Source organism: Halichoeres trimaculatus, unplaced genomic scaffold (assembly GCF_033239565.1).
Source record: "Halichoeres trimaculatus isolate MK-OKI-2021-1 unplaced genomic scaffold, fHalTri1.1 fHalTri1_scaffold_10, whole genome shotgun sequence".
NCBI classification, from domain to species: Eukaryota; Metazoa; Chordata; class Actinopteri; order Labriformes; family Labridae; genus Halichoeres; species Halichoeres trimaculatus.
The window spans coordinates 8,599,539-8,855,605 of record NW_027437187.1 but is presented as its reverse complement, the minus strand read 5'-3'; the positions used below and the strand labels follow the sequence as shown (position 1 = coordinate 8,855,605).

Here is a 256,067-nt window from a genome sequence, read left to right as displayed (position 1 = left end):
ATGAAACATAAAGTAATTATTTCTTTAAACTGGGATAATTATTGCTTTCAGGGGAAAAAAAAAAACAAAGTTAAGTATCTATGAATTTTGAATATTTCACAAGACCAGAGTAAAATGATTTTTTGATACAGAAACGTGGACGCTCTCACATGTTTGTTAAGTTATATTTATTCAGTACTTTTTGGGGTCCCTCACTGCATCAGGATGTGTCATGGAGGTAATCAGCATGTATAAGGTGATGTTGAAGCACTGGTTGATTTGATAGAAGCCTTAAGCTTAACCTGAGTCTCTCATCTTCCTGTCGATGATACAGCATACATTATCTCTGGGGTGCAGCAGTTTGCCGGCCAATCAAGCACAGTAGCATTATGGTCATTTAACCTGGCTTTAGTTCTTTTAGACACAAGCCAAATCCTGCTGGAAAATACAATCGGTCTTTCCTTAAAAGCTTGTCAGCAGAAGAAGCATTAAGTGCACTAAAATGTCCAGGTAAATGTCTATGTTGACTAATGGACTTTGAAAAACATAGCTGACCAACAGCAGCCGATGACACGACCCCCTAAACCATCACTGACTGTGTGATGGTTTAGGGGGTTACTCTGGACTTCAAGCAGGCAGGATTCTGCTCTTCTTCACGCCTCCACCACACTCTGGGTTCTTGATTACCAAATGTACTGAAAAGGGTCTTATTTACAAAGAGGTCTTTTGTCAGACGGAGACAAATAATAAAGCAACCTTAGATCACTTATTTTCCCGTATGTTTAAAAGAATAACATATGATCAGATTTCTAACAGACAACAATAATTCTGTTGACTCTCGGACTGAGCCAGAAATTCAGTCAATAATATCTTTCTGTAAGTTTGAAGTGGCACAGACGAGAACGGGGTCACTGACGCTGTATGACCAGCAGGGGGCGTGATGATGCAGTACACAGGCAAACCAAGAGCTGGATGTAGCGTGTCCCTCCTTCACATAGACACAAACGTCACTGTTCCTTCAGTCTGGACCCCTGATCTGTCACTGACCCAAGGTGAGCTGGTGGACTGACTGACCTTTGACCTCTGCCGTGAGCAATCTGCCAACCAATGCGCCTCTGTACTTCATAACCTGTGGTCCACACAACCAGCCCTTGTCTCTGGCTTGTCTTATTGTAACTGAAGTGAAAAAGTAAACCCGTTATTTTATTTATTTGTTTATCGTGGTTTGGTTAAGGATACCCAGACCCCCAGAAAAATGAACTCATCGACTTCACGTTGCAAATTCTCATGTTTTTTACTGAGCTATGTCAAGACACACATATAAGCAAAATTAAACCGGAAATAAACTATTCTGCCTTCAGAATTAAACTCGCCAAAATGCACTGTCGGGATTTTTTCCTGTCGTGAAAAGCAAAATACAGTTGTAGCCTATTGCTTCCTGTGTAAAATTTATTTCAGTGTTTGTTCTTATTTTGTTTTGGTTTTCAATTTTTCTCTCCCTCAAAGCATTTTTTGTCCATGTGAGACAAATTTTAACTTTTTTACTTCCAGCAAAAAGGGCCTTTCTATGGCGAATGAAGAGACTGTTTTCCCTGCTTCTCTTTATGTCATTAGTTGTTGATTAACTTCTTGGTGTGGATCTATGATATCAAGTTAATTTTAAAATAAAAACCTAAGCCACTTAAAATTTGCTTGATGATGATTGGTTTAGCTCATTTCTGGCTAAATCAGGTCACTTTACCACAAATTTCATGACACAATTTTCAAAGAAGACATTTCTTTTTCGTTTTTAAAAAAACCTGTTTGAAAAACACACTTTTATCCATGTGCTTTTCCTGGAAATGTTATCTTTCTTTTTTTGATCCTCTTCATGAAACTCTTCTTCTTTTTTTTCTTCTTCTTCTTCTTCTTCTTCTTCTTCTGTTTCTTCCTTTAAAGGACTATCACGAGCAGGATCCTAGAGATTTTATTTTAAAACAAATAATTTTTGATGTTTGTTTTTATTTTTATTATTTTTAACTAACCTGTCAGTCTGATTCCGGTTTCATGGATTTTTTTTTTTTTAATTGCATTTTTATTAAGTTTGATTATTTTCTGTTACTTTTATGTTTTGATCTTGTCCTCCTCAAATTTATTAAATTTTGATTAGTGTAATGATAATACTTATTATTATTATTATTAGTAGTAGTAGTAGTAGTAGTAGTAGTAGTAGTAGTAGTAGTAGTAGTACTGTTGTTGTTGTTGTTGTTGTTGTGCAAAAGCCATGTAACTAGTAACATGTAACACTATTACACTGTAACACTGTAACAAGTGAAATTAATAAAGAATATCTTGTTTCATTTATATCTATTTCTAACTCTATGTTAAGTGTTACCCTAATCAGAAAACCTGTGGTCCGAATAGTTTTAGTCTCAATGAGATAGTTTCTTATTTTTGATTTATTTTCTGATACAAAACTGTCAGTTTTGTAAAGACAACATTCAGATTGAGACCTGACGTTGAAACGATTTTGTTTTGAAAGTCCAAACCGGAAGCAGCAGTTGCATGTTGTCGCTGTCTAGCCGAAGGCCCTCTCACTCGCAGATCTCTTATTGACCATTCACAGAGAGAAGGTGAATCCAGCGTCTGGTGGATTCACTGTCTGCCTGTCTGCTGCAACCTGATCGACCAGCATCACACCACCACCGCCCATAGAGAGAAAAAGTACAGGAAATGAACGGAGCTGTCAGAGGAGCAGGAGTCGAGTATTTCCGCTGAGCCTGTCGGGTTTAAGTGTTCAGAGCGGTGGTCGTGATTTTGGATGGAAGCGTATTGTATAACGTTATCACTTAGACTTCTTTGACGCTGTAGAAGTTAGCAGCTCTATTACTCTGTAGATTCTCGATACATCTTGGATTTCTTTGAATTTGTCCTCAACACATCCGAAACATGTCAACCTCAGTCGATAAAGACGCGTGCAGAGAGGCTTATAACCAAGTCAGAGACGATAATACGGACATTAACTGGTGAGTGTGGGAACGTGGTTACTGGTCCATACTCCCTTCATTAATGTGAATAGTATATGTTGTCTAGTTTTAAGGATAATTAAATGATTCTTACTTGACATGCTAGCATGCATCATTGTCTGAACAGTAAAATATTTACATCGGCGTTCAATGAATTCTTGAAATGATCTGTGTTTCCATGAAATCTTACTTACAACTGTAATTCATACATCCCGTTAACGCCCACTGCGCTGTCTCTGCGACGAAGAATGAGGCGAGGATGATAAATTTACCCTGTGTAAAAGTTCACATTTAAGTCAAATCATCACAGTTACGATAAATTAATGCAAGCCGAACGGAAGATATACCGTTAGAGAAACAGAAAATGTACAAATTTATATTTTTTGCCCATTGAGTATTCGTAATAAGCTGGGTTGCTTTGAAATTGCCTGTATTTTTAAGGCAATTCGTCCATCTCCCTCTGAATAGGCGCCGTGTTGGCACATCAGGGGTTTACCCACCGCTGAGACCTCTGTGAATTGTCTAACACTGAAAACATGAAACCCTGACTCCTGAGGAGCATGTTTGATCATTTTGTCTGACGTTCATGCAGCTCACGGTGCCCTCTTTGAGCAGATCTGTTCACGGTGTGTTCAGCGGTCACACACCACACGATTATCAGGCCCAGCGGGGCAGAAGTAATTTCCTTTGTCCTGTATTCATAGAGGAGAACGTTACAGTAGTGACACTTCCACATGGCTGACACACGGCTCACACCTTGCATGGGCGTCTTTGGCATTTGGTGGCCTGCTTCGTTTTGTGAAATGGGTCTGATGTGCACACAATGGCGTTGTTATGATCAACAGATCGTGAGGCTGAATAATGCATGCAGTGACAATAACTACACGGTTTATCTGCATTCTCCAGGGCTGCGTTCAAATATGATGGCCATCTAATCGTGCCTGCAGGACAAGGGACTGACTATGAGGAATTCAAGCAGATGTGCACAGGTAAACAGCACTACGTGTCTTTTATCAAATCATTGTGGTGTGCAGATGAGACTTGTGTAAAGCTGCTGACTGGTCTACATTATGTGGCATGTGTGTGGCCTGTAATAGCCGATATACCACACAGCTTGTCTTGGCAGGACTCTAATCTTTTAAGACTCTGTCACCCGTTGGCCTTAGGCCCTGTAACTATACTCTCAAAGCACTTAACACTGTATGCATTGCATTGCATTGCACAACCTGTTCCACAATATCCTGAACCTCCATAGTACCAGCCGATGCATTAAGGGTCAATCTTTACACATCAGTGCAACTTTTGTCTCTGAACAGTCTGCTGAAAACTCGTGATGTTGCTTAGAATCAGTTGGCCTTTGTGTAGTTTTTTTCACCTGTCCCGTCTTGGAATAAGAAAAGCTTTTACTGAGGCAAAAGAAAACAATCAGAAATGAAAAAAATAATGTTCTAGCAATGATTGTAAGGTAATTGTTCAAGGTTTGGTGCTGTGTGATGCAAGTTCCCCCCAAAGTCTGTGTCCTCAGGAGTAAAGCATCAGCTCAGATGTTGGGTGTGGCTGTTTCTGACGCCTTCTCTTCAAACTCTGCTGCCTCAGGGCCTTTGCTCCTTTCTCTTCTTCCTGATGTTATCGAGTGCACATTCCTGTGAAATGTTGAAATTACACATTTATCACCCTGCTTTACGACACCTCAGCTGGTGGGTCTGTCATTGGTTCCTGCTCAGGGATGACACATCAGACATCATCCTGTCTGCAGGCTTGTTTTCCTTATTTAGCAGTGAAGTTGTAACTGTGAGTGTAGGAGGAGCTGCTGCTCACTGATAGTCTTGTGAGGCTTGAGAAGGAGAAGGAGGAGGGCTTGTTTTAAGAGGTGATTTTTAACTAAACTAGGAAGTGAAATCATTGATTCTGCTGTGTCTAACCTACATCAATACAAGGAAACTGTTCATTACTTTTTTAAAATATGAAAAAAATCTGCTGACAAAATAACAATAGTTTTTCAAATGTGATCACTGAAGGTCAACAATATGTTTTCTAAGGAAATACTATTTTGATGCTGTGCTTATCAGGCTTCCTGCAGAGCAGCTGTGTCAAATAACTTAGTTTTATTTCATGGAGGTGGCTTTAATTATAGTATACTTCTCTGGTTTTTGAGAGCCAATCAGCTTTGAGGATCTCTTAAATGGTCAGTCTGAGTTTGTATCAGTAACAAAGTATTTCAAAAGCTTCTTTTTTGTGAGTGTGCATCAGGACAAAACATGAATTTTTTGTTTTACAAACCAAAAACACTTTGTTGTGACCTACAGCCTAACTTCATGCCTTCATAGTGTTCAGTTGTCAGTGGTAAAAAGGAGGGATGCACCAATTTAATCCTGATATCAGTCCGATGAGATATTTTGTGCTTGTTTTATCAATGACTCTGATGACAAATTTCAATATGTGCAAGTTTTTTTTTTATCTTCACCTATCCACTACTGAGATCTACAGTTAAACTGTAACTCCTGTTAGTGCTGGAGATTTACACACCAACATATTTACACATTTATAATCCCAGAAAATAATAACACAGGTAGTTCAAATATGATTTTATTTCATTTTAGTTTGCAAAGTTTGAAAAGCCTAGAGTTGCTGGAACACTATTCACAGTCTTAACCTCATATTAAGGAACAGAGAATGTTAGTGATGGATTTGGATAATCAGCTCCTGCTAAGAATCAATTAGAAATGTTTCAATCCATCAACATCATAAGCCTTCATGCGAAACCCTTGTCAATTACGTTATGCCAGAGCATCTGACCCTTACGGTGATGTCACATGACGTGCTACTGATCAGTCACACTGGTCAGTAGTGGTGGGAGCATTGGGAGTATCAGGATTTTTTTTGTTGCAGATGTAAAATAGTGATTCTTTGTAAAAATAAAAAAATAATTTTTTTTTTTTTTTTTCAAATTTAAGTCCTTAATTTTAGTCTTTGTTGACAAGCTGGGCTGGAAAAGTTGAGATGTCAGATCCCCTGTATAAATCCTAAAAACTGACACATGTCATGTACATTTTTGGGGAAAATATGGGTCCAGATATAGTCTGTGGACATCATCATCATCATCATAATTCAACTTTATCACTTGGTCTGGTGTTCAAAAAGTGAACAAAAAAAACAGCAAAAATTGGAAATATCAAAGAATCGCAATTTAGATTGAATGGCACCCCAAAAATTGTTAAGGAATCGAATTGGGAGAAAAGCAAACACTGTGAACGCGGATACGTTGAGTTTACTGGTTACCTTAAAAAAACTTAATAATGAAATAAGTTAATTTAACTCAATATCTTAAGTGGTAACAATTATTATGAAAAATCATTCAACAGAATGTCTTTAATCAACTAAACCTGATGCTTATTTGTTACAAATTAAAATATTAAGTAGTGTTAAAAATGTTGCATATCATTGTTAAACATTATAAGTTGACCTTACTCAAAACTGAAAGATGTGATATCAATAAATTTGCCTTATGAATGAAGTTAGTGTAATAATAAAATATTGAATCAGATCTGAACAACTAAATTAAATAACATTTTAAAGTACAGCAGGGTCTCATATCCACAGCGTTCCCTCCTCACTCATGGTTACAAACACCGTCACAACAAAAATCAGCTCTAATTTCACAACTTTGGTAACTGTGAGTGAGGAAGGAAGGCAGTAGATATGAGACCCTGCTGTACATGGAAATATTACTCTTCAGGGGGCACAGGTTGTCTGAGCCCCACAGCACTGACTGGTGGTCTGTGCTCCATGGCACGGGGTCTTGTACCTACTGACTTTTGCAGTGTGTGCCTAATGGTTAATATGTTTATAAATGGAATTTTGGCTGGACTATCATGCTATTTTAGACGATTTTAAAATCAAGTGTAGAAAATATATTTATTTATTTGTGACACAGTCAGTCCACACCACGCAGAGCACAGACAGCTGATCGATGCCAAAAGGAGCACAGACGCACAGACAAACAGTCCGCATAATGTGGAGCACAGAGAACCTTTCAGCAGGGTCTCATATCAACTGCATCCCCTCCTCACTCACGGTTACAAAACGCAGTCACAAAAGTTAAATCCACTCAGAAATCATCATTTTCAACCCTGAAAACTCAGACATTTTAGTCATTTTAAGTATTCATAGCTTCATACAATGAATAATTTGAACTTTGGAGTTTACAGTGTATCGTCCCAGCCCTACTGGTCAGTCAGCAGCAGAATTTTCAAGACAATGGCAGAGAGATGGAAATGATTGGAAAGCTTGGCTTCACTTTACCAAACAGGATGCTAACAGCGCAATTTGTGAAACGCTGTAACATGCAAGGGTGGCAACACCACCAAACACTTAACACACAGCGTTAAATACCAAGAATGTCATGATATATATCAATTTTATTCTTGGATCGGATTAAACCAGATTTGATATCAGTGCTTAAAAAGTTGGGTCCCCTAGGTAAAATAACCCAGCAGCTCCAGATGACGGCTCCCAGATTTCTTTAACACTGTGGTTCAGATAGCAAAGACCCTGTATCCTGATGAACTGACTTCATGTCTCTGAACACACTCACTCCTCTGGGTTATGTAGGAGTAAAAGGACTCAGGGAAGGTGAATACAAATCAGAGTGTGTGGTGATCAATCCACAGACTTTTAATCAGCCACACTGACTCTGAAACAGCTGATCAAAATGATTGATGAGGATGCTGCAGATCTGAATGCTATAAACACACAGCTCTTTACACCTGCTGCTAGAGGCAGAGAGACCTGAAGACAGGCAGAAAGCTTTGATCCCAACAACGATCCTTTCTGGTGTGTTTGGAGGTGTGTGTTGATGATGTTATTTGTGTGATTCAGTGGAGGGAACGCAGTCATCATGAGTCATGCTTCAGGTGTCTGCAGGGTTTAATGAACTGAAGGAGAAGCGTTTTAATCAGGTGGAAATGTTAACATTAGGAGCTGATTGCAGATTGTCAGCACGTTTGAACATATGAGTGAAAATCTTGTTCTTATGAAGAAAAATCAGCTTGAATTCACCAACAAACTGGCATCACTCTCCCCCTGCTTCACTGTAAGCAAAGTGTGAAAACAACTTTGGATTCAGTTGACTTGTTGACGCCGCTCCTGAACAGTCCCTCCTGACTGCACTCACAGGGGACAGCTCTGGTTTCATCCTGTCACAGAGGGACCAAGCATTTTCTGAGTGAGTGAATACAGGAAGATACACAGTCACCCTCCAACCTTAGCGTGCAAAAGTGAAGTCAAGTTATGCAGAACAACGTCTCTCCCATCGAGTCTTTCTGCTGTCTCATCATTGTGGGAGTTTCAGTGCAGTTTTCTCTGCAGGGCTGAGGGTCGGCTGCAGAGTCAGCACGGCGTCAAGAACAGACAAACCAGGAAGAATCTGGCAGAGGGAGGAAGTGTGGGGGTGAGAGGGAGCTGCAGGTCGGGGTGAGGGCTGTGTTTGTTCCTCTCTGGCATCTCAAACACTGACAGGGACAGTGAAGACAAAGAGATTCACCTTGACTTTCACTGAATAACTAAGACGTGGAAAATATTGACATCCTTTACGGCTGCACTGATAAGACTGTCAGAGGCTGCTACTGCTGATGTGCGGCTGCTCTGGTCTGAGAGCAGTGTGTCCTTATCAGCTGCTTTAAAAGGTGCATAAAGATTATGGGCTTTACTGTAAAAATCCGCAGAGCAGCTCTGAACTTTGACTCATGTGAGGAGGACTTAGTTTTAAATAAGACTGGAAATAACATTGATGCTTCGTCATGACAAAGACATGATCAGAATAATTTTGTCTCATATTTTAAAACCCACAGGCTTGATGTTAACAGTTGATTAGATGTGTTAAGAGGCGACAGAAGGCGACTTTTCCCATCTGTGTCAAAGAGCTGAACATAGATTAATACTAGAAATGTCTCAAAGTGAAAGGTTGTTTCTGAAAACACCTACCACAGACTTTTTATGAATGTAGTATTACTTTTCTGTAGGATCTTTCTTGGCAGTACGCTTTTCTGTTTTGACGTTTGGTAAGCTGAAGTAAAGCTGATGATAAAAATGCAAATCCATTATTTCAGTCTTTGTAATTTGGGTTGGAAAAAAAAATTTACTGCTTACTCCCCTGAATAAATTCTACAAATGGATGTGTGTTCTTTGGGAAAATATGGCTGCTGATGTAGCCTGTAACTAGGGCTGGGGTAATATGCCTCCTTTCAGGATTCAATTCTATCCCGATTTTTGAGGTGCCGATTTGGTTTAAATTGCAATTCTTCTATATTTACGATTTTTTAGATTGTTTCTTAACACCAGACCATGTGAAAAAGTTAAATGATGATAATGTCTACAGACTGTATCAGGAGCCATATTTTCCCATAAAATGCACATCAGAGAAAAACATTTCACCCTCTGCTGGAGAAAAGTGGAAACTTTTTACCAATCCAGTTTATGATCAAAGACTGAAATGAAGAATTTGAATTAAAAAAAAAAACTTAGAATGGCAAAATCAGAAACATCAATGAGGTACAGTTTAAAATCAAATCAGCACCCCAAAAATCAGATATAAATTTATTCAGGAGAACAGCATGTCATCCAAGCCCTAGTAAAAAGTGTGAAGGTGTTTGCAAAGTAGACTAGTCTGCTCCATTATGGAAGTTTTTCAGAATCATTACAGTGTCCTGTTATTGTACTACATATTACAGTCCACATTTTGGCCAAATCCTTGTGTCCTCCTGGCATAGCAGAAAGTTTTGAAAACAGCCTTTGTTTGTAGTGTGTGGCTAAGGTTGGCAGAGCTAGCACCACCAGCCTTTGATTCTCCCTGGAGGTAACGTCTGCATGGGCAGGCCTGTGCTGGTTATGTGTTGCTTCGGATGAGCGGTTATATTTCAGTCTAAACTAGGGATGCTCTGATACTGATCTGTGGTTTGGGCTGGGTACTGTCAAGAACCTCAGGATTTGATTCTTTAGGTTGCGATGCGATTCAATACTGATACGATATCAATTCGATATTGATTTAAATGCTTCGATTATCGATTCTTATGCCACATGTGAGCATATGTGATATGTCACCTCACAAGCAATAAAACAACCCAAACGTACAATTTTAAAAGCTAAAGGATCTGGCTTTATGCTGCTGCTGCTGCTTTGGCTGCCATTTTTTTGTTGTTTGGTCTCTGGTGGCCCTCGTCCATACAACGCACATCACACGTACAGTCTCCCTCACTTGTCAAGAGATTCATCAGTTCAGAGGATTTGCTGAATCAATATTGAATTGGGCAAGGAAATGTTTTGATGCATCAACTCATCAATATTTTTACCCACCCCTATCTGTGGTATCGGTTCTCGGTGTATCAGTGCCCCTCAAGGCTTGATCAGTATCGGTGGGAAGAGATCCATGGTGTCGATCCGGGCAAATAGCTCTCTGTTCTGTTCTGTTTTTTTTTTTTGTTTTTTTTTTGTTTTTTTTTTGTTTTTGTTTTTTTTACCAGCACTCTTTGCTACCTGATTTGAAGTGTTGCTTCTGATGCATTTTCTTTGATTTTTGCTGCATTACCAGTCATCAGAGTATAAAAGTATTCATTTGAAAAGAACTTGTGTACATTCTGAAGAATTGTTTTGATGGTAAACATTGAAATATTTCATACTTTAAATAAATATTAACTTCAATGATTCCATATACTCATTTATTGCCTTTCCACAGTAGGGCATGCAGGTTGTTATTTAACAAAGGTATCGGATCAGTAGGTTGATACCAAAGCCCATGTATCGGTATCAGAACCAGATAAGTTGGATCGGTGCATCCCTTGTCTAAACTAAAACAACTTACATACTACTTACTCTCTTCCTACATCAAAATACTGACAAACCAGATTTCACTGTGACATACCATCTCTCATCTGTGTACAGATTAGATCTGGGCATCACAGCACCAGAGATTAGCCTTGGCTAGTGGTGGGTGGTGTTTTAAAACTAGAATTATGAGTTTGATAATGATTTAATTCAGCTTTTCAAATCCAAACTATTTTTGAAAAGAGATTATTTTGTTGTAAAAACACCTTTTCAGGATTGGTGTGTTTGTGGTGTCTGCTGCCAGCCTCAGGTGGAATCTAGAAGAACATAGCTTCAAATGTTGAGACCAGGGGTCGCTACTTGGTGACGACTCATAACAGTGACATGGAGGTCACAATGAAGAAACAAACTTAAGTGTTTCCAACAGCATTAATCAGCCAAAAATCTCAACATAAGAGCAAGGATAATAAAACATACGGATGTTGCTCAAGTGTACTGAAGTTTTCCTCCACCATTATGGGGTCATTGGAGGTTTTGAACTTGTAACTTTTTACTAAATCCTTTCTGTAAGTTAAATCTTGGATGTTGTTTTGTACTTCTGTGTCTGTGGTGAAAGCTTTATAGGGTGTGAAAGAGATCCCCAGGTGACTTCATCTCTGCTTCAGCCTGAGCAGCTCAGATGTCTGTGAAACCCTGCGTTAAAAGTGGGACATTGGGATTCAAAGATGTGGGTGTTTCCCCTCTGCATTGTTTCCAGAGTCAGGATCACTCTCCCTCTGCTGCGTCAACTCTGTCGGCCTGTTTTCTTAAACCTGATAGTTTTGCATGAGGAAAACAAACAGTATAAAGTAAATCAAAGATCCAGTGAGTGTGAGTTGTGTCTGTGGAGAGGGGTCCTGAGTTTAAAGTTGGGGTAGTGACCTCCAGCTTGGGCGTAAACTTAACTCCATTGTAACATCCAGAGTCTTCTCTCAGCAGCTTTTTTTTGGCTGGATTTTGGTCAGTGGTGCATTGCAGTGCTGTTAATGCAGGAGAACTGACTCTTGGACAGCGTGTTGATGCATTCAGGAGCTTTCACTGATCACCAGATGATGTTTTTAAATGACACATCTCAGAAACATCCTGAGTGTCAGTGATCTCTCTGTCAGCGCTCGAATGCTCTTTGGGGAGAAGTGCCCTGCAGCTCATCTTCAGAGTAAAAAGAGTGTCTGTCAGTCACACAGAAGCAGGAACATCTGGAAGACAAAGAAGAACAATCTGCTCATGTTATTGTTACATAATGACACGTTCAGCCTGCAGACAGAGCAGACACCACAGCAGGACTGGATCAGTAAAACAGAGTGAGGGAAAGAGGTGCCAAACTTCATCACTTTGATGAGTCACTGTGTCTTAACTTCATGAGTGAATCCAAATAAAACCTCTCACACGTCTGCCTGAAATATCTTGAATTCATCTCTAAAAATAAGAGCAATGCAAACTCGTTTGGTTCTTCCTCTGCAGTTATCTTCAGCGCCTTGGTGCTTTAAATTGCTGATACCCACAAATCATAATGATGTTTAATGAGAGGCGGATCACGTGGTTAAACTTCTGTTTCTATGAGCTGTTTCAACATGTAACCTTATCTGGAAGCGGCTTCCTCATCAGTCAGTATGTAACATGTAATTATGTCTTCTCTGCCTGCAGATATGACGGCTGTTACATCATGTTCAGATGAGAGCTGGGGCACAAAGAGGCCTGATTAGATTTATTATTCATTTAGATTCATTTGTGAGCAGAAAGTGTTCACCACTGGTTATTTTTTATTAGATTATGTCATGTCTCTCTTTAAATCTGATGGATTGTTCCTGCTCTTTTGAAAGACTTGCAGCAGGTCCTCAGTCTGCTGTCCTGAGCCAGAGGAGATTATAGATCTTCTTCACACAGAATCTGCGTTATTTTAGTCAGTTTTGTGAACTCTTGTTCTTGTCCAAGAATTAAACACAAAAAAAATAAGTCTTAAGTGTCAAGTGACTTAAGCTTAAATCCTCCGCATGCATGAAGATGTACAATAATAGTACAATGCCTAGAAGTGGAAAAGTTACTGAAGCAAATATAATGAAAAATGTGAAATTGTGAAGTAGCAACATCAAATTCAAAACATGAAGCCTATTCAAAAGCACTTAAAAACTACAGTTCAGTGTCCACTTAAGGCTGTCTGCTGTCTGGGAACCACCAACACATGAAAATAAATAAATCAACTTGTTAACAGTCTGGTTTAAAGCACAGTTTTGATCAGAGCTCATTTCTCTACTGGAACACCTTGTGCTGGGTGGATTTTTTTTATAACTTGTTTATTATTTAATGTTATAAAACTTGTAAAACTTAAAGTGATACTGCGGGATGGAACAAGTTGGGTCCTATCACAAGGTTTAGGGCAGAAATTACCCCTACAGCAGTGATTTTGTGCAGCAGAAGCTCAGGGCGCTCGCACCAAACACCCCCTCCCTGCTCCTCTGCCGGTTTCCTCTGCACTCAGACGGGGCCATATTTTACTTGACCAAAAACACAAATAAACGGACTCCCACCGAACAAATATGATATCAGTCTGCATTCACGCTTTATTTAGAGAATTTTCAGTGCGTTACTTTCACACAAAAACACCACTAAATAAGGCTCTAGTTCTTATCGTGTCTCTTCGTCCTGGCAGACTACCTGCGTTTGTTTATATCTGTCACCCCGCGGTCATGGACTGATACACTAAGCGGCGAGTGCCTCGTACCCAGCTGTGGCTCTGCAGCGGAGGTAGCGCCGTTTTACGACATGACGAGAACTAGAGCCTTATTTAGCTGTGTTCTTGTGTGAAAGTAACGCACTGAAAATTCTCTAAATAAAGTGTGAATGCAGACCGATATCAGATTTTTATGGTGGGAGTCCGTTTATTTGTGATTTTGGTCAAATAAAAATTGGCCCCGTCTGAGTGCAGAGGAAACCGGATGACGAGCAGGGAGGGGGTGTTTGGTGCGAGCGCTCTGGGCTTCTGCTGCACAAAAACACTGCTGTAGGGGTAATTTCTGCCCTAAACCTTGTGATAGGACCCAACTTGTTCCATCCCGGAGTATCACTTAAATGGCATGACTGGTTTGACTGACCCCATCGGCCCACCTCCTAACCTCATCCTAACGCAAACAAAGCCAGTTCCAATACAGCCCCTGTCATCAATGACCTTTTAGACTCCTCATAAAAAACTAAAGGGTGACGTCACAAAAATTACATCCATAATCTGTGGGAACTACACACACTGTTCTTTTATCATGAAGGTTAAAAGTGAACTTATCAGGAAAAAAAACTTTTTTTAGATCCCTCTGTTTTTTAGACCCTTCTCGGTCTCTAATCAGCACACCCTTTAGAGATCTGTTAATGTAGACGTCTCATCTCTGCTGTTATTCAGTCAATGCTTCGAGTCATTTAGCAAGCATTAGCTAATACTTGCAAATACAAGAGCGGTAGAGGGAAGGCAAAAAAAAAAACAGATAATATCTGCAGACACTGCAGGCAGCCTGGTCAGTGTGAATGAAAACTTGTAAATGAAAGAATGATATGAAATCTAAAACAGCTGGTGTTGGGTTTTTGATATAAAATGTTTTATTGTAATGCAGTGAATAATACAGTTTGTTATTGCTCCTGACAGAAATAATTCATGTTGTGAAATAAGTTGTAAAAACTTGATACATTTCCTGTGTTATTCATCAATGGAAAAAAAAACTACCCAAATCATGTTATTGGCTGAGATAACCATCTTTATTTGACAACAACATTAAAGTGAAATTGGCATTTTACAGCAGAGGTAAAAATGATGTCCCAAGTGCTGTGAAACAGTTGAATAATTTTTTGACACAGCTTTTTTCCAAACATCCATGTGTAATTTTGGATGCTCGTATTATTTTCCTTTGCACACTGAAACAAATTGATTTCACACAAAAAAAAAAAAAAACTCTCAAGGAGTCATGGGAGGGCTAATCGTTTTGACCTCCTATTTATTTGTCAGCATCAAATCTGTTCTTTAATTAACGTCATTGGTCGTGGAAGGACAGATATCAGCTGACCACTCTCTGCTCTCCACATCTCCTTATATCTGGATAATTACAAATAAACACAGACATAACCATGAATATAAAGTTTAAAAAAGGAGAAAAAGTTTGAGCTAAAAGTTACCCATTCTATGTAATTATAATTATTTTATCTAAAAGAGTGATGTCCCTGTTCACACCTGGGCAGCGACTGTTTGTGTGGTTCAGTCATTTTTACTGCGAGCAGATCACCTGAGATCCACCAGCCGGGTGTCAGCGAGCTCTGTGACACACAACTACAGGCCTCACACAACATTAGACTCATTTAGTCTGTTGACCTGAATATTTTCTCACTCACACACACACACACACACACACACACACACACACACTCACACACACCCTCAGACTCACACGAACACACAGAAGGACTCTAACAAAGCAGTCCAACAACAAAAGCAGAACAATGAATTAATCTGTGCTACATCAGCACTTTTTAATCCTCTCAGAGGGCGGGTACGTAAACACGTGTACTCCTGGAACACTTAATGAGGCTGGGCCGTGGTTACAGTTTATTCTTTATTTAGGATATTGGTTTTATACACTTTGTTCATTCCACTCAATGGTCTGAACTTTGACTGAAGCTAAAGATGGTTTGAAGTGAACTTCTCCTGAGAATTGAAAACTGGCCTTACGCTTTCTTCATACTCTTCTTATTTTAGATTTAAATACTCTTAAAACCTCTGAATATCCCCAGAATAAACCAGCTTAGTAATGAAGATTGGTTCTACTTTATGCTGTGAGGAGGAGCTGTGAGCTGAGCTGCTGCTAGCTTTAGCTCAGCTCATTTCTCTGATGAAGTTAACATCTGATGACTATTAGATAGTCTGAATATACAGCTCCTGAGCTGCTGTGACTGAATCCTCAACAAGCTGTATCTGTCAATATCCTTTTCTTCTTTAGTCATCAAATTCATCTTTATAATCAATTTAATTGTTTTGACCATAGACTGTAATTAATATGGACCAAGCAACAACCTCCAGTCTAAGAATATGAGTCAATGCTGAAGTACTAAAAGCTGCTGTTTCTCGAGTGTTCGCTTGAGGCTGGCTCCAGAAGTACAGGAAGTCACATACATACCAAGCCAAAAAAAGCTGTTTTCAAAGCAGAAATTAACCTTTTTACAGACTGGTTCAAAAAACGTCTCCTGTCTGAGTCGCTGATTTTACTGTCAGCACACGCTGTACAGGGGGTGAATTTTTTTCTAACTTGGCCGTTCAGAGGAAATTAAGATCACAAGTTCGCCCAATCAAAGGCACAGCTCAGGTCACATGACTGACAGGCGCCCTACAGCTGTACACCAAGCCCTTGCCACTACCAATATGACGGCTATATCACACATCACCGATGTGCTTCATTTTCCGTTTCAGGAACTGACAGGTGACGTCGGGGGGACTACGTCCATGTTTTATACAGTCTAGGATACGGACGTAATCTCTGTGACATCACCCATTTGTTTCTGATGCTGAGTTTTGAAGCTCTTCATCAACAGGGGCCATTTGAAGTTATGCATTCAGGATGAGGTAAAGACGCAGGTCTTTAAACTCTTCATAGAGAGATACAGGGTGCCCACCTGCCAGTCAAGCCCACCACGCCATATATGGGAAAAACTTGTACATTTTATAACTTTAATGACGAGTTATGAATAGGGATGGGTACCGAATTAGGTACTTTTATAGGTACCGACTGAATTCTGTCAAAAGTACCGGGTATCGATTCATGTAAAACTAAAAGGTACCATGTTTAGGTATCTAAATGCATCCTTGTGACTGTGAGGGTGTGGAAGAGTAGGTGATTTTCCATGCTGGACATGAACAAAGCATTGCAAGGTTATACATTGAAGAATATGTAGATTTGAATTTTTTTAAATTTCATACTAAACAAATTGATATTTTTTACCACATGAACACAAAAAAGTACCAAAACTTGGTACCGTTGATTACCGGTACCGAGGTACCGGGCATCGGTACTGTATCGTTTCAGATGTGAAAGTTACCCATCCCTGGTTATGAAGAAATTCACTTCTGGTTCAGTGTGAGCTGATAGAGAAATGAGATGTTCAGACTTTTTTGAACCAGGCTGTAACAACCCTTTTTTATAAACTGGTGTATTTAGTTTTCTAATGACGCTCACTGAACTCCGGTTTTTAACACTTTGACATCAACTTTTCAGACTCAAGGTTTAGGTTTGATCTACACCAGTGTAAAAAACAAAGCAGGTCAAGACAGGTTCAGGGACAGCTCTCAACTCAGAGCTTTCTCAGCCACAGTATAGTGTTCCTCAATGCCATTAACATGACCATATAATAATAAAAACGATTAAGACACTTTTTTTTTCATAACATTTCATAAAATGATAAATATATACAGTAAACAAACTCCATCAAAGGACTCTGTGTGTGTGTTTAATCCTATGGTGTTTTCTGGTTTATTTGGAAGTTCTTGCTTCCTTTATGTCTGGTTTAGGTTCACATGTGTACCGGTGCACTTTTTGTGTTTAACAGCATTAAAAATAACAAGTTGGAGTAGAAATAAGCTATGGCAGGAGCTCAGTCACTTCCTCACAGACTGAGGAAAACACTGTTTGTATCATGCAGGAAAGTCCATTAGGGACCCTTTGATAAAAGCCCGACTGATGGCTCATCTAAAAACATCTTTCACAGATTTAGATCGAAAATTGTTGAATACCCAGATATGGGGAGAAGTATGATAGACTTTTAGGCTGGGATAAAAACAAAGCTTTGGATCTAAATCATGAAGCAGACAGTGCTGAGAAGACATGCAGCAGTCAGAGTGCTCTCTGTGAACAGTGCATCGAATGTTTTTATATTAATACAGAGAGTAATGTGCCTTACTGCATGCATTCTAATAGCAGGTGTGAGGAAGTGTGAACATTTGATTACACGTCCCTGTGGTCTGTTAACTCAGTGTCTTCTCTCTGTGTCCTCAGATGATGTTCGCTTGTTCGGCTTCATCCGGATCACGACGGGAGACGCCATGAGCAAACGAGCAAAGTTCACCCTCATTACCTGGATCGGAGACAACGTCAGCGGGCTGAAGCGCGCAAAGATCAGCACAGACAAGGCAAAAGTGAAAGAGATCGTGCAGGTCAGAGACTGTGTGCAGAACATAGCAATTAAAGTCGTTAGTGTCATCATTAGCATTACATGAGGTGGAGCTGTAATGGGACCTCTGGGGAAAGGGGATGTTTACAGAGGCAGCGTGGTAACAAAACGCTGCTCGCACTAAGATAAGGTCTTTAGATAACAAACTCTTTCACCTCCAGATTAGATGGAGGGAAAAGATGTAAGAGCAAGAGCTTTTAAAATAAAAGCTCTTGCTCCTGGATAGTGTTATTTGGTGGGTGGAAAAGAAATCATCAATACTAATCTTTACAGTGTAGCGTGACTTCTGGTTTCACTTTGAGGTTTAGTTGTCCCTTAAAGTCAAATCATCAGCTAAAAAAGAACCAGCTACTCTCATTTCTTCTCTTTTAAAGCTGCATCATCATAACCAGAGCAACATAGGAGCGACAGCATGTGATACTGCAAACTCTTATGGTTTCAAATTGCCTTTTTATCATTCACTCTTTTAAGTGTAGAGAATTAAAAAGGTCTAAAAGATAAGCTTTCCCTAAATTAACTTATCAGCACATAAATAGTATAATATATAATGCCGATATGCCGATATATCGGAACCCCTTTTGGCCAATACTGATACCGATACCGATAATCACAAGTTTGTTTGTTATTTTCACTGTAAAGAAAGCTAAGTCTATCCTGTACTGGAATTTATATGTTACTCTAATTGTGACGGTCTTATTTGTTTAAGAAACACACATAAAACAAGACAAAAAACATTTGATTTTACCATAAATAAGAAATGTATTATTTTTTTCAAACTCAAGACATTCAGTATTGAAATACAGAAAAATAATTTCTTTAGATCACATGAACTTTAAATGTACAATGCATTTTTTAACATGACCAAGTTGCATTTGATTATTTTGGAGCTACTGTAACAACCTGGTGACAGACACAGAGCTCTGCAGTGCAAATAAATGAAGTGCTACATTTTATTTAAGGAGCTTATTTTTCAGATGGAAAATAATAATAATCCTAACTGAATAGCACCTTATCGGCTGTGCTTATCGGCAGAAATTTTCATATCTGCCGATACCGATACCGATAAGCGTGTTTTTAAGCTTTTATCTGCCGATACCGATATTGTGCCGATAATATCGTGCATCCCTACACAAAAATGCCTTTACTCCCTAACTAATGCTTAAAATAATGTGTGTTTTAAATGATATGTAAATAGTGGTACAGCCTGACACACACTGAAGTAGTTGGCTGGACTGTGATGCAGTACACTCTCGTTATCTTTTTTTTTTTTTTTGGTAAGGAACACTGCACTGTACCCAAAGAGGACCAGATAGTCAGAGTGTTTTTCTGAACAGAAAATTTGACTGACAAAACACTCTGTCCCTTTTTCCCTCTTCTTGTTTGTTTAATCACATCACAGTGATTGGAAACATCAAAAACAGCGTACTGAGAGTCCCCTGTCTGGTGTAAATTCTCAGTGAACGTCACTATTTGCACCGCAAGGCTTTACATGCTGAAGGATTGTTTTTCTATGCAAAATCATGCAAATAGAAGAGTGGAATATGAAATAATCTGCTACTAATGTGTTTACCCTTAAGCTCCACTTACAACTAGAGGTCGACCGATATGGGTTTTTTGGGGGCCGATGCCGATGCTTTCCAAATTTGGGCAGCCGATGCCGATTTGCATAGCCGAATTTTTCCAATTTGATATTCAGGCCGATTGTTAAATAAATATATATTATCACATTTTTGTGAAACGCAGCAATTTCTGAGCAACTAAAAGAAATCTATTACAACAAGTTGTGTCCAGTCCTCTGAACATTTATTCAGCTTTCAAAACAATGAAATATTTTGTCTGAGTAAACACACAATGTAACAAGCAGTAGTAAACATTCACACTCTTCTTAAAATGTCAAAAAAGAAATTTAAACTTATTAATATAATTTGAACAAAAGTATGTAATGTATCCAAGTGGTTCCACAAGTTTGAGGTGCTCATCTTTTTTGTGCCTGATCAAAAATTGCATAATTTTATACAACGGATCAAAAATCGGTTTTTTAAGAGAAAATACGGCCGATGGCCGATAGAGACAAATGTCCAAATATCGGCCGGCCGATATATCGGTCTACCCCTACTTACAACCAAAAACTTCATACGGTACCCTCGAGATGCTCAGTCTCCTTCACGTGGCAGGACTGCAGATCAAAACAAACCCATACCCGACTTTTTTCTGCCAACCTTCAGTTTCGTGTCAGGTGTCAAATTTGCTGATGCGCCATAAAAGCATTTTCTCTTTATTTACTTTTTTATGAGTCAAACAATGACGACTCTGCTCTTGATGTAAAGTTAGAAAAATTAAAATGAGCTAGAACTAAAGAAAAAGTAATTTAATACAACTCAAAATTTGATTGGTTTGTTTCTGTTATTCAACATTTTGTTACTTTTTTTTGTTTTCATCTTATTACACTAAATATGAGCCACATTTACCTAACAAGTCCAGAAAAATGTCAAATTTAAGAAATGAAAAGACAGAAAGGACGCCTGTTTTGATTGTAAGGAGTTGAAAATATCTACCAATGGAGTAAGAAAAAGTTCCTGTCAAGTTTCTTATGATAAGAATAAAGTCTGAATACACAAAACTTACATGTTGTCTGTAATATCTAATATTAAGCCATAATTCTGGACTTTTCAGGTTACTGTGGCTCTTAAGAAGTTTAATAAGAAATGTTCTGTCTCTAAAATAAGATATAAACATGATTAGAGTTCAGTGTTTGCAGTGTCTGGTTAGTATTTCGCTGTTTCTCATCTTGTGTGTTTTGTCTCAGAATTTTGCCAAGGAGTTCACGTTCACCGACCACAAAGAGCTGGACGAAGACAACATCCGTGACGAGCTGAAGAAGGCAGGAGGAGCCAACTACGACGCTCAGACGGAGTAGAGGAGCGCTTCGGTCCACTGGAAGGGCTGGGGTTGGGGGGAGGGGTCTGGGTGGGTGGGTGGGGTAGATTGAGTGGGGGTGGTGGTGTTGGGGCAGGGCTGCTACCTCTGAGGGAGAGGATGAGGTAGGAGGAAGAAAGGAAAGGAGTGGTAGGGGAAGAAACAAACTAAGCACACTCATTTTACTGTCAAAGCGAGCGCCAGAGACGAGAGCTGAGGGCGAACTTTTGGTCATTTGCAAGAACGCAGGAACCCTCTGATCCCTGAGTTTAAGAGCTTCTCAGCACACACGGAAACCAGCCTCAGAGTTAGCGGACAGACATAAACAGATCAGTTACTGAGGAAGGAGCACTCATTCACCAGTTTAAACCAGGCCTGTGAGTTAGTTTAATGACACATAATTATCCACAAACACATTTCATGTGTTTGCAGTGCAAATTTACCAGCCAGCTAGCATAGCTTAGCATATGAAGCGCATGTTCCCAGTCCAGTTCTTTTCTAACCTCCCACAATTTTTTAACTTGTTTATTTGTGAGTGTGAAACAACCATCAGATACTCCAGGAATAAATCATAAAAAACATGATTGACATGTTTTTATAACCTATGTCCCAAAATCCAAAAGAAGATTCAACCAAAACTTTGTACTTCAATTCTAAAAAAAACATTTGTGATTTGTTTTGCACAGATGTTTTACCATTAGAATAACAAATCATCTTAATATATGAAAAAAATAATGGTTAATGATAAAGCAGCGTCCTCTGTGTTCATTCTCCAGACCTCTCTGAACATAATTCTTAATAGCATAGCTGCCTGGGGTTAAACCGTCCCCTCTGTGGAGGGAAGCTGACTCACAGGATGGCTCCCCTACAGAACAGCAGCCCAGATGTCACAAAGATGATATAAATAACCGCTCCCAGCTCTCTCTTCAGCAAATAATACATGCAACATAATGTATTGGTTAATAAGATTTGAGATTAATTTACTGGAGTGGAAATATTTATGGATCCTCAACAAAATCAATAATTAACATTTGAAGTGGGCAGGTCAAACCAGATATCACACTACATCTGAGAAACTCCTCCCCTTTAAAATCAGGGTCAGTGAAACATCCTGTAGAGGTGTGGAGTAAGTTCAGATACACATATCCTTCATCAGAGCCAGGCTCACTGTCCCCCTCTTTTCCGGCTAAGCTAAGCTAACCTTCTGCCAGCCATAGGATAAACAAAATCAGACAACATGCAGGTGAACATCACGCTCACACACATGCAGAGGTATAAATGAGTGTGTAGGTGTTGTCTGTGATCAGCCCTCCTCCTCTCCGACCCTCAGTCCTCTCCCTGGTCAGCTCGTGGTTGGTTATCTACTGTTCTGTGCATTATCATCTCATTCTCATCTCATTCTCATCTCTGCTGAGCTGCTGAAGCCTCAGAACTGGGGGAGTGGTTTTAATACAATGAGGATGTGAAAAACTAAAGCGTTTCATTTCAAAATCTTTATTCTGCGATCGTGCAAGGATGAATTCACTGATGGGAACAAACGCCTTCTTTTGAAATGAAACTCTTTACTTGCTCTGTGTCATGATACACTGTAACTCCAGGAGGAAAGATCTCCATTTCTAACCTTTGTGATGGTTGTCTTACCTTGAGTTGTGGTTTTAATTACTCATTTGATCTCATCTCCATCAGCTGATAGTATCAAACTGAACTGTTTGTCTTGAGGTGGACTGTGAATCCTCTTCCTGTCTTTACATTTGTGCTGTGAATCCTTTGCATCGAACAGTCCTTTAAGAGTGCAACCTTTCATTGTACTTTCTGCCTTCTTCCTTCTGTTTCTGTTGAACATGACTGTTGTCTTTCAGCGGCTTACAGAGCTTTGTTAGAGAGTTTGAAATCCTCAGAGGAGAATATTTGTCCGAGAAATAAGAAACCACTGTTCCAGTCCCTCTACAGCACTTTGAATGTTTTGAAAACGGAGATCTTTCCTCCAGGTGTCTCATCTCATGATCATGATCTACCACTGAAAAGTATCACTGCATACTGTAATCTACTGTGTTTGACTGCCTTGGTCTCCCAGGGAGAGTGGGGCATCATGGGATCTAAAGGACACTACACTGTGATTGGTTATTCTCTGAACATGGGGTGCAGCACATGGCTCATCATCCCATCCTAGAAGGACCATTCCTCGGTCGTAGCATCTCTTTTTATTTGGTATAAACTCTCCCTCCTCCTCCTCCCACCTCCCCCCATCTCTCTACCTTTTATGTTGTTTTGTTTTTATTTTTTTGAGGAGTTTATTTTCTCTGACGTTTTAGTATTTGATTTTATTTGTAAGAACATTGCTATCTTGGACATTGGGGGAAGAGATTTTCAAAAAAAAAAGATTAAAAAAAATCATGAAAAAGACAGAAAAACAAAGTGGGCACAAAATCAGTCATTTCAATTAAAAGTTGATGTTTTTTTCCAAAAACTGTTTTAAAGTCTCTTGTGTTTCTCTGAAGTAAAGACAGCTGAATGGTTGTGCAGTGGTTGGCACTGTTGAGTGTGAAGTTTGCCTGTTCTCCCTGTTCATGTGTGTGTTCTCCCCTCCAACAGTATAAAACCTGCTCCTCAGGTTGGTTGGTCATCAGTCCAGTTCTAGGGTTTAATAACGTAAAGGAGCTGTGAGGAGTTTGAAAGTGATATCTAAAAAAGTCTCCTTTCTAGATATATGCCTGATCGTAATCCACACTTTAAAAAGAGATTATCAGTGCCAATATTGCTGGTTACAGGTTATTCTAAATTGCTACTTCTTAGCTTCCAGTTCAGGTCGGCCAGGACCAGATTGTTTTACTGCAAGTCTAGGTCTCTATGACAACACCACGCCAGCTGACAAAGTTTAGTAGTGACAAGAGATAAAACACAGAGATCTGTGTTTTTCTCTACCGAAAACTTTTTCTGTGATTAATTTTGTAGTGATGGTGGGCACAGGAGTCTAACCGTCAGAAAAAGGACAGAAGAAAGCTAAACTGTATATCAGCTAAACAGAAAGCTTATTAGCCTTTAGCTGAGGCTGTATCACTCTATAACACAGGAGCTAAACTTTTTGTGACAATGTTCATTCCAACCCACAGCAGTTATTCTGCAGTGGTCTGTTCAAACTTGAGAGTCTATCGGTAAAATGAAGAGTGAGGTTACGTTAGCTCTGATTGGTGGATGACTGGTAGGACATAACCAGGTTTTACTAACATTACACATTACAGACATGTCTTTGAACACCAAGCTTGCAGCTGTGTTAAATATGAACAGCTACTACTTAGCTACTTAACTACTTACAAACTGACAGTGTTTACTTGTTGTCACGCTAGCTTACAGATATGACAGAGCTAACATATAGCCCGCTGTTATAACATCTGCTTGATGTCACGTTTCAAACAGTAGCACTATGTAACTGTACTGATAAAAACCTTACCTTGGCGAGTTGTATCATGTAAAAGGTTGACTTGAACAAAGAAAATTTGTTTTGATCTCCATTTAATTCCAAAACCATTGCACACCTCACTAAAATCAATTTACGACAGTGTGCGGAGACTCCAGGCCAGAAAGTGGCGAGGGAGTACAATTAAAACATATCCTCCCCATAGCATCTTTAATAACCACAACTCTAAAGTTGTCTGAAAGCTATCTGAAACTTAACTGTTAAGTGTTTCTCAAAGGGACTGTGAGGACTTCATGATCTTGAAACAGTCCCACTTTTATATATTTGCCTGATTATAATCCTTGATTCAAATAAGATTATGAGCGCCAAACATGTCCTTCCTTTACGCTATTTCTCAGTGTCTGTAGCTGGGTCAAATTTCCCAGGACAACATAAATCCATTTATGGAAAAGGATTCCTTGTATATATATTTTGTAGGAATGGCGGACGCTGAAAACTGGACTAGCAAAAGGAGAAAAAGGACATAAGGCCAGTCTTTGAACTATAGGGTTCCACTGAACCACACTTTTTCATCCCATAGACTGATTGGATCTTCTAAAAGGCTTGTCAAAAGGTCTTGCATGGTAGCCGATAGGTATCAGCCTAATTGCAAAAGCAACAACACAAATGCAAACACCACCACACATCTGAAGTACAGCCACAACAGAAGTTAAGAGGACAGTTTTCCTAACAGACACAGAAAAGTTGTAAAAGTAGGTAAATGATTATTTTCTTTCATAAATTAAGCTATGATAAATATAGCTCTAATGTTAACGTAATTGAAGAAATATAAGAACTATGAAGGATATCACAAAGTGACACTGCTACAAAGTTTTATTTATCATGGATGACGTTAATCATTTACTTACTTTAACAACTTTTTTGTGTCATTTTGGATAACTAACCTCTTTTAACTTCCATTGTGGCCGTATTTTCGTTGTGTTGTGGCGTTTGCATTTGTGTTGTCACTTTTGCATTTGTGTTAACCATGATCCCTGCTGTGGTAAGTTTACCACTTCCTGGATTAAACATGAAACAGAGCTACAGGGCTATGCAGGTTTTGTATCAGTGGTTAATAAACATCTAATATTAACCCAAAGGCTTTAATCTGTCCTAAGACAATGAAACAATAACACAGTTAAGTCAGTGCAACATGATGTCTGAATAAAAAAGAGAACAGCTCATCATTTTTCAGCTGTCTTAAAAATGGGGGACTAATTCAAAACATCAAAGCCTGCACACATGTCCTACAGAGTAAATCTAAATATTCTAAAAAATGAAGCGGTGGGACTTTTTCTACAAGTGTGAGAATAAAAGCTTCTCCATTCTCAGCTACTAGCATCTTACACAGGACTACAGAGGTCAGGATGGATTGTGGGTGATGTAGTCATCAGGTTTGGACAGAGAGGTAGAGTGTGATAAATTAGAAACAGACTGAAGTGTATCCCTACTTCACCTTTTTGGTTTCCCTGTAAGTCTGTGAGTTTGATAATGTTTAACTGGAGCTAACTAACCTTTGATAGCTCATACAGTGAATCCTACACACCACATTTTTTTAAATCTTCTCCTTCCTCACAAGTCCAGGATGATGTAATGGGAGAATTTGGCACTTGTTGATTCAAGGTCCACACAGCAACTGTCTCTGAGAGCTTGAGGGACTCCTGAGGGTTTCCATGGTCACAATTGTAACCCGGTCAGTTCAGCCAGTCCCAGATCTTAAGGAGGAAGAGATGTTTTATAAAGATACTCAGTGTCTCTGACATCCAGCCAGGTCTTAACTCACATTAGTTTAGTCTTTAATAATCAATGTGTCAGCCGTATCAGAAGTTTTAGGGTGACTTTTTTTTTTTTTTTAAGGAGCTGTGACAGTGTTTGTTTCTGTTTCTGCTGAGCTAACATCCTCACTTTATAAACAAACTGATCCAGAGTGAATGATCCAATTATTTGCATTCCAATATTTTTTTAACATTCCATTATATATTAAGTTTTCTGTATCCAGATAATGATGGAAGCAAACTACTGCCATGCCAGCATGAAAAAAAAAACCTCTAACTACATCTGAATTATATCATAACATGTAAAAAAAAAAAATTGTGTTATATATATAATATATGTTATGTTTATATGTTACAACAGCATAGCCTGTGTCATGTGTCACAACATACACCAAATTAAATTGTTTTAACATTAATTTTTTTATGTTTTAACACTCTTTCTTGTTTTTTGTATACTCAGGTTAGATTGGGCTAACAGACAGCTAAATCAAGGAATATGTATAGCGTACAAGATTTAATGAGTGAACCAAAATTTCATTGAAATATCAACAGTGGTGTATCCTTGTTTTGGGCCATAGTGATGTTAGCTCAGTGGTTCCTAAAGTGGGGGTCGAGACCCCCAATGGGGTCATAAAACAGTGATAAGGGGATCACCAAACGCCTCCAAACCCATTTACAACTTCATATCTCATCCATTGGTATAAAATATTAACAAAGTGAGGCTTCAATTTTATTTAAAAAACATTCACACAAAAGGTGATGATTGGTTTTCCACTTTTGTTGTTATTGTTGAAGAAGAACCATGTGGTGACTGCAACAGGATAATGACTGTATCAATGGCAACCGCTTAATTGTTGTTGTTGTTGTTTTTTAATTATTATTATTTTATTTAAACATTACTATAAAAGGCGAAGAGATCATGCGCAGATAAATACTTAATTACCCTTAATGCTCGGCAGATGCTCAGTGGTCCCCAAAGTGGGAGGGTTTGGGACAAGAATCAACTGAATTCCATATTTCATCCATTATTAGTGTATTCCCATGAGAGGTGGTCACAGATCTCTCGTCTCTGGCACCACTTTTTGTAGGGTTGTGGGTGGGAAAGTGTGGAAACCCCTGTGGCGGTTCATCTCACAAGGCCAAATGCCCGTCAACTGATGTACATCATAGGGACTTCACCGTTTCCCAAAACTCATCTTATTACAGTGTGAAATGCTCCATTTTATTACAATTTAAGTTACCACATTACAATATCAACAGGCTCATGTTAATAACAACATAATCTTGTGTGTAATAATAATGTGCAGATATCTTGTTGTGACATTAAAAAGCACATTGTTTTTAAACAAAACCTTTCTAATCCCTGGTCGTCAGTCAGTGAGCTTGTTGCTCTTCACGTTCAGGCCTGGTCGGGAGTGCTGGAGTGACTTGTCTGCAGAGGCTCAGGATGCTGATCAATAGCAGGACATTGATTTCCAATAAACATGACCAATCTGCGTGTTCTCCTGTCTGTTTTCAGGTTAAATCTCTGATACGACTGATGACTGCTGCTCCGTATCAGGTCAACGGATGTCTACCAGCTGTTCCACGTCAGCGTGTGTTTGTGTGTGTCAGTGTGTGTTATTCTGCTGCAGCTGTCAGATGAATGGGTTAATGGTTTGTCTGTAAGACCGAGCCACTGATCAAACAACTTCTGCTGAGTGTGTGTGTGTGTGTGTGTGTGTGTGTGTGTGTGTGTGTGTGTGTGTGTGTGTGTGTGTGTGTGTGTGTGTGTGTGTGTGTGTGTGTGTGTGTCCACTGGTTGGTTGGTAGCACTGATCTATGAGCACTAATAGCAGGTTGCATAATGACAGAGCTTTAGTGTTGTTGATGTGGCTTTTCGTAGGCTGGAATGAAGTAAGCCAAGGATGAAGTCCTGTGTGTGTGTGTGTGTGTGTGTGTGTGTGTGTGTGTGTGTGTGTGTGTGTGTGTGTGTGTGTGTGTGTGTGTGTGTGTGTGTGTGTGTGTGTGTGTAGGCAAGTTCAAACAGAGGTTATATGTTTTAACAGGCCAGTACAATAAGGGTGGTGCTAGAACAGAGTTTCATCGTCTTTGTGGGACGTGGACAGAGGGATAGTTGAGAGTCAGCGTTAGTCTTTTATTCTGAGCTGTGCTGGAATTGAGGTTTTTTTTAGAGTTCCACAGAAAAAGAAAGTTTCTGCCTCTTGTTTGATGGATGCGTTAAATTCTTGTCAGAGTTAGAAAAACTGTCAATACCTTTCAGGCTCATGTATAGTAAACAAGCAGCTATGCTTATAACCCTAACCCAAACAAACAAACAAACAAAAACAGGGCGGTGTCCTAATGCATATCTGCTTTGGCTGCATTTTGCCAGTGTCACCTGGTGCATTTTATTTGGAGAGTGGTTTCAAAGGTGTTTTTTTTTTCATCTACAAGAATCAGTTTGTTTACTCAATTACCTGCTTGACGACTTCCTGACTTTCTCACTTACTTCATGTCAGAACCTAGTACAAGACTTGCAGGGCCAATGCTTGGGTTCCAAAAACTCATGTTCCTCGAGCAACTACGTGAGGCATACACACCCATTCAAAATTTACCATCAGATTTTAACATAAAAAATTAGCAAGTTCACAGCCTGGTTAAAAGCCACTGAGTTTGGGTCTGAATAACTTATTTTTATTGTGATTTTTGATATAAATAGAAAAAAGAAAAAGAAAACTGTTTTATTGTCATTGTAACAAGTACAACGGAATTGAAGTCCCAGCAGCAATCAAGAAAACAAAAGTAAGAAAGTGTATAGAAAGTACATAAAGGTCCATAAGAAAATAGAAGATGACAGCTTGTCCATCATTCTCCAGTTCAACCAGCCTCCACCTCCACAGGGTCCAGGACTGAGCTTCTTCAGTCATGCTCCATCTCTGTCTCCTAGATCCTGTCTGCTCACAGCAGGTGAAGCTCTTCCAATGTGGTGTTGGTGTCTGATGTTTGCTCTGTTAGCCATGTCTGTGAATAGCATGATGCTACTCTGCCCTCTGGTATTCCCTCTGTTGCTGGGTTAGCACGGCTAGCTCGTCCATCTTATTGGAGATAGATCTTATCTTCCCAATAACGATAGATGGAAGGACAGGTCCATGTCGTCACTTCTTAGCTCACACCTGAGAACTAGCACGTCATCCTCACCTCCTTCTTCTCACCATGTGGGAAGACATCAGGCCTTACACCAGTTAGCATTGACATGCTACAGGCTGCTAACAGCTGAGTTCACATGTAAACAATGCAGCCATGGTTAAATGTAGGATCTCCAGACAAACACAAGAGAAAAAGCAGTAAAAATATCACCGCAACCACAAAAAAGTTTGGTGTCCATGACCAACAAATGAGCGATACAAAGTAATGATCCACTCCAAATACAAAGATTACGAAAAAGAGACTAAAAGATTACAAGAAACGGACAAGCAAGAGAGAGATGCTGCAAAAAGCAGCCATAGCCAACAAGGAGGCGCCTAGCAAATAACCTGTTACTTTAAAATTTATTGACCTAATGAGTTTTGCCCTTATAAGGGCATGTCTAATCCTGTAGCTGTCTGCAAAGAGGCTGACCTCATCCTAACTTGAACAAAGCTGGGTTGAGTTAAACGTTTCCAGAATGACTCACGCAGAGGATGGGCTTCAAACTCTGTATCAGAAACAAACGGGTGACATCACAGAGACCCTAGGTCAAACAGTCTTTCACACAAAGTCAAAAGAAATCGGAACAGATGCAGATTTGCTCTGGACACTTTTTCTTCAGGTTGTTCAGAGCCATCCATTAGGTCAAGATTACACATTTTCACCATCTTTGTTTTGACCAAAATACAAACAAAATGAATACATTTTCCGGTTTTCCATTTGTTTCCAAATGTTAGCACACTGAAAGGTAAAGCTGGTGTGAAAAAATGGTAACTTGAAGCTTGTTATATATGAGAGTTAGCAAGTAATTTAGCTCAATCTGCACAGTGAGTAACTACAGCCCTGCTGTCCAAACTCATCTGGCCGTGCATGGGTTTTATTTTTCACACATTTTCAACACCTGCTCTGCAAGACTGTAAAATGCTGCGTGGTGAACTCCTGCTACAGACTGTACATCCTACAGAAGACACAGTCTTCCTTCACACATGTTGAGTTTTGAGCTCCCTCAGAATGTGGACAACACACTCACAAATAAGAAGAAATGCAGAGGTGTCAAAATGTGACGCTGCTCTGCTCGGCTAACTTACACTGACTGTCTTTGTTAACAGCTCTACAAAGTGTGATAAACAACCAGACACTTCATCAACTTCTGTACAGCATTCCACAAACTGAAAACCCAAGCTGTGATGCTGTCTTCTGTTTTCACACAGAATATGAAGCTATGCATTAAAACTTCAGTAACACAACACAATCCTGAAACAGCTCAACCTGATCCCTTTGCTCCTCGTTGTCTTCTGTGCCAGTGGTGTTTAAGTTACTTTTGCACCATCTCTTTGTCTCTGATGGAGAGAGGGGGAATCACTGGTACAGATGTTAGCAAACAGGACCTGTAGGAGTGTCCAAACAAGGACTGTCAGATCAGTTCCTGCAGAGCGATACCACTCAGATCCTTCCTGCATTCCTCAGACCTCCTCAACACAGCATATTTTACAGCCCACGGCAAGTCATGTGCTCTGTTCTATATGCAAGTGTGTGTGTGTGTGTGTGTGTGTGTGTGTGTGTGTGTGTGTGTGTGTGTGTGTGTGTGTGTGTGTGTGTGTGTGTGTGTGTGTGTGTGTGTGTGTGTGTTTGGCAGAGATAGGAGAGAGAAAATCAAAGAGAGGAGAATTGTCTTCAGGCCATTTCATGTCCTGAAATACATGCGTGATGACGATTTAGTGTAACTTCACAAAAAGAGGGGTGTTAGAAGAAACTGGACTTGGTCTCATAGTTTTGGATGTAAAATCAGGATCTGTAGACAAATCCTCCTCTGACTCTTCTGTTTTATGTGTCCACTTCAGTTCAGACATCTTAATCTTTGACCTGAAAGGCTGAAATATAAGACATCTGTTTTCTCAGCCTGGACACACAGAGTGAGTCATTAAGTCCAGAGTTGAAATGGAGGCCTTTGAGCGCTGCTCATTTGGACTTCTTTCACTTCCAGTCTGCTTCTCTGACACCGCACTTTGACTGATTCAACATTTGGTTAGTCACAGCTCAGCGGGGTCCTCAATCCTAACGGACCAGAGCTTCGAGTCATCTGTGTGAGGGGGGATGATGTTGAAACAGGCCCTCGCTCTGTGAATGAGCTCATAATGACTCCTAGAGAGTCGTGTGTGTGTGTGTGTGTGTGTGTGTGTGTGTGTGTGTGTGTGTGTGTGTGTGTGTGTGTGTGTGTGTGTGTGTGTGTGTGTGTGTGTGTGTGTGATATCCCTCTACTTGACAATTTCATCTACCTAAGACAGTCCAGTTTTGCTGTAGTTAATGGTTTTGTGTCTATATTAACTGATGTTGACTGACACTAAAGTGATGATGAGTCTCCTTATTGAAACATTTTAAGTATCTTTCTTCTTTATTCGATTGATAATTTGACAATATGTCTAAAAAGGAGAAAACTCCAGGGGTAGTTGTCCCAAAGAGAACAGCATCATGTCAATTCCAGACTGACACGTCTCAGCTCATGACCTTTATCAGGGTCACACTTAAACAAACTACAGACAATATCTGAGTAGTGAGAGTTTAAGACTGGAAAAAAAAGTCTAAAACATCCACATTCATGTTAGCCAATAAGGCTACAGTGCAGGTAGGGACATGTGACTTCAAGCCAACGATCATCCCGAGATGAGTGTCCAATGAGAGGCTGACGTGATGTGACGTCCATAAATGGTGCTTCATATGAGCAGAGGAAGAAATTCAGACTTGAGTTTGTTTTATTTTATTTATTTATTTTTTTTTTTTAAGTTAAATTTGCTGTGAGGAATTTATGGGCGCTCTTGACATAGCCTTTTCATGTTCACAAATCATGTTCTAAATAAGATTATCTGCGCCAAAATCAGTTATTTCTAAATGCTGTTTCTCAGTATCTGTGGTGGAGTCAGATTCTCTCTGAAGTCAGAGCAAAAACAAGCTAAACAGGAGAAAGATAGAGCACGAGCTAAAACGTGGGTTTTGCTGTTCGTGATAATGTTGTGCCAGGTTACGTTAGCTCTGCTTGGTGAGGTTGGAGTTGGTAGATGAGATGGTAGCGCACCGGGCTGTGAGAAACACTGAACAGACAGTCTGCTCACCTTCTGGACACTAAACTACAAACTTCTTAAAAGTTTGATTGTTGTCACCTTTCAAACAATAGTCCTACCTAACTACAAATAAACCCATCACCCTGTCACTTGAACAAAAAAGAGTTCATTCCATCCGTATTTCTTCACATTTTCAGAATACTGAATGTGCAAACAGGCCCTGATCTTCAATGAGACATTACCTGAGGTTAAACTGGTACGATACAATAAAACGTCCTTCATTCGCTCTCCAGTCATCTGTAGCTCATCATTGGAATCAGAGTAACCTTATCACATCTAAACATGTTAGTTATAGTTTCAGGGTGAAATTCAAAATTTTCTGCTTCACGTTTCTTGCTTTTATATTTCACTGAAGGCCCCTGGAGTCCAGATTAACTGTAGGCTACACTGTGTTGTGTGTAATGTTTTTGAGGACCTAAAATGAGTAGAGAAAGGGAGAAGGAGAGAAAAGTTGGCGTGAGGACCAAGAGGGGTTGGGGATTGAAATTTGTGCAGCAGGGCAAAGTAAAGGGGGGGTGGGCTGTGGGGTTGGTCACTATTCAGATTCTTTCAGGCCATGTGAAAAGAGAAGACGGAGTGACAGGGAGGGAATGCGAGTGTGAATGGGTCTCTTCTCAGAGCTCCTGTGTGCCAGAGCTGCACAGAGTTGGCACAGAGATGCCATTGTCAGGGACTAACGAGCTGAGGGACACTTCATTCTGCGGCCCAAATGAGCATCTGTTTACTGAGTTTACTGAGCGTTTACACTCTCCATGCACGCTGACAGAGGGGCGTCTGTTTGCTGTGACGTCACGCTGTTATCACCTTCTTCTTCTTCTTTTTTTTTAAATTACTGATGAGCAGCTGCTCCAAGTTATACCGTGCTCATACGAAGGAGTTCAAAACAGAAGCTGTCATTGTTTTTGTGCAGCTCAGGAAGTAATTGTTCCAATAACATGTTCCTCTGTATGATACTGTGTCATAAACAAACGTCATGAACAAACCAACCATCAGGTTCAAACTTTAAGATGATAGAGGGGTATACGGTGTGCTTAGGAAGAAGTGAGGTCTACAGCTTTTTGTTGAATTCAGAGCTAGAATCAACTGGTTTGTGAAAACACAGAAAGGAAAAGTAAATAAATGCTGCTTTGCATTCTGTGTTTCCTTTTCTCTCTGTGTCAACACTGCTTTGAGGCAAAGTGGAATCAAACTGACACAAGGCAGAAGTCCCATCAGCGTTTGCATGTGAGGAAGTTAAAATATACCTCTCATGTTCTGTCAAAGACAGCCAGGAAAGGAGTGATAGAAGTGAGCCACAATAACTAGAGTGTGACAGTAGTTCATAATGTTATACATGCTGTAAAACTCGCGTTGGACTGTGGTGATGATTTGCTTCTAGAGAACCTCGTTTTAAGTCTGTCCGTATCCAAGAGCAGGAGGAGAGTGAGAGGGGTCAAACCTCATGAAACAATGTGATAATGTTCTAATTAGTGCATCAAATGGGACATTTTACAAATTCTGACTATTTTATTTTGGCACCACATGCTCATTCAGCTTTTATGTGCTGTGAGGATTTAGAGAATGCGGATGACCCAGTACCAGGGAGTCTTGAGAGGGACACTGCAGCACTTAGGGGCCTTGACCTATGACTAAGCCACAGTTACAGGGGTTCATTCTGATAGGCTGGCACTGGTTTTACATCTAAAAACACTGCCAAATATGGGTTTGGCGTGCTCAGAGCTGCACCTTTCAGCGGATTTGACTGGTGCATGTGGATGGAAGTATTTTGAAAAACAAATGGAGGGATTTCTTTTTTAAAAATACCATGTGTACAAGGCCTTAAACCAGAGGTTCTGGAGCCTCACACAGCTCTTTGACTCCTTAGCTGTGCCTCCATGTAGCTTTAAAAAATGTTTTTAAAATAAAGATTTTTTTTTATTTTTCTTACAGAGGATGTTGATGATTAACACTAAATAAAAAACATGATTTAGCATTTTGTTGAACTAAATATGCATCACGTCTTGCAATAAAACCTGCCAACGCTCTACTTCACCTCCGACAAAATTATCCAACTTTCCTGCACCTGGCTAACCTCAAGTTTTACAGCCCTGGTAAGAAAACTAAATCTACAAAACCACAAATCTGGAAGAAAATACCGGGGCTGTTAGGAGTTTGAAAGTGACCCCTGCTTTGGACAGAGAGTAAAATCATGCTCCTTCGGGGTTTCCGCTTCCATCATGGTCATCCCTTTTCACTGATTCTGTTTATGATTTTAATAAATATGAAAGAAAGATACAAAGAAGTAGCATTTGGAAACAGCCAAATTTGGTGCAGATGATCTCATTTTACATTGTGGATTATGAACAGGTCATGAGATGATTTTATTTAATTTATTTTCATTTCCTTCTTTGATTTGGTGATGATCACTGCATTTCTTGAAAACTTTAATTGAAGATTTGTGTTACAATTACGTCATTTCAGAACTTCTTTTTGTCAGTATCATTTTCTTCTCAGCTCTAATGTTGTGTTGCATCACATCTGATTTACCATATTGTATATCACTGCATACATGTCTCCACATACATGATGTATTATATCATGTAAGAGCTCTATTACGCTATTTCTTTTCTTTTTTCACAATTCATACATCCTATTATTGAATCTGACAAAAACCTCTTTACACTGAGCTGTTGACTCAGATGAAATCTTTGTTTCACACGTTTTCTTGTGGATGTCACATGTTAACATCAGGTAACCAACACAACAGCTCCATTCACCCTCTCCTCAAAGTTAAACCCTAAGGCAGGGATGTCAAACTCGTGCCATGGAGGGCCAGGAGGCTGCAGGTTTTCCTTCCAACCAAACACTCTACCAGCTGATTTCACTGATTAGTCCAGTGTTTCTCAATCCTGGTCCTGGAGGACCCCCTACCCTGCATGTTTTAGATGTTACCCCACTCCAACACACCTGATTCAAATGATCAGCTCGTCATCAAGCCCTGCTGGAGCCTGATAACGAGCCATTCATTTGAATCAGGTGTGCTGGAGTGGGGTAACATCTAAAACGTGCAGGGCAGGGGGTCCTCCAGGACCAGGATTGAGAAACACTGGACTAGTCCCTGCTCTCTGCTTGAAGGTGAGGTAATCAGTGGAATCAGCTGCTGGAGTTCTTGGTTGGAAGGAAAACCTGCAGCCTCTTGGCCCTCCATGGCAGGAGTTTGACATCCCTGCCTTAAGGCATCACAAAGCTGCTCTCCTCCTCTCACCTCCCTCCTCCTTCTCCTTGTCTCTGTTGGAGCTCAGTACTATCTGATTGAGTTCTGCCTCCTGACCCTCTTTTTGTCTTCATAATTATATTCCTTTTTTATATATATATATAAATCTATTCTAATCTACCTCCCCCTTCTGCTCCAGTTATTAATAAACCCTGCGAGTCTTTTCCTCATGCTCTGGCTTTATTAAACTATAACTCTTTGCTCTGCACGGATCAGTGATGAACAGTAAAACAGTTTGTTATTCATTAAGCCTGCCGCTCTGAAAAGGTCAACTACCTCTGTGTACAGAGCTCTATAATGAAAGTGACACTGACTTTGCATCTTAATAGACCTCTGAGTGACCGTTTTGTTTAATATGACTGTTAATAAAGTCAAGAGCTGCTCTAAAAATAATGAAGCACGGATGTGTAAGCCATGTCTGTGTGGGTCCTGTTGTCAGACCTCTTGTGGGATCTACAGCTGGATTTATTCACACAAAAATTAACTTTTATCCCAGATATGTAAAAATGAAATCAGACGTGCATTCATCTGAAGTCGTGCTCACTTTCTTACTCGCAGCAGCTTCAGTCTCACACAGAAATAGCTCAGCGTGTACGGAGAAATATCAGAGCAGACAGGCAGGGAGCCTCCCTCACAGCAGATATTTGGAGTTGAGCAAAAACTGTCCCACATTCAGCCACACTGAAGGATCTGATGTGACACTTCTGAAGTGGTAAATATCTTTCAGCAAAAGAAGCTGTAACTACATCTAAAAATATCACAGCAGAAGTTAAAATCATTCATTGTGGTAATTTTGCATATTTTGTGTCTGCACGCCACACAACCCAACTTCAAGTGTTTCACAAAGCAAGCTAATGATTAGGTCAACCTTTAACCTGAACATTTATACACTATAAATTTTAATGTGTTGTGGCTATCTGGAACAAGCAGGACCTCACAAGTGCAGAATTGAGCATCATGTTGATCCAAAATCATTTACACTGGGAAGAGAGAGCCACAGGAGAAATCACAGGGAGCGTCAACAAAATGACTTGAGATGAACTGAAGCAACATCCTGATAAAGAGGGAAAGACTAAAAACATAGAGGATAAATTAACCCAGGTGTGAGACAACACACAGGTGACACTAAAGAGAGCAAACAAACAGGAATTTAGATTGAAGAGGTTTGTTTTCCACAACAGTGACCACAGATAAAGATATGCTTAAAAACCATAAAGTAAAATAAAAGCTGATCCAAACTGTTGTTTTCATGTTTGAGAGTGCAGAGGAGCAAGAAGCTAAAGTGCAGGGCTCTGATAAAAACCTCAACTCACATCAAATGTATTTGTACTCAGCAGCCGCTTTATTGGGAACACCTGTTCAACTGCTCGTTAACTCAAAATTCAAATCAGCCAATCACATGACGGGAACTCAATGCATGGGGAAGATGATCCGCTGCAGTTCAAACTGAGCATCAGAAAGAGGAAGAAAGGTGGTTTAAGCGACTCTGAACGTGGCATGGTTGTTGGTCTGAGTGTTTTACAAACTGCTGATCTACTGGGATTTTAACCCACAACCATCTCTAGGGTTTACAGAGAATGGTCCCAAAAAGAGAAAATATCCAGTGAGCAGCAGTTCTGTGGGTCAAAATGTCTTGTTGATTCCAGAGGTCAGAGGAGAATGGACAGACTGGTTGGAGCTGATAGAAAGACAACAGTAACTCAGATAACCACTGGTTACAACCGAGGTCTGCAGAAGAGCATCTCTGAACAAACAACACGTCCAACCTTGAGGCAGATGGGCTACAGCAGCAGAAGACCACACCAGGTGCCCCCTTGTCAGCTAAGAACAGGAAACTGAGGCTACAATTCACACAGCAACACCAAAACTGGACGATAGAAGATTGGAAAAACGTTGCCTGGTCTGATGAGTCTGGATTTCTGCTCCACATTCAGATTGTCCACTCAGTATTTGGTGCAGGTTACATGAAAGCACTAACAAGCTCTCATGGTTGTGAGGTGATAAGATACTGTACAAATAAATATCACAGTGTTACCATAGACATGAATAAATAAAGCACACCTGAAGAGTCTCTGCTTTCTGACCTCAAATTAAGAGAGCACAGAGCAGCCAAACATTTGGGATTACATTTTCACTACCTAAACTTGTAAGTATGAACGTTGAAAAATTTAGTGACCAAACGTTTTACCTGACCGAACGAATGTCACACAGGCCTCTGCTTAGTCAAATTTGTGAACGCCTCTACATTAAGAGAGGACTGGCTCTGCTGGCTTCCTGTCACAGGTGTGTTTGTACAAGGCTGTGCCTTCGAGTCAAACTGGAGACTGAAACACAAACTTGTCATGTGAAATGTAAAGACATCCTGGTTTATTACAGCTGCACGAATCAGCTGCTGTTACAGACAGGAGGCTGTTTTTCCTGCGGCCTTCAGATATGAATATGATAACTGATTTCTACATGTGGTGTATGTGTTTCTGTGCTCACTTGCTTTGGGCCAACTTGTGGATGGTCTTTGTCACTATAGGAGTCAGCGCCACCTTGAATTTATTTAACCTTTAATCTTCATTTAATCTCAAAACCAAACTAATACAGAGATCTGTGTCAGGAACCAGGGAAAAAACTAAAGAGGAGGACCCAAATGTATGTAGTAGACACTGCCTACTACATACTGCTTTCATAAGCAGTATGTAGTATGACTGTTCAGTTGGGTTAATTTTGTAGTATGCTACGCTGGTCTTCAGTTCAAAGAAAACGAAGTTGGCTACGGCTGATTTTTTTTCCAAAAAAAACTTTATTGAAAATGTACAAAATAAACAAACCACGAGTAACTTATCTGCAAATATATTGCCAGAGAGAGCATTTTATATTAACTTTCAGTGGTGGAGATGATGAGGATTTGAAGATAAAAAAGAAATGGCTCTCATATTTATATTCCTCTGCTACTCCGGTTGTTGTTGCTCCGCTCTCTGCCATTTTCACTTCTGATATGGGACCAGGCGCATTGCATTGTGGGTAACAGTAGGCGATGCAGACTGGTCCGATGCATACTGTGGATTTTTCCCGATTCAGTACGTCATCCGGGTGTTTTTCTCATACTACAACTCTGACATTTGTTCGCATACTGCATACTGTATACTACATTTTGGTCAAATCAGTAGGCACTGCTAGTATAGTATGCAAATTCAAAAACGGCCTTTATATTGACTGGGGAGTGATCAGCACAGGTGTGAAACAAGACACAGGTCAAACACATGAGGAGCAATCAACAAGGAGGGAAACACAAGGAAAACCAAACCAAACACAGAGAAGTTCAAGACAGAAACTATATACATTAAAGACACTGAAACACTAGAAATAATCATAAAAAGACAAACACATGACAATAACCAAATCAAGACCACATGAAGCACGAACTAAAGACAACAACAAGAGACACAGACATTCCACAAGAATAACAAAGATTAACACAGAGACACTGGACAAGAACCAAATCAAAACCACAAGGAGACAAACCAAGAAACACAAAACCACACAGAAACACAAGAAGACCAAAACACAAGAAAACCTAGAAAAACCCGAACCAAAAACCCAAACCATGACAATCTGCACCTTTTGAAACTTTAAAAACATGTTACAGAGAGGATTTTATGAAAGGCCTGTGAAATCAGTGTCCTCACAGCGCCGCCTGAACATGCATAATTAGTTCCCACTCACATAGCTGAACATGAGGTCAATACCAACAACAACAGTGGACTACTCATCTGTGTTTGTGCTCTGTGTGGCTCTACTGAGTTCCTCCTGACTAAGTCGACAGTTTCCCAGCCGAGTGTTCGCCACGATCTTCTCGCCTGTTTGTACTCACTCTTTTGTTAAACTGTGAGTTCAGAGAGTGACTCTCAATGGGAAGGCACGTGATATTCTTCTGTGGTTATTCTCCACTAAGTTATACCACCAACCAGCCTGCTCTAATATGCATACTCCAGCATTTTCAGTCATTGATTTGTCATGTGAATGTATATTCCCTTCAAAACCCAAGGAAAATACTTTTTTTTGTCTTTATGAGGCTGTTTCTTATTATACAAGGCCTTAGAAATGGCAGCACTGTGTCCTGAAAGTTAAGTTTAGTCCCTCCACATAATGGGGAGTTCTGGACTGGGGTCCTGCTTAACATTATTCCACTTATTTCATACTTACAAACTCAAAATACGAAAATGATGGCTAAAAAAAAAAATTCAAAGATTATTCTACCAATCCAAAATGATTTATATATACAACAATGCAAAAAAACACACACCAGTGGTTCCACATCAGTTGGCGTTCGGAGGTAATGGATTAGTTTCTGCCTGTTGTGGTTGATTTAACTTTAAGTTGTCCATAAACACTTCTGCTATCATCACTACGCTCATGGTTCAAGTATCTTTGTAAGAATTGGTAGCCTAAAGTTTGTCTCACCCGCTCTTGTTGTCACTCAGATTGATGGACAGGATCCAGAAGGAAAATATCCTTGTTGTTTAGCCTGCAGAGTTAGCATGCTAACCCAAACTAACGTCCAGCCACATTGTTAACCTATGTGATGCTAACAGCTTTACTTCACCTTAGGTCTAACAAGAACAAGAGGAAGCTAAAACTGCTGAGCTCTTTACTGAAGATTTAGAGTTAATTACTGTACATCAGGGGTTTTAAGAGTTTTTTACCAATTGGAATCAAGTATTCAAGACAGTCAGATGATCAGTGAGAAAACTAGGCAATATACTCGTTTATTTGTGTAAATGAACATACATATACTTGACTTCTACTCACCAGGATGGTAATAAAAGCAGTTTCACTATCAGCTTGAGTTTCCATTCAAAACCTGTTTCATCAAAATTATCTGACCTTCTTTCTCTATAAAGATTTTTTATAGAGTCGTCTGAAGCTCTCCAAGCGACAGTATAGTTCCAGAGCCAGCAGGCTTACAATAACACCAAGGCCTTATACACATGATACAATAAGTGCTTTAGGACAACATGGTTTGAATGGCCTGTGTGGCAGTGTCTTTAGACTTGAGGTTGACACCGAATCAGCACATACTTGTTCGAGGCTCCGTGGTGGAGACATCAAGATAGAAATTTTCTACATCCTGTGGTTTAAATTATTTCGCACTCTACAGAAGCTCATAAGGGTCAAGAATCTATTAAATAAGGAAAGAATGCCTTTACCTATTCCTGTGTATTCTCTAGGGGATATAAGAAAAATCTGGGACCTTTGCTGAGCAAGAATGGATACTGTCAGTGTGGCTTTATAGTTAAGGGTGAGGAGTCTTGCAAGGAAAACCTTCCTGCAGTAACGCAATTATGAAAAATTTAGATTTTAAACCATGATGCTAACATTAACAAGCTTCCATATCCTTCACTGAGTCATTACTGATATTTGAAAATTTAGGATTTATCTGCTTAGTGTACAATACACAAGCAACACAACATCAAACCTTAGTGAGGAAGTACCGAGTAACCATGAACGAGAAATACAGAGGCATCATCAAGAGTTACTGGTCAAGATCCAGCTGCTGTTAGTGGATTAAAAAACAACCTTGTTTCAGCTGAATTATTCCTGCACCCTGAGGTGCTAAGGTGCTGTACAAAAGAGAAATAGTCTGGTTGTCTGCTTTGAAAAAAAGAAGAAAAACAAGAAGAAAAGAAACAGTTCCAGTTTTTACAGAGTAGAAGGTGTGTGCCTTGAGGAAATCCTTTCACACACTCATGCAAAGCATCTGTGGACCTGAGCTCAGTGTTCCCAGGAACTTATTTCACTGTTTGACTCTGAGACCATGCTGACACACACTCTCCTGCTTTACAAGTGAATTCTCTGGTATTTTTGACTTTATTTGACTGTACAGCAGAAGAGAGCAAGGATACAGAGAGAGCAGGAGCTGGGGCCAACATACCCAACAGGGCGGAGACTGGAAGCCAAACTAGAACCCACTTTGGTCGTCCTGTGTTTGGGTGGTTTAAATGCTGAGTCAGACACTGGGCGTACAGACTGTCAAGCCTCATGTTTTGTCTCATCTAAACCTCCTCAAATATTTTTTTTTATGACTCCATCTACAGAAACTGTATTAAAAGACAAAAAAGAGAAAAAATTGTGGAAACCTCCTTTCTGGTCTCATGAGATTGTGTTCACTATTTTCACCTCTAGTCTAAGAATAAATACAAAGAGAAAAACTCAGTGATGAGCAAACATAGAATAGCTTATGTTTAAATGAGGAAGTCTAAAGTCTGGTGAGAAATTTAGTCCTTCAAAGAGTACTTGTGGCTTTTTTTTCTCCTCCTTCTCTTGAGCTCGGTAATCAGAAGGTGGATTTCCTGTGCAGTCAGTCAGCAGTGAGACTTTTACCTTATAGGGATGTAACTGAGAAGAGGGTTAGCTGGCACACTGAAGAGAAAAGAGGAACTAAGATGCTGTCAAGTCTCAACTTGCTGACAGCTGAACTGGTGTAAAGTAGAGAACAGTTCATAGTGATCAAGCCAAGTCTCCCTGCGTGTAAGAACGCTCAAGTGATTGTGAAACATGTGTGTCACATAGCTGTGTCTGTACCTGCATGAAACACAGATAAGTCAACTGAGAATAAAGAGAACACAGGGGAGAAGGATGGAGGCAGGCCTCATCACGCCAAGGATAAAAGATAACCGTAACCCTGATCACACTTTTTGGTTAACCACATATCCGGGAAGTTAACAGTGAAATGTTAAATCTGTATTAAACATTTGATGACAAACATTACCTGACTCACCTTACATTATCACTCCAGGTTTATCTCTACTGTCAGCTCAAGTTTGAAGTTTGGCTATTTTATATCCAATATTTTACATTCTCAGCGATCTATGCATAGACTTGAATTTAAATCCATGTATGGACTACACCTTTCACCAGCAACTACATTTTGGGTTCAGTAGGTAATAAATAAAACTATTTCAAAATGAATGATTTTGAAATAGTCTCACTTTTAAGTATTTCTTCGTGATTCACAATTTAAAATGAGATTATTAGCCGCAGAGTTTTTATTTCTAACTGCTATTTCTCAATATCTGTGGATGGGTCACACACGTCCTCTCTTGACCAAAAATCCCTTACTTAATAACATTATGCCTGTTTAGCATTAAAGATGCTCTGAGGAGGATCTGCTTCGCCACCTTCTGGCCTGGAGTCTCCGCACACTGTCGTAAAGATGTGACTTATAACTGGGCGTGTGTTTGTTTTGGAACAAATTTTCTTTGTTCAAGTCAACTTTTTTTACAAGACACAAGGCCATAAGGTAAGATATTTATTAGTACAAGTACGTAGTGCTGTTGTTTGAAACGTGACAAGCAAATAATATTATAAATTTGTACCGTACGTCAGTCGCCGGCTATATGTAGCGCTACTAGCAGCCCAGTGCTATGACATATCTGTAGGCTAACGTTACAACAAGCAAACTGTCAGTTCGTACAGTAGTTTAGTAGCTGTCTATGTTTAGCGCAGCTGACAGCCTGTGCTCTAAGACATGTCTGTAATGTGTATCGTTAGTAAATCCTGGTTAGCTATGTCCTACCAGTCATCTACCAATCAGAGCTAATGTAACCTCACTCTTCATTTTATTGATAGACTCTCAAGTAAAATGCAACAGTTTTTCTGCAGTGGTCTGTTCAAACTTGGTCTGATCTCAATTTAATTCCAAAATAAACACGCACCTTGCTAAAAGTAATTTACGACTGTGTGAAGACTCCGGGCCAGAAGGTGGCAAAGGAGTGCACTCAAAACAGATCCTCGTAGCATCTTTAAGTGTTTGTTTTGAGTTCATCATCAGGGGGGAAAGTTGTTTTCCTCCTGCAGAACAAAGTTGTTGTTTGTTCAGTCACATTTACAGCTTAAATATACTTTCCCACCGTAGGGGAGATTTTATTCTATTATAAGACATATCTTTGTTAAATTCATCATATGTCACCTTGCAATGTGCTTGTTTTTTACTCAGAGCATCTCTTTAAATACTATATGGATAAAAGTAAGTAACACAACACTTATACTGTTAAAAAGATATTCTGATCACAACTTTACCTGTAGTGATGTGCCTGTGTTAGCTCTAGACGCTAGTTTAGCAGCCACTGGCTGGTGGCAGTAAGCTAGTTTCCAACGTTGGTAACATCACTCAATTTGTATGATTAAGTGTTGTTTGCTCCTCCTTTACTGTATTATGTATGTGTACACTGGTTTTCTTTTCTATATGTTTTTTTTCACATGACACAATATCATTAGGCTATTTCATTTTATCTTTGTGTTACAGCATTGGTGACATTGATTCATCACTGATATCCAGTTTACACCCCTGGGTCTACTTGGTGTGGACAGATGGCAGCACGTCACCCACACACTCAGCTGTGCAGCTGTGGGTGCACCCACTCTACCACACGACTTCATTACAATGCAACACACCCAGCTCAGTGCACTCACAAACAGTCTCATGCCCTTAAAAGGCATGTTTAATTGCCTGCTGTTTCTGCAGAGGGTACTGGCATCCCTTCTGCTGCTCCTGTGCAGACTCTACTGGTGAAGCAAGGAAATTACAGTTCCTCTTTAGGTCACTGTAAATTGCAAGGTGTAGCCTACTGTAGAGTTCAGTTAAAGTTCTGTTAATTTTGTCTATAATTAAACAAGGTCTAGGATAAAATAGGTAAGGTTTGTTGAGTTTTTTATTTCTCTCCAGTCCAATAAAAGTAAAATGATTTTTTTTTTTTTTTGCCTGTCCAGCATAGCAGCTGTGTCGTCAGTTTCAATTTCCTGCCGTTAGTTTAATGTTTTTCAGTCACTTTTACTGGATAGCTAACCCCTTCACACAGGATTCATCTTGGTGTGTGTGGATTTTTATATATATATATATATATATATATATATATATATATATATATATATATATATATATATATATATATATATATATATATATATATATATATATATATATATATATATATATACTTATTTCCCGAAAATACAAATTTCACGACAAAACTGGAGATCATAAAACTCAAGTTTTACTGGAGACAGTCAAATCTATGGATTTTTCAACTTAAATAAAAGTTTTACCAAATATTATAAATATAGTTTTTCACTCACTATTACTTACAATAACTTTCAATGGGCACAATTTGACACAAAAGAACTCAAGATGTTAATTGGCATTCATAAATGGATTAATGAGTTATTCCGAACTCCAGATTTTTTTTTAGGAATAACTTAGAAAACCGGAACAGAAAAACACAATCCTGAATCATCTACCCAGTATAACTTTGGTTAAATAGGCTATTAATAGATTCTTCGCAGCGTCCCCGTTGTTTGTGGTTTAATGATCTTGAATGCATCAAAGACCACACGCCTGGATGTAAAAAAGCACAAGTGTCAGTAGATGGACAATAAAAATGTTAAGTGTGTCAAATACCACCATCACCACTTGCTTATACTGATTAGATGATTTAAATCGTAAATAACACAACATAATATAGACTACAAAAACCTTTGTACCTGAATGATGGCCACAAAATATCCCGCCTCTTGCTATCAGGGACCAATCACAATGCAGTACATAGAAGTTTCCTGCGTACGATTGGCCAGTGTAAACGTCATAATTAAAACCCGGAAGTTTACATATCTACAGGATGGAAACGTTAGCTGCAGCTTTTTGAAAGGTTAGCGGTTCATAGACAGAATTTAACAAACATTTCATCAGAAAAATATATACGATAAACACAAACATGTTTGTTTCGTAGTGGTCATATGCTTGCTGTATTCTTTGGTGATGCTTTTCGTTGTTTCAATGATTTTCATCGTTTGAACTGTACTCTGATGTTTTACCTGACCTAGAGCTTTAAAGGTTTAGATCGAATACAGGAAGTGCATTAATTGGCTGGAATTAAGTGATATCGCCCGTTTTGATTACGAAAATCTACACTACACCTACACTGTTTTGGGTATGCTCCAGCTCTTATAGGAGGCTTAAAGTACATACCAAGCTATCTCCAACAGAATGATAAAATGAGTTGATTTAAAAAAAAAAAAAAATCTTTGAAACAGACTCATCTATGCCTCAATTCATCTTAAAGCTGGACTGTCATCAATTAAAGGGGTCTGACGATATGTTATATGGCGTATATCTTTTAACACATGCTCACATAAAAACTTAATATGATAGAATATGGAAGCCTTATATGTTTTATTGACTTACACCAGGTTACTATAACCTGTATCCCTAGAGTTTGAAAAGAAATGCTAAATTTAAATTAAGCCCAACAACTGACATGGGCTTAAATGAGCTCATGAGAGTGGACAACAGTAGTATGACATTTGATGGTCTGTTTTATTAAGTGAGCAGTTCATTGGTTTGGTTTTACACATTGCTAGGAGATGCCACCACCACAGCACGACCAAAATCGCAGGGTGGTTAGATTACGAAAAATAGGCAGAAAAAGCCAAGATCAAAAGAAAAGGACAATCAATTATTTGAAAAGGCTAGAGGCTTCCATAAAAAAAATAACCAAAGGACTGGGCTGGTTGAAAAATTTTGAGATGGCAGACCGGTTCAAGAAATATGAAGTCATAAATCTCATTCTGGTTGTGCTACAGTACACATTAAGCCATAATCTCAAAGGATCTCCATCTTAATGCTTTTACTCTATGTGTGTTTTTCCTCTGTTATTTGTGGACTTGCAGTGCACCATGGGTAATACAGAAAGTGTAGTAGTGCAGAAGCGGCTGGCCCGCTTCCGCCCAGAGGAACGTCCTGTGATCGAGGGCGTCTTTGACAAGCTTCACGGTGGTGTTGGGGGTGCGGCAGGATCCTCAGGGAAGACACCAGCAGGGAAGGTTCTAACTCTGGAGATGCTGCAGGTAAGACTGTAGTCATATTTATAAAGGTGTGTCACCCCAACAGCTCCAAGGCAAAGTAATGTCACCAAAATGTTGAAAGTACTTGCCTGATCACAAAGTTTCAAGAGTATTAGTGTATCTGATCATTAGATGCAAATTTATTTCTCGAGACTCTGAAAAGGCATTACGTTTCAAACTTTAAGCAGGAAACTGCTGTATGCATAGTTCTTGAAGGTGCCATATTGTACCCATTTTCAACTACTTCTGCAGTCCACTGTCTGCTCTATGTGAAAATGGCCTTAAACATATATGAATCAAGCACCTGGAGAGGTTTTGGACATAGATCCTTTCAGGCTTTCTCAATGTTGTCAGTTTTTGGTCTGTGTCTCCTTGTCACTACACCAACCCCTTTTCAGGGTGTGTTTTCCTGAGAACAACAAAAGTGGACTTCTCAAAACTGTGGCTCTGAGAGTGTGACTCTTTTAAACACTCGCTTCGATGACATTTTTTGAAGTGGCTTTTTGTTGTATCTTTCCTGTTCAATTTCTTGGTCTCAGTTAATGATTTGAATGTCCAAAGATTTACATAAACACACTGAATAAACTTGGGAAATAGTTTTAAGAGATTTCTTTCCCCCTCTTTTTATCATCTCCTTTAAAAAGCAGCAATCAAAACCCTGCAAAATCATCAAATTGATCAGACTGTTCAGTGTGGAGACAATCATTCACACTTTTTGGACATGGTTTCATCTTATGTCAAATGAGTCCAGGTCATTTTTCAAATTTACTTTGTGTTTGATCTTTAATCTGCTAATGTTTCCCAGCATTACTCAAGTATTTCATAAACTTAAAATCCTTTTTAAGTGCATCTTGGTTTTCAGGTTCATACTTGCAAACTCATAAATCTGCTTTGTTTGATGACATCCAGTATATTCTGCCAGTACTTTTTTTTTCTTTCAGTGTGTGTGTGTGTGTGTGTGTGTGTGTGTGTGTGTGTGTGTGTGTGTGTGTGTGTGTGTGTGTGTGTGTGTGTGTGTGTGTGTGTGTGTGTGTACGTGTGTGTGTGCTTGATGATGAACACTGCATTTTCTCTCCTTCAGTCCTCAATGGGCAGCCTGGCTCCAGAGTCCATGGTGAGGAGGGTCCACCAGTGTCTGTGCAGTATTAACCCTGAAAACGCAGCAGCACCCAGGGCCTCTGTGAAGACCAGCCCCCCTGCTGCTCCTGGCGCTGGTCGAGAGCAGCTGGTCATTTTCCTGGCTGACACTCTGCGAGGCACTGCGGAGGAAAGAGCTCCTCTCGTCATGGCCATGTCTCAGCGAGCAGCAGGTGTGACGACTGTCACATGTGAGCAGGTAGCAGAGGTGAGGAAATTAGACATGAAAGAGGAAATAATGCAGTAAATCAGAGGTAGTTTTCCAGTCACACCATCTTTCTCTCTCTGTTTCTCTTCTCTGGCAGTTCTTACAAGACCTGATTTCTGCTGCAGTTCAGATTCTGGTCCACAGAGGGCGTCTGCAGGGCTGGCAGCCTGAGAGAATGGGTGATTGCTCTCTGGGTGTCAAACTCCTGGCAGAGCAGCTGTGTTCTGAGCTGAAACCCTCAGGTAAACAGGTGGTCTGAGGTGTTTAAGAACACTTTAGAAGTAAGGAAATGTGACGGTTGATTTGTCTCTCCTCTTCCCCCCTGTCTGCTCCTCAGATCAGGGGGTTTGTGATGTTCCCTGCCTGGAGGATTGGATCTTCAGAGTATCTCAGGTGTCACTGTACCTGGAGATGCTGGTAGCTGAAGGTCTGAATGTGTCCCTGAGTGGCAGGCCAGCCCCCACCCTGCTGCCCCCCTGTAGAGAGACACCCTGGAAGGATCTGAGGTGTCTGCTGGACCTTCCTACCCTCATGTTTCTGGCACCACAGGTCAGAATAGAAACTATTACAAGAAACATGTTGTAAATTTAACTCCTTTAAGTTTGTTCAAAATCTGAAAAAGCTGAACATGACTCATCTTTTTCTACAACATATGGGATCAAATGTCATACCTCAGTATTCCTTAAACACAGTCAAATTTTTGAGGCAACCCTAGATTCTCCTAAACCTCTTCTTACCTGAGAAAGTAATAATCAGTCCCATTCTAACAATACGACCTGTAAAAGTTAGATACCTTTGTAAACACAGCACAATCTACCTGTTTGTTTTCTATCTGGACCTGCTCTTGGGACTTTTGGAGATGTTTGCTGACACTTCTGTTGTTTCATAAAAGTCACGAAAGACGCTGTTTCATCCCAAAAATGTACATCAACCACACTCAGGCAGGGCTGCCGCTTAGAGCAGCTCTGGTTTTCTACAACTCAAAGTCGTAAAGTTGGTTGTTAAAGCACAATAATTCTTGTGCACCCACTTTCTCTGTGTCATGATCTCCAGTTGCCGGACAGCTACAGCGCCCCCTGGAGGCTGGTGTTTTCTACAAGGCTGCATGGAGAGAGCTTCACCAGGATGGTGTCCGGCCTGATGAAGCGTGGGCCCACACTGCTGCTTCTCAAGGACACAAAGGGACACATCTTTGGGGGCTTCGCCTCACACGCTTGGGAGGTCAAACCCCAGTTCCAGGGTGAGAAAAGCCCTTCACTGTTTCACCACATTTAGACTTGTAACCTAGTTATTGACCAACAGCTACCTCAAATACAGGCAGCATATGTTTCACTCAGGCTGCATGCAGAGCGCTGAATGTGTTACGAGTGAGTGTTTAGTGTTTGGTCAGTGACAGATGTAACATTGGTGTAAAATCCTGTGGTGGACAGTACTTTCACCTTGTTGTGGGTCAGATCAGGTTTGATGAGATAAAAACGACTCACAGAGGAAGTAATACCACTTGTTTGAATAATGTGGCTTATTACTTGACTTCTCTGGCACATCTGTATTATTTGTATGTGATTTGTGTGTGTTTTATGTGTGTGTAGGCGACTCCAGATGCTTCCTGTTCACAGTGTTCCCCACACTGAGAGTTTATACAGCAACAGGATACAACCAACACTTCATGTACCTCAACCAGAACCAGCAGACCATGCCCAACGGACTGGTGAGGCTGTGCTCATCAGATAAAGGAGACATAAGACATCAAAGCTAGTGTTACGTTTCATTGGTCTTATTTGGTCAGCTGTTTGAGCACAAACAAAGTGGAATGGAAAAAATATAAAAATAGAAGTTTCTGAGAAGAGATTTAAGGAGAAATTTAATGATGTTAAACCTGCTGGAGATGTTCTCACAGCATCAAACAGTGGACAGACACAGAGGAGAGCACAGTTTTTATTTTAAATTGGCTCTAAAATGAGAAAGATTTCTGTTTCACAGTTTTATAATTGATTTAAGTCGATGCTAACACTCCTAAACATGTTTATCACTCTGCTCTTTTTATTTTTACTTGTTGATGGTGACTCTAAGTGTTTCTAAAATTTGAGGAGAGAGTCTAACAGTAATTCTCAAAGTAGGTTTATCATTTATCACCTGCATGTCCTCAATTTATTATATATTTTTTTATATATATTTTTCAGGGTATGGGTGGTCAGCACGGATACTTTGGTCTGTGGCTGGACAGTGATTTTGGCCGTGGTCACAGCCGAGCACGGCCGAAGTGCACCACCTACGGCAGCCCTCAGCTCTCTAGAGAAGAAGACTTCACACTGGACTCCATGGAGGTTTGGGCAGTTGGAAAACCCCCAGAACCAGAGGAGGTGAGTGGAGGAACTTTTGTCAGGTTTGCTTTGATCAGTTGTTGGCATTTTACTCCAGTGTAAGCGTCATGAAGACAGAGAGAAGATGTAGAGGATACGAAGGCTGGGTGAGTGTGACACTCATCCAAGGTCAGACTGAGGGTACGGCAGTTTTGTGGGATGGCTGCTCTTTGAATATTTGGTTTTAATCCTGTATTTACATTTGTCTTTCAGGGGGAGGAGGCAGATGGCAAGAAGAGTGTCTTGGATGCAGATCCTGAAGCCCAAGCTTTGATGGAAATGACGGGGAAGACTCTGCACAGTCAGGGCCTGAGGGAACCAGAGGAGGACTAGTAAGAGTGACGGACCAACATGAAGACTGACATTAACAAATTGACTGGACTGAAGCTGCGCCTGGTTCAGAGAAGATCTCGATCAGACACAGCTGGTACTCTTTACATCTGACTGAAAGTCTTCAGTACTTGTGGGGATGAGAGTTTCCCTGGTGTTTATACCAACCAGCTGCTCGCTGAGTTAGTTACCATCAATGATGCTTTTAGCAGTTCTATTCTGACCACAGATTTGATCATTTCAATAACAGGCAGACACAAGTGTTAATTAGAGTCAAATTTTCTCCAGGAAAGGTGGAGGAGCCAGGCTCTCCCCCAGCAGCAGCAGAAGCAGCAGGAGCCCTGATTTTCCAGTGTGCAGTGTTTGTGTCCTGAAAACTGTGCAAAGACAATTTTCTCATTTTATCAACCTGTGACCGAAATCTTCTGCTCGGGGTCTCTACTCAAAGATTAACTCGTCCTCACTAAACACTCTTATGCATAACACATTTCCTTTGAGTCATAGTTCAGTGGAGAAATGGTTCCTCTTAAACAAATTTCATGTCTGTGAGTGAAAACCAACCAGTTGTTTTTAATACTGCAGTAAGAGTCTGATCTGAGCCTGTTACTCAGTGTCTCCACCTGTTAAATTACCTGTAAATGTGACTTTTGACAGTATACTTCAGAAGAGGTGTGACTGAAAGGCTGAATAATGATTCAGGAATTCAACAGCACAATATAAAGACTCTAAATTCAGGGGTGTATCTTTGCTTTACTGCTGTGGAGATTACTTCATGAAAATAAAAGAGAAAACTTTTGCACCTAAGCTGGTGCATGTCTCAGGTCTCTGTTATGAGCCTGTCAGAGCAGGTTAAATCAGATCTAAAATGTTGGAGATCGAGCTTCGTGCATAAGTTAAAACGAGCCTCAGACGTTTATTTTAAATTGAACTGCATTGTGTTGTGTCAGGTATTTCACCTTGGTTATCATTTGGGTTAGACTAAGAAAGCTCAAAACATGTTTTTCTATCAAATTTATGAAAACCTGAGGGCAAGCTTAAAAAAATAATAATTGAAGAAGATTCTCAAACTGCTTTTCTTTTTTTAATCACCTCCTGAAACATAAAGAATGAGTTCAGAGGCATTCACCACATCAAACTGCTTTTTCTCCCATTTTTGTGCACCAGTGCTACAAAAAACATGAAATCCAAGCAAGTGTTTTTTTTTGTGTTTCTTTTTTTTGTTTGTTTCTTTTTTAGTAAAATTTTCTTATTAGAGTTAATACAAGCCACATTCACCCAACAAGTCCAGAAAAAAAAATCTTATTTTAAAATATTAAAAGGCAACAATGAAGTTTAAATTGCTTTAAGTGAGTAAAGAAAAATCTGCCAACATGGGAAGAAAAATTTGCTCGTTTTGCTTCTTGTGTTATGACATTACTCTTATTTTAAGAAATTTGTCAGTTTTTTTTTTTTTACCCCATTGGCAGATCTTTTTCAACTCTTAACCACATATTAAGGCATCAAATTTTCTATTTTAATATCTTGAAATATGACACTTTTCTGGACTTGCCAGAAAATGCAGCTCACATGTAGTCACTAAGAATAATACATAAGACTGAGTTCAGTTTTTGTGGTGTACAAAACCTGTGAACAGCGACAGAGTGGGATCAACCTCACAGACTAATGCAGAGCTGATATCTGAACCCAGGCTCTCATGTGAAGGTATCAGGGATTATTGAAGTTCTGTTTAGACATCTCTACAATGGAAGACAGAGAAGAAAACATTTGCTCTTCCAATAATAACATTTTTTATTTAAAAAAAAAAAAGTCTTGGAGATGACTGAGAACATCCTCTTTGTGTGTGCGTGTGTGTGTTTGCTCAGTGAATAAACCTTTGCGTGGCTGGGAGATTAGATTAAAAGTCTCAGCTTGTCTCCTGTGTTGTGTTTCCTGGTTTGGTGAACTTTGGTAATAAGCTCAGTGTCTCTTTGTGTGCTCATGTAAAGCTTGGTAATGTCACCATAAACAGATCTACACAGAGAGATCTATAACCACATTAATAAAACATTAATCTCCCAGGCTGTTCACCCCCACCAGCTCTCATGCTTTACTAACATGCAAATAACTGTGGCAGGTTACACATGCAAATCATCTCTATAACTTTACAGCAGCTCACACAGTGCATGAGGAACACAGCTCCAGAGAGACATGTTTTAATTTTCTTCTTCTGCTTCATCTCATTTTGCTGGACTTCACAGTTTCTCTCTCCAACATCCTGCCTTTTTACGGTGATAACACTCTAAACTTAGTCTAAACTGTAAGTGCAGTCATCTGATTGAACTTCCGGCTGGTCCTGCATAGAGAAGGAAGGAGAGAAACAGGAAGAAATGAAAGGGCATAAAAATGTGAGAATGAAAGGGGGAGGAGAGTGTTATGTTTGAATTTGTAAGGGTCCTGAAAGAGGCACAGTCAAGGTCTGCTCCTGCTCCTGAAACTCTGCTGTGTAACAACACTAGAACTCAAGTCCCCTGAAATGATATAAATACAATAACAGGAATAAAACATCAGAAAAATGAGAACAGGTAAAAAGCTTTACGGCTCCTGCAGTGCTGTAACTGGAGTCCTTAAAGACGGGCAGCATAGAGAAAGCTGCAGGGAGGTGAAAGGACTGTGGACTCTATCGTAAGTGTCTTTCCAAAAAAGTCAGGATCTTCCTCCAGGAATCTTCCTGTGCAGCAGCATGTGGAGCGCAGTGACCTCCCCACTCAGCGTACACTGCAGGAGGAGAAACACACTTTCAGCTTAACACACACACATTCTTCATATCACAACAAATAATCTCAAATAAACATGTCTCACAGTTGGGCTTACATTTTCTTGGTTTGACCTTGAATAGCGGCCGCCGTGCATTGGGCGCATAAGGTGGTTCAATCAGGTGACCAGCACCAGGGTATGACAGGCAGGTGAACAGATGGGATTTACCTGCAGCCTTCAAGGTCTTCTCAATCTAATGAGGAATAAATCAACACAAACAGAAAAACATAAACAACAGGATGAGTGAGCTAAAGGCCAGTTTAGGAATACTAAGCTGCAGAAACAAGTAACAATTAAGCAGCACCCTCTGGTCTAAGAATCGGAGACAATGCTGAAGTGCTAAAATCTGTTCCTCGGGTGTCCGCTTGAGGCTGGCTCCAGAAGTACTTGAAGTCACTTAAACACCAAGACAAAAAAGCTGTTTTCACAGCCATAAAAAAAAAAAAACTATTTACAGCCTGGTACAAAAAAGTCTCCCACCTGAGCCACTAATTTCATTATTGGTGTACACTGTATGGGGGAGAATTGGACTGTTAGTGTGGAGACTTAAAGCACGCCCCTCTTCCAATATAGCCACGCCAGCCAATTTGCCTCAAAAATCTGTTTCTGAAACAGACAGGTGACATCAAGGAGACTACATCAATTTGTTATAGTCTATGGTAATAATCCATTCAATCATAAGCTTGACTTGGAGTACTCAGAACTATTAAGCTGCTATACTTCCTGTTCATTGTTTATTTCAGTGACACCCTTGGCCTGAATCTGTAATGTTTTCCTGTGATTAAGACTCTGTTTCCCATAAGCACTATCACCCACTGTCATAAAGATGTGACTTGTACCAAAGCGTGTGTCTGTTTTGGAGCTGATCTTCTTTTTAACTCTACTTTTCTTTGTTCAAGACAGTTTTTCCCTGGATGCAAAGTGATGAGGTAATGTAGTCATTTGTAGTTGCGTGGTGCTGTTGTTTGAAACATGTCAACAACGAAACTTTGTAAACTTAGTTTGGTGTCCAGGAGGTGAGCAGACTTTCTACTACTTGCCCGGTGCTCTGAGATGTGTTCATGACATGTAACTGTTAGTGAATCCTGGTTATGTCCCACCAGTGCTCATCTACCAACTCCAACCTCACCAATGTAACCTCACTCATCATTTTATTGATAGACTCTCAAGTTAGAACAGACCACTGCAGAATAACTGCTGACTGTAGGTTGGAATGGACATTAGCACAAACAGTTTAGCTCCTGTTTTATCACACACTCCATCATTCTCCTGCTTCCTGCTTTCTTCTGCTCTGACCTTTTTCTTTTTCACAGTCCAGCTCCAATGTCCACTATCACTACAAAACAAAACCTAGAAATTCACATATCTGTCAAGAAAGGGAATTTTAGTCTATGCGTCTTAAATGGATTCATGTTCTCCCATGAAAGACCGACTGCAGATACAGAGAAAAAACATATAGAAATAATCAGTTCTGGCACTGATAACCTCATTGTGGATTATGAACAGGTAAATAAACTGAAATGAGGAGATTTTAAGATCACTTATGAAGCCTTCACAGGGCCTCTAAAGAACACTCATTGATGAAGATCATTTGTAATGTTGTAGAACTCAAAATAACTCAACCTACCAGGTCTGCGTTCTCTTTGCTTGGAACACTTTGGTCATCTTGGCTCATAATGTACATCATTGGACACTCCAGATCCTCAATCTGTAAACGTAAACATCCTCTCACGACGAGAAACACACTGCTGCAAATTGGTTTGATATAACCTAATGTGTGCGTATGTATGTTTTCATTCTGTGTGTTGTGGTGCTTTAAAGATTCAGAGAGGCTGTTGGGTTGTTGGTATCACCTTCAATTTGCTCTCAGGACTCATGTTGGCAGGAAGGAAGACACTTTTGAAAGTAACCTGGTCTGGACTATCATACGTCCAGTATACCTGAGCACTTAAAGAAAAATTGATTGAAAAAAATTAAACAAACGTGTTTTTTTTTTTAGTCTTTGGCAAAGTCAATGTCCTATGAATGCTGATAGTCATGAACAGCGGTCTGCAACCTTTATTTTCAAAGGAGCCATTTTGCCTCAGCTCATCTTGTTTAAAGTCATTCTGGAGCCACTAAATCTACTGTGATCGACTGTAAAAAATTCTTTACCAAGTAAAAATCTAGTGTATGATTATCTAAAAAAGAAGTTTTTTGTGTGTATAAAATTGTCTTAGTTTTTTTCGAATAAATTTACTAATTTTACAAAAAAAAAGTGTAATGCCATTATTCATAATTTTATGATATTATAGTGCAACTTAAAACAACTTTTAAACTAAAATAATTAAAAAAAAAAAAAAAGAAATTTAAAAAATTTGCAAAAACCCACAAAAAATTGAAACTTCAAAAAATTTACCAAAATTTCATAAATTCGTAAAAAATAAAATATACATATATTAAAAATTGTAAAATTAAAAAATGCATTTTTTGTCAATTCATGATTTTATTCAGTGTCAATGTCTTTTATTCATCTATGCCCTCTGTAAGAAAATTAGAAAAGAAAATATTTCAATAATATTTTTTAAAGGCTACAAGGAGCCACTGCAAAAGAGTCAAAGAGCCACATGAGGCTTCATTAGCCACAAGTTGCAGACCCTAGGTCATGACTGAAGCTAGAGCCTTATGATATGCTTCAGCTTGAACAACCACGTACCTGTTCTCTTCTTCTCCAACTCCATCTGGAAACGTGAAGGTGCTTCCAACTGGGCTGTTAATAAAAATCAAACAAGCTGGCTAGAAAGGAGAATCAAAGGTCAGTGCAATCTTTCTAGACTTCATGTAAGTCATTATTAACATTCTTTAACAAGGCATAATTGTTTAACATATTAATTTCATATCAGCTTAAAAACAGCTGTGTTTTAATCATCATTTAAGATAATAAACAGAGAGGCCTCCCTGACATACTTTGAGACCTAGTTGAGTAGCAATTCGTAGGGCAAGTAAACCTCCAAAGCAGAGCCCAATGATCCCAACTCTGTCAGCACAGACCTGGTGATGATCTCGAAGCAGCTGAAATGCAGCCTGTTAGCACACATCCATCATATTAGAATATAAAAGAAAGAAAACAATACATGAGATGTTAACTTTTTTAAAGGGATAGTTTGGTATTTTTGAAGCAATGTCACTAGAATTACTGGTTCCTTTTAAGTGTTAAACCAACAATTAATGCCAGTCAGCTTGGCCCCTTCAAAGCTTTGAAAGAAATACAAACAAATTTAAAGGTTAAATTTGGTAGAAAACCTCTCAAAAAGAAAATGTTCAGATGGTTTTCACATTTCTATGTTGCCACAAGGCCCCGCAGGGTGACGAGATAACAACAGTTTTGGTGGCGGCAGATTCATTTCTGAAGCAGAAAATATGTGCCCTTCTCTGGTAACTCTTATTTTGGGTTCATCTAAAGGGGTCAATAGTGTTTGTTGTCTGCTGTGTAATAAAAGGGCTGAGCAAACGAGCATTTACCAGCCTCATGTAATTCTGCTGAAAAAAACAACAACAATCCCTTTGATTGGAACTATGACGGATGCAAGTACATCAAGAAGAAAACTGCACCTTTCTGACCTTGAAATAAGAATCACCGACATTCACTCTGTGTTTTGGACCAGGTAAGTCTTCATGCCCTATGTAGGCGAGAGACAAGCTAACATAGCCCCTGGATGCTAACAAGGCCGAGCGATACTCAACCAGTCCTCCACCCATTCCCCACAAGTCCAAGATGGCGGGAAATGGTCCTGGGCCTGCAGGGCATTAGTATAACAGGTACTGTTCAGAAGACACACTTTACATCCTGCAGTGCAACAATTCATCACATCTTGAGCTCACCTGGTGGTAAAAACAATGTTCCCACAACCCCATCCTGTCGAATCTGAACTCTCTGTACACCTGGTGCCATGTACCAGCGCTCAGCAGAGACCTCAGCCAGCTCGGTGCTCTGACCCTTGCTAGGTGAAACATGGCCCTCCAATAATGACACATGCACCACGTAAGGGGTCTCTACATTTGTTTTCCTCAGCCTCAAGAAGAAAGCAGATTTTAGTCAACGAACAATGATTGGTAACCATTTCCTTCAAACTTTGTCTTTATACACACCTGGGGTTTCTGGGATACACTGGCTTTACGTACCTTAATCCTTCTCTTTCTCCAGGAGCTGGCTGCAGACTCCAAAACAATCCCATTGGTTCACAGCCCAAAAAAGAACCCCCAACTGAATTATCTCTGGTCACTGCTCAGACAGAAACCACTTAGTTGGGAGACAAAGTTACCAAATGCAGTAATTAAAAACAAAGGAAGCATTTCACAGGAATAGGATATACGTGTGAGAATTTATAAAACCTACTGTCGATGGTGCCATCTTCCTTTGCAACATAATGGCTGAATGACTCCCAAAGGTCACCATCCTCGCACAACATTTGTGTGCACACAGTGACTGGACGGTTTGGGGGTAGAAAACATCCTCTAATGTTGATCTGTTCATCTATAAGTGCACGGACAGGTGAGGCTGTCAGCAGGGGTGCTGGTCTACTGCTGCTCATCCACAGTGCTCCACCTAAAGCCAGAAACAGGTAATGCACTTTAAAGAATAATAAAGGAAGCTCTTATGGTAAATTCAAAGGTCTTCCAAGAGTACCTTCACTCGGAGAAGGGAACAGTGGTGTTAATTTTCAAAAAGCTCCCAGCTCGACTTTCATCACTTGGTAAACTTGTAAAGTTGTGGGCTGCACAGCTCCTGTCCCTTCTGTAGCTTGACTAACAGGATGGACAACAATGCTAATGCTAATACTGTGCATACACTTCTGCTTAAGGGCCTACAGCGCTGGGCTCACTCCTGAAGGGTTTTTATGTATAGTGCTGTGAAAAGATATTATCTTTTCCCCTTTCTGGTGAAGACTGTGACAGATTTATGGTCTGTATTACAGACCAAGAGATAAAAACAACACATACTTTCTTACACCGTCAATTCAGTCCAGTTCTGCCAGTTCTGCTAGACTAGGTGCCTGATATCCAACTATATGAATTTCCACTATGGAAATCAGGAAAGATACTGAAGTAACCAAACAAATCTACTTTTGGAACCCCTCTGTCGGGGTACCAAGAAGACTTATCAGGCCTTAGAGGGTGGAGCTGAAAAAAAAAAACTGCACAATTTGTAAAGAGAAATCCAAATGCTGTCACCAAGATGTCCATCAAAAGGGAGCCTGCAGCTGATTGGCTGACATCTGTGGTCCAATGATCAGGTGAACTAATGTAGAGGAGGAGAAGAACACACTACTCATGCTAAAATCACAACAAATCCCTCCACAGGTTGGTCCTTCAGGTCAATAACTCCTCAGAAAAATATAAATTTAGGATGCAGATAGCCTAGGTTGGGCCCCATGAAGTTCACCCTTGAGCAGGTGGCCCAGGATTGAGTCCAGCCTGTGGAGCTGACGCCTTTTTCCATCTACAGTCAGCTCAAATGTGAGCCTAAACCTGATCCTGATCAGAACAAGCCGTCCTGCAATCCAGACACTTCATAGTGGACTCTTTGAACTTACAGCAGGCTGTGACTTGATGCAGGGAGCATCTACAAAAGCCAAAATAAAAACAAAGAGGAAACTCAAATATTCGCGAACTTCAACCTAAATATGTGCTTTTCTCATATTTACGCTCTCCTGTTGGTTAGACTTCAACTGTCAGCACAGGAAGAGCTGTTCAGACTGCACCTGGAGCTAATATCTGACCGACATCTTCTCAACCTCCCTCTGGTCCCAGTCCCTAACTTTATATTTCATCGATATCTGCTCCACTCACCATTGTCATGATGTTTTTTTTCCTCCTCCTGTTCCCTCCTTCTCTCTTCGGCCTCAAAATGATAATTCCTCTTCATTTGTTGCACAGTAATAATGCAAACCACACACAGTGGAATATAGAGAGAACGTTGAGGGGTTGGGTCCCTTTAAGGAGGTGTTCTACTGTCAATGCAAACCTTGAGATTTTGAGCCACCGCTGAGTTCTGGGCCTCTTCACAGCCCAGGGCTCAAGCTGCCTTTGACTGTTGACCAGCGTTATGTTTACATATATGCTTAAGCTTCTGTTAACCTTTTAACATTAAAGCTGCAGTGTTCTTAACAAACTAAGACAGAGGCTTGGCTTACACTGACAAAAAGGGTTTTACAGTAATCAAGACTTACTGAGATAAAAGCATAACCCTTTGAAAACCATTTAACAGCGAGCAGGATTTGACACCACCTGCAGTTGGGAAAAGCTTGATCTTAAAATGGAGGTTGCCTTATTTTAAAATTATGTTTTATCATTACCTCAGATATTTTTACAGGGGGTTTCTGAACTGTTTTTGAGGCTCCAAAACTTTCTGTCTTGCTTCCTTTGAGCTCCACAGTTGAGCTCCAGCTAATCATTGGGAACTTTACACATCCCAGCTACACTCAAAAACCATAACTTGTTGGATGAATGTGATTTTACCATTGTACCTACATTCAGGGTGGGATTTGTTAAAAAAAAAAAATTGAGAGGGGAATTTAAAAATAAATCATGAAAAATCAACCAATCAACAGGCCTGATTCTCTTTTGAGTTAGTGGTGGGCCTAATTACATTTCAAACAGTCATCTTTAATGCAGCCAAAATAAAACATTTAATTTTCTTGACAGCCACACCTGGGTTGTAGGAGATGGCCCAATGAAGTTTCAGGACCATGGATAAGGGCCAATTATGCCAATGTGGCAGAGGGTTTAAGGTGAACAAGCAACTCAGTCAGAGTGAAGAACGTAACATAAAACCAAATCCTTTAGGATTTCACATCATGTCAAAATAATTCAGCTGATTCAATTAAGTGTACTACTACGGCTACTAAACTACTTAAAAATCTGACAGTGTTTACTTGTTGGCATGCTAGCTTAAAGATAGGTTGCAAAACGGGGCTATCAATAGTGCTACATAAGGCTGGCCACTACAACATTTGATATATATTTATCTATTTCTCTCTCTCTCTCTCTCTCTTTCTCTCTCTCTATATATATATGTATACAAACCTATTTGGGATCAGTAGGACACAATACGTGTAAAACCTGAACCTTGTTTCTGAACAGTAGTTTTGAAATAATAATAATAATAATAATAATAATTATTATTATTATTATTATTATTATTATTATTATTATTATTATTATTATTATTATTATTATCAGGGCTTGACATTAACACCGGCCAACCGGCCAAATGCGGGTGGATTTCTGCAGTGGCTGGTAACACCGCTGCTCCCACTGGCCACTTTGGCAGGTTGAATTTTATCTCAAACATGGAGCAGAGAGAAGCAAAAAGATGACTCTGATGATGAAAGCTCTGAGGAAATTTAATTTACCTCTCCTTCATTGTCATTCTCATAAAAAAGAAATGCTTTTCTGATTACAATCGTTAATAAATATTTAAGCAGACAGTGTCTCTTGCTGAGTTTTTATCAGTTCAATTAATCCCCTTTACCATTTTATTATAAGCAATAACAAACTACTATTTTAATTACTATTAGTGTGTCCCAATTTGCATACTTCCATACTCAAATCCTCAAAATTTTGAGTATACTGCGTCAAAATGAAAAACAGTATGCATAGTATGCAAGAAATGAGTATGCAAAAGTACCAGGATGATGTACTCAAATCGGCCCGGATTTTGAGTATGCAGCTGTGGACACTTAACGCACTCATTTCCTCCATTGGCAGCAATGTATAAATGTAAGTCATTGATGTTTTTTTTTACACGTGTTGTTTCCACCAAGCACCATCAGCTGTTGACGTTGTGTATGTGGTGTAACTTGTTTTTGTTTGTTTTGTTCAGCGAATGATAGGCTATGCCAGTGTTTCTCAAATCTGGTCCTGGGGACCCCCTGCCCTGCATGTTTTAGATGTTACCCGACTCCAACACACCTGATTCAAATGATTAGCTCGTCATCAAGCTCTGCACGAGCCTGTTAACGAGCCATTCATTTGAATCAGGTGTGCTGTAGTGGGGCAACATCTAAAACATGCAGGGCAGGGGGTCCCCAGGACCAGGATTGAGAAACACTGGGCTATGCTAATGCTAGTTGAGCTAACAGCTATCTCAAATGCCAAAGCTCATTGGGCTAACAGTTACCAGGGCCCTAGCATTACCCAGTGAACCAGGCAAATATAATAACAAGCGGGTTAGACCCTGCACAGTGAATACATGACCAGAAGCACCACTCAGACATTTAATTTGTGGATGTATTTCAACTGCCACAGCGCCCCGCGTAGCTCTCTCAGTAGCCTCAGTCAGTACCGACCCCCATTAATAAACTCTACACCGCTGATCGTGTTATTAGCTGTGTTTAATATACTACTGAAAAGGCTTTGAAAATTTGCTGGCAAATAGTGGCAGTAGTTGGCGAAAATGCGCTGGAAGCCAGTCACAATTAGGTGTAGAAGAAGAAGAGGTCGACACCATGTCGTCACTCCCGGTAAGTACGGCGCTCGGCAGTATGCGATTTGAGACAGCACTACACCCTCAAAATTCGTGCACTAAGCCAGTGAGTATGTAGTATGCCTACTACACTCAATTTGAAAATTTTGAGTACACAGTATGGAAGTATGTATTTGGGACACACTATATGTCTTAACAGACTGCATATTTTCATATGTAAGGAGCACAATGTTACACACAACTTTATCAGAGCTGAATACCTGATTAAGGACCTTTGGATTTTAACATTGATGTAGTCTTGTTTTGAGTGTGCATAGGGGTCATTTACATTTAAAGAGGTTGTAAATCTTTTTGAAGTAAACTTTAGCATGTCATCATTGGCTTTAATCATATTGAACATAATTATCCAACAACAAATTGTGGCCAGTGAAAATACTGAGTGGCCAGTAACTCAGGGATACCACTAGCCACAGTGGCTGGTGAGCAAAAAAGTTAATGTCAAGCCCTTATTATTATTATTATGTAAAGTAATAATAATAATCTAAAAATGACGTACCACAGAAAAGCTAAAATGCAAACTGACGTCCCGTATGAGGTTTTCCCTAGGGGTAATTTTATTAAAAGTTGCAACATCCCAGAATGCATTGCATGTAAAGGTCTCTTTTAAAAAAAAAGTCCGAATTGTGTGTATACTCCCTGATATTATATTTTCCCCAAATAGCTAATTTTTTTCTGTTACTGAAACTCAGTTTGAGCCTAAAAGGGCTGATTCACCGTATAATTTTTAACCCCACATGTCCCTAAATGAAATGAAATTGAAAATAGCGATAAGTGGAGAAAGAAGCTGACTTTTTTTAACAGAGACATCTGAGAGCCTAAGGCCCTTTCCTCATGTTGCTGCCTGGCTCAGACTGCTGCTGCTGCTACAGCGTCCTTCAGGCTCCTTCTCTCATTCTGACACACAGCTCGGCTTGTGTTGCTCTTTTATTATTCTCAATAACTTCCTGCAGCTCGGTGTCAGTTAAAAGTCCCCTCTCACACTGTTGCTCAGGCTAGTTTGCATAGATACCGTCCTGGCTTCCGGACTTTTTTTTTATAACGTGTAGACGACCATGCATATAATGCAAGTTAACTTTTACTTCCTTGTACACGGAGATAGAGGAACTGACCCTTTTGCTGCTGGCCTTTTTGTCAACACTCTGCATCCTCCTGAGCTTTATTTCATTACTTCCGAACATGAGCAGATAAGAAACGGGTTTGCGGAGCTGAAAGGAATCGACTTCACGTGTGAGGTGAGTCTCTAAAGTTGTCAAAATGTGTTTCATTTCATGCGAATTTGACCGTGGTGACCGTTAAACAAGAAGTGGGGAAATCCGCTTTTTTTCTGGCGGGGTTCAGAGAGCTTCATGCAGCTCTACATGCAGTCAGACAGGCAGACTGTCAGTCAGTCCTATCGGACAGACACCTGCAGCAGCACCCACTCACTAAACACACATGTGCTCGGCAGGTTCAGGCTGTAATCATGGGGGTTACAAAGCTCCGTTTAGCTAGATCAAAAACAGGTTAGCAAAATAACTGTTCACCATGTCTGTATCTCTAGCTTAACATGAATGAGAGGATTTTTGATTGTTGTTTGAGCTGAGAACAGAAACACGCAGAGAGAGCTGAGTAAATGCATTAAAGGCTCATATCATGACCTGCACCATGCTATCAGAGGCTTTAATCCCAACCCTTTACTTCTTTAACTTCTAACATTTGAGAAATTGTTCAAACTCTAAGTGAGGCTGAATCAGTTTATGGTTATTTTGCTTCCCTGTATTCCTGAGATGTCCTGGGTGAAGTGATGTTGCATGTCTTGTCTCTTCTGTTCAAAACTGTCCTAAAAGTTAAAACCCTCAACCAGCCATGCTTCAAATGTCCACAGTCTCCTTCAAACAAATAGGTCTTACATTGTAGTGTTTGCAAAACCAGGAACTCTTCAGGGAGATTTGAATAGTTAGCTAAAAATTAACACTAGGGCTGTTTCTAGGTCACTGGCACAATACAATACTTTAAAAGACCAGAATAAAGCTACAGTACGTGACTCCTAGCTCTCCCTGTAACGTTCATCTGAAGCAGGGTTTTTTTAGATTACAGATATTACACAGGAACTTTCACCAACACTCATGTAAAGCACTTTCCTCTCTGAGAGGAGATCATTGTTAATGATCATTATGACTCACAGTGGAAAAAGAGAATTGGAAAGAAAACACTCGCAGTCTGACCTTTCAGCATCCTCTCGCGATTCACCCCAAGACAAATCTGACATCTTGGGTTAGTTCTGCCAGATTGGGCTTCTTCTCAGGTTTTTAGAAATTATTAACAAAATAGTTGCCATCATGTGGCAAAAATTAAAAAGTACACATTTCAAGTTTTGTGTCCTTGCACTCATATCATGGGTTCATTTATTTTGAAATGGAGGGAATCTGTCGACTTTACATCATTGATCACTAGTAAATATTGGTCTATTTAGTGTCACTGTGAAGTGGTTCTGGTCAGGGGTGGACATTAGTCACTTCCAAATCTCCCCAGCAACTGTTGGATTTAATTCCTCTATGTATTAGTCTTCTTCCCTGGCTTTCACTGCCTGTACACAGTTGTTTGTGTTCAGTAGAAGCCAATTAGTATACTTCACAGAGGTAAGATCACTGCAGTTTTGTGCTTATGATATGTTCTTATTATGCGTGTAATAGTTTTTTCAGTTTTAACATAAGTTTCTAGAGATTTGGGTTGCTTTTTAATGATGTGGGTGAGTTTTATGTTGTGTTCAGGCTGGAAACTGCCCCCAAGACTAAGGATGGGTTACAAATTAGATGCTCTTATAGGTACCAACCGTATTCCATCTCTAGTACTGAGTACCGATTCACCTAAAACCAAAAGGTACCATGTTCCATGTTTAGGTACCTAAACATCCTTGTGTCCCTGAGAGAATGGAAGAGTAGGTGATTTTCCATGATGGACATGTACACAGCATTGCAAGGTTATATATTGAAGAATAAATATCCAAAATTGAAAAAACGCGTAGATTTTATACAAAATCTGAACAATTGAACAAATTAATATTTATCACCACAAGGTCAAGCTTAAGTACCGAAAATTGGTACCATTGAGTATCGATACCAATTTCCAGGTACCAGGCTTCGGACAGTATTGTTTCAAGCGTGAAAGCTACTCATCCCTTCCCAAGACAGTCCGGCTGCAGACCTCCACTCTCAGCCAACTCTCATGGAGGCTCTACTCCTATACCGTCAGAAGGAAGTGACACCAGGATATGAAGTAAAAATTTCAAAATAAAAAGTTACGTTGGGTCATCACATCCAATTTTTCTGCGTTTTGATTTCCTTGGTTGACCTGTTTCTTCAACAGTGTTACATTGAGAAAAAAACATTGTATAAAACGCACGTCTTCAATAAGAACATAAATTTGTAGGCACCTCTGTTTGGTGTAATGATATCATTTTCATTACTCCATTTGTTTCACACCCCAGCTATCTTAGCTTAGCAGATGGTAACAGTTTTACCAAGAAAACTCTGATTCAGGATTTTCAGCTTGAAGTTTTACTGAAGAACGAACACACAAAGAAATGTTCATAACTCTCTCACCAGATTCCTGTACAATACATTCAACATGTTATACATCTCCTAATATACCAAAAGCAATACGGAAAAAAAGTACACGTACACGTATTTCTCGTGGTTAGCATATATTGATATAACTTCAGTTTTAAAACAGAATTTCAGCTTTCATCACAGAAAGATATCACAGTTAGTCTCTGTTACTAAAAACTCTTTATGTAAAAATACTTACAGACAAATGTTTTTCAACAGGAAAATAAAGTAAAACTTACATGGAGGCTATGGCTATGGCTAAATTATTGCAGTTCTACCATTTCAAGATACTATTTGGCCTACTTAAGTCAATAACGTAAAACAAAACATTGGCATCAGGTGATGTGCAATTTTTTACTTATTTTAATGAGAATATGTACAGAGATATCCAGATCCATTGACCAATTTCAATATTTTAAATTACTAACTCTTTGTTAGCTCAATAAAATGCTGTTTTGTATGTTTGTTTTAATTTTTTGATCAACCTTACACCATTACGTCACTTCCTTCTGAAAGTGTAGGAGGTCTGAGAGTGGAGCCTCCCAGAGAGTGGGCTAAGAGTGGAGGTCTGCAGCTGGACCCCTCTCATCAGATCTGGCAACCTCGCTTGGGTTCATTTAGCTATTTCAAGAGAACGTTGAAAGCTAAATTAAAAACTGCTCAGACTTTCCTGAATTACAGGAGCCTTAACTCTGTTTCTCCTGAGGTCCTAAAAGATATGAAAGGAGCCTAACTCATGTTTAAGTCAGCTTCTCTAAGGGGCTGTGAGGAGTTTCTAAGGAATCTAGAAAAAGTCTCTTCTGGATATATGCCTGATCATAATCCACACTTTATAATGAAATTATCACCAATCATAGACTGTAAACTGCAGAGTTGGAAAAAAATTCACCCCCGTACAGTGTGTGCCAATGGTAAAATTAGCGACTCAGACAGGGGAAATTTTTTGAACCAGGCTGTAAATTCTGCTGTGATAACAGCCTTTTTTGGCTTGATGTGTTTGTGACTTCAGGTACTTCCGGAGAGCCAGCCTCAGGTGGACACTAGAGAAACAGCAAATTTCTTATTAGACTTAATATGACCTGACAAGTCCGGAAAAAGATCTTATTTTAAGATGTTAAAAGACAAAAACAAGACCTGAATTGCTTGTAAAGAGTAAACAAATCAACCACTGGAGTGAGAAAATGTCCACATTTAGTTTATAAAATTTAGGTATTATTTACTTCAAGAAAAATAACAAGGAATTTTGTAAAACTTCTTTCAAAACAAGTTGTGAGGTGTCAGTTTATCTTTTAATAACTTGAAGTAAGACAGTTTTCTGGACTTGTCAGGTGAATGTGGCTCATATAAAGTCTAATATGACAAAATGGAATACAAAAACTAGATCCAAGTTTCTTCTGTGTAACTTATTCAAAACACTGAAGCACAATCTAAAGGTATGTTACAAAGGTTAGACAGCGCAGCAGCGTTCCCATGAGAGAAACAGAAAAAGCTGACTTTAATCTGTAGAAAAAGTGTCTGTTGACTCTTTCAAAACAACTTTATCTTCCCTTTTAGCCTTTATAAACCTGGTAGGTGGTTTACTCTGAGTCTTTCAGCCTTTGTTGCTTTTTTTATCGTATTTTGAGCTTGTAATGCAATTTTGACCCGATGAGTGACACTTGAAGAGAAAGCATGTTCGGACTCAGCGTCACGGACCATTGTTTCATCCTTCTGTAACATAACCACTTTCTTCCTGTTTTTTACTTTTTGGTTTGTTTTGTGTCAAAGTGTTTGTGCCAAATGTTGCTGCTGCATTGGTTTGAAAGGATTTTGTTAAGCTATGTTTCCACCAGGGCTGCAGCTATCTAATATTTTAGTATTCAAGTATTCTACTGAAAATTGAAAAATCAGATGAAACAAATTCTTGTCTGATAGACTGCTGTGAGCGAGACATCCGTCTTTGAGGGGAGTGAGTGAGTACAGCTTGTCGAGAAGCAGCTGGTGATGCAGATCAACACATGCTTTCACGTCAGTTTCCAAGCTCGAAAAAAGAAGCTACATTTGCTGCTTGTCCCATATTTAGAATAAAAAGGGGCCAGGGGGTCTGAAAAGTCACTAAATATAGTGTCAGCTCCATGTGCCACATCAGAAGTATTCCGGGCAAAATACCTTTGTTAAAATTAAATGATTCCCGGTGGAGGAAATTCCCCAATCATTTTTTTGTAATCGAGTTACTCAAATTACTCGGGAAATTGTTTCAGCCCCTCTTTCCCCAGATTAGATCAGTACCATTTGGTACAGGTTGGCTCGGTTAACAAAGAGCAACAATGGAAGACATTCGTCAATTTGTCTTCTTTATGATTTTCATGTGGCTCTTTGTTATAAAGCACAATCAAGTTTTATTTCAGAGGAGGCTGTGTGACTGTGGGGATCTGTCCCAGGACTAGTCAGTGGAAACGCCATAAAATGATTGCCGGGCTGGGACCAACCGAACTGAACCTGCTTGGTGGAAACAGGGCCGTAGTCTGAAGGGGGCCACTGTGGTCCTGGAAGGGACAGTCCCTTCACTGTGTGTGTGGCCAAAGGTTTCAGCAAAAAATACAGAGGAGAAGCTCAGTCCCCAGTTAATCATTACAGAGCTCTGAAGACGGCTTTTATCTGAGCTGTATGCTGGTGAAACTGAAGCGAAGAGGATATCAAAAAAGCATGAGTTATTAGGCTTAAATAAGGTGCAAGTCTCTAGATCCTGTTTTTGATTTTAAGGTTAAAGACACACACATTTCACATTGACTGTGTTTAATGAAGACACATAGGTCCCTGGAGGCTGTTTTGCATCATCTTGTGGGCTTGGTTCAGTCTCGTCTTTAATTTTTTCAACAGATCTCTTCCTGCGGGACTGTTTTGTTTTGATATCTCTCTGGTTATTTGCAAGGTAAATGTTAGATAACGTAGCTGCCCAGCAAGACAAACTCTCAACTTTGCAAGTATGTGCTTATACCGTCATAACTGACGTGTTTTATTTGTGCTGTCGGTGCATCTGATATTCCTCTTCCATTCAAATCATCAAACACACTGTTGTCAATGTGCTGACACATTTGCCTGGACTTTTTGTGCCTATTTTGTCTCTAAAAAAGGTTAGAAAGTGTCCTGTGAGTCAGTGCTTTGGCCCATTTTTTGGAATACTTGAAACCTTCAGTCTCTGGGAGTTATGTACTATTTACTGCATGTTATATGAGAGTAAAACTGTTTAAAGTATAGAAAATCACAAAAACAGAATCATATTTTAGAGGTTTAGCAATTGAACATGAATAAAACATTTTACAGGATAAAGTCAAAATTTGAACAATATCAAATGAATGAATGATAAATTTAATGAGTCTGTGTCTCTAATTTTGTAAAATAATTGTCTCTGAGAGTATCACCACACACACACACACACACACCACAAAGAAGACTTTATACACTTTTTGAACATAGCTCAAAAGGTTACTACATCCTAGAAACATTGAATTTCGCACATATTGTACAAATAAGACTTGACACACTGTTTTATAAAGTCACCGCATAATACAAACATCAATCTACACATATAAGTATGTGTAGCCTACAAGTAAAACTAGATAGAGCTTCATTCAATCCCAAATTCATCCCATCTAACATGATCTTTTATCACATGAAGTACTTCCCTCAGATGCTTTTTTGGTTTTAAAATCATGCCGAAACCCGGTGGAGGTTTTATACCTCGGGAGGATCTTTTTTGGCATTTGTGGACAAACTCTGCTCTGTTTTTCTATACTTTCCATTTACCCATCTGCTCCAAACTCTGTGTATTCACGGGCTTCCTTAAATGCTTGAGTGAAACTAACCGTAATAACCACATATTGGCTGAAAGAGTAATATCTCAGTTTTTACAAGCCATTGGAATTTTTTCTGATTGTACGAACTGATTAGGAATAAAAGTCATTCAAAGAGCACTTGGGATAATGTATCCAGTGGATACATCAGGAGTTAAAAGGTCTAAATCTCCCCGTCAGTAAAACTATGAGGAAAATGTTTCCATTGTTATAGTACCAATGGCCAGCACGGAAAGTCAGTTGGTTGATAAAAACTGTTACAATAAGTGATGGAGCTGTGAAGTTATTTTACTGAACCAAGAAATGGCTGATGGTAGTAAAATAAGGCGAAACAGAAAGAGAATATGCAAACGATAGGATATAGGGATGGGTACCTTTCACATTTGAAACAATATGGTACCAATGCCTAGTACCTGGCAATTGGTATCAGAACCCTATGGTACCAGTTTTCAGTACTTTTTTGTGTTTATGTGTTAAAAAACATAAATTTGTATAATAATAAAATCTAATTTTTTCGAGTTTAACATATTTATTCTTCAAAACCACCTACAATCCCACTCCCTCACAGTCACAAGGAAGTATTTGGGTACCTAAACATGGTACCTTTTGATTTTACGTGAATCGGTACCCGGTGAAAATGTATAATGGAAGCTGAAAACGCTGTCCCTGGGCAGCCGGCACCGGCTGTTTTTTTTTTTTAGGAAAGCTCCCTGTCAATCAGAAACTACATTCTTTGTTTTTAAAGTTGTGGGGGTTACATTTTAAGTGGGTTAAGTGGGTTTTAGCACATTAAACCTAAGGCCAGAGGTGTTTCTTTTTACAGTTTAAAGGGTCTGTGAAGAGTTTCTAAGTGATCCTGAAAAAGTCTCCCTTCTAGATATATGCCTGATTGTAATCCACACTGTAAAATGAGATTATCAGCACCAACATTACAGGTAACAGGTTATTTCAGAATGCAAATTCTTAGCTTCCTGATCGGGTTGAGCTGGACCAAATTGACAGAAGTTTAGTAGTGAGAAGAGAGATCTGTGCTTTTCTCTGCTGAAAATGATGTGTGTGTAGTGATGGTGGACACAGGAGCCTAACTGTTAGACAAAAAAAAGGAAGAGCAGAAGAAAGCAAAACAAGAGAGTGATAGAGCCTGAGCTAAAGGCTAAAAAGGCTGAAGTGTTTGTGATAAAATCTGAGTAAATGCCATGCGCGGCGCTCACGCTTTATGTGTAAATTAGGGCTAATGCTGATAAAGGGTTCGGACGTTTGGCTCGACCACACACTCGTCATAGAGACAAAAAAATCCACCGACAATAAAGTACCTTTCACGTCCTCTTCACTTGTCTGCATAGTGTGGTTGTATTCAGCCGTGTGTTTCAGGTGGTGGAATATGTTTGTGGGGTTTTTTTTCTTTTAAAGACTTCAGTGATCAGATACTCAAAACATACTCTGGTGCTTTCACATAAAACTGCTTAAAGTTTTCCATACATTACTTTGTGTTTTAGAAAGTTTTTGCTGTCATAAAACTGTCATATTGTATCAAAGTTGCATGTCTAGTGTTTTGGAAAACCCATATGTCCTCTGTCTGAAACCCTTTGTCATAGCGCTGTCTCTTTAAGGCTCCCTGCTCCACAAACCCCCTTCCCTCTGATTGGTTAGCCCTCCAGAGGCCTGTCGAGGGGCAGAGTTATGTGTATACCTTGGTTTTTGTCGTCCAGCCCCCTTGGGGTGTGATAAACTACTTTGGAGATTCTTATGTGATGACTTCTTTATTTCAGAAAGTCTTGTGAAGATCCTGTTAACTTTTGTAACGAGTGTTTTAAATATGAATTTATAGAGGTTCTGCACACATTCAGTATGGACATCCAGCATTGTTTTTTATATCAATGTTTAAGCACCGCACTATACTCTGCTTTAAACAGCTACACTGTGGTCTCAAAGTTTATAAAAGATTAGGCAAAGAAACTTCCACTTGTGAAAATGATGTCTCATGCTCCCTGAACCACTCTTTAACAATCTGACCCTGATGAATCCTGATCATTGTCATCTTGGAACATGGCCGTGCCATCAGGTAAGAAAAAGTCCATTGATGGACTAACCTGGTCATTCAGTATATTCAGGTCGTCAGCTGACCTCATTCTTTGAGCACAGACTGTTGCTGAACCTAGACCTGACCAACTGCAGCAACCCCAGATCATAGCACTGCCCCAACAGGCTTGGACAGTAGGCACTAGGCTTGATGGGAGATCACTTCATCTGCCTCTCTTCTTACCCTGATGGTCCATCTCTCTGGAACAGGGTCAGTCTGGACTCATCAGACCACATGACCTTCTTCCATTGCTCCAGAGTCCAATCTTTATGCTCCCTAGCAAATTGAAGCCGTTTTTCAAGTTATCCTCACTGATTAGTGGTTTTCTTAAGGATACACAGCTGTTCAGTCCCAATCCCTTGATTTCCCTTCACATTGTGGAAATGCTCTTACTTTCACTATTAAACACAGCCCTGAGTTCTTCTGTTGTTTTTCTTCCATTTGATATCACCAAACGTTTAAGTGATCCCTGATCACGTTCATTCAGGATGTTATTTCCAGCCACATGTCTTCCTGGAAGACGATGGGTTCCCACTATCCTTCCAGTTTTTAGTGCGTGTTGGACAGTTCTGAATCCAATTTTAGTAGTTTCCTCAATCTTTTTAGATTTTTTTCTCTGCTTGATGCATGCCAATGATTTAACCCTTTCTCAAACAGACTAACATCTTTTCCACGACCACGGCATGTGTCTGTCCACATGGTCGTTTGAGAAATGAGAAGCAGCTCAGTGCACCAGTTGAGGTTAAATAACTTGTTGCCAGCTGAAATGTAATCTTCCATCCAAGAGGAGGCTTTAATCTATTTGCTCAGTTAAATCTAGGTGGCGACTTTCTTTATTTGGCCAAGCAGTGTAGCTTTGGTGGATTGAATCATGACCCTGAGTCCATGTCTCTCCTGTCCTGTCTCAGCTGCAGAGATGGCGTCCCGTGATCAGCAGGGCGAGATGACTGAGTATAAGAAGATTAAGATCAAGCGGGACATGGAGATGGGCGTGGTGATGTCTGTGTTTCGACAAAAGATGGAGCGGCTCACAGTGCAGGTCATCATGGAGACCCGGCAGGTGGCATGGACACGCACTGCAGACAAGACTGATGGTGTCTGTGAGTATGTTCCTGGTCAACCTTTACATGATCACTTCACTTTTGATCTTTTAATCACAGTTATCCTCAGATAAGCATTATTCTCTGACTGAAATGTGATTTAACTTAAATTAGCTACAAGATATTCTTTGACAATAAGTAGAGCAGGAATCAGCTTGCTTGTTGTCCAACGAAACCCAGTCATTTCACCTTCTGCCCAACACATTTTTTTATCCTGTTGTCATCTTACTCATAATCATTTTAACATTGACTGAACATAAGAAATAAAAGTAGCTTTAGGGTCTGAAACTAATGATGTGGTGAAGTCCAATAACCCTGTAAAGCCTGACCCCCCCCCCCAAAAAAAAAAAAATTGCAAAAAACCCCTCCTATTTTTTGGAATTGATGTTTATTAATCCTTTTAACACATTGTTTATGATATATTTTTTTGTATTATATTTAATAAATTGGGCACTTTGGGCAACTTTTTCAGTGAAGTTTTTAGTAAGTATAAATTCTTTCAATGCAGAAATTACATAGTTAAAAAATAAGTAACAATTAAGACGTTATTCTTTCTGCCACTTCTCAAAAACTATCAATGATTTTTCTGAAAAAAGTGTGTGGATGATGGATGAGTGCAGTTGTTTTGAAAAGGGTCAAACATTGACTTCAGCTGCTTATAGTGGAATGACACTCTTCATGGGGGCAGAGTATTTTTTTAGGAAATTTTGAACAGACTCATTAGGAAACTATTTATCATGTTGATAATATAGAGGTCTTTGAAACTCATGTACCAAATATGATATATTTGTCAATGTTGGGTTGAACTGAAGTCATTTTTATGGTCATCAATAAAAATCTGTGCTGTTATCTAAAAGGAGTCCACCTGTTTGGACGTCCAGCAGTAACTGATCTTGCTGACCACATGATCTCTATATGAGATATTTATGATTTCAGGTCTGTGTTGCAAGTTTAACTTTACTGTACTTGAGGTCAACTTCAGTACAACTAATCCACGAGCAGCAGAGCCCAGTGCGTTGGTTGAACAATTTGCCAAATGTACTCTGTCAATGCTAAACAGCTTACTCTACCAGTGACTCTTGTTTGGTGGATTGAAGATTGAAGAAACAGACATTCGGGCAACATAACAATTTATTCATTCAACAAACAGGAACATGTGGAAGAACCAAACACAGCCACAACGGCCTGGCTGCTCCTCCTCGCGCTGCTCACACACTGCTGAAGTATAGAGAGATTATCAGTCTACGTCATCATCAAAACTGCGCACGCATCTTGACCGTAGAAGCAGTGTTAAGCTCCATTCAGTCAGACCAATTGTCGTTCTTTAAACACTAAATTTGACCTGTTATCAGCATCAGGTCAGACACAATACTAAACAACAAAGGCAACTTCTATCAAGTTTGGACTGTTACAGAGCAACCGGTGTTTTGGATAGCGACCAAGCTAATTGGTGACTCACAGCTGAAGGTATCAGTGATAAACAGCCGAGAGTCACCAGTTAACAGGGTCACACTTTACACTGATACACCAGCAACATCTGCGGTTGTGTTATTAAATGTGCTGTTTTTATTCAACCTCAGGTTTGACTGCAAACTAACAATATTAACTGCTGATACTCAAAATACAGATGTGGCTTTGCTTATTTAATGAAATAGTTGTTTTGGGGCCGAGGTTATGACCAAACATGGAACATGGAAATGATAAGTGAAGCTATAAATTATGAGTAACAGAAACAGATTTTAGGATCAAAGTAAAATTAGGGAATATTACGAAAATATGAACCAGTCTGTTAACCCTGAAATACTTAATATTCTGATCTGGTGCAGTTCTATGGACATAGTTTTCTGGTTCTTTTATTATGAACCGGATCTCAGACTCAGCAGTGTGCTTTTTTTGGTCTGGGAGGGTTTTTGATTCATTGACACCCTTTTACGTTCTGCTCTGTCACAGTCTGGTAAGTGTCCACGGATAAAGCAGTCATGAGCATCAAGTGAGAGTTGTGTTTCCTGTCTGGGTACACGCCGGATTTCTCCGCTAAAAACAACTGTCCACCTAATATCTGTTAACCTGGTCTCTTCTATCCACTCACTGCTATTTCACAAAACAGGGAGCTGTTTACCATCCATCAAAGTGATGATATTAACCCATTGATGCCTATTGTTGCAAATTTGTGACATACCCTGTTAGGTCTTGATGCAGCTGAAATGACCTCTGTATCTCATTATCACCTATTGATTCATAGTCTACAAAAACCAAAGATCGTATCACTTTCACTATGTCACAATATATTGGTCAGGGGATGAACTTCTCATGTCTGTATATATAATATAACTCAGTTATAACTATTCTGTGTACTATACTCAAATTTACCATCTCCACTTAATTTTACACCTGTAGGAGTACATAAACACATAAAAACAATTTTCTTTTATAACTGTTAATTAGTCCAGACATGAAAGCTATGGTCTACAATCTGAAACCCAGTTTGGCTCATGAGACACATTTGAAAAACGCAGCCTCACTCACCCCTCCCCTCCGTGTTCCAAGATCCCGCCCCCCCAGCTCGTATCGCCCTTCTTCGCCTCCTAACAACACGCCTCCTCCGACAGAGCAGGAAGTCGGCCAGCAGAAAATGTAACAAACAAGACAGTCATCCTCCTTGTAACACACAGTGGTAGATTTTTCAACTGGACCGGCGCGATCAAAACCATGAATTAGCCAGCGAAGCAGGTCTGGCGTTGCCACTGCCAGCTGATCAGAGCAGAGCCGACTGTGGGCGGGGCTTTACCTTTCTCTGCGTGTCTTCACCAGCTCAGTTTACAATGCTAAAGATGTGTGGCTAACTTATGCTAAAATCTATTGACAGAGCCGACCCGTTCCGGCCAGCAGCGTTCAGTCATTAGCCAGTATAGGCACAGACTAACCAGAGTTATTCAGCTGACATCTCCCACTGTGGTAAAAAAAAGTCATTACCTGTTCAACAGAAACTCAGCTGTCTCTGCGTCAGTCTTCAGTCCCTAATCCCTCTGCAGCTCTTTCCACCAGTCGTACATTTTTCCAATATTCAGTCTCTGTTGGCACCTGTATCACTCATAATTCTTCCTTGCTTCAGCCTTTTCCTTGAAACTTTTTTGTTTTTCTTCCCTTCCCTGTGGAGGGTAACAGTAACAGCTTCCTGGTTTTAGTCTTCTCTGGCTCCATGACGCTTCGGTAGCTGAACAGCTAGCTGACGTGAGAGGGGTAGTGGAGAAGGACGAGGTGGGACCATGGGCATGATAGTGCGAAGCGAGGGAGACAGGGGATTGGATGGTTTAACCAACCAATCCGAACTGCGCATGCCATGCGGGGTTCGGATTGGTCAACTAGTATTCAGCTTTGCAGCGGATATACTGAATGGATTTTTTTCGTTCTTTTTGGTCTTTATATTGTGTAGATTGGACCATAGGACCATAACAGCCCTATAAACTGTGTTATTAAGAGGTACAAAGCTTCCAAATCGACGACCATAGCTCTAAGAGGTTCAGTTAAGGGTTCAGTTTTTTCGTGGTCAACTCCAACACATCGGTTGACAGGCCATTATACTCCGCAGTGCTTCTGCACCTAAGTTGTGCATGAATCTGCAGCTCTTGATAAACAAATAATCCCTCTGTAGCCTCACATTCTTCAACCGGCATTAGTCGCAAGTGAGTCAACATGGATGTGTCGGTCACTCTGACACAAACATCACTTGTGTTCACAACCTGCCTCTGATGTCCGGCGTTAGATGAAACTTTGTCTTCACTTTGGAGATGACACTCAGGCTAACTCCAAATAAAGCTGTAACTTGTTTTATTGGAACACCAGCTTGAAGTTGCTCTATCACATGGGCCTTGTGCAGATCTGAACTGAACTGTTTGGTCTGCTTTGCACAGGACAATCCACCTTAATAGACTGCAGGTTTTTCAGAGAGGTTTTGGGCACAGTTGTTAAGTGTGTGTACTAGTGTCACGCTGTGCGAAATGTGTAGAGGTATTTTGGTTTGCTTGAGCATGAAGTGTGAAAATGATCATGCTTTGCAAACAGTTACTGTAGTAGAGTTAAAAAAAAGTGCCAACCCCCCCCCAAACCTACAGATATGTGATGATGACTTACAAACGACCAAACCTGTAAACATTTTAACCCCCAGATTTGTGTGTTCTGTTTCAGTGGACTTGTTGGAAATCAGAGAGATTCGCCCAGGGAGGAACTCCAAAGACTTTGAGCGCTTTAAAGACGGCAAGGACAAGCATGAAGAAAACACCTGCTTCACAATCTTCTATGGCTCACAGTTTGTCCTCAGCACCCTGAGTCTGGGAGGTGAGGGGTTAAGCTGTGTGCTCTCATTAGGGTTAATACTGAGACATTTGTACTTTAAGGCTGTGTGAGGGCTTTATAAGTGATCCTCAAATAGTCTCACTGTTATATATTTTTCTGATCATAATCTGAGATTTGAAATGAGATTATTAGCACAGTTTATGTCTCTGTGATATTTCCTAGTTTATGCGGTTCAGGCTGAACATGATTTTTGGCATGCAAACAAAAAATCCCTTTTTTGACACTTAGCTGGCCAGCAAAATTTAGCAGTAACAAGAGAGATCTGTCGTGTGATCAAGACTATGATTTCTTGAGTTAAATTTTAAGTAATTAAGGACACAAGAGCTGGACTGGGAAAAAAGAAAGGAGGCCAGAGCAGACGAAAGGCAAACAGGAGAGTGATAGAGAACAACTAAACATGGATTAAACTATTTGTGCTAATGTTCATTCTGCAGTGCTCTGTTTCAATTCAGTGTGGAAAGTGTCCCAAGTGCCACTCTCAACTTTTTGACCATTTTGAGTGCGCTAGCTGAGAAATCAAAGTAAACTATCTTTTTTACATATTGTCAGTCACTCATGTGCTTAAAATAGTAAGTGTAAGTTTAGAAGTTTGAGATGGAAGTCACACCAGAGTCTCTATCCCAGAAAAACAGTTATGATTCCAGCTACAGGCTTCACTGCAATCCATGCCAAACAGATGGTCTTCACAGAGCCTCTATGTGCAATGAACAAGAAAAATGATGGATAAAGTTCTCATACTCTTTCCTCTTGGAATTTTGTTAAATTTTAAAAAAACAATTCTCAATTTTTGACCCTGAACTGCAAATCTGATGCAAATTCTCTCCTCCCCATTCCACAAAGCTGAATGTTTGTTGTTAATTTTCAGCTGATTCTGTTGAAGAGGCTGAAAAATGGCTGATTGGACTCGAACTGCTGAGAGAAGAGACACTGGCAGCCCCCACGCCAGTTCTTATTGAGAGGTACACACACACACACACACACACACACACACACTCAAACACAGTGTATTATTTTTCCTATTTCAACAATTACAGATGGAAGTCTCAAAGTCTCTTGTGGAAACATTTCACTGAGCCAAACATTTTCTGTCTTTAATTTGTTTGTTCAATGTTCAGTCAAGTTCAGCTTTGTTGTTTTTTGGCTTGGTGTGTGTGTGTGTGTGTGTGTGTGTGTGTGTGTGTGTGTGTGTGTGTGTGTGTGTGTGTGTGTGTGTGTGTGTGTGTGTGTGTGTGTGTGTGTGTGTGTGTGTGTGTGTGTGTGTGTGTGCGTGGTTTCCAGTGTTGGAACAATTTATTAAGATGTTTTTAATGAAAACTAACAAAGGCAGAATAAAGCAAGGTAAGGCTGAATCTAAGTACCAGAGAAAAACCCTGCACACTGCACCTCTGATGACCATCTATAGACTCACACAACATGCAAACATGTGTGAGACTTTATTGTAACAATCCTCTGTTTCTTTGTGTGTTTTTTCCTCCAGCTGGCTGAGGAAGCAGATGTATTCTGTCAATCAGACAAAAACAAACAGGTATGATCCAGTTTTGTCACGTTCTGTCCCTTAAATCACAGGTCCAATGTTCTGTGGATTTTTTCTGCATTATGTTCTAAAAAAGTTTTAAGATATGTTATTTATTGATTAATTAATCAATTCATTTATTTTTTTTGTGGACAGGGGGGTCAATTTCTATTTAAAATCAGACACTTATTACTGAAATGCTAAAGTGTTGCGTCTTTTTGCAGCTCTTTTGAGTTGCTAAATCTCCCTTGAAACATGTTGAAGTGAGTGAAACTTGATTGGTCTGTCTCTACAGCTTGAAGTAATTCTTCTGAATCTTGTGTTTTCTCACCTTATTGCCCCAACAACATCAAAAATACAAATGATTACAATCTTTTTTTTTTCCTTTGATGGAGTTCAAATTTTGATAAACCTCACATCCCTTGTATTTAAAAAGTGAAGAGTTAAAATAAAAAAGTATTTTATCTCTTATTTGTGGTTAACAACCACATCTCACTAGCTGTACAGCAGAGGTGATCCATTTTTTGTTTTCTATTCCAGCCTCTCCATGAAGGAGCTGAAAGCACTGCTTCCTCTGCTCAACTACAAAAATCCGGGCACCAAAGTCCTCAAAGACAAGTTCCAGGTACTTCCCTCTGTGCTTGTTCTGTCCTCATCATGTGAATAGGATAGATGTTTAAAAATCACTCCTTAACTTGGATACTACTTCCTATAAAACCCTTAAAATATTTATCTTTTTTTTTTTTTTGCAAACAAACGAACACAAACTGGAATAGTAAGATCAAACACTTGGTGATCCATACCTGGGATTTAAACTTTGCAGCTCATGTCTCCACAGTGGTGCCAGAGACCACGCACTCATCTAAAAAAGACAAAGTAACAACAAAGATACTTTGAAGATACTTAAGATAAACACCAGACAATTTAACTGATCAAAAGAACACTGAACTACCTATAACACATATAACTGGCTTTTCATCAATTATACTGCAACCAATGATATGGTCATTCTGCTGAATTAATCATCTCACGGGTCATATGGCAACAAAATTTACTCATCAGGTTTCTAGAAATAAGAAAAATGTCCTTATACAAGAAACTAGACAAGTCACATTTCTACTTTACAAACAATTTAGGCGTCATTTTTCTCTTTTAATATCATGAAGGGGCTGTGAAGAGTTTCTAAGTGATCTTAAATAAAGTCTTTCTTCTAGATATATGCCTGATCAAAAACCACACTTTAAAATGAGATTATCAGCACCAATATTACTGGGTACAGGTTATTTTAAATTGCTGCTTATTGGCTTCCTGATCGGGTCGGCCAGGACCAGATTGATTTTCAGCACGGCTTGGTGTCTAGTCTACTTTACTCTAACACCACGCCAGCTGACAAAGTTTAGTGAAGAGAAGAGAGATCTGAGTTTCATCTGCTGAAAATGATTTCTGTTTCTAATTTTGTAGTAATGGTGGACACAGGAGCCTAACTGTCAGACAGAAAAATGACAGAAGAGCAGAAGAAAGATAAACAGAAGAGTGATACAGCCCAATCTAAAGGCTAATACAGGAGCTAAACTGTTTGTGCTAATGTTGACTCCAACCCACAGTCAGCAGTTATTCTGCTGTGGTCTGTTCAAACTTGAGAGTCTATCAATAAAATGAAGAGTGAGGTCACGTTAGCTACAGTTCTGCAGTTTCGTTAAGCAGATGCTTTTGTCCAAAGTGATGTACGACACAAGCAAGAATTTAGACAGAAGGAAGAAGACGTAGTTAGTGCCACAACAGTGCTACTAGTTCTAGGCTGCAGGTGCTGCCACTAAGTGCAGGTTTTTTTGTTTTGTTTTGTTTTGTTTTGTTTTCGTGGTGTAGAATAATCTAGCCAACAAACCCCAATTAACTGCTGAAACAATATCCTTCACTTCAAAATCATTTAGTAATTTGTGCTGAAAATTCACTAAGAGCTGGATCTGAGATCTTCTGATTCATTCTACCCCTGAGGACAAAGAGGAGAAGGGTCAGACACGGTGCTTAGGTGTTCACTGAACAGAAGAGTTTTCAGTAGATGACTGGCAGGACATAGCTAACCAGGATTCAGTAACGTTACAAACTTACAGATACCTTACCTTGACATGTTTTATCCAGTAAAAAGTTGTCTTAAACAAAGAAAACTTATTTTTATTCATTTAATTCCAAAACAAACACACACCTCGCTAAGAGTTACCACAGTGTGTGGAGACTCCAGGCCAGAAGGTGGCGAGGGAGTGCAATTTAAACAGATCCTCCTCATAGCATCTTTAAGATTAGACATCTTTTGAGACCTGTCTGGTGAATGTGAACCTAAACACAAGTAAAAGTTGAAGTCAGAACGTGGTATTTACATTCTGACCATAAACCTTAGCTTAAAGATTTTGCAGCGCATTTCCCACCCAGTCGATTAAATTAGCTAAAAGTTAGTCCCATGACTGGGTGAAAAGGACGCTACAGAGAAGCTGAGTCTCTGAGAAGTAAAAATGGAAGGAGGTTCCCCGCTCTGTGTAAATATGGGGAAGTAAACAGTTCAGCAGTATCAGAATAATGTTCCTCAGAATAAAACTGAAAATATTCAGGGATTTCATCATTGCTGATGTATTTAGAGATTCTGAAGAAATTTTTGTACAAAAGGAATGAGGTCAAAAGCTATGACTGGACAGTCATCATCTTGTCCCCTAAACCCTGAGTCCTGAGGCCTTACAGACTTTATCAATGGGACCTGGAAAGTGATTGAATGCAAGAGCCCGCGAGGGCTCAACCTGTTGTAACTTGGGATAGCTCTCTGCCACTTTTCATTTTCATCTGTTCACAGACTGATAGGATGCAGCATTTCTATTGGTCCTCAGCTGTTATTTTCTTCTTCTTTCAGGAAATTGGAGCAAAGAAAGAAAAGCTGGACTTTGAGCATTTCCATAAACTGTATAACCACATCATGTTTGAACAAAATGAGGTGAGTCCGACTCTTTAAAGCGAAGACATGCTGTTTGTTTTACTGCACTTCACTCATCGTGTTATTTCTCAAACTCAGATTCTTGATGAGTTCAAAAAGGAATCCTGTTCTTTTATTCTGGGGTGAGATCTTCTTTATTCTTTTTTCAGACTTTAATGTGGTTTGAATTCCGCTTTGTGGGCTTTTTTTAATGAACTTTGCTTTCTTTCTCTTGTTTGTTGCACAGAAACACAGATAAACCAGACGCCTCGGCAGTATTGCTCCATGACTTCCAAAGATTCCTCATGTATCAGCAAAAAGTAAGAAAAACTCAAATTCATGATTCGCGCATCACGTTAATAAGGTTGAATCCAAACGCCCTCAGGTATCAGGAATTACTTTCTGGGAATCCATACTCATCCATCACTCATTCCTTCATTCATTTTTCATACCGCTTCTTCTGTTGAGGGTTGTGGGTGACTGGGCCCTTTCAAGCTTTGTGTGTCACATCGAGGTTTTGTCAAATCTTGAAGGATTTCATTTCACAGTCAAATAAAAGAGCTATGAGCTAGAGATACAAACATGTTTTAACCTAACTCTGATGTAAAGAGGATTTCAGTGATCTCATAATGATCTGGAGGAGGTTGTAGCTCAGTGGCAGAGACAGTCATCGCTCATTCGAAAGGTTTGGGGTTCAGTTCCTGTTAATGCAGTTGCAATCACAATCAGATTTATTACAGAGAAAAATTAATCTTACAAGGAATTTGCTTTGGTCTGATGGAGCAAGAAAAACAGTGCTTCAGTTGGAGATTAGGGCTGGGCGATTGAAGAAAAAACTTATCATGATAAATTCTTTCATATCAGTTGATATCGATATTTATCACAGTTTGAATCAAATAACTATTTTTTCAAGCTTAGATGCTGCGTTACTTTCAACTGAATTGTGAAGACGTCAGGAGGTTATTTTTGACTTTTTTTTTTTTTTTTTTTTTCCAGAAGTTGAACATCACAGATGAACTGCAGAACATTATACAACTACTTTAGAGAAATAAAACAGGAACGTCCACTTTACTGTGTTATTAGTGGACGTGTTGCAGGTGATCTGCTAAGTTGATGTGCCACCCTCTTTAAGTAAAGATTTAGCGCGTGCTACCTGTTGTCACCATGGGGAGTTTGGGAGAGCAGAGTTACCCTGACATGCTAGACGAACAGTTTCATATATCTGCCAAAAATATTTCACTAGTCCATCTGGGTAGCAGCTCTTGGGATTTGTTTTCAGATGCAGGACCTTCAAAAAAATCAGCAGCTGGTGATTGGACGACCGTTCTGATTATCACACTCACCACAGACAAATCCACATCGAGCCACGCTATGATGTAGCTTATGTGCGCCGCTGCTCAGAACAACAGAAAAACAACTACAGGAACACGAGAAACAGCTGTGATAATGGTGTTAGATGACTGCTGCTGTTTTGTAAAGTTGACTTAAGAATCAAAGGAGCGCTGACAAATACGAAAGTCTGCTGACGTCACATCTTGTCGTCACTTCCGCTGCTCCGGCAGCTCCCGCCTCTCTTCCATGATTGGGCTGAATGAATTCATTGGTCAATGGAGCCTGGCAAGATGGATCTGCAGGTCCATCTGCTCTGCAAGGTTAGGGCAGAGTGGTCTTAAAAAAATAAATAAAGCTTGAAGCCATGAGATGGAGAAATCAAACGTATGGGTCACAGGCTACTGCACAGGAGGTGAGAGCCATTTCCAGCTGTGGCGTCCTTGGCTGTGACACTTGGACCATGGCTGCGTACACGAAGCAGCTGGTCAGTGCTGTGTCTGGGCTGATCTTGATCCTAAATGCTCTGGCTTCAGTCCGGAGGTCATTACCAATCACAAAGAAGATAGATTTCTGGATGTCTTCCATCGTTGCTCTTTGTTTCTCCTTTGTTGGATTTATTGCGGGGTACACTGTCTTGCGCTGCTGTGGCGTCACGCTATTGTGTAACTGGCGCAGCTATTGGCACCTGGCTTACACGCCACCTACCACGAGTGGGCATGGTTGGGTGTGGAAACACAAACAGGATCAGTGTTAACCCGTACCAAACTGTACTGACTGCTTGGTGGAAACAGGGCTTAAATAACACTGTAAAGCTCTTTGAGTGATCAGAAAGACTAAAAACACACTATAGGAGTTTAGGTGTATCTGCCATTTACCACCTGCCAACACGGCCTCAGCAGATGTCTGTCTAATATGAGTCTGGCTCTGCTCGAGGTTTCTGTCTGTTTAAGGAAGTTTGGTCTTACCACTCGTGCTTACTCAATGCTGCAAAGTGTTAATAAAAGTAATTATAATATTAGTAAAATCACAGAGAACAATCCAGAGCTGCTTGTAAAGCATCTGTGGTCAATAATTATGAGTTGGAGCAACATAGATAAAGATTGATTGCTTTAATGATCAGTTAGATAAACATTAAACAGAGTCTCATTCACGTAAACGTCTCAGTGTGAAGGTTATTCTTCTGCCGGCCTTCTTATCAGATGTAGACGGTAACAGCAGCACAGCGTGAGGTCCTCTTCCTGTCACCCGCTGTTGGTATTTCCTTTTCTCTGAAACAGTCCTGTCACTCTGCAGTGTAGTTTCTGATTGTTCCGTATTTGTTTTCTTGATCAATATCAATATAATAGAGGCATGGACTGATGCTGTTACCTTAATTCTGGATCAACTTCGCATCTTAGTATCTTGTCCTAAATATCACATGACTGAGAAACAATCCTGAAAAGCAAGCAGGCTAACCCGTATCGTACAAATGCAAGTATTTTTGGTGTGTAAGCCTAACAAAGCTTTAATACATTTATCAAATTTGTTCGGTCTTTTAGCTGGTACAAAAGATGTAAGATAATGCAGAAACATGATTAAAGAACCTTTTTTTTAAATCTTTGCACCGTTATCCTGTCAAGTGGTTTACAGATTGGACATATTTTGGATTGGGTCGCCGTGGCTTGTTCCTCCAAAACAGTGGGTCACCTGAAAAAAGTTTGGGAAACACTGCTCTAGAGGGTTGGCCAATCAAAGGAAAGGGGTTGTGTGGATCAGGGAGCCTTAAAGAGACAGCAGCTAAACCAGAGCGTTTCAGATGGAGGCTGAAATAAGAGTTTTTTAAAACACTAGTAAGAGAGGAAAAGATTTTTTTAGCAGTTAATCATGAAAAGCTACTACATGGGTACCAGAGGGACACCCTAAGAAGCATGATTCCCCTTCTTTAATCTTTTCCTCTGTCTCTGCATCCTGCCTCCTCCTCAGGAGCCCTGGGCCAGTGATCTCAGCCAGGTCAGAGATGTGATGACCACCTTCATCGACGACACCATGAGAAAAACAAATGATCCGGAGTTCACTGTCAGCGAGGTACTCTGTCTACCTGAAGCTGGTGTGTGTGTGTGTGTGTGTGTGTGTGTGTGTGTGTGTGTGTGTGTGTGTGTGTGTGTGTGTGTGTGTGTGTGTGTGTGTGTGTGTGTGTGTGTGACAATGACAGATTACTTAAAGACTCTGATGCAAACCACTGTGAGTAAAAATGTGTTTGATCGTCACATTGAGCCTCTGCTGTGTCATACGAAACACTGAGCCGACTGTGGCAGCCGACGCTTCTCAGGAAGTTAACTCACTTCACAAGAAAGTCATCGTTGCAAGCAGGAAGAGAACACCAGTTTGAGAAATAGTGCATCACACAGGCTTCACCAGTGCATGTGTGTGTGTGTGTTCATTTCTCGTCTAGTTCCTCAGCTTTCTGTTCTCCAAAGAAAACTCTGTATGGGACGAGAAGTTCTCGGGAATCTGCCACCTGGACATGAACTACCCGCTGTCCCATTACTGGATCAGCTCCTCACACAACACGTCAGTATGACTCCACACACACACACACACACACACACACACACACACACACACACACACACACACACACACACACACACACACACACACACACACACACACATCCAACTTAAAATCAGAGTCTGCAGGATTTAAAAAAAAAATGATGAAATAAAAAGTAAACTTTTACATGAATAATCCCGCTCTCTTAGGCCTCTTTGCATGTGTGTCAGTGTCTGTGTCTGCCTTAGACCCCTCCACTGCCTGAATGTTTATGTTTTGGTTGTAATGGACGTTTCTGGGTGGGGAGTAAGCGTGGTTACATCAGCCAATCAAAGAGCACCCTGTGCGCAAGTGACTTTGTGTGTCGATGATCACGAGTGGAAGCTAATCAGAGCAGCTACAATAGTCAATAGTCAAACGCCAAACAGATAAAGCTTCCTGAACAAGGGTGAAGCTTTGCTCAACTTTTACTCACTTTAGCTTGGCTATTAGCTTGGCTAGGCTAACATGCTAAGCCTGATGAACAGCTCTTGAGTCCCTCTCACGTAGAACTGTAATGCTACAGGTGGTTGCTGGGCTAGTGAGTGTGTTCGTGTCGTCACTGTCAGAGGCTATGGGTGTGTGCTGCTGCTGGCACTGAGCCAAGGAGGAGGAGCCTGGTTTGAATGTTGTGTTTACAAACAAGCAACAAAAACTCCTGCAGACCATACCTTTAAACTAAACAAGTAAAAAAAAAAAAATCAAAAAGATACAGTATGAAGAAGAGGAGAGATCAGAATAGATGAATAACATCAATGAAGCGTAGGATTAAAGTTCCATTTACATAATTCTATGATTCAATGAATATATAACGCTGGTAGGATAAAGGTAAAGAGATTAAACCATTTTGTCAAATAAAACAAGACTAACAAGCAATTTAAAACCATTGTTAAAATTTCTGCTGTTAAAAGAACTTTCTAACAGAAAAATGATGTTTCATGTTTATAAAATACAATAAACAGGTCATTTTTATGTTCTTCCCCAGTTACCTGACAGGTGATCAGATCCGCAGCGAGTCGTCCACAGAGGCGTATGTTCGTTGTCTTCGTTTGGGATGTCGCTGTGTTGAATGTAAGTTTCCCGTTAAGAATATACATGACATAAACACATATTATTTTTTGTTTATTTGTTTTTTTTACCTTTCTCATTTTGAATCCTTTCAGTGGACTGCTGGGAGGGGCCAGGGGAGCCCATAATCTACCACGGCTGGACCAGAACCACCAAGATTAAGTTTGAGGATGTGGTCAAAGCCATAAACAATCATGCCTTCGTCACATCAGAGTGAGGACTGCTGTTACAATATCACACTTCCTCAGTGACAGACTTTAGGCCTTCATCAAGGAGAGAAAAAACATGAAGAGGATAAAGTTTAAATGGTTGAGAGTCGTTGTATCATAAGGTTTGAGCACAATCTCTTTAGAGTTTGATTTTAGACTGTGTGGGGCTCACTCACCAAAAGATAAGTTTTTTAGACTTTGTAAAGCTTATTCTAAAGAGCAATGATGAATGGATCTGAGCCTGGTATCTGGAATCAATCTGATACAGACCCGAAAGGTTTGATTGTACATCAGTGACGAAGGACAGATCTATTTAACTGAGTTCTATGAGCTTCAGTGTCTTCAACAACCGTGTGTGTTACATCATCAGTGTATCTATGCATTTTTGATAGACAAAGCTGGAATAGCAGGATGGAAGATAACTGACAAAACATAACTCTCAGACTCATGCTCATATTTAAAGGGGCTGTGAAGAGTTTGAAAGTGATCTTGAAAAAGTCTCCCTCCTAGATTTATGCCTGATCGTAATCCACACTTTAAAATGAGATTATCGGTGACAATATTACAGGTTTACAGGTTATTTTGAATTGTCACTCCTTAGCTTCCAGTTTGGGTTCGACCAGCACGTCTAGATCTCTATGACAACACCTTACTGGCTGACTTAGTTTAGTAGTGGGAAGAGAGATCTGTGTTTTTCTCTGCTGAAAACGATTTCTGTGACTGATTTTGTAGTGATGGTGGACACTGGAGCCTAACTGTCAAAAGCACAGAAGAGCAGAAGAAAGCTAAAAGGCTAATTAGCCTTTAGCTCGGGCTTTATTACTCTATAACACAGGAGCTAAACTGTTTGGGATAATGTTCATTCCAACCCACAGTCAGCAGTTATTCTGCAGTGGTCTGTTCAAACTTGAGAGTCTATCAATAAAATGAAGAGTGAGGTTACGTTAGCTCTGTTTGGTAGATGACTGGCAGGACATAGCTAACCAGGATTTACTGATGTTACGCATTACAGATATGTCTTAGAGCACCGGGCTGCCAGCTGAGCTAAATATAAACAGCTACTAAACTACATACAAACTGACGGTGTTTACTTGTTGTCACATTAGCCTACTGATGCGTCAGAGCACCGGACTGCAGATGTCGCTAATATATAGCTGGCTGCTTGATGTCATGTTTCAAACTGTAGCGCTACGTAACTGTACCCTACCTCTGTGTGTTGTATCTAGTAGAAAGTTGTCTTGAACAAAGTAAATTTGTTTTAATTCGAACTCCATATAACCCCAAAACAAACACCCCTCACTAAAAGTAATTTACGGCAGTGTGCGTGAGACTCTGGGCCAGAGGATGGTAACGCAGTCAAGTTAAAACAGATCCTTCTTATAGCATCTTTAGAGAAAAGAAAAATGTTAAATTAGTAGGGATGCACGATATTGGATTTTTGCCGATATCCGATATGCCGATATATCAAATACCCCTTTTTGCCGATACCGATACCGATAATCACAAGTTTGTTTGTTTTTTTCACTGTAAAGAAAGCTAAGTCTATCCTGTACTGGAATTTATATGATACTCTTTTTGTGACGGTCTTATGTGTTTAAGAAACACATAAAACAAGACAAAAAACATTTGATTTTACCATAAATAAGAAATGTATTATTTTTTCAAACTCAAGACATTCAGTTTTGAAATACAGAAAAATAATTTCTTTAGATCACATGAACTTTAAATGTACAATGCATTTTTAAACATGACCAAGTTGCATTTGATTATTTTAGAGCTACTGTAACAACCTGGTGACAGACACAGCTCTGCAGTGCAAATAAATGAAGTGCTACATTTTATTTAAGGAGCTTATTTTTCAGATGGAAAATAATAATAATCCTAACTGAATAGCACGTTATCGGCTGTGCTTATCGGCAGAAATTTTCATATCTGCCGATACCGATAAACGTGTTTTTAAGCTTTTATCAGCCGATACCGATATTGTGCCGATAATTTCGTGCATCCCTATAAATCAGGACTGGTGTCAGATTGGATCATTGTCAGTGTTGGTATCAGGACTTAAAAAGTTGGACACATGCATTCCTACTAAAGGTTAATGAACATATTTCTTATTTTGGCTGCTCAGGCATTATAAAAGGGCTTAAAAGGGTTATCTTGTAACTTCATTATTTATCGTTTCATTTTTTGGTCTTTTATATGTGCCTCTTTTTATATGCCTTTAATGGGATAGGAGGGGGCAGTGGATAGAGCAGGAAACAGAGTGAGAATGGAAAATGAGATGCAAGAAACAGGTAGGCCTACGCCGGCAGGCCATTTGAGTTCATTCTTGAAAACCAAAAACTTTTTCTTCAGTGGTCCCAAGCGTCTTTTTAATAAGATTAAATATTGTAAAGCTTGGTTTTACAATAATCCTTATTTTAATATTGTGTGGATTCCCAGAAGCAATGCTTTCTAATGCATGATCGGCTTCTTTTTATTTCCTGAAGGTGTTTTCTCCTGGGCTGTACTCCTGACACTACCACCGTTTTTTCAGCCTTACTCACAGTACTATAAATATTTACTGTGCAGCACTCATAGCTGGATGGTGTCTCACTTAAAATGAGAAAACTTAACGTTAAAAGAGGAACAAGTGTATCTCTATTGTTTTATATGGTTTGTCTTTTTTTGAAAAGCTTTTGTATCCACACCTTGTATCTCTGACATCTCTTTAAAACGTCTCTCAGGTTCCCGCTGATTCTGTCCATAGAGGAGCACTGTCCCATCGAGCAGCAGCGTCAAATGGCTCGGATCTTCAAAGACGTGTTTGGAGACAAACTGCTGACTGAACCCGTGGAGCAGATGGCCGAGCAGCTGCCTTCACCTTCACAGCTGAAGGGCAAGATCATACTCAAGGTGCGCTGCCTGTGTCTGTGTGCGTTTATGTGTGTTTATGAACAGCTTTACTTTTCAGGACTTTGATCTACTTCTTTATTGTTCTTTGGCAGCACAAAAAGCTGAGTGTTGAGGGAGGAGGAATCACTCGAGACTTCAAGAAGGGTCAGAAACAGGGGGACCTGGAGATCTGGGACCCTGTGGATCAGGTGGGTTCAGCTTCTTCTGAAATAATTTCAGGGGGCAGTGTTGATCCGTATCTAGGCTGATCCAAGAGATTAAAACCACCATCAACAGCTGCATCATTACAGAGAAATAATCAGGGTCTCTGCAGGTTTCCACAAGTCAAATTTAAGACTTTTTAAGACTTTTTTAAGACCTTAGTGAATGCAATTTAATACCCATTTCACATCCATGCTGGCAAAAAAAGCACAAAAGTCATGAAGGAGGAAAACCAAAGGTAAGGAATTGCTTTCAAAGTATTTGAATTGATTCAGAGCTCTTTCACACTGGAATACAAAATGTTTGCTGTGGGATTTGCCATGGGAGTCCAATATACGACGGTGTATTAGGGCCACTAAGGAAATTAAATGAATTAATACATTTCCTCCTCTCTATCAGGCTCAAAACTCCACAGAAGAAAACACAGACAGACTCAGTGATAGACCGTGCAGGCAAATCCAGCTGGAAACGAATATTTACAGAACTTACCTTCAAAACCTGTCTCCTCAGCGACTTTCACCTAAACCTGCTCCTTTTTTTCCCGGTCCCTGTAGAGTACACACGTTGTATCGTATAACCCTGGATAATGACACACCGCACAGATTATTTTCTCCTCCATCTTCTGGTGGAGTTGGAGTCGGAGCAGGTGGCGGTTCCCCCCCGATGTCATCAAATCAATGATGGTGTGAAGGAATGTCATCGCCAAATGGTTGCCGTGGCACAGCCTTTGCGCAAATTGGCGTCGAAAGTTCAATATTTTCAACTCAAGTCTTTAGGCGTCTGAGACGAACGCTCCTAACACGCCAACTATCCAAACGCCCCAAATGCGTCCAACGCGGGGCGAATCGGCGTCTTAACAGGTCTTTGCATTGACTTTGTATGTAATCTCCATGCAAATTCGCTCGGTGTGGCCGTACCATTAGGTCGGCTGAAACTACGTTTCAGTGTAAACCCAAGGCCAAAACGCAGCAAAACTTTTGTGTTAAACCCTAAGACCGTTGTCGTGTAAACGGCAGTTTACAGTGAGCGGGTACATTAGCTTTTGCTTCAGTTTGTGCGAGCGTCAGCTTGTAAAAGGGAGGACGATTGACCACCTCTCAGATTCGGATACAGACATCATGGTGAGGCAGGGCAAAGACGCTGAAACAGGCCGTTTGACTTGTCTTTCTGTAGTTTTCATCTAATGTGTTGTCCTTGATAATTTTATGACTGGGCCAAAAAGGTACTTGTAGTTATGTTTCAGCATCATAAAATATTTAGAAGTGAAACCGAAGTTTATGTATTTGCTTTAAAGCTGTAGTGGTAATATATATTTTGTGAACTTTCAAAATCGTGTTCAAGGTATTTTATTTTAGACAGAATTTGAGACATTTTAAGGCCTTAAATTAAAATTTGTTACATTTTAGACATTTTCAGACTTTTAGACCTCGCAGATACCGTGAATGAGCAAACCAACTCGTACAAACATATCATCGCAGGGATTTCTTTTCTGAAGCAGCTGTGAAATGATTTATTATTGCCCTTAGTGAACAGAATCAGGTTGATGAGTGCTGGATTCCCTGTAATGTTCTCTGTGTGAGCAGCTTGTTTGGATGTAAAGTTTAAGATTTGTGGTTTGTTTTTGTCTTTTTCAGAGGTGGAATAAGCACTACTGTGTGATTTCTGAGGACAAGCTGTACTATGCAGAGCAGTATGAAGAGGAGGAAGAAGATACCAGGAAGGTAAAGAGAGTGTGAAGATAGACTTTTCATTCTTAGAGCACCATTCTTTAATTATGTATACATTGTGTGATGTTCTTCCTGCTTGTCTTCAAACTGTGTGAGTGTTTTCCAAAGCAGGAGCGAGTTACATGTATTGGCTCGTTTGTCTTCACCATGTTACAAATTCTGAATGTGTAATGATGGATCCATGCCTGGACAACCTTTGCACCCATTTTTGAAGTGGCATATCGTTATTCCAGGCTTTCTGGACAAAGGTAAAGAGACCTGCAGAGAAACCAAACTTTGTGTTTGTTTTCGTCTTTAGAACCAGGAGCTGCACATCTCAGAGCCGTGGTTTCACGGCCGCATTAAGGAGGGCAGACATATGGCCGAGCGACTGATCCACGATTTCTGTGTGGAGAGCGGGGGGAGCGACGGGACCTTTTTGGTTAGAAAAAGCGATGCCTTTGTGAACGACTTCTCCATCTCTTTCTGGTAAAACACCTCCTCTTTTTCTTTCTCCAGCCAAAAGATATTTTTCAGAGCATTAATTTTGTCTCATTAAGCTCAGCCTCAAGGAATCAGATACTTTCCATGATTATTGTCAAAGTGGGGTGAAAAGTTATATCTTTGGGCCCTTTGAAAACACAGCAGCACAACTCCTGACTAGAACCAGAAGGAGAGACTCCATCGCTCTTTTTTTTAGCTTCCCTTCACCGACTCCTTATAAATTTAAGGACTGATTTTCAGATTTTATGGTTGACTTTTTTAGTGTTTCTGGACTTGCACTCATTTCTGATCTCTTCACTGGTCATAACCTGAAGTCCTCAGTCATTGCTCTTCACGTTGTCCCGAATTCAAGGCTGAAGATCATAGGTGATCTTTGACCTTAACAGTCAGAGCACCCCCTTCCCTTGTTTGATATTTTTCTAGTATTTTTGTGCTTTTAATCATATCTTTCTCAAATTTATTTTTTATTTTCAATTTTATCTTGTAAAGCATGTAAACCTGTGTTGAAAGTGCTGTACAAAGTTTGTAGTGGTGATAATACACTGCCTGGCCAAAAAAGTTCACACACTCTAATATTTTATTGGACCACCTTTAGCTTTGATTATAGCATGCATTCACTGTAGCATTGTTGTAAACTTCTACAATGTCACAAGATTAATTTCCATCCAGTGTTGCATTGATTTTTCATCAAGATCTTCATTGATGACGGTAGAGTCTGACCGCTGAGCAAAGCCTTCTCCAGCTCATCCCAAAGATTCTCAATGGGGTTAAGGTCTGGACTCTGTGGAGGCCAATCCATGTGTGAAAATGATGTCTCATGCTCCCTGAACCACTCTTTCACAATCTGAGCCTGATGAATCCTGGTTATTGACATCTTGGAATATGGCCGTGCCATCAGGGAAGAAAAAGTCCATTGATGGACTAACCTGGTCATTCAGTATATTCAGGTAGTCAGCTGACCTCATTCTTTGAGCACAGACTGTTGCTGAACCTAGACCTGACCAACTGCAGCAACCCCAGATCATAGACTGCCCCCACAGGCTTGGACAGTAGGCACTAGGCATGATGGGAGATCACTTCATCTGCCTCTCTTCTTACCCTGATGGACCATCACTCTGGAACAGGGTCAATCTGACTCATCAGACCACATGACCTTCTTCTGTTGCTCCAGCGTCCAATCTTCATGCTCCCTAGCAAATTGAAGCCGTTTTTCTGGTTGGCCTCACTGTTTAGTGGTTTTCTTTAGGCACAGCCTTCACATTGTGTGTTTGGAAATGTTCTTACTTTCACTATTAAACACAGCCCTAAATTTCTTCTGTTGTTTTTCTTCTATTTGATTTCACCAAATGCTTAAGTGATCTTAGTAGTTTCTTCAATCTCCTGAGATGTTTTCTCTGCTTGATGCATGCCAATGATGTGACTCTTCTCAAACAGACGAACATCTTTTCCACAACCACGGGAAGTGTCTTTCCACATGGTTGTTAAAGAAATGAGAAGCAGCTCGTTGCACCGGTTGAGGTTAAATAACTTGTTGCCAGCTGAAGTATAATCACCCATGCAGTCATTATCCAATAGGAGGCTTGTACCTATTTGCTCAGGTAACTCCAGGTGGTGACTTTTTTGGCCAGGCAGCTTATACTAAATGTTTTGATTCATTGACTGTACACAGCACCATACAGCCCTTAAAGTGCTAAGAAAACCAAAAGTTTAAAAACTAAAATTCTGAAACTCTTAACCTATAAAAGATATTGTGCTATTTTAAAAGATAATTATTTCAAACCTGTTGTATTCTTACACATGTCTGTGTGTGTTTCAGGCGCAGTGGGAGAGTCCAGCACTGTCGTATCCGCTCAGGTCAAGACGGCGCTTACACTTATTACTACCTGACTCCAAATCTGCACTTCCCCAGCGTGTACGCCCTGATCCAGCACTACAGGGACAGCCCGCTTCGCTGCCAAGACTTCGAACTGCGCCTCACAGACGCCGTGCCACAGCCCGACCCACATCTACATGAAGGGTTTGTGACAAAGGAGCATTTAAGAGCCTGATAACAGAGTTTAAATCAGGGCTTTTATTTTCCAGACATTCTTCTGAAGATAGCATCATCAAATCTAGAGAAAAGTTTAGTTTCTACTTTTTTGTTATTGTTTGTACATCAGTGTGAATATCTGGTCCATTTTCTGATGCTTCGACCAACAATCAAATCCAATTAATACCAATGACTTCCTCTGCCGGTATAAATCAAGCTAAATTCAAGGGAACAAAAGTTTCCATCCTGACATCTGAAGGCTCATTTGTGTGTGTGTGTGTGTGTGTGTGTGCAGGTGGTTCTACGGTAACCTGAGCAGAGGTGAGGCTGAGGATTACCTGCTGAGGATTCCCAGAGACGGAGCTTTCCTCATCAGGACCAGAGAAGGAGAACCAGACTCCTTCGCCATCACATTCAGGTGCTGTGACTCCTCATCTCTGTTTTTTTTCGTTCTCTAGTTTTTTTGTTTTTCCTTTCTTTATGAATGTGCTCTATCTAACTTTTAGAGGGGATGGGAAAGTGAAGCACTGCCGCATCCAGAAAAAAGGAAGTACCTACCTGCTTGGCACCACGACAGAGTTTGAGAGCCTGGTGGAGCTGGTCAACTACTTCAGGAAGAAGCCGCTGTACCGGAAGATTAAGCTACGTTACCCAGTCACGCCTGAGCTGGTGGAGCGCTTCAGCACCGTGAGTTACTGAATATTTCACCTGGTTTTGAGAGTTTCAGACCAATGAGAGGTTTTGTCTCTGGAATTTAGAGGCATATCAGCATCAGCCTTTTTGAATCTGATGGCCAATGAGAAACCAATTTAAAACTGTTATTTTGGCTGTGATGCAGCTGTGCTGCTGTATGCAGTCACTTCTCAATCCCCAGCACTGTCCCACCCACAGTACCATCTGATTGGTTACAAGCAGAGCCATGCTTCAGATAAAAACCTATCAGCAGTCATAGCTGTGGATGCGCACACAAACACACTCACAAATCTGAGAGGAGAAAGTTTTTGCAGAGTGGACAGGCTCCGTAGAGGAGACATATGTTTCGAAGGTAAGCTAAGGCAGCAGACGCTCCTAATATTGTAATAAACATCCCTGACATCATCTGACCCACAACTACTACTAACATTACTGTGAGCCCAGTAACGTTACATAGACATAAGCAGCAGCTCTGCTTGCTGGCAGTCCCTCCAAATGTGTCTGGTAACTCCTAAAAACAAGGTTGCTGATAACATTGATATGAACACGTAAATGAACTCAGACTTAGCGTGGGATTTGAGCGTACCTGACGCCCATTTAGATTGATGGATGCTGATCTGTGTGATATGAGCATACACCCATTTTTTGGTCATACGCACACACTCATCGACAAATGAGGGCCAATGAGCGAGCGGAGCCAGGCTGGGAGTCAACAGGTTTGAGGTTTTACAGCCCAACATGAATGAAAAGAGACTTATTGATGGGGTGGGAAGCGTGGGAACTCCTCGGTCTGAGACTTGGGCTATCCTCCAGTCATGCAGCTTGTTGGAGTGAACGCGTATGAGCAACAAAGCAGTCAACACGCAGCGGAACAGAGTCAGACTACAGGATGTGGCCTGACAGCCTGCATCTTTGAGCCTGAAATCAGGAAAAGGCAGCCACTTGAGAGCCCCAATTCAGCTGTAAGCGATGACTCATGAGTTTTGAGCATTTGACCTATGGCTAAGCCACGCCCCCTCCACTCACTCACTCAAACTGTGAATGTTCAGTGGCAGGTGCTACTGCAGGTGTCATGGCTGGAGACATTTTTCAGGAGGCCATTGATGATTTTTGGAAACAGAAATATTACATAACATCCAATAGTCATCAAAAGGGTCTAAACTATACTTTAGAGGAATATATATTAAACAGTTTTATTGATGAGAAGGTTGGTTAAAAACTTCAGTTACAAGACAAAATTTACCTTTATCAAATTTTCCATCATTTTCTCAGACAACAAGCTAGAGGATCAGTAATGTTGTATGCGATGATTATGGTCACCGAAGAACTAAAACTCTACCAAAAAAAGGCAGATGAACTCCCTACATAAAAAGAAACATGATGAACAACACAGCCAGGGGCTAACGGTAGGTAACCGTAGGCTAACTCTAGATAACATTAGAGATGTCAAAGATAAATATATTTTTTCCTGGCAAAGTCACAGTATGTTGTCTCAAACAGGATGTCATCTTACCTTAGAACAGATGGAGACATCCTTGTTGATAATTGACAATGAGTTGACGTAGTGGTCTGCCGCATAACTTTATCAAGGAGGACAAATTTCTGGGTTTAGATGTAGTTCAGAAAAGGTAAACTACACCCTATCACCCAGCCCCTGGGGATACCATGTGTTGGAGTTGAATGAAGTAGATTTTTTGGTAGTTGTACTTTCATGAAAAATTTTTTCAAGTGTGTAATTTTACTCATACTTGAGCACAAGTTACACAATGTTATCTATTTTGCTGCTTTAAAAATCACAAGCCGCCCATCATTTGAATCAATATTAAAACCTTCCCTCTGCAAATTGTTGCCAATAAGGCTGTTCAATCATGACCACGCCAATGATGTAAGGAAAGGAAACTTTGCAACCGCAAGCACAGGTGTCTGGAGGTAACATACCAATGCAACATTGTTAAAACTCAAGTTGATACTTGGCAAGTGCCCGTGGTGGTACCTGAAGGAGTTTTTCATGTACAGAGGGAGAAAAGTAAACAGCCTCCAGATGCATCAGTTAACCTGAGAGCTTTCCATCATTTTCTGAGATTTTGAATTAGCTGTTATTAAGCCTGCGTGTCATGCTAAGTTACATGTGGAAATTGATGTCTCACTCTTTGTTTCATTTAATCAGTCAGTCTTTCTGTAGACGTTCGTGTCTTGGATAGTTTTGGTGTTAATGCCAGTATTATTCTTGTACCGTGCTGTCAAACTCTCAAGCACACGCCATTGGAGCTAACCCATCCCATGCAAACAGGGATGTGGTCACAAATTGTGAGTGATCACAGGTTTTTCTGCAACACTGGCAACTTTTTTTTTCCAACAAAAATGCTGTCGGTGTGCATGTGTGAATGCATAATCCATACCTTTTTTTCTGATTAATAGATAAAACAATTTAGAATGTGTACATGAATAGATGTTTTTAAATGATCCAAATTTTGTTTACACTTGTGTCTTAAAACAGCAATAATCAGCAAAGTTAAACCAGATTTACTCATTCATACAATGCTAAACGATCAAAAATGAGCTCAAATTCTTTCCCTGGTTGAATGAGTTTTTTAAAAATATGTTTTCCTTCAGAGCTAATGGCAGTGATGTGATACAGTAATGTTTGATCATGATGTGTGATAGTACACTGATCTTTACAAAGGAAACATCAATCAAAGATTGAGCAGTGACAGCAACATCTCGTCAAATCACATTGAATGTCTGTCTCTGACAGCTCAATAAAACAGTAAAACATTCCTCGTGTAAAAAGTAATTAATACTCTGAGTGGATTTTTAGAGTACTTAGTACTTTTACCTGAGTATTATTTTAACACCAGTACTTTTACTTGGAATTGAGTACAATTAAAGCTATGTAACAGTTCTCGTTCTTGAGTACAAACTCTTAGTACTCTTTCCACTTCTGAAATTTAGTATGTACCCAACATTTCAAAGACCCAAGACAGAATTAGCTATCGGCTAATTTGATATTTGTTGACTGTTGTTAAAATTAAATGTGTGTAACAATGTTTAATTGAGTTGATAAACAAATGTTTCTACTTTACTTAGTTTGGCCAACAGCAGTTCATTTATTTTTCCTCTGAGTCTCATTTTAACACTCCATGGAGCTCAGCTAGTTGAAGCTAATGGTCCAAAAATGGATCTGTGTTTAAAGTCTCATGTACCCTTTATAAGTGTTACACTTCCCTTTCTTTAACGTGACCAATGAGTGGCTTTCTGAGCACTTCTGAATCTGTATGCTGAATGATTGCAGCAACCAGGAGTTAAACCCTGTATGATTTCTTTTTAGACAATCAATGTGGTCAGTCCATAAAAGTACGGCATGATGAAAGTGACCTAAACACAGATCTCATTAGATGAGAAGATCACTCAGTGACTGAGGAGGAGGTGTGAAAGGGGCATTCTTCATCATTGCCCAAACAGGACCAGTGGAGATCTGCACTTTCTCTGCTCCGTTCGTCACGTTACTGTGGAGTCAATACTTCATGAAAAATTCAGCTCAGGAGAGGTTTGCATGAACCTTGACATATTTCTTTGTGTTAAATTGTGTTTTGTGTTTATTTCAGTTTCCATGATTTGATTTTTTTTTTTCGGTGAAGTCCATCCTGTCGTCTCAGCTGGACCAGGACTTCATTGCAGCCAAGGGTGGCACCTCAGCCTTTCCAGGGTGCTCCTGAACTGTGGCTTCTTTAGGAGGCAGCCCCGTAGAAAGTTCTGGCAGTCTGAACAGACAAACAGGAAGTGTGGTTAAATACACACACTGTGCTCAATGTGGCTCTGACTTTGTGTGTGTGTGTGTGTGTGTGTGTGTAGATGACTTACTGGTGGAAAGCCGTTCATTGAGACGCGGATTTCTGTTGACCAGAGCCTTGATGTCATAGAACGGGTGCTGTCCATGTAGCAGCGCGTACATAACCAACCCCAGCTGCCACACTGTGGCGTGTCTGGCCTTGTAGCTTTTGTTCTGGAAAAGCTCGGGGGGCAGGCACAGACGTGTTCCTATAATACGCAGAGAAAGAAAGACCAACACTCAGGTTTAATGAGGGGACAGATGTAGAGGACTGAGACATTGAATATGTTTGAAAGGTCCAGAGAAAAGGATTATGATCAGTGAGGGACAGCGTACCCTCTGTTGTGGTGTGAGGCCGCTCTGACAACTCTACGCCACAGCCAAAGTCAATGATCCTCACACGAGGGACTCCAGTGCTGGTCTCGATGAGGATGTTCTGGAGCTTTATGTCTCTGTGGAAAACCCCCCTGGACTCTATTTCCATCAGAGCAGCCACCAGTTGTTTTGCGATGGTCTGAAGAAGAAAGAGACACGTAGAGATTAAACGGCATGCTTCACACGGACACTGCACGAAAAAAGATAAACACTACAGAACAAGTACTCACTTTTGCCTCATGCTCTGATATTTTGAACCCTCTGGTCTGCAAGTAGCACATGAGGTCCATGCATGGTACTGGTCTCTCCAGAACAAGGACCAGCTCTTTCCCCAGATTGAACCAGTCCAGCAGGCTCACAACTGCACTGGGTCCCGAAGTTGTTGGCTGGAACCTCTGCATCAGTGCCACCTCCAGAGGGATTTTCTGGACCACTCCATTTTGGGTCTTCACAGAGAGAAAAAGAAAGAAAGGATTGAGCAGAGTTGAGCAAACACATAAACAGTAAACAAAAACATTGATTCAACTTTAAGGTCATAAAAAAGTGCTAGTTGGAGTTAGTATATTTCTGCCACCGTCAAGCTCAGAACATCTCAAAAAAACAATCACTGGTGCAGAAAAAGGAAGCCAGCTGATATTTTACAGATTCAAACGATTATAAAAGAAGAAATTACTTACCACCCAAATGTATCTGGCCTGTGACGCACAGATGTGCTTGATTGCAACCTTCAGAAAACACAGAAAAAAATGTGGTCAGTTTTTGCTGTTAAAGTGCAGAGGCAGGAGTGTGTATGAGTGTGTGTGTGTTTTTGTTTGCTCATGTATGTGAACAGTATGGAGCATAATAAACTTACTGGCATGTTATCTGCCCTCCTGACGCCGGCATAAACTGAGCCAAAGCCTCCTTTACCAAGCAGTTCTTGTTGCTGGTATGTGGCCTCAAAGACAGCTACAGAAACAAAACAGAAAGAAAAACAGTCAGAGAAAACATCCCTCCTATCTGCGTTGATTCTGTTTGTGGTTGTTCTCATGTAGCTTTGTTCGTATAAGTAACTATCTCTGGTTTGTAATGTGAAACCAAACCAGAAACTTTACTGTGAAAGAGTCAAGTTACATTCAGACATCTGATTAGCTTAGCTTAGCATCAAACTGAACTGAAGAGCTGGGCTCTAAAGGAAAACATGACTTGAATTCAAATATATTAATACAAAATGTGTAAAATATTATTCTCATAATATAAATAAGATGTTTAAATAACATACCTCTTCTGGCTGAGAGGACATTTTCCTCTGAAGAGGGGCTGGTGGAGCTGCTGGGAGCAGGGATGTCTTTGGGGACCTGATGGACGGCCTCACTGAAGACAGAGCCTCTGGGTTCTGGTTGGTGGTCGTCAGCAGCTGGAGCAGAGACCTCTCTTCTTTTTTTCCTTGGCCCCTCTTCGGCCTCATCATCAGTGGCCTTCCTTTTCTGACTGGGACTCTTGTTCTCAGTAGGAAACGGGGTGTCACTGATATCTGAGTACAGACTCAGAACATGTCCTGGATAAGCGTGATCAACAAGAAGAAAAGGAAGAAAACAAACGTGTTACAGAGCAAATCAAACCCACACTCCACACGTTGGTTCTTAGACTAACCAGTCATATTAATCAGTGGACTACACAGATCTGTAAAACAGTTTGGTAGTTAATAAAAACTGAGTATCAATTTTAGACATGAAGTTCAAACTGCTTCTAACAGTTGATTAAAGTCACAAACGTCCATTTACCAAGTTTGAACTGATCTCATGAGTCTAACATTTTCCTAGTCTTAAGAAAAACAGATATAAACAATATCAAGTCTCTCTCAACGTACCTACACGGCCATACAGATGAGCACAGTAAGCCGACAAACTCAGGTCACTCATTGAGTCGCTCTGGCTGGAGCGACTTTGAGTCGTCCTGAATCTTTTTTGGGCTCGTTCAAGACTCCCCATGGATTTTCTCTTGGGGAGAATCTTGGCGCCCTCAGATGTGCAGCCTTGTGCTGAATCTTCGAATGAGTCGGTGTTGTTCCCTGGATGAACAGAAAGATACAAAGGTTAGAGCTGTGTGCTCACTGAATTACCCAAAGTCTGGGTGACTCAGGTAACAATCAGCATTTAATATTCCTTGTTTTACTTTTTTTTTTTAAATCCTTTTTCATCTACTTACTCATTCGTGCATTCAAGGCTGACCGCTGAACAGTGTTGTTCATACAGAAAGATGCAGATTCCATCGTTCTCTGACACTTGTGCTTCACAATGTAAACAACAATTGGCAGGTAACTCTTGGTCTCTCTTGGTCTCTCTTGGTATTCAAGTTGTGCTCCTCAAACTTGTACCTTTCAGACTGGTATCTGTCTCAGAGGTCTGTGAACTCTGCAGGAATCTTAGAATGTTCCAACTCTGCTGTGACATCACAGAGCTGTGACATCACAGAGCTGTGACATCACAGAGCTCTGTTCTCTGTTCAAATTCAAATTTGAATTTTGATTTGTTCAAATGTCAACAACTTGATTAATTTGGTTAAAAATGGACACAGTATGGTGCTCTGGTATCTGAAACAAGTACCAACACTGAGATTTCATCACTATGTGAAAACATGGTTAAAAGCATCTTTTAAACTGGTTTTATTTTCTAACTCTGAAATAAACCCATTGAATGTTGCTTTTGTTACTCAATGTAAATAACTTATTTTCTTCCATCATCAGATGGAGATACAGCCGCAAGCAGGTTGTGTTCTCCTAAAACTAAGCACAAATACTAACATGACTTATTATCCAGCTCTTCCACCAAATCATCCAGCTGTGTTTAAATCACTCTGTATATGTCCTTGACTTGTGTCTCGCATCTAAACCTCAAAAATAAAAAAAAACTCCACCCGCCCTCCTTGCTGTTGGTTTGAGTCATCGACTGTATATAAGGCGGATGGCGTGGCTTCGCCGTTTACCATTGTGCTGTTATAGAGCCAAAATACCCCTGTCACAGGCGCCGCCATTGGCAGCTGTTGTGCAGTAAAGACTGTGAGGGACTATTTATTATGACTAATGAAAATAAAGAGGAAAAAAGAGGACCTGACTGTAAGGCAGCCTAATAATATTTTCAAATCACCACATAAATTGGATTTGAGAAACATTTCTACGACGTGTATTAATTTTTTTGAGTTTGACCACAGTCCAACCCAAATGGCAGGAAAGATGGAGTTTTTGACCTATACTGCAGCCAGTCACAAGGGGAGCCGTTTTTGTGGCGACCTCACTTAGAGCCGAGCAAATTGACGTCCATTTTTGTTACAGTCTATGGTTTGATCCCAAGATGCTGTGTGAGATTCTGTCAGACACACAGAGACAGGTCGCTGTGAGACACTTGTTAAAGAGTTTAATAGAACATCAGCCCTTTTCTTAAAAACCTGTTAACATGAGATTTGATGTGTTGCACTCCTGCACAGGTTAAAGAGGCCATTCATCCTATGGTTTAGAATAGAATAGAATAGAATAGAATAGAATAGAATAGAATAGAATAGAAATCCTTTATTTATCTCTGAGGGAAAATTCATGAGGAGTCTCAGCAGCAATCAAGAAAACAAAAGTAAGAAAGTGTATAGAAAGTGCAAAAAGGTCCATAAGAATAGAGATGCTGACAGCTTGTCCGTCATTCTCCAGTTCAGCCAGCCTCCACCTCCACAGGGTCCAGGACTGAGCTTCTTCAGCAGTCTGTTCAGTCTCTGTCTCCTGGATCCTGTCTGCTCACAGCAGGTGAAGCTCTTCCAATGTGGTGTTGGTGTCTGGCATTAGCTCCGTTAGTCATGTCTGTGAATAGCATGATGCTACTCTGCCCTCTGGGATTCTCTCTGTTGCTGGGTTAGCACAGCTAGCTCGTCCGTCTTATTGGAGATAGATCTTATGCTCTTAATAATGATGGTCAAACACTTCTTAGCTTGCACCTGAGAACCAGCACGTCGTCCTCACCTCCTTCTCCTCACCTTGTGGGAAGTCATCTGGCCTTGCACCAGTTAGCATTGACCTGCAACAGGCTGCTAACAGCTGAGTTCACATGTAAACAATGTGGCCATGGTTACATGTAGGATCTCCAGACAAACACAGGAATGAAAATTGTAAAAATATATAGGAGAATAACACTTAAGACAAAAACAGTTTGGTGTCCATGACCAACAAATAAAACATCCAAAGTAATGACTGACTCGAAAAGCAGAGATACCCAAAAAGAGATGAAAAAAATTTCTTTTTTTTTTTTTTTTTTTCCCCTTGTCCTGTTCAGCGTCACGACAACAGAATTATGGTCTGGCTGCCGTATTGTGCAGAACACATTTGCTTTTCCAAAGGGAGCCGTTAATGTATAGAGCTGCCCTTGAGTGTTAAAATGGTACTCTTTATTAGTGTTTTTTTTTTTTTTTTAATTATCTATATATATTTTATACATAAATACACATACATATATATACATACACACACACATACGTATGTATGCACATATATATACATACGCATACATGTATCCATACAGTTTCCCTCCCGTATATTGCCAAGTTTGAAGATTACTGCTTAACCAGAACAAGGTGATATCAGGAAAGAAACAGTGAAAAAGGAAAAGATTGTAGAGAAGAGACTAGACAGGGGGGGAGAGAGAGAGAACAAAACAACAGTAGAGAACAACCACAACAACTGAACAGATGACTACAGACAGGAGAAACAAATAACCAGCTACTGAGCCTGAAAGGAGACAGTATCCTGGGGTCTTTGAAGTCATAATCACAAGAAGAACCTGGAGAGATGAACTGGAGAAATCATGAGTAGCAGTGAGCACAACAATGACAATTGCAAAGAGGTACATATACGTATATAGATCTATACACAGACGCATATACTCACCTACACATATAGGGCTACAGGTGGCAGTATAGAAAATTGGGTTTGATTTGGGTCAGGTGATCATGCCAAGGAGTGATCATGCAGATGTGGCCCCGCTGCTCCCAGAGGCCAGACATGCACTGAGATAGCCCTCATCCCCGGGCGTCCCGCAGCCACAACAGAGCACAGGGCCCAGACAGACCACCATGGAGACAGCAGCACGCCAATCCAGGAGGAGGCAAGGGGGGAGCGTCCCGGGAAGGCTAGAGGCAGGCCCCCGACACTGCAGAGGGAGGACCCCAGGGGCCAGGGACTGAGGTCTGCAGGCCCCGCTAGACGCAGGGCCCCCGATCGAGTGCAGGGGGTAAGACCAGGGGTCACCTGTGCCCAAGGGCCACTCACCCCCGAGGATGGGGGGTTCGGCCAGGCACCCGGGAGGACGGACCCAGCCCAGGCCACCACCTATCACGAGTCGGTGCCGGCCCCCAGCGCACCCGGTCAGACACCAGAGACCACAGAAGTCCTCTCCCCAGAAACCCAGTATCCCCCGTACACAGCCTACTGTCCCAACCCACCCCTATCCCCCTCTCATCTTTATCACAGCTCACCAGCCCTCCACCATGGACCCTGACACCCGCACATAAACATTCTGTCCATCCATACCCATACGTTCACACAACAGCACAACAACACCACAGCACCACAAGACGACCACACAACAATATCACAACACGGCAGCACCATATCATTACGCACTCAGAACCTCCAGCCACTCATGTGGGAAATACCCCCCCTTTTCCTCCTCACTCACCAAAAAAAAATAAAAAAAATAAAATAATACATATATATATACACATATTTATATATATATATATATATATATATATATATATATATATATATATATATATATATATATATATATATATATATATATATATATATATACATACACACACACATACATACACACACACATACATACACATATACATACACATACATACACATATACATATATATATATATACATATACACATACATACACATACATATACATACATACACATATATATATACACACACACATACACATACATATATATATTCATACATATATAAATAATTTTAAAAAGAGGATTAAATAAATAAATAAATAAGTAGATATAAAGCCATGGGCATCCTCCGGGGCGCCGCGGGACCCCTGCTGTGCCACTCGCCCAGAACCCAAGGCAGCGGATCCCCTTTTTTATGAAGAAAAAAATTTCAAGAAACAGACAAAGAAGAGAGAGCTGCTGTAACAGGCAGCCACAATGGGGTGACACCTAGCAACAAGTATTGTTTATCGGTTTAGCCCTGGTCTTACCAGACAACATACGCGCTTAACACAAATTTTAGTACTCTTTCCCCATGAACACTGTTTGAACTTTTTTGAACTAAAAATGTCTGAATAGAAACCATAAAACCAAACAAAACACAACTTTGTTAAATGCATTTCAGTGGACATATAGACAGAGAATGTCCGAGTGTATGGGAATGGCTGTGCACACTCTGATTGGCTCATCGTGTTTCAGAGTGGGACTTAGCCGCAGGTCAGTTAATAATTAAGTATGCATTTGCTAATTGGTCTCAATATTTGTAGCTCAGAGTACACATATGCATATCAGTGTACACATTTGTCAATATCTATACTCAATGTTAAAGTGACAACAGTAGATATGTGGGCACGGGACAAAGGGGTGGAGTAATAGTGTGAAACCCATTGACACTGAAAAGATGCTACAATAACTAACAAAGCTATCAATCTCTAATTCCTTGGCTTTAAAAGGTAGCGTCAGTTCCTTCTAGCCAAAACAATGTTTTTTCCCCAAAACTGGCTTTATCTCTGTAGTGATTGTTTTTTGAGGCGTTCTGAGCTCGACAGTGGCAGAAAAATACGAACTCCTTAAACTGGCTTTAATACACCCTGGGATGACATCACAGGTTCATCAGAGCCCAATAGAGCCATCTCCTGTTCATGGAGCTTGCAATTCATAGCTAAATTTGATAATAGTCATTTAGAATATCAAAGAAAATATGAGTTACATGTCATGTGCTTTGACAGGAGAAAGACTGCGCCTCTCTGTATGAAGTGAAGACGTACGTGGAGCCCAACGAGATCGAGCCTGCTCTGGTGTGTATGAAGCTGCTCTGCAATATCAACACCTGCTGCCCTGTGCCTCTATTAATTCATTGATGTGTGTGTGTGTGTGTGTGTGTGTGTGTGTGTGTGTGTGTGTGTGTGTGTGTGTGTGTGTGTGTGTGTGTGTGTTTTCTGCCCGTAGCCCCAGAGCACAGTGCGGGCTGTGTATAGCTATCAGGCTAAAAGAGCAGATGAGCTGAGCTTCAGTATTGGAGCTCTGATCCACAATGTGTCAAAGGAGAATAATGATTGGTGAGTCCACACATAAACACACAAACATACAAGATTAGTTACAAGCTTCAGCCGTTCAATGTGAGTTTTTGTTGTTTTGTGAGGTCATTTAACTTTCTGTGTAATACAAGCTACACTGGCTAAACATAAACCAAGCAGCACTCCCTGGGTAGGAAACCGAGCCAACGCAGGAGAGCAGAACATTGCTGCTCCTCCAGGTTCCAAGTTTGAAGGCGTGTTTTCACTTTCTCACTATGTAAAAACTTGACGAATGGAGGATCATACATTTTTACATCACAGGAATTTTTTTTTCCTTGAAGGCTAATTTCACCAAGCGACCAGTCTAATGTGATCTGACTGATAGATGGTCCTGAATTTAACCTTTTCTATTCGCCGTTGTTTAAAGATCATGAAAAGCCTGCATGCGGAGCCATGGTAGACTATTATACACACAACAAATGGAGGTGGGCTGAATTAGATACAGGCCTGATCACTGCACTTCTCTTGTAAGCAAATGACTGAAAGCTGTACACTACCACTCCTTCTCACACCTCAACAGGCTCCAGAGCAAAGTGAATGTGATGTGTAAGGGTTGTTTGTAGTGTTTCTGGCAGGACACTGAGGGAAACAATGTGACAAACTGAAAAAAGATTGGAGTAAAATCATGATGTTAACCGACTGATTTTCAGAAACCGATGGGCACAGAGACTAGATCAGTGTTTAATGCACTTTAATAAACATGTTCAAAAGAAAAAATCCCTGGCAGTGCTCTTCAAATCGCCCCCGTCTTTCTTCTCTCCAGGTGGAAAGGTGACCATGGTGGCAAAGTGCAGCTCTTCTTCCCATCGAACCATGTGGAGGAGTTCTCCAACAATACCAAGCCTGAGACCAGAAGCGAGGTGAACATTAGCTCAGGGTTTAGTTTGAGGCCAATCCTGCTGAAACCGCTGAAATTCAACAGTTACTGATGTTTGAACAGGACATGGAAGACAACCCATTGGGCGAACTGTGTAAGGGTGTCGTGGATATCTCCAAATGCAACATCCAGAACTGTGAGTCCTTTAAATGCCTGATGTATGATATAAATGTGCATTTTAGCTTCAGTGCACATCAAAGTTTGAACTCTGTGCACAACATTGATGTTAATTTACTAAAAATACAAACAACTTATTAGGGAGAATCTTAAGATGGAGGTTTATTATAACATGTAGATCAACCTCAAACTGGATTTAAGTTTTGTAAGTAAAGCTGGCCGTCAAGTGTCAGGTATCTCAAAAAATAGATTAGTGCAATTTAGTGCCATTGTATTTTGTGAATTCAGTTGAAATGTTGGAAAGAAATTAGGAATGGGTGAGTACTGGTATTGGTATCAGGTATCATCAATACCAGCTTTATTGAAAGGTATCGGTACTCATGAAGGCTGCCAATATTAGCAGCTGATACTCAAAGTAAAAAATCCTATGTCAAGTTAGTCCACCTCACCAGTAGTTGGCGCTACATTGCAGCAGTTTGACATCACGGCAAAAGTGTGTCAGGTCTTCATCAGACGACATGGATGAACCAGTGAGAGTTCAAAAGTTTTTTTTTATTCACTTCAGTTTACTTTAAAAAATATTCCTAAAACTCTGACAGTTGTGAGTTTCATTTTGCTTTTTTTTAATTTGTTGAAAACAGAAACTCAGTAAACTCAAAGCGAGTTGTCAGTGTTTTATTTTGGACTTAACAGTGGAGTGACGATGTGTTGAAATTTTATATCAAAAGTACTGGTAGTATCAGTCCTCAGGATTGGTGAGTACTCAGGAGGGAGTACTTATACTGGTATTGGTCTGAAAAAAGTGGAATCGACCATCCCTAAAAGTGTTGTATAATTGTGCAGTTAAAGGAGGAAGCTCAAAATGTCAGGTGTACAGATAAAAAATGTTGAACTGTTTAATCGCCCAAAAGGTCTGCAGAAGTTGTACATCTCTCGCCACTCTCCTAACTCTTTGTCCTCGTTGCATTTTGTTTGTTTGTTTGTTTGTTTGTTTGTTTGTTTCCAGTGAAGAGTGGTAAAAACGGGAAGCCCCATGTGCTGACCCTGCAGGACATGGAGCAGGACAGTCTGCAATTTGACCTGGCAGCAAACTCTGTGGAGGAGTTGTTTAAATGGTACCAGGTGGCCTGGGACATTACTCAAAGAGAGATGAGTAAGCAGTACAAGAGGGAGCAGGAGGTTAGTATCTGAAGTTAAAGCCATGATAAAGGCAAAAGGGCTTCCATCCAACCCATGTTATAACCACTTCATGCTTTTACTGAGAATGATATCTGACTGAAACTGATCAGCAACATCAAAAGGCTTCAGTGGTGGACTGTCAGCAGAAATGTACAAACAGGAAGTGGCTGTCTTTCTGTCCAATCTCAGATCAGACAACAGGAGGAAGTGGAGAAGAAGGCAGAGGTTGCCATGGAGATGTCTGACCTGGTGGTCTACTGTCAGCCTCGCAGCAAGGAGAAGGACCGCTTTGGTATGCTCTCTAGGCGCACCATAAACACATGCAGCGCTGTTATTGTGACAACACTAAAGTTTAACCACAGCTTCAAAGTAAAAACACACTCTGTCCCCACTCGGTGTGAGGGGGTCATGAGAAGCAAGAATAGAATAGAATAAACTTTAATGGTCCACTGGCTTTACAAAAAACCACACACACAAGACCTCAGGTAAAAAGAAGACAACATTCAAAGACAATATAGAGAGGGAGCACCTGTTGTTCCTTCCATCATAATTCATTAACAATGAGAACAACATCTAAAACATGTAGTTCTGTTTAGGCTGAAAAACATTCACAACTCCAGATGAAGAAATCAGTTGTAAATCCTGGCCAGTTTGAGAATCTAACTTTTACTTAAACTTTTAAAGGTAAAAACACTATGAAGACTTTATAACTTCATTACATTTGTTCGTTCATAATCTAAAATTTAAATTGAGATTATTCGCACCAGAATGTGTCATCTCCAAATGGTGTTTCTCAGTACCTGTGGTCGGGTCAGAAAGAACATTAACCCCATTTATGGCAGGTAGACCTGAAGTCCCTTTGATGACACTGCGTTGGCCGGCAAAGTTTAGTGGAGGAGAGCAACAGCTGTTCTTTTTTTTATCAAGTTTTTCAAGATGCATATGTAAAAATAATTACACTTGTGAATTTTCTTTTTTTTTCTCTTTTTTTTTAAGTTTGTGAGTTTTCACGTAAGACACATTATATTCATTAAAGGATCAAAATAATAAACATAAAAGACATAAATAGAGAAATTCAATTATAAAAATATGAAAAAATATATTATTAAATTGTAAAATACATTATACACACAATCAGTAACAGGTCAACTGGATTTAGAAGAAAACAGAAAAACACTGGACAGCATTCTTTAAGACTTAAAATGCCACACGTACCACAAATCCTGCCTCCTGTACAGGTAGGGGTGAAATAAATTAAATAAGTGTACAGATGTTAATTTACATACATATAGAGGGATTATCAGTCTACATCATCATAAAGATGCACATGCATCTCGATCGCAGAAGTAGCATTTCCACGCATCTCCAGTCATTCAGACGAGTTTGTGGTATTTTTAACACTAAATCCAACCTGTTAGAAGCATCAAAATGTATGGTTTTTCTGTGGACAGCTGTAAAAAAAAAACTACACAATAGAGGCAACTTCTGTCAAGTTTTGACTGATACAGCGCAACCAGTGTTTCGGCGTTAATAGCGACCATGCTAGCTGGAGACTTTCAGCCGACGGCAGCCATGATGAATGGCCGAGAGTCACCAGTTAACAGGGTCACACTTTACACTGATACACCAGTGACGTCTGCGTGTGTGTAATTAAATGTGTATTCTTTATCCAACCTCAGTTAACCAGGTTTGACTGCAAACAAGCAATAACAACTGCTGATACTCAAAATACAGATTTGACTTTGCTTATTTAATGAAAAAGTTGGTTTGGGGCTGAGGTTCTCACCAAACATGGACTCAATATGGACAGTAAATAATGAGTGAACCTATAAATTATGATCAACAGAAACAGATTTTATGACCAAAGTAAAATTAGTGAATTTTATGAAATGATGTTTACATCCTGGTCTGTCACAGTCTGATAAGTGTCCAAGGATAATGCAGTCATGAGCATCGAGTGAGAGTTGTGTTTCCTCCCTGGGTACACACTAGGTTTCTCTGCTAAAACGTCTGTCCACCTAATATCTGTCCACTTGCTTGTCTCTTCTGTCCACTCACTGCTATTTCACAAACCTGGGATCATTTTGCTGTCCGTCAAAGTGATGACATTAAGTTAAAAAATGTGTTTTTGGTGGTTAACTCCTCCACATCAGTTGACAAACCATTATACTCTGCAGTGCTTCTGTACCCAAGTTGTCCGCCGTTGTTGATAAACAAACAATCCCTCTATACATCACTGTTCTTTTTTCTGCTGAAACTGATTTCTTGGATTTTGTTAGCTCTGCTTGGTGAGGTTGGAGTTGGTAGATGAGCACTGGCAAGAAATAACCAGGATTCACTAACATTACATGTTACAGACACATCTTGGAGCACTGGCTAAATTTGAATAGTCCTGAGCTCTAAAAGCTCTAAAATTTCTGTTTAGAATAGAATAGAATAGAATAGAAAATACTTTATTTATCCCCGAGGGGAAATTCAGGAGTCACCGCAGCATTTAAGAAAACAAAAGTAAGAAAGAGTATAGAAAGTGCAAAAAGGTCCATAAGAAATTATATGACGACATCCCGTCCACCACTCGTCCACAACTCTCCAGCCCAGCCAGTCTCCACCTCCACAGGGTCCAGGACTGAGCCTCCCCAGAAGACTGTTCAGTCTCTGTCTCCTGGATCCTGTCTGCTCACAGCAGGCGAAGCTCCTCCAATGTGGCGCCGGCGTCCGATGTCAGCTCCAGCAGCCACGTCCGTGAACAGCATGATGCCGCTGGGTTAGCACAGCTAGCTCGTCCATCGCCCGGGGCTAGATCCCACGTTCCCAACAACGATGGATGGAAGGACAGGTCCACGTCGTCACCTCCCAGCTCACATCCGAGAACCAGCACGTCGTCCTCACCTCCTCCTCCTCAGCTCGAGGGAAATCATCAAGCCCTACACTAGTTAGCATTGACATGCTACAGGCTGCTAACAGCTAATTTTGCATGTAAACAATGCAGCCATGGTTACATGTAGGATCTCCAGACAAACACAGGAGAAAAGTAGTAAAAAATATCGCCGAAGCCACAAAAAGTTTGGTGTCCGTGACCGACAATGAACCATACAAAGTGATGATCCACTCCAAATACAAAGATTACGAAAAAGAGACAAAAAAATAACAAGAAACGGACAAAGACGAGAGAGCTGCTGCAACAGGCAGCTACTTAGATAGCGCCTAGCAACGGAAAGGTTTAAGGATTTAAAGTTTAAGGATCTTGTTTAGTCTAAATAACTTATTTCAAGAACAGCTGACAACATAATTTGGAGCTGTTAGTGGGACATCATGTCTGCACTTCCTCTGTGGATTCATTTTCATGTAACAGCTCAATATGCTCATTGTGTCTTCTTATTTAGGTAGAGTAATATTCTGTCATTGAGTTTAAATTCATTTTCAAACAGAAAAAATAACATAGGAAAGAACACAGAGGCCGTGGAGGAGCCAGTGATGATAGTAAAAAATAATTATCGTCATTGAATTCAAGTCTAAGAGTAAAACCCGGACAAACCCTTTAGGGTGTATGAGATGCTCTGAGACTGTTTCTGTATGCACATTGTAGTGGGGCCATGAACATTAACATGAATTTGTGGTGCTTCAGTCATGCAGTGCACAGCTACATGCCTCCCTCTGAGGAAAAACTGAAAGTTACACCAGAGGTTTCTCATCACACTCAGTCCTCACAAAGTAAAGTGAGAAACAGAAGCCACTGTTACTGTTCTTCCACCGCAACCCTGTTATAAAACAAACAGGATGTGGCTAAAAGGAAAGATCTAAAGGCAAGACAGTTTCCTGCGCATTACACCTCTAAATTTGGAAATTCATATTCATCATGAAACCAACAACATCATTTACAGAAAGAAAGCATTTGAAGTCTGTCATCTGTTTTTTTTTTTTTTGTTTTTACATGGTACCTTTGTTTTTTCACAAGTATCTTTGTGTTAAAATCAATCTACAGAGCATTTTTCAATAGTAACGTAGCACCACTGACTTTTAGCATGTCAAAAATATGTCAGCAAAACCCAGCAGGCAGCTAACAGCAGGTCAGAAATCATCAGCTAGGCTAACTGCTAAGTGGCGCCTGACTGGATGACACTGTACACCAGCAGGTTTAAAGTACAACAAAGAAATACAGAAAACCATGATATAACACTTCAACATACTTCAAGACACTAAAGAAGGCAGAGACAATGATTACTCTACAAAAAAAATAAAAACAAAATCTAAGCAAGTGTTAACGTATATTTAGTTTTAATTGTCTTATTAAATTTAATTTGAGCCACATTTACCGCCAAATCAAGAAAATTTGTCTTGTTTTGAGATGTTAAAAGATGAAAATAACACCTGAATTGCTCAAAAAGGGGAAATGAATTAATTTCCCAGAAAAAAAGTCTTCTTTTTTTTTTTTTTTTTTTTTGAAATAAGAACAATGTCTCAATTCAGACATTATTTTGTATTTTTATATGGTTGAGCCAGTTGTTTAAAGGTAATCTGATTGTATTTTGGTCATTCCATTGGATCAGAGTTTGAAAATGGGTTGTTCGAAAGAGAAAGAAAGATGTTCTGGCTGGATTGGATAATGTAATCCAATCCTAGTTTTAATCTGGATTAAACCTTCAGTTTGTGTTGTTAAAAACTTTTCAGTAGGATTTGAATAACTTTGATCCAGAAAAACAGGATTGTTCCGATTCAACATTATTCAACATCAGACAGAAATCTGACCTTTAAAATCAACCTGCATGCTATGAACAATTAAAAATAACAAGAAACCAGGGTGCCTGGTGGTCTTTGTTGTGGGAGCGAGCCCTGGAGTGGGCCACCTGAGTTCATATCTAACCTGCGACCTGCATGTTGCTCTCTACTCTATTCACTATTATGTCCTCTTCAGAGGTACAAAACGCCCCCAAAACCAGCGTTAAAAAATCAAGAAACCAAATTCCAGGGTGTACCCCAGCTCAGTTTAGATGTCTTCAGCTTGAAAACCTCAAACTATCCCTTTAAAGGGGACATATCATGCTGATCCGTAATTTAATACTTACATATAAAAAAATAAAGTTGAAAACAAGACTTTTCACCCCCTGAATTTTCAAAAACTGAGATATTGTATTTTTTCTGATATCCTAGAACAAGATTTGATGCCTCTGAAAATAGGTCATTGACATTTGGCTTCGAGATTTCGACCTTCATGACAACACGAGGATCCTCTCTTTTTATTGGAGTAATCTGATAAAGCAGCTCCTCCTCTGTGATGTCAGTTAGTCACACAACCGCCACCGAGGGATACACCCACCAAGAGCCGAGTCTAAATAAAGCCCCCTACTAGCTCTGGCTAACTTGACTGAGTGCTAACATAGTGACGAACTGACGGTAGAGGCGATCTTTAGACCACACTTTCAGCATGATGGATAAAACAGACAGAGAAAAGTGAAGGAGCAGGATGGAGCCCTGTTATAGAAATAGTTTATTGGTGGAGTCTGCCTACATTTCCACGTATTCCATTCAACGTGGCGACTTTGTAAATACTGCCATGCTGCAAAAACCGCCCCCTGGCTCTACCCCCTCCGCCCCTCTGATAGAACTGACCAATCAGAGCACAAAGGGCTGTGACGTTGCGAGGTTACTGGAGGTCATTCTCGAAACGGAGCGTTTCAACGAGATCTTCAGAATGGCCTAAAATGAGGATATTGAGGACGCTATTGTGGGGCAATGAAGGAACTAAATGACTTGTACTGAGGGCAGAAATGCTTTACAGGCATCCTAGTCTGGTATAGTGAAAAGGAGAAACAAGCATGATATGTCCCCTTTAAGCATAAACTGAGATCATGTTTCATCAAAAAAAACAGCAAAAGCTGATGACATGTAAGAGAGGGTTAGCAACAACCAGCTCACAAAGTTTGGATAACTAACAACCACCAGGTCTTCAGTCAGTGTCAGCTGAGTCTCCACTTTCTAAATAGTCTTCCTCTTCTTCATCTTCAGACAGCTACAACTACAAAGAGATCCGTTCCTTTGTGGAAAACAAGATCCCTGGAAAGAGCCGCACCAAGGAGTTCCTGCAGTACAACTGCAAGGCTCTGAGTCGAATCTACCCAAAAGGCCAGCGCGTCGAGTCCTCCAACTACGACCCCTATCCACTGTGGGCCCTCGGCTGTCACATGGTGGCTCTGAACTACCAGACCGCAGGTGAAGTATTTTATCTGAGCTGAAACCACACAAAAGACATTTGTAGAGGAAAATGTTTGTAGGATATTGGGTTTCTCGAACACTTCTGTGTGCACCCAAATAATGACCTTTTAAGACTGCAGCTGAAGAGCTTGTTGAGGAGGTTTGAAGCAGAAACTTGAAATCATAGAGAGTGAAGGATTTAGCATTTAGTTTATAGCCATCATTCAATCAGACGGTGGAGGGGTGGGACATTTCTTTCTATAGCTTTGTGCTGAGAGACACTGAGGAGGAAATTCATTTAAAAAAAGAAACAGGCCAGCTGACAGCAACAAGAATCATACAACACTTGTCTGTGTTATCTGCTCTGTCTCGAGTTCTGCTCAGATGATATTAAAGTGTAAATCCCCCACAGAGTCCTGCAGCTCTGAGCAGTTCACTCTAATTTTACACCTGATTGTGACTGATATGAGCAGTTAGCACAGAGGTCACCAACCCGTTGATCGCGATCGACCGGTCGATCTTTGAAGCTTCCCCAGTGGATCTTGAAAATGATAGAAAAATGAATCACTACTCATCACGCATGATGGAGTTCCGCCCAGTAGCTCGCACATTATTGACAAATGCGGACTATGGTTGGGAAAGTTGTTTAAGGAAATCAAATCTGCACTTCCTGTGATCATTTACAAGTGTTTACAGACACGCTTTCATGTGCCTCTGTGTTTTATATGCTGTAACGATTTGTCATATCCCAAGTATCCCGTGAGTCGGAGACAAAACTTCGGTTCTACATTATGTCCAGTTTTATTAGATTTAGCAGCAGAAGTTCCCTCTGTCACTCTGTGCGGGTTACATTTAATTCAACCTTCATCTTAATCAGTTTGTGGGTTTCCATAATGGTCCTCCAGTAGGCGCACTGCTCCACGATAGCCACGTCCAGAGTGCATGTGCTGGCAACTTTTTACCAAGTCATGTGGCTCACCTCTTGTGGATTGCTCCAAAAAGAAAAGCTTGTCCACATTATTATCAGTCTTGGAGTCCACAACATGTTCAAAGGCCTTCATAAAGGATCTAAATTCTAGATGGTCATAACAAAACACAGGAACATCACGCTGTGGTAAACAGGCTGATTGCTGATGTTTTACGAGCATTTCTGTGATACTGGTTTGGCGCTTCATGACATCATAGAGCTCATTTGTCTGATTTGTAAGCTGTTGGGGGATTGTATGCTGGGTGGTGGCAGAGTCATGTCGTCTCTGTATCTTGGGCCTAGCACCTAAGGGCTGGACAGAGGGCTTAGAGTCAACCACATCAATAAGACTTGGTTCCTTCTGAATATTAACACTCTTTTCTTTGTGTTTCGTGGCTGCAGCATCATAATATTCATTCATTCCATCACACTCTGCAACTTCATGGTCCTCATAAACTTTTATTTTTTTGCATTTGACACTGCAAGAGCTGTTTGAATTTGTAACTCCTCCTTTTCAGCCGTAAGCTGTCCCTCCTTCAGTGCCAAGGCCTGTTTTTGCCTCAGAGCAGCTGCCTCTTTCAGGTGCGCTGACGTCGCTGATGACGCGCCGTGCACTGTGGGACGTCCTTTTTGACATGTTTGATGCACTGTCGAGATGCGTTATTTCATCCAGCTCTGTTGAAGTCTTTTCAGTTCTTTAGTCAACATCTTTAAACCATACATCAACCTTTTGCATGAATTCCTGAAACCGTTTTAACTTGGGTTGAAACCACTGCTCTTGATCAGCGCTTTGCTCCTCCTTGTTTAATTGTTGCAGGACGGACTGATTGAGCTCCTTCAATGCTTCCAGCAGCGCATTGAATTCTTTCATTCTCATCTTGACTTCTTGATCGTTTGAGTCTTTTCCCAACAAATCCTCCATTTGATTAGATTTCAAAGTGAGCTGCTGTAACTTTACTCTCCTTGCGGTGATATCCCGCTGCAGCCTTTCGTCGTCACTCATGCCCGTGAGCGCGTCCACTGCGCTTTCTTCTGTCTGGTTTGAGAAGAGTGGCAAACATTAGAGCACCAAACACACTTGAAAGAGTCACTGGGTGATTTCTATCACCATAACACGAAACACAGTCACTGTCCTTTATTCCAAGCTGTACAATGCTCCGTATTCATTCATTCATTCATTCATCCATCCTTTGTTGTGATCAGCTGACGCAGCGCGCGGCTGCCATTCATTACGCATGATTCCAAGACTTTCCCAAATTTCCCACGCCGTTTTGTGACTTTTAGATGTAGTGGCAAATCCTGCCATGAGTTTAAAAGCCACCTGAAAGAGAGGAGCCTTAGCTGTTGTCTTGCTAAGGCTGTAATGATGAGTGCTGCGCTCTGACACTCGCATGTGTTTCGCATCAGCTGATTGTTAATCCTCCTCACGCTCATACAGGAGTCACCTTTCTGCTCCCTTTGGGACAGAAGTTTTAGTTTGTCAATCTTTGATAAATACACCTTTGAATTACTACAAAAGGGACATTTAAAGCAGTAATGCAAGGAAAATATTTAATGAAAAAATGCTGCGTGTGCAACACTCCTTGTTACTCGATCGTCATATTAAATTGATAGACACACAGTCACATGCAGACAAATCAAAGAACAGGAGTCATCCTATTGTCAGCGACCCTACTGACTGTCTTTGAAGTGATTCTGCGTTGACATGTAACAGATGGTAACTGAATGGCACTGATTGAGAATTTAATAAACACTAAAGTTCCAATTTCTCATAATGTAAAAGTTAAAAGTTACAACATCCAAAGATTTTCAGCAGGTAAGCAAAACAGCTTCTAACACTTAAATACGAGGGACTTGAGTATAATTCAAACATCAAAGCTCATTAAAACAGGAAATACATAATGTGTTTTCCATTTTTCTTAAAGCCTTTAATAGGTAGATCTCGCATTCACACTGGTTGGGTTTAGAGATCTTGGGCTCAAAAAAGTTGGTGACCACTGAGTTAGCATCTCCACTCTGTGCTCGGACATAGCTGCACTGTGTGCTCTCATCCTAACACAGCTCCAATGGTGTCCATGTTTATGATGGGCTGGATTCTCAGAGACAGGGGTGTATTTAGTGGTTTGGGGGGCAAGGCAAACCCGTCAATGGGGGCCTCCACATCCTTGTAACTCATCTCCCTCAGAGCTAGACTGGCCTTCCCTGGGTCCACTGTCTCTTTCTGAGGATCAAGGCATGACACAGTGCTAATCTTGAACATGGTAACTTAACGCAACTAAATGCATTTCCTCAAGTTCTGTACTTAAGTTTGATTTTGAATAAAGTAAATACATAATTTAGTCCACTTTGTCCTGGATTTGAAATCTTTTATGGTCAATTGACAGCTTATTTGTCCCACAGTGGGGAATTTACAGAGTAACAGTAACAAACAAGAAAGTATGAAGTGAAAAACATTACAATAGGTAAATACTGAAAAAAATAATTTAGTAAAGAAAAAATATGTAAATATCAAGCACAACATAAAACTGGAAAGAAATCTACTGAAAGAGGTGATATTTACAGTTACCATACTTTTTGGTACTATTAATTTAAAGTTAATGTATTTTTATTTGACCCCCTGTCCAGTGAGTTATGTATCCAAAAAAGAGGTTTTGTAGAATAATGTTTATCACCAACTCAAAAACTTTGATTTTGAGAAAATTATCCTGTTTCTTGAGCTAGATAAAGTCCTTAAAATCCTAAAAATCTTATATGTTTATCTCAGATCTCAGAGCAACATTGTTTGTATTTCCAACTTGGTTGAAAATAAGAAAAAAATGGGGCAGAAGTGTTTTCTACCACTTTCTTCCTGAATCAAATTATCAGCTGTGTTGTAACATGGAATAGCCCATTGAATAAGAAGGGAGGGGGAGTACCCAAAACCATCATTAAAGATTAAGCCTTTTGATGTATTTTGAACCATGTGAAGTAAGATTTAGAAAAAAGAAATGCTTTCAATTGAAGAGAACTTCATAACTCAGTTTTTAAGAGATGCTTTGGGGGCCCCTGGGAATCTTGGGGCCCCAGGCAACTGCCTGTGTTTGCCTAATTGTAGCTACGCCCCTGGTCAGAGATGATCCCAGTTCATGTTCAGTTCACTTCCTGGAGCAGGCTTGCTCAGATAACAGAAAAGTAAATAAATGTATTAATAAGACACTTTGCTGTGTGTTGCAGCCTGTATGTGTAGTAATTGTAAATTCAAGGTTATATAACAGGTTTTATTAACAGACACGTTAGTTTTAGCTTATCTTATTCAGGAGTTATTGTTTCGATCACTGAGCGTGACAGTTCATGTAAACACTGCTGTGCAGTTACCTCCAGCTCTCATCAGACACAAGCGGAGCAGTGTTTTTGTATATCAGGCCCACTGTGTTCACAGCTTGTTTGTGTGTGTGACCCAGACAAATCCACCCAGTTGAACAGCGCCCTCTTCAGTCTGAATGGACGTACAGGTTATGTACGACAGCCTGAGCTCATGCGACGAGATAGCTACGATCCTCAGCAGGAGAAGAGAAAGGTCAAGAACATCATCAAGGTCAGGGTAAGTGTCTCCTGAAACAGGAAAACATTTGTGTCCTAATTTTACATCATTTTGATAAAGGAATAACCAGTTACTTTATGAATAGTTGCATTATTTTGACAAAGGTGCTGAATGAAAAGAAAATGTGTAAAAACAGCATGTAGAGGGTTAATATTGTGTTTGTTCCCCACAGGTGATTGCAGCCAGACACCTTCCTAAGCCTGGCCGCAGCATCGCCAGTCCATTCGTGGAGGTCGAGCTGTGCGGGCACGCTGAAGAGAAGTTCAAGACCGTCGTGTGTCGTAAGGAAACAGGGAGGGGGGAATGAAGAGGGCTGAAGATTAATTAACTGGAGGTACGAGAGAGAAATGAGGGACTCGATGTGGTCATTAAAACAGTGCTGTTGTTGTGTTGGCTGCAGGCGATAATGGTCTGAACCCGGTGTGGAAAGCCCCCGCTGAGCCTATAGTCTTCTCTGTGTACGAGCCTGAACTCACCTTCCTGCGCTTCGTGGTTAACGAGGAGGACATGTTCTCAGACCCCAACTTCCTGGCTCAGGCGACGTTTCCTGTAAAGGGCCTCCGCTCAGGTGGGAACACACACACATAACACACACATGCATGCATGCACACACACAGATACGTTGAGCCATGAGCTTTGCTCTTCTTAAAAAAAGACAGGGTCAAAACAAACTTTATGTTTTCTCTAACAGGGCACAGTACCCCCTGCAGCTGTTTGAAATCTAATGTTTGTTCAATAATTTCCAGAGGGCTGGTTAGTCAGAGGGAAGGGGTTAGTGGAGTGGGGGAGCCTGAAAGAGACAGCAGCAGAAACAGAGTTCAGACAGAGGCAGATATATGAGTTTTTTCTAAAAGACCAGATAGAGAATGGTAGGGTATTAATACAGATTTTTTTTTTAAATTTAGTGTTTCAAAATCGATCCCAAAGATCCCTGAAGCATAAGCAGCAAAGTTTCCCATCACATTAGCATGCATAAAGGTATTTAAAATGGAGGTAAAATGGGGGGTGTCACTGAAAGCTCACAGAGCTTCACTCTCAGATTTAAGTTCTGTGGTATAACAGGATTCAGGAAATGACAGAATGAATAAAAAGTAAGTCGAACAAACAATTACTGCGATGTTACTGTGTAATTTGGTCAGATCATAAACTGATTGAACTACGAAGGCTAACATGACACGCTTGCTGGCTGTTTCTTGTTCAACAGGTTACCGCTCAGTACCATTAAAAAACGGCTACAGTGAAAACCTGGATTTAGCCTCTCTGCTGGTCTACATTGATGTGCAGCAAGCAGGGGTGAGCGAACACACAGACACACACCGGTGTTGATGCCATTGTGCAGGATGGACATTTTCACATGAATTGAAACGTCTTTCTTTCCCTTCAGCAAGCAGAGGAGGAGCTGTACTCGTCCTCCAGCCAGCTGAAGAAAAAACAGGCTGAGGTTGGCGGAGAGCCGTTCCTGTATGATACACACACCAACCTCGGGCACTCCTCCCTGCCCCGTCAACACCTCAGCAGAGAGTTCAGCACCAGCGAGAGACACAGGTGAGACTTCACACCACAGTGCAGTGTGAAGGAGGGAAAGATCAAATGTGATGAGTGTTTCATTCTACCTGTTGTGCTTTGTTTTGCTCCAGGACGAAAGAAAAGAAGCTGAACAACAGTAAGTTCTACTCCTGAGACTCAGAGGAACCTCACCTGTCTGCGTCCATCCTTCCTGGGCAAAGGAGTAATGTCAGCTGCAAATCTAATCCCATAGTAGCACTATTTATTCAGGTGTGTGATCTGCTTTTCAATCACTGTCTGATGACCAGACCCTCCAACAGGAAGGAGCCATTTTTGAATGAAGACCCAAACATGTTTAGATGTTAGAGTTCAGAGGCAGAAACATGGCTGGAGTGATCTGCCTGACCCCCACAAAACTTTCTGACCCTAATTCTGGAATAATCAGTGATAAGTTATATTTATAAAGAGCTTTTTTCAGTCCTGAGTCGACCACTTGAGACCCTCTTAGATTGAATACCACATGACTATCACACACTGATGGCAGAGGCTGCTCCATTAAACTGGGACTGAACCACCAGGTGTCCCAGTGAGAGATGACCAACTCTCCACTGAATCCACTGTGAACTCCAAAAGCTGAAAAAGATGTATTTGCTGCTTATAATAAAATCTAGAGCTAGGTGCAGTGCAGATGACCTAGTGGTTTAGGTTGCGCTCCAGGAGGTTCCCCCTCATGCAACTGTCCTGGGTTCAGATCCAGCCTGTGGCCTCTTTCCTGCATGTCACTCCCCATTCTTGCCCTGTTTCCTGCTCTATTCACTGTCCTCTCTACTATCCAACCCAAAAAATAACTCAAAAAAGGAACTTAACTAGATCTCAAACTTTTTAATAACGATTAATTAATTTTTTAAAAATCCATGTTCAACAAACGTACGTGGTTTATTGCAGTTTGTTGTCATACCCTGAAAGGATGAAAAATTTACCCTAAAAATAAATCCAATGGAAATGTGGGTAGGAGCATTGTTGTGTGGAAAATGATGCACCTAAGAGTTTGCATCTCTGGAGCAATATTCTCCGGTATCACCTCAATACCTGTCAGACAGTCTGAGTACGAGTCTGTAGTGTCGCCAACCTACACTCAAGTTTACAAAAAGTCCTCAAAAACTTTGATTTATCATTAAAATGCAGTAATGTTACTTAAACTGCACATTAAACATGCGTTTGATTGAAAATAAACTTGATTATTTTGTTTAAGTTTATGTTTTAGTTTATTTATTGATTCAGTCATCTATTAAAGCCATTTGAACTGAAAATGTTGATCTTCTGCCAAATATTAATATGGGATTAAAAAATACAATATTAATTAAGTGCAGTTCTGTTAGTTGTTTTTTTTTTGTTTTTTTTTTTGTTTTTTTCAATCAAGCTCCGCCACTTCTAAAAGCATATTATCAGCCTTAATCAGCTACATTCACCTGACAAGTATAGAAAAAAAAATCTTATTTTAAAATATTAAAACACAAAAGTTATGCATCAATAATTTCAAAAGATCAGCCAATTGGGTAGGAAAAATGTGCTTATTTAGTTTCTTGTATTAAGAACTTATTCTTATTTCAAGAAACAAACAAGTTTTTCCTCACCCATTTTTATCGGGCATATCAGATGTCATTTTTGTCTTATCTTGGTATTAGATATTTTGAAGACTTGTCAGGTGAACATATTAACACTTAACCTCCTCAAATAATTCACAATTAAATTTAGAAAAAAAAAGCTCTTGTGTGTTTTTGCATTCTTACAGATGCTAAATTGAGTGGAGATTGTAATTTGAGTAAAGCACATACAATAGATGTGAATGAGTTTTATTATATAGTTACTAGGGGTGCACTGATCACAAATTTCTGGCCAATCACCGATCTTTAAAAAACCTGACCTGCAGATACCAATTTGGGCCGATACCGGTTTTTATTTTTTATAACTGACAGCATATACCTTCAATGTTTCAATCTTTTTTTATTGAAAATCATTGAACAATACACGTGAACCAGTAAAATCTTTATGTTTTAACTTAAACAACCAATAAAGTGTCCTGAGTTTTAGGTCTCTGAGCAAAAAGCAACAAAGGCTGGCGGTCAGACCTTCCTGACAGTATACAAGATCAGTTTTATGTGTAGGATAGGCCGATCACCCATCACTGATCACCAATCCCCCAAAATTAAGGAAATCAGGACCCATCAGTTGGTGCATGTCTAATAGATAGAAATAATGAGTTCCCCCTCTGACAAACGTATTGTGACAAAGTGTATCTGATAAGACCCTTGGCATGTGTAGAATATGAATCAACAGGCATTAGTGGGATACAAAGGTCATCTCCGCTGCATCACGACCTGTGGTTTAAGGTTGTGCTCCATGAGGTTCATCCTTGTGTGGGTGGCCCGGGTTTGAACCCAGCCCGTGGCCTCTTTCCAGTATGTCACCCCCCCCCACTGTCACCCTGTTTCCTTCCCTATCCACTGTCCTCTCCTCCCTGATTAAAGGCAAAAAAAGACCTAAAATTAACTTCAGAAACAAGCACTTCAGTTTTTGCTGTACAGGGAGGCTGTAGCTCAGTGGCCCAGGGGTGGGTGCAGGTCAGAGGTTGGTCCCAGCTCCTGCAGTCCTGCAGAAGTGTTTAAGTGAGACACTGAACTTCAGACTGCTCCTGTTGTTCAGCAGTGTGTGGATGGGTATGAATAAGGTTATCAAATACTGATGGTCCCTTACTGTAGCAGCCTCAGTGTCATCAGTGTGTGACTGTGGTGTGGATGGTGAATGTGACCAGCAGTGTGAAAGTGCCACAGAAAGTTATCAATCCTTACTAAATGCACAGATCATCAGGAGTGCTGGTTTTATTTCTTTTCTGAGGCCAAACAGGTGACTGTAATTCTCTCTAAGATGTGACTGTAACAGTTCCTCTCAGGTGCTGCTGGTGTTTCTTCGTCTCTCATTCAGTTCAGAATCAAACTGCGAGGTGTGGGGGTGGGCGACACTGATGCTCTTATATTTATTATTGCTTTGAAGGACGTGTTCATTGACTGAAATGATATTCTCTGCAGTAAAGCAGTCTGCTATTTTCCTCAGAACATTGAATTGTAACGTGTTTCATTCGATGGACTCATCCATCTGATAACGTGAGGGTTTTTCTGTTTTTCTCAGTGTGACACGTCTGTTTTTTCTAACTCTGAACGTTAAGTCAGGTTAGTGATTAAAGGTGGTTTAATCTCATGAAATGAAAGGTTGATGTATTTAATTTGAGGCTAGATTTTTAGCTTTTCTCATATGAAGTCAATAAAGTTTGCTTTGTGAAATACCAGGTGTGTGTGTCTGACTTTAGTAATCTGAATGTTTTGATCCTGTGATTTAGTAACTGAAAGTCTGATCTTTGAGGTGCTCTTTATGAGAAGAGACATGTTTACATTATCAGGAAAAAAATAGATATTTTATTAGTTCCAGTCACTGGTTTAAGAAGAAAAGTCCAGTTTGTGAGGATACTCATCTGAAAAAAATATAAAACACAATTTTACAAAATCACACAATGACCAACAAAGAATTAAGATAAGATGGATTTCTCTTTTATTTATTTTGTTCCCATTTTTAAATTCACATCTCAAGACTTTGTAAATCTCCACAAACTACAACACGTAGCCCATCACTGAGGCAGTTCCTTAGTTTGACTTCCTTATCTGAAACACATCTAGATTTTATGCTAATTCTTAATGTGTTCAGGCAAACAGCAGCAGGTAGAGTATGTATATCACATTTCTTTATTTACACATTTGATCTACTTAATATGTTTTAGGAAAAATACCAGTGAGTTTTTTTGTTTTTATACCCAAAAATTTTTATTTATTCAACTGAAATATTGGGACACAACCTCTCATTCAATGTTTTTTCTACATTTTAGATACACACCGAGGACATCAAAGCTATGACATAACATGTATGGGATAATGTACTAACAAAGTAATGTACAAAAAAGTCTTGAAAAAACAGAGTACTTTTTGTATTCAAAGTTCTTCAAAGGAGCCACTTGAGCCTTGATGACTGCTCGTCACACACTGTATTGACTCTCCATGAGCTTCATGAGGTCGTCACCTGGAATGGTTTTTAACAGTCTTGAAGGAGTTCCCAGGAGAGCTTGGCTAGATCCGTACATAGCCAAGATGGCAACCTTAGTGGGTGAGAAGTGTCCAGAGTCCCACACTCCACTTTTGCCTGTTTAGAGTGCCACCAGCTGAGAATCACAGGTATACTGTGTTTTTCTATACTGTCAGTAAACAGAATGGGTAGTACAGTGTGACTTGTGTACTTCATTTAGTGAGAGCAAAAATACACAGTTGGAGACACAACGTTTGACAGTTTTTGTGGCTTCAGTTTTTATTAAAAGTTCTTAAAATCTTCCATATTGACTCATTTTCATGTCTTAAAGTAATGATGGGCTGTTGTTTCTCTTCACTTAGTTTAGTGATTGCCATATTATTGATTACAGTAGTGGAATATGGGTATGAAATCACGGTATCCAGTACTAGGCCTAACACAAGTGATGGTTTTCTGTCACATTAAGGGGGTAAATTAACCTGTGCCAAGACACACCTGTTAATTGAAAACTCTTGTGACTCTTAGTGAGAGAAGACAAAGAGTGAGCACAGCTGTCTGTAAAGCCAAAGGGTGGCACTTTGAGGAATCTGAAACACACATCAGATTCTCTTGGTTTAACATGTTTTTGTTTACTAAAACTTGTTCTTTTATAGTTTTAATGTTTTCAGAATTAAAAGCAACTGAATGAGAGGGGGTGTCCAAACTTTTTACTGATACTGTATATGTTCTTGTCACGGCAGGGGACACTTTTATCTTCATATTCGATGACACAGCCAAGTTGTGTACTGACTGCAGGCACATTAAAGTCCACTAGATGGCGTGCTCCACAGGTTAACAAAAATAACCTGTTACCCTTTTGTCCCACCCCCTCCTCTCTTTTCCTGTCCAGGTATCTGAATAACAGCCTTCATAGAGCTCCCTCCAAGATAACCGTAAAAAGTTGTATTATTTACCTCCCAGTTCAGATTTCTGGACGATAAATAATCTGAATCAGATGAACTCTTGAGGAAACGTTTCAGAGTGAAAGTAAGGAGCATTTGTTTCTCCAGTAATCAGCTGATCTGGACTTCAAACACAATAAACACACATCACACACTTCCTCACCTTAGTCCAGCTACATGTTTCATGTAAAGGTCAAGGGTCCACATATACAAATACACACCGCTCACACACTCACGGTGAGGGTGGCACTGGGTACATATGTTGTCCCTTCACCTCCTCCCAGTTTTCAAACATGTTAATGAGTCACTGAGGTGAGAGGCCTCTGAGCCATATGGGAGGTGCTGCAGGGAAACAGAGATGCTGAAAGACAGACGGACTGAGAGAGAGACGGGCCAATGGGCAGAGGATGATGAAACACTGCGTGTGTGTGTGTGTGTGTGTGTGTGTGTGTGTGTGTGTGTGTGTGTGTGTGTGTGTGTGTGTGTGTGTGTGTGTGTGTAGAGAGAGAGAGAAACACACCGGCACCATTAGTCACCTGTCAGTGCAGGGGCAGATCTCTGGATACCTGAGCTGGGACGTTCCCTGGAGGACTCTCTCTTTCTCTCTTTGACTTCTTTGACTTCCTCGACTTTGTGAATTTGTGTTTTAATTATTTGACTGAGTTTTGTACATGGCTGCAGTTTGTTTTCCAGGCCTTTCACGTGTGGATGTACACTGTGCTTAAACAACCGTAAGGAGCTATTCGAGGATTAAAAACTGTCAGGGGAAAGAAAACTTGAACTTTTCCGAAGCGGTTTGTTGTTGGTGGATTAACGTACCTGACCATGGCAGACTTCCCGTCCAAAGTCACCACAGAGACCGGCTCCCCTGGCACCCAGACCTCTCAGCAGGGGGGCAACAGCCTTCGAGGGCTGGCATCTAACGTCACCACTATGATAGACCTGTCCTTTGTCAGGAGCATCCCAGCCATCCTGATGATGTCTGAAATCGTACGTAGTCGACTCTCTTTGTTCTGCTTTTCTTCCTTTTTCTGGAGGAGGACAAACTTCTGCTCTGTTCATTTAAACTTTGGGTGAATTTAAATCACATTAGCATCAATCATTTTTCAACCGAGGTAGAAATTTGTTCAGAGGTACTTCATAGTCCAGATAAAGACTCACCTGTTGTAGCAGAGAATGTGCAGGAACATAGTGTTTTGTTTTGGCAGATAAGATTATAATACTCAAAGAGATGCTGTTCTCTTTGGAAACAGCAACACCCTCATTTTTCTCTGTATAGTTTAGTTAATTTGAAAATGAATGTTCCTCTTGTGCAGAGCATCACAGCAAACAACCTCTGTGAAGCGTGGTCGGTCAGGGAGCTGAGGTGTGAGGATGAAATGTGCAGGGTTTGTGTTCACGTGCTTTATCAGAGAGAAAATGTTAGAAACAGAGAGAGGCATGTCGCTGACTGAACGGAGTCCCCTCTTTACTGATTGACTTGCTCTGAGCTCTATTCACACACAGGTCATGTGACTAGCTGGACAAATGACTGGTGCATGTGACCTCTGTCCACCCCCTCCCTATTACCTCCATCTGTCAGAACACAGCGTTCAGTGTTAATGATCAATTTAAAATAAATAAAAACATTACGGCGAGCTTTACAAGCAGCTTTATTGGTTTTAGTTGTACTGAAGTGACAGACACAGAATGGTCATGGATGGAGGTAGAGTAGGTTTGTAAGGTGTGTCAGGTAACCCTTGAGTTAACACTTGGAGCTTCAACCGCTTACTGAGTTACTCAGTAATAATAAACTTAAGTTCAGTCAGAAGAGTCAGGTCTCTTCTGAACTCAGACTGGTCTTTCAACTCACAAAGCTGATAAAGTCCTTGACTTGGTGCTGACTCCCAACTGCTCCACAGCAGATGTGACAGTTACTACATCACTACACCTTTCAGACTATTTCTTGGTGAAATTCTCTGCAGCCTTCTCACAAACACAGGCACCCACTCAGACGGTTTCCTTCCGCAGAGACACAGCTGACTGATGAGGTGTCCTCCACACTGCCTGACCACTCTCAGTTCACTTTACTGTCTGTGAACCAGGTCACAGAAACACTCTGTTCCTCTCTGCTGTCGGCTCTGGAAAAACTCTGCCCCTGGTGTGAAACCCAGCTGAGAAAAATCCACCTAGTCCATGGCTCTCTGAAGTTTAAAAAGAACAAAGAGGGGGACTCAGGGCTGCTGACAGAAAGTGGCGTAAATCTCAAAAAAACATTGATTTTTCCTCCGACCAGCTAAAACTGGCATCATTAGCCGCGTTTCCACCAAGCAGACCGGTTCAGTTCGTCTCGGTAAGGCCTGGATTTTGTGGTGTTTCCACTGTCTTATCCTGTGACAGATCCCCAAATAATTGAGACAAGCCGTCCCACGTTTTGGGACCCTTTCGTACGGGTGCCAGACTGAACCGATCCATTCTCAGAAGGTGGAGCTACAACACTGCAGACCGTTGATTGATTGAAAGATTCGTCACTTACCTCGGGACAGCGGCTGCTGCTCCTGGTGGACAAACAGACTTCTCTGAAACAAAGCTTGATTGTTCTTTGTATCAAAGAGCTACATGACAATCTCAGAGAGGACGAAATGCTGCATGTCTTCCATCTATGTTCTTTGTTTACTGTGCTGTGTTTCTCTAACTTGTTGGATTTATTAGCGGGGTACACTGTGTCTCGCTGCTACGGCGCTATTATTTAACAGATGCGGCTTTTGGCATCAGGCTTACATGCTGCCTACCATGAGGGGTCACAGCTTGCTGTGGAAACGCAAACCGGGATCAGGCTTAACCGTGCCAAACTGCACTGAACCTAAACGGACTGCTTGGTGGAAAGGCAGCTAATCACATCCTGCCTTGATGCGGCAAAGAAACATTATCAGAACACGACCTGTGCTGCCACTGACACACAAAAAAACTGTTTATGGTGTTTAACTCCTTAGTCTCTCCTCCAACCGCTCAGCTCTCTACTGCACTGACTCCAGATATGTTTGCCCCCTTTTTCACTGAGAAAGTTGCAAACATCAACAACTAGTTTTCTGAGCCTGACCAGCTCAATCAGATCCAACCTGCTATCGATGCCACACTCTGCTTCTTTACTCCTCTAAGTGGGGAGGAGGTCTCCAGACTTCTCCTAAACTCCAAACCCACAACCTGTCCTCTTGATCCTATACCTACCAGCATCCTGCAGGCCATTTTACCCATAATCAAACCTGCGGTCACACACATTGTCTATTCCTTCTTGAAATCTGAGGTCTTCCCAGATTGAAAATAACAGGCCAGTCTCACTTCTGCCTTTTTTATCAAAAATATTCACGCACACAGTCTATAACCAAGTCTCTGAACATCAGAACTAGCTGACAAATCCCAACACACCAAACTCTTCTTTAGGTCTCACTCCTACAGAAAAACATGCTGCTAATAAGCTACCAGAAGCTAACTGCTGCCACTTGCTTTTTGCTAAAGGAGTTTTTCTACCATGTATTGATTGTGTCAAACTGCCTGCCGTGTATCAAAACGGTGTGATTAAAAAAAAAATCATTATAAGTGATCTATGTAAAGCCTTTCTGTTAGCAACCACAAACTGCCTCTGCAGATTGACAGCTTTCAGTTGACAGCAAAATGCAACCACCAAAAAAAGGATGAACAGGACACCAATCAAACCAAAACTGGTCAGAAATGACTCTATAACTTCTACCCTGACACCCTTACATTTACGTAGCTGTCATTTAGGAAACTGGACAGTTTAGAGATCATACACAGATCCATACAGTTACTCACTTTTTCAGTGATGAAGACCAGTTGTTTTCTCGTCTTCTTGACTTTTCTATCATGTCCTTTTGAGCAGAATTTTTTATTGTATCTTAATCCGTAACATCAGATGATTAAAACCAAGCGACAACCTCCGGTCTTAGAATATGAGACAATGCGGAAGTGCTAAAATCTGCTGTTTCTTGAGTGTCTGCTTGAGGCTGGAACCGGAAGTACCAGAAGTCACATACACACCAAGACAAAAAAAAAGCTGTTTTCAAAGCAGAAATTAACCCATTTACAGCCTGGGTCAAACAACATCTCCTGTCTGAGTCGCTAATTTTACTATCAGCACCCACTGTAGGGGGGGTGAATTATTTTCTAACTCGGCCGTTCAGAGGATATTAAGATCATGAGCTTGCCAAGTCAGAGGCACAGCTCAGGGTCATGCGACCAACAAGCGCCATACAGCTGTACCCGAAGCCCTTGCCACTACCAAATATAGCCACAATAGTCGATGTGCTTCATTTTCCGTTTCAAAAACAGACGATTGACCTCAGGCTCACTATGTCCATGTTTTATACCAGGGGTGGCCAACCTGTGGCTCGTGAGCCACATGTGGCTCTTTGCCTTTTGGTGTATGGCTCTTCGATCCATTCATAAAAATATAAATATAGTCATGAGTAGTGGTGTGACGATCAATCTAAAATATTGATATACTGATGCCAACGAGATCAGTATTGATCAATGTTTGGGTGTACAGATTGATACTTAAGTTTCAGTTTCTCCTCTGGTATGAATTTAAACACACAAACACAGTAAATCTGGCTTTAGAAATGGGAAATGTATTGATTTTCATTTTATGTCATTTTGTTTATATGTGAGAGGAAGTGCGTTTGTAAGACCCTGTGTATAACGTGGCTCTTCGTAGTACCATAGTCATTTTTGTGGCTCTTGGTCTCAGACTGCTTGGCCACCCCTGTTTTATACAGTCTATGGTTTTATACAGTCATAATTAAAACTCATATCTCCATGATTACAAAAGCAGGAAACAGACATGAAAATATGTTTAAACTACATCAGAAGAGGACATGATGGGAGTATGGCATGGTTGAGTTAGCATAGCATTCAGTCTGTTGTGTGGTCACTAAACACTGATAAAATGTATTTACATTTACATGATTCATCCATCATTGTGAAAATATGAACTAAAATAGAGAATCAACTTTATGTAAAACCATGCGAACAAAAAATGTTTGGTGTGTTCTCCACATTTCTTTGTTGATGGTGGCCAAGGTCAATTAAACAGGATAACGACAGCATTGGCAGAGCCAGATTGATTTAGGAAACACAACAATCCGTCCCCATTAGTAGTCTAAGTGTCAACAGATCAGTCAGATTGAGTAACTTAAATAAGAGGGTTGTGTGTTTTTTTATTATTGTTATTTTGTTATTGATGGTTTTTGAATTGGCCTATGAATGTATTCCCACTGCAAGGGGTCTCATGTTTCCTGTACTGGTATTTTTGGGCTTGTGTGCTCTAGTTTGTGAGAAAAATGTCCCAACATATTTTGTTACCTGGAGAAAATGAAAAAAATGAATGAAATACAATGATACATAAACATTAATTATTTCATGATGAGAAAAAAAATAGATCTTGTGAATCAAACAAAAATCCCAGGACAATGTAGTAATTGGTTTTATATATTCATAGAATTTAACTGTTTATGAAACCAAACTTCTATTTTTCTTTGTCACTGTGTTTGTTCACCCCTGAGTCATATTCATAGAGCAGCTGGTTTCCTGTTTCAACTGCTCAGCTCCCAATAAAATATTAATAAATTAAAGCCCCTCTGCTGCATTATGAAACACATTTGGATAAATTATCAATCCTAACCTGTTGCAAAGTGCATAGTTGAACTTGGTGGATGATTAAACATGAGCAGTAAAAAGAAAAATCCTCCCTGTCACACGTCATTGTTGACATTTCTGACATTTACTTCCTTATCTAGACACAGTTTGACTTTTTAACATTCATCTGCAGAAGAAGAAAAGCTAAAAGAGCAAATTTCTTAACGTCCAACTTTTTTAATCCAGTTTAAAGTCAGTTCCAGAGTCTTTACCACATTTTTTTGTCAGTTTCTCCTTTTTAACCTGTGTTTATTTGACTTCCTTGTGTAAAGTCAAGTCATACATCACAAAAAGCACTTTGAATAGTTCTGACATGTTTTGTTTGTGTAATGAAATAAGAGTTCTGCTAAGGCCAAAGTCACACCATCTCCTGTGCCTGTGTGTGTGTGTGTGTGTGTGTGTGTGTGTGTGTGTGTGTGTGTGTGTGTGTGTGTGTGTGTGTGTGTGTGTGTGTGTGTGTGTGTGTGTGTGTGTGTGTGTGTGTGTGTGTGTGTGTGTTTCAGATGCATAAAAAGTGAAACATAATCTCTGCATTAATAATAGACTGTCCGTCTATGGCCTTTATGCCCCTATCTTCTAAGCTCTGAGCTGTTACTGTTGGGGTGACGTCTCAAGGACAAAAATGTCTACAGCAAATAAATATGACCAGGCTACAGTGTGTTTCATCCCCTGAACATAGTCTCTATCCTCTTTATACACAGCACATGGTTTACAGGAAATAGGGCCATAGTTAAAGGGAATATTTCTAGAGATATGAAGCTGGGTCATGAGTGTCTTAGCTTCAGTCCAGGCCAAGCAGCAACCCCTGGTCTAAAAATATGAGGCAGTGTGGAAGCGCTAAAAGCTGCAGTTCACTGAGTGTCCACTAGAGGCTGGCTGCAGAAAGAACTGAAACCACATACACACCAAGCCAAAAAAAAGACATTTTCAGAAATATACTTGTTTACAGACTGGTATACGACTGAAGAGCTGATTTCTCTACCAGCACACACTGTATGGGGGCAGCCTATGGTCTAGACTTGCTCTCATACAAACACACAACAAGCATGATAGAGCTGCAGAGGCTTGTCCCAATGTGGCCTTATTCAAACAGACAGCTCAACTGTTGATATCACTGTATAACGAACAAAAAACAAAAGTGTTTTTGTCTTGCTTTAAGTAAAAATCATCTTATTATACCAGATATGAGTCACATTCAACCTATCTGTCCAGAAAACTGTCTTGTTTCAAGTTATTTAAAGACAAAATAAGGTCTGAATTTCTTGGAACAGGTCAAAAAATCGGCCGACGGTACAAGAAAATTTTGCCCTAAAATTTACTTAAAACAAAGTAATGTCATAATATAAGTAACTTTTCTCTTGTTCCATTGGCAGATATTTTGTAACTTGTTACAAGCAATTCAGACCTCATTTATGTCTTTAAATATCTTGAAATAAGACATTTTTTGGACTGGCCAGGTGACTATGGCTCATGTTAAGACTAAAAAGACATTTTGTACTGAAAATAAGACAAAAACACTTTATGAGATTGTAGTATTTGTATTGTAATTCACAGTTAAATGTATGTAATGAGACTTCTTCTCATTTTCGCTTTTCTTCTGTGTTGGTCCGTCTTGTCTTCACTCCAGTTTCTGGGGTTGCTCCACTGGGCACTGATTGCCAGCGCCCCCTACACGTTGCGACCTGCGTACGGCTGGGTGATGTTTGTGGCCGTCACTCTGTGGATCCTCACCACCATCCTCTTCTTCCTCATCTTATGCAGTGTTCAGCAGAGGCTCACCTTCGTCCCCTGGCCTCTGACGGTAGGAAAGGATGAGGGGAGGGTTGGAGAGTTTTATGAAATTTCAGACTCACTGTGGATTTATTGTCCAGGATATTCCATCTTCACTTCAGAATACCAAACCAGAGACTTTCACATGAACAGAATACTAAAAGAGAATCATTGAAAGTTCCTCTTGTTCTTTTAATGTTTAGCTCAGATATGTACAAAAGCTTTAAAAGACTTTAAAAAAAAACAAAAAAAAAAAACGTTCAATTCTGTTTTCTCAAAATAACAAGTTAATTACAATTGTTTCCACGAGATCTGGACTTTTTTTCTCAGTATTCCAAGAAAAGAAACTTATTTCCTCAACATAGAGAGATAATTTAAAAATCAATTGGTAGACGGATCTACATCATTATCATGAGTAATTTAACATCCAGAAACAGATGGACATGGATCTTATGTGTGGCAGGTGTTACTGGACCCCGTTCCTTTTTCTTTGTGCTTTTGCTTCTTTATGAAAAGCACAATAAAAATTTCCAGCTCTCATTTTATATCGTTGGAAAACTTGTTTTCTCAGGATGACAAAATAAAATATCCTTGTATCTTGAGAAAAAAAGATGTGTTTTCTCAAGAAAGCTGGAAATATAAGTCCAAATCTAAAAATAAATCGGAAAACAACTCGAATTTCCTCAGAAACTGGAAAAAATGTGTCTCATCTTGGCATTTTTGGGGCCTCTGTAATTTTGGCAACATTTTGGCAGTCTTTGTTTACACCAGGGGGCCCCAAACTTTTCCCGTCAGGGCCAAACAACTTTTCCCATCTCTGATGGGGGGTCAGGATCAGTTTGTAAATAAAAGTGTGACGATCGCAGAGGTGTCCAAACGTAAATATTTATTGTTTCCCAGAAAGCCACACATAACCAAATATTAATAACTCTTTCTGGGATCTTGACAGGAAAAAAATCAGACAATAAATAATAACACTATTAATGAACTATATAACACTATTAATGAAATAAATAATAACTAAATAACCCTTTTCAGGTTTTTCCCAGAAAAAAAAGGCAATGACATATTAACTTTCTTGTAGACACCACTGCCTGCAGCTCTCTCCCATTAACTTCACTGTGAAAACCAGAAAGCAAGCAGGCTAAGAAACCAAACTAAGTGATACAACACCTACAAGCACAATACATTTCACTACCAGTATGGCTGTATAAAAGGATTTTTTTTTTTTTAGGGAGGGGTTTCAGATAGGGCAAAAACTGCAGAAGGGTGGAATAGAAAGTTACATTCTATGCATGTGTAAGTCTCATCATGTGGCCAGACTGAAAAAAAAAAATCATAATTTGCCTCTGGTCTTGTTCTGGGGGCCGGGCAAAATGTGGAGGCGGGCCATATCCGGCCCCAGGGCCATAGTTTGGGGACCACTGGTTTACACCCAATGCTAAGTTGTTGGAGTTTTTTTTCAGACTTCCAATCAGAATTTAAAAAAATAAATAAACAAATTTAAAAAAATTGGGAGAAGTTTAGAGAAAACAGCCCTGTACACTCAATGACACTGTGGGGTCTCATCTTGTCTTTCTTGATGTCCCGGCTAAATTTTCATCAGCTTCAGCTTCCCATCTGATATTCTCAATGCATCTGGGAGAGACACAAAACAAAAAAGTCTCTTTTGTAGGGCACTCACTCATACCCTGATCCCCTGTGACGTCCTCACACCGAGCTTTCATGTCATTCAACAGAAAAATCTGATGCTGAAACCAAAAGTTATTTCTCCACATCTGGGCTGAAGAGTATCACCCATCATCAGCACTTCCACCATATCTCAAAATCAACAACAAAAAGATCTTAGCAAATCACCACATCTTCTCTAATTCAAACAGAAACAATAATAGTTTTGCACTTGCTCATGCTACACGCTACTGACACATGATGTACCCACCATGTCCAATGTGAGATCCTGTATCTTTTGGTAATGATCTGCACTTCTTTCTTTTAGAAGTGTAAAGATCAAATGACAAGAGGCTCAGGAAATAGGGGAGTGAAGTAGGTCATGAATGAGAACACCAGGGCGACGATTCACCAAGAATGATAACACACACAGAGGAGATAAGAACGCAAGATTTGGACAAGGTGCTCAGAAGAAAGGAGACAACAAACCGTGCATTAACACCTTACAGGAGGGGAAGCTCTCAGAGTATGTGGTTAATAAGTTCCCTTTTTTTCCAATAGGTGATGGGTTACAACGGCATCGCAACAGTCCTTTACCTGACCGCCTTCCTGGCCAACGCAGCTTCTGTTCACCCCTTCCATAACAACTACTACCACGGACATTTTGCAGCTGCTGCTGTAAGAAGCATGACACCTCTTTCTGAAACATAAATCATCTCAAATGCTCATCTCACATCTCTCATTACTCTGACCCCAACCATGAACTGACTGTGACTCTGCCAGCTCTGTAGAGTATGAAGGGTATGGAGGCAAAGGGGATCCTTGATTACACTCAGAGAGGTGTGCTGGGTGGTGCCGCTTTATCTACACTAGACTATTTCTGATGTTCAGATTTGGTTTTTAATGATCTTAGTGATCGGTCTCAGTGCATTAGGTTTGATGGTCCATGCTCTGACTTCTCAATCCAACTTTGTCTTAGTCTACAAAGGTGTGCCACAGGGCTTTGTTTTAGACCCACCTTTATTTACTATAAGTGAATAATCTTGGGTAAAATGTAATAATGCCACTCCCTATTTTACTGCTGATAACTGTTTTGCAGTAGAGCTTGCGGCACTTTGTGTCTTGCAGAGCCTATTTGACATTGATCAAAGCACTCGGTTTGGTCTGAAACTGATTCCTGATGACTTCAGGGTGTCCTCATTCATCAGTCCTACCAGACTTTATATGGACATTTTAAAAGCAGACTTAAAGGAAAAGTCCAGTAAAGTTAAGGCTGTTCATACACTCAGTGTGTACACTGTAAACCCAGATAAGTTGAGTTTATTTGAAAATGCTTGTAAACCAGTTACCTTAAAAAAAACCTAAGTGATGAAATAAGTTTACTTAACTTAACATCTTCAGTAGTTACGATTATTATGGAAAATCATTCTACTGAATGTCTTTAATCAAATAATCCTGATGATTATTTGTTTCAAATTAAAATATTAAGTAATGTTAAAAATGTTGCATATCACTGTAAAACATAATAAGTTGACCTTACTCAAAACTGAAAGATGTGATATCAATAAATTTTCCTTATGAATTAAGTAAATGTAATGATAAAAATGTTATCAGATCTGAACAACTAAATTAAATAACATTTTAAAGAACAGCTGGGTCTCATATCCACAGCGTTCCCTCCTCACTCATGGTTACAAACACTGTCACAACAAAAATCAGCTCCAATTTCATAACTTTAGTAACTGTGAGTGAGGAGGGAAGGCAGTAGATATGAGACCCTGCTGTTCATTGAAATATTGTTCTTCAGGGGGCACAGGTTGTCTGAGCCCCACAGCACTGACTGGCGGTCTGTGCTCCATGGCATAGGGTCTTGTACCTACTGACTTTTGCAGTGTGCTCATGGTGAATATATTTATAAATGAAATGTTTGACTGGACTATCATGCTATTTAGGTAAATTTTGAAATTAAGTGTAACAACATATTTATGTATTTATGTCACAGTCAGTCCACACCACATAGAGCATGTACAGCTGGTTGATGTCACAAGGAGCACAGACAGCTTGTCCATGCTGTGTTGCACAAACAAATTGTCCGTGTCATGTGGAGCACAGAGAACCTGTGCCACTGCTGCATGTCTTGAAGTACAGCAGGGTCTCATATCGACTGCGTTCCCTCCTCACTCACGGTTATAAAACACAGTCACAAACTAATGATTTTAAGTTGTGCTTATTTAAACAGTAACAAAAGTTAAATCTCCTCAGAAATCATCATTTTTAACACTGAAAACACAGAAATTTGAGTAAATTAAACTCACCAACAAATTTTAAGCTTTCATAGCTTAATCCAATGGAGTAATTTTAACTTAGGGGTTTACAGTGTAACAGGAGCATCATCATGTCATGTTTGGTACGTGTGTTCGAAGGAAAACCCAGACACTATTAGGACCTCAAAAGCTGCAAATTCTGGTGTGTTTGGTCTCTCATCCACTGCTGTAACTGTGTGAACTTGATCATCTGTCAGGCAGTAGTCGGACACTCACACAGAAACAGCAGGTAGGCTGAGTACAGATAAATGCTGAGACTATATAAGGCTTCCATGGTTGGGAAGCATGTCATATGATTGGTGCGTAAAGGTCCATTTACCTTTGTACCGCAGCTGTTTACAGGAGTCAATGTTCAATGACTCACAGGAAAAAACAGTGAGATCGAGGTGGATGTAGGACAGCAGATCATAAAGTGTGTTTGTGTGCGTCAGACCAAAATTAGCACACTTCAACAAAGATAAAAAAGCTTTAAGTCTGCACAGGTTAAAGTACATGCTGCTTTACAGCTACTGTAGCATTTTGAACACACACACACACACACTCACACGCATCATACCACACACTCTTATCAGTTACCTTTATGTGCCTTTGGAAAACCACCAGGAATGAAAAGCTCATTAAAAACACACACACACCAGGAATCTTTAACTAACTAATCTGTAACTACGGTGGCCCTGAAAGATCCAGTAAATATGACTTTCATGTTTTCTGTTTTCTTGGGGTTAAATGTTGATTTCGGTTGTTTCCTTGAGATCTCTTTTTATCTTTCACATAGTTTCAGGATAACAAGTTTGATGAGATAATAAGGCAATAAAATTTACTAGTGACCTTTCAGGGCTTCCGTAAAGATGAAACTTCATCTGTGATTTGTGTTTCCTGCTTAAGATCCAGTATCTTGGCTCTGGCCTGTGAATAAAGGTGTGTAACAGCCTGTTCTCTCTTTGTCTGATCAGTTCTTCAGCTCTGTGGTGACCGTGGCGTATGGAGTCAGTGCTTACTTCTCTTATTTGGACTGGAGAGGCGATGGAGGTAATGCTGCCACAAGCACAGTGCCAACCTAAGACTCAGAGCTGCAACCAGGACCAAGAAGTCATAAAAACAGATTTCTCTGCCTATCATATCGACCACAGCCACTCAACTATGAACGCTGAATCTCCTGATCTTAATTCAGATGAAGGTGTGACCCTGAAACGTGTATGTATGGGTGTATGTGAAAATTAATAATGTAAAATTTTAAGAACTGATATCGATCACTTCTGGATTATCTGCATCAATGAGGCTCTGATTCTGTATTTTAAATAAGATTTAGCTGAAGGTGCTTGAGTGGGTTTTTAGTCCTCATTTCTTGGCTCAAGGGACTGAAACTTTGTCCTCCTTATTAAATACTCCAGAATCTAATCTACACTGTCCCATGTGTTTACACGTTTTCTGTACAGATAAGTTGTTATATTAAAGATAATGAGTGAGTCTACCAGGTTAGCTGATTCCTCTTTACATCTATGCGTCCTTTATTAAGCTAAGCTAATTAGCTTGCTAGCTTTCAAGTGTGTGTGTTTCTCATACTGACATGTGGTGTTGGTTCATGATGTTACCTGCAAAGGAAAGACATTAAAATGGATAGTAAAGATTAAATGCAACTATTTTAAGTTTTGATCAACATACTATCCCCATTTTAAACAAATACCTAGATAAATAACAGTTAATGAAAGTTTCATTGTCATTCATTAAAAAAGCTGCAAAGCTGTGGTCTTAGTCATTATTCAGTACTGAAACCACGAAGTGTTTGTTTGAACGTACTCCAGCCTTGGCAGCCTGACCAAAAGATTTGATGTCATTTTTACAAAAGGTTTAGTATTTCTTGTTTACATGTTTCTGCTTTGGCTTGAGAGAACGCTGATAAGACTGTACTGTGCTGACCTGACTGTGTTAGAAACTGTGATTCTGGTTTATCATACTATGCCCCCTTTCCTGGTGCTGTGATGAATAAATGTAAACGTTGCGCCCATGTGTCTGCAGAAACCCATTTTGAGGTCCTGCTGGTATTTCACACAGAAACTCACTAAGTTCACATGGACTGAGCTGAAGCACTGGTAATAAAAGCACTAAATGGAATGAAACCCATCAAAAAACATACCATCACAATCCAGGGTTTCTGCAGAACTCCTTTAATAACTCACACACTAGTCCTTTAAAGTGATACTCCGGGATGGAACAAGTTGGGTCCTATCACAAGGTTTAGGGCAGAAATTACCCCTACAGCAGTGTTTTTGTGCAGCAGAAGCCCAGAGCGCTCGCACCAAACACCCCCTCCCTGCTCCTCTGCTGGTTTCCTCTGCACTCAGACGGGGCCAAATTTTACTTGACCAAAAACACAAATAAACGGACTCGCACTGAAAAACTCTAATATCGGTCTGCATTCACGCTTTATTTGGAGAATTTTCAGCGCGTTACTTTCACACAAAAACACAGCTAAACAAGGCTCTAGTTCTCATCGTGTCTCTTTGTCCTGGTAGACTACCTGCGTTTGTTTATATCTGGCACGCTGCATGCGCGGACTGATACAAGTGGTGAGCGCCTCGTAGCCAGCTGTGGCTCTGCAGCAGAGGTAGCGCCGTTTTACGACACGATGAGAACTAGAGCCTTATTTAGCGGTGTTTTTGTGTGACAGTAACGCGCTGAAAATTCTCTAAATAAAGCGTGAATGCAGACTGATATCAGATTTTTTTGGTGGGAGTCCATTTATTTGTGTTTTTGGTCAAGTAAAAATTGGTCCCATCTGAGTGCAGAGGAAACCAGCAGAGGAGCAGGGAGGGAGTGTTTGGTGCGAGCGCTCTGGGCTTCTGCTGCACAAACACACTGCTGTAGGGGTAATTTCTGCCCTAAACCTTGTAATTGGACCCAACTTGTTCCATCCCGGAGTATCACTTTAAGGAGAACACAGAAGCAGAAAAATGTGCAGCTGTTTAAAAACACCCAGTGCTCAATCCTTTATGTTTGTGCCTTTATAAGGTATTCTGTGCTTTTGTACAAAAATAAATGAGAGCAGGTGAAACCCTGTTGGAGCTTAACCATGAACACGTTTCAATAAAGTACATTTTGATTTCAGTTTAAGGCTCTGTTTATTTGAAAACTATCTTTTACTGACATTCAGTGACATCTATATGAAGCTACATCAGCAACTGTCATGTATAAAATTTACATTGTACCTCAAACTATATTACAGATTTTATACCAGTGAGAGACAAATGCACATGCTACCACACACAAACACACGCGATCACTTAATACATTAAAAATGACTTTCACAGGCACAAAACTCATCTGTTGAGCTTTTTTTCACAGAACAAGTGATTTAAAAACACCTGAAAACACAAATTACTTTAATTCTGTTGTCTTTCTATACCAGGCTAATACATTCATTGAAATCCAGTGGTTTCCCAGCTAACCTGTGGACTTCAGAAGAAGAAAGAAGGATGGTGTGAAAAATCAAACATGCAGAGTGCCAGAGTTTAAGGTTTATGTGAATTGTTGAAATAAGACACATAATGTAAAATCAGGATTCTGCTTCTCCTCTACTCTTTCTGGTTTAACACATCTAAGTTCTTCAAGTAAGTTTTTTTTCCCACTGGTGTGACTGGAGAGCACTGAGAAGCAGAAATCTTTCATTTCTAACTTTTTCATTAACCAGGTTCTTGGACACTCGTTCTGTCCTTATGATCACATGAAACTGAGAGAAATGCATGAAAGAGTTTTCCCTGGCGAGTGTATTGAGCAGCTCACAGTCAGAGGACAGATCTTCATCAAGGATCACAAATAAATAAGTTTCTGAAAGCCTATCAATCAGATCTAAGCTCATGGAGGAGGTTGTTTCAAGTGTGTCACTGCAGGGCTGCTGTTGTGGTTTGAGCCAGCAGGGGTCAAACATGTGACCAGCAGTCCCTGGCTGAGGTCCAGACCTCGGCCCTCCTTCTCCTGGAAACACATATTGATCCACATGAAAACACATCATTCAAATCAAGATCTCAAAGAACTGTAATGGATCAGGAAAAAGTTTTACCCACCGCTCTGTAATCCAGAAACATCTCCTTGAAGGCCAAGAAGTCAGTAAACGTCAGCAGCATGTCAAAGATTTCAACGGGCACCTCCTCTTTGTGTTGCCTGCAGATGTCACAGAAATGTGGTTTCAGTCTTTTCACAGGTTACGTCCTTTACAATTCACGTCCTTTTGTGCCACCTAGTGGCCTGATGCAAATGTTGCAAAGGACAACCACTGCATCAAATAAAAAGCTGGGTGTTTGACTGTCTTTTTTCAAACAGACATTTCATTTTATCACTGAGCTGCAGTGATGCTGTTGAGAAATAATGATAAATAAATGAAGCTGTGGGGTCACATCTTACATGAGCAGCTCTATGAAGGAGTTCATGTCGAAGCCAGGGATCTTCTCTATCAGCTGCTGCTCCAGACGTTTCTCCAGCAAGTCCACCTGCGCAACAGCCACAAGAGTGATAATAAATTCCCTGTGTAGTTTGCGTTTTCCTTTAGTACTGTAGAAATAAATACAATGCAGGTTATTGGACACACATGAGGCCCTGAGAAATATCTGGAACCTCACATAGTCATTGAAGATGGACGTGTAGCTGAGCTTGTTCTCCTCTGAATCTTCAAACTCCATGTAGTGTTTGTCCATAAAGCTTCGCTGTAGCTGCTGGAACTCGTCCTCTAAAAGAAAAGTCATCAATGCAGCGTGCTTTAAAACATGTTAAAATATCTAGTGCATTACTTTTAGAGGGTTTCAAGAAGTCTTACCCATGACGATGTCCTCTATGCAGCCGATAACAGCATCAAAGGCTGTGTCTTCAGCTGATGAACTGAAAGACAGAAAACAAGAGAGAAGGTTACAGACATAAATCTCATGGTCAATGATACGTCATTCCACTGCAGCAAAAGAGAACTCACAGTGTATTATCATGCTGTGAGAGTTTATTCTGTTGTTCTGGCTACCGGGGAACTTGAAATAACAAACTTCACAGACAGAAAAGCAACTTTAAACACAAAAGGCTTCTCTCCAGCTTCCACAGCAAATGCTCCTGTCTCTGTTTTTTTTCCCCAAGTTGTCCCACTGCTGAACTGGGTTTGGAGGAAGTATCTGAGGTGTTTCAGAGGTGAGAAAGGATCACTGCAGGGTTGACGGTCATCATGAAATCACATTGATCAAACTGAGATAACGTCAATAGTGAAGTTCCCGGCAGTGTTGCAGACGCATCATATAAAAAAGACCTGTGACAAAAGCTGCTCTTTCTCCTAATACCCTTAAGAAAACTATATGTTTAAGAAAAGCCCTGAGTATTTGCATATATTTTAACATTTAACAGGGGACAACAGATGGAAACTAGCCTTTTGGCTGATTCTGGCACATGTACAGAAGTTTTAATCAACAAGCATAGTCCCTGTCACTGGAAATGAAATGAATGAAAAAAAAACAGCTTTTGATCATTTTGTTGTAAAAGTTGATGGTTTTAAATGTGGCTTTGGTTACGAAGTGAATTATTGGGCCTGTGTTTCAGGGTTTTTCAGATCGTGATTATACCTACAGAAGGTATCCGGACTTGAAACTTGCCCTATCACACCTGAGATCTGATTTGGGCTTTTCTCTGAAGACTTGAAGGAAGTTCTCACCTGGAGACAGCAAAGTTGTCTTCTTCCATCTCAAGCATTTCGCCAGTGTTATCCTCGCAGCTCCACGCCTCTGAAAAATAAGGAAAGGCATCATTAGAGAACTAAGTTAAATGAACTCATTGTTATGATAGATTGTGTCTTTGTGAAGCATATATTGACATTAGGCATCACAGATGGCTTTAAAGGGGCTTTAAACACTGTTCCCAGTCTGTATTTATCTTATCACAAATTAATGAAACATTTTTAAAAAGTACCGAAACAAGTGCATTTGAGCGAACTCAAAGCTCTTTGTATTTTTTTTAAAGATTGCAGTCCCACAACATGGCCCTGAAAGTCATTGATATAAAAAAAAAGCAGGAAACTACCAGGATTGCAGAGAACTATAAAAATGAAGCTCTTTCAGATGGTCATCTGAAATTCACAACATTTTTTCAGAAAGTGTCAAATCATTTAAAAGTTTCACCAAAATCACGTCAGTGACCAGTGGTCTTCTACCTGTGTAACTACAGCAGTTAGTAAAGAAATAACTGCTTTAAAAGAAAGATTATTCAATAACTTCACAAGGAAACAATTTGGTCTATACACGAAAATCAGTTTAACCACCAGGGGTCACACATCTGTTCAACAAGCAATAAGGAGGTCAAAATATGCCTTACTGTAGTTTGGGGGGTTTTATCACCCAAACATTTCATACACATTGTAATATTGACAAAAACATTAAAAAAATAAAAAATAATGTAAGGTGAGGTGTAAGGTGAATATTTTTCTTGTGCTTATGGAAACACAGTATTACATGGTGAGACCAATACTTATGTCTCGACCAAAGTAAAATAAATTTTAAAGCTACAGGTGTTCTTCCTGCATGTAATTTAAAGACTTCAAAAACTACATAACAAATACACTGAAATTTAGCTTGTAGTCTTTTTTGTGTTTTTTTTTTTCCCTTACCCATTTACAAACCCAAAGAGAAACATCAGAGGTAAATATTGGTATTTCTTCCAAATTAATTGATGTAGCTTAATAAACGGGAGACCACTAATGGGTTGTCCAACTGGGGTACCCTGTAGTCTAGTAAAGTTAATCATTTTCCTGTGTTGCGTCTCTTCAGAGTTTAGCACTTTGTAGACGGTCCCTGTCTGCTCCGGGACAAGGACGGCCTGTTGGGGTAGCAATGATGATGTGGCCTTGTTGTCCACATGTCAACGTTTTTTAAAATATGTCCGCTGTGTTTTAACAGAACTGTAATGATAACTTATTGATCCCGGGAGTTTGAACATGCGAATATCTGTATACCTTTACCGAAGTCAGTTAGCTCCCATTAGCTCCACACACATGGAAGTATGTAAGACATCCGTCCAGTAACGGTTACTCTGCACAGCTCATCTCTTGTTTTCCCACTCCCGAAGTCTTACTCCGCACCATCCATAAATGTGGGTTAAATTCGTTAAGTTACTCACGCATTTCCCGGATGACCATGCCTCTAAACAAATCGTTAACAGAACGGTAGGAAGTGAACGTAATGTGGTTACCAAGGAAACGGCGAACTTGTGCGTCTCTGGGTTCAGTCCGACGACAAGCTCCGTGAACGTTTGTTCCGCCTTCTTTTTCGTTTTTGAGTTTTAAGGGCTACTATTTGCGCTTTTGTGTCATGACCTGTGTCCCGACTTATCCTATCAAAAAGAGCCCCCCCCCCAGTCCATTTTCGTCACATCCTCTTACAGATTTAAAAGCACTCTTAATCTGGGCTCCAATGGGAGAGTACAAGGCGGCCCCGTGATTAAAGGCTGTCCGTGCAGTTCAAAAGTTCTGATGGTTAATGCAGATGTAGAATGTAGGATTTTACAAATTGCCTTCTCTGGATGCTATGGTTTTATTAAATTATTTCAAGCTCATCTAATAGTACTACGTATCGTATTGCTGCTGTGATTCCTGATTTTCCCCTCGGGGATAAATAAAGTATTTTCTATTCTATTCTATTCTATTCTATTCTATTCTATCGGCATTATTGGTTCATATCATCTCTTACTTCCAGACAATGGAATACTCTCATAAAAGCACATCTTTTTTTACTCACATGGAGGGGGTCACTACAACTTTTCTGAAAACAGCATGCAACAGCCATTTCATTTTAGAGTCCGTTGAATTCCAACACAAGCACATCTGATTGTACCTTAAAGGGGGACTGGTTGTGTGATCACCTGATCCCCAATCTTATTTAATGGGGAAAAGTATAAAAACCACTGCAGTGTCATTACCATCCTGCAGCAATAGGACCAGCTGGGTGGCAAAAACAGTGCTAGTAGTATCAGAAAAGTAAATTAAATCAAATAAATTAGCTGGTGAACATGCCAGAAGAGTTAAAAAGAAAAGTTGATTTCTGGCTCTACTGGCAGAGGGATACAGTGCTTCCAAACTTGTGACTGACATCAAGAATCAGACATCGTGGACAACAAAGCTACAGAGTGGCAGAGGTCAAACAACTCTTCACTGAGCGGCATGACCATCAACTCATTTCAGTGTCACTCAGCAACCATGTGATTGACCTACAAAGTGACCTCAAAAAGAATGACTAATGGTAGCCGCAATGACGTGCACAGCAAGAACGGTTTGAAGCTGCCTCCTTGAGGCAGGGCTCAAGTTCTGTAAAGCCTGGTACTTCATCCATGAGAAGTAAAGGAGAGCCAGACTGGAGGTTGCAAAAGAAAAATGGAATAATATAGGAATGGCTAAGGTCATCTTTTTTGATGGGTCCTGTTTTCAACATTTCCCCATCAACTGGTCATCTAATGGTTGGACAGTGACCTGGAAAGGTTTTCATGCCACAGTGTCTCACACCCACTGTGGAACTTGGTGAATGATTAGTGATGGTCTGAGACCGCTAAGCACGGCTGGAATCAGGCAGATTTATCTTTGTGAAGGACGCATAAATAAAGCAACGAACAAGGTCATTCTGGAGGAAAACTTGCTCCTTCTGCTCTCGCTATGTACCCAAACTCTAAGGGTTGTTTTTTCAAACAGGTTAACCCTCCATACCACACAGCTCAGCCAATCAAAATGTGGATAAAGGACCACCAGATCAAGACCCAGTCCAATTTCCAGACCTGAACCCTTCTGAAAACCTCTGGAATGAGATAAAGAGGAAGATGATTTGTCAAAGGTCATAAAAAAGCTGAGCTGCTTGACTTTTTGCACCAGGAGAGATAAAAAAGTCACCCACTGTGACAGACTGGTGGAGCACGTCAAAATGCATGAAAGCTAAGATGAAATGATAAGGGTTACTCCACCTAATCTTTTTGTAATTTTGACCATTTGGAGAAATGTTGACTGTGGTTTATTGAGTAAAACACAAATGTTCAATTTACGCAAACACATAAATGCAAACTGTAAAATCAGGGAAACTGATCATTTTGCAGTGGTTATCAAGTTTTTTCGAGAGCTGTATCTTATGCCCAAGTGTGAACAACCTGAGAGATGGTTGATGAGTCTTGTGACTGTCTGACAAAAAGAATTTGAGGTTGAAATAAAAACCACTAACTCATCCAAAAATAATCACATGTACATACATTTATTACAAATATCACAATCCAGGAAACAACAATTCTCCAATCAATCAATCATCAATCAATCCATCACATCTTTGGGAACTCTGGGGCACAAGTCCTTTGTCGATGTTTATAAATACAACTTATTCTTTACAATCCTGAACTGCATCACCAACCACATATTGTCCCCCTGCATGTTTAAGGTGCTCCAGGAAATACAAGTCAGCAAACAGTGACCAGATCAGTCTTCTGGTGCACTGACAGAGACGCATGTTGTCTTTCAAAATTGTATCTAATATAGGTTTGATGATTCAACAGATCCTATTCATGCACTTTGAAAAGGGGTCTCTCGTAAACAACCTGACCAAAAGAAATAAATAAAGCACAATAATAGGGTGTGATGCTTTAAAATGTCATTAAATGCTTTTAAATTACACAAATAGAAATTTCTTCAGCCACTGTCTTTCACATCCGTTTCGTCAGGTGTTCCTAAATACTAGTTTCATTCAGCCAGCCCAGCGATGCTTCAAGTAAAGGATAGACAGATAGAAAGGTTTCACTGAATACACCGGTTCAGAGATGAAGAGGCGACAAACTGAGAGCAATTTGTTAGATGAAGCACAAAGAGGAAAAAGCATGTTGCCCCTCCTGAAACTGTGAGAGACACATCCATCATTTCTGACCTGAAGACAACAAATCCCACAACGTTACTTTGATTTGTAGCAAAATCAGATTTCATTTTTCTCTGCTGAAGCCGACTCTGACATGTAACTGTTTCTGAGAAGTTTCTGATCCTGAAAAAAAGTTATTGTGAATCCAAATCAGACCAAAAATAACATCAACAACGATCCAGGGATACTATGTAAACTGATACTTAACAAAACACTTCCACCTCATCTTGAATCGTTTCACCGTGTCACTCGTAAGTCAAACCACAAACCCTGCAGTACCTCTCAGGCCAGTTTCATACATCAGAGTTGGCCTACATTTATAGAATCAAATTAAATCACAATTTGGATTGAAAGTAGTCATCTTGATACAGACGCATGTTTGACGTTTCTCACTCGTGAAGACCCTCAAATGATCTGGACACAAGATTGTGCTGCTATTCCAGTTGGTGCTGCCTTGTTAAAACCAGACAATTCAAGAATACAGTGGAGGAAATCAAACCATTTTATCTCTCGATTTTCATAACCTGGGGACAAAACACGATTACAGTTACAGAATTAACTTCTAAAGAATTATATTCCCTGTGTTTATTTGTGATGGATGTAACATGTTTGACTGAGACTTGGGAAACATCAAGACATCTGAGCAAAGACGATCAAACACACAAAGCAGCGGGGTCATCTGTGCTGAAAATCAGATTAAAGACAGATTCAAGTATGTCACATTTAACTTGTAAAAATACAATAATACCCTTAATGATCTTGGTCGTGTGACAGCCAATCAGAAAACTCCAATCGAGAGATAATTCTACAACTTTTGAGCTTATCAACACTGAGAGCAAATGTGATGTTTCCTTCAGGGGCGTCTTTTGAGTGTGCGATCAATTAAGTACAAGCAGTGAAGCAGATCAGAGCGGCTGAGATAGAGGATGAAAATGCTACCTTGAGAATACTTTAATTAGCTTGTCATTACCCATAACATGACACTCATAAACATCAGGTATAACTCTGTACCTTGTGTTGAATACTGCACTGCAGGCCGTGCTCTTTCTGCTACTTGGCCCGTTCAGATTGGCTGATCATTGTGATTGGATAGAGTAGTCGCCCTGTGCTGAAAGCGCTATGGGATCCTCATATGATTGAAAGACTGATAAATATACACTGGAGCTTGCAGATGAGAGGCTGGTTCCATCTAAATGGTGACATTTTTCTGTTCCTCACTTTCACTTCATCTCCCTGGAAATCACACAGAGTAGAAAGTTGTCGTTCTTGGCCCAGCTCCTGCAGTGATTAGTCTGAGGACTTCACAAAAGGAGATGTTGGTAAATGTGATAAAGCTCCCAGGGGGTCTGTCCGACGTTAAAATCCCCCTGCTCTGTTCTCCTCTCCGTCTCTCCATCGTCACCTCCTCTTACCAGAGGAAGTTCTGGTGTCGTCACAGCACTGTGGCACCATACTCACAGCTTTGTCGGGTGAGAGGGGATTAGAGAGGGAGGAGGAGGAGGCTCTAGGGCTTGTGTGTCTCGCCTCATTGGAGGAGGAGCAGGAAGTGTGTCAGGACACATGTGCAATGAGTCTGACTCGGGTCTGGATGTCCTGGCGGCACAGGGGGCACGTCTCTAACTGTAAGGCACACTCCATACACATACCACTGCAAAGAGAGGAGACAGCACAAAGAAAATCTTATCACTATCTCACAGAGAGTGTCAGATAGACGTAAAAAGCTTGGGTCTAATGTCATCTATTCACAGAGACAGACAGATTTCAAACACTTAATGTCCACACGTACCCATGTCCACAGGGCCGCAGCTCTGTGTCAGCCATGACGTCACAACAAAGCGTGCAGCAGTTGTCTCTGATGCTAACCTGCTTTAGTAAGGCCAGACGCCGATGTCTGGAAAAAACACACACAAATATAAAGAAATAAACGCAAAGCAGATAACATTCCTATAAACACTGTAAACCCCAAAGTTCAAATTACTCCATTGGACTAAGCTATGAAAACTTAGTTTGTTAGGAAGTTCAGTTTACTCAAATGTCTGAGTTTTCAGTGTTGAAAATGATGATTTCTGAGTAGATTTAACTTGTGTTACTGTTTAAGACAGCACAACTTAAAAACATTAGTTTGTGACTGTGTTTTGTAACCGAGAGTGAGGAGGAGACGCAGTCGATATGAGACCCTGTGGTACTTCTAGATGTGCAGCAGTGGCACAGGTTCTCTGTGCTTCACATGACACAGACTGTTTGTCTGTGCGTCACAGCATGGACCAGCTGTCTGTGCCCCTTGTGGCATCGATCAGCTGTCCATGCTCTATGTGGTGTGGACTGACTGTGACATAAATAAATGAATGAATATATCTTTTTATATTTTTAAAATTAGCCTAAATAGCATGGTAGTCCAGTCAAATATTTCACTTATATATTAACCATAAGGCACACACTGCAAAAGTCAGTAGGTACAAGACCCCGTGCCATGGAGCACAGACCACCAGTCAGTGCAGTGGGGCTCAGACAACCTGTGTCCCCTGAAGAACAATATTTCAATGAACAGCAGGGAGTCATCTACTGCCTTCCCTCCTCACTCACGGTTGCTAAAGTTATGAAATTAGAGCTGATTTTGTTGTGACGGGGTTTGTAACCATGAGTGAGGAGGGAACACAGTGGATATGAGACCCAGTTTACACACATGAAGCTGACGATGCTTTTCCTGTGAACAACGTAAAGTCTTACAACACTACAGATCAAAATCATGTAGTAAACTTTGCCAAATCCTGACTGTAAGATTTTTCTTAACACCCCCAAAGTTTGTCAACATATCAGGGCTTTCCTTTAATTTATCTTGTTAGAACATCTTTTTTTCTGCTGCTTGTAAACAATTAAAGTTTCTGAAGGACAGCTGGCTGGTTAATTGCCACATTGTTATTTCCTTGTGACGTCTGCTGTTCCTCTTGTTTTTGTATTAAAATGTTCAAATCAAAGTCAAACCCTCAGACACAATCAAACACCACTTTTCAGACTCAGCAACATTATCTTTACGTCACATTTATCTGCTGTTATCACAACACTTCCTGCTCACAGCGTGTTTGTGAAGCAATTTTAAAATGACTGCTGTAACTACTTCTTGGTGGAGGAATGAAGTCTGTTAACTGGTCACTGCACTACATTTCTTTACATAAAGAGTGAAAAAGAAGCAGCAGATGTATTTCTCACCTGGGTAGGATGATTTTTTCACTAGGCAGAAGGGAAGCAAAGTCATTGAAGGTGCTGAACTTGACAGAGGGCGGATGACGGAAAGGCTTGGCCCCAAAATTGAACTCACACTGCTGGTATGACATGAAGCTGGCTGCCGCAAAGAAACCAGACCTGAGGGACCAGAGATAGTGAAGAGATAAAAGGGTTTATTTAAGAAGAGAGAGGGGGAGAAAGCAGAGGGAGGGAAGGAAGGAAGAAAACTACATAATAGAGGGATGAAGAGTGAAAGAGGGTGACTAACGAGTGAAACTACAGCTGGAAGTGTGTGATTGAGCTTACGTTGCTGAGGAGAAGACCTGTTTCTCTGGCGGCAGCTGGTGTCCATTCAGATAGAAGATCATCTGCTTCTTGCTGAGGTCCAACAGAAAGCCAATTGCGTCTCCTAAACAAGACAGGAACAAACAGACGCTGAGCAGGATTTAGTCCTGGCAAACTGTTATTATTGTTATCTCTTTGCGTGGGAGGTAAGCCAGAGCCTGAAACTGACTGTGGCTGCAGTGTGTAGGTGTTTGAATCACGAAGCCCCCCAGAGAAGCTGAAACAGTGAAATAACTTCTAAATATATCTGTCTGAATTTAAAGTTGTCTCTGACTTTCTCTTCAAACTGACAAGGTTTCAGAATTAACCAGAAACATTTCCCCTCCATCAGAAGTGAACCAGTCTGTGGGTGTAGTTCATACCCTCCTTCCAGCAGGGGTGAGAGTGAGGTTTACTGCGAGCGTTGTACCAGATGAGCTGCCTGCAGCCATCATATGCACATGAATATTCATCATCTCCTATCCCATAACCCTCCTGGAACACACACACAGACATACAGCGTGTTAGAGTGTCACTGCAGAGAACAGGAAGTGGAAACACTGAGCTGCAGAGACAGAGGGGGTGAGTACATGGTTGAGAAACTTGCTGTCCTTAGTGGCCCATCCGATCTGCATCACGCCTGAAGTAATGACCGTCACCTCGTAGTACCAAACGCCTGAATCTACGCAGAACGTGCACCGTACGCTCTCAAAGGAGGAGGCGTCACATCGTGCCTAAAGAAAGAGCAGAAAACTCTCATAAATCAGGGTTTGATACCAACACTTGGACCAAAACATGTGTTTTACACACACTGACCTCTAGTCCAGTGGGGGAGATCTTGAGGTACTCGCTAACGTCGTTGCTATTGAGCATGGCGTTGATATTTGTGAGGTTGACCTTCTCATAGGTGAACTGACGGCCCTCTTTTAAGACTGGACAGACGACAACAGATGAGTCATTATCACACACAGACATAAAAACAATCACAGGCATCGTGGTGACTCTGTCTTCACACCGCAGGGTAACTCACACAAGTTGTCGAGGCTCCACTGCGAGCAGAACCCGACCTGTCTCTTGAGGTAGTCGGCATGCTCTGCCCACGACTCCAGGACAGCGAGTCGATTACTGATACACGACTCAGACACCGTGAGTTTGTTCTCACCTGGGGGCAAGAAAACAAACCACGCGTGTGTGTGAGAAAACACAACCAAACAAATCTGAAAATAAACCTCTGGCATCGAATCAGAGAAAGAGTTTCTTTGAAGGCTTCTGTAGGAGGGGAAGAGCTCGTTCCAAACAAACCATCTTATTCCTTCACAGGAGAAACACCAGCAGATTCTTCAAAAAATGGAGGGAAGCTTGTAGACAATGTGGATTTTAGCAAATTGACATAAAGATTCTAGTTTTGGCTTCTAATAGCCTTCAACAGTTACTCTGGTGAAACAAGTTTTCTCTTTATATACCAGTTTGAGAATAAACAGAGGCAGCAGCTGAGAGGAATTGCTTGTTACCACCTCACAACATAACATCTGATATGTAAAAGGAAAAAAACTCAGCAGAGAAGTCATCAACACTTTACTGCTTGTTTTCAGCAGTCTCACTATAACTCTTTGATCTGAACTGGTTCCAAAGTTAAGGAGCAGTAAACTTACTGGTCTGGGAGAACTTCTCCAGAGCAATGAGAGCAAACAGCATGACAGTCGGGTGCGCCTCAGAGCTCTGCAGGAAGACAAAAGAGAAATGTTTTCAGGCTCCTTCGCATAAAATAACATTGTCAACATTTTATCATGCTGGCCATGTTTAGGGATCGCACAATAACTTTGCCTAAGCTCAGGTTTCATTTGAAGTTTTAGAAATACATCCACCTACACACATCTGTTCTTTCCAGCAACATTCACAAAATCTGAAACCATGGACGGTTAATGCATTTACTGAAAGTATTCTGCTTTCTCTCATTGTCCTCTTATTTAACAATGTAAGACTTCACTGCAGTAGACACTGAGGAAAGTTCTCCAGTAAAAGTTTTAAACAGTCAGTTACTTTTGGTAAAATCAGAAAGAAACTCTATCTAGTAACTCTGACAAGAGGTGTCAAAGATGATGGATTAGACCAGGCGATCAGGGCCTGTATGCATGTCCAGCCATTACTGAGGAAAATGGACCATTTGTACTAACTGCGAAAAAAAATTGTTAAGCGGTATGCATGAGTCGAGTTAGCAGGCCAAAAGAGCGTTAAATCTAATTGAGGTACACCCACCATTACAGGCACTAACGGCAGGATTACAGCTGTTACAGATGTGTAACCATTTGAGATGAAATTTGCAAAGACAGTGGACAATCCTTTGGAAAGGTGGCAATGTGTAGCCATACAGCAAATTTATATTGAGGAGACAAAACATTTTTTTAAGCTAACAGATGAGATGAGGGAGACAAAAGAAGTCTCATACCGTTGAGGCTCGCTGCCTGAGTTTAACAAGTTTGATTCGCTCTTTGCTTTTATACGTCTGGGTCCTTCCAAGATGTGTGTGATGAAATGCTGGAGTTCATAAACTGCTTTAAAAGCTATTCATTGAGGTACTGGGGCATTACTGCAGCACTAGTTCCTCAAAGCAGGTTTCATATTGATGATTTTATTATTGAGGTTTTCTACTGTGCGCTCAGAAACACCAAACGCATTTACTCTGTTCAAGATCGCCAAACTTTCTCTTTCTCTTTGTTTACCTGATTGACTCACTGATTATCAGCTGTTCATCTATGTGTATTACCAGGTTTATTGATGTTTATGAGCGGTAGACGTGCAGTTTGAATTTGTCTGACGGGGTTTTCCAGGAGGTTCCCTCTATTTATAACGTAATTTGCACCTGCGTCTCTTTCATGGTGTATTTAGTTAACTGGATGATTATTTGCAGTCGTGCATGCGGCTAACGCTGCAGCCAAACAGGCTGTTCGATAACAGAACTTTAGGACTAATGGTCCCGTTTGTTTAATGACTAACCAGGCATACGGGCTCTGGACTTTCAGCCAATGACACCCAAAACAACTGTGTCAGAGACCAGCAATGCTGTGGCCAAACCAAAAACTAACAAAATAACAACAAAAGTCTTGAAATATTTGGTTTAGCTGTTTGGTATGAAATTAGACTCCTGATAAACACAAACTGCTTTTTCCTCCTCCAATCTCTGATACCATCATTATCCTGGTTTGGTCACCTCATGAGGATTGGAGGAATGATCTAACATTTTCTGTTTGCATGTTTTATTTTTAAATAACCCTTATTTTTGTTCATACTTCTACTATAATGGATGAAATAGGTAAATTTAAGAGTTTGTACAGGATAAGTTTGGTTAATGCAGATTTTACATTGTTTATAGAATAAAGTAGAACAAAATACTCACCCAGAAGGCTTTCCTGATCCAAGCAGTACTTCGGGAGATATTTAGATCCAAAATTGTGCAGCGGACATCCGTATAATGGGATCCATCGGGGCATAGACAGCGCCGCTCCTAAAACTGCATTAATCGTCCAAAAACTCGTGTTTTTCACCAATATTCCATCATGGTCCGCTCCGGGTCAGTCCTCTGCTGCAGTCTGTGTCACTCCAGACAGCGCTGTGTGGCTGTACTGACCTCTGAACTGACGAAGACTTCGTTTACATTTGCCCATCCGCGCATGCGCAGTACTCTCTGGAGAGCTAACTCCACTTCCTCCTTTCTTTGAGCTTGTCATCTGTTAACTCTGGCTCAAAACTGTAATGAATCACCCATCATATTCAAAGTTCTCCTCCACAACTTCATCAGATAGATATTCGTCCATTTTACACAAAACTGGAAGAAGAAAGTCGTCATGTAGCCTGCCGTCTTTCCCTGAAACAATGAGCCACACTGCGCATACCCGGAGGGGGAAATGTAAACAAAGTCTTCGTCAGTTCAGAGGTCAGTACAGCCACACAGAGCTGTCTGGAGTGACACAGACTGCAGCAGAGGACTAACTTGGAGCGGACTATGATGGAATATTGGTGAAAAACACAAGTTTTTGGACAGTATATGCAGTTTTAGGAGCGGCGCTGTCTATGCCCCGATGGATCCCATTTTACGGACGTCCGCTGCACCATTTTGGATCCAAACATCTCCTGAAGCACTGCTTGGATCAGGAAAACCTTCTGGGTGAGTATTTTGTTCTACTTCATTCTATAAACAATATAAAAGCTGTATTAACCGAACTTATCCTTTAATGTTGTAAGGCATTATTTGACCCCTATTCCAGTGTTTCCTGACACCCAACCTAGAAACTACTGATTTAGACAACAGACTTTTATCTGTTAATGAAATAATTCAACCTTTGCCCAGTAGCAAGATTAGTGTTCTCCTCATTAACATTCAATCAAATGATTTAGTTATGTGTTCTATTTCTATAAACCTGAAAGTCACTCATAAAACAGTTAGCATCATTGTACAAACAATGATGCTACAAACAATAACAATTATTTATTTTTATTCTTTGGCTTTTAACTCCAGCGAGACTTAGTTTCTGTGCCAGGTCTTATTCTCTTTTATTTTCTTTTATTCCCTTTTACTTGCTTTTTATTTGCTTTTGTTGTTTTTACAATGTTTGTCTGTTTTTACTTATCTGTTTTTATCATTTCATTTGATCTACCTGTACAGCACTTTGTCTACAGGTGTGGTTGTTTTTACAAGTGCTCTATAAATAAAGCTGGTATGGTATGGTAAACACAATTAATGACATGATGATAAATGAGTGATGATCACATGTAATGACAAAAAATCATCATAGTCACACATGGTACCGTGTGTGTGTGTGTGTGTGTGTGTGTGTGTGTGTGTGTGTGTGTGTGTGTGTGTGTGTGTGTGTGTGTGTGTGTGTGTGTGTGTGTGTGTGTGTGTTTGTTTACTCACCAGGCTCTCTAAAAGGTACTCCAGGGTTCCAGGACTCAACAATCCAATACTGGCGGGACCTGAGGGAAAGAAAAAAAGAAAAAAAAAAACAGAAAATGAGAAACTGTTTCTGAAAACTGTGAGGTTGACAAAATAATGAATGATGATGGAGAATTAGTTTGATCATGGCATGAATTAAAAACCATACAGAATGCTCCTTCATTCTGAATCAACTTTGTTTAAATTCATTCATTCTTCTTTTACTCATTATGCTGTTCAGTTGAAAAAAAACCCCATAAAACTAAGAGAACTGTGTATCTACAAATTTCTGAGCCAAACTTATAACTATGACAATCCAGCCTTTCAACTAACACACACTAAGACTTAAAAAACCACCATTCATGATTATCTTTGTTCTCTGGGAAGCTACTAGTACAACACATAGAAGGTTTTTTCATTCAGTCTCTTCTTTTTCACAGAGAGAAGGAGCAGGTCATTGGAAGCAGTAAAGGGTGACACTATCAATCAAAAGATGGAGTGTGTAAAAGTGGTGTGTACCAGCCAGTTTCTCTGCCAGGCATCCGAGCACAGCTGTAGTGTTTCTGTGTTTGGCTGGGTTCAGAGCATCCTGTCGCGCAAGGGCTGCACTCAAACTCAGCATGTCAGAGAGTTTCTGGAGCGCATCCTGGAGAGAAGAGACGGTGCTTTCAGTGTAACTCAGGTCCCAGACACATCCAAGACTTTAAAGAACGGAGATACAATCAGAGTATGTTCAGAGCCTTCAAATGTTCAGTTAGGAGACAGGACGTGTTTTGTTGAGAGAGGCATATTTCTGTGGAGAGTTCATACTGTTCTGAGTGTCTGAGGATGCCCTCTGTCCTCAGTTTACTTTTAAGGCAGGGAGCAGGGGGTCTCAAAACAGATTTTATTTGTTAGAATTGGGGGAAAGAGGGAGACAAAAAGCAAACAATAAAGCAAAGCACAATCAAAATATGTCCAAGTCCAGTTTTGGCGCTTACTTCAGAGCCTTGCATAAGTCCTGACCCCCCCCTGAACTTTTCCTCACATCAGCATATCGCAATGTGGTTGTTGTGGCTTAACGTGAAAGATCAACACAAAACTTTTCATTCTCTTTTAGTGGAAGTACCACTAAACTTCAGAAAATGACACTGTGATTGCTTCCTGAGAGAAAAATAACACTCAACCACCTGCCCTTAGCTCATGTTGTAGATCACACAGATGTCTGTTCCAAGGACTGCCTGTGTTTGTTAATCATTAGAAAAAGCCTGAATAAGTGGATCTAAAATCCAGGTTGCAACACTGCACAATGTGGAAAAGTCCAGTGGTGTGAGAGCTGTAAGCCGATTTTCTGTTTCTATTTTCACTGCAGGTTCAGGATTTTCAAACTATGACATGGCACTGCATGAGCGATTTCAGGATGTGGAGAAAAGGAAAAAGTTTAGACCAAAAAAAACACAATCAGTTCCTCTTTTTTTCCCTATTTACCAACCTTCACAAAGTGCTGGTCGAGAACAAGCGACTGGAAATGTTCCAAAATATTTGTGTGCTTGTGATTCTGAGTGAATCAGCTGCCTGCTAAATGAGGCACTTTGTTATGAAGTTACACACACACACACAAACGCTAAAAAATATTCCTGACAGTAAAGGTCAGCGTGAAGAGAGACAAAGAGTGTTTTTCTGATTAAAAAAAAAAAAAGCTGCAGATAGAGGCACTGACATGATCATCTACTTCACCAAAGGTTTTTTAAGGTTTGTAAAAACATATCATCAAGTAGAAAGAATACGTGATGCACTGACCTTGGTTGGTAGGGGACACTCATCCAACAGAAGGGTGATCACTGCAGGGCCAAGTGGATCATCTAACGGGATCACTCGAATCAGAGACTGGACAACCTCAAGCCAACCATCGTCTGAGGGAGAACAGAAGAAAAGATCACTCAGATTTAGATATCCACTCACTGGGATAGGATAGGATAGGATATACTTTATTGATAGGGGGTCATATTTATGCATCATATAATCATTCTTCAGTCTCTATCCCCGTCAAACACTGCAGAGACATAATCATTTCATGTCTGTGCCTGAGACCAGAGAAAAAATGTTTTCATAAATTGCTGTGTTCAGCTGGATTTTCATTTCCTGCTTCCCTGTTGGTATTTTCCCACATTTCTGTCAGTCACTGATCACTCTGCTACACTCCTTTTGGTGCTTTCAATTTGTACCCAGAAGTCTGAATTTCCGACTAAGAAGTCGGAGTGCACACACCATCCCCGAGTTCCCAGTAGGAAATTCTCAGTTCAGGGGTAAACCATAATTAAGCTCCTGTTATATTCTTTTTATTTTAGAATATCTGACTGGCGTTTGTCACGATAAATCAGCCACATAAACAGTAATATTCAATGTTTTTATACAGAAATACGGCTGTTCTGGCAAGTTTTTCTGACTTGGGAGATGGGCCGGTGAACTTGGAGATGACGTCATCCCCACACCCATCAACATGGCTGGTATCAGAGTTGTAAGGATAGAACGGTTCGCAAAGGCCACAGTTCATGGTTTTGTACTCATGGTTTTTGCTTTGGTTTGGAGTAAATTGTTGTTGTTTTAAACACCTCTATTTTTACAATATATCCCAATAATCCACTACTAAAGGATTATTTTTAATCAATTCCGTCATGTATAGTCTTGAAAAACCTGAAAGAATGAGGCTGTTTCCCATTTCAAACATCATTAAAGCTCAGTGAAACATTGCCAGTTTAACACGCCAACTCCTCAGTAAGGAAAGTCTCTATTAGCACACACTTGCGTGATTTCTTCTGCTGCAAGTGAGGAGGACTGTCTTTGTGTTTTGGATAGGGGAGGGACTTATACACGCCGACCACTGAGGAGATCAAAACACGCTTTAACCTCAGGTTCTCCAAACTCCAGAAAAGTCGCAAGAATTGTCATCTTTAAAAAAACTCGCCAGAGAGGTCTGAAAAGTCATTAAATTTAGCGAAAAAGTCTCTAAGTTTTATTCTCCACTTTCTAACCGCCATCATCAGAGCTCACACTGAACCTGAAGTGCTCCCAGACAGCTGAACACCACAGGTACACCCTCTGACTCTGTCTCCTCCACTTGCTACGTAAACCAAACTGTTCCGCTGTATCCTTCATGTATGATCAAAGCTACATACTCGCTTCAAAGTGAGCTGCAAAACAGAATAAAAGAAAAGCACGAACAGAATGAAGCACACACACCCCAAACTGAGTGAGGAAAACCAAACGGTTTGGGTTTTTTTCATAAACCGTTCCAGTGTTTTGTGGGTACTTGGGTCAAACTTGTGTACAAGTATAGAAATAGATAAAGAACACTTTACCACTGTGCTGCTGTCCCATATTAAGTAAAGGTTGTTGGTTTTTATCAGGCAGTCAAGTATCCCCCGTAACAAATATCAACCAAGAACACTGTTTGAGGAAACCATCTGGATGCTTTGTCTTTTCTTTTTCACTAGGATGACCGTCAGACAGTGTTAAGCTTTACGTTATACGCTCCTGTAAGCAGTTTCATTTATAAAAGGTGATCTTTTCTCATAATAACCCAAAGAAGCCTGCTACTTATAGAAAATTGAGCTGCGCTTCACTGCGTATGACGAGCTCCCTGATTGTGAGTCGTATTAACTCCCACAACATCCATTTCCTGTGCATTACATGACTCAGTGAAGAGAGCTCTCTGGCTATCACTAATGAGAGCCACGGCCAACCTGCTGATGAATAATGTAACATCACTCATAACACGTGTCGAACAGAAAATGACTGACTCCCTGCTTGGCTGCCTTCAGGGTTCACTATCAGCAAGCTAACAACCAGCTTGGCTGTTGTAAAACCTCACATCACCACGCCATGCACGCGTCAAATACCATATGTGCCCAACAGTAGACATAGAAACAGAAACTCAAAGGCTGTGGCATCAAAATACACACAGAGCAAGAGAGTGTTATCTATCCCATATGGATACATAGACAAAAATACAAACACTAAAGCTTCAAGTCGAGTCACATTGTGACAACAATCACACCTGTCATCCACAGTTGGATTGAAAAAGAGGCAATTTTCTCTTAGATGCTGAATCAACAAGCAAATTCAGGGTTACAGAAGATGAAATGTGAGAGGTGGCATCAAAAACATCCAGATGTAACATGCTCGCTATGAGAGGTCAGAGGATGCTTCAGACAAACACTGAGGTAACAATATGGACTCTCAGCAACAGACAAGCAGTCCTTTGTGAAGAAGGTCTCCCCTTTAAAGCTGCAAATGCTGAATTTCATGTCTATGTCGCAAATAAAGAAGCTACATGTGTCACGTATCAAAGGGCAAAGTCTTGGACTGTGTGCTGCTTACAAAGCTCCTGAAATATTCCTGCCTCAGCAGTTTACAAAAGTGCTCTCCAGGCTCAGCCCGAGGGGAGCAGGACTTCATACTCAGATCTGTTTAAAATTCCTGCACCAGCCAAAAAAATCCTCTGGTTAATTTGTGAAATACTGAAACTAAAGCTTCATTCCAGTGGGATGTATAATTTCAACCTAGAGAAAACATAATTTTGATTTGACATCGAAGCTTTTCTGCTGCACTGCTACATTGGTGACAATGTAATTTTCTCCTTCTCGTACTTAGGGAGTGTAAGGGATAAACAGCTTCAAATTACTTTTTCTGACTTGACAGACATCTTTTAAACATTGTTACCAGGCTGCAGAAAAACTAATTCAATTTTATGGATAAAATACTTTCTGGTCTTTGCCAAAGTTTCCTCCAGCGTCTGTGCCTGAGCTTGTATTACTTCACCAGTTTGGTTAATTCGATGCTGTTAATTTAGCTCCCAGAACACGGTTTTAATCCATAATCTTGTGTTTTGTTGACTGTGCTTGTCTTTTTTGTGCTTCCTGTGTGTAACTTTCTGTTTTTGTTGCTGCCTGTCTTGGCCAGGTCTCCCTAGAAAATCAATCAATCAATCAACTTTAATTTGTAGAGCCCTATACAACACACAAGGTGACCAAAGTACTTTCCATTAAAACCAGGACAAAACAATTCAAATTCACTACAATAAAAATAAAATACAATAAAAATGGCAAGAATATCTCACCCCAGAAAAAGTTTTTTAATCTCAATGGGACCAACCTAAAGGCCACTCTTCAGCCTCCCAGTTAAAACAGGCAGACATTAAGAGATCGCCAGTTTAAATCACATTTACCATGGGTTGACCACACTCCATTTTTTCCTGTTTCAAAAAGTTGAAAATCAAAACGATGGAAAAACTGGATGAGGTTGCTCTCAATGACTGATATGATGCCACACACTTAAACTATCTGAGTGTTTCTAAGAACATGTAATGAACCAACCTTTTACCAATGTCTAACCTTCACTACTTCAACTTACCTGGGTTATTCTCCATCTGTTTATTTACACTCCCTGTTTGTGAAGCATTGTGGTATGAATGTGTTCATTTTCTACTTACCGGTCTCTGCCATCTCGTGCAAAGTGATCATAGAGTATGGGGGCTCTTGGTCACTGAAAACCAGAACAGAAACAGCCTTTTCAGTAGTGTTTCTAAAATCTATCTTATATATTTATCTCAATCTGTGCTCTATTTTCTATGATCTGCACAATTCTGAACATGAGTGCTTTTATTAGGTGTTTGTTTCCACAGCATTACACTAACAAACACTTTCAAGAAGAAGTCTGGACATCTGGACTCAAAAGGGTAGACACAGTGAGACAGTGATGCCATCTCATGCAAAGGTTAAGGCAAGCATAAAGCTGTCATGTACTCCAGCTGATGGTATTTTTGATGTTGCAGCTATTAATGCTGCGTGTCAAGCCTCCAGCCCAGCTGAAGCCTGCTTTTGTTTCAACAGCCAACGCACCGGGTCCTCAGGTTTCCTAAAGCAATGAACTCTCATGAACTTTCACTCTTAAGTTAAACTACTCTAAGTTTTGAGAATAGCTGCTAGATTTATATAAATCACTAAGCAGCCAACTCTCTGAGAATCTATCAGCAGTAAAGTTTCACTTTCTACTCAAGGTAAAAACTACACATCATCATTTCACTAGGTTATCCTGACAATGTCGGGAAACTTAGTACACAAAGGAAACCGACTTGCAAAAAAATCTTCTTTTTCACCTTTTCTTCCTATTTAAAGTAAATTACCCAATATCTGCAGAAGCTTTCAGACATTTTAGATGCAAGTTCCTCAGTTCTACTTTTTGCAACAATAAATGATAAAAGTTTAACAAAAAAACACAACAGCAGGTAAAGGTGGTCAGAGTACTATTCAAAGCTGTGTCAGTTTGTTGCTGTAAATCTACAGTAAAGAGCCAAAGACTGAAACACATAGATATATTTTTAAAGACGTCGGCACTTGTTGAAAGATGAGTGTGATAGAGTCAATAGTCAAGAGATCACAGGAGCACCCCATGAAAAAATGTCTTCAATAAAGTCAAAATTTTTAAAACATACACCTCAAAACTATGGGCTTCAATTTCAAAAACATTTAACACATAAGCTGAATTTAAACTTGAAATAAAACAACAAACCAGAGAAGTATTACATGCCTGGGATTATGTGCTGCAACAAGTACTGTGTAAAATGTTAGCGACTAAACCAACATGTTTCCAGTTAATGCCAGGAGTTACCTCCAGCCAAATCATCCGCAAACAATCAAACACACTTAAAAACTATTTGTGAAATGTTTATGTCAAGCTTATGAATACTACATTCAGATGGCTAATGGGAAAGTGTTAGGCTGACTTCAGCTTAATAAAACCAACACTGTGCTGTTTGTTTCACAGAAGAAATAACACCTAAAGCAAGAGCTCTTTGTATTTGACTAAAACATGCCAGGACAAACATCTGTATTTGAACTTCAGAATATTAGTTCAAAAACTGGAAAGACAACTCCCACTCCCCCGCCAACATCAGAGCTTGTATCAGACTTACTTGTCAACAAGTGTCCTGATAACAGCCAACGTGTCCAGCACCAGGCCATCCACATTCTGTTTCTTCCTCCTTGGCTCATGAGGCCCTCTCCCTCGACGAGGTGGCCTGACTGGGTCTCTCGGTCGACTGCTTCGGGCCTCTCCAGCATCAACACCAACGCCTGTACCATGGTCAACCCGCCTTGCTTGTCCTCGGGTTGCTCTTGATGAACCATGGTGATGGTCCTCCAAGTCACTGTCCTCCCGGCACACACAGCTGTTACCCATGGTTCCGGTGCTGGAGACAACACTGGCAAGGGTCTCCCACAATGGAGGTAGGGAGTTTGTGGAGGAAAGGAAGAGCAGAACCCGAGCGAGGCTTCTGCAGGCACAATAAGTTATCCAGGTGGCTACTATCATATCATTTGGAGGGCTTGATTTTGAGGGATTCTTATCCCAGAGGGCTGGGTGGGGTCTGCGTATATCAACATACTGTTACCAAGCAGAGAGACACGATTAGATAAGGAGATATGATAAAATGTCTGATTAAATGGACCAAAAGGAAGTGAGTGATGCAACAGGAAAGTCTCTGGACATCATAGACGGTTTAAGGCTCAGGTCCAGTTCTCATCCAGGGCTCGCACAACTGAAGGAAAAACAAAATGAAAAACATGAAACTCTGTCTCTTGGCTGCTTTAAACATGATCCTTTATCATTTTAACAGCTGCTTATTCTTAATAGCATTTTTATTGAATTATTATTACTAAAGTTGATTGAAAGGGCACAGGTGAATAGAGAAAAGCAGAATATTAATAGAGGAAAACTAGAATAAAACAAACACATTAACTCTTGTGTTAATCTGTCAGGCTCAGAAGCAACAGTCTTTCGGTTTCACTCTGAAATAGTGCTATTCAGTGTAAATGGTTGAAGAAGTTTTGTGCTTATTATTTCATCTGAAAAAAAGACAAATGACGGACTAATGTTTTTAAAATCCCATCTGTACACACTTTAACTGGCATTACGCTTCAATCACATGTCCACAGTAAAATCGTGTCCATCATAGCCCTACACCATCCCAAAGATCTTTTAACTCTTAACAACACCCCAAAAGACTTAACATGTTTGTATAATGTACAGTCTGAATGTTGTGTTGCCGAATAGAGCAGTATGTGTCATGATATTTCAGTTTTGTAAACAAACAGGAGCTTTTACTAAGCTAGCCGCCGAGCTAGCCGCCCACCGAACAAGCGGTGTAACATTAGCAGTTCAAAATGTCTTAAAAAACAGTCTGTTTATGTTGTTAGTAAAGTATAGTGGTTCAGATATAATCGGAATGCACACTTACGTGTTTGACCAAAAATAAGCAGTTGAGCCTCAGTGGAGCCCCACCAAAGTAGTTAAACTGACTGCTAACAGGCTAGCTCCGCTGTGTTCTCGCCGTTAGCCTGTTAGCCCGGTTAGCTGGACACTCCTCTGCTCTACTATCAAACTAAACTAGTTGGACAAAAATGATCCACGCGTGGGACTCAAACACCAACAGGGCACAGAGAAAGACCTACATGTCCTTTCTGTGATCATTAATACTCCACATTAGCTGAAGTCTAATAGAGCACATTCATAAGGCGGCTAACTGACACCCTGGTACACATTTTAAGGACGCTAGCTGCTCGCTCAGTTCCGTAGCGTCGGCAGCTGAAGGGTTGGACATCATCAGCTGTGCCTGCGGAGGAGGAGGAGGATCTCTGTTACATACACACAGCAGCTTCAGCCGCAGGCGGACAGCAGAGAGCGCCGTTTACCCCCAACAACTTTAGGGAAAATATACACCTGCAAAAGCATACAGTTAGAGTCTAAAACACCATGAAGTGAGAGAAATACCTTTTCATTTTTTAATTTAAATAAGATCTAAAATGTAAATACTGTGGGCCTAATTCTGGTTTATTGGGACAGATTTTTTAATTCTACCTTGTGATCATTGGCATGAACTACAAAACGTAACCCAGAATATGTACATTCCTGAACTCATGAGTTATGTGAAGATATTTACTCTGTTTTATTATTTTAGAGTGTGGCTAAACCCTGTTGTGACACCCCAAATATATTTGGGACAACAGGTTGAATACACTGAGACTCTTGTCATTACCGTGGATCTTTCATCATATAACTTGTAAGTTTTCTTCCTACAATTGATTCTTCAATTGTATGAATAGAAGCTGGACCATAGATTAGACAAAGTGATCAAGGGACATGAAGGAAAAAAAGCATCCATAAATTCCAATATTCAGTTAGTATTGTTGCTTTGCTACATCTTACACTCTTAGCATTGAAGCCCTGTTTTGGTTCATCTTTACTGTTTGCGTTAAATAATTGACTGTATTTAAATGGTAAAGTCAAATAAAAATATCTGTGAAAGTTGTGTGTGTTTTTACAGTGAATGTACAGTGGAAACCTTTTTTATGCACTTTTCACATGTTAAACATGAAAAAGAAGAAGGTAAAAGGGGTAGAAGCAAATGATACTTGAACTTCATAAATATTTGTCTTTTAAGCGTCTTTTTTCTAAGACCTATTTAAATCTGTAGTATTAATCACCAATTATTTTGTCCTCAAGATACAAGCTTGTACAAATTCAAAATGTATACCCATGTTTACTTAACATTTTTATCTCTATTGATCTTTGCCATACTTTGTATACATTTATAAACAATACATTCAATTTCTGTCCGGTATTTTATAAACAGAAATTTTAATGATTATCGAAAGATTATACATGATATTTGTGAACTCAAAAATGTGCTGGCTTGACAAAATATTTATTTCTCTGTAAATAATGAACATGGCTTTAGATCATTAGATAATTGCAAGTACTTGAGTTGAAGAAAAAAGGCAATAACAAGCCAGGAGCCAATTTTCCAATGACAGCGCATGAAGCAGTTAAAAAACGATCACAGAAATCATTGGTCAGTGAAAAGTTATAGTTCAGAGGCAAACCCCCACAAGCCATTGACTCAACAAAGGCATATTCATAAAGTCTGTTCTTTTAAGAGTCAAAAATACAGAGTCCAAGCAAACAAGGTTTCAAACAATGGGTGAGGCTCGAGCAGAATCAAAAAGTTCAGTCTGGCTCAAAAATGTAGGTCAGCCCAAAGAACAGAGAAAGCTAGAGAGCTTTGTGGTGAAACAAAGTCAAAGCCATGATATCAGAAGACTATTATAATCTGATAACTGAAAGGTCACTGATGACGCACATAGTTTTCCAACTTTAAGTATCTAGGACTATTAGTAGTGTCTGAGAACAACACAGTCACACTGGTTTGCCGCTGAAGACAGATGATATGTTTGATTAGGATTAGGAGAACTACCTACATATGGTGAGCTTCAGTTCCTATAATGAATCTCACTGCAGCCAAATGACAGAAAACCTCTGAGATATGTTTATTAATCACATGTCAGTGGGTATTTTAGGAAATTAGTGACTCCATGCTGTAGGATCCAGGTCTGTTTTCCAGATCGCTGTTCCCTCGTATATCTTTGAAATCACACTGTGCTGGTCTGATGTCACAAAGATTCAGCAGATGATTGCTTGTAAAAAAGACAACTCACAGCTCTTCTTGCTAGTTTTTTTTAACACAAGCATAAACATAAAGGTATACTCAGAGTGTGTGCTGTAGATTGGGATTGTCATACACCCTGCTGCGATCTAGAGCTGTATTCAAGCTGGAGTCTTTATATATCCCGCTCCTCCTCAGGTGTTCAGAGAATCTTTGCGATTGTGGGTGGAAGCTACAAGGTGAGCTCTCAAATGATGAAGGTAGAAGACCATAGTCCCTGGATGTGGTCCTGTATAATGGGTTCTGGGGTTTTGCCCACAGCGCACGGGGTTCATCCTTAACTGCTGGAGTCATCATGCAGGAGAAAACTGGGTTTCCAGGGTTGGCACAGGTTTGTGTGTTTTCTACTTGCTGTTCCTGAGAGGCTGACATCATTGGAGGTTCTGAAAAACAAGATCAACATCAGAGATTTGAAACAATTAGCTTTAGTTTAAGATTTCTATGAAACGCTCAAAAGGATTTAATGAAAACTTTTGGTTTGAATTTGAACTTAGATGTTGTGGATCTTTAAGATGTTGAGCCTTCATGTTTCAAAAAACATGACTTCAAAGCAAAGATCTTCCTGGCTAGCATTTACTGTTTGTTCTGTGTCACTGATACCCCCTGAGTATTTGTGTTGGACAACACCTGATCTGTAGGCAGATCTACAGGTAAACAATTTTGCGTTCACCTGTAGCAGTAACAAACACTTTGGTCACATCATTTCAGTGATGGCAGACTTAAAAGCTTTGTGTTTGAGCAGACTTTTAATTTTTTTTTCAATATAAAATCTAGCTACTTTATATGAAAACACAAAAGTTCACGACAGCCTGATTAAAATAATTCAAAATTAATGTCTGATGTGAAGCAACTAAAGAAGTTTCTTGATTTACGAAGTCAAGGGGTTTCTACCCAGACATTAGAAATCATAAAACAGTTAATATGTGAACCTGTATATACCTTGGTAAACCTCTGAACTAGTTTTTGGCTAAATTGATAATCTTACTAGAATCAATCAGATCAGAGACTGTGAGCTGTGAGATCAGAGAGCTGTATCCCTATATTTTTCAATTTTACAGCTTTGGGTGGAATTAAACAACAGAAAAAATAGACAAACTTAGACAGAAATTATATTCTGAGAAAGAAATGACATAAATTTATATACTTTTTATAAATGATATAAATAAAGTATTTACAAAAGTATAGGTAACTTTCAACCCAAAAACTGTGAATGTGTCTTTGGTTGCACTTAAGCACCAAGCCCTTAAATGATGAACTGCAAAATTAGAGGGAAAAAGAAATGCTATTTGCATATGAGAAGAAAAAAACCTTGATTGAACCTCTGCTTGATTTTCTTTACCTTTGTGTATAAAACATGTAAATAAGTAGATGAACAAAATAATACATAAAAGCTTGAAAATAAGTAAATAACAAATAAAACGATTGACTATCAAACTCAACTCTCAGTGGAAAATGTTACTCTTAGGTGATAATGCATAGTTTACTCGGATCGGTGCATAACTAATTCAGTTCCCCTTGGTAATAAGAATCATAAGCCCTTCAAATCGACTATTTTCTCGTCTCAAAGTAACTGAGCTTCAGACGGACTTTATAAAGTTACCTTCAAATGGAGCAAAATCAGCAATTATCCTTATTTTACCCGCTCGTGTCCCGGACAAGGCTGTGGCGTGAGAGGCGTTCAGTTACCATGGAAACACTGATAGTCCACAGTCTGTAATGCGTTCAAGTGTTGGCAGAACAATCCGACAAACGAGTATCAAAGCGAAAAAAAATCTGGCAGGGGCATCCTTCCCAAGCAGATTCAGGTTAACATATATATCCACTGACAATGTCCTCACTATGGTCACTCTTTAAACTGTAACACCAGGAGCTGACAGAGACACATTCACTCTGTCATTGTCAATCACAGTCGGTCGTCATCTCATTGCGGAACGAGGATCAGGATGTTCAGCTTGCAGGCCTTCAACCCCGAAAAGTACTACACTACAGGCAAGAATGTTTTCAGGGGTAAATTTTCTACCCTGGGACTTAATTTTTAGACCCTAGTTCCTGCAGTTGAAAGTTGTGTATTTCTGGGGGAAAGTCTCATGTTCAGGGACAATGTTGCTTTGGTCCGAACGCAGCTGTTGGTGAGGATGGTACTTTAGTAGGACTATCCTTTATGCAACGCGTTCTGCATACAGACTCTTCATAATTTCCTACTAACCTTGAAGGCATCATCACTTACGTTATCACTGAGCGACTCGTAGTGACGCACATTTTCCGCTTCTGTTGTGGTTGATCGGCTGAAAGCCTGTGTGTAACTGATTCTTTTTGTGTTGAATATATCCAGTGATCAGGGGACTAGGTGCCTGCCCCCTCTGCCTTAGCCGGATCTGAGTCTAACTAGACAAGAGGAGCAGATCTGAGAAGCTTGGCCCCACATTCCTGCTGCAGGATGGACAGTGAAATTCAACGGGACGGGAGGGTCCTGGACCTGACAGATGATGCCTGGAGAGAAGACAGGCTGCCTTATGAAGATGTCACCATCCCTCTGGTAAATACCGTACACGTAGCAAATGTTACCCAGTAGCAGGAATCACCTTTTCTACACTGTCAACAGTCACAACAGTTAGTTGCTGGATGATATTGTTGATATAAGGCAAAGACCATGCTCACGGTCTAGATTCACCGATTTTATAATGTGTGTTGATAACTTGTTGATTCTTCAGAGCGGGAAAAATCACTGATATTTGAAGAATGTCCTCTAATTACCCTGCAATTTTGAATAAGATGTGATAACAAGTTTGCAAAATGACACAAGGTGCCAGCACCAATTCATAGTTTGTAAAGGCTTATTAAGAAGTTTCACCTTTAAAATAAAGTCTTAAGAAAAAGAACATACAGTAACCTTTTTCTTTTACTTTTTAAGGCAATTTAGGCATCCTTTTTGTCTCCTTCTATCTCAAAAAAGACATTTTTCTTGACTTGTAATGTGAATGTGGCTCATATGAAGTCTAATAATACATTTTTTTCTAAAATAAGACAGAACGACTTAGCAAGATTTCATTTTTTGCTATGTGTTTTATAAGAGCTTCTGTGAGTGTTGGCTGACCATTTTCAGTCATTGTTGGAGTATTCTCAGCCCTTGGATCCACTGCTCCATCTCTACTCTGAAAATGTGGCCCTTCACTCCAGGGTGTGGATCATAGTAGGGCTGCACGATTATCACAATCGCAATCGCAATCGCAATCGCAATCGCAATCGCAATGTCAGCACATGCAATTATGTAATCGCAAAAGAGGATATCGCAATCGCAATGTCAGCACATACAATTCAGATTTTTCTCCATGATAACCAAGCAAGTCTGTAGACTCATCATGACACAACTTTTTTTATTAAATCGCAAGCACAATCGCAATCGCAATATTGTCCACCTAATCGCAAATCGCACCTTTTCCCCAAATCGTGCAGCTCTAGATCATAGACTGTAAAATAAAGGTCTTTATACAGTCTGTGGTGTGGATTCAGATTGCCCAGCATCATTTCCCGTTCCCCCACACAGCTTTCATCTCAACACACTCCAATAGCATAGTCTGAAGTTAACACTCAGTGCCATATTCGATGATGTGAGGCCTTACAATGTACAGCGCTTAAGAAATTTATCAGACCACCTGTCATGAAATGAAAAAAACACTCAACATCATGTTCTTTTTTTTGAATGCTTTCTTTTTCAGTGAGTACCCTTTGACAATGTATGTGCTTCTCTGTAACAGTGTTTTCTGTCTCCTGTCAGAGTGAGTTACCAGAGGCTGAACAAGACAACGGAGGATCTACAGAGTCCGTGAAAGAACAAGAGATGAAGTGGACAGACCTCGCCCTGCAGAGCCTGCATGAAAACACACCAAGTACTGGGAGCTGAAAGACACAGCTGGACTCAGACTGGAGAACAAAAACACGCTAAATACAGACAAAACAGATTCAAAAACGTGTTGTTCCGTTTTTTTGGCTTGGTCTTGAGGTTGGGATGAATTTTCAGTATGTATAAAACAGAAATGTATTTTTTATTTGTGAGATTAAAAATTCAAAATATAGAATATTTTCTAATTTAATAAATGAGAAAACAATGTACACAGCTTTGGGCTACTTATCACTAGCTAACAGCTGTCACTCACCAGGACACATGCTCCATTCTCCTCTGCTTCTCCTCACACCACAACTCCACTGATCTCCTACGGCCATAACTCCTAATCCTGCTCTCCACATCTCCTGACAGGCTCATGATAATAACCCTGAGGACAATCATACGTATGTATAGGAATACAGATTTTCTTCCTCTTTGTTGACATGAGTAACAGTCGGATCCATATTTATTGACAAAGGTTGTTGTTTTTTTTAAACTTTTACTAAAATGTTTCCAGTAGACCTTGTGATTTATTCATCTCAGAATTTCTTTCAAAATAATACTTTTAAGTTATCTCCCTATCAATTACATAACTGTTGTGTTTAACATGCAATATGCCCTTTCAGTAATTTCTGTCATGGAGAATGGTTATCATGTGAGGAGGTCAAGGCCATAGGTCACCATGGTTTGAGATTTCTAACAAACCAAAGACACCACTGGAATCAACCCCTAGGATAAAACAGCAACACCAAACGAACAAGAATTATTCTTCATCCTGAGAAGCTGCATCTCTCTAAAACTGTAAAATTTATTGCCTGTTGAAAACTGTCCTGATTTATTCATATAAAACCTTACTGCTCACAACAGCTGGGTTTAATTTGTTTTTGCAGAAGCCTATGTCAAAGTAATCCAGAGTGCCCGATATAATTTTGAATCCCCTCCTCCCCACAAAAATAGCATCAAGTCCCATTCCAGTCATGTCCATTTAAAAAAAATTAAAAAAATTTAGGTTTAGATTTTTTTTTTTCATTTTTAGGCTACTTTTGAGCAGGTGATTGCAATTGAAGCTTTGGTGTCAGATTTAAACTACTGCATATGATTCAGCAGTTTTAACCAAGTTTGTACATTTCAGGGTTGAATATTTTGCTGTCCTCTCCCAGGCTGCAGAATACTGGAACATCCATGATCCTCAAGAGGTCTGAGCTCTGGTCCTGAATCTTTCATGAAAAGTGCCATTACTGCTGAAGTCTAAAAGCAAACAGTTTCAGTAGAAACCCTGAGCGTGTCCGTGCTTAATGACTTTACCCTGCAGCAGCAGCAGATATTAGCAGAGTCTAGAGCTGACAGGTCAAACCAGGACAACATATACTCCTTGAGAAACACGTTTATTTTATCATCAAAAGAAAGTACAAAACATTGAGCACCATCTGAGGACAACTGTGATCAATCACGAGTGGAAACAGACGCGATGATCACAGAGGGGAGCTGGTGGTCAGGCTCACTGACAGCAGCTGGTGTCGCAGGTCTTCCCTTTGCACACGCAGCCAGACGCGCACTTGCTGCAGCCGGATGGGCAGCATGGGCAGCAGCCTGCGAACAGAGACGGCTCGTTAGTGTCAGGAACACAGAAAACGGAGTCAAAGACCAAAAATGTGGAGATATAGGCTCCAGGTTTTAAAGACATGGCTAGCACAGTTAACTTGCAAATTCTACATCACGCACTCATGGAGCAGCCAATTAGGCGAATCAGAGTCACCTGGGCAGCTGCTACTCTGACCTCAGGAAATAAACACCTGTTTTTCGATTTAAAGATAACAACTTTAAAACTTGAAAACAGCATACTCCACGTTTCAAGATAAAGAGCAACCAGAGGAAGTGATAACTGTAGAATCAAGTCTACGACTTCAGCCAGTCTGCAGTGAACAGAGCAATAAAACAGCCTTTCTGGACGACTCACAGTTTCAAAAAAATCCGACTTACTTTTCTGGCATGTAGTGCAGGAACAATTCTTGCAAGAGCAGGATCCTCCGCAGTTGCAGGTTCCACCTGGACAAAATAAACACACAAGATCAGTCCCTGTTTCAGACAAACCGTCCAAAATGAGCACAGGACATCAGACACACTGATTCAAACAAGGACACTCACTCTTGGCGCAGTCACAGGGGTCCATTTTCAGATGAAGATGTTGGTGTTTCTCCGAGAGATGCTGTAGACTCGTCAAGCTCAGTTGACAGGTTTGTAGCTGATAGGCAGGGGGTGGTTCTTTTATAGCGTCCTGGGGACAACAGGACCGGGTGCAAAACCACGCTGCACGAAGGCACGTAGTAGATGATTACAAAGACGTTTGTGCACACGAGTTATGTTGGTAAGAGTTGTGGTTTACTTTTGTCATACAGTCTTTGGTGTCTTCTCCCCATCTCTGATGAACTCATGAAGAGGCAAATGTTGATGAAGGGCCCAACCACTCTTCATTCAGTCTCATATTGCTTCATATGAATTACAAAACAAGGCTTCTGATCCTGTTCAATAAGTCTCTACCCTTGCTCACTGTTTTGGCTTCGTCTTGAAATTAAGATGATTCAGTATGAATAAAACAGAAATTTATTTGAAAAATACAATAGTTTCTAATATAATTAATAGGGAAAATGTTTATCCTAAAATCTTATTGTGGTTATTCGTTGGATAAGTAAACTGATTGTAGCTGTTTTCAAAACCCTGAGTTCAGCTGAAAAAAATACAAAGGAAATGTGCCCGATGTTGATAACATGAACTTTGGGGGTTTTGTTTTTAATATATTTCTCTGCTGGCAGCAAATTTCACAGAATTGGGACAGGGAAAGAAAAAACGCTGAAAAAGTTGTGATGCAAAAGTAAAGACGGGAGGAGGCGCCCCTCTGTGACAAACTGTAGGAACAAAGAATGATGTTCCTCAGTGTAAAATTAAAGATAAATTGAGGATTTCCTCATCTACAGTTTATTAAACCATTTAAAGATTCAGAATCTGGAGAAATCTCTGTGTAAGTGGCCACAGGGCAATTACGTTGCGGTCATTCATGTTCCGGGGTGGCGTGTGTGCCCGCAATTGGCATAAATTCAGGAGGTGTGTCTCACGCGCCAGGTTTGCCATAGGCTGATCATGTTTACCGTGTGTGTGAGAACAGCAGCAACGGTACACTTTAATCGCTTTTTAAAATGTGTTTATCTGTTAAAGGAGTTAATGGAGAATAACATTCCGAATTCTTTGAAGTCGGAATGTTCAGATGTACAGATGCACCCCTTTGGTAGGCAAGGCAAGGTGGGTCACAAGTATGCTCAGGTGAAGGAATAGGAGGAAAGGAATATACTGTGCAGTATTTGTGTAGCGGGACGGTGCAATATATGTGTGATAGGGCAGTGCAATATTGATGTGTGATTGAGTGTGTGTGTTTGTATGTGTGTTTTTAATATCTGTCAAACTTTGGATTGTTATATATTGTTTTTCTGATGTCTTAGTTTCACAGTGCCATTGTGCCACAGTGCTATGGATGGGAAATAAAGAATTGCACCTATAGAACTCAACGCGTGACAATTTGATAGCAGGGGGCTGCTACACTCTGCATGAACAAAATAAGAACAAAAAACACTACAGTGTAGCCATAATCTTTAGGCCCTCAGGCAGCTCTGCATTGAGGATAGACATGATTCTGTAGTGGACATCACTGCATAAGCTCAAAAACACTCCCAATAATAATAATAATAATAATAATAATAATAATAATAATAATAATAATCTTTGTGAACAGATTAGCTGCACCTCCAAACACAGGTTGAAACTGCATCTTGCAAAGAGTAGACCGTATATGACAGAAGAGTAGGAGAGTTCTCTGGACCTGAGTCCATTTGAGATTAACTCAAAATGGGCAACTCCCACGGTAAACACAGCTAGTGGTCATACATGCACAGGGTTATTCTGTATCTTAAGAAAGTGCCTTCAACCATTTGTTCGGAAATCTTTTAAAACAGAGATGAACTTCTAGGACAAGCCAGCTCTCAGCTCTCAGTTCTCTGCGTGAGACATGTGTAGTAATTTATTTGGAAAACATCCATTGCCCATTTGTCTCCATCTTCTTACTTCTGTTCCTGACGGCTCCTGATCAATTTGTATCTGGGAGGGTCGTCTCTGACTCCATTGTTTAGGACAGATATCTCTGTAAAAGCAGCCCCTTACAGCTGTGAAGTCCTGACTGCAGCTCTCCATTCACTGTGTTTTAGCAGCTTCTTCCAGGAGCTTTCGAACGTGGTCATGTGGACCTTTCCCCAGCAGAGCTGATGGATGTCGGTAGGAGCCCCCCAGTCGATCCCACAAGGTGAAGTATTGACCGTAGTTGTAGTTGAAGTAGAGGTGATGGTCGACGTGGTGGGCAGCACCATTGATCAGACATATCAGTGGGCCGGGGATGCGGTAGTCACCATCATGTATGGAAATAGTCCAGATGTTGACAAAGATGAAAAGTGAGAGGTACACAACCTGGATTGGAACAGATTTAACAACAGGTCTTAGGTTCTGACAGTGCTATAGTTGAGTGACAGTGAAGCTCATGCAGTTATGATTAGTTTGGAGGAGAATGAAGGGAGCACCTTGTGGAGGGGGAAAATGAAAGGGTAGACGTGATAAGGTAAGCTCTGCAGGAAGCCGTCCAGCGGATGGAAGGCATGGCTGGCAAAGGGTGTAGGGATCTTGAAAATATGGTGCTGCTTATGGAAGAGCTGAAGAGGAAAAACAACAAACAAAAGAAAACAACACATAGTAAAATTATACCAGGCGAAATAAAAGTCAGACACAACTCTGCAGTGAACTTCAGCAAAAGTAGGAAAAAAGTGTTGTCTAATCAGAAACTTTTAAAACAATTGGATAAAACTCATTTTTCATATGGCCCCCAACTTTCATCTGGCACTGAAGTGAATCATGTTCTAAATAATGCAACCATTTAAATTTTCTGTTAAGGTCACAAACAAAGTGTATCCAGTAATGTCTCACTAAACTACATTTGGACTGAGCATAGGCTACTTGTATAAAGCTAAAGCTCTGTAGACTCTGCAAAAGCTGACATCTTTCTATGAAGGGCTTTATCATGATGTAAAAAATATGAGAGTTCAAAAGATACATTAGAGAACATGGACGGGATTAGATTTATGAAATAAAGCAGGAAAAAAACAAAACAAAAATTGGTGCATAAGACAGTTCAGGATGCAGGATCATAAATATTTGGGCTTAAAATAGTCTGAAAATAAAACTCCCGCCATAAAAACAAAGGATGACATATTTTCCACATATTGCCCTGTAAAGAACATTTTCCTTGGTCAGGAGCAGAGTTTGCTAATGTTAACATAGTATGTAACTCTGCAGAAAACTGACCACTGATCATCTGGAATCAAGAGACACCTGAGGGACAGGTGAGGTTTGATTTCATCAGTCTGTGATGAAGGCACCAGTGTGTTTGAGCACACCGAGAGACTGAATTTAACAGAAATCACCAGAAGAAAGATTTCATTAAAAGAGCAGTTATGTAGTATTTTCGTAGTTAATAAATGTGTCGGTAAAAGCTGCTGGCTCTCAGTCATCTTCTCAAAATCAAGTGAGGAAATTACCAATTTTTGAAAAAGTCTGGAAATCCCTGACCTAAGTTTCCCACTTTTTGACCAGGTAGCTGCTGTCACCTGCTGCTAACCAAGAAAATAAGGTGGGTATCAATGAGTCCGATGTTTTGCTGCTGTTTGTAGCTTAAAACAGGTTATTTAGAGCTGTCAGACCAAACCACAATGAAAAGATTTTCAGTCCACGATTGGAGTAAAAGCACAGGGCTGTTTCAGACTGTCACAATTCAAACAAGTGCTGCATTCGTCTTATAACAACCTGCAGTTTTTTACACTCTTGCATTTGAAGCTCACCTTGTAAATCTGTTTGTGGTGCATGGCTCGATGGATCCAGTAGATACACATGTCGGTACAAAACAAGAAACCTGCAATGCTCAGGAAAACTCCAGGCCAGCCTGAAACAGAAAACATCGAACAATCTCTGTTTCAGTTTTTAATTCATCCAAGTTTAACAATAATGTCAAAGCTTTGCCTCACCCAGAGAAGATTCACTGGTGTTGTCATAAAGTTTGCTGTAACCTCTGACCTCCCAGTAGAAAAGGAGCACCGTGGGGAAGCTCATCCAGAAGATGGACGTAGTTCCTAGTTGAATCTCTTTTCTCACCTGGTTCTGGTGCAGAACAGACACAAAGTCAGGATTCAGATAGCTCGCTGTTAGCTAAGAACACAGAGCTGCAGAGGGTGAGCCAATTGAACATCTTACCTTGATAAAGTGTGGATGTCTCATCAGCTTATGGTCATACACACAGCAGAAGCTGAGAGCACCAAAGACCAGGTAAACAAACTGCCCTCCCAGGTTGGTCACCACCCACAGGCTGATCATCTGACGCAGAGCCCCATCCTCAGGCCACGACGTCGGGTAAACATAGGGAGTGAAGATGTAACTGTCTGCCACGTTCAGCACATGATCCATGGCACGGTCTGAGAAGTGAAGAGAAGTTTGTAATGTGACTGATACTTGTCTGCCTTTCCACAATGAGACAGCCAAGAAAGATTACAGCTGAAGAGAAAAAATGGCACATGAAGATGAGGTCAACATGATCAGCCCTACTATTAAATTTAGAGATAAAAAAAATAGTCCCAAGTGCTGTTACAATACATTTTTGAAACTGCTTTTTTGGACATCCTAGTTTTAATTTCAAAATCAGAATCGCCTTGATCCCCAAAGTATCTGAAGAATACAAAGAATTTGACTCTGGTTAACCACTCTCTCTGTACAATTTTTGTAAATACACACTAAATATCACAAAACTGAAAAAACTAGAGCCTAAGTAGTAAGAAAAATAAATAAATGGATGAATGAAAAATAAATAAATAAATAAATAAATGAATATTATTATTATTATTATTATTATTATTAATAATAATAATAATAATAATAATAATAATAATAATAATAATAATAATAATAATAATAATTATAAAAATAAAGAACATTGATAGTTACATTATTTTTTCTTTGCACATAGAAACAAGAATATTTTACAAAAACTACCAGAGTCAGAATCATTAGCCCCTTAAGAACTGACCTTTTACTGAGCTTAACCACAAACTACTGTGCTTCAGTCATGTGCTTTAACTTTGTAACTCTCACAGTTTGTTATTATCAGTCTGTTCATTTTAAACTGAGGTTTGTCCGACATTTCACACACAGGATGAAAACTCCAGCTCAGGCTTTTAGCACATCATCACAAAAACCAAAAAAATCAGTTCAGACTAGACTTTAAAAAGAACTGTTGTCAATTACAAAGGAGGAGAAGGATCTAAAAAGTTATCACAGAATTGTTTCCAAGTATCATGAAGAGGAGTGAGAAGTGTCATCAAGAAAATCAAAGACAGACACACACAGTCCAGAAGAAGTCTGGCAGAGGTAGGAAGACAAAGACTTCAAACTGGACCCTGGAGAAAGAGAGACGTGTACCTCTAAAAACCAAGAACAACTACCTAAGAATGCCAGTTCAAGACCTAGCCGAGCCAGGAATTTTCAAAGTGTCAAAGAAGAAAATCACTAGAGCCTAATGTCCCAGAAATGGAGTGCTGTAGAGGATGCAGGCCAAGAACAACTCCACTCTTACAGAAGAGACGAAGATCTTCAGGCCAACAGACTGAAGGATGCTGAGGATGATCTGGAGGTGGATTCTGCAGACTGGAAGCAGATGAAGTGTTCTTTAAGGTCAGATGAGACCAAACTGGAGCTCTTTGAAGAGAGAGAAACTTATTTTGGAGAAAACAGGAAGAGACGGGGGTAAAACCCTGAGAACACCATCAAAACTCATCAATCTGTTTAACAGCACCTGGAGGAAAGTGAAAAAGCAGAGAACATCACGAGGCTAAGAAGACTAATTCAGGATTTTAGATCCTTCTGAAAGCTCAGTGACTTCCCCCTCAGAAAAGTCAGATTCGTGAAGCTCCAGAGAATAATAGTTCATGTCTCTATTTGTTGACTGTCTCTATCTGATCGTCTCACTTAGAAATAGCTGCAGCAAGGTGATGGCAAAGATCCTGAACACCTGCAGCCACACAGGCGCTTCACTGAAGATAAAAAAAAAAAGTTAATCCAACATTTCCAATGCTGGTCAGTGAAGAAAAGTGAAGCTTGTCTTTACAGCTACCCTGGTAGAGCCCATTGCTGGTCTAGTTTCCATTACTGAACTGACCTGCTGCAGGACAAGAGCCAGACGTCTGAAGTGTGTCAGCGTTCCTGAAAAGAAGACGAGTCCTCTTCCTCGCACAGTGAATCAGCAGCATATGGTCAGTGACAGGAGACACTTTGATTTGTTGTGCATGAACCCCATGCTACTGGAATCAACTAAACACATGCACCAAGTTTTCTTTGATTTAAAAAATAATGATATTATATTTATCCTGAAGATCCAGAGGCTGACCCTTCTCTGCTTCATGTCACTGAGACAGTGAGACAGCACAGTGACATGTTGGGTCAGCTGGAACAGGATCCCAGCATGCTCAGCAAATAACAAGGAGTCAGTGACGGTAAGAGTCACTCTTCTGGACAGTTCTCTTAGTTTCAGCCTAGACTTTCTGACTTCATTTGACCCTTAATAAGTGAACATCTTGTAATGTGATTTGTTTGATTTTTGATGATGATTGTTGGGCACAATGGAGGATTCTTCATTTGACATTCAACACTAACATTAGGATCAATAGGTTACCTTGCTGCTGTTGATTTTGGATCCATCATAGCTCCTCAGCACAATGAACAGGAAGAAATGTAAAGAAAGAGAAGTGAGAAAGGGGTGTGAAGTATGAGAGTGAAAGGGGAGGAAGGGGGCTGTATAGGTTCATAAGTCCACAAAGAGACATCACAGGTGAATTTAGAGGTTAAAGCATGCATTTTCTCTTTACCTCATAACTGTTTCAGAGTAGTGTTTCCTCCTTTATGGGGGAAAGCAAAGCACATATGCTTTCTCTCCAGCTCGGCTTTAGGGTCAGATTTCCTCTTCACTGTCTGCCCTTTAAACACACCACGCGGACACTTTTGCTAACACTGACTGTAGGAGGTGTGGGTTTAACTAGTGTCAACACAGGTTAGGAGACTCAAATGTCTTACCTGTGCGTGCACCTCTCACCAAGCACTCAAGTGGACAACACGATGAAGTTTTATTTCTAATCATGATCTAAAAATATCACAGATTTTCTCACCATGAGCTTGACTTTCACTCTGTTCATCACACTTACAGTACCCTTTCATTTCATTAGCACTACTTTTATGTTATATAAATGTTAGTATCTTGTAAAACCACTCAGTGTTCAGGTAAGGTTGAAAATGATACAAAAAAGTGCATGCATGTTATCTAACACACATGTAGGTCATGTTTGAGGAAAAACTCTTCCACAATCTGAAAACAAATCAGATCAGGTATTTCACTCCACATTAAAACCACTGAATGAAATGAAGGATTTGTATTCAGTATTGCACAAATAGCTTTAATCTACATTATCTGTTTATATGTTTCTACTTTGCAGATATTTTTGTGGAAACATGTTGTGTTCTGCTTTTTAAATTTTATTTTTATTTTATTTTATTCAAAGTACCTTTCTGATCCTAACAGCTCAGTATCTTTTTTGAGTTGTTTTTTTAATGTTGTTTTTTTTAAGGAGCAGGTGTCTCCCTCTAGTGGCGTCTAACACAAACAGCACCTCCCTGTGTAGAGTGCAGTGTGCACTGCACGTTCAGATGGGGACAAAGTCTGTCACTGCAGTTTAGACCCTGGATTTTTTTTAAAAAACAAAAGAGCTATTTAAGTAACTTAACACAGTACATATATTTGAATGTTAATGTGAGTGTTGGGGGGGGGGGGGGGGTAGCATAATCAAGGTTCTGAAGTGTTTTTACATTCATTATCGCTCAATCACAACACTCTACAAATCACCTGCCCCAAAATCCTCTTTCAGTCTTTCATCACAAGAATCACAGATTAGTCTCCTTGAATAATTTCCAGATCATGTTTTTTAATTTAGCCAAAAAGCAGATTGGGAAATCAAATACAGTACAGTTTTGATGCACAAATCACATTTTAACTGCTTCAACCAGTTCTTGTTTCATTTTCCTTTAATTCACCTATTTGTTGTTGTGCTTCAGTCTACTAATCAATTGGGGTCATTTGAGAATCAGACTTTTAACAACAATAAAAATGAATAACTTGTGTTTGTGTATATTTTACACTCAAAATATGTCAGATGGAAATTTTGGACTGTGTTGTGCTGGAAATATATCACATTTGCACTATCATTATTATGACATGATTATTATTTTTGTAAGTAAGAGACACTGCATTTATTTCAAATTAAAATTCTGATTTTTTTTTCCATGCATGAATAATTTGGGTCCATTTTAACCTACCCTTTGCTTTTTTTTTTTTCTTTTTTTTTTTCATATTTCTGCATTTTACTTTGAGGAATGACATCAACAAGTCCTTCAGAGTTCAATGTTTAGCTTCCTGTTACCGTTGATATATTAGCCCTAAATCTGTCAGCCGAATTCACCTCCGGCCCATTGGATAGATGATTTTGTTTTACAATGCAATCATTTGAAATAAATATAACATATATCTGATAAACTCATCATGTAGCATATTTCCTTGATCTTTTAGCCTATAAGTAGCCTATTCGAGATGTTTCTTGCACACTGCTCTACACACTGTTTATCACTCGTGACCCCTCATTGACTTTCATGTGTCACATCCTCCAGTGACTCAGCTCATTCTGTCCTAACACACAGGAATCTCTGAAGTGGAAAAACACAGCCGGACGGGGACGAGCCATAGAGGCTGTATAAAACAGGGACGAGCGCAAAAGGGACGGAGGTGCTTTCAAGTTCACAACTTAAGCTCGTACATCTGAAAATCAAGGGTAAATCTTTGAAAAAACCAAAGCATCGCGGGCATTGATTTAACTGCTTTTCCTTCCAGTTTTAGGACATCTGTGAAGAGAAGGTGCCCTCATCCTCATAATGTTAACACTCGTCGTACATCATCGTAGCTTCTGGTGTGAGAAAATTGACTAACCCGACTGGTTATTTAGATAGTTCCCACAGCAGGTGGTCCGTAAAGGCAGCACATTACAATAGCCTTTTTAGCCTACATGGTTTGCTCACGAGCGCGGAGAAGCGGCCGAGTGCAGAGCAGCAGCGGAAAACGGACACAGTGACAAACGGACGTGCGACTGGACCGTGTGCACAGACCCAAACACATGGCCTCATGAGAGCAGTCTGTGCATGAGATATTGATGGAAAATGTTCTTTAGCTGAGACCACACAACGTGACATTTTGCCAACACTTCTGTACAAAGCACGAATTCTCTGTACATCCAAAACTTTAGAAATAAAGGCCATACTCTTTTTTTTATTTTTTACCGTGCTATGAATTATCAAGCAAATTTCCGACTGCTTTATCAGTTCTTTACTTATTTCTTCTGGTCAAATAGTCCTACATGTGTTTTTCTACCCTTATATTATTTTATTTATTTTGTATTCTCATGTTATGTTTGCCGTATCTAGTTTGCTGCTGTGACTCTTTCAATTTCCCCGCTGCGGGACAAATAAAGGAGTAGCCTATCTTATATTATTTTATTTTATCTTGAATTTACCTGAGATGATAGCTTCAAGAAATCGACATTTATTATTGGTTTTGTAAGGATAGCAGTTCACATCTCAAAACGAGTAAATTATAGCCTCAATAATAGTAAAAATTGTGTCAAATTAAAAAAAAAAAAAGCTGTGAAAAATTATGTGTAAAATGTAACAAACAAAAACTTCAACTTTTCTAATTCTATTTTTATCTATCTATCTATCTATCTATCTATCTATCTATCTATCTATCTATCTATCTATCTATCTATCTATCTATCTATCTGTCTGTCTGTCTGTCTGTCTAGTCAGCATCAAATCAGTAGGTGAATAAATACTGCAATTTTTATATTTAATATCTTTTATCTAGATTTTAAGGGGAAATCAAAATCAGGAAGTCATTGCACACGTCCTCCTACATTAATTATCCTAAAACCGTGCGCAAACTCAGTCCGTAATTTGTTTTTTTGGGTTCAAAGTACGTTTATGTATTGCTACATTCATTCTGGCAACATCATGTATGTCCTCTTCATGGAAAAACAGAACATTCCTCTTTTGAAATCTAGCAAACTGAGCCCCAAATACTGACAAACATGTTAGTGTTCTCCGTGTAAACACATTAATTATTCCGATGTGTCCCCAGTGTGGACAATGAGATTCCAGTAATCTTACGTAATAACACACAACACTCCCGCTTTTCCTCGTCTGGGAAACTCTGTTGCTGCTGCTAAAACAACTCGTGTGCACAAACGTCTTTGTAATCATCTACTACGTGCCTGCGTGCAGCGTGGTTTTGCACCCGGTCCTGTTGTTCCCAGGACGCTATAAAAGAACCACCCCCTGCCTATCAGCTACAAACCTGTCAACTGAGCCTGATAAGTCTACAGCATCTCTCGGAGAAACACCAACATCTTCATCTGAAAATGGACCCCTGTGACTGCGCCAAGAGTGAGTGTCCTTGTTTGAATCAGTGTGTCTGATGTCCTGTGCTCATTTTGGACGGTTTGTCTGAAACAGGGACTGATCTCGTGTGTTTATTTTCTCCAGGTGGAACCTGCAACTGCGGAGGATCCTGCTCCTGCAAAAATTGTTCCTGCACTAAATGCCAGAAAAGTAAGTCGGATTTCTTGAAACTGTGACCCGTCCAGAAAGGCTGTTTTATTGCTCCTTTCACTGCAGACTGACTGAAGTCATAGTCTTGATTCTACAGTTATCACTTCCTCTGGTTGCTCCTTATCTTGAAATTTGAAGGATGCTGAGTTTCAAGCTTGGAATTTGTATGTGTGTGTATTTATTTCCTGAGGTCAGGGTAGCAGCTGCCCAGGTGACTCTGGGCACTCGTGATGTAGAATTCACCAAGTTAACTATGCTAGCTATGTCTTTAAAATCCACGACCTGGAGCCTACATCTTCACATTTTTTGTCTTTGACCCCGTTTTCTGTGTTCCTGACACTAACGAGCCGTCTCTGTTCGCAGGCTGCTGCCCATGCTGCCCATCCGGCTGCAGCAAGTGCGCGTCTGGCTGCGTGTGCAAAGGGAAGACCTGCGACACCAGCTGCTGTCAGTGAGCCTGGCCACCAGCTCCCCTCTGTGATCATCGCGTCTGTTTCCTCTTTAAATTAACTGCAGTTGTCTTCAGATGATGCTCAATGTTTTGTACTTTGTTTTGATGTTAAAATAAACGTGTTTCCCAATGAGTATATGTTGTCCTGGTTTGACCTGTCAGCTCTAGACTGCTAATGTCTGCTGCTGCTGCAGGGTAAAGTCATAAAGCAAGGTCACTCTCTTACTGCCTCAGCAGTAATGGTACTTTTCATGAAAGATTCAGGATCAGAGCTCAGACCTCTTGAGGATCATAGATGTTCCAGTATTCTGCAGCCTGGGAGAGGACTGCAAAATATTCAACCCTAAAATGTACAAACTTGGTTAAAACTGCTGAATCATATGCAGTAGTTTAAATCTGACACCAAAGCTTCATTTGCAATCACTGTCTCAAAAGTAGCCTAAAATGAAAAAAAAAAAAACAACAACTCTAAACCTAAATTTGTTTTAAAATATTTTTTTTTTTTTTGAATTTTCATCAGATATTGTGAGACTTGTATTTTTAAAATATACATGACTGGAATGGGACTTGATGTTATTTTTGTGGGGAGGAGGAGATTACAGATGATATCGGGGACAAATAAAGCCCAGCTCCTGTGAGCAGTAAGGTGTTATATGAATAAATCAGGACAGTTTTCAACAGGCAATAAATTTGGCAGTTTTAGAGAGATGCAGCTTCTCAGGATGGAGAAAAATTCTTGTTTGTTTGGTGTTGCTGTTTTGTCCTAGGGGTTGATTCCAGTGGGTCTATGATCTGTTTGAAATCTCAAACAATGGTTGACCTATGGCCTTGACCTCCTCACATGATAAACATTCTCCATGACAAACTACATAAAGAAACTGGTTTATTTGAGTTGTTCAGGGCACATCATTCAACTGCTAAAACATACAATTACATGAGGTTTTCTTAGTTTTGGTTCTGTAACAACATACATTAATGTATCTAATTTAGAAAATGTCAAGATTTAAACAAGGGATTAAAGCATAGGTAGTTGTTGTTTTTTGGACAGCTCACATGAGAAGAGTTTGTCCTTTCACATTTTTGCAGGAATCATTTGAGAGCTCACTGGAGCTCTGAAAGGTACCTGTTGTGTTAGCTGAACTCTGTCATCCAGACAAATATGCTATGTTTTCATTGCACTACTTTAAACTATTTTATTTTTATATATATATATATATATATATATATATATATATATATATATATATATATATATATATATATATATATATATATATATATATATATATAACTTTAACTTTAATAATTTAATGATGTTCTAAAATTACTCAGACTGAAGATACAAATCTGCCTAATTAGAAGAAATAAATTTGATACATTGTGGACAGTAATTTTTGTCTATTATTTTTATTTTATTGTACAGAATCAATTTTTAAAAAGTGGGATGATGTTTTAAAGGTAAATAAAAACAGAATACAATGATTTTTAATTTTTTAACCCATATTTCATTCACATAAGAACACATATATTATGTCAGATGTTTAAACTACAAAACGGCACCATTCTGAGAAAATATTTATGTTGATTTTTATTTGATTGCAGCAACACATCTCAAAATAATAATAATAAAAATTGATAGGAAAGGGCCATGTTTACCACTGAGTAGCATCCCCTCCTCTTTTCACTACAGCCTGTAGTCTGAGGCTTAAGAAGAATAGTTTTTAGAGTTTTGAAAGGGATTGTTGTCCTGCTCTTGTCTGTAAGATTTTAGTATCTCCTTAATCCCAGGTCTTCTTGGCTGGATTTTTCTTTTATGGGGCACCAAATGTTTTTAGTTGGTGGAAGTCTGGACAGGCAGACTGGCCAGCTGAGCACTTGGGGTCTTCTACTACAGAGCCTTGATGTTGCTTATTGCTCTACACTCACCATTCCATGCTTAGTTTCTCTTATTACTACAAAATGGATCCAGAATCATTTTCTTCCCTGTGAAACTCTGTCCAGCGCCGTTGTGTTGTCAAAGCTGTATATTGACTTGCAGGGTAGACCACAGATACTGAGAAATTGTATTTAAAAATAACTGACTCTGGTACTTACTGTCTTATTTTAAATCATGGATTATTTAATAGAAAAATACATTAAATAAAGAATATTTCAAGATCACTTTTAAAGTCCTCAAAGTGACTTTAAAAGTGGCATTCTTGGTCTTATTAGTCCAACTTTTTCTCTGCGGAACATCCGTTTAACGCGGAACATACTGGTTTCCGGTAGGACCAATATCAGTAACGTACAACGGAAGCGCTGCGTTCTCTGTGTGTTTTTGTCGTCGGACGGAGTTTTAAACCGAATATTTACAGATAACTACAGATTCATAGAGGGTTAAAAATGCCTAAAGTGGTTTCTAGAAGCGTGGTGTGCTCGGACACCAGGGACAGAGAGGAGTACGATGACGGAGAGAAGCCTCTCCATGTTTACTACTGCCTGTGCGGTCAGATGGTCCTGGTCCTGGACTGCCAACTGGAGAAGCTGCCCATGAGACCCCGGGACAGAGCCAGGGTGATAGATGCTGCTAAACATGCCCACAAGTTCTGCAATGTGGAGGTGGATGAAAACACATACATCAAGAGAGCCGAGGGCATCGAGAGGCAGTACCGCAAGAAGTGCGGGAAATGCGGCCTGCGGCTCTTCTACCAGCACCAGGAGAAGAACAACCCGGCCACCTTCATCGTGGACGGAGCCGTGGTCAAGTTCGGACAGGGTTTTGGAAACACAAGCGTCTACAGCCAGAAACAACCCGAGGCTCCAAAGAAAGTCCGTGTCATGATGACCAAGAGGACCAAAGACATGGGCAAGTTCAGCTCGGTCACAGTTTCCACCATCGACGAGGAGGAGGAGGAGATCGAGGCCAGGGAGGTGGCCGACTCGTACGCACAAAACGCCAAGGTGATCGAGAAGCAGCTGGAGAGGAAGGGCATGAGCAAGAGGAGGCTGCAGGAGCTGGCTGAGCTGGAGGCCAAGAAGGCGAAAATGAAGGGCACTCTGATTGATAATCAGTTCAAGTAGACTGAGGATGAGGAGTGATTGTAAGGACACACTCCAGGAGACAAATTTAACCTCTGCTCACCAGCAGAACTGGCAGGTAGTTCACCTGACACTCAAGAAAGGACAATCCTGGACCATTAAAAACTTGTGACTTTGCATTGACTTGATATTGTATATGGGATGTTGGAGGGTTATAAGACTGCACATTTGTTTACAACGTTATTTTTATGAATATTTAGAACAAATAAACCATTTTGGTAATTTCCAATTTTTTATCATCACTCTTTGCTTTCAGCAAGAATCAAAAAGTCTTAAAGGTTTTAGAAAAATTGTCTCCAAGTTGCTGAGGTTGAAGAGTTTTTTTTTTTTGTTTGTTTGTTTGTTTTTGTGGGTATCATGCACGCCAAGTGCCCAACCCTCCTGGTTTACAATACATCAGAATCCAGTTACTGGGGTCTAATATTTAGTTGTAAGGTTACATGTTCCCTGCACAGCTCAGTCTTACGTTGTACAAATAAAGCCAACATGTTGGATTTCATTTCTGGAAAATGACAAAGTTCAAAATGTGAGGTAAACATGTGTGGGAGTAAAACCAGGATGACAGCACAGGCTGTACGTAACATCTTGTTCTCGTAAAGTCACAAGAATTACTCAAGAGCTGCTTTTATCTTGTTGTCTCAGACTGGTGAATGTTTTTTAGAGCACGTATATCAGAAGAACAATTTGATGCCTTAAATGTGCACAGTACCTTCTCTTCAGACATCATATTCTGCTTTTCTGCCAGACTTTGCAAATGAAATCTGCCACAGGAAAAACACCTTTTTAAAACACAACTCAATTAGTTTTCCAACAGGAAAAAAAAAATCTACATTAACTGCAGAAACTTCAGTAGGTAGGTAGCTTTTACATCATCATAGATGTGACAGGAAAATAAAATGAATCTCTTTTCCATTTCACCAGACTCACAAACAAACTATGTACTAAAGTAATAAAATAGTGTGTGTACTTAGTTGGTTTCAGGTTCTAAGTCCTTATGCCCCACAAATAAAACCTCATACATGTGTTTTTTAACGTTTTATCCATTATATTTTTCATAATCTCAACATACACATCATATTTATAGCAAAACCAAAAAAAAAACCACTAAAAATACAACCAAAGGTTTTAATGTGCTCAGGAAATATGTTAACTGAAGTGGCAGTTCTTAAGGCCTCTGCCTTAAATAGATCAAATAAAAAGGACAGTTTCTTTCAAAGACAGAGAAAGAGAAGACATATTCAATTGAATAATTAAATGAAAAAAAATAGTACAAAACAAAAAGAAATGGTAAAGGGCATTAAAGGTTGTTTGAGAAATAAGCAGCCTCTGGAAAAAAATATAAAATATTTACAACATTAGTGAATAAATTACTGTGATAATTTATCTTTAAGCTAAGGTAAGTGTTCAGGTAAGTAATTTCAGTGCCCCAGACTTTGTGGAGGTGCTGTGAAAACTGACCTACAGAAGACTAGACAAACTTGAGGTCTACAGAGCAGGGGTTCAGTTAAGGTCTTGCTGATAACCAAAAGTCAAACATCAAGGCAGCAGGATTGTCTGTGTCTGTGATTGTGTGTCTGTGTTGTGTAACATAGATAACAGTTTTACATACTGTACTATATTATATAATGATGTATAGCCTCAGGGTTTTTTTTCTCTCCACATGACCGGATCTGTCCTCACAAATCAACAGACTGTAGCCTGGAAGCAGCCATCTGGGCTCTGTGCAGCTCTGTGCAGCTCTGTGCAGCTCTGTGCAGCTCTGTGCAGCTCTGTGCAGCTCCCTAAGCTGCAGTTATTCTCATGAGCAACATGAAGGACTTCAGGATGTCAGCACTGCTTCAAACTCACATCTGATCTCTGTAAGATAACACACAGGAGTGATGCTCCATAGAGGAAAAAAACATCAAAGATAAATAAATAAACTTTTGAGTGTATCAGTACAAATAGATTTGCAAAAACACAACAGTCAAAAGAACCACCTTCGAAATTAAAATCACAGACCAACTCTCTGTGCATGAATGCACTGCGTGCAAAACCCCCATACACGTGGCAGAATGTCAAACACACAAAACAGAAAAGAAAAAAAATGATAATCATGGAAATAATTTAAAAGAGAAATAATTTATCCTGTACACACTAAGAGTGATTGAAAAATAGATTACAATGTTCAACATTTGTTCATTGATTTTTTTTTTCCTAACAGGGTACATGTACAGACACATTAGACCACACGGAAACACATACCCCACACCACAACCCATGCACACTCAGAAAAGCTTTAGAATAAAAAACAAATAGATAAGAAAAGGACAAAAAATAAAGGATACTAACAAAAGAGATATTCACCACTCAAAATAGACTAAATAATGAGTAAATTCACAGAGTATGTTTCTTTAAACGATTTTAGGCTTCGATATACACATGAACATAAAATGTACATTTATTAAAAGATAAACCAAAACAAAGCAAAACTTACCAATACAGTTTAAATATACTGGTCCATCCACATTTAAGTTAGCATCACATTACAAGATAAATAGTACATGGTATCTGCATTAAAGCTTCATAGCTCCAGCAGTTCGTCAGCATTGCTATTTCTGATAAAATTCCTCAGACTTCAACAAACTGAGACACCTTATTCCCCCTACACAGGATAGGTTTAGAGAGCTAGGGTTGGTGTTAGTTATTTTAGCCAGTGACCCAGAGAGGGGAGAAACACATTTTTCTGTAAAGTAATCAAATGTCTTCGCTGTAACAAACAAGAGTCAACCATTTTTAGAGGTAGAAATAGGGACATAAAACATGTTAACTTCAGCTTGATTTAATAACCAGCTGTGAACACTGATATCTGGTTAACAGTGATGAATGAATAATAATGGGCACTTGTGAAACATTAATCTTCAACTTTTTCACTTTTCCAATGCATGAAATCAGGATGGGAGAAATTATCTCCAGAAATGTGTATCCCATAGTTGAAATACTGGAGGTGTAGCAAACTATTTTATGTCTACTGACCAGTGTGTCATCATTTTTATGAGGAAGCTCAGCAGTCATCCCACATTAAGTTGGTCTATTGATTTGTTAACCAACATTGCTCAAAGCTCACTTGTTCGTAGCATGACCCTGTTGACCCTACATGTGTAATACTGTGTTGCATCATGTTCTGGCCTTGACCATTTAAAAAGTAAACAGTGAAGGAATCTGGGACAGTGTGATAATTATTTATGAAAAAAAAAACACTCAGAGTATTTACTTTTTTTCTGTAAGCTTTAGGGAATTTGATTCAGCTCAAATTACATTAAACTCCTTTGTGAATAAAAACTGTAAAAGAGAACATGTGTAACAATGGATGCATCATGTGAATACATTTTCCTGTATTCAGCTGGGTGGAGATCATGGAGGCAAAGAGAGGGAGGAACTGTGTTTCTACCAGTGACATTAACTTGACTAAAAAATACAAGTCATGTTCTTTTTATAATGTATGATTGTTAAAGGTACATTTAATCTCAAGACTCCTGCAAAATTGTCTTTGCAAAGCACACATGAATCAAGCTGCCTTTAGTGTCATACTTTCTTCCCTTTTGCTCTCCATGTGCTCCTTGACTCTGAGAATTGTTTTTTTCCCACCAGGATGACGTTTGAAACCACACAGCTTTGTCAATCAAGGAGTGGATAAAGAACCACTGGATCATGACACAGCCGAATCTCAAGATCTGAACCCATAAAAGCCTTTGTAATGTGATCAAGAGGAGATTGGTGGTCATACAACATCATTAAAAATGCTGAGCTGCTTGAAATGTGGCACCAGAATTTGCACCAAGTCACTCAACGTCAGTGATGAAAAGAACATATGAAAGCTGTGGTTAAAAATCAGAGATACTCTACCAAATGTTAATTTCTGATCTTATTCTAGGTTAATGCATTAGTACAGTGTTCTTTAAAAGTACACATGAAATAATTTTTGTTTTCATCATTTGGGTTCTAAAACGACTGTACCTTATTTTGTAATTTTGGCACTTTTTTCTGCAAATAACTGCTCTTATTTGCACAATTTTTAAATGAAATTTGGGCGGAAATTATCAAAAGTTAATGAATGAATTTTTGAAAAAATTCAATTGAAATATATATATATATATATATATATATATATATATATATATATATATATATATATATATATATATATATATATATATATATATATCGCGTTTCTAACTTGATCAAATATGTTACACTAAAAGAAGAGTGTACGCACAACTGGTTTAGATTATTGAGCCTATACCTTTTGTTCTGCAGACCTGTTACATGCCAGTAGTCGGCGATAATTCTTGCTGCCGTAAAAAGCTAGAGAAGAAGAAGGTTTCCGGCACGCGCCGGGTGTCATCCAATCAGCATAGGCTCCAGGAGTGCCGGGGTAAATAACAGAGCTTCATACATGTTTCTGGATCTACAGAGTGAAACTAAATAAAGGTTATAACTGGACCAACAGTTCCAAGAGGAATAAAGCCTGGACTGTAATCGTCTGTCCTCTACAACAGGTATGAGGCCTGTCAGCCGTTAGTAGCTGTGATGTAATGTATTGGGTTTTAAGTTGACACATCAGAGAGCATGTGAGGAAATGTTAGCCTTTAGCCATTTAGCCTGTTGGCTAACTGTTGACCGCCATTCATTTCATTAATTTGGTGTGAAGTCTGACCAAGCTAAAGAACTGACATCTTAAACGTCCTCATCGATGGTCAACTAAGCCTTCTTGAGTGACTTTCGTCACTATTATACTCAGACACTTTCCCTAACTAGTTAGCGTAATGCTATAGCTAAAATACCCTAACCCCGGCGGACCATGCGCGCGCTCTGTCACTCTGTTTATGTTACCTGTCCGATGCACGTACATGTACTTAAAAAGTTACCTTTTTTAGTTAGGACACTATGGGATACTTCATTCACAGGGGTTCTTAACAGTCGCCATGTCATTCAAATTTTCAGCTTGAATTAATATATACTTCATGTGCTCAGGAAGTCTGAATTTAAAAAGCTTGTGTGTAATTTGTCCATTTAGCGCTACTTCTATTTCGGATGACCCCTAAATTCTCTTATTTTAAAAAGTGCCATCTTTTTGTCTTACTCCACATTAATAATCCGGAATCTTTTATTGTCTCACATCGGGGGAAATAGTTTTGTTACAGCAGTTTAAATTAAGTCAGTAACAGAAACGTATTGCAATTAAGGAATAAGAAATGCTAAAAAAAAATATATGAGTAAATGTGCGATTAATTACATACAAAATTTAAAGTAATAACCGCATTTAGTATTTCAAAATACTTGTGCATTAGTGTTATGGACCATGGCATAATGATGCGAATCCAGACACTGTAGCATCAGGCAGTGGTGTTGATGTACTTAAGTCTTTTTGCAGATGGGTGGAATGACCTGTGGTAGCACCCACCGGCCACCGTACCTAAGACCTGGTGTTCACATATGTGGACATCACATTTCTGCCTCTCAGACACATGATTCTTCATTCGAAAAAAAAAAAAGAAGTGATCATCTAGCCACATTTGACGACATACTCATGTCATCTTTTGGTGATACATTACACCCATTTCAGTGGCAAAAACAGTACATGGTAAATAAAAAATAGTAACTAATAGCTAACTCATGACTAAATAACCAAACTTCCAGTACTAAGACCAAGTTTAGGTTTTATGCTTATTAGGTCTCACTTGTCCCAAATAGCAAGAAGTAATGAAAATGCACACCAGGCAAAAGCTTGGGGGGTTAATGCCCTCACAGTCTTACACGTGTAGGGGGTTCATAAAGGATGCAAGCCTGCTCCCCAGCAGACCACTGCAGAGAAAGTGCTGACAATACACTGGTTACAATTTCTTCTTTTAGATGAGGTCATCAACCTACTGGTTTCAGATGGTGTTATTGGTAAAAGGAATGACAGGTGATTGAGTTGAAGCTCAGAAAGGCAAAATTAAAGAGCATATTTGAGATCAAAATAAAATATAATAAACCATCATCTATCAGTTTGTTTGTTTTGCTGTAACTCAGTTGTGGTAATCTGTCTTTTTTAGGAAGGTTACAGATTTATCTGTTCATCCACACATGCACATTATTACACACATTATCTGCAGCTTGGTTTGTCAGACAGTTATAAAGGACGTTTTTGTCACATCTTGTTTACTAATCTGCCAAACTGCTCCTGTAGGTTTTTCTTATTGCACTCTTTTTTAAGACTGACATGTCACATTTCTCTTAAAAAAAAAATCTCATCTATGAACATGATTGGTGTGTGTTTTTTGTCATTTATGATAGTTATTAGAGAAGCGGATAAATCATTAAATACAAGGAATTACAAAAGACAATTATAAATACTTATCATAATTTTAGAACTATTTATTTAGTCTGACCTGGCAATTCTTCCAATTACCTCAATTAAGATAAATCCTATTTAATAGAAGCTGCTGAGGTAGAAATTATAGATGGTACATGATTAATTATAATATCCAAATTAAGATGTCAGGCCTGGCAGACATCAACCTACCACCGTTTTCCCCTGAGGTTTGAGGCACTAATTACTAGGGATGGGTACCAAATTAGATACTTTTATAGGTACCGACTGAAGTCTGTCTAAAGTACCGGGTACCGATTCACGAAAAATCAAAAGGTACCATGTTTAGGTACCTAAATGCATCTTTGTGACTGTGAGGGAGTGGAAGAGCAGACGATTTTCCATGCTGCACATAAACACAGCATTAAAAGTTTATTAAAGAATAAATAAGTCAAATTGAAAAACAAAAAAATACATCATTAAACAAATTGATATTTTTCAGAGCTGAAACGATTCCTCGAATGATTCGAGGTACTCGATTACAAAAACTACTCGAGTAATTTTCTCTGCCTCGAGGAATCGTTTAAGTCTAAAAAAGATCAAAGAGTGGCATTTCAAATAGAGCTGAGGCCATATTAAGAGAGTTTTCAGACCCCTGAAACTACCTCTTATACAAAATAGCAACTAGCAACAAATCTAGCTTCTTTCTGGAGTTTGGAGACTAATGGGTCATTCTAGGAAACGGGTGCCATTTGGGTCCACGACATTTGATGAGATGTACAAGGCACAAAAAATGTGTCAAAGTGTGTTTACAATTTTTGGAGCTACCAAAGCAAGTGCTCTTATTGACATGCTGTATCAGAAAATTCTATTTCTTAAAGAGAAAAATGTTCATTTGAAAAATAACTGCTCTTTAACTTAACAAAAATGTATTTTATCCGATTACTCGATTAATCGATGGGATTTTCAGTACAATACTCGAATACTAAAACATTCGATAGCTGCAGCCCTAATATTTTTTACCTAACAAGCACAAAAAAGTACTGAAAATTGGTACCGTTGAGTACCGGTACCGATTGCCAGGTACCGGGCATCGGTACTGTATCATTTCATATGTGAAAGGTACCCATCCCTACTAACTACTGAATTGTTTTACCCTGTATGAATGTGTGTGGATTCAAATGGAAGAAGAAAATTAGTCATTGTTTCTGTTAGAACTTAATGTTGGAGCAAAGAAATCATCAAGGCATCATTGCTGCCGAGCTGTAAACGGAGCCCTTAATTTGGATGCTGTCCAGTCCCAATTTTTTTAAATCTCCTTTGAAAATCTCTGTCCAGAGGTATGGATACCGAGGGTTTCGGGGAGCTGCTGCAGCAGGCCGAGCAGCTCGCTGCAGAGACAGAGGCCGTGTCAGAGCTGCCGCATGTTGAGAGGAACCTCCAGGAGATCCAGCAGGCAGGGGAGAGACTACGATCACGTACCCTCACCCGTACATCCCAGGATGCTGCAGACGTCAAGGCGTAAGGAACATGTCTTATTCATCATAGCATGCAGTTAGAAAATCCAATAAACTCTAGTATGTGCCTACCGCAAAACTTTTACAGATGGTAATATATCACATTACAACCCTTTAGTTATTGCTTTGCTGGATGTGCTAGTAACATGTTCCTCTATCAGAGGATGGCACTAACAAAACGAGAAATCATAGTCATTAAGAGTCTGAGTTCAGTGGATTGTAAAAAATATTCTTCAAGATTTAATCCCTCTTTGAAAATAGTCGATTCAAATTCTGAAGAGATTCTTTAGAGCTGAACTAAGCTTTCCACAGAGGATTGCAGTTTTAGTAAAGCCTCTTGAGCCCTCTAGTGTTTGTCAAGCAGAAGTACAGTTTAAAGTTATCCTTCCTTCTCTATCAGTTTTTCATCCTCCTGTTCTCTCTGTTTTTGCCTCAGATCGATTCTTCTTGGGTCCAGAGGTTTAGACATCTTCCACATTTCCCAGAGGCTGGAAAGTCTGAGTGCTGCCACCACTTTTGAGCCCCTGGAGCCGGTTAAAGACACTGACATACAGGTATGAGTTAAACAACACACTCTGGGTCCAGTTTGAATTTCAGACTCAGGACACATCCATTTATTGTTTCCAAAAAAAGAAGCCCTGAAGTTGGTGTCATAAAATGTGGCGGATGGGTCATTCTGTGTAAAAACTGTAAAAGCGCTCTTTAGCTGAACATAAAACAGAAAAACATTTTCTCTTTAATCTGGAATAAAGCAGTTAACTAGTTAAAAACCTTAAACCAAAACTATCTTTAGAGCCAAGTGAATAAAAGTTGCAACATTAATTTACAGGTGACATAATCTTCCAAATATCCTGAAATCCCTGCCAACGGTCGAGGCTCAATTGAAAGAAAGTGTTCAACTCTAAATTTGTATTTCAGCTTGAAAAACAAAGGCACATTTATTTTTCTTCAGCCTCTTCAAAGCTCATACATGATGAACTAGAGAAGACATCAGATTGTTACAGAATATAAAAAGCTTGTCATCAGACCTTTTGCTGACGGTTGTTTTGTTTTTGGGCCATTGAGAGCTGGACAAACCTGCGTGAAGCTGGTCCCCCACCCCACGCAAAATTTTGGGAAAATAATCTGTTTGGTTTGTGCTTCATTTATGCTGTGAAAATTGTTGTTAATGCAGTTACAGTTTTAAAGTTATTATATATTATTTTATAGGTCACCCAGAGTTCACCCAGCCCCCATTTACTCCAAAAGGACCCCAAATAGTACCATTTGTTTGTGCTGGTTTGTGCCATAAAAACTTTGGTTTGTGCCACTATGGTTTCATAGATATGACACACTTTATTTTCTGAAGATGACGTCAATGCCGGAAGTGCCCTTGTGCTGGTGCTCTTCATTTGTCTTTACTGCAGTCAAACATAGTTCATCTCAGACTACCACACCAAGTAAGAACTGCTACAACAGTGTAACATGTTAAAGGGATAGTTCAGTTTTTTTTAAGTGGGGTTGTATGAGCTCTATGTGACCACTAAGGACATTAGATACAGTAGAAAGTTGTCTCCTCTCCCTCAGTAAGACACAGACTGTAATCGATGGTGACGAGGAAATAGACGCTAACAGGGAAAGACCGTACCAAATTCAAAGGCTATTTTCTCTGCCTACAAGTACTAAAACCAAAAAGTAATACCACAGTTTAAGAGTACGCTACATAAAATATTTTTTAAGTGCATTAAGTCTTCAGAAATATAAACATTTATCCGGACCTAACTAACTGGTCATGTATCCTTCCGCCCAGCGCTAGTGCACTCCGTCCCCCCTCCTCCTTTCAGCTGTAGATGTTAGGGCAAATTTAAAGGCTAAACATACAGATATCCATTTCATATGATATTTGTGAGATTTTAGTTGAGTGTTGGATGTAAACAAGCTATGCTTCGGGCGCCGGTTGTAGCCTCGTGTAAGTTTGATCAAGTATTGTAATTGTATTGTAATTCTTTTGTTTGTACTCTAAGGATTGTGAGGCAGAGTAGGAAATTCAAAATGAGTGACTATGACAGCGACGATGAAGTTCCATTCACTTTGGAACCAAAAGGATACCTGTATGAACCGGAGTACACAGAAGAGGAGCTGCTACAGATGGCGACTGAAAGGAAACATCCGCGGACACTGGACATCAAGATAGAGTTGAAAATACTCAGTGGTGTAAATGTCTGAGCTGTGACTCAATGCCCACGGATGCTGAGTGTTACTGCTGTCACGAGTGGAACTTGGTTACAGACACTCTTCAGGATTTGTCTGAGGACACTGCTGGCTCTCAAGCCGTCTGTATAACTCATCACACAGGTTTCCCTGCTCTTCTGAATTCTGGAGTGTCCTGTAACAGCAACAACAAAAACAACAACAGTAACAGCAGTAACACTCAGCATCTTGATGTCCAGTGTCCTTGGATGTTTCCTCTGTATTCCTTTCAGTCGTCATCGGTAGCAGCTCTTCTTCTGTGTACTCCGGTTCATACAGGTATCCTTTGGTTCCAAAGTGAATGAAACTTCATCGTCGCAGTCACTCATTTTGAATTTCCTACGCTGCTAGACACCTTTCTACTGTATTTAATGTCCTTAGTGGTCACATAGAGCTCATACAACCCCACTTCAAAAAAACTGAACTATCCCTTTAACCTGAAGTTCACCCTGCAATGGTGGCATTCCAGGTGCTCAGAGTATGAAAAAAGCCAGTGAAACATACAAAGGTACACTGAGTTAAAAACAAAACAAAACAAAAAAATGGTTTATTCTGCATGGTAGCAAAAGACAAACTTTGTGTGCCGCCGCAGCCAAAACAAATGAAGAGCACCAGCACGAGAGCATTTCTGGCAGTGACGTCATCTCCAGAAAATAAAGTGTGTAATATCTATAAAACTACAAACTAAAGTTTTACGGCACAAACCAGCACAAACAAACGGTGCTATTTTGGGTCCTTTTGGAGCAAATAGGGGGCTGGGTGAACTCTGGATGACCTGTAAAGCAATATGTAATGACTTAAAAGCTGTAGCAGCACAAACCAGCACAAATGAAGCACAAATGAAACAGACTATTTTCCTGAAATTTTGCGTGGGGTAGGGGACCAGCTTCACGCAGGTGCTGGACAAGCTCGTAAATTTGGTGCATCTCTTTGTTACCTTGGGATCTTGTAGGCAAGGGTTTGGAAGTCAGCTGCAAAGACAGAATACAAACAGTCTTCTGGGAAAAAAAGCTCACACTAGTTCTTGTTTTCATTGTGATTTGTTCACCTCACATAAAAACAAACACAACAGGACCACTAAAAACAGAGCCTCAACTTCCAAGACTGTCTTCACATTTCAAAGAGGGAATAATGGAGGAATGACAGATTGTCCAACGGTATTTAAACTGAGTCTGTTTCTGTTGGATTGGATTACTTGTCGCTTATGGTTGATTGAGTTTGGAAGTGGAAGTTGCAAAATGTTATAGGCTTTTATTTTTGGTTTTTATGTTAGTACATGTGTGAAATCCCACACAACTGCCTCCTCTCAAAGTCTCCTTTGAGAAGTCATTTAATTTCCCCTCTCTCTGTCTGCCGTTTTCTCTCCCTCTCTCTGTCTGTCTTATTTTTCCTCTTTCTCTGTCTCTCCAGTCCTCCAAATTGTCTGTGTATCTCTTCATTCATCTTCCTCCAGCCTTCCTGTTCCTCTGGTCTGTTCATCCATGAATGTGACACTATTTCACCTCCATGTCTCACCTCTTCTTTATCTCCTGTTTCATGCCTCTCTTTTGCTGTCTTTCCCACTGCTCACTGCTTTTTATTATTTTAAATTCTCTCATCTTGACTCATCTTTTTTCATCAGCGTGTCATTCATTTTCTTGGCTGGCCCGATGTGTGCCAGCAGAGGTCAGTTTGACTGACTGAAGGAGCACTTAGCGTCTGGCAGTGTTGGGGCACTCTCTCTTTCTCACTCTTTTTTTTATTGGTTAAGAAGACAGTAAATTACAAAGTTTCTTTGCAGACAAAGTCTGTAATGCATCACTAGGAGTATAATTATTTTTCTGAGTTTCTCACAAAACCGCAGCTTCATTTCAACAACAGGATTCCGGTAAAATAATGTGTCTTCATTTATCTTTAAGCTCATATAGCCTGTCAAGTTTATGTAAACAACCATTAACACAAAAAGTGACTGTCTGGGGAAAAAAGAACAACATGGATGTAAAAAGCTATAGAGGAAGTTTCCTGGAGGTACAAAGTATTTTCTAAAACTGAAAACAAAGTTGTCTGTTGATATCAAAGGGCTTTAAGAAAAGAGTAATCTGATCTCAGTTACTCTTGTATTTCTAATTGATCTGGATCTGAATTCTCTTCCAGCTCCAAACGCATAAGTAACTTAGTGTAGCGGCGCATTCTACGTGTACCTAAATTAAATACTAAATGAGAAATAATAAAAGTGCTATTGATGTCATGGATTAACTTTACTGCAGAACACACACGTGCAGACAGATACTGCAGCAACAACCACTTTGTAGCAGCCTGCAATAAATCTCCAGGCAGAAATTTATGCCAAACACAAGCCAGGGTGCTGCATTAGCATAAGCATAAGCATTAGCAACTGTGTGGCTAAAAATGTCAGAAGTATTGAATTTTTAAACTGGAAACAAAGGCAATCCAACAGCTGCTTGTGCTGAGTAATAGCATTGTTTGTGATGTTGTCGCTGTGGAGCTTTGCTTCATATTACTTATTTAACACAACCACCAAAATCTTAGCCTAAGGAAACAATGCCGCAAAACATCACCACACTGCACTTAAATTAAAAAAAGGAAGCATGGGTATCTTTCAATTTCCAGCATCTTTCTGATATTATAATAATCATCTCTAAAAGCAGTGTAATGATTCACTTCCTTACTACATCAGAGGTCTTTATCATTCATAGAAAGTTGTGGTGAATTCAAGAGGAATGGGTATTTAGAAAAACAAAGATGATGAAAACATAAAAGAGGGATTTGTTTCTGTCACAGTAATTTTTTTAGCAGCTGTGATAGGAAATCAAGAAATTGTGTATTTAAAATATACGTTACAATAGGTTGATAAGTAAGGATGAGGTAGCAGTAAACTGAAATAACTAAAGGTTAAAGATGCTATGAGGAGGATCTGTTTTAATTGCACTCTCTCGCCACCCTCTGGCTCGGAGTCTCCGCACACTGTCGTAATGACTTTTAGTGAGGTGTGTGTTTGTTTTGAATTAAATGGAGATCAGATCGACACAGATTTTCTTTGTTCAAGACAACTTTTTACCCTATACAACGCGCTGAGGTAAGGTATTTATCAGTAAAGTTACGTTGTGCTTTGGTTTGAAATTAGACATCAAGCAAACGTTGTAGCAGCCAGCTATATGTAGTGCAATTGGCAGCCTGGTGCCGACGTATCTGTAGGCTAACATGGCAACAAGTAAACACTGTCAGTTTGTAAGTAGTTTATTAGCCGTTTATATTTTGCACAGCTGGAAGTCTGGTGCTCTAAGATATGTCTGTAATGTGTAACGTTAATGAATCCTGGTTATGTCCTGCCACTCATCTACCAAGCTAACGTAACCTCACTCTTCATTTTATTGATAGACTCTCAAGTTTGAACAGACCACTGCAGAATAACTGCTGACTGTGGGTTGGAATGAACATTAGCACAAACAGTTTAGCTCCTGTGTTAGCCTTTAGTTCCTTTCATGAATTGACACAGGATGAGAGGATGAGGATGTTGAGAGGATGCTGACCTGCAGTGTTATCCCCAAGTGACAGTGGAGAAGGCTTAGAGCTTATCCAGCTGCTCTTGAAGGAGTATCCAACCACCCGGTCCTTGTGCACCCGTTAGCAAACGCACACCACTTGCCATCGTGTACACAACATGTGGATGATGGCACCCTGAATACTTGCAAAAAGGCTTTGCACTTTTTGCTGCTCTTTTATGGTTAATAAAAATTATTAACCATACACATTATTTCATGTGATGCAGTCATAGAGTTGTCAACTCTCAGTCAGAAAGTTTGGGGTTTTATTCCAGCTCCTGCAGCTGAACTTTCCTTGAGCAGCCCTACATTGCTCCCACTGTTGGTCAGCAGTGTGTGAATGTGTGCGAATGAAATAAGAAACTGATGGTCCATACTGTGCTAACCTTTCTGCCATGCGTGTCTGTGGACGATGTGTGGATGGGTGAAGTGAGCAGCAGAGTGAAAGTGCTTTGAGTGGTCAGAAAGACTAAAAAAAGCAGGGGATGGGAAAAAGACTTTTTACCACAATGCCTCAAAGTCAACATTGTATATTTGAGTGGTGACATGAGCTGTAGTTCAAACAATATGAAGAACATAAAATACTTATTCTGTGTTATTTGCCACAGTGCTCGTTCAAGCAGTTTTGGGCTAAGTATAAAACAAGCCTCCTTTACATTTGTGTCACACACTGAGAATTTCAGAATTTTTAACATATCTTTTAGCTCCTCGACAGTTGTTTAAAGTCTGCCACATAAATAATTGTCATCTTAAAACTAGCTTCATAACTTTGCTTGAGCTATTGAATAAGTAAATAATACATACAGTACATAAGATCAGTGGCACAGTCCATGTAACTGCTATTCTCAAGGTGAAAGATAAATACTCTTTTTGTGAATGTACACCACAGCCCCAAAAAAAGCGTGGGACAGCAAAGCTCGTGTTGTTAAAAAACTGCATCCTTAAAAGAAGGGTCAGCAGGAATTTGTGTTGCTTATCAGTAAACACAACATTCAAACTGAGCTCCTCCTCCTTGGCTCAGTGCTAGCGGCAGCGCACACCCACAGCCTTCAACTGTGACTACGTGAACACACCCACTAGCCCAGCAACTACCTGTAGCATCGTGCTTCTCTGTGGGGGGGACTCAAGAGCTGTGCACCTGACTTGGCATGTTAGCACAAGCTAATCACATACTTTGTTAGCAGAAAGCTAACTCGGGTTGCTCTTCGTCCCATGCTGCTCTCCGAGTTCCCGAAAGCGAGTGAAAGTCGAGCCAAGCTTCACCCTAGTAAAAAGCTTTATCTGTGTGACATTTTGTTGCACTTTTGTTGTGCTTTTCTTGCGCAATGCCACGTCCACTATAGTAGCTGCTCGGGGTAGCTTCTTTCACTTGCTAATCAACATGCAAAGTCACTTGCCCACCGGTCGTGCTGTGATTGGCTGATGTTCACACGCCTACTCTCTGCCCAGAAATGTCCTGATACAACCAAAACATCAACATACAGGCAGAGGAGAGGTTTGAGGCAGACACAGACACGGACTCATGTATAGAGGCCCAGAAGTGACAATTGAGCAGGTTTATTCCTATTAAAGTTGAAATAATACTTTTTAGGAGGATCCTGTAGACTCTACTTTTGAATTTTCAAAGGAGATAAAATAATAAAAAATCTTGAAATCAAAGCATTAAAATGTACAAATGTAGCTACACAAATAAACACAAACTTACCTTGTTGGTGGTTTTGTCTGGTTACCTCTGGGGATTCTCTTTTGATGAATATGCACAAGCAGACAATTTTAATTTCTTATTGGGGCTTATTGTGATTCTAATCTTAACTGTGTGTACTTTCTTACAAGGAGCCTTAGAAGTTAATCAGACTCAGGAGGCCAAAAACATAACAAAACCAAAGGCTGGGAGCTTGTGTTGAATTCTGTTTGAAAGAAAACTGAGTCAAGTTGTGATCAACTCCAAGCTACACTGCTGCACCACTCTCTCCTCCCCCAGGTCTCCATTTAGCATCCCACTGAGAGGATCGCAGGTACTGCATGTCACTTAATAAACAGTACAGGAAGGGTTAATTGATGCTGAGAGTTTGCAAAGTAGCATCAAAATATATGATTTACTTAGTGTGTGAAAGACAGAAATGAGAAACTCAGAATCAGCGACACTCACTATACCCTTTAATGCTTTGTTGAGATGTACAGGAATTTTAATATGAATCAGGAAATGGAAACAGACCTGATGGATGAGTTTAGCACTAACTGATGAACTGAAAATAAAACATGGATTCCAGTTGAAGACAAACAAAAAGCAGTGTGTGTCTGTAAATGTGTGTGCATGTTTGTGTTTTGCTTGAGTGAGCTTCTTGACTCTGCAGTGTGTTGTGCACCCCCACACACAAACAGTCACAGCCTGTGTGAAACAGTGTGTGAACTGGTGTGTGAATGATGGGCCTGTATACAGCTGAATCAGTGAGGATCCTCCTATAGAGGACTGTATGGACAGAGAGAGATCCAGGGCTTTGTGAATATGGGAGTTGATCCACATATAACATGTACAGCTTCTTAATGACACTGGATGTCCATCTTTAAACTAAGTTATTCAATTTTTCTTTCATTTGGACGTATTCAGCTCTTTGCAGAGTTTTAAGTTTTTGCTGGACAGTCGGAGTAGAAATATACCAGGTATGCATATGTTTAAAAAAAACCTTAGTTTCAGCATTGCTTCCATCTAGGATGCAGTTAACACTCTACACTTACATACAATATTTTTTATAATTTTTGACTTAAGCCCAGTTTGCGTCAAGGTTATCACTATGGTGTATATTTCAGAAAGATGTGATAACCCTGAGGAGAAGAAGATATTTTACTGTTACTATGCAGCCAGTGCTGTGTTCTATCCTCTCTCACGTAGAAATGTATGAGGGCTTTGATTTGAACTTGACTTTTTAAGTCCTGATACCTGGACCTCATTATCAATTGATACAGATGCTGATCTGACCTGAGACCAGCATAAATACAACATCCTCTGTTTCTCAAAATGAAGATGAAAAATCTCCAAACTGCTGAGCTGCTCTTCTTTCTTCATGATGTTAAACTATGCTAGAATGAATCTACTGGTGGTGACAAAGTAACACACACATACAGCTGTTGTAAACACAGAAGAACATAGGACTGAGTTGAGATTTGTTCTATGGATCGGCAACTAAAAGGGAGGGGATCGAAATCAGTACTTTTATAGGTACTGACTGAATTCTAGCAAAAGTACCGGGCACCCATTCACATAAAACCAAAAGGTACCTTGTGACTGTGAGGAAGTGGGTGGGAAGGCGATTTTCCATATTGTACATGAACACAGCATTGCAAGGTTACATATTGAAGAATAAATATGTTAAATAAGAAAAAAAAATGATTAACCATATTGATATTTTTTTACCATATAAACACAAAGAAGTACCAAAAATTGGTACCGTTGAGTAGGGCTGCACGATATGGCCAAAATCCACTATCTCGATATTTGTAGGCTATATCTCGATACAGGATATATATCTCGATATTCTGATTTCTCCTCTGAATCACTCTGTTAATGTAAAATTAGACCCTTTCATGCATAAAATGACATCAGTATAATGATTCAAGCAGACCTTTTGGTTTTAGTTGGATTTTTAAAATTTAACTGCAAAAAGGGGAAAATCTCAATCAGGTAAAGTTTAGCGAACCTTTATTTTAAACCAAACTTTATGTAGTTACATGTTTTTAGTAAAAGTAAAATAATTCATTCAGATTTATTCAACTGGCTGAATATATTATATTATTTTATATTATATTATATTATATTATATTATATTATATTATATTATATTATATTATATTATATTATATTATATTATATTATATTATATCATATTATATCATATTATATTATATTATACTTTCGAAACATTAGCTAAAGTTGGAGATAATATCACTTTTATTTCCATAACGCAGTTACCTGCAGTTACTCCTGCTGAAAGGACTCTGGTGACTTCTGTCTGTGAGCCTGGGGTCTGGTTGAACTGTATTGGATTTGGGTTTGTCTTCTGATAATATCCCAGCTCGCAGTATTTTGGTATTCCCGGGAACCCACAACACGAGACTGATAAGACGTGCAAGCGACTTTTCTTTTCTCCTCTCCTAGTATCATAACACGCATGCGCAGGAGAATTTTTCTGGGTGGGCGAGGGAGCGTGGTGCTCGCTGTGAGAGGAGCTCCAGCTGAGCAGCAGAGAGTGAAACGAGCGAATCACCGAACAGATTTACGTTCTGATGACTGAAAACATTTAGTTTTCTGTTTATACTCTATGATTGCGATATATCTGTTTTATACACCTCACGTGCAAAAGCCCGCGATACACCGAGTATACTTGATATATCCCCCAGCCCTACGGTTGAGTACCGATACCGATTTCCAGGCATCGGGCATCTGTACCATATTGTTTCACATGTGAAAGGTACCCATCCCCAGCTACCAATATCTTATCTAACTTCATGAGTCTATATCAGACTGATACAAAGCTATGATTGGTCCAACTTACACTGGCTGTGGATCACAGTTAAAGTCTTAATAACGTCTACTCTTAATGCTTTGTCACATTTAACACAGTCTGATGTTGCTCTTCCTCATAGGCAGCCATTTATAAAAGGAAGTACCGTTTCAAACACTTCATTGGCAAGAGTACTTTTCAGTGATAGACCATAGGAGGGGGAAACGGATTTTTGGCTAGTTTGGTCATACCACTATACTGGCGCCCTGAAGTCTCTGTGCTGCAACAAAACAGTCATACAGCTTAGGTCATTACAAGTAAAAATACCATTTGATTGTCTTTTGTAGCTATTCACTAATTAATGTAAAAGTCAAAGATGGATGAAAGAGGTAGAGATTCAACAACTCATTTATGAACTAATGAAAGGTGTTGAAGGTTAGCTTGATATATTAAATCTGTATATCTGATGTTTATAATATATGTTTATATATCCTATCAGTTTTTGTTTATTTTTCATTGGTTGAAGTTCCTCCAAGAACTCTTTGGTACTCTAGGGATGGGTACCAAATTAAGAACCAAGACTGAATTCTATCAAAAGTACCGGGTACCCATTCACGTAAAACCAAAAGGTACCATGTTTAGGTACCTAAATGCATCCATGGTGACTATGAGGCAGTGGAAGAGTTGGTGATTTTCCATGCTGGACATAAAAACAGCATAACAAGGTAATATACTGAAAAATAAAATTGTTAAATTGAATTTTTTTTATAATTTACTATCAAACAAACTGATATTTTTTACCACATAAACACAAAAAAGTACCAAAAATTGGTACCGCTGAGTACCAGTATCGATTGCCAGGTACTGGGCATCCGTACCGTATTGTTTCAAAACACAGAGACTGTACCCCAATCTCTGTGTTTTTCTTTACTTCTGGATCTGACAGTAATCCTCAGGCTGGATATGGATGTTTTTTTAGGGGCAAAAGCTGAACAGCTTTCAGATGCCCTTCAACCACTGTCCGGTGGTTATATCAAATTACAACTGTTGTCAGTTCAATAAAACTGCAGATACCAGTGGTAGCTCTACTATGACTAGCCAGAAAGAATTACTACTCATTTAAACAGCAGTTCAATTTGTTGTCGTTGGGGATGTTTTGTAAAGTTAAGATATAACGTATGTCTCTACGTTGTAGTGTAGCAGCTGAAATAAGCAAGAAGTCCAATTGGCTGGGCGGAGCTTCTCATCTTTTATATAACTGATGTGATCTTCAGGCATTTTTTACCATCATTGTCAGTATTATCTCTATAGGATGCCGTGCAGGGTTGGTGTCATTGATTGACCACAACTGTTCTGCCACAGCCCTGCTTTTTATTTAAATGTACACCCATCTGTATGGATTAATGCATGAACAGTAATTCAGACAGCAACACAAAAGGTCAAAACGGGGGTCTGGAAATGTGCAGGAGAAGCTCATTCCTTGACAAATCAATGATCCTCATGTTACCAGGAGAACTCTACTGAGCTGCCACTCACTCACCACATGACGGATGCCTTGTCAGAAGCTTCCCTCTGCTCTGCACTTTACCACCACATCTTTTTTTGTGTAGCTGACTGTCGTGGATAAATTGCTGTAGGTTTACTGTTTTTTTTTCTCGAGGCTTTAGGGTTATTTTTTGTAAATGCCATTATTAATGTCCACAAGTCTCAACATGTCTAACTGATAAACAGAAAATAGGAAATGTTCAGAGGCAGTTGATAGAAATCAGGTTTAAAAAGAGAGAAAGAGAAAAATCTGAGGGGAGGTGGAAGGCGGAAAGCAGCGCCGGTAGAAAAATGGCGACTGGCTGCAATTTTTTCTGTCTGTGTCCTCGTCTCACTTTTCACTGTTCCATCTTTCTCTGCCAGCGCCCTCGCTCTTTCCTTTCCTCTTCCCTTCACTATTTTTCCACCAGGCTCTCTGCTCCCCTCTATCTCCTCTTTGTCATTACCTTCTGTGCTCTTTGAGTTTTCCTCTTGTCCCTTTTCTTTCACCCTTTTTCCATCCGTTCCCTCCATCCCTGTCTCTTTGTCTGCCCTCCCCGCCTCCGAACATACACACGCATCCCTCAGCAGTGATGGCATGCGTTCAGCTGATGCATTTGGCGAAGCCCAGAGCATCTGCTGAGATAGACGAACACTTCTGACATGGTTTTGTCAGATGCGTGTGTGTACGCGTGTGTGTTTGCCTCCTCGTGCTGTGTTCATGCCTGTATCTGTGTCAGTAGCGATCGATAGCTGGCATATGCACTGTCTCCATGTTCTTATGAATGAATGTGTGTATCCAGCGTAGATTTGGCTGCACGTGGGCGCGTGCATTGTCATTGTCTGTTCTGGCCTGTATGGATGAAAGAGGCTCGGTGGTGTTTATCTGAAAGAGTGTGTGTAGGAGACATGTGGAGGCGTGTGTGTTAACATGCCTGCTTTGTGTGTGTGCTGTGATAGTCACCCTGCATATAGGAATGTCCCCCCACCCTCCTTTTCTTCCCACATGTGCCTCCCCAAACCCTTCATTAACTAAACATGACCCTTAAGTGCATGATTAGCCTCATTTCAAGACAGGATGTCGGAAACCATCAACCGAGGGGGAAAAAATCCATTACTATAATTGCATTGAGCTGAGGGAGGGAGGAGAGATGGAGGGAGAAAGGAAGGATGCATAGATGGATAATAAAGGAAGAAAATGAGGGAGGGAGGAGGCGGGCGGGCGGGCGGTCAGGATGCTGGGATGAAGTGAGGAGAGAAAGAGGAACAGAGAGGATGAGGGGGAGTCTGCTGATGCTGGGAACCCATATTCTATATGAATCCATAGTCGTTTCTCGTGGATCCCCCCCGTGTCTGAGCACTCAGTTGGTACATCCCTCCGACAATAAAACCACCTCCAGTGAGTCTTGATGTGGCACTTTCACTCGGCACACCGGTTCACTCACATGAACCTCAGGCCTGCTTCTACAGCTGGGGGAAAAAGCTGCAAGCAGGCTGCCATGCCGCCTCCAAAGGGCACAGGGAACACGCCCCAGCATGGCGGCCTCTGCTGCTGTCCTGGCACAGCCTCACAGAGGGATGGAGAGGCAGAGGAGCCACGCAGGTCTCCAGAGCTGTCAAAGCCTGGTTACCTGGGCACAGACAAAAGAGAAAAAAAAACTACTCTCTCCTGTCGCATCCTGTCTTCTCATCTGCCTGTCTGTGTGCCAGGCGAGCAGGCAGCTGCTCAGCATGAGTGAGTATTGCCTATACACATGGACATGCACCCACACACATACACTCAGAGAGGCATGTGCTTTGTCTGTCACTTTTTTTCTGTCGACACTCTGTCTCTCTCTTCTCTTTCCTGCTTCTGCTACCTTATCTGTGGCTGTGAGCTGCCCTCAGAGGACTGAACGCTTGTATGAAGTAATTGCTAGTGTGAAACACGGCTGTTGTACTGAATGAATGCATATGTGTGTGTCTACGCTGGCGTATTTTGCATATAGATTTCTTGCTATACAGGAAGTGAATGAGTGAAGGGTGGGGTTTCTCACACACACACACTCGGGCAGTGGTCGGCTCATTGTGTCATGGCAAATGAGGACGTAAAGCCCTCATCTCTTCCACTCATGACGACTGGCACTGAGAGTGAGGCTGCCCGTCTTTATTCACCCTTTAACCGCTCTTTGACTGTGTCCTTATGTAGCCTTTGAGATTCCTCGACACCACCATTCTCTACGCCACATCTCTCAGCGGGTAATAAGCACAAAGCCGGGTGCAAAACTGGACTTTGTCTTTTCCTGGACACACTTTAGGACTACATTAAGGTGGAGGGAGTGTGAGTGTGTAAACCGGGGCTGATAGGGAGAGGGCCTGTGTGCGAGCACAGACGATACGCACATACATGTATGTTAACATGCGTAGCAGAAGATGCGTATACACACATGTAATGGTTCATTTTAGGATCAGTTTCACGCTGTTTGTGGTCATATTCTTAACTTTGATGACATAAAGGTTTATCTTTGAGATGTCAGCAGATTTGTCTCCATTTCTGCACGTTCTAGCAGAAATTTGCGTCAGGAGAGGAACTTGAGCTCAGTTGTAGTTGAAATAAATAAAAATGGTTCTATTGTATTTAACAGATTTTTTTTTATTTTCAGCGGATAAATTAATGCTACTGTAATTCAAAATGAACTTGTTTCATCTGCTATTTTCAATATTTTTTGTGGCTGTCCGTGCAGAAGCTCCTGGGCTCTCTGGTCAGCAGGTTGTGGGTGTTCACTGTGGGTTGCAGATCTCTAAGGATACACAATACTGGGGTGGGGCAACAGAAAACATACATCGTAACATACAACAATCACCAAGCGCAGAATTAATCGTCGAACAACTATAAGCATGAATCCAGGCCTGACTGAAATTTCTTCTCTTTTTGCAGAAAGGCTCATTAAGTTGATGCTTTTCCACTGTTTGAGGTATTTACATCCCGTTTGAAATGAACACATAGGAGAAGACGTCTGCAGTGTTGAGTCAGTGTGAAATGCTGAGTGTGTCTTAGGATGAATTATATACCAGCTTTTTAACCTGAAGGGCCACAATTTTTTTTTAAACTGGGTAAACTCCACATTGTGTCAGACACAGTCTCTAAAGTGAATCAGACGAGGTTTGTCGTGGTCCAAAGAAGAAAGAAGCAGAATTAGATCTGTGAAAGCAATGACATTTGGTGTGCATAAAGAGGTCATTTTTGACGTTTGTTATTTTTGCATTAAGACTTTAACAAGTTTTGAGGCACAAAAGGCGTTTTCATGTGGTAGTGCAGCACATTTGCATCTCAGACAAATGGGAGTTTTGGCCACAGCTGCTGGCTAAGTTGTCAATTTTCATTTGGCACAAAAACTGTTTTATCGGCAAAGTCGTTGGCAGTGCAAGGGCAGCTGGCAACAAGCAACAAACTGACAGCAATGAAAAATCTTTGCCTCCTGTATTTCATTTGAAGCAAAAAATGCTGAGGCGACTGCCCCTCAGAGTTTTCCACTTTGGCCCGATGTGTCACCGATGCTCTGTGTGCTTGTTAAAGAGCAGCGTCAAACCCCACCCAACACTCGGGTTTCTAGTAAAGTTAGTCTCGTTTTCTCCTCTCTGATTTCTCAACGAATATGTTAGAAAAACCAACAAGAACAAGACATTTTCCTGTTCTTTCTTTCTTTCACCACCACCCTCTGATAAAATACAGCTATTCTTTTCTCCTCCTTCCTTTTATCCAGTGCAGCTCTCTAGTGAGTGTTGACCTGAGCTCTTATCCGGTTAGAGTGGTTAAATTTAGGCCGTTCTCAGGCTCTCCTGGGAAAAAAAAGGAGCTGGAGAAAGACAGAGGCAGAGGGAGAGCAAGGGAACAGGGAACTGTCAGAGGGGTTGATGGCATCAGAGAGGTAGAGGGGAACAATAATTGATTCAAATTGAAAAAATATTTTGAGCTTTTGATTGGATTTTCAGTTTTAACCTGAAGCTGAAAAAAACAGGGACATAAGGGAAGCTCTTTCTGCTCTGAGTTGTTTCTTGAACATTGATGTTGAACAGAATCTTTGACATTTTAGCAGTCGGCTCTGTGTGCTCTGGTTTCCAAACAAATTTGTGGCAGGTCTTCTCGTCTTCCTCTCTTCTCCTGCTGTGACCTGATTACTCATCCCTAAATTCTAAGGCACATTCAGGATTCACTCAGAGCTGTAACAATTTACCGTTTACCATGACTGAGCAAAAAGAGTTTTCAACCCTTGTTTAGATTTTTTTGCTATCCAGAACAAAAAACAACACATCATTAAAACATAAAACACCTTTTAACTGGAGATGTGACGCCACAATCAACTTCCTGATGAGAGATGAGCTGTTTTTTGAGCCTGAGACTAAACTTAATTCCCTTTTTTGAAATCAAGTGTTTTACATGTCTTTCTTTCTCTGTTCAGATCAAGGGATTTACTGCTCTTGACATGTACCTGAGGTGTAGAGAAATAGATTGTCTACCAGGTTGTTAACAGCAGATGGCATTCAGATACACATAAAAAGAAGAAAGAAAAATGATAATATGGTCAGAAAATCTCCTTTGGCCATCTGCCTGGCATTTATGTGTGGGAAACACTGGCAGAGCATCCTTTGGTGAAATCAAATGAAAAATCCTCCCTTGTTGTTTTCACGTCTGCACGCCTCTCTTCAGACAATAAAACATCCAACATGAGACTTCAAAAAAAAAGATAGGGACCTCTGCTGTTAAATAAAGGCACTGCAACTCTTTTTTTATTTAGTCGATTCTGATCAACCCCCATTCTATAACAATTATCAACCTTTACATCCCATTGTGGTAAATTCTTCTACAGTTTCGACTTTATGATCTGGAACGGTGTTTGACATAATGTGACGTTTAAAAAATGTTATAGACTTTTCTTTCATTGCTGACTTTTTCTTACGTGGAGGAGATTTCAACATAAGACTGTCTCTTCCTTTCTCAGAATCCGGTTAAAATGGAGGAGGCAAAAAGATGGTGACAAATTAGCAACGTGGCTTTCAAGCCTACACAGAGTTTGAACAGCCTCAACTGAAACCACCCCAGACCTCTGCAGTATCATGATACCCACTGCATATAATCCCACTACGTAGTTTCTGCTGATAGAAATGCAAGGGGTGGGGAGCACCAGGACTTCTCAGTCCTGTGATTGAAGCTGTCCGTCAGTCCTGCTTCATACTGCAGATAGAATAAACACAGATGTAGAGGTCAGTTTAGGATGAGATCAAAACAACTTTCAGATTTTCTCTAGTAAACCCTGTAGCTTGCATGAACCAAGTATTACAGAAACTTATTTTCTTAAGTCATATCTTTTTGGAAACTTAAAAACAATCAGTAGGGATGCCCGGGTACCAAGGTTAAAATAGTTTTGGATTTGTCATTATAGTTTAGTTTTGACATTTTTTTTCCATTACAGTTTAGTTTTAATTAGTTTTAGAGCGGGCATTCTAGTTTTTATTTAGTTTTAATTTTTGCAACAAGGCTTAGTTTTAGTTTAGTTTTAGCTTAGTTTTAGTTTAGTTTTAGTTTTTTCATACCTTATTAACCAGGTGCAGCATTCAACAAGGTTAGAGTAAATATTTTGTCATACAGTTTATTTTCAAGTTCAACATAGTGCTCACTGCTCAGTCAATGCTGATACTGAAATGTTGGCTGCTGCCTTAAACACAAGAAAATAATAAAAACTTAATATGAAAATATAAACATAAATTATATAAAATAACATGAACTAAATAAAAAAAATGAAAACATAAATTATATAAAACAATATAAAATGAGCTTCAATAATTAGAAACTTGGACTCTGTAACAATAAAGTCAGACTCACATGAAATTAAACTATCACAGATGCTCTGATTCATTGCTCCACTACGTTTTGTCGCAGCACAGCGCACAGCCAGTCAGTGCAGTAAACAAGCTCATCCCAGTACCTTGCTATGATGGTGCTGTACGGCGCTGACAACTGCCGAAAACTGTCGTAAAATTGGTTGGGAAAATGTGTCATATTAATGTAAATCCTAAAGGCTATTAATATTGTCAAAAACTATAACTAAGGGAATTTTGTCTTAAAATTTGATTAGTTTCAGTTAGTTTTGTGAGCACAAGATACAGTTTTCGTTTACTTATCGTTTTTGTTTTCTTTTCTAGTCTTTATTAGTTTGAGTTAACTGCAATGTATTTTGAATTTTAGTTTTTGTTTTTAGTTTCTTTTTAGTTAATAATTACAACCTTGCCGGGTACAAATTTTTTGACTTCAGATCTGATTTTTTCATGATATGTTTTGCCGTTACCTCTTTCTGATTAATACTGTTCTCTGTTGAGTGAATCCGTTGTAAATGACCTATCATAATTGTTGTATTAAAGTCAGCCCTGTTGGTTCCTCCTCAAGGAACACTCCCTTTACAAATGTTACAAGATGCTGTCTTACTATCATTGCTTTCCAAAAGCAGCCATACTGGGCGCCAGTACTGATCAGTGTATCAGATCAGGACATCCCTCGTTCCAAGAGGAATGAAAAAAGAGATTAGACATGGTTTGAAATCATTTTTTGATTGAATTATGGTCAGTGTCCTGCTCCTTCACATAGTATCCACTATAAAAGGATTGGTAGGGTTTATATTAGAGCTGATGTGATCAGAAGCTAAATTCTGTTAAAGTATTGGCACCATTTCATTCAGTCTGAATTTGCATTTGGCTTAGATTTGTCAGGGTGGAGAGATGGAAGGGGATGAAGAGGAGAGGAATGTAGTGACAAACAGGTTGAGGCTGAAAACTGAAGATTCAAAGCAACCATCAGATACAGCAGAGGTACGACAAAGAAAAGACAGGAGAATGAGGGCGGGCACGAGCACCCACATCCCTTTAAAGCAGAGTAATCTCATACTGGGTATAACTTCTGGGTCTTCCAATGCAGGTGCTCGTTCTTCAAGCCAAAATGATCTTACATTCTTCAAACGCAGCAACAGAGGGTGCCAAAATGTCATCAGTGAATTAACTGCTATTATCTGACAAAGGGGATAACTTTGCACAGCCCTGAGAGGCTGTTATGTCAGAGGTAAAGGGCCTGTGGTTATATAAACGCTAAGAAAGCAGCCCGTCTCAGGGCTTTCATGCATAATGAGGAAAGGCAGTTTTGTACTTTATGTCTCAGGAATGTAAATGTGCACACGGCGGTTCTCAGCTGGTGAGTTGACCTCCAAGTTGACGAGGCTGACAAAGTATCTAAGCTGAACGTTATAATGAGAGCGAAAGCAGGGAATCATTCACTGATTTGTCTCCTCAGTGTGTTCAGTTCTTCTTTCTTATTTTATAACCACTCATCTTAAAAACGGATTGAAAGATCTGCTGTGGAAGAAAACGTATTCACCGCTTACAGAAGAGTCAACGTGCCCTATTAACATATACACATTACAAAGTTTTTTTAAGTCTTTAAACGCCAAAAAGTCACTCCCATTTTTTTCTTATTTACACTTTTATTTTATTAAGCCAAAAACCTTAAATAAGAGAAAGCGCTTAATATGCAGCTGCTTCAGAGCTCCTAAGATGGCCTTAAACGGGAAAGATAATCAGAAAGATAATTATTAATGTTTCTTATTTTTGTCAAGGTGCCATGTTTACAATCCCCAAATGTTTTTCAGTAATGAAATATCATTAAAACTATGACTGTTTTGATTAAAACACTAAATTTTCTTTAACTGTTATTTTTTTTTCTAATTATTTTAATTAAACTGGAAACAGCATTAAATACTGAAAAGTGACCATGTCAATATAAATACCAATGAGTCAGTGGTTTGGTTTATTTAAAAAATTGTTATTACAGTTTTATCAGCCCTGCCTCCCTGGCCTTGATATGATTTTTTTTCTATATTAAAAAGATTAATTACTACAGGATGTTCAAACTAAGGTTGCCATATTCTTGGTGAGTTGGATATTTTCAAAGTGATACATCCTCTGTTAAATATAAACTTGATGGTACCATAAAGCCCCAATGCTAATGTAAATCTTTTTTTTTTTTAAAGTCCCGTTCAGGTCTCTGGTCAGAGATGTATGTGTTACATTTAGGGCTGAACGATTATGGAAAATAATCCAATTGCTATTATTTTTGACCACAATTGCGAATGCGATTTAGCATGCGATTTTTTGGGGGGTGTTTATCCTCTTCATTATTTATTTAACACAAGCAATAAATCGTTCTGTAGTATGACCAACACAACAAAGGATACTGTCAGAATACAAACAAGTCTTTCCTGTAATAAGATGAATTGATGCATGAATATAATATGATCAACATATCTAACTATTACAATCACAGTAGAATATTGACTGATTGATTGAACTTCAAGCTGAACAAGAGACCTAGTATGAATAATACTCTAAAAAGTAAATATGAATCCTCTCTTCCATGAATCTCACACTAAATACACTGCAAAAATGTGGTTAAGACCAAATCTCTGGCTTAACTATTGAAGTATGTCAACATGTGGCATGCACTGTTTAACGAGATGAAAAAGAAACACTGTGTGAACATAAATATCAAATGTATCAAAATCTTACTGATCTCTCATCAGTAAAAAAAAAAAACACAAACTAAAGTGCAGAAATGTAAATAAAGATTTTTTTGGCACAACTACTAAAATATGTTAATCTTTGGATTGCTCTTTTAAATTGCACTTTAAAACAAACGAAAAAAAAAATAGCAGCCTTTGCGATTTGAAAAATTGGATCCTATTACATTGCGATGTTGGTTTAAATTCGATTAATTGTTCAGCCCTAGTTACATTCAAGTCAGATGTTAAACAAAGACCAGAAGAGAGATGATGGTGTCACTTTGACTGTGCACTGCAAAAAATGAAATCTAATCAAGCGCTTATGTCTAATTAAAAAAAAGAAATAATAGTAATGACTTTATTTGAGCCACATTCACCTGAAAACTCTAAAAAATGTATTATTTCAAGATATAAAAGACAAACGTGATGCCTAACTTGTTTGTAAAGAGAAAAAAATGCCAACATGGTAAGATTCCTCTTTGACTAGTTTAGTTTCTTAAATAATGATGTCTGTAATAATAAGAATATCATGCAAGAAATTAAATAAGCACATAATTCTTACCCCATTGGAAGATTCTTATACCCTTTAAAAGGAATTTAGGTGTCAGTTTTTGTCTTTTAATATCTTAAAATAAGACATGTTTCTGGACTTGTCAGGTGAGTGTAGCGCATACTGGATCTGATGAGACAATTTTTACCTAAAATTAGACTGAAGCACTTTTATTTTGGTTTTGCATGGATTTGTTAATGGGGAGCACAAAACCATTGCACAGAAACAGTGGTTGTTATCATTGGTAATTAAAGAGAAATATATTTGTTTTTGTGTACACGGTGGTTTGAGGGGATACTTTTTGTTTTTCCTTTTAGCAGCATTATTGGTGTTGACCCGTCTATGATGACTGTTTCCTGACCAGCAGGATGTGCAGATTAAAAATCCATAGTAAAAGAAATAAACTGCTTTGTTGCAGAGCTAACTAAACAGATTATGATTGTGTTTGATTGGTCTGTCGTATCAAAGTTACAAATTATGGTATTGTTTCACCGAAGGTTCCATGAAGCCATGAAAAAAAAGCTTTGGTCAGTTTGTATTTTTGTTTGCTGTAAGAGGAACGTAACAAACTGTTAACAGTTCGATGTCTCTCAAGCTTGTCACCGTTTACTTTCCTCTGAGCTGACTTACGAGCTTCTGCACTCGCCATTTGTTCCACTAGTCCCTCTTTACCACTCAGACTCTGAATTATCAGAGAAGAGGTTTATTATCAGTTGAGCTGGATGTGAATCCTTGTTTACCTCGAGGAAGGCCAGAGGAGGGGGATGTATGAATGCACGGGCAGCCATCTTGAGCTGTGACCAAAATGGAGGCAGGTTGAGAACTGTCCTGTAGGCACGGACACTTGTTTAAGCAGCCTTTATGTCTGTCAAAAAACAGCTTTATACTTAAATCATTATGACAGTGCATTTGGCTGCATGTGTCTGGGATGGAATGAGAGAAAGTAGAGAAGAAGATGACGAGCAGCCTCTGTATACTGTTGAGGAAACGATGAATTTATTCACTTAAAACTGCTTTTTTCAAAAACCTCAATTTGTGTACTCTGTTTGTTTCTGTCTCCTCTTTCCCCATTGTTGTCCGTCTCCTCCTTCTTATTTTCCGTCTGTCTCTGCTTCGTCCACAGGGCTTCTTGAAGAATGAGAGGGACAACGCCCTGCTGTCAGCCATCGAGGAGTCTCGCCGCAGGGTCAGTGTCTGCCTTTGCGGTTTAAACCAAATACTCCATAAAGCTCCAGGTTTATAAAAGCCAAAAAAACCATCAGCTTATTTTCTTTTGATATCATTTATTGTTTACAAGCTTTAAATTTGAGAACACAATGCTGTAATTGAGTTTATAGTTAGAGAGTGAAGTTTTATTATGAAGTCCTGCTGTGTATATAACGCTCCATCATAATATAGTCACACTCAGAGAGTCGTTTTTGGTAATTTCTGCTTGATGTGATCTGAAAGTCCTTCTGGTGTGAACCTTCAGGGAATGTTTTTAAATGGCTTCCCTGATGTGCACAGTTAATAGGCCCCGCGTTTAATTAGCTGCCGTTCCCATTATCTCCCTCCCAGCTCCCTGAGAGGAAAAAAAAGACTTTGTGCAAGGGTGGAAAACTCAAATGCAGTGAAGATTAAAAAGAGAAAGGATGTTAAAGATGTTCTTGCAGATTTCTATCAGACTGCTGTACCTTTCACAGCACATGAAATGCAAGTAATTTGGCTGTGAAATGAGGCAGTTAGTCTGAGCCGTCCAGACTCACAGCAGCCACTTGACACGAATAAAATCTCATTTTAATTTAGAGACTTCCTCCAGTGACAAATTCTGGATTATTGCAGCCAAAATCCATATCAGTGCAGAAATCTGATTACAAGAACAAACTATCACATTTGTTTTCTGTCACTTGCACATTTTTTACAAAGAACCACTTCATTAGTTGGTTTGAGAATTTGTGATCAGAACAAAGAAAGTTACAATTAACTGATTAAGTCTCTCTGTGATTTCACTAACACTAATTAGATCCTGTCTTTTAAAATGACATTAATATGCAATGAAGTTTCTCCTTTCTAATGATGGTTTTCCCAGCAGGTTTGCAGGTCAGAAATGTTTAAAGTAAAAGACTTGATATCCAGTCACAGGAAGTTAACCAGGTGACTTTTTGCTCCAGTCTACATTTGTATCTCCCTGAGCTGAAGATGGGAAGGATTCAATTATCTCACGTTCCCATTATCTCACTTTGAGTCTCTGTGGACGGTTAAAATAGACCGCTCTGTGTCCTGGTGGAGCAGAACAATCTCTACAAGGGCCTGCTGCTCAATCTGGTGCATGGGTACTGTGTGTGTGTGTGTGTCTGTGTGTGTGTGTGTGTGTGTGTGTGTGTGTGTGTGTGTGTGTGTGTGTGTGTGTGTGTGTGTGTGTGTGTGTCTGTGTGTGTGTGTGTGTGTGTGTGTGTGTGTGTGTGTGTGTGTGTGTGTCTGTGTGTCTGTGTGTGTGTGTGTGTGTGTGTGTGTGTGTGTGTGTGTGTGTGTTTATCATAGGAAAGGCTCATGTGTTGCATGTTTGAGACCATTTCAAACCAAAGTACTCCAACCTCCACCCATCTGCTAATACCAGTGTGTTTGTGTGAGGGTACAGGGAACTGATACATGTGGTAGCATCAATACTGAGTTCTTAAACAGATTAAGGAAGCAAGAAAATTGACCCCACCCTCCCCTGATGAAGTATATTATAGTAATAGCATCCATTTAGGTAACTGAGTGATTTTTTAGTTTTTACTATATCTACTTTAATGTTATACTCCCTTTCAGCAGACTGTCTGCTACAATTTGGTGTCAGTTGCAGGTTTGTACGATAATTTGTTTCCTGACAGTGTTGAAAATTATGATGACCCAGTACATATTTCATATTCCAGATCTTAGTATCCAGAATATTGCCAGGAACTGGATCGTACTTTTACATCTGTCAGAAATCATGGTGACCTTGTCTTGTATTGTTTTGCAAAGCAATCTGACCATTTATCATGGAGTTATAAACACATATGGTGAAAACAGCCCTATCTCACAATGATAAAGAATCCTTAAAAAAAAAGTCCTGGATCCAGACAGTGATCCAGATCACCTCCAAAATTTAATCACTCCTTCCTTATCCCATTTTGAACATTTCCTGAAAATTTCATCAAGATCTGTTTGTTACTTTTAGAGTTATGTAGTTCACATACAAACAGACAAACTCTCTCAAAAACATCACCCCCTTGGTGGAGGTAAAAAGTACTTTTCACTGCTGGACTGTCATTTACTAAACTTTTATATCAGGAAAGACTTTGGAGCCAAACACATGCTGCGCCAGAACAGTCCCTGATTACAGCAAAGCTTTTAGGCCTCAGACCTGTTGTGATGGATTTGCAAATACCCTGAGCACCAGTTTGGCCCTGTGTTTGAGTTTTGCGCTTTGTTTGCTGGTACTATAGTCCTCAAGCAGGCGGCCCAGGTTCAAACCCAGCTTGTGGTTTACTGTCACTCATTACCAAGCAGCAACCCCCGGTCTGAAACATGAGGAAGAGTTAATAACTGAAGTTATTAGAGACTCCTCTTGAGGCTAGATGCAGAAACACCAGAAAACACACACACCAAGCCAGAAACAATTATAACTACAGAACGAACCAACACATTTACAGCCTGATACAAAAAAAAACAGTTTGAACCTCTCTCTGCTCACTAATAGAGTATAAAGTGATGTGGTTTCTTCTCACCTCCAGACGTTCCTTTTGGCTGAAGAGTACCATCGGGAGTCCATGCTGGTTCAGTGGGAGCAGGTGAAGCAGAGAGTGTTGCACACACTTCTTGGAGCTGGAGAGGACGCACTGGACTTCAGTCAAGATGTTGAGGTGCGATACATGTAGCACAGCTGGCTCAGAAGGCCTGATCCTAACTGTCTGAATAAAGACAGGTAGAAAACAAAAAACAAGTTCTCACCAGGGGAAAACATGTTTTAACAACAAGACGAGGAAATATCATTTACTTGTGAACTGTGTGGAAAGGGAAAACATCTGCGCAAAGATCCTTCAGCACCAGTGTTTTTTCATTCCCAATGAATTTAGTCACATAATCCTTGGACTGATTATGTCAACTTAAAAGCAAATCTCAAATCTTTCATATTGATTTTGTGACTCTGCTCTCAAAGCTGTCTACCTCCTCATCTAAACTAACGTCTCATCTCAGACTCTTTGGTACTATTTTAATCTTCATCCTGTGTAAAAGCAGAGTCCGTCATCTCGTGTGTGTTCTACTTTAATCCCTTTCAGCAAACACTTGCTATGTGCTGTTCTGTGTTGAGGTTTTTTCTTTTTACTTGTTGAACTTGATTTGTGTATCCGTGTATTAAGAGACGGAGTCAAAGCCTTAAAGTAATACTCCGGGATGGAACAAGTTGGGTCCTATCACAAGGTTTAGGGCAGAAATTACCCCTAATGCAGTGTTTTTGTGCAGCAGAAGCCCAGAGCGCTCGCACCAAACACCCCCTCCCTGCTCCTCTGCAGGTTTCCTCTGCACTCAGATGGGGCCAATTTTTACTTGACCAAAAACACAAAGAAACGGACTCCCACCGAAAAAATCTGATATTGGTCTGCATTCACGCTTTATTTAGAGAATTTTCAGCGCGTTACTTTCACACAAAAACTTAGCTAAATAAGGCTCTAGTTCTCATCGTGTCTCTTCGTCCTGGCAGACTACCTGTGTTTGTTTATATCTGGCACGCCGTGGGCACAGACTGATACACTAAGCGGCGTAGCTCTGGCTCTGCAGCGGAGGTAGTGCCGTTTTATGCCACGATGAGAACTAGAGCCTTATTTAGCGGTGTTTTTGTGTGAAAGTAACGCGCTGAAAATTCTCTAAATAAAGCGTGAATGCAGACCGATATCAGATTTTTTCGGTGGGAGTCCGTTTCTTTGTGTTTTTGGTCAAGTAAAATATGGCCCCGTCTGAGTGCAGAGGAAACCTGCAGAGGAGCAGGGAGGGGGTGTTTGGTGCAAGTGCTCTGGGCTTCTGCTGCACAAAAACACTGCTGTAGGGGTAATTTCTGCCCTAAACCTTGTGATAGGACCCAACTTGTTCCATCCCGGAGTATCACTTTAATGTGGGTACACACAAGTGTCCAGAAAAGACTCTTCTGATCCAGGTTTTCCTGAATCCTTCCATCAGGGCCAAAGGCTAACAGAGAGTGTGACTTCAGGAACATTTTTCAGTTCTTGGGTGCATGACGAGGTTATAAATGTTTCCAGTGTTTGTAATAGTTGGTGTATTGTGTCCTGTTCCTCTTTGTCTGTTGTAGCCGAGCTTTGTGAGTGAAGTCACGGCTCCGGGAAGAAGTGCCCTGGACAGCGTGGAGGTGGCCTATGGACGTCAGGTGAGATACTACACTTCAAATATCCTAGCAGCCGGTAAATGAACTGGTTTCATTGTTCATGGGGCTTTCAAATGCCATCGTCATTAAATTGTAAAGGCAAGGCCACACCGAGTGTTTCTCAGAAGGAAACTGTCTCATTCTGAATCAACAACCTGCACACGACAAAAACAAGTGACGGGTTCTGCCTGCTTTTTTAACTTTTTCTTACCTGATGTGTGATCTGAAGAAAAAAATCCTTAAAGGGAAGCAAGAAATGTTATTTTCTGCTTTTTCAGCTTGTGTCACGTATTTTGATAAAAAGCCAAAATATGGTGATGTGAAATCACTAGATTGATCCTAAAACATAAACCAGTCAGTGCTGAGTGGATACATACCAAATAGGGTCGCATCATGACGCACATTTTTTTACAACTTACCAACCAAGGCATAGATTAATAAAATTCTATTGAATTAATATTTGGTGATTAATATTGTGAAAGGCTCATATTAACCTTTGATCAATGAGTGAAGCTTTTATGCCCTTATTTAGAGTGGACTGTGCAGAAAGCAGGAAACTGAAGAGGAATACGTGGGGAGTGACGTGGGGTAAAGGTCACAGATCATATCTGATCTCAGGCCGCCAATTCCAGATGAAATAGCCTTTTACACAGGGCCTACTGAGCTGAGCTTAATCAGTGTTAAAGTTTACATTTTTTACTGTTTCCCAACAAGAAAATCAGTAAAAAATGAGGACATGAAAGGAAACAGTGACCTACCAAATTTATTAACCTGACGTCCGTCAGTGATGGCTTTGGTGTCATCTATCAAACCAGTTTCCTTCATTGTTAAAACCTCGGTACGTTTGGATCAGACTCACCTCTTGAAATGAATGTAGCTGCACTGTGTTGGACAGAATTCAGTGGTAGTCTGTGATGCCCTCTGTCTGAGTGCGCCTCAGTTGAAACGGGGTCACAGCGAGACAGGAAGGGGCAGATCAAACATATTGATTGATTGGGTGGGAGAGGAGGGACTCTGGGTAATTCTCACCATCTCTCTCACTCTATTTCTGTCCGTCCACCATCCCTCCAGCCTTATTATCCAGTCTGACCTTCTCTCTCAGTCTCTACCCCCCTCGCTCTGATCTGTGACACAGTCGACCATTAAACCTGGATTCTCCTGAACCATGTGTCGACACATAGCATGCGGCATCATCTGCCTGGTTTTTTTCATTCTCTTTGATGACCTCTTAAACATTTTGATCCTTTTTTCCTTGTTTTTAATCGTGAACCATTTCACTCGATGGTCTTAGTGTCGGCTTTGAGATGAGGAAAGAGATGTAGGAACATTTCTGATTTTAAACAACAACCTGAGAAAGATACAAATCCTTTAAGTACATTTTCAACCTTCTGGAGGAGTTAATAAACCACAACCATCTTTTTTTCGTTTTGTCTGTATCTCTCGATCGTTAGATCTACATTTTCAATGAGAAGATTGTAAACGGTCATATTCAGCCCAGCCTGGGGGATTTGTGTGCTTCTGCAGCAGACAGCCTGGATGACAAGGTGGGCTAACTTTTTTGTTTCACAATCAGACTGATCTTTGATTTTGGTCTGACTATTTTTCCTTTCCAAGTGTCTCTGATGTAACTGTGTGGTCACCCTCTGCCTTCCCTTCAGAACGTATCAGAAATGTGGCTGATGGTGAAACAGATGTCAGATGTATCGCTGGTTCCAGTTAAAGACACTCTGAAGAGTCGCACCTCTGTTGAAATGCAGATGGCGTTCGTACGGCAGGCGCTCAGCTTCCTTGAGAACAGGTGACGCATCCAAAGACTTAGAGTATCGGACTTGAAAATGTGCGAAATCTAAGCCAGGAACTCAAGATTTGAGCTGACCTGCACCATCATGATGAACTTGTGTCTCTTCTGCTCCAGCTATAAGAACTACACCATGGTGACTGTGTTTGGAAACCTCCATCAGGCTCAACTCGGAGGAGTGCCAGGAACGTACCAACTCGTCCGTAGCTTCCTCAACATCAAACTACCAGGACCCCTACCTGGCATGCAGGTCACTTACACACACACACTCAAAATCACACAGATGATCTGAAGTTTTTTTCTCAAAGCCTCCAACACGTTGCTTTGCTGGGCAGGTGTGTTATGTCTCACTATCAGGGCTAAAGGTGCTGTAGTAAGATGTAACAGAGGGGAAAGTGTGTCAGTGAGTGTGTGTGTATTACTTAGAGAGCAGAGATGTGTACATTGTGCCTCTTGAGTGGTTTAAATTTACTCTTTAAAACACCAGCAGTGCAGGATTTATTGTAAATGTACAAAGACTGAGTGACAGAGTAGAAGAGGCTGCACTGCAAAAAAATGAAATCTTATCAAGTGTTTTTGTCTTTTTTTAAGTAAAAATTGTCTTATTACACTCGATATGAGCCACTTTCAACTTATCAATCCAGAAAAATGTCTTGTTTCAAGTTATCAGAGTACAAAAATGAGGTTTGAATCGCTTGTAACCAGTAAAAAAAATCTGCCAATGGAGCAAGAAAAAAATTCTTGAAAATTTCCTTGAGACTAGAACAATGTCTTAATACAAGTAACTTTTCTCTTGTTCCATTGTTAGATTTTTTTTACTGGTTAGGAGCAATTCAGACCTCATTTTTGTCCTTAAATAACTTTAAACAAGACATATTTCTGGATCGGTCATGTAAATTTGGCTCATATTGAGTCTAAAAAGGAATTTTCTACTGAAAATAAGACAAAAACACTTGATAAGATTTCAGTTTTTGGAGTGTGGAGAAGTAAAGCAGGTGAGACAGGACAGGAGGTAGCAGTGAGTGTGTCTTTAGTGTCTCAGTCTTCATTCCCATCAACAAATCCACTAGATTGTGAATCAGAAAATACACAGAGACTGAACAAAGAAGTACAAGCTCTGCTCTGTGTTCCTGGGTGCTGGACAAGCAGAGTGAAAGAGCCGTTGTACGTGAGTGCAACTTACAATCTGAGTCATTGTCCCTTTAAATAGCAGAAAAATATACCGCCAATTTCTTCTAGGTCAGGGGCTCAGTTTCTGCACTGACCACACCTCATTGTTAGACCAGTGCACCTCCTGAGCACACATAGATATTAAAGCAACGTGGGTGCTCATTATGAAAATGACAACTGCATCAGTCAGAAACTAGCATTAACACTGAGACTGCACTGAGTGTAGGATAGAGTCAACTGAATGCTGTTTTTAATCCCCCAGTTCTATTAACCCTGAAATCCAGTGAAATGTAACCCAGAAACCCAGTAAGGATGTAAAAATAGAGGCGCTGCCAAGTGTTCGTATCGTGAGTTTAACTCACTTCCCAGACCTCGGATAAAAGCAGGCAGGAACCAGCACATGTTCAGTTTATGGAGACTTTACATGAATGTTGAAACAAGCAAGACTAACACTTTATGAGCTCATTTCAAGGAGAATTATGTTGCTAACCTTTAGACCTTTTAAACTTTTTGTATAGTGTTCAGTGCGGTATCCAAATGTCATGACATGGTGTAACACAGCGTTTCATATCTTCTGCAGCCTGGATGCATTTTACATGTTTTATATGCATTTTACATCTGTGATACAGGACATGTGGCTCCTTGCATGTCGAGGTCACATTGACACATTATGTAACAAACATTTTTTATGATTTTTTTTTAAATTAATTTTATTCTATTAATTTATTAATTGCTGCCTCTCCGTACGACAGGATGGGGAGATCGAGGGTCACCCAGTGTGGGCTGTGATCTACTACTGTCTGCGCTGTGGAGACCTGAATGCAGCAATGCAAGTCGTCAACAGAGTCCAACATCAGCTTGGAGACTTCAAAACCTGGTTCCAGGAGTACATGAACAGTCCTGACAGACGGTGAGAGCGCCTCCTTGAGTTTGTTTTTGTCTCTGAGTTGAGCTGCTTCAAAGAGCTGTTTTCTAATCTTCTTCTCTCGTCGTCTTTTACATCCATCCATCCGTCTTTTTGCCGCAGCCTCTCCCCGACCTCAGAGAACAAGCTTCGACTCCACTACCGCAGAGTGCTGAGGAACAGCGCTGACCCCTACAAGAGAGCCGTCTACTGCCTGATTGGAAAATGTGACATCAGTGACAACCACGGAGAGGTGGCTGACAAGACAGAGGACTACCTCTGGCTGAAGGTACGCTCCACTTCACTGGCAGCTCTTCTGATTAGTTTATGAGTGCTCTGGTAGAGCAGAGGCTGCCATATCATGCCGTCCACAGTTATACCAGTATATATTTTTACATGACAAGAGGGCGGTCTCTGTGAAAAAGTGACCAGTCAAAGAATGGCATCTAGACCTGAGCCAGGTGGACCTACAAGCTCACTGGTGTGTAGGCCCCCAATTAGTCATTGGGTCTCTCCTCTCCAAGTGTCATGTTGGCCGATAGCTGCAGCTTAAAGTGGATGTGCTCACTTGTGCTACTTCTCTTTGGGCCTGTCTGGGGCACGAGCACAGCAGGGACTAATGTCTTGTTTGCACCAGACAACAAATCACGCATTGTTTGCTAGCTTAAGTCACACCTATAATTAGCTTCATTTTCACGTGACCAAAGACAAATATTTTAGAGGATGGGTCCAGTTAAAGTCCACTCTGCTCAGTTGTCATCCAACAAGCCTGAGGTTTCCACAATTTACCGGATAATCTGACCTCTTTACTCAGTCAATTTAACTGGTGTTCTCAGGCTGTTGTGTTGTTATATTCATCATGTGTGTCCCATGTTCTGTTTGTGTAGTTAAACCAGGTGATTTTTGATGATGATGGCAGCAGCTCTCCTCAGGACAGACTGACCTTACCACAGCTACAGAAACAGCTTCTGGAGGACTACGGTATGTAACTACTGATCTCTTAATACATTTAAACTAGGGCTGTCACTTTAATACTTTAACTACGTAAATTAATTACACCACAAATTAATGCGTTATAAAAATGAACACGAGTGACTCATTTACTGCCAGACATTTTCAGAGTATTTTCACCGATCCTTCAAGACCCAAATAATATTGTTTTCTATGACTTTCTAAACACTGAAGAAGAGTGGACTCTTTTCTTTAATGTCTCTCTTCCTGTTTTTGATCCAAAAAACAGACAAAAAATACTTTTTTTGATCCTGTTCGTCTCATACGCTCCATCCTTTAATCCTCTCCGTGATCTCTGTAGCTTTTCTGACAATTGCGCCGCTCTTTCTCTCTGAACTACCACGACTCATCCTCAGTTGGAGCGTGAGCTGCCTGAACTTTTCTGACTTGCAGCGTCTCACCATGTCTCTGCCATCACATCTTCTCCTCATATCCATGCTGAGCTCTCACCCAAAGAGTGCACCGCTCTCACCCACAGTAGTTCATTAGCATGATTTTGATTGACAAGCTGTGCCAGACCCTGCCTCTGCCCGCTGAAAAACACAATTTACTTCTATAGATGCAGTAAATGGTTGCAATTGAATTGACGTCTATAGACTTCAATGGCAGCGAACACATTGGACATTTTTTTGCCAGTTGAAAAAAATGTGGATTTACAAATCTTCTCTTCTTCGTGTATTAATTTGACTAGTCATGCACTACAGTTTTGTAATGTCCTAGAAATCAGATTCTTTATTTGCGGACCTAGAGCAGATATGAGATCAAAATGTGATTAAGTAGATTTATTAATTACAAATCCTGTAATTAACTAGATAAATTTTTGAATGGTCTGATAGCATTAATTTAAACATAAGTCTCTTCAGTTTGTCCACAGTACCCCAACCTGAACCCAAATACTTTGAATACCATGACGAGAGAATATCACAGGGGGGACAGCTGTGTAAATTGTCTGATACTGAATCAAAACCAGACCTGAATGTAGCTTTTTTAATGAATATACCTGCTCCACAGCACTGACCCTGTGTGTATGCAGCATGATTTTAGAGGTTTGTTCAATGACCCCGAGCTGTTTATAAGCTTCATTCAAAGCAAACTAATTCAAACCATGAATATCATTACACTGTCCCTAATCTAGTTTTGCAGTCCCTCAACTCCATTAAACAACATAAATGTATGTAGCATAATATATTTAGTCTCACAATAAGAGCAGTCTTACTATGATTATGACTGCTTAGATGCTTTTAAACCTCTCTGACTTTTTTTTAGAGTGGGGGGAGAAACATCAAAATAAACTAGTTAAATCTATAAATAATAGTAAGTGAGCACCTGGACACAGGCTGGACTCACTTTGGTCGCAGCTTGCCTCGCAGCCCCTCTGGATCCCTCAAACACCTGGCTGCATCTCTGAGAATACCTGAGGCGTTACAGAGATCTGACACCAGAATAAAAGATGATACATTAAAAAGTAATATTGACCGTTTCAGTTCAGATTGTTGTGACTTTCTGGCTGATCTGAGCTGAGCATCTCTGACAGCCGTCAGAAGGAAAGGCTCGGCTCCATCAGGGAGACTAACTTTGATTTTTTACTCAGACTACCGTCTTAAACAACCTCATGTCTCCTGAAACACAGAAAGGGGAACACAAGTGCTTCAGGACTTCACTCCCACAGACTGTAAAAGAGCACTTTTCCCTCCCTGGCTGTTGCCTTCTCCATGGGCCGATCCTGCTCGGTTCAGATAAGACGGCACTCTTCCCTCCCTCTGCAGCTCCCCCCTCTCCCCTCTCTCCCCCTCTCTCCCCCTCTCTCCCCCTCAGTTGGAAGTACAGCCTGTAGCCCCGTTCTGTTTCCTCTCCGCTGCTCCGCTCCCTCGGTAGTCTGGCACAGTGTTCCTTGTTGTCCTCCATCTTGCTTCGCAGCGGGTCGCAAAGCCCAGAGCTCCTCTTGGTTTCTCTCACACACTGCCAGAGCTCGCCAGCCTGGTCTGTTCTGTTTTTCTGTCCTTTGGTTCGGCACGTCTCTGTCCTCATTTCATCCTTCCTTTCTCACTCCTTCACCACACTTTCCCTCCTTCCTGCTCTTGGTTTTCCTCCTCTTGTAGTGCATTACTTCTGTGTCTTTTCTTGTTTGCAAACTATACTGCAGCCCCCCGTCTCTTCACACCCACACTCTTATCTCTCCTCCTTCGTCTTTTTTTCCTCCTCTTCATCGCGCTCTCTTTCTCTCGTGCTCTCTTCATCTCTCGTGTGCTTTTGCTTTTTGAACTAAAGTGCTGTAAGTCTGAGATAAGGCTATAAAATGGCTGACATGGTCCACCCTGTTCTGCTCAAACTTTCAGCCTGCCAGAGGATTAAGGAGTATAATTAAAAAGTAAACTTGATGACTAAGTACCTGCTCTGGACAAAATGTTTTCAAATTCTTCAGCGTGAGTTGCTGCAGCAAGTGGAGGAGGCGTCGTGTAGACCTGGGGTTGAACTGGCTGTAGAATAAATCAGTTCAATAGGTTGTTATTAGAGGATAAATATTTACAGAGTTTCTTATTGTTTTCTTATTGAAGGCTTCGACTGCTCACGGCTGATTTCTTTATCGTCTTAGTGAGATGATTACTCTTTTGATGGAGGGAAGGACTGCGCGTTAATAATCATCTTAAAATAAAACAAATTGAATTCACTGCACAGCTCCGCCCTCCTTCAGTCATCAACACTTCATAAGTGAAAAAACCTGAATTCTCTTTCACAATGGGGCCCCTAGATTAAAATAATTAGCCAGGGCAGACAGAGGAAAGCTTTGTGACAGTGTTGGAAATGTTTCAAACTGAAAATGAAATTCAAGATATTTAGTTTTATTTTTTCAATGAACTTTTACGAACCTGAGAATAGACACAGTCAGAGCTACATTTAAAGAGACAGGTGGTTATTTCTCTTTAAGGGTGTGGTCCCACTGGCCATCCAACCGTGCTGTACTCTTGCACCATTGTTTGAAGTCCCCACTGGCCAGTATGGTCCACAGTCACACTACACCAACATTAACCAGACTCAAGGCCCGCTTACGTCACCATGAAGCATCTTTTTACAATTAGCGCAGCCTCATCAGAGTCAGGGCAACAGAATTGTTACAGCTTTTGTGACTTTTTGACTTATGTTAAGTCCTTTTGGTTCGACTAAGCCCTCTAACACCTCTGCTATTGTTTGAAATTATTGTCAAGAGGAGTGGTCACAGCAATCATACGTCATGTCTGCGTGCATGAAGTGAAGCGTGCCACAGCAGAGGATTGTACTGCCCCTGAGAACAGCACACTTTATTTTTTCTCTTCTGATCAGTGCTTCTTACTGTGGGGTGTGTGAAATGTCTGCCAAATTATCCACTTGAACCAGTTCCCTCCCCCTGCTCTTGTGTAATTCTTCTTACTTCCTGTTAACTTTAAATTGATTTTAAGATCCTGTTAATCACTAACAAGGCAGAGCACGGTCTCGCCCCAGTTGAATTTCTAATCTCCTCGTTCCTTGTTCTCTCCCTCCTTCACTAAGATCATCTGACAACGGCTTTTCCTTTCATCTGCCACTTAAACTGCAAAACACTGAAATTAAAGCCAGTGTTTGTCTTATTATTATTATTTGTAAAAAGTCTAATCAAACTTATTATAAGCTGCACTAAACTGACAGACCAAAAAATAAAAATATTTCAAGAAATCAAAAAACAAAATGACCCCTGAATCGCTCAAAATAAAATAAACCAAGAGGGTAAGAAATATATACCTGAACACTTGAGTCTTTAGGATGCTCTGGAAGCTCTTTAAGACTTTTTAAACCCTTAAACCAGAGGTTTGTGTCTTCTGCCCAGGATGTAGATGAGTCATAACTAACTCTGGTACAGCTTAGTGACTGTACACTGTCCTCTTCAGAGTAAACTAAACAGCTCTTTGGTTGTACATTGCTTTGCATGTTTGACTCAGCAGTGTTTGGATGAGTTGCTTTGATTCTGTGATATTTTGTCTCTGTGCCTGTGGAGTTATAGTTACATAGTTAGATCATGAAGCCTTAAAAAAGAAATGTGCCCAAACTTGAAGTGATAAAAAAAAAAAAAAATTATGCATCATCTCAACCAGCGCTCTTCTCCTCCTCTTGTCCCCCACAGGAGAGTCTCATTTCTCCGCCATCCAGCAGCCCTTCCTGTATTTCCAGGTCTTGTTCCTGACTGCTCAGTTTGAGGCGGCGGTGGCCTTCTTGTTTCGTGTCGAGAGACTTCGGAGTCACGCTGTACATGTGGCGTTGGTGCTGTATGAGCTGAAGCTGTTGCTGAAGTCGTCTGGACAAAGCGCTCAGCTGTGTGAGTTTGATCACCTGTAGTTTCAATGCTAAGAAGACACTTTGTGAAGAGATTTAATGAAACCAAAGTGTTAAACTGTTCTCTGCAGTGAGCCAGGAGCCCGGGGACCCTCCAATGGTTCGCCGCCTCAACTTCATCCGCCTGCTCATGCTCTACACTCGCAAGTTTGAGTCCACAGACCCACGAGAGGCCCTGCAGTACTTTTACTTCTTACGGTAAGCATCACACCCTGTTTAGAGTTCACTCTGAATGTTCGACACACAGCTTCAAACATGACGTCACGACTTGTACTGACTTCTGTTTTTATTTGTTTTCTTCTGGAGCACTGAGAAAGACAGCCAGGGAGAAAACATGTTCATGCGCTGTGTCAGTGAGCTCGTCATCGAGAGTCGGGAGGTGAGTGACCCACATGTGACGAGTTATGAAAAAACTCTCAGCACAGTTTGAAACAATGGATGAAAAAAAACAGAGAGAGAGCAGCAGATGATGTTTCTGACTTAAAGGAGTTTTCATGTTCTGGGTTTTGGCCAGACCCGGATAAAGGTCTTTGTGTCAGTATGAGTATGAGAGAGGATGGACTCTGGTTAAATACTGGACACAGAAAAAATATTGATGACTTATTCTGCACTGTGACATAAAAATGCTCTTTTCTTTCTTTCTTTCTTTCTTTCTTTCTTTCTTTCTTTCTTCCTTTTTTCCTTTCTTCCTTTCTTCCTTTCTTTCTTTCTTTCTTTCTTTCTTTCTTTCTTTCTTTCTTTTTAACCCTATTCATAAATATTTTCTTTTATTCATTGGTTGGGTCTATATTTCCTTTTTTATTTTTATTTTTTTCTTTTTTTTTGCTGTCTTGTGTCATGATCTTCCATAGTCTTTCTTTGGCACTTTCCTTTTTATTTATTCATGAGCTTTTTCTGTCTTTCTTCCATTTTTGTATTATTTCGTTTATTTCGTTTTCTTTCTTTCTGAGCTAGTCAGTTATCATCCAACACCATCTTGAAATTTTTCGTCTTCATTCCTCAGTTTTTTCATACAGTCTTCATCTATCTAAAAAAAATCTAGTGATTTTTTTTTCTTTTTTTTTTTTAATCATTTGAGTCTAGACCAGAGGATGACATTTTTGGGGTATCCCACGGGATGGGAGTCATTTTTTTATCAATCCTGTGATTGGGACGGGACGGGGGAAAAAAAAACAGCGGGAGCGGGACGGGAGTGGGAGTAATTTTATGGGAGTGGGACAGGACAGGAGTGAAAATCCGCCCCTGTGTCATGCTGTAGTTTAGACGTCAGACATGTACTAACATTTTTCCCCTGGTCACCCTTTCAAGATTTCTACTGTACCATGGCCAAAGATAAGCAAAGAGGCTCACATAAATTCGATGTTAATAATTGGATTTATAAAGCGATCTTTGAACCAGTGGTCTCTGGTTTGATTCCTGGCTCAGTCGTTTGCTGCAGGTCTTCTCTGACCCTCTGGTCTCTGCGTTAGCTGTCCCCACTCAGCTGTCCTATCGTTAAAGGCAAAAAAAAAGAAATGCTCCTAAAAAGCTTCCAGAACAAACACCATCGGTGCCGTGATGTGTTTTATTTATCACAGAGCTGTTGTCTTGGTTTAGGGTAAAACACAAGTGTGCTGTTTTCTCTGTCACATGTGCTTGGCGTGTTTGTGATTTGGTAATTTTCTCTTTGTCACAGTTCGACATGCTGCTGGGGAGATTAGAGAAAGACGGCAGCAGGAAGGTAAGAAGATTGCTTCTTTGATCTTTCTAACTCGTCTCCTCTGAGCGTGTTGTGTTCCTGTTGCCTCTCAGCGTCCCTCTCTCCATGCCTTCCTCTTTATCTCTGGCTGCATCACGTGTTCCTCCGTCTCTCCATCACTTTGAATCTCTGCTATGTGTGCGGGGGATTCTGTCAGCCAGACGAGGACAGAAATATTCCCTTCCCTCAACACGTCTCCTACATGTTTTGATGCTCTCCACTGTCAAGTCATCAAAACTCTCTTTCTAATGCTTCATTGTAGCCTCTTTCTGTGACGTTTCAGTCTTTTATTCTCCTTAAACTGATGTTGCTGTGGCTTTATTACCACCCACAGCACAGACACCATGTGCTCGCTGTGTGGTCACAGTCCTGTCTGCTGCCTAGATGTTGTCTTATTGAGGGGACATCACTGGACGATGGAGTAATGGTTCACAGTGCTGCACATATCCAGAGTTTTTGATTGGACTTAAAGGCCTCAATGCTCAATCCTGACTTCTCAGATCAGATTTATGGTTTGGTTTTCTCATGACTCTTTAGATATGGCCTATATCAGGTCCTGAACCTGCATGGACAGAGCCTGGCCTTACAGCTTACATCCTCTGCTGATTCGTTTGCTTACTTTCAGAAAACTTTTAGAGGTCGACTCATCAGACTGAGTCACATATGAGCAGAGAAGGCAGAATAGAGTAACCTGCAGTGTGAACGCAGTCATCTCTGAACAAACTCCAGCGTCTCATAAAAAGATCAAAAACAGACACAAGACAACTGTTTTTGTGATAGGAAGGTCGACACAGTTTTTCAGTCTGTCTCGTACTTTAGTTTGAATAGGATCCAGGAATAAGTTCAGGATAGTTGTTTTCTTTCCAGGATCATCTGAGAGGTCCCATATTATGTTCCTTTTCTGCAGTTTAATATGGATCATTGATGTCTTCATGAAATGGTAGTAACATGTTTTGGTCCAAAAAGCCAATAAATCAAGCACAGCAGCATTGTTCCCAGGCTCTCATAGCCCCTCTGTTCAGAACGCTCTGATTTAGTGGGCGTGACCTTAATATGTAAATGAGCCACCACTGATACCGCCCCGCTCTTCCACATCACTGAGAGCAGCGCCACGAGCTCCGAGTGCACAATGTTTAAAAAACAGAGAAGCTCGTTCACTGTAACATTACAGGCTAAAACAACAGGCTAACCGCAGCTAAAGTTAGCATCCTTAAGCTAACACAGAGACAGGGGAGACACTGAGGAAAAACTCTTACATCTGCTCCACAGCACACAGCATTTAAAATACTCACATTTCCAGGGTCCGAGGTTTGTTGGTGGATGGTTGGTAATGCGCCTGGATTCAGGACCAGTCTATTGGCTAGCCCTCTGTTGTACTGTCCAAAGTTGGAAAAGCAGTCAGCTGTGAAGTGACTAGCACACACAGTTTTACTGAGTGTAGCTGGCACATTTCCCTCATAAATGAACTCTAGCCACTTAGTCTTGTCTTCTTCCGAGATGGGAAGCTTGTGCATGGGACTATGTGGCTGTTTACAGCCAAAAACAGCCACAGTCCTCTCCCTGCTGCTGGAGAGATTTCTCCCCAGATGCGGGGAGGGGAGTGGGCGGGGAGGAGGTTTGGGGGTATTTGCTCCGGTGGACCAATCAGGTCAGACTTGCTCCTGATTATTCAAAAAAGGGAATTGCTGACATCAGCAAACCCCAGAAATTCCAAACAGCTCATTTTAGTTCAGGATTTTACATTCACAAGAACTACTAAGTACAGGTTTGGTCATTAAATATCACATTTTGTGGGCTGGGAGGAAAGCCAAAGACCCACAAATTTCACTAAAAGACTTAATAAAGTGATTTTTACACAATACGGGACCTTTAATGATTGATTGGTGTCAACCATAGACAGTTTATTATGGACGTAGCCTCTGTGACGTCGCTCATCTGTTTCTGATGAAGAGTTTTGTAGCTTTGAATTGAATGCAGATCCGTCCTCTAAAGGGCGACTTTAGTTTATAGTTCTTTGAATATTTTAGTCAATGTCTCCATCTGTCACGGGTAAATGTAATGCTGTCAATGTGAGAAGATCAAACCACTGGGTTTAAGATGAGCGTCTTTAACATTCGCGTCCATTGATGGACCACAGCGGGGACACAAACACAAACGGAGACACCGTGAGGGGATGTGGTGCTGATGATATCTGAGGTCAAATCAGGAAACTATGTCCAGGGTCCTTCCAATGCAGCACTTACTCTGCCATCAGAACTGCAGTGTTCTCACCCTTATCTCCTCCTCTTCCTCCTCCTCCTCCTCCTCCTCCTCCTCCTCCTCCTGCAGCCTGGAGTCATAGATAAGTTTGCTGGGGACACCAGAGCCATCATCAGTAAAGTGGCTCTGGAGGCAGAGAACAAGGGCTTGTTTGAGGAGGCGGTCAAACTGTACGAGCTGGCAAAGGTGAGCTGATTGTCCTCTGCAATCTCTGCATCCTGCTGCACTGTGCTTCTGCATAATCAGTGTCCTCTGAGTCCTCTCACCGTCTCTGTGTCTCCGGCCGTAGAACCCAGATAAGGTTTTGGAGCTGATGAACAGGCTGTTGAGCCCGGTCATCGCTCAGGTCAGCGCTCCTCAGTCCAACAAGGAGAGGCTGAAGAACACTGCAGTGGCCATCGCTGAGAGGTACGACTCCACACACTTTCATCCTCCAGCGAAACACATACTACAAAATGTTTCTCGCTTTTATCTGTCGACCATACATTTGTTGGGAGCGTTTAGACCAGTATCCAAAATCAAACTGGGAAAACTTCCATCTTACCTCTGTTCCTTTTTTCACTCACTCCACCGGGCTCCACCACTAACAGTCCATTAACTGTTTACTCTACTCTCTGCGCCAAGCTCTGACAGATCTGTGGAGAACTGCCTTATGTTATCTCTTCGCCTTTGCCATGGACTAATCTTCAAAAAAGCTAAATCTGGAAAACCCCAAATATCACGAGTTCTTAAACATTGTAGTGAAGCCTGCTGTGTTTGAAGATCTTTGTTGTGATTGTCCCACATTCTGTTTAGAGGTGTGAAAAAATATTGATACAGCAATATGTTGCAATGCTTTGACCAGTGATAAAATATGGATAGTTCAACTCTTAATACTGATGTTTTAGTTAAAATAAAAATTCATATTTTAGGTGAATTGGAAGTACATTACGTCTTCTGCCCCTCCACTGCAGTAGATGGCACCAAAGAGCTGCTCTGCTGTATGTTGCCCAAAAACTGTATGATAAATATAATCACAAATTATATTCAAAATATTTTATTCCTAAACTTGATGATGTGAGTTTTGATGCTGTAAACGTCAATGTTTCCTCTCTGTTCTTGGGTCAGTTACTTTAAAATCATCTGAAGTTTAATTTTTACAGTGTAGCCGACTGAAAAAATGATGATCATAGTCATGTTTTGTGCAATATTAGATTTTTTATTAGTAACATTGGTTACACCAAGTGACAGTTATCAGCTTCACCAACTGACCACATCTTTCACCCAATCATTTCTTTGCAACATTAGTTCAATGTCAGGGTGGTTTAAGTGACAAACTTGATTCACTTTATGTTTTCAGGTTAAGTGTATGAAACACTGCATCTGACTTTTTTTATTTTAAAACACAAAAAAATATAAAAGTTGTTTTCAATCAAAGAGTTAACTGTGTAGAGAATCACAATATTAAAATATTATGATATTATGATATTGTGATATTATCGTATCGTGGCCCAAGTATCGTGAGCTTTATGCCAATACTCACCCCTAGTTCTGTTGTTTTTTGTTTTTAGGGTGTGATAGTTTATGGCTGCTGCCTTCTCTTGACAAAGATATTTTATCTGTCTCAGTGGGACTTCCTGGTTAAATACAGGTTTAATAAGTTAATAATTAAAAAAATCTGTGTTCCTGTTAGAGTTCCACAACATTACAGAGCTCTGAGACGAACAGAAATACACTCTGTTTCCGGTCATGTGACTCACACCATGTGACCTGAGATATGACTACTATACCTGCACATGCTGTCAACACATTAAACTAGAAAAGCACTCAGAGAGCACAGACCTCCACCAAGCATATTGTGATTGTCACCAACACTTTAGTCCTACTTTGATGTTATACTCCCTTTCAGCAGACTGTCTGCTACAATTTGGTGTCAGTTGCAGGTTTGTACAATAATTTGTTTCCTGACAATGTTGAAAATGATGATGACCCAGTAAATATTTCATATTCTGGATCTTAGTATCCAGAATATTGCCAGGATCTGGATCGTACTTTAACATCTGTCAGAAATTATGGTGACCTTGTCTTGTATTGTTTTGCAAAGCAATCCGACCATTTATTATGGAGTTATATACACATATGGTGAAAACGTCCCTATCTCACAATGATAAAGAATCCTTTAAAAAAGTCCTGGATCCAGACGGTGATCCACATCAGCTCTAAAATTTAATCATTTCTTCCTTATTCCATTTTGAACATTTCCTGAAAATTCCATCAACATCCATTTGTTACTTTTTGAGTTGTGTTATTCACAGACAAACTCTCCCAAAAACACGATCTCCTTTAACTCTGAATATTTTGGTGAGGCTTTGTTTTGATTATCTGATGTGCAGTGTGTATATGTCTGCCTATGCTAAGTTAGAGGAGAACATTTCCTCTTTCCTCTGCAGATATCGAGCCCAGGGTATAGCTGGAGAGAAGTCAGTAGACAGCACTTTCTACCTGCTGTTGGACCTGATGACGTTCTTTGATGAGTACCACGGGGGTCACGTTGACCGAGCGTATGACGTGAGTGAAACCCTGATGATCCAGGGAGAGGACTGCTGAACATCTTGTACAAACTGTGCTCTATGTAGGGGGATGTTTTAACGTCAAAGTGGCGCCCCTCTGTGTTCCTCTCTCAGGTGATGGAGCGTTTGAAACTCCTCCCTCTCAGCCAGGACAGCGTAGAGGAGCGAGTGGCTGCTTTCAGGAACTTCAGTGACGAGGTGAGAAGAAAATATAACTTTTGTCTCAGCACAGAGGCTTCCTTCGCTTTTCTTTGTGCATCAGTTGTGTGAATGTGGTCTGTTTGCACAGGTACGCCACAACCTGTCCGAGGTGCTCTTAGCCACCATGAACATCCTGTTCACTCAGCACAAGAGGCTGAAGGGGACACAGGCTGGGACACCTGGACGCCCTCAGAGGACCTTAGAGGAGAGAGACATGGTGAGAGTTCCTTAAATTCACATCATGTCATTTCTAATGCTCAAACTGTCGGTTACGAAGATGTAAGAAATCAATCACTTTCCCCTCATACATCCAGATTATTTTATTTAAGGGGTGTGTTTGTGTGTGTGTGTTGTAGCTGTCCTCTTCACACAGCATCTGTATGTGTGTGTGTCAAACGTCTTCATGCTTTCTTCTTCTCTGAACAGCAACTCCGCAGCCAGGCCAGAGCCCTCATCACCTTCGCCGGGATGATTCCCTACAACATGGCCGGAGACACCAACGCCAGACTGGTGCAGATGGAATTACTGATGAACTGAGACCCCACACACACGCACACACACACACACACACACACACACACACACACACACACACACACACACACACACACATAAACACACTTTTTGTTGTGTATAGCAAACTTCTTCCATCATTGTGTGAACAGAAACATCCTCTCATCATCTCCTTTAGTTTCCCTCCCTCAGTTTGTTTTGTCATTTTTCATTTTGATGTTTCATATTTGTATCTTATTGATTTGGAATAAAAAAAACAAGTTTACATTTCAGTTGTCTTTTTATTTTAAGCCATTAAATATTTCATTTATTCTTTTTTCCCCTTGATTTGTTGTTCAACCCCATTTTTCACTGTAAGAGCTGCATGTGGAGAGTAGTCGGTTAAATCAAAGATTGTAATCTCAAGACTTTAATCAGGAAAGTTGTGCTTTATATATTTTATTCAGATATTAAGGCTTGGTTGGTTGCTTTATTATCTATTTTTTGTTCATTTCAGGGAAAACAAATGTCATGATCCATTTATTCGCTTTTTTGTTTTTATGACACAGATTGAAATCTGATATCGATAACTTACAATTTTCACACTGGAGAAACCTACAACCAATTGGCTGATTATTTTGCTTTTCTCAAAAAGTTTGGGTGTCTTTTTCCTGGAAAGATATATTTTTCTGAACTTGTCAGCTGACTGTGACTCGTTAAGTCTAATGAGACATTTTTTAAGTAAAAGAAGAAACGAACTCTGGCTTAGATTCCAGTTTTTGCAGTGCACAAAACAGTTTTAGTTCTAAGGTCCTTCATGACACTTTTTACAGCAGAAAATTCCCCAAGTGGTTAATTCAACTCCATAGAAAGGAGGATTTTTTTTTCTGCTAAGAAAAGAGACTGACACTTCCAGGACAAATCAAACAAACAGGTACAGTCTGTCCACAGGCCACAAACCTTAACTCTGCATTGAGACAGCTTTCAGAGAAGAAGCAGACTTTTATTCTGTTTTTAAATCATGAATTGAAGAATCTTTGGATTTGGATGTCTGATTTTATTTTCCTTTAGATGTGTGTGTGTGTGTTTTCTCTGTTCAGCTTCTTAAAGTGATGGCTTCATTCCATCTCATCAACTTCCTGAGAGGAGATTTAGCTCTTTACAGATTTCTCGTGCTGTAAGAATTAAGTGCCCTCAGACTGAGCCGCTGACATCAGTTTTCACCTGAGGCTTTGTCTGATCATTTGTTTGATGCTTTAACATCAGAAGAACAAACACAAGCTGACTCACTGGTAGGATTTTAGGACAGCTCCAGCTGACTGTGCGACAGAGAAGTCGAGCTCAGGTTTTTAGTTTTAGACCTCCATCCTCCTCCTCCTTCTCCTCCTGCAGGTCTCATCTACAGCTCCTGATCCTGGGGCCTGCAGAGAGCAGCCTGGTTTTGTCCCCGGGCTGTAGATCAGTATCTGTGACATGCTCAGTCCACCAGCAGATGGTTTGTTGGCTTGGGCTCGGCTGTAAGACTGGAGGGATATTTCTGTCTGAGGGCAACAAAGGGAGCTAACATGTTTTTTCACCGATAGAAACAGATTCTTTTTGATAAAGAGGGTGGTGAAAATCAGTCTGTTTTTATGGATGAAGCTTCAGTTTTGGCTTTGAGCCGAGCAGGACTCACTGCTCCTTTTTCAGGGTGGTGTGAATCTGACCACTTGGTGTTTGAATGTCATTTTTACTCACAACAAGCTGCTTCACTTGAATTTTTTCCGGCTGAATTTTGATTTTGACCTTTGAATCATTTCACAACATTGCTTTATGCAGGAAATGTCCCTGCATCCATTCACAGCATCACAGACACTACGCAGAAGCCCCTTCAAGAGGAGAGAAAGCACTGAATGTACTACTCGCCTTAAGCTCCTGCACATTTTGGGAAACAATCCTCAGCCATCCTCCTCTCTGTTAAATTTGTGGCCCTCTCTCTCTGTCCTTCAGTCTGGCCTCAGAGAACACAGATGGTCGCTCATTCTGTCTTGGCTGCTCCACATTTCTGCTCAGAGACGTTGAGTTCATCTGCGGACACAGACAGGGCTGAGCCAAGAGTGAAGCCCTGCTGCAGAGACTTGGTCGTTAGACTGAACGTGTAACACCACATGGGGAACATCCTGCACAGGCTGCTTTTTCTGTCAGCGTGTGCTTGATGTGTCCAGCAGAAGAAGAAGAGGAGCTGCCCCTCTCTCAGGTGTGTGTGCTGCAGCTGGTGTTGTGAATCAGGCCGATGACAGACACCTCCTATAAGCCGGCTATTTCACAACACCAGGGTGGCACCGCATCACTGACAACGAGACACACAGCTCCAGGCGCCTCTGGAGACCAAGACAATACAGAGAGCTTAAATGTGCTTTTGATTTGCATGAATGGATCAAGAAGGAAAGTGATGTTTGGTTCTGTCATGTTAAAGCTAACTGACCCCCCTCTGTTTGTCCACTCTGCCACACCATCGGTTTACGTCATGGACCAATTAATTTATGTTATCTCAGTTATCAGTAACACACTCTCACAGGAACAAATCACAACAGTCTGCATTCACATTTTATAAACTTGTTTTTAATAAACTATTAACACAATATTTCCCTTAACATTTTTTCAGTTTTAACACTTCTATTGTAATAGTTGTTTGATATGAACAAAGAGCATACGAGCTTCAGAAAAATGCAGTCAGTTAAAACTGAAATGAAAAAGCTAAGATATGTTTAGTTTTACTCCCAAGCTTCTTCCTTCTCCTTAGGGAAGACTATTAGGGCCACTAAAAAAACGTCCATTTTTTTGTTTACAATTTCTTTTTTTGCATTTTTTATTTCTGAAAAAATTGTAACAACAAAAATGTGCATGTTTTTTTTTCAGTTGCCCTAATCCTCTTTCATTCCTCCCCCTCCTTTAAAGCCAAAGACTGTCACTTCCTCCACGCTGTAAAGAGAGATTGTGGTGATTGTTTGCGGGGATCCTCTCAGGTCAGCATTTTGTCATGTTTTTTACTTGCAGGCATGAAAATCTTCAAGGTTTGTGTTCCTTTAACTGAGGCCTTGGGGAACTCTTAAGATACAGATACAGAGAAGAAATGTCTTATCCATAATAAATAAACCTTTGACTTTAGTATTTTTAAAATAAGTGTTAAAAAGACTGAAACATATGTAGTGCTGAAGCTGTCACTAGTCAAGCCTTTGGAGATGATGGTGTTACAGGTGTGTGGTCTGGGCAGGTGTGTCAGGTTAATACAGACCTGCTCCACAGTACTGTGACAGGCCCAAACTACCTGAATCACTGGGCCTCTGCATGAGCATCATCACCAGATGCAGTGTTCAGGCTGTGATTAATGCCCCAAAATTCATGACGTGTTTTTAAGAAACTGTTGTTTGTGGTTCACCCAACACTGTTATGCCATCATAGAAACAACAACAAAACATTAAATTACACAACAGGCCAATAAATTCCACAGGAAAAGGTTTGTTTCTTGAATTAATAAAATGAACAGTAGTCTCCGTCTCTCAGCTGACCAGCTCATCAAAGTCCACTCCCTCTCTGAGCTGGATGTGGTGTCTTTTTGGCACCTGATACAAAGAAGCTTTGCTTCAGGGGATCTCCCTGCTCCAAGATCCTTAAAACTACTCATGATCTGAATTAGTTTGATCTGTTCTGACCTGAGCAGGCTCTGGGTGTCTATAGCAGCTGACAGAAGACTGCATATTTTCCATCTTGTGACTCCACCAGGAGGAGATACCATTGGAACTTGTTGGATCTCACACTCCATGGGTGCGTCTCAAAGTAATAAAGTGAAGCCTCTTCTCTCCTCTCTCCTCTCTCCTCTCTCCTCTCTCCTCTCTCCTCTCTCCTCCGTGGCACCGGAAGTACTTTCTGAGTCGCCATTTTGAAAGCTGTCCCAAAGCGATAATTGTGCTTGGAGGAGGGAGGAGACTGGGTGCGTCTCAATGCGTTAACTTCGTGCTTCCTCCGTCCTATCTCTTCCACGACATTGGAAGTACTTTCCCAGTCGCCATTTTGAAGACTGTCCCAAAGCGATAATTGTGCTCAGAGGAGAGAGGATGGAGGAGACTGATCGGAGGAGCTATGATTGAGGAGACATGAGAGCCGGCTTTGCAGAAGTCTTTTCACTGAACGACACGCCCCCATATGAAATATCACTCTCTGATTGGACGCTGCAGTGGCTCAGACTTTACGTGAAACTTCACAAACACAAAAGAGTTTAATGAGAGAAAAGACGAGCTGAGGACAGGCACAGAGGATTGTTCAGAAACTGATCATAAATCTGGTAATAAAGTGTTCGCTGTGAGTTTAAAGCACAAAACACTGAACACAACCATCATCAAATCAATGTAACAGAGGATTAATACAGAAAACTGACTGATCAATAATATCTTCCTGAAACACAATAAGGTGGGTTATATTAATAAGCTTCACAGAGTTCACGATCAGATGGGCTCTAGTAAAAGGCTAAATAATTCATAAATTATCTCACAATTACGCATTTTACTGGAAAAGTGATCCATATGAGCTTCTGAACAGCACACAGAATAAACAGAGAGCAGGTTTTCTTCATGGTAACATTTTTTTTTAAAACGGGTTAAAGGAACAGACAAACCTCTGTTACTGTTTCTGTTTGATCAGAGTTATTACAGCGCACGTGCCCAGACGCACAAACAGCTGTTAGAGCTGACTGACAGATGATCCAGAGGTGTTCAGCTGATGCTGTCATCACTGAAACACGTCGCTTCATGTGACGCTCCGAAGGAGAGGATGTCCCATTGTTCTAAAAACGAATCTCCTCCATCCTCTCTCCTCTCTTCATTTCCTCGAGTCTCTCCCATGCATCTCTGGTGGGAGGGACTAGGACGCAAGTGAACGACGCAAGTGGAGGAAGGAAGGAAGGAAGGATGGAACTTTGGAGCTTTGAGACACACCCCTAGTCTTGAGTTAAATAATCTCCTGTCCTTTTGGAAGACAAGAGCTAATCCAGGTCTAAATAAAGATTTAAATTAAACCAAACCAGTGGCAGGTTTAATTTCAGAGCAAAGACTAAAAGCTGCATGGTGGAAAAAGATTATCTTGGCTACATCTATGATGACCTGAGCAGCAACTCCACACTGTAAAAATGTCACTGTAAAATAATGCTAAAATACTGGCAACCCTGCTGCTGGTATTTTTCTGTTATTTTACAGATATTTTTGTTGTGTTGGCATTCTGTAACTGTGAATGAGGAGAGGACACAGTGGATATGAGACTCTGCTGTACAGTGAAATGTTACACTGTAGAGGGGCACAGTCTGCCTGTGCTGCACATGACATGGACCATGTTCCCTGACGATTTTTAAAGTGTGTTGGCCAATTTTAAAATGGAGAAAAACAAACTGTTTTTTTCCCTAGTTAAAATGCGGCTACAGGGGAAGCTTGTCTCAACAAATCCTCAACGAACCGCACTTCTGCATAGGCTACAGTTTTCTAAACCATTTGTGTATTGTCTACGTAAAATATGCATGTTCAGAAGTACCTGGATCACTCACAAACGTGGCTACACTATTACAAATATATTTTTTGATGAACTGTTCTTTCTAATTAATTAATCAATCAATTTATTTTGAACAAAATTGACCCTATTTAAAAAAGCAAGGTATGTACAGTCTTTAAATACTTTTCTTGTGGTTTCTGAAGGAAAAAGTGCAACTCTTTTACATTAAAATGTTTGAGGGACACAGTTATGCAATGTTTTTTTTTTTTTTTTGTAACATTTTTAGGTTTATTCCACTTTAAAGCAATTTGTTGTAGTTGTTAAGTCATTAATAAACGCACGCACAGTCAGCCTCGCTCACACACACACACACACACACACACACACACACACACACACACACACACACACACACACACACACACAGAGTTTAACTTTCAGTTTCATTTCTCGATAACTCAGACAGAAACTGGTCCAGCCCAGCGGAGCTAACAGCTGTTTACAGGTCCGCGGTCTGAGCTGACGCTAACATGGTCTCGGTGGTCTCTGAGTTCATCACACAGACCCTGTGCGACCACCAGGGCTCTCTGACCTACCAGAGCCTGGAGGAGAGGGTCAAGCAGAGGTACACCGTGTCAGAGGACGTCCTGAGTAAAGTCCTCTTCGACGACAGGAGAGTAGCCATCAAGGAAGGAAACCAGAAGGTAACAGCTGCTCAGATACTCAGCCCTGATAGTCTCATCGTGGCTAAAACTGGTCTGCGGCTGTGCCAGAAGAAACCCGGAGAGTGCCCGCAGTGTGACGGGCTACACCTGTGCAGGTACCTGGTTTCCGGAGGCTGCACGTTCGGGTAGGTTTCTGTCGAGGCCTTTTCTTTCCCTTCACTGTCCGGGCGGTAACATCAGTGTTCATGCTCGGTGACTTCAGAGAAACGAGTTTGATCATAAGTGTTTGACCGCAGTGCCAAACACGAAGAGATGAAAACAAAACCTGGCTACAACACGACGAGAGTCACGATAAAACGTGTTTTTCCAAATTATTAATCCGGGTAGAGAGTACAGATTACCAAATCTGGATTTGAAGTGATTTCGCTTTCTTAACATCAAACTGAGCTGCAGGTATAGACCGTTTGGGGTCACTTAAAGGGGAACTAAAACAAACACATCTCTTTTTATGTAGCAGCTCAAACTACTATCTTTAAATCCTTATCTTATTACCACTTCGTCACCTCTCTGTTTGTTGATCAAGTGGGATGATAGAGAGTGTGTGTTGCAGCAGCTCTGTCTCACACTAAACCTAAGTTATGTCATTGTTTGATTGGAGACATGATGTCCATAGTAACCTCAGTCTTATCTAAGAGCTTGTTTTCTTTAAGAGGTGTGTGTTTCAGCCTTTTTGTTTCTATAAACAAGACAACAGCTGAGCTTAACACCTGAAACACATGCTAATCAACAAAAAGCATCAAGTAGGTATGCCAAGTATGACATTGATGTGACAGTTGATCTGAAATGGGGATAACCTGTAGTCTAAAAATATGAAGCTTCAGTGGAAGTGCTAGAAGAGAAGCTCATAAGCGTACACTTAGAGCTGTTTGCAGAAACACAACGATCCATATATACACTTAGACAAAAGAGTTGATTATTGCTTTTAACTTTTTATTTTCAGAAGTATTACATTTAATAGTTTTGCCAAAGTAGGGCATGGATGTGTTGACTGACAGGTATGCTCTATGTAGCTGACTGCAAAGGGATGAAAGACCCACCTCTTTAGCTTATTCTAACTCCAACAAAGCATTACCAGTATGGCTGTCGTCAATGATGAGCTTCAAAACTTTGTATCAGAAACAAATTGGTGACATCACAGACACTAAGTCCATCCATCCATCCATTTTCTGTACCGCTTATCCTTTTAGGGTCGCGGGTGGCTGGAGCCTATCCCAGCAATCATTTGGGCGAGAGGCAGGGTACACCCTGGACTGGTCGCTAGTCAATCACAGGGCTGACACATAGACAGACAACCATGCACGCACACACTCACACCAAGGGACAATTTGGTGTGACCAGTTCTGGTGGGCATGTTTTTGGACTGTGGGAGGAAACCGGAGTACCCGGAGAGAACCCACGCATGCACGGGGAGAACATGCAAACTCCACACAGAAAGGCCCACCAGCCGAGGTGGGGATTTGAACCAGTGACCTTCTTGCTGTGAGGCTGCAGCGCTAACCGTTGCGCCACCGTGCAGCCCCAACACCAAGTCCATATGTTATAAAGTAAGCCTATGGGTGTGAATAACAACAGTGACATCAAGTGGTGAACTACTCAACTACCACTACAAAACACCTGAATTTAAGGCCATGAGAAGTGATATTAAAATAATCTGAGTTTTATAGCTTTGCCTGTTCATAATACATGATTCATAATGTAATCTGTTATTTAAAAATTATGTCCCTTACTAACCATGGTCTGTTTGAAGACCAACCCATTTGCAGCACAAAAATCAAATGTGTCTCAGATGACACCAGGCTGGTAAAATTTTAGCAGTGGGTAGCAATATTCATATTTTTTCTAAAAGAAAATGATTGCTTGGATTAATTATGTAGTAATGTTGGACACTGGAGCTGGACTGTGAAAAAGAAAAAGGAGGTCAGATCAGAAAAAGCTAAACAGAAGGATGATAAAGCTCAGGCTAAAACACAGGAGCTAAACTGTTTGTGCTAATGTTCATTCCAACCCCCAGTCAGCAGATATTCTGCAGTGGTCTGTTCAAAGATACAACTACTCAAAAACACATTATCTTCCTTGTTACTTTGCGTCCTGGGAAAAGTTGTTTCGAACTGAGAAAAGTAGAGTTAATAAGAAGATGTGCTCTCCGAAACAAACATGCCCTGGCAAGAGTCATGTCCTCATGACATATGTGATGGTACTCATTAAGTCAAAAACACTACAGAATCTGGAAGTCTTCACAGAGCCTGAAATAAAAAGGCACTTTTGTCTATTGCAGATGTTATGTAATGATCTCTGCTTGTGTTATGATCATACACCACGTTTTTGATTGATGTGAAGCCATCAGCTTCTCCTCACACAAACTTAATGACGTTTAGTGTTTAGTTTCTTCTTGATCACAAAGCTAAAGCCATTTCTTTTTTTAGACACAAGTGTAACAAGAATCATAATTTGGCCCTCCAACACAACGCGGCGCTCCTGAAGACCAATGGTTGTCAGAATTTGACGGAGAAGCAGCTTTTCCAGCTGTTACTGCAGAACGATCCCTTTCTGCTTCCAGAGGTGAGTCAAACATGCAACCATAGGAAACAGAAGTGGCTGAACTGTGGAGAAATGTCATTGAACTGCCTTTTTTTTAATGTGGCGACTGTGACCCATCCCTTCTGACACCCTCAGATCTGCCCACATTACAACAAGGGCAACGGGCTGCACGGCTCCTGCAGGTTTGCCAACAGCTGCACCAAGCTCCACATCTGTCAGCACTTTTTCCAGGGTGACTGTAAGTTTGGCTCTTCCTGTAAGAGAGTCCATAATATCGGCCAGTGTGACATGAAGATTTTTCGTGGCCTCAGTCCAGAGAACATAACAAACCTCAATGAGATCTACAGAAATAAAGGTATCATCACAGCTCAGCGGGAGAAACCAGCTGCTGTTGTTGCAGGTAGAGTTTTTAACACATTCTGAGCTACTTATAAAGTAAAAACATCTGATAATCAACCTTTCACAGCAGATTTATCATGTGTCTTCTGCAGTGTTGCCAAAGGTGAGAATCCTTCCTCAGGAGCCCTCCAAAAACAGCTCTGGATCCTCTCCTGCCTCTAACCCCATGAGTGAAGCTGACAAGAATGAAATCTGCCTTTACTTCATCCGCAAAGACTGCAGATACAAAGGTAGCATGCTGAGGGGAGATTTTTTTCAGTGGTGGCTCACCTTGTGAAGCTCTTTCTTAAAAAAACAAGTTAAAGTCATTTTCATAAAACAACACAAAACAGTGAAATCATATCAAAAATGATGGGTTAGATGTGAGGAGAATGTTTGATATTTTGCAAGAAGACTTTCTGAGTATTTAACAAGCCTGCAAAAGTCCACATTCAATGAACGGTGCAAACAGATTGAATCTCTAACTTAATCATACGTGTGTGGTGTGGTGAGATAGTGTCTTTATTTGTACCTCCATCTTCTTCCAGAGAGGTGTGTTCGTGTCCACTGGCACCTGCCGTACCGGTGGCAGGTGCTGGACGGTGACGGTGTGACCTGGAAGGACCTGCCTGACATGGAGAACATTGAAAAGGCGTACTGCGACCCAGGACGGGACACAAGCTGCTTGGATCAGCCATTAGGCATTTTGAGATTTCTGTCACTTCAGAGGTGTGCCACAGAACAAACACTAGACTAAACACTAGGCTGACATTTTTTAGGGAATCCCACGGGTCACGGGATTCCCGTGGGATTCCCGTGGGATTCCCGCGGGATGGGAGTCAATTTTACTATCAATCACGGGATTGGGATGGTACGGGATTAGAAGTTAATGGGAGCAGACGGGAGCGGGAACCAATGAGGAAGATAAAATATAATATGTGACATGTGCCGGCATTTTGTAGTTTATTTCCAATGAGCCTACACTGTAAGGCGTGCAAAAAGAACTACACCTCACAGAAGCCAACAGTGCTCCTGGCAGCTGTCTTCCACCGAAATTCAATAAAGAACAGCAATCGAGGGAGTAAACACTGCCGTAGAATACGATGTGCTACAAACTGACTGACAGAAAATAATGTCTACAGCCACTGCATCAATAGATTCTCCATTTTTGTGCTTTTTGCTTCCTTCCGAGATCAGGGCTCCACTTAAGAAGTGGCCCGCTCGCTGGGCTCAAAGCGCAACTGAAAGGCTCTGGGTCAGCTGACTGCACGCTCCACTGGCTCACTGGAGCCAGTTAAATAATGCCTTTAAAAATTACAAACAATCACACCATTTTCATACTGTATCAAACTGTTGTTTTGTCAGAGATCAGTGTGAGATAACGCCGTTATTGACCGATTCAGCATCAGTTTCACGTCTGTCCGTCTGCACACGTGTAAGGCACAGATGCACACAGCTCCGCTGCTCTCTCCCCCTGTTCCAACAGTGCACTTAAAGCGTCAGATCAAACCATTGCTCTCTCTGGTCAGATAATCTTGGTGAAATCCTGTCATTATTTTCAAATCTTGCAGTTGGTGCATGCTAAAGATGTAAGAGAAGATGATCTGCAAGGATTTTCCATTTGGGATACAACCCGGTTTCATAACCTCTGAAGATTTTTAAATTCCTGTAGTGTGAGCCCGGCTTAACGCAAAGTAAGAAGTAAGGACCTATCTATTAAACTGACAGTACTGGACAGATCTCTCGTTGCAGTTTTTTTAAACAGTTAAAACATAAAGGTATTGTCAGTGCTTAGCAGTAAGAATTGCCCAATAAAAAGTAAAAAGTAAGATCATAGGTTTATTACACTAAGGTAGGCATTTTTGTTTGGATTGAGGCAATAAATGGTGCCTAATTTTACCACAGATGAACTGTACCTGTTGCCATATCTTTAGAAATAAAGCTGCATAACACAAAGTAATCTCAAAAAGAATGGGGAGAAAATCAAACCAAATTCAATTCATTGCCTAAAAACTGAAAGAAGGGGGGAATGGGAGCGGTACAGGAGTGGGAGTCATTTTACCAGCATTGGGACGGGACAGGATTTTTTCTGTGGGAGCGGGATGGGACAGAAGTGAAAATCACACACACACACACACACACACACACACACACACACACACACACACACACACACACACACACACACACACACACACACACACACACACACACACACACACACACACACACACTTCACAGAGATGTGCTCACTGTCAGGGGTGATTTTGGGATCAGGTTTTACCGCCCAACATGAACAAAGAGAGACTTATCAATGGGGTAGGAAGAGCAGGAACTCCTTGGTCTGTGACTCCAGCTGTCTGTCAGTCATACAGCTAGTCGGACTGAAAACACAGCCAGTGTGAGTTGACAAATTCGGTCAACATGGGACGGAGCAGAGTTGGACTGCAGAGGTATCTGGTGTATTTGAGGCATAACACTCTTTAATTATCCTAAAACCTTCTATTCACAACACAGATACAAAGTAACTTGTTAAACACCACTGAATATTTTTAGAAAATGAAAGATGGAACTGAAAATCAGAATCTGAAATATTTCATTTTTCCTGTAGAGAAATTCCAGTTAAACACAGTTCCCCTTGTCCACCACATGGGTCTCTCACTCTGCTTTCTTTCAGCCTCACCTCGCCGAAGGAGCAGTCAGTTGACTTCATGACAATGACGTGGGGTGGGTCTCCTGTTCGTCGCCTCTCCACCGTCTCCTCAGTCACGAGGCCTCCTCACTTCATTCTCACTACAGAGTGGCTGTGGTACTGGAAGGATGAAAACCAGGAATGGAAGGAGTATGGACAGGTCCGTCAAACTTGAGCAAATAACACTGACGTGTTTATTTGTTTTGATCATTGTTTTTCCACAGTTTTTAATGTCATATCTAGATTAATTGAGAAATTAAGATATTAACGATAAAAATGGGACCATTCTGTCCAGGTAAGATGCGTTACTCTTAATTTGTTTTGCATTTTAAATTTGTTTCTGCTCCTCTTTTGTCTTTAGGGTGTCGCCGGCTCATCAGCCACCGTCACCTCTAAAGATCTGGAGACTGTTTACCTGGCAGACAGTAGTACAGAGATTCCTTTTGATGCAGGTCATCACAAGTATACCCTCCACTTCAAAGGTGCACCAGGAAACCATGAGATGTATCAGGAGAATGAAAGATACAAAACCAAAAGAGAAGTCAGGAGGAGGCCTCGCTTTGTCTCCACTCAGCAGGTGGAGCTGAAACTGAAGAGGTATCATAGTTTTCAGCAACAGATCAAGATATTTGTTGAATGTGAGGTTTTTCTGAGTCCAGAGCTACCTCACTCACACCATTCCTGTGTTTGTCATTCTGTGGTGTATCGTCACATAGCTCTGGCACCTCCATGGCTGAAAACTTCCCATCCCACTGGGACAAGAAAGCATTACCAGACTTAGGGTATAAGGTACCATCAAGATCTTCTCATTATGGATCTGTCTTTATATGTGTCTGCAAAATGCTGTCAATGAAGATGGATGTTCAGGGGACAAATGTACACATGTTAAAATGTATGCAGTGGTTCAGGATGTTTTCAAGCTTTTCAGGGTTTTTGGTAGCCCAGTCAAATGATAAGGCATTCAGAGGCTGAGATGTCTCTTTTATTAATCCACTTGTTGTCAGTCGACTGATCCAGCATGTTAACATTGAACATTAAGTCTCTGGACTTCTTGCTGACCTGCTCCTCTGTACTGTATTTATATCTTTCAGCTTGTACCTCTGTCCAAATCTGAAGAGTATAAAATGATTGCAGTGATGTTTCAGCGCACCATGACCCAGAATAAGATCCACAAAATCCAGAGGATCCAGAACCCTTCTCTGTGGAGCATCTTTTATTGGTGAGTCAACTGTTAAAATGTCTACAAAAATAAAAAATCTTCTCAACCACAATGAGTACACTGTAGAAGAACTGCTCATTTATACCTCACCTGAGTCTGTAGCTTCTCTCCCTCAACGCTGGTCAAAAATTACATTTTAATGAAAGGTCCCACATTATGCAAGTTTTCAACAAGTTCAAATAGGTCTCAGAGGTCACAGGGCAGTCAATTTTAATTTTTTTGTCTCTAAATCCAGTTATTTCCTGGACTTCAGCCACTCTATAAATTCCCTCTCCTGAGCGCTCCTGAGAACAAGCTGTTTCTGTGGGTGTAGCTCTAAACGATAATGAGCTGCCCTGTCCACACCTCCTTCACAACTTCTTTGGACGAGGGTGTGGCTTTCGCTCCGGTAACATGCTGCTGTGTTTACACAGAGTGCTTAGATACGGCTCATAGAAACGCCGTGGTTCAGTCATACCAGTTTGATCCAGAGTCTGACCCAGAAGGAGAGGCGCCTGAAGAAATCTAAACTCTACAGCTGCAGCAGGACGTCTCTGAGTGGTTAGTAACTACTGCAATTACCATCAGGTAAACAAAATAAACGTTAGCAGCTTGGTGCTAACCAGAGTTATACGACCATACCAAGCAGAAAGAACTGTGTGCATGAGTGATATACCATGAGTGATATATATCAAGCAAACTAAACTGCAGCAGTAACACACATTAGTGGTGACTGTGGTCTTAGCGTCCATAATAACACCTGAGAGTGTGTTCGCTACCTTGTAGCACAACATTAGCTCCGCCTGGGGCTACCACAACAAGTAGTCACAGCCATCAAAAAAAAAGATAACATTGTGTTTATAAAGCTAGCTTCACATAAAAAATATGTCCATATATCTTCTCTTTAATGTCTCCTGATATTATTTACTCATGTGTGTTAACGTAGTGTAAGGAAACTAAGTTACAAACAATAACTTACGTTAGCTCCCATGCTAAAACCACATTCATCAGGCTATCGCGCTAGGTAGAGCAGTTGGACAGTTGGTACAGATCCATGCTTCAGCTTCAGGTTCTTGGTGAATCCTGCTTTGTACTGGCCCTCGTTGAGAAAGCAGTCCAAAGTGAAATGGTGAGCACACACATACATTTTAGGAGTTGGTGTGGGTGCATCTCCATCAAAAATGAAATTAATCCACTGCTTCAAAACCTCAGATGATGGAGTTAAAAAAAAGACTTCTGTGCTCTTTTGTGCAGCCAACAACAGAGCAACCGCCGTGCTTTGCTCGTACCTTCACCATGTTTATTTTGCCGAAGCAGCCGAGCAGCCAAGGTGGAAAAACGCGCTGCACAGAAGGGGCAGTACAAGGGGCAGGCCTGGAGGAGTTACTTTTTTAGGATCATGACGTCATGCAGGGCAGATCTCAACTCCGCGTGTTTGAGCACACATGTCATGAAAGCAAACTTTGTCTGGAGAAAGAAGAGAAGAGAAGGAGACAATAGAATTTTTTTTATTTCGGAGGTGTTTGTAGACAGGCTGGGGATGCATATTACTGTTACAAAACCAGTCTAAAGTGAATTTTGCATAATATGGGACCTTTAAAAAAACAAAAAACAAAAAAACAAAAAAAACCTTTCATGATTTGTTTTAAAAGCTCTAAATAAGTCAAGCATTTTTTTTTCATTCCATTATTGTGAGTATTTCGACCAAGAGGTGAAACATCAGTTTAAAAAAATACAGAGGACCAGGATCTCATCCCTGAGGAACACCATATGCGCTGACTTTTTTTTCTTAAGAAATTCCCTGCTTTTTATTCAGTTAATATATTTATGTGTATGTGAAAACCAGAAAGAAAAAAATTATGTCTCTTTGAATTGACCTGAGCTTAAGAAGGCAGAGTTAGGCCAGAAATGCCAAATTACTTCTTAAGCTGAATAACTCATCCTCTTCTATTCATTGGGTTAATGCTGCACATCTCAAAGAGTACAAGCAAAACATTTAATTATGGATAAATAGTTGTCAAACCTCATCTGCTGGTCATGTTACTTCTCTCACCCTATAAAAATGATGGCCTGTCAGTTTTGACGAAAATGAGTTTTTGGCTTAAATCATCTCTTGATAATGCTGGCCATCTCTGGTAAAATCCCTCAAAGCTCTAGCTAAAAGGATCATGCTCTTTAAGCCCTATAGGACAATGGCCTATGTCAAGAGAGGGACTGAGGCCATTTTATTTCTAGCCTGAGTCAAAAGTTTGGATTATTTAGTATAAAATGTGTGACTTGGGCAATTTAACAAGTTTTCATGATGGCAGCTGCTTCTAGAGGAAACAGAATTTTTAAGAATTTTTAGAGCAGAAAAAGCTGTAAACATGATTCTTGAATCAATTTCTATTGGTGAGTGATTAGGTTCACTATCATAAAGGCCAGGGTATAATGTTTTAATTTACTCTAAATTTCACAAGTTATAGTTTCACCACAAATTTAGCTACTTCTAGCTAGCTATTCGTAGCTAGCCCACTTATTTCTGTAACCAAACATAAATGAGAACAAGGCAATAACACCCCTCAAAGTTTTCTACAGTTCTACAGTTTCATTTATCAGACGCTTTTGTCCAAATTGACGTACAACACAAGCAAGAATTTCATAGACAGAAGGGAAAACCTTGTTGGTGCGATACAGTGCTACAAGTTATTTGGCTGTAAGTGCTGCCACTAAGTGCAATAAGATTTTTTTTTCATTTTTCATTTTTTTAATGTAGAATAATGTAGCCAACTAACCACAATAAGTTGCTGCAACAATCTACTTCAACCTTCCACAACATTCAGTAATTAAAGCTGAAAATTCACTAAAAGCTGGTCTGAGACCTTTGACTCATTCTACCCCTGAGGACAAAGAGGAGAAGGGTCAGATTTAGAGCCTGAAGTGTTCCCTGAACAGATGAGTCTTCAGACATCTCTTAAAGTAGTGTGTATCATATGGAGTTAGGTAACTCATTCCACCATTTGGGCACAACCCAGGAGAAGAGTCTGGCTAGAGATTTAGAGCCGCGTTGGGCTGGGAGCACCAGGCGTCTTTCATAAGCAGAGCGTAGTGGGCCAGAAGGAGTGTAGACCTGGATGAGGGACCCCAGGTAGGCAGGAGCCATTCTTGTCACTGTTTAGTGAGCCAGAAGAAGAGCTTTGAATTTTATTGGAGCTGCCACTGGAAACCAGTGAAGAGAGACTAACAGCGGGGCGATGTGTGCTGTGCATTTTTAAATTAAAGAAATATTTTTGCTTTTTGGTAGGAGATGTATGTGTATGCCTACTCAGCGTATGATTGGCCTGACATTTGTTCAGTTTAGGATGGAGTTATTTACGTTTTGAGTTTGCTTCATGGAATTAAAGGACAGGTAATGGTCACGTTTCACAAAGTTGTCAAAACTGGATGTTAGAAATGGGTTAAGTTCAATCAGTCAATGGTCATCCACTGTGAAGGTCTTTTTGATCAAAAGGATTAATAAATATCATGTGCTCTGTATTTGGTAAAGTTTTTGTGTTTTCCCCAAAACTTGAAAAAGTGACTTAGGCCATTATTTTATTAGGGTGACATTTGTCAGCCCCAGCAGACGGCTTTTGGATGAAGGTAGAGGTTAGCTAATAAAGACCAAAGAATTTTAAGTGAAACATAACTGTGGTGCATGCTGACACATTAATGTATGGTTAACCTGTGTGTTCAGGCAAAGAGAGCAGATGAAAAAGAGGAACGGAGGGAGAGCCGTGGACCAGCAGTACTTGTTCCACGGGACTGATGAGTCTCTGGTTGAGGCGATTTGTGATCAAAACTTTGACTGGAGGATGTGCGGTATCCATGGGACGGCTTACGGCAAAGGTACGGTAACACCCTGCAGCAGCCCTAAGACAACATTATACTAATATAATCAATATTAAATGTACTAACATTGTCTTTGGTTCTGGAGCTGTGAAGTCTTTAAGTCTGAGTTTAATCAGACTCTCAGATCTTACACCACCTCTTTTTGTCTCCTTTGTTTTTAGGAAGCTACTTTGCCAAAGATGCGTCCTATTCAGACAGATACGCCAAGGGCAACAGTCACCGGATGAAGACCATGTTTGTTGCCTTGGTCCTGGTGGGGGATTACACCAAGGGGAGCAGCAGCTATGTCCGACCTCCACTTAAAAGGGATGGCAAAACCCTCTACGATAGCTGTGTTAACAGTGAGAGTGACCCCGGCATCTTCGTCGTCTTTGAAAAACAACAGATTTATCCCGAGTATCTCATCACTTACTCATAAACCACATTCCTGTTTCCTTTAGCTCAGCTGTCTTCTAAAGGCTACTCTTATGTCAATAGTTTGTGGAGAGAAAAGTGATGAAATCTAAGTGAAAAATACAACCAGAACATCTTCTCTTTCATTTTACATGAGGAAAACAGAAGCCTGTTAAACAAAAAACTGAAGGTAAAGTTGATGTTCTGTGAGCAAGTTTGAAGTCTTGGCCCAACACTAGGCCCTCACACTCAGCATGCTCACTGGACGAACCACAGTGGTTCAGTTGTTTTTGTGACTATGAAGCCTTAGTTGAGCTTTAGCGGTTTAAGTGAAAAGCAGAGTTTGCACCAAGACAAAAAAAGCTGATTAAAAATGGCTAACCCTTATCCCGATCACTCCATCACACAGACTGGGAGTGTGCTTTATCAGGATACGTCAAACAGAAGACAGCTGAGCAAGCAACACACTGCAGGACAGCTGGTCAATACGCAAAAGTAGGGTTGGTCAGTTTAACTGTGATTTGAAATAAATCTCTCATTGAATTACTGTCACAGGGCTCTGAGTATTAATGCTGGATCACCAGTCACCGAGCTGGAGGCAGAGGGATTTTGTCTTGGCAACAGCGGAGATGGAAATTTCTGATAGGCTTACACACTGGTGTCTTTCATTCAACCCTTTTGTTCTAACACCACATAGAAACCTGATTACAAATGTATATTTTTAAGGAAAGAATTTTATGTACATTTTGTCAAACTGTGAATTTACAAATCAGAAATTTCTTAAAACTCACGCCCAAACTGAGGGATGAGAGGGCCCTGAACTTTCATTCTGTGGTCAAACTTGCTTGAAAGCTGCTGCTTCATATTATTTCAGCGTCTTTGTTACAGCAAAATTTGAATGACAAAGATCTGTTATGTTGACCCCTTGGTTCTGCCTTTCCTTCTCTCTGAATGTTTTTCTTCTGAAACGGTGAAAATATTCACACAGATGACTTCATTTTCACTCCCCTTGGCTTGTTGCATTTGCACTTGTTATTTTTTGTGATGCTGGACCTCATAATGCTACATGCAGTGGAGCCCTGTCAATTCCTAATTGGGAGCAATAACCTACTGGAAGTAGTATCCTGGGACTTATTCTCAAACTATCTTCTAAAGTTTGTAAAGTAGCATTTTTACTTAGAATGAGGTCATGAAAAAAAAAATAGTTACTGATTAATTACCTGGTTTAATCATTTTAAATCTTTGCCTTAGTCCGTCTAAAACGTCCTTCCTCTCATGTTAGTGATGCTCATGTCTTTCTTAGTTTTCTCAATTGGTCTGCTGGATACTACCTATAAGGGTGAGGATTATCACATAGAATAATTAAATAGGTTATTAGTTCATACATGTTTGATGTCATTTGAGTGGGGGAGCATTAAATATTGCGAGCCTGTCAATAAAATCTGATTGTGGGATGCCAGTGGTGGTAAATCAGTGTGTGGTTATGTGAATAAACAGAGTTGGTTGTTAAAAGGATTAATACAAGTTTGGTCCTGAGAGCACCCAAAGCATGCAACACAGCAACTTACTTAATTTCTTTGCACATTCACTTCTCTGAAGCTCTGGGAAAAAACAAACTGGAAACAGAAATCATTCACCAGTGTTTGTCCATCACCTCATATCATCATGTAAATAACTAAAAGCTGTTCACACAAAAATGATCATTTGACTCAAAATATTTTCACTTAGAGTCTTGGACTATTTTATATCCAATGTGCTATAGGTTCAAAGGATCAAGAACAGGTTGGAACGTGAAATCATTCATGGGAATGTTACTCACAGGTTGACTATTTGCCTGAAGGGAGGCAGCTCAGATTCACTCATATTCAAACCAAGACCAGAGGCACAGGGAAATGATTTAACCATTCAAGAGCTGTGTCCCAAATCAC

At 40.2% G+C, this 256,067-nt stretch overlaps 14 protein-coding genes across 18 annotated transcripts; 9 read left to right on the top strand and 5 right to left on the bottom strand.

The window, feature by feature from the left end:
* The first annotated feature begins 2,554 nt into the window (after positions 1-2,554).
* cotl1 (coactosin-like F-actin binding protein 1) lies at positions 2,555-20,985 on the top strand. Its single transcript, XM_074678053.1, has 4 exons — positions 2,555-2,984; positions 3,891-3,973; positions 17,858-18,015; positions 20,839-20,985. Exons 1-4 carry the CDS (start codon positions 2,908-2,910, stop codon positions 20,947-20,949), a joined length of 429 nt encoding a protein of 142 aa, XP_074534154.1. The 5' UTR covers positions 2,555-2,907; the 3' UTR covers positions 20,950-20,985.
* Positions 20,986-45,356: 24,371 nt separating this feature from the next.
* meak7 (MTOR associated protein, eak-7 homolog) lies at positions 45,357-52,707 on the top strand. Its single transcript, XM_074676688.1, has 9 exons — positions 45,357-45,409; positions 46,431-46,607; positions 47,686-47,949; positions 48,047-48,191; positions 48,287-48,498; positions 49,003-49,189; positions 49,539-49,657; positions 50,130-50,309; positions 50,523-52,707. Exons 2-9 carry the CDS (start codon positions 46,437-46,439, stop codon positions 50,640-50,642), a joined length of 1,398 nt encoding a protein of 465 aa, XP_074532789.1. The 5' UTR covers positions 45,357-45,409; positions 46,431-46,436; the 3' UTR covers positions 50,643-52,707.
* Positions 52,708-53,295: 588 nt separating this feature from the next.
* LOC141796201 (bile acid-CoA:amino acid N-acyltransferase-like) lies at positions 53,296-60,162 on the bottom strand. Its single transcript, XM_074677189.1, has 11 exons — positions 60,123-60,162; positions 57,808-58,041; positions 57,594-57,693; positions 57,294-57,484; positions 57,033-57,208; positions 56,379-56,495; positions 56,128-56,207; positions 55,286-55,379; positions 55,060-55,140; positions 53,478-53,625; positions 53,296-53,393 (listed from the first exon to the last, which is right to left on the bottom strand). The coding sequence occupies exons 1-11, from the start codon at positions 60,160-60,162 to the stop codon at positions 53,296-53,298; spliced, it is 1,359 nt and encodes a 452-aa protein (XP_074533290.1).
* Positions 60,163-62,924: 2,762 nt separating this feature from the next.
* On the top strand, positions 62,925-121,083 carry LOC141797099 (1-phosphatidylinositol 4,5-bisphosphate phosphodiesterase gamma-2-like). Its single transcript, XM_074678522.1, has 33 exons — positions 62,925-63,191; positions 72,368-72,559; positions 76,745-76,894; positions 77,778-77,871; positions 78,390-78,437; positions 78,966-79,050; positions 81,322-81,402; positions 81,481-81,524; positions 81,629-81,701; positions 84,676-84,777; positions 85,145-85,263; positions 86,270-86,355; positions 86,448-86,565; positions 89,288-89,456; positions 89,549-89,644; positions 91,292-91,378; positions 91,683-91,852; positions 93,684-93,884; positions 94,192-94,314; positions 94,403-94,583; positions 105,781-105,849; positions 106,001-106,110; positions 106,892-106,988; positions 107,069-107,141; positions 108,129-108,301; positions 108,491-108,593; positions 114,305-114,508; positions 118,898-119,037; positions 119,210-119,318; positions 119,438-119,605; positions 120,242-120,330; positions 120,422-120,582; positions 120,675-121,083. Exons 2-33 carry the CDS (start codon positions 72,376-72,378, stop codon positions 120,715-120,717), a joined length of 3,750 nt encoding a protein of 1,249 aa, XP_074534623.1. The 5' UTR covers positions 62,925-63,191; positions 72,368-72,375; the 3' UTR covers positions 120,718-121,083.
* A 5,164-nt stretch (positions 121,084-126,247) lies between these two features.
* pllp (plasmolipin) lies at positions 126,248-138,563 on the top strand. The gene is made up of 4 exons (XM_074678395.1): positions 126,248-126,602; positions 132,931-133,104; positions 135,303-135,419; positions 138,019-138,563. The coding sequence occupies exons 1-4, from the start codon at positions 126,438-126,440 to the stop codon at positions 138,124-138,126; spliced, it is 564 nt and encodes a 187-aa protein (XP_074534496.1). The 5' UTR covers positions 126,248-126,437; the 3' UTR covers positions 138,127-138,563.
* Positions 138,564-140,151: 1,588 nt separating this feature from the next.
* arl2bp (ADP-ribosylation factor-like 2 binding protein) lies at positions 140,152-144,425 on the bottom strand. 4 transcript variants are annotated; one of them, XM_074677819.1, is made up of 7 exons: positions 144,200-144,275; positions 142,743-142,812; positions 141,873-141,934; positions 141,679-141,785; positions 141,464-141,549; positions 141,127-141,223; positions 140,152-141,037 (listed from the first exon to the last, which is right to left on the bottom strand). In XM_074677819.1, the coding sequence occupies exons 1-7, from the start codon at positions 144,216-144,218 to the stop codon at positions 140,918-140,920; spliced, it is 561 nt and encodes a 186-aa protein (XP_074533920.1). In that variant the 5' UTR covers positions 144,219-144,275; the 3' UTR covers positions 140,152-140,917. The 4 variants fall into 4 exon arrangements, with proteins under 4 accessions (XP_074533920.1, XP_074533923.1, XP_074533922.1 ...); XM_074677822.1 differs by having other exon boundaries at positions 140,153-141,037; positions 144,272-144,425; XM_074677821.1 differs by having other exon boundaries at positions 140,153-141,037; positions 144,042-144,265.
* Positions 144,426-146,273: 1,848 nt separating this feature from the next.
* On the bottom strand, positions 146,274-164,072 carry rspry1 (ring finger and SPRY domain containing 1). The gene is made up of 15 exons (XM_074678130.1): positions 163,707-164,072; positions 162,384-163,007; positions 160,902-160,954; positions 157,211-157,323; positions 155,951-156,077; positions 155,414-155,472; positions 152,154-152,220; positions 151,532-151,663; positions 151,318-151,433; positions 151,092-151,235; positions 150,885-150,996; positions 150,484-150,586; positions 150,163-150,315; positions 148,742-148,846; positions 146,274-148,603 (listed from the first exon to the last, which is right to left on the bottom strand). Exons 2-15 carry the CDS (start codon positions 162,779-162,781, stop codon positions 148,507-148,509), a joined length of 1,779 nt encoding a protein of 592 aa, XP_074534231.1. The 5' UTR covers positions 162,782-163,007; positions 163,707-164,072; the 3' UTR covers positions 146,274-148,506.
* A 4,144-nt stretch (positions 164,073-168,216) lies between these two features.
* anapc13 (anaphase promoting complex subunit 13) lies at positions 168,217-170,694 on the top strand. Its single transcript, XM_074677855.1, has 2 exons — positions 168,217-168,507; positions 169,747-170,694. Exons 1-2 carry the CDS (start codon positions 168,409-168,411, stop codon positions 169,870-169,872), a joined length of 225 nt encoding a protein of 74 aa, XP_074533956.1. The 5' UTR covers positions 168,217-168,408; the 3' UTR covers positions 169,873-170,694.
* Positions 170,695-171,241: 547 nt separating this feature from the next.
* LOC141796442 (metallothionein B) lies at positions 171,242-172,144 on the bottom strand. The gene is made up of 3 exons (XM_074677557.1): positions 172,000-172,144; positions 171,835-171,900; positions 171,242-171,444 (listed from the first exon to the last, which is right to left on the bottom strand). The coding sequence occupies exons 1-3, from the start codon at positions 172,022-172,024 to the stop codon at positions 171,353-171,355; spliced, it is 183 nt and encodes a 60-aa protein (XP_074533658.1). The 5' UTR covers positions 172,025-172,144; the 3' UTR covers positions 171,242-171,352.
* Positions 172,145-174,090: 1,946 nt separating this feature from the next.
* On the bottom strand, positions 174,091-176,400 carry LOC141796939 (lathosterol oxidase-like). Its single transcript, XM_074678281.1, has 5 exons — positions 176,191-176,400; positions 175,965-176,097; positions 175,782-175,882; positions 174,471-174,599; positions 174,091-174,360 (listed from the first exon to the last, which is right to left on the bottom strand). The coding sequence occupies exons 1-5, from the start codon at positions 176,398-176,400 to the stop codon at positions 174,091-174,093; spliced, it is 843 nt and encodes a 280-aa protein (XP_074534382.1).
* Positions 176,401-182,364: 5,964 nt separating this feature from the next.
* On the top strand, positions 182,365-183,270 carry LOC141797134 (metallothionein B-like). Its single transcript, XM_074678568.1, has 3 exons — positions 182,365-182,520; positions 182,620-182,685; positions 183,049-183,270. Exons 1-3 carry the CDS (start codon positions 182,496-182,498, stop codon positions 183,138-183,140), a joined length of 183 nt encoding a protein of 60 aa, XP_074534669.1. The 5' UTR covers positions 182,365-182,495; the 3' UTR covers positions 183,141-183,270.
* Positions 183,271-185,390: 2,120 nt separating this feature from the next.
* On the top strand, positions 185,391-186,699 carry steep1 (STING1 ER exit protein 1). Its single transcript, XM_074677924.1, has one exon. It carries the CDS (start codon positions 185,519-185,521, stop codon positions 186,194-186,196), a length of 678 nt encoding a protein of 225 aa, XP_074534025.1. The 5' UTR covers positions 185,391-185,518; the 3' UTR covers positions 186,197-186,699.
* A 3,887-nt stretch (positions 186,700-190,586) lies between these two features.
* nup93 (nucleoporin 93) lies at positions 190,587-237,799 on the top strand. 2 transcript variants are annotated; one of them, XM_074678461.1, is made up of 22 exons: positions 190,587-190,752; positions 193,887-194,069; positions 194,502-194,619; positions 216,112-216,174; positions 218,726-218,854; positions 220,297-220,371; positions 221,820-221,912; positions 222,027-222,166; positions 222,284-222,416; positions 224,089-224,246; positions 224,364-224,529; positions 225,128-225,221; positions 229,384-229,575; positions 229,664-229,790; positions 229,899-229,971; positions 231,268-231,312; positions 233,659-233,775; positions 233,879-233,997; positions 236,019-236,136; positions 236,253-236,336; positions 236,428-236,556; positions 236,766-237,799. In XM_074678461.1, the coding sequence occupies exons 2-22, from the start codon at positions 193,891-193,893 to the stop codon at positions 236,874-236,876; spliced, it is 2,463 nt and encodes an 820-aa protein (XP_074534562.1). In that variant the 5' UTR covers positions 190,587-190,752; positions 193,887-193,890; the 3' UTR covers positions 236,877-237,799. The 2 variants fall into 2 exon arrangements, with proteins under 2 accessions (XP_074534562.1, XP_074534563.1); XM_074678462.1 differs by lacking the exons at positions 190,587-190,752; positions 193,887-194,069; positions 194,502-194,619 and adding an exon at positions 207,291-207,594.
* A 1,362-nt stretch (positions 237,800-239,161) lies between these two features.
* Positions 239,162-255,609, top strand: parp12a (poly (ADP-ribose) polymerase family, member 12a). The gene is made up of 12 exons (XM_074677920.1): positions 239,162-239,836; positions 242,808-243,195; positions 245,494-245,629; positions 245,744-246,008; positions 246,100-246,237; positions 246,535-246,715; positions 248,664-248,838; positions 249,040-249,275; positions 249,395-249,467; positions 249,770-249,897; positions 253,592-253,743; positions 253,908-255,609. The coding sequence occupies exons 2-12, from the start codon at positions 242,876-242,878 to the stop codon at positions 254,162-254,164; spliced, it is 2,061 nt and encodes a 686-aa protein (XP_074534021.1). The 5' UTR covers positions 239,162-239,836; positions 242,808-242,875; the 3' UTR covers positions 254,165-255,609.
* The last annotated feature ends 458 nt before the right edge of the window (positions 255,610-256,067 follow it).

What these genes read in the sequence shown, in the direction of transcription:
- LOC141797099 (XM_074678522.1), top strand. Translation starts at nt 72,376, where the DNA reads ATGGCGTCCCGTGATCAGCAGGGCGAGATGACTGAGTATAAGAAGATT. An exon ending in AGACAAGACTGATGGTGTCT is followed by an intron (nt 72,560 to 76,744) that starts GTGAGTATGTTC and finishes GTTCTGTTTCAG; the next exon opens with TGGACTTGTTGGAAATCAGA. An exon ending in ACGAGATCGAGCCTGCTCTG is followed by an intron (nt 105,850 to 106,000) that starts GTGTGTATGAAG and finishes TTCTGCCCGTAG; the next exon opens with CCCCAGAGCACAGTGCGGGC.
- pllp (XM_074678395.1), top strand. Translation starts at nt 126,438, where the DNA reads ATGGCAGACTTCCCGTCCAAAGTCACCACAGAGACCGGCTCCCCTGGC. An exon ending in TCGTCCCCTGGCCTCTGACG is followed by an intron (nt 133,105 to 135,302) that starts GTAGGAAAGGAT and finishes TTTTTCCAATAG; the next exon opens with GTGATGGGTTACAACGGCAT. An exon ending in GACATTTTGCAGCTGCTGCT is followed by an intron (nt 135,420 to 138,018) that starts GTAAGAAGCATG and finishes TTGTCTGATCAG; the next exon opens with TTCTTCAGCTCTGTGGTGAC.
- LOC141797134 (XM_074678568.1), top strand. Translation starts at nt 182,496, where the DNA reads ATGGACCCCTGTGACTGCGCCAAGA. An exon ending in CCCCTGTGACTGCGCCAAGA is followed by an intron (nt 182,521 to 182,619) that starts GTGAGTGTCCTT and finishes TATTTTCTCCAG; the next exon opens with GTGGAACCTGCAACTGCGGA. An exon ending in CTGCACTAAATGCCAGAAAA is followed by an intron (nt 182,686 to 183,048) that starts GTAAGTCGGATT and finishes CTCTGTTCGCAG; the next exon opens with GCTGCTGCCCATGCTGCCCA.
- parp12a (XM_074677920.1), top strand. Translation starts at nt 242,876, where the DNA reads ATGGTCTCGGTGGTCTCTGAGTTCATCACACAGACCCTGTGCGACCAC. An exon ending in TCCGGAGGCTGCACGTTCGG is followed by an intron (nt 243,196 to 245,493) that starts GTAGGTTTCTGT and finishes TTCTTTTTTTAG; the next exon opens with ACACAAGTGTAACAAGAATC. An exon ending in CAAAGACTGCAGATACAAAG is followed by an intron (nt 246,238 to 246,534) that starts GTAGCATGCTGA and finishes ATCTTCTTCCAG; the next exon opens with AGAGGTGTGTTCGTGTCCAC.
- steep1 (XM_074677924.1), top strand. Translation starts at nt 185,519, where the DNA reads ATGCCTAAAGTGGTTTCTAGAAGCGTGGTGTGCTCGGACACCAGGGAC.
- LOC141796442 (XM_074677557.1), bottom strand. Translation starts at nt 172,024, where the DNA reads ATGGACCCCTGTGACTGCGCCAAGA. An exon ending in CCCCTGTGACTGCGCCAAGA is followed by an intron (nt 171,901 to 171,999) that starts GTGAGTGTCCTT and finishes TATTTTGTCCAG; the next exon opens with GTGGAACCTGCAACTGCGGA. An exon ending in CTGCACTACATGCCAGAAAA is followed by an intron (nt 171,445 to 171,834) that starts GTAAGTCGGATT and finishes CTCTGTTCGCAG; the next exon opens with GCTGCTGCCCATGCTGCCCA.
- cotl1 (XM_074678053.1), top strand. Translation starts at nt 2,908, where the DNA reads ATGTCAACCTCAGTCGATAAAGACGCGTGCAGAGAGGCTTATAACCAA. An exon ending in GATAATACGGACATTAACTG is followed by an intron (nt 2,985 to 3,890) that starts GTGAGTGTGGGA and finishes TGCATTCTCCAG; the next exon opens with GGCTGCGTTCAAATATGATG. An exon ending in ATTCAAGCAGATGTGCACAG is followed by an intron (nt 3,974 to 17,857) that starts GTAAACAGCACT and finishes CTGTGTCCTCAG; the next exon opens with ATGATGTTCGCTTGTTCGGC.
- arl2bp (XM_074677819.1), bottom strand. An exon ending in CGTCCATCTTCAATGACTAT is followed by an intron (nt 141,550 to 141,678) that starts GTGAGGTTCCAG and finishes GCTGTTGCGCAG; the next exon opens with GTGGACTTGCTGGAGAAACG. An exon ending in TCCTTCATAGAGCTGCTCAT is followed by an intron (nt 141,224 to 141,463) that starts GTAAGATGTGAC and finishes TGACATCTGCAG; the next exon opens with GCAACACAAAGAGGAGGTGC.
- rspry1 (XM_074678130.1), bottom strand. Translation starts at nt 162,781, where the DNA reads ATGATAGTAGCCACCTGGATAACTTATTGTGCCTGCAGAAGCCTCGCT. An exon ending in AGTGTCCCCTACCAACCAAG is followed by an intron (nt 156,078 to 157,210) that starts GTCAGTGCATCA and finishes TCTTCTCTCCAG; the next exon opens with GATGCGCTCCAGAAACTCTC. An exon ending in GGAGAAGTTCTCCCAGACCA is followed by an intron (nt 151,664 to 152,153) that starts GTAAGTTTACTG and finishes TCTTGCCCCCAG; the next exon opens with GTGAGAACAAACTCACGGTG.
- LOC141796201 (XM_074677189.1), bottom strand. Translation starts at nt 60,162, where the DNA reads ATGGTCCTGAAACTTCATTGGGCCATCTCCTACAACCCAG. An exon ending in GGAAGATGGCACCATCGACA is followed by an intron (nt 57,694 to 57,807) that starts GTAGGTTTTATA and finishes CTGTCTGAGCAG; the next exon opens with TGACCAGAGATAATTCAGTT. An exon ending in TCGGTGATTCTTATTTCAAG is followed by an intron (nt 56,496 to 57,032) that starts GTCAGAAAGGTG and finishes GTGTGCTAACAG; the next exon opens with GCTGCATTTCAGCTGCTTCG.
- nup93 (XM_074678461.1), top strand. Translation starts at nt 193,891, where the DNA reads ATGGATACCGAGGGTTTCGGGGAGCTGCTGCAGCAGGCCGAGCAGCTC. An exon ending in TTAAAGACACTGACATACAG is followed by an intron (nt 194,620 to 216,111) that starts GTATGAGTTAAA and finishes CTTCGTCCACAG; the next exon opens with GGCTTCTTGAAGAATGAGAG. An exon ending in TCAGGAACTTCAGTGACGAG is followed by an intron (nt 236,337 to 236,427) that starts GTGAGAAGAAAA and finishes CTGTTTGCACAG; the next exon opens with GTACGCCACAACCTGTCCGA.
- anapc13 (XM_074677855.1), top strand. Translation starts at nt 168,409, where the DNA reads ATGGACAGTGAAATTCAACGGGACGGGAGGGTCCTGGACCTGACAGAT. An exon ending in AAGATGTCACCATCCCTCTG is followed by an intron (nt 168,508 to 169,746) that starts GTAAATACCGTA and finishes GTCTCCTGTCAG; the next exon opens with AGTGAGTTACCAGAGGCTGA.
- meak7 (XM_074676688.1), top strand. Translation starts at nt 46,437, where the DNA reads ATGGGTAATACAGAAAGTGTAGTAGTGCAGAAGCGGCTGGCCCGCTTC. An exon ending in TCATGTTTCTGGCACCACAG is followed by an intron (nt 48,499 to 49,002) that starts GTCAGAATAGAA and finishes CATGATCTCCAG; the next exon opens with TTGCCGGACAGCTACAGCGC. An exon ending in AGACCATGCCCAACGGACTG is followed by an intron (nt 49,658 to 50,129) that starts GTGAGGCTGTGC and finishes TATATTTTTCAG; the next exon opens with GGTATGGGTGGTCAGCACGG.
- LOC141796939 (XM_074678281.1), bottom strand. Translation starts at nt 176,400, where the DNA reads ATGGATCATGTGCTGAACGTGGCAGACAGTTACATCTTCACTCCCTAT. An exon ending in CACCAGTGAATCTTCTCTGG is followed by an intron (nt 175,883 to 175,964) that starts GTGAGGCAAAGC and finishes TTTCTGTTTCAG; the next exon opens with GCTGGCCTGGAGTTTTCCTG. An exon ending in ACCACAAACAGATTTACAAG is followed by an intron (nt 174,600 to 175,781) that starts GTGAGCTTCAAA and finishes TTTCCTCTTCAG; the next exon opens with CTCTTCCATAAGCAGCACCA.